At 38.3% G+C, this 288358-nt stretch overlaps 1 protein-coding gene across 7 annotated transcripts; it reads left to right on the top strand.

The window, feature by feature from the left end:
* Positions 1-57975: 57975 nt before the first annotated feature.
* CBLB (Cbl proto-oncogene B) lies at positions 57976-278253 on the top strand. 7 transcript variants are annotated; one of them, XM_061134398.1, is made up of 19 exons: positions 57976-58098; positions 59439-59620; positions 72610-72860; positions 151932-152078; positions 169632-169788; positions 176202-176323; positions 179286-179423; positions 182996-183083; positions 185657-185788; positions 203189-203392; positions 222257-222442; positions 224201-224566; positions 234331-234425; positions 247788-247934; positions 251945-252042; positions 252156-252287; positions 255039-255179; positions 262174-262293; positions 274470-278253. In XM_061134398.1, exons 2-19 carry the CDS (start codon positions 59453-59455, stop codon positions 274727-274729), a joined length of 2952 nt encoding a protein of 983 aa, XP_060990381.1. In that variant the 5' UTR covers positions 57976-58098; positions 59439-59452; the 3' UTR covers positions 274730-278253. The 7 variants fall into 7 exon arrangements, with proteins under 7 accessions (XP_060990381.1, XP_060990383.1, XP_060990382.1 ...); XM_061134400.1 differs by having other exon boundaries at positions 58006-58172; XM_061134399.1 differs by lacking the exon at positions 57976-58098 and adding an exon at positions 58202-58413.
* The last annotated feature ends 10105 nt before the right edge of the window (positions 278254-288358 follow it).

The following is a 288358-nucleotide window of genomic DNA, read 5'->3' as shown; positions in this document are numbered from 1 at the left end:
AACCTATTTCACTAGGAACTTTTACACACATTAGGGGCTTTGCCATCTATGTAATCATTCACATGATAAATATTCTTAATTGTTCCTTCACCCATCACTTTTTCCCATTCAGTAAATATCCTGCTGATTTTACCTCCAAATATTTTTCAGATATATCTAGTTCTCCACTTTCCACTATTACTACATTATCTTTAATATAGATTATTTTAGGAGCATCTCAGTTAGCTCCAGGCTGTTTCAGATTCATTCTCCAAATATCTATTTCTATTTAAAGCCCTTCTACATCTTTCCATGGCTCATACAAAAAGGGACCAAGATTCCAAGCATGACATAGAAGGTCCTGTCTTCTACCCCTCCCTCGACCCATCCACTGCCTTTTCTAATCTTTATTTTATGCTGTAGCAATGTTAGTGGATTTCCCTGGAGAACTATTTGTTTTAAGCCTCTCTATCTTTGTTGTTGACTATATTACTGGTCTCAAATGCCCACTCATTTTTATCTGACCAACTTATCTTCATCAACTAAGAAACCCCAGGATGGTTCCGCTCCTCTAATCCTCTATCATCCCGAATCCACATTAGAGTCTACTCACAAGTTCTCAGTCACTACACTTACCTCCTCAGTGGATGGTGCCCTCTTTGAGAGCAGGAGCCATAGTTTTCAATCATCCAACCTGATGCATCAGATATCCTCAATAAATCATTTTTTAATTAATGAATGAGTAAACATATTCTGCCAAGAATAACATTGATGTATAAATCTAATAACTCCTCTGTATTAAAACTATAAACACAACAACCATTGAATCTTTTGAGAAAACTATCATTATTTTTGACCCTTCAGTCACTCAGTCATGTCCAACTCTTTGCAACCCCATGGACTGCAGCACACCTGGCTTCCCTGTCCATCACCAATTCCCAGAGCTTGCTCAAACTCATGTCCATCAAGTCAACGATGTTATCCAGCCATCTCATCCTCTGTCCTCCCCTTCTCCTCCTGCCCTCAATCTTTCCCTGCATCAGGGTCTTTTCCAATGAGTCAGTTCTTCTCATCAGGTAGCCAAAGTATTGGAGTTTCAGCTTCAAAATCAGTCCTCCCAATGAATATTCAGGACTGATTTCCTTTAGGATTCACTGGTTGGATCTCCTTACAGACCAAGGGACTCTAAAGAGTCTTCTCCCATACCACAGATCAAAAACATCAATTCTTCGGTGCTCAGCTTTCTTTATAGTCCAACTCTCACATCTGCACATGACTACTAGCTTTGACTAGATGGACCTTTGTCAGCAAAGTAATGTCTCTGCTTTTTAATATGTCAAGTTGGTCATAGCTTTTCTTCCAAGGAGCAAGTGTCTTTCAATTGCATGGCAGCAGTCACCATCTGCAGTGATTCTAGAGCCCAAGAAAATAAAGTCTGTGACCCTTTCCATTGTTTCCCCATCTATTCGCCATGAAGCGAAGGGACTGGATGCCCATCACTGATTTTTGTTTTTTGAATGTTGAGTTTTAAGCCAGCTTTTTCACTCTTCTCTTTCATTTTCATCAAGAGGCTCTTTAGTTCCTCTTCACTTTCAGCCATAAGTGTGGTGTCATCTGCATATCTGAGGTTATTGATATTTCTCCCAGCAATCTTGATTCCAGCTTGTGCTTCATCCAGCCTGGCATTTTGCATGATGTACTCTGCGTATAAGTTAAATAAACAAGGTGACAATACAGCCTTGGTGTACTCTTTTCCCAATTTGGAACCACTCATTTGTTCCATGTCTGGTTCTAACTGTTGCTTCCTGATCTGCATACAGAGTTCTCAGGAGGCAGGTCAGGTGCTCTGGTATTCCCACCCCTTTAAGAATTTTCCACAGTTTGTTGTGATCCACACAGTCAAAGGCTTTGGCGTAGTCAATGAAGCAGAAGTAAACGTTTTTCTGGAACTCTCTTGCTTTTTCTATATCCAACGGTTGTTGGCAGCTTGATATCTGGTTCATCTATCTTTTCGAAAGCCAGCCTGTTACATCTGGAAGTTCTCAGTTCACGTACTGTTGATGCTTTGCTTGGAGAATTTTGAGTAGTACTTTGCTAGCGTGTGAGACGAATGCAATTGTGCAGTAGTTTGAACATTCTCTGGCATTGCCTTTCTTTGGGATGGGATGAAAACTGACATTTTCCAGTCCTGCAGCCACTGCTGAGTTTTCCAAATATGCTGGCAAATTGAGTGCAGCACTTTAACGTCATCATCTTTTAGGATTTGAAATAACTCAGCTGGAAATTCCATCACCTCCATTAGCTTTGTTCTTAGTGATGCTTCCTAAAACCTACTTGACCTCAGACTCCAGAATGCCTGACTCTAGGTGAGTGATCACACCATCTTGGTTATCTGGGTCATTAAGATCTTTTCTGTATAGTTCTTCTGTTTATTCTTGCCACCTCTTCTTAATATCTTCTGCTTCTGTTAGGTCATACCATTTCTGTCCTTTATTGAGCCCATCTTTGCATGAAATGTTCCCTTGGTATCTCTAATTTTCTTGAAGAGATCTCTAGTCTTTCCCATTGCATTGTTTTCCTCTATTTATTCGCATTGATCACTTAGGAAGGTTTTCTTATTTCTCCTTGCTGTTCTTTGGAACTCTGCATTCAAATGGGCATGTCTTTCCTTGTCTCCTTTGACTTTAGTGTCTCTTCCTTTCTCAGCTATTTGTACACAGCCATTATTTTTAAAAATTAATTCTTATTGGAGTGCAGTTGCTTTACAACATTGTGTTCATTTCTACTGCACAGGAAAGTGAATCGGCTCTATGTGTGTGTGTGTGAGTGTGTGTGTGTCCCCCTTTTTAGGATTTTCTTTCTATTTAGGTCCCCACAGGTCACAGAGTAGTGTTCCCTAAACTTTACAGTAGGTTCTCATTTGTTATCTGTTTTATACATAGTGTCAGGAGTGTTTATATGTCATCCTGATCTCCCGATGCAGACCACCCCCTCCTTCCCCACTTAGGTCCATATGATTTTTCCCTGCACGGGCGTCGCTATTTCTGTTTTCTGCTGTTTTTCAATGACTAAGTCATATCCAACTCTTTGTGACCCCAGGGACTGCAACATACCGGGTTTCCTTTCCTGTCCTTCCACGTCCTGCTGCTGCTGCTGCTAAGTCACTTCAGTCGTGTCGGACTCTGTGCGACCCCATAGACGGCAGCCCACCAGGCTCCCCCGTCCCTGGGATTCTCCAGGCAAGAATACTAGAGTGGGTTTCCATTTCCTTCTCCAATGCATGAAAGTGAAAAGTGAAAGTGAATTCGCTCAGTCGAGCCCGACTCTTAGCGACCCCATGGACTGCAGCCTACCAGGCTCCTCCATCCATGGGATTTTCCAGGCGAGAGGACTGGAGTGGGGTGCCCTTGCCTTCTCCATTCCATGTCCTAGCTATTGTAAATAGTGCTGCAACTAACATTGAGGTGCGTGTGTCTTTTGAATTATGATTTTCTCTGGGTTTATGCCCAGTAGTAGGGTTGCTGGGTCATATGATACTTCTCTTTTTAGTTTTTTAAGAAGAATCTCCATATTGTTCTCCATAGTGGCTGTATCAGTTTACGTTCCCACCAATAGTGCAAGCATGTTTCCTTTTCTCTACATCCTCTCCAGCATTTATTATTTGTAGATTTTTTTATTGATGGCCATTCTGATGGGTGTGAGATGATACCTCACTGTAGTTTTGATTTACATTTGTCTAATAGAGTTATACCCTGATGCTAGGAGGGATTGGGGGCAGGAGGAGAAGGGGACAACAGAGGATGAGATGGCTGGATGGCATCACCGACTCAATGGGCATGAGTTTTATTAACCTCCCGGAGCTGGTGATAGACAGGGAGACCTGGCATGCTGTGATTCATGGGGTCACAAAGAGTCGGACACGACTGAGCGACTGAACTGAACTGAACTGAATAGAGTTATTATAATTTGACTTTCTCTTACTAGTGATCAGGAAGTTAACTTTAATAAATTGATGTTGAACCTTTATGCTTTTCTTCCAAGAAAGCTCCTTGCTTTAATGTCTGGAAATACAAAATGATATTATGAAATAGTTATAAACTACAAAATATTTACAGTGAACAAAATTAGTATTGATAAAAGTATGTTTCAAGTAAAGTAACACAGGAAAAAATAGATAATCTAAATTTTTCTTATCAGCCTATTGTAGAGTCTTTCTGCACCTAGCTTCTTATCCAAGATTAAATTCCTGATTTTTATTTCACATTTCCTTAAGTTTCCTGCCTTATGGCTTGATGGCATATAGGCATACCTCATTTTATTGCACTTTGATTTATTGTACTTTGAAGTTGATGTGTTTTTTGCAAATTGAAGATTTGTGGCAACCCTGTATTGAGTAAGTCTATTAGCACTATTTTTCTAGCAGCAGTTGCTCATTTCATCTCTCTGTCACATTTTGGTAATTCTCACAGTATTTCAAACTTTTTCATCATTATATATTTTGGTCGATGATCTTCAAAGTTACTACTGTAATTGTTTAGGACTTTCCTGATATCTCAGCTGGTAAAGAATCCACCTGCAATGCAGGAGACCTGGGTTCGATCCCTGGGTTGGGAAGATCCCCTGGAGAAGGAAAAGGCTCCCCACTCCAGTATTCTGGCTGGAGAATTCCATGGACAGTCCATGGGATTGTAAAGAGTCAGACATGACTGAGCAACTTTCACGTTCACTGTAATTGTTTGGGGAGATCACAAAATGTGCCCACATAAGGTGAACAAACTTAATTGATAAATGTTATATGTTTTCTGGGCTTCCCTGGTGGCTCATATGATAAAGAATCTGCCTGCAATGCAAGAGACCCAGGTTCGATTCCTGGGTCGGGAAAACTCCCTGGAAAAGGGGCTGGCTACCTACTCCAGTGTTCTTGCCTGGAGAATCCCATGGACAGATTGTGGGGCTAGAGTCCATGCAGTCACAAAGTCGGACAAGACTGAGCCGCTGACGTTACTACTGTAGGTGCTCTGACTGCTCCAATGACCAGCTCTCTCACCCTCTCCCTGGTCTCCCTACTCTCTGAGACACAGCACTAAAATTAGGCCAGTTAATAACCCTGCAATGACTTCTAAGTGTTCAAGCGAAAGGAAGAGTTGTACATCTCTCACTGCCAATCAAAAGCCAGAAGTGACAAGGTGAGCGAGGAAGGCATCTTTACAGCTGAGATAAGCCCACATCTAGGCCTCTTGCACCAAACAGTTAGCCAAGTCGTGAAAGCACAAGAAAATTAAAGTGAAGGAAATTAAAGGTGCTGCTCCAGTGAACACCTGAATGATAACACCGTGAAACAACCTAACTGCTGATGGGGAGAAGATTGTAGTTGTCTGGATGGAAAATCAAACCAGCCATTTCATTCCCTTATTCCAGAGCAAGGCCCCCTCTTTTCAATTCCAGGAAGGCTCAGAGAGGTAAGGAAGCTGCAGAAGGGACGTTTGAAGACAGCAGAGATTAGCTCATGAGATTTAAAGAAATAAGCCATCTCCATAACGTCAAGACCTGGGTTCATTCCCTGGGTTGGGAAGACCCCCTGGAGGAGGGCATGACAACCCACTTCAGTATTCTTAACTGGAGAATCCCAATGGACAGAGGAGCCTGGCGGGCTACAGTCCATGGAGTCACAAAGAGTCAGACACGACTGGATGACTAAGCGCAGCGCAGCACATAACATCAAAGTGTAAGATAAAGCAGTAAATGCCGGGGTAGAAGCTGCAGCTGGTTATCAGGAGATTTAGCTAAGATAATTCATGAAGATGACTACACTAAACAGGCTGTCAGTGCAGATGAAACAGTCTATTGGAAGAAGATACCATCTAGAACTTTAATAGCTAGAGAGGAGAACTGTCAAAGCCTGGCTTCAAATCTTTAAAGGACAGGCTGGCTCTCTTATTAGGGACTAATGCAACTGGTGGATTTAAGCTGAAGCCAAAGCTCATTTACCACTCTGAAACTCCTACGGCCCTTAAGAGGCAGAGCACTCAAAACCTGTATGACAATACAGGTTTACAACATGGTTTACTGAATATTTTAAGCCCCAAATTGAGTCTTACTGCTCAGGAAAAAAAAAAAAAAAGATTTCTTTCAAAATATACTTGTTGGCAATGCACCTGGTCACCCAAGAGTTCTGATGGAGATGTGCAACTAGATGAATGTTGTTTTCATACCTGCTAACACAATATCCATTCTGCACCCCATGGATCACAGAGACATTTTGACTTTAAAGCTTTACTATTTAAGGCATTCATGTCATAGAACTATAGCTTCCATAGACAGTGATTCCTTGATATATCTGGGCAAAGTAAATTGAAATTGTTTTTGGAAGAATTCACCATTTTAAATGTCATTAAGAATATTTGTGATTCATGGGAAGAGGTGAAAATATCAATATTATCAGGAGTTTGGAAGAAGTTGATTCCAGTCATCATGAATGTGTTTTTGATGGGTTTAAGAGTCCCTTGGGCTGCAAGAAGATCAAACCAGTCCATCCTCTTTTAAAGGAAATTAACCCTGGGAGAAACATGAATAACCTCAGAAATGCAGATGACACCACCCTTATGGCAGAAAGCAAAGAAGAACCAAAAAGCCTGTTGATGAAAGTGAAAGAGAAGAGTAAAAAAGCTGGCTTAAAGCTCAACATTCAGAAAACTAAGATCATGGCCCCTGCTCCCATTACTTCATGGCAAATAGATGGGGAAACAATGGAAACAGTGGCAGACTATTTTCTTGGGCTCCAAAATCACTGCAGATGGTGACTACAGCCATGAAATTAAAAGACGCTTGCTCCTTGTAAGAAAAGCTATGACCAACCTAGACAGCATATTAAAAAGCAGAGACATTACTTTGTCAACAAAGGTCCGTCTAGTCAAAGCCATGGTTTTTCCATTAGTCATGTACTGATGTGAGAGTTGGACTATAAAGACAGCTGATCACCGAAGAATTGATGCTTTTGAACTGTGGTGTTGGAGAAGACGCTCAAGAGTCCCTTGGACTGCAAGGAGATCCAACCAATCAATCCTAAAGGAAATCAGTCCTGAATATATTGGAAGGACTGGTGCTGAAACTGAAACATCAATACTTTGGCCACCTGATGTGAAGAACTAACTCATTGGAAAAGACCCTGATGCTGGGAAACATTGAAGGCAGGAGGAGAAGGGGACGACAGAGGATGAGATGAGGTTGGATGACATCACCAACTCGATGGCCATGAGTTTGAGTAAACTCGGGGAGTTGGTGATGGACAGGGAAACCTGGTGTGCGGCAGTCCATGGGGTCGCAAAGAGTCGGACATTACTGAGCAACTGAACTGAACCCTGAATATTCATTGGAAGGACTAATGCTGAAGTTCCAGTACTTTGGCCACCTGATGTGAAGAGCAGACTCACTGGAAAAGGCCCTGGTGCTGGGAAAGACTGAAGGCAAAAGGAGAAGGGGGCAGCAAAGGATGAGATGGTTAGATAGCATCACAGACTCAATGGACATGAATTTGAGCAAATTCAGGGAGATAGTGGAGGACAGAGGAGCCTGGCATGCTTCAGTCTATGGGGTCACAAAGGGTCAGACATGACTTAGTGACTGAACAACAAGAAGACTTCAGTGGAAGTGGTAACTACTGATGTGGTAAAAACAAAAAAGCAAAATAGAAATAGAGCCTGGAAATGTGACTAAATTGCTGAAATCTTATGGTAAAACTTGAATGAATAAGGAGTTGCTTCTTCTCAATGAGCAGAGAAAATGATTTCTTGAGATAGAATCTACTTTTGGTGAAGAAACTATGAGGAATGTTGAAATGACAAGAAAGGATTAGAATATGACATTCACTTAGTTGCTAAAGCAGCTGCAGGGTTTAAGAGGATTGACTCCAATTTTGGAAGATCTACTGTAGCTAAAATGCTTTCAAACAGCATTGGCTGCTACAGAGAAATCATTTGTGAAAAGAAGAGTCATTTGATGCAGCAAACTTCATTCTTTCTTTTACAAAATAGCCACAGACATCCTAAACTTCAGCAACTACCACCTTGATCCATCAGTAGCCATCACCATGGAGGCAAGACCCTCCTTCAGCAAAAAGATCACAACTCTTGGAAGGCTCAGATGATAGCATTTTTAACAATAAAGTATTTTTAACTAAGATAGGTACATTTTTTAAAGCATAATTCTATTGCACACTTGACAGACTATAGAATAGTATAAATATAACTTTTGTATACACTGAGAAAGCAAAAAATTTGTAACTCATTTTATTATAATATTTGCTTTATTGCTGCAAACTCACAAAATCTTCTAAGTTTATCAGTATATTGTTATAGAAAGATTAAGGAGTACCAATCAGAGACGTTGAGGACAATTTATGGATATTCACTTCAAGATTATGTATGTACAATATATATTAAATGTACAAAAGGGGAATATCCTGCTGCTGACATAATATGGATAAAAACTTATATCAAAAGCTTCTATCAACAGCAAAATATCAGGTATCTCTTATCCTATAAAACAAAGGCCTTACTAGCCAAGAAACGGCCTTTATGAAGCAAATAATGATTGGTAGGAGCCGGTTCTGAATTGAAAGACAAATTATATATTTTGAGTGCTGTAAAGAAACGCCAAATCATCAAAACTCTGCTAGTTGAACTTAGCAGCTAAAGTCACCATAAAACTATCTCTAGCAGCACCAGCAATACACCACCATTCAGTAACCACAGATTCATATTATTTTTAACCATTAAAATACTGTATTATCTAAAGAAATAGACATTGCCTCTTGTATTAACATATCTCAAAAAAAACCTTAGATTCCTTTTTAATATTTTTTTGCTTTGAAATGGGAAATCAGCCATAATTTCATTAGTATATGCCCAATATAATCAAATAACAAAAAAGTAAAAGTGAACTAAAGTTTATCAGAGCTACAGTCATTAAGCTTAACTGTCATTATTCATCAGAATGCAATCAGTTTCTGTGTCGTTTTATAATAGCACTTTCTGTAATTGACAGAGTTTAAGAAATAAGTTTAAGATCAAGAGCATTCTAAGACTTAAGCGTTATTTTTGTCATTCTAACCAAGTAACATGTAAAACATCCTAGATCCTTATTTCAGGAGTGGAGATCTTTAAGAGATCAGGGCATTTTAGTACCTTGAACTTTCAGTGGCATTTAGAATCTCTTTCAGAAGGAAGTATGGTGATGACTTTTATGTTCTAAAGTTTCCAGAGATTTCCATGACGTCATATGGAAAGGACTCAACAAATCCTTCCAGGAACTGGCCTTTAGGCAGCTTGCATCTGCTTTGTAACATTCTAAAATGTGAGACTTTAGTTATTAAAGACATCTCATATTTATCAGCCCCTAATTTGCTTTCTATATTTGTCTTTCCAAGTAAATTCCAATACTTTTAGGGTGCATATTTTCCTTTTCTGCTGAAGTGACTTTTTTCTTCTACCAAGAGCTGTTAGTGAGGGTTTGACTTTTATTATGAAAGAACTAGGCAGGCAGAGTTACTATGAGGGGTCCTAAAGGTACAAACAACTCATATTAATGGACATGGTTTCCTGTTTATTTCTAAAAGAATGTAAGCAAATACATTCTTTACTGATTAGGTTAATTTAACATTTTATTCTAAAAGTATGCTTTCAATATTGGCTGTCTTAAAATTTGCAATTTTCTTCTCCATTTTTTGCCAGTTAAGCTAAAAAATAACCTTGCCTTTGATTAATTTTAATATATATATATATTTAAGATGAAACAATATAAAGGAATTAAAAGGATGATGATTTTTTTAAAAAGCAAACAAATATAAGAGCCATATTCTCATGTTAATTATTCTACATTGGAGAAAATTATAATAAACTGATTTTAAAAACACATATGCTTGTTAGCCATCTGTATGTCTTCTTTGGAGAAATGTCTGTTTAGTTCTTTGGCCCATTTTTTGATTGGGTCATTTATTTTTCTGGAATTGAGCTGCAGGAGTTGCTTGTATAGTTTTGAGATTAATCCTTTGTCTGTTTCTTCATTTGCTATTATTTTCTCCCAATCTGAGGGCTGTCTTTTCACCTTACTTATAGTTTCCTTTGTAGTGCAAAAGCTTTTAAGTTTCATTAGGTCCCATTTGTTTAGTTTTGCTTTTATTTCCAATATTCTGGGAGGTGGGTCATAGAGGATCTTGCTTTGATTTATGTCGGAGAGTGTTTTGCCTATGTTCTCCTCTAGGAGTTTTATAGTTTCTGGTCTTACATTTAGATCTTTAATCCATTTTGAGTTTATTTTTGTGTATGGTGTTAGAAAGTGTTCTAGTTTCATTCTTTTACAAGTGGTTGACCAGTTTTCCCAGCACCACTTGTTAAAGAGGTTGTCTTTTTTCCATTGTATATCCTTGCCTCCTTTGTCAAAGATAAGGTGTCCATAGGTTCGTGGATTTATCTCTGGGCTTTCTATTCTGTTCCATTGATCTATATTTCTGTCTTTGTGCCAGTACCATACTGTCTTGATGACTGTGGCTTTGTAGTAGAGTCTGAAGTCAGGCAGGTTGATTCCTCCAGCTCCATTCTTCTTTCTCAAGATTACTTTGGCTATTCGAGGTGTTTTGTATTTCCATACAAATTGTGAAATTCTTTGGTCTAGTTCTGTGAAAAATACTGTTGGTAGCTTGATAGGGATTGCATTGAATCTATAGACTGCTTTGGGTAGAATAGCCATTTTGACAATATTAATTCTTCCAATCCATGAACACGGTATGTTTCTCCATCTGTTTGTGTCCTCTTTGATTTCTTTCATCAGTGTTTTATAGTTTTCTATGTATAGGCCTTTTGTTTCTTTAGGTAGATATACTCCTAAGTATTTTATTCTTTTTGTTGCAATGGTGAATGGTATTGTTTCCTTAATTTCTCTTTCTGTTTTCTCATTGTTAGTATATAGGAATGCAAGGGATTTCTGTGTGTTAATTTTATATCCTGCAACTTTACTATATTCATTGATTAGCTCTAGTAATTTTCTGGTAGAGTCTTTAGGGTTTTCTATGTAGAGGATCATGTCATCTGCAAACAGTGAGAGTTTTACTTCTTCTTTTCCTATCTGGATTCCTTTTACTTCTTTTTCTGCTCTGATTGCTGTGGCCAGAACTTCCAACACTATGTTGAATAGTAGTGGTGAGAGTGGGCACCCTTGTCTTGTTCCTGATTTCAGGGGAAATGCTTTCAATTTTTCACCATTGAGGGTGATGCTTGCTGTGGGTTTGTCATATATAGCTTTTATTATGTTGAGGTATGTTCCTTCTATTCCTGCTTTTTGGAGAGTTTTAATCATAAATGAGTGTTGAATTTTGTCAAAGGCTTTCTCTGCATCTATTGAGATAATCATATGGTTTTTATCTTTCAATTTGTTAATGTGGTGTATTACATTGATTGATTTGCGGATATTAAAGAATCCTTGCATTCCTGGGATAAAGCCCACTTGGTCATGGTGTATGATTTTTTTAATATGTTGTTGGATTCTGTTTGCTAGAATTTTGTTAAGGATTTTTGCATCTATGTTCATCAGTGATATTGGCCTGTAGTTTTCTTTTTTTGTGGCATCTTTGTCTGGTTTTGGAATTAGGGTGATGGTGGCCTCATAGAATGAGTTTGGAAGCTTACCTTCTTCTGCAATTTTCTGGAAGAGTTTGAGTAAGATAGGTGTTAGCTCTTCTCTAAATTTTTGGTAGAATTCAGCTGTGAAGCCATCTGGTCCTGGGCTTTTGTTTGCTGGAAGATTTTTGATGACAGTTTCGATTTCCTTGCTTGTGATAGGTCTGTTAAGATCTTCAAACACATGAAAAGATGCTCAACATCACTCATTATTAGAGAAATGCAAATCAAAACCACAATGAGGTACCATTACACACCAGTCAGGATGGCTGCTATCCAAAAGTCTACAAGCAATAAATGCTGGAGAGGGTGTGGAGAAAAGGGAACCCTCTTACACTGTTGGTGGGAATGCAAACTAGTACAGCCGCTATGGAAAACAGTGTGGAGATTTCTTAAAAAACTGGAAATAGAACTGCCATATGACCCAGCAATCCCACTTCTGGGCATACACACTGAGGAAACCAGATCTGAAAGAGACACGTGCACCCCAGTGTTCATCGCAGCACTGTTTATAATAGCCAGGACATGGAAGCAACCTAGATGCCCATCAGCAGATGAATGGATAAGGAAGCTGTGGTACATATACACCATGGAATATTACTCAGCCATTAAAAAGAATTCATTTGAACCAGTCCTGATGAGATGGATGAAGCTGGAACCCCTTATACAGAGTGAAGAAAGCCAGAGAGATAAAGAACATTACAGCATACTGACACATGTATATGGAATTTAGAAAGGTGATAACGATAACCCTATATGCAGAACAGAAAAAGAGACACAGAAATACAGAACAGACTTTTGAACTCTGTGGGAGAATGTGAGGGTGGGATATTTCAAAAGAACAGCATGTATACTATCTATGGTGAAACAGATCACCAGCCCAGGTGGGATGCATGAGACAAGTGCTCCGGCCTGGAGCACTGGGAAGACCCAGAGGAATCGGGTGGAGAGAGAGGTGGGAGGGGGGATCGGGATTGGGAATACATGTAAATCCATGGCTGATTCATATCAATGTATGACAAAACCCACTGGAAAAAAAAATAATAATAATAAAAAAAAAATAAAATGATAAGCAATGTAAAAAAATAAATAAATAAAAATAAAAACACATATGCACACAAAGAGCCATACTAATAGTATTTTAAATTGAAGCAAATTACAATGAATTGAATTTAGTGGTTTTTAATATGACAAATTTTAGATCCAAAGTCTCTATATTAGAATTATTTTGTAGAAACAAAGCCTCTCTGGGGGGGGAAAATGTGATGGCTTTCATTTGAGCAGAGGAAAATAAAGGTTTCTCAGCAAACATTCCTGACCTTATAAGGCTTTGGGAAGTGTGTGGAGGTAAGCTCTTTCCTGAAGTGTCATCGTCTCTGAGGATAGAAAAGGGACCCAGTTGCCAAGTGACATTCTAATTGTCATACTGGGGCCTGCTGTCTGGAAAAAAAGTCACACTCCATTTAGTAATTCCAATGTTTCTTCCTCTTCCTGTAAATGAAGGGTGCGGGAGTGGGGAACACATTCATTCACAAAAAAGAAATAGAAATATATATTCCCATGGGAAGGAGTCACTTTTAGAGCTGTTTAAAATATGTATTTGGGCAGGTCAGATGGCATTTTGCAATATTATTGCAATGACATTAGGTTGGTATACTGGCTTTGGACCCATGTTCGTTTCTGAAACAGGAGTCATCTTGAACAACTAAGAAAATGGCTTTGCCAAAGAGATTCATGATTACATGGCTAATTTATTTGTATCCAGTTCAAACCAGCTCCCTAAGTAGAACTTATAGATATCTATGAAATTAAAAAAGTAGTAGTCTACTTAAGATTCCTCACCAATGACATTATTCTCATAATATAGTCTTACAAGTTATAATCTTTTTAATTTAGAGTATAATTCTATGACTTATTAAACAGGTCATAAAAATAACTGGGCAAGGGAAAATTGAGACATTGCAGGAGAAATCCAGGTCAAAGCACTCATCAGGCCCAGTCGATTAGAGAACTCATCATTCTTGGACTGTTAAGTGGGGGCATGGGCCGGTTTTCATCAGAGCTAATAGGGACTATTTGGGAATAGGCACTAGGCTGTGTGTTAAGAGACACAGACAGGAGTCTTGGTTTCCAGGCTTCACCACATCCCTACCCCACATCACACACTATGTGATCTTAGAACAAGATTTTTAACCTCTTTTAAAGCTCAGATTCAAAATCCAGAGTGAGGAGTAAATAATTTCTAAAGCTTTTTCTAGCTCTGAGTTCTGTGATTCCATGTTGGATGATATTTAGGTCTTTCTCAGTTATGTTTTCCGGTTCCTTCAAGTCAGTATTTCACCTGAAAATTAACTGTAATTTTGTTCTCTAAAATTCATCATTAGACTTTCTGACTTGCATATTATTTTATCCATGAGAACAACAGGATGCATCCTGGCCTGTCCTTCATAGAAAAGCTGCATCCTAGCTTGAGAATTAAAATGGAAAAGAGTGAGGTCACACACTTCCTAGGATGCTGGCCACTGTCCACAAAGAAGGTTGCTTTCTGTCAAGAGGGTGAATCAGGTTACCCTACCTCTTTACCACTTCTTCCCTTTGGCCTCTCCAAGACCATCAAGCTATATATATATAGCTATATATGACTTTCTTTACTGAAGTGTTACTTCTGTTAAAGATGATAATGAAAAGAGAAAAACTGAAGCTTTGTGGTAGGGTTTCCCAGGTGTCTCAAATGGTAAAGAATCCATTTGCTATGGAGGAGCCTCGGGAGATGCGGGTTTGATCCCTGGATTGGGAAAATCCCTTAGAGGAGGAAATGGTAACCCACTCCAGTATTCTTGCCTGGGAAATTCCACTGGCAGAATGCCTGGCGGCTACAGTCCATGAGGTCAGGAAAGAGTTGGACACAACTTAGCAACTAAACAACGACAAAGCTTTGTGGTAAATAGAATATTCTCCATTTCCAGGGTAAGGGCACAAGAGCTGAGTTCTTCACAAGGGAGTCCATTCATGGAAAACTCCCCATACTTTCTAGCTTACCTCCACCAACACTCATATTAAAATTAACAACAATCTAAGTGCTTCTTTTTCCAAAACTTCTCTTGGCTAATCTTCACCCATTTTTTTCCCCATAAAACTTTAGTATAACACATTCCTGGGCATATTCTTCCACATATTCCTGGGTATATTCTTCCACAGATATATTAATTCACAGTGTATTTTTCCATATTTATGCTATATAATTTGAGTTCTTGCAGGGAAAGGATTTTTACCATGTAATAAAGAGACAGGGACCAACTGACTACCCAAACCTTTCCTTAGAATGGAGGAGAAAAACAAATGACCCCATTTCCAAGTCCTTATCTTGTACCTGAATCATAAAAGTGAAGTGAAGACCATGTTCAGATCAAGAGACGTTACTCTGCCTTCCCCAATATCCTGGTCATTTGGAGTTGTCTAGTCTACATGAAGGAAGAGGATGTACAACAGATCAGATTTAAGTAAAATCCAGCTTTAGCAGTAAAATGTAAGGGCTAAAAGTCAAGTCTTTATTTCAGTATAAACCACAAAGATTTACTTTGCTGGAATGTCTAAGGGATTTCCTTTTGCTTCGTTAACGTCCATACTGTTTCTGTCCTTTATTGAGCCCATCTTTGCGTGAAACGTTCCCTTGGTATCTAATTTTCTTGAAGAGATCTCTAGTCTTTCCCATTCTATTGTTTCCCTCTATTTCTTTGCATTGATCACTTAGGAAGGCTTTCTTATCTCTCCTTGCTATTCTTTGGAACTCTGCATTCAGACGATGTAGTTTTCCTTTTCTCCTTTGCCTTTTGCTTCTCTTCTTTTCTCAGCTATTTGTAAGTTCTCCTCAGACAACCATTTTGCCTCTTTGCATTTCTTTTTCTTGGGGATGGTTTTGATCACTGCCTCCTGTACAATGTCACAAACCTCTGTCCATAGTTCTTCAGGCACTCTGTCTATCAAGGAAATCAGTCCTGAATACTCATTAGAAGGACTGATGCTGAAGCTCTAGCTCCAATACTTTAGCCACCTGATCCAAAGAACTGACTCCTTAGAAAAGACACTGATCCTGGGAAAGATTGAAGGCAGGAGGAGAAGGGGATGTCAGAGGATGAGATGGTTGGATGGTATCACCAACTCGATGGACATGAGTTTGAGCAAGCTTGGGAATTGGTGATGGACAGGGAAGCCTGGCGTGCTGCAGTCCTTAAGGTCACAAAGAGTCAGACACGACTGAGCAACTTAACTGACTGACTGACTAAGGGATCTCCAGGAGTCTGGTAGTGAGGGAAGAGTTGAGCACTGATTTCTGTTTTATGAATAGGTTTCTTGGGAATAGAATCTGTCCTATTTTCATGGACTATCTCCTGCCAGTTCATTAAAGTATCCCCTAGTTACACTCTGGTCCCAGTACTGGGTAGAATCACCAACTTGCTAACTCTGACATCCAGGAAGCCAAAAGATTGCTTTACCACGTACAGATATGTGCATTTATGAGGTCTGCTAAATGTTGTTTGATATTGACAGAGGTATTCTTATCCCACACAGATTGATTTTATGGTAATTGAGAAATAAACAGGAGGTTCAGATATAGATGAAAATATCTTACTAACTTACATCTGATAGAGCTGGATTAGAAAATCCCTCTTGCTTCCAAAACCAAAATGGGTGACTTTACATGTCTAGGCATGGAGACTTACATTCGGAAAGAGTTGGGTCTGCAAAGCACCATGAGCTCTATTAGCTGCTTCACATTCTGCTCTACACAGTAAGCTCCAGAGGAAAGGTCACACGTGGCTTAGTAACCTTGAGAGTATTGACATTGAGCATTAGAAAAAAGAGCTGTAGATCGAAGCAAGTCAGACTCCCACGATCATGCCCATCATATAAATCACTCCTTCCTCCAAGGAAAGGAACAAGTTGAAGGTCAGAGAAAGGTAAATGGTCTCATTGTAATATTTTTGAGAGAGTGGAAGTTCCTTATTTGTGAAGGGAGTAGGACATGGGGAAAAGGGCTAGACGGTTTGCCTTGGAATGGGAATGAGGATGATAACTTTTAACAGATTAGTCTGAATTTACCCTATGAACTGAATGTTAATTTTTTCAAATTAATGACTATAAAGCTGGGCCCTATCTTATAATTTTAATAGTACTGCTCATTGTTTCTTTCTTCAGAATGTGCAGTAGATTCCTTCCTTTAGAAGTACAGTGGTGCCCTTAAAGAAAGCGTGAAATATTTGAGGAAATAGACAAGTGAGTGAACGGCTTCAATATACATTGGAAAGTGTTAGAAAAGAGGAATGGGAAGAGTCACCGAGGTGTTGATACTGAAATAGAAACTTGAAAAATGAATAGGAGTTAAACTGTCAGGCGAAAAGAGCAGAAGACATTCTAGGCAGAAAGACAGCAGTGTGCCCAAAGGTGTCAGAAAGCTACCCTACTTCAGGGACTCTGGGTACTGAGTGTGGTTTGCCTGTAATTTAAGGGACACAGGGAAAGATGTATTTCTTCATCTGCCTGAATTACCATATCTCCACTTCCTTCCTAAGACATCATTTCATACTTTCATGTAAATAACTTATACCCTCTTTCCCCTTCAAGATGAAAACAATAACAAAAATAAAGCAATATTATTCTTTAATGCCTTTTTCCACTTTCACAAAAAGAAAAGTACAATCTATCAAGGTCATGCTTCATTTTTTAGTAGTCTTTTCCTTCATATCTGTCTTTGGGGAAAAAAGTTTTCTTGTATGTATACTTTGTTTTGAGAGTAAGCCCAGCTTTCCCCGTATGTGTGTTTTAATTATTCACTGCTCGGTGATACATGCAGAAGTTCTTTCCTAGGACTCTTGTTTGCCCAACTACACTTTAAATTCCACAAATTCATAAGGAAAAACTTGTCTTATTAAGAAAAGCAGAGGTCATGAGTGTACTATGCCTGAGAATTCATAATATAGAGAGAAAACAGGGCAAAATTTGAGCATGGAGATGTAGGCAAGCATCAGCTGTTTAAGAACCTTGAGCTTTTCATAAAGAAGTCATTTGAAGGAACCAGCACGATCATATTTGTATCTTAAAAAAAAGTTTGTGGGGAATGGACTTTAAGTGAAAAGACTGATAATGTGAAGGGAGACTAATTATAAAGCTGTTTGTTGCCTTGTGGCTCGCTCAGCTGGTAAAGAATCCACCTGCAATGTGGGAGACCTGGATTTGATCCCTGGGTTGGGAAGATGTCCTGGAGAAGGGAAAGGCTACTCACTCCAGTATTCTGCCCTGGAGAATTCCATGGACTGTATAGTCCATGGGGTGGTAAAGAGTCAGACACAACTGAGCGACTTTCACTCACTCAGCAATTATTGAACTATAACTAAGATGAAATTAATAGGAGAGAAGAAAGGAGTGACTCTAAGAGTTATTTCGATCAGTTTGAATTGATGAAGTGGAGGAGATGGAATAATTAAGGGTAGAGCCCTTTGCTTAGGTTAGGAACATAGCAGGAAAGGGAATTGATGGGACAGTGAGTAGAGAAAGGAGAAGGAAATGGCAACCCACTCCATCCAGTATTCTTACCTGGAGAATCCCATGGGCAGAGGAGCCTGGTGGGCTGTAGTCCATGGGGTCACAAAGAGTCAGACACGACTGAGTGACTGAGCATTCATGCATGCGTAGAGAAAAATACTGAATTCAATTCTGGATATTTTTAGCTTGAGTCCCCTATGGGACAATCAGATCACTATTCTTTTGGAATATTTCAAAGCCAGTAAAAGGCGCTATAGGAGCAGATTCAATTGTTCAAACACTGACAGTTACTTTAGAAGTGGAACTGTTATGTAAGTGTATTTGCTGTGAAATTTTCTTTTGTCTTTGTTTTCTTTTCTTCTATAAAAATCAGTTATGTATGTGGTTTTTATAACTTTACTATAATGCAGCTTACTTTTGAGCCCAAGTTGAGGCATAGACTAAAGACTCGTGAAAGATGGGTATGCTTAGGTGATCAAAAATGAGATTAAAAGCCTAGAGTCAAAAATAAAGGAAAAAAGTTAGCAAAATAAAGACTATTCCAGTCAAACCTCCTCCACTTCCCTTTCATCTGCTTACTCAGCGCCATGCCATATTTTTATCTGTCAAGTCTCAGGTAATATTTCCAATGAAACATTGTTTCTTGACACTTCATCATGTCTTCCACAATGAGATAATTCCTTTCCTGAAGCTCCATCTCCTTTTTGCAGATTCTAAAATAAGAAGACTTTAAATAATAGAAGAGAAATGTATTCTTAAATATATAAATTCAGAAAGTGGTCAGTCTCTTAGGATGTTATGAATAGCCTACTTTCATGGACTATCATCAAGAATTATCTGAGAATTACTCTGAATATTAAATTGTAATTATCTATATGAATAATGGTGAGATCTTAAAATACTATATGTTTCTTCAGGGGATTAAAAATAAGCAAATGGATGTGCCTTACAAATCTCTTCATTCACATCGTCAAGGTCATCAACTACTGTAGAGAAGCTATTCACACCCAGTAAATATTGCATTTCCAAAAGGTATAAAATTGTGTCTTACAGCTTTTTCAGACTGGGTTATGGGTGATATGCTGAGGAGACTTCTGCTTGGCAGAACAAGTGATAGTTGCATTGAAGTTTATCGAAATGCTCAGTAGTCTAAAACGTGGAAAATAAATAGAGGATGGCTATATAGTGTAGAATTATAGGAAAGTTTTAAGTTCCTAAATAATAATTTTTAAGACTATGGAAACTTTTTACCCTGAAAAAACAGATAAATTTACTATGTTATTCTCCAAGTCTACATTGCAGTCTTCTACAGATCTAGTTTCTATAAATACGTAGTATATTGGAAATGGGCAAATAACAGTCTTAATTTATAAATTCAATGTTAAATAAATATTTGGATATCATATAAAAATAATATGCTAAAGGAGTAAGTTTTAGATTAAAATCTATACCATTTCATAAGGCATATGAAGTGATATGTTCATTTAACGAGTTTTTAATAAAAATAGAAATACATTTATGTAATAAAAATGGAAAAAAGGCAGTGAGATAAGAATTGAGTCTTCCTCCCTCCCCATCCACCTGTACCCATGTTCTGCAGCCTCCCCAACCTTCCTCTCTCCCAGTCTACCCTGCAGGAAACTACTGTCATCAATTATGAGTGTTTTCATTTACTCTACTGGAAAAATCATCCAGATATACAAGTATATATATTATCTATCTATAGGTCATTCAGAGATAGATTTACCTTTTTAACACAAATATAGGCACATCATCACTCATTATGAAGTTTAATTTTGTTTTTAATTAATATATCTTTAATATTGTTTCATATTAATGAATAAAGAACTACATTTTTTTCATAATGAAAGCATGATGTTCCATTGTATAAATGAGCAATGATCTTAGAAATAGCCTTTTCCTAATGATTGGGCTTCCCTTGTGGCTCAGCTGGTAAAGAATCCACCTGCTATGAGGAAAACCTGGATTCGATCCCTGGGTTGGGAAGATCCCCAGGAGAAGGGAAAGGCTACCCACTCCAGTATTCTGGGCTGGAGAATTCCATGGAATGTATAGTCCATGGGGTCTCATAGAGTTGGACACGACTGAGCAGCTATCACTTCCCTAATGATTATATAGGTTTGGCTAGAAACTATACTAGCCTTTGAAGGCTCAAGAATAGAATATCCACTCGCTGTTCAGGTCAGGAGCAATTCCACTTCACTTCTCTGAATAATTTTATAGGTAAAGGAAGAGTCCCCTCACCCTTTTCCTCCAAGATATAGGAGTCTCGGATACTCTGCTCTGCCTTGGGGAGTTTTAATCTCACAAATACTGACTTTCAAAAAACTTAGATCCCTGACCTGTTAACTTTAGAATCATTGTAATTACAGTTAGATATTTCCTCTCTCTTTGTACTTAATCTGAACCTTTGAAATGTTTTATATTGAACATAATATTCATTGGGCAACTTGTTTTTATAAACAATAATAAAATAAAGAAATTCAAGAAAATTGCAAGGTCAGGGGAAATTCTTGATCAGAGGAAGTTTGTGCATCTGACTGCTCACAAGAGTCGCAAATGCCGTTGGTCAGCTTCTGCCTGTTGCTTAATAGACTGGGATTCTTGAGTCAGGGACTGAATTCTTGAGATAAATAATCTGTAGGAATTTCTGTGTCTTTCTCAGATTCTTTTTTGAAGACCATCAGCAAAAACGATTTACCATAATAGAACTTAAGGAGAGAATTGGTCTCAAAAGTTGACTCAGTTCCTAAGCTTGTATGTCATGAATCCACAAAATCAACGCCTACTATCAGAGCTCACAGACCAGTAAAAATACCACAGACCGGCTCTTCCCCAGACATTTCTCAGAAGCCCCACAATCTGCTTTGTAAAGATCCTGGCTCCTCTAATTTAATAAAACTGGGAATCTTTGTGGGACATGTGTTTCTCTGATAATATTTTTCTACATAAGTTTTCCTTTTTATTCTCAGAGAATTAATCATTCAATAGCACTTTATTGAAAATAATACTGAAACTTGATAGTACAGGCTTCTATTTTGAAGGATTATAGATGGAGAAAAAGAACCTGGTGTGTCTGCAAGCATACCTTTATTTGGGGAGGAAAGAATATTCATGACCACATAACAAATTCAGTACAGCTAATGCTTGAAGTATGTCCCCTTCCTAAAAATTTAGTTTTCCATATGTTTCATGTTGAGCCACACTATTAGAATTCAGGCTGGGTTTCCTCACCTAGGATTCAGTCATTCGTTCATTCTTCTAGATACCAATGGTTTTCTATCTGGCAGTGAAGTCTCCTGAATTCAAAGCTGAAGAATGTGGACCTTTTCCCGGCTCTGTATCCTGTCTCCACACTTCTTGTCCACTCTTCTCCTATGTAGAAAAAGTTCTTCTAACGTCCAGTATTTGTCTAGAATTCTGCTGCATTACTGAACCCACCAGGCTAAACCACCTGATATTAATGAACACATATATTCGTAGGGGCTTGCTATGCCCATCAGGCGCTATGAATTAGGCAGCCTATGCAGGAAACAGTTTGCTGAAGCAGTTAACTGTGGCTAAATGAATTTGCCCAGTTCCTTCCGCACCTTAATCTTTGATGAGATATTGATTACCCTTTCCTTAACACCTTGCATTATCCCAGTTGTATAATGTAAAGTTCTGAATTTACCTGAGTTACCAAATTTACATTTGAGGAAATTCTTTATAATAGCTAGATCTCCCTTTTCTGACCATCAGTCATATCCAGAGCTGGCAGTATTCCAGTTGATAAAACCATGTTCTCAAGAAAGCTATTCTTGATCCCGTAAGACAGGACTGACTGCCTTTACTGTTTCTGCCGAAATACTTCTATTTATGCCAATTGGCCCTTATCACATTGTATTGTAATTGACTGTCAAAACTGTACTCTAGTCACCATTAGAATCTAGCGTCCAGCACACCTGGCTTGTAAAATGCTCCATGAATATTCGCCACATGAGTAAGTGAATGAAATTTGGAGTCAAAGAACAATCAAAGAGAGGGATATATGAACAGAGAGGAATAGAGGTAGGACATAGCCACCACAGATAATTTCTCTAAAAGTATGTTTATGTTAGAAGTTAGTCTGACACATAGCCATGAGTAAACCTTGTAAAAACCTGTCCATATATGGCAATATGGTAAGTGATGAAGTGAAATGGATTCCGAGATGGAGAATGGGGTGAATTTTGAGGGAAAATGTGTTATAAAGAACAGTTGGAGAAGGAATATAAATGCTCTTTATCACAGATTGTTTTAAAGGCATTAACATGCAAGATGGCAAAATGATATTTAAAGAACATGTAGTCTTATGTGATTTGTATGTGTTTCTTTGGAAGCAAAACTTTAGTGAAAAAAGTATGATATAATGTTAACTGGAAAACAGTGATGCAAAAATGTGTAAATGATCCAAATACCTCTTCCACAGCAAAAACATACGTGCAGTGAGATAAAAGGGAAACATCTCAAAATATTAATAATATGCTTGGTAAGATAATTATGGGTGGCATTTTTAATACTATTCAGTATTTTCCTATTTTTATTTAATAAGTATATTCTGCCTAAGCCATTTCTTTTCTTGCATAGGTTAATCTAGTGAACATAAGAATGTAGTTCCCATAGCAACTAGACAAGTTGAAAGTCTTTTTTGAGTAAACATAATTTAACTGTTGACTGTTGTCAACACAAAAAGCAGTAAAACTACATTTAAATAATTGTTAATGCTAAAACCAAACATGTCATTATATCTTTAAGATAAGTACTATTTATTATTACCAAAATAATTTTGTTAATGCTGTAAGTTGCTTTCAGGCAGAGACCTGCATTTTTTCATTTTTAAATAACAAGGGTCTCCAAGAAGATGGGGTACCAAAACATAGTGAATAAGAGTTCGCATCCATCTTTTCCTATATATAAATGCACAATTATGCAGACATAGACATAAACACATAACACAGACATATGCTAGTATCATATATGAATACAGTGCTCATATCAAGAAAAGAGACAGCGTATAAACGGGATTTAGTTGAGCAAACAAACTGTACCATACCCATATTCTGAGTGAACATATTTTATATGTATAGGTAGGTACTCTGTAAGCAAAATTTATATGTATATGTGAATAGATGGATGTATAAGATCTAAATATATCATAAGATATGTCAGAATAAACATTTCTCAACTTTCATCAAAAAATAGTCAAGATTTTTGGATTTTTTTATTACCAAATTTGGTTTGATTTTTTTACTACCACAATTTTACATTACACCCACTTTATTTTTAAGATGGATTTACAGAAGCTTTAAAATAAAACTCTGTTTATATAAAGATAGAACTATTGATTCTGGTCATAATATCATAACTATAACCACAGATAATACCATTTCAGGCAAACATCACTTGAAATATGGTCTGACTTATATAACAGAATTTTGCTCACCAGCAAAATTACTAGAACATCGATTAGTAGAACATCCTTCCTTTTAATTAGTTTTAAAAATTGTAAATTTCCGTTCTGACCATTCATCTGCAGAAAAAAAATTCTTGAATTTTAATGGCTTCTGTAATGCATACTCTGGCTTCAATAATTAAATTTCAAACCAACAAAAATTAATGGATTTTATAAGGGAATATCATAGAAGTTAAAGTTTTTAAAACACATAGAAGAAATAAGGTAATGATATTAAACTTTATCTTTGAGATTTAATTAGAAAGTGCATGAATATCAGGATATCACAGCTAATCCATAGAAAAATCAGAATTTTTACTTTTAGCTTGTGTGGTTAATATGAATTTCATTAAGTAACTTTTATGAAATGTTTTGACAGTTGACTAACAAATTTCCGAATTTTATTCTCTTAACATCATAGAAGTTTCTTACTCATGTGATAGTGTGATTCTAGTGCTTTTACCATTTCCACATCAGTGACTTCCCTCCCTCTGATGTTTCAAGGGCCCTGCATTCTTCCACTTTATGTGTCTTCACCTCTAATATTTTTATAGGAAATAATAAATTTCATTTACACACAGTATCAAAATGGAACTCATATATAAATATAAATCCAGTAGTAAAGATTTTATTTTAAAAAGTAAAGTGATATTGTCTGTATCATGAAGTAACTCCTTGAGCTTCTTTGAAAGTCTCATTTTTGAAGTTTTCACATGTGAAGTTATTTCTTCATTAGTGTTTTCAAATGCCTACAATATTAGACATTGTAATGCTTACAAATATTAGAAATTGGATTGCCATATCACACATTTCTATCATGTAAAGAAATAATTACCAAATGAAAAGTCAATTTTGTCTATTGGCTAATAGTTCTGTTTTGACCATTTTAACCTAAGGACTTTGATAATCTCCATCACTGTGCTTTAGATTTGTTTAGGAAAGGCTTGCTTCCTACTTAATGATTGAGTTGCCTGCATTAGGCCATTAAAAACATTATTTTGGAATGACTAAAGTTTGCAAAAATGCTGGAGTTCTATTTTTTAACAAAATAGTTAAAGAACAATTAATACACACAAAAATAGGGAAATCATTATTTCTCTTTTCCGTGTCTCCACATTGTCATTTTTTAGTCTATAATTGATCTTGACCAACTAATTAATGTCACTTTTTAAAGGGTTTGTCATTTTCTAGTGTTTGAAATCCATTAAGCTTGCATTTGGCTGCTTTCTGCAAAGAACCCAAGCTATAGGGGTTTAATCGGTTAGATTGTTCATTTTTCTCATATAACCATTTGTCTGAGGGTAGCAGTCCAGACTGATGAGGGAGTTCTGTGATGTCATCAATTCCCCCTTTATTTTCTGCCTCCACCATATGAAACATATATGTTTCCATCCTCATGGGCATAAGCTGATCTTGTACCTCTAGTCATCATGTCTGTGTTCTGAGCAGGAAGCAATGAAAAACACAAATAGCAAAAGTGCTTTATCATAGCAAGCTTTGCCTTTTTATTGAGAAATGGAATCCTTTCCGTAGGGTCCTCTCCTCTCCGTAGGGCCCTCTCCCAGTACATACAGTCTAGTACTGGGTCTCAAAGCCACTTCCAGCTGCTAGGGAGTCTGTTTTTAGCTAGACATATTATTACCTTAAAAACAAGAATCAGAGTTCTCTGAAACAGAAGGATTCAAGTAGTTAGGGTATTTTGTTTCTTAAGAACCATATTTAACACTTTGACAATTTCTTATTAGATTTTATATGTAAAGTTAAGATAAAAGCATGCAGCCACATCTTCCTGAATGAGAATAATTTATTATCCTCACTTTTCCTAGGTATTTGCAAGTGTATTCCAGGGTTGTCTTTGAATATATTGTATGTTTTTCAGAAATAATTTTTTGCCATTTTTAAACTTTTCTGAAAAAGCTAATTTAATGAAGATTGAACTTAGATTCTATGAAAACTTAATTTTGATTTCTGAATAGGTTATTATGTCAGTCCTGAAGTGGATTTTATTGCTTTAAATAGTATTTGCAATTTTTATTAAAATCCTTTGTACTTGTATGTCTTAGGCTGTATGTTTTGAAGAACCTGCCATATTCTGACTGCTTACATTCAATAGGTGCCCAAATGTTCACAGTGCAGTAAATTAGTATGTCAATGGAAAGAATACACATTATTATCGTATAATTCCAAATTTACTGCCTTTTAACCTGCCTTTTTCTGGTTTTATTCTATAAATAAGAATGAAAAAGTTAGGTTTACGTTTCATAGGATCGTCATGATTATATTTTCACAATGATAAAAGTATAGATAGTCTTGCAAAATTCTGGAAAACAGTAGTAGATGAAACAGTTGTAGGGCTATGTGCTGCAATTTATAAAGAAGATGCAATTTTGAGATAATCTCTGCATTTAGAGTGTATGTCAAAATAGGCCTTACCATCATTGCTGATTGTGACCCAACTACACACACAAGCCCGATCTAATTACTTTTTACATGTGGTCAAGCAGTTAGTGTTTCACCTTATCTTGATGCTGGAGTCTTGACTGAGATTTTAAGACACCTTCTTTGAATAAATATAAAACATAAAACCAGAAAGGAGAAATATTTTGATCAATAAGACATGGGGCTTCATTTCTGGTTTGTTCACTGAGGATTATTTCTTGAGAATATACAAATCGGCATGATCTAGCTCCAAGTCTCAAAATATTATAATTACTTTTGGCTCATGTTTAGTTATTCTTAGGTAGGAAAAAGTGTATTTTCAGTGATTAGCCACCTATTTTTAGGTTCAATTCTTTATATAGATGCTCTCAAAGATTTTTCCTTATAACTAATACTTAAATATTCTTTGTTAGCTTGTGTAAGAGTTCAACTTTGGAATTAGGAGAAAATTTCAAAGTTGGTCATTTTAGTCAACTTAAATTCTCCTTGGTTTCTAATGAAAAGTATACCATGTATTGCTCTACATTTAAATAGACTTAAATGTCTTATTAATGGTCATTAGTTTTCCTACATGTTTTTACATGTATAACAATAGAAAGATAATAATACCATTTATTAAGTATTTTCAGTATGTCAAGTCTTGTGTTAGGTACTTCATGTAAGTTATTTCATGTAGTTCTCACAGTAGCTCCATGTAATTAGTACCATTTTTAAACACATTTTCCAGAAGAAGAAAACCAGTGCTGAGAGAACTATAACAACATGGCCAAGGTCACAGCTTATAAGAAACAGGATCTATAAGAAACTATAAAGTTACAAGGAAACTGTAAAGTTCATCCCTAATCAATCTAATCTGATAATAAAACCTTCAAGAGGTCAGGAGAGGTGAGTGATGAAAAATGGGCTAATAATTTTGAACTTATCTCCATCTGTTGATATATGAACTATATTATGAAAGTTTTGCTTAATCCTAATCTTAAGAAAAGGACATAAAGGAAATGATTATGATAAGGGGAAGGATGCTTGGTTTTTGAATCATGAAGACAAGCCAGATAATGTTATCTCCAATGATATCATATTTTAATGAAAGTTTACACTAAGGTTATTGTTGTTGTTCAGTTGCTAATTCATGTCCAACTATTTGTAACCCCAGGAACTGTAGCATGGCAGGCTTCCCTATCCATCATCAACTCCAGAGTTTGCCAAAACTCATGTCCATCGAGTCAGTTATTTCACCCTACCATCTCATCCTTCTCCTGTCCTGTCTTTCCCAGCATCAGGGTCTTTTCCAATGAGTCAGCTCTTTGCATCAGGTGGCCAAAGTACTGGGGTTCAGCTTCAGTAACAGTCCTTCCAGAGAATATTCAGGGTTGATTTCCTGTGTGATTGACTGATTTGATCTCCTTGCAGTCCAAGGGACTCTCAAAAGTCTTCTCCAGTACCACATTCAAAAGCATCAGTTCTTTGGTGCTCAGCCTTCCTTACGGTCCAAATACTAAAGTATTTGAATTCTAAGAAAAATCAAGGAAATTTGCATAACAGAAACTGTTCCTCAGGTATGGATGTGTATTCCTACTGACTAATACCTTTTTCTGATCAGGTGACTTTGGGAGCACTCTGTAGTCTGGAAACAGAGGGAAAGGAAGTAGCATAGGGATGATCTAGAGGAATTCTACAAGCTAAAGAGAAGCTATTTCATTTGCTCATTCTTAGAAGTCCAAATATCTTCCCACCAGATTCTAAGACTAGTTCTAAACTGTCACACCTTTGTGTAGCCTTGGGTTTGCAAGAGCAGTAAGGGGACAGGGACTGCTTCAGCATCCTTCATCTTAGGTAGGCAGCTTAAACTGGTACTGAGGCAGCTTGACAACCAAGAACTTTTGCTGCAGACATTAGCCTGGGGAAATATTTAATTTTGTAGATGTTTGGATTGTTCTCCCATGTTACTGAAAGAGTGGACAACTGGAAGCTTTGTTCCTTGGGTCATTTGCCCAGACTAGGAATCAGGATATTAAATTCAGATATTCAATGCCCTTTTGACTGAACTGCCTTATCTTTGACCTATTCCTCTAAATCGGAATTTGCCAATATGTGAATGTCACAGCATGAAATACAAAATAGATTTATAGCAAAAGGATTGGAGACGGAGTTCACATTTTTTAGATGCTGAAAAATAAAGGGGTAGGCTAGCAAGGTTTGTTGTGGTTCCGTTGCTCAGTCATGTCCGACTCTTTGCCACCCTTGCACCACGCCAGACTTCCCTGTCTTTCACTGTCTCCTGGAGTTTACTCAAACCCACGTCCATATACTCTTGCTTAAGAAATCTGATGGACAGGGGAACCTGGTGGGCTGCAGTCCATGGGATTGCAGCGTCGTCCATGACTGAGTGACTAACATTTTTTTTAGTCACTCAATTGTGTCAGGCTCTGTCACCCTTTGGATGGTAGCCCAGTCTGCCAGGCTCCTCTGTCCATGGGTTTTCCCAGGTAAGAATACTGGAGTGGGTTGCCGTTTCCTCCTCCAGGGGATCTTCCCGACCCAGGGATCGAACTCTTCTCCTGTGTCTCCTGCATTGCAGGCAGACTCTTAACCTACTAAACCATCAGGGCTTCCCATTAACCATCAGGGGAAATGCAAAACAGTACCACAACGAGCTGTTACCTCACACCTGTGAGAATAGATGTCATCAAAAAGACAAGAAGTAATAAGTGTTGGCGAGTGCTTGGCGAAAAGGGAACCCTTATGTGCTATTGGTGGGAATGTAAATTGGTGCAGCCACTATAGAAAACAAGGAGGCTCCTTGAAAAGTTGCAAATAGAAATATCATATGACCAGCAATTTCACTTTGAGTGTTTATTAAAAATAAATACAAATATAATCTAACTTGAATAGACATCTGCATTCCCATGTTACTGTTTACAGAAGCCAAGACATTGAAGCCATCTAGGTTTCCACTGATGGATGAATGAATAAAGAGGATGGATGAATGAATAAAGGGGAATGCTATACAGTCTTAAAAAGAAGGACGCCTTGCCATGAGGGCTTCCCTGGTGGCTCAGCTGTTTGAGAATCTGCCTGCAGTGTGGGAGACCTGGGTTTGATTCCTGGGTTGGGATGATCCCCTGGAGATGGGAATGGCTACCCACTCCGGTATTCTGGCCTGGAGAATTCCTGGGCTGTATAGCCCACGTGGTCGCAAAGAGTCAGACACGACTGAGCGACTTTCACTTCACTTGCCTTTTGCAACAACATGGCTGGACCTTGAGAGCACTGTGCTAAATGAAATGAGTCACGGGAGTTCCCTGGTGGTCTAGTGGTTAGGATTCTGGGCTTTCACTGCCATGACCCCAGGTTCAGTCCCTGGTTGTGGAACTGAGATCCTGCAAGCCAAGCAGTGCAGCCAAATAGATAAATAAGTAAATAAATTGATGAATGTTGGCATGGCCAACTTTTTAAAAAGATGTCAAACAAGGGAAGACAAATACTGTATGATTTCTTTTTTCAATTGAAGCATAGTTGATTTACAATGTTGTGTTAATTTCAGATGCACAGCAGTATTCAGTTTTATATTCTTTTTCAGCTTCTTTTCCATTATAGATTACTACAAGATATTGAATATAGTTCCCTGTGCTGTTTTTTTTTAAATATAGTAGTGATCTTTTATGTGTGAAATCATTAAAAAAAAGAAACAAACAAACAAAAAAGACAAGCTCAAATCATAAATACAGAACAGACTGTTGGTTGCCAGAGGCAAAGGGTGGGGGATTGAAGAAATGGGTGATGGGAGTCAAAAATAGAGTAAAACTTAAAACATGGATTCTCCAATGGCTCAGTGGGTAAAGAATCCACCTGCAAGGCAAGAGACATGAGTTCTATCCCTGGGTTGGGAAGATCCCTTGGAGAAGGGCCATAGCAACGCACAGCAGTAGTCTTGCCTGGGAAATCCCATGGACAGAGGAGCCTGGTGGGCTACAGTCCAAAGGGTCACAAAGAGTCAGACATGACGGAGTGACTAAGCACAGATACATATAGCACAAAAAAAACATAGATTTTTCACTGCCATTAGCCAATTTTGAAGTGTTCACCAGCCATGTGTGCTAGTGACTACCTTATTGGACAGGTAAGGGAGACCATTTCCATCCTTGCTGAAAGTCCAATTGGACTAGTATAGTGAAAACAGCACAGATTCTAAATTTAGGCAAAACTCTATATCAAAATCAAGTTCCTCATCTATAACACTTATTTGGGAGCTGATTCATTTGAGGCACAATTTCAATTTTTAATATAGAAATATTGTTTTCCGCTTCCTTCATTGTCATTAGGATTAAATGTTGTGTCTTAGATCAGGAAAATCCAGTTTAGGGAGGCAGTATTGTCAGAGAGTTTGAAGCATGGACTCTGGAATCCAAAGAACCTGAGTTTGAATCCAAGTTTCAGCTACTTACTAGTTCTGTGGTTTGGGCAAAATCCTTAATTTTCTAAGCATTAATTTTTTTAAATCAAGTTCATAGCAACTACTTTATAGGGGTTTTATATGAATTAGGGGAATATCTGAGAAAATAAAAGTACAATACTTTACATAGGACATGGTAAATATTCAAAAATACAAGCTAATAGGTATTAAAATGTTAGTCATCTATCATACTCAAGGCAAATCTATATGCTACAAAGAACTTCCATAAATTCCATAAACAAATATATAAAAACTATAAAATGCTACCAAGTACAAAAGTAACATAATAGTTGTCACTGCTATTATTGAGTGAGATGTTCTATTAATTCAATTAGGTTGCTACTAAAACATTTTCCTGATATCAATGTTTTAAATAATGCTTTTTATTTCATAATTAGCTTTACCCAAAAGAAAGTGAAAGTGCTAGTCACTCAGTCATGTCCATCTCTTTGTGACACCGTGGACAGTGGCTGGCCAGGCTCCTCTGTCCATGGGATTCTCCAGGCAAGAATACTAGTGTGGGTTGCCATTTCCTTTTCCTGGGGATCTTCCCGACCTAGGGATCGAACCCGGGTCTCCTGTATTGCAGGCAGATTTTTTACCATCTGAGCCACCAGGGAAGCTTTACCTCAGTGAGAATAAATTAATAAATAACCATTAAATTGATGTTAAAATAAACTCAATAAAGTAGGATTTCTCTGCTGTAGTGGTGCTTTTAAGTAAACTTTACTCTTGAGTATGCTAAGGTATCTACACAGATAATGAGCAGTTTCTATACCACATCTCAGTGGGTTTTTTTTTTTTTTCCCCCAATTATTTTTATTAGTTGGAGGCTAATTACTTTACAATATTGTAGTGGTTTTTGCCGTACATTGACATGAATCAGCCATGGATCTACATGTATTCCCCATCCCGATCCCCCCTCCCACCTCCCTCCCCATCCCATCCCTCTGAGTCTTCCCAGTGCACCAGCCCCGAGCACTTGTCTCATACATCCAACCTGGACTGGTGATCTGTTTCACCCTTGATAATATACATGTTTCGATGCTGTTCTCTCAGATCATCCCACCCTCGCCTTCTCCCATAGAGCCCAAAATTCTGTTCTATATATCTGTGTCTCTTTTTCTGTCTTGCATATAGGGTTATCGTTATCATCTTTCTAAATCGTATATATATATGCATTAGTATACTGTATTGGTCTTTCTCTTTCTGGCTTACTTCACTCTGTATAATGGGCTCCAGTTTTATCCATCTCATTAGAGCTGATTCAAATGAATTCTTTTTAATGGCTGAGTAATATTCCATAGTGTATATGTACCACAGCTTCCTTATCCTTTCATCTGCTGATGGGCATCTAGGTTGCTTCCATGTCCTGGCTATTATAAACAGTGCTGCGATGAACACTGGGGTGCATGTGTCTCTTTCAGATCTGGTTTCCTCAGTGTGAATGCCCAGAAGTGGGATTGCTGGGTCATGTGGCAGTTCTATTTCCAGTTTTTTAAGGAATCTCCACACTGTTCTCCATAGTGGCTGTACTAGTTTGCATTCCCACCAACAGTGTAAGAGGGTTCCCTTTTCTCCACACCCTCTCCAGCATTTATTGCTTGTGGACTTGTGGATAGCAGCCATCCTGACTGGCGCCACATCTCAGTTTTGAAGGATGACTTGCACTGTAGATCTCATGACCACAAGAGTTACATTTTGAAGTGATGCAAGCGTGGAATTATTTTATTTTTAGATACTTCCATGCATGTACATTAAGTTCACTCCACAGAAAGTTCTTCAGTGGCTTTAATTTTGTTTGGAAAATGCTTGAAACGTAAAAAGAACGATTTCCATGTGTTGGTTGGCTTGTGGTTTTACTACCATGATTTTTATGTGTGATGATTCTTTAGAGATGGTCTTTAAACTTTATAATATGTACTTTCATATTCTCCTTTTAATTTGTGAATCTTTTACACTGTATATACTTTATTAACCATAATTGTGTGTGTGCATATGTGCATATAGCTTAGAGCAATAAACTATATAAGAGAAACTTAAGGTAAAAAAGAAGTGATTATCTGCTTAGTAAAAATTGTAATATTTATATAGTTTATATAAAAAGAATATTTAAAGTGGAAGACAAAAGCTGCTTTAAATTGTAAAGTCTTACCAGAAAATATGGGCAAAGCATTTGGTAGAGTATAATTATTTACAAACACTATTTTGAAAACAGTATTTCTGCAGAAAAGAAAAAATCGGTGGTGTTAGCAATTCAGTATCATAGTTTCTAGGTTGACTAACATGGAAATGCATACAATCAATACTATGGTAAACTTTCTTAGTTTAAGTTGGAACACTCATGTTTAATGTCTTCCAGAAACAGTTATTTCCTGAAATGAAAGTTTATTACTGCAGTAAAAGCCAACTTAAAGTTCCCAGGGATACTATGTTAGTTCTGACAGTATATATTATTAAAGAAGGTAAACTTCATCTTTATCCAGTCTTGGGCCAGTTTACGAATTACATGTCATCTTTGAGTAGAGAAAAGCACAACTTTTAAACAAATGTCTGTTCTCATTGCTCCTAGATCGTTATTTCAAAATCCTGCTCTTATTATTTGTCAGTTTTTTAAGTGAGGCATTCTTAAAAGGCAAAGGAAAAAGAGTTCATAAAATCTTATTTTGGGGCTCTGTTTTCAAAAAATATCTCTGAAAGATCATTATATAATACATAAGAAAGTATTTTTCCTTTATAGACTGAAGTTACCAAAAAGAGAGAGAGAGAAAGGAATGAAACAATTAATTAAATATATCAATTAAACATCATTTGTGTCCAAAACCCTGATGTTAATCACTGTAGTCTATACAGTGATAAATAAGAAAGAGTCCCTGGATATAAAAGTGTAGTCTAGAAAAGGAAAGTAGAATTTGTACTTGAAGGGCAAGAAGTAATAGGAGGAGAGTGTTATAAAGTCCTGGAAATGCTAAACATCAGAGATGTGGTGGGTATACAAAATATTTCAGTTTGATTGGGATATAAAATGTTAGAGAATGTTTGAAATTAATTGAGAAAATGTTCATGACTCAAGATCATAGAGAACCTGCCTACTGGGTGCTATATTGAGTAAAAAGTTAAGAATCCTAAAATCATTTGGTCACAGGAGCAACAAGAACAGTGTTTTTGGAAGCCTGAAAGAAACATCAAGGCAAGAAGAGATTAGATCTGAAAACTAACTGGGTGATTTTGCAATAGCCGAGACAGGGTGGGGTGAACCACAGCCAGGAGGACAGTGGTAATGGCATTAAGAAGGCTTGTGGAAATGTGTTCTGGAGGTAGAATCAGGAATACCTGGCAAACAATTAGATGTGGGTAGCAAGAGATTTCCCTGGAATTCCCTGGCAGTTCAGTGGTTAGGATTCTGTGCTTTCACTGCCAAGGGTTCAGTTTCAATCCCTGGTTGGGGAACTAAGACCCTGTAAACTTTCTGTGTAGCCAAGTTTTGGGGGCTTCCTGGGTAGCTCGGACAGTAAAGAATCCGCCTGCAATGTGGGATACCTGGGTTCGATCGCAGTGTTGGGAAGATCCCCTAGAGAAGGGAACGGTTATCCATTCCAGTATTCTGGCCTGGAGAATTCCATGGACAGAGGAGCCTGGCAGGCTACAGTCTATGGGATCACAAAGAGTCAGACACAACTGAGCAACTTTCACTTTCAGTTGAAAAAGAGAAAGAGAGGCCGAGGAAGTCTGACGATTTGGGCCTGGCATTTAGGAGATAATGGGAACACCAACAGAATGAGAGAATTCAGAAATGTTGAGTGTCCAGGGGTGAATTGATGTGTTGAAATGACGCGCTTAATTTTTATTCGTACTTTTAACAAATGTTTATTGACATCCTATTATGAGCCAGAAACCAAGCTAAGTGCTGGGGATAAAATACTGAACAGGAACAGATAGATTATATTTTATCAGGGGTGACTGCTGGGCTATTTGATAATACAAATAAACCTAAAAGTATAACAAAGGTGACAAGCACTACGAAGGGGAGATACGCAGTTCCATTTGAGGCTACAGTAAAGGAGTGCTTTGGGGCCTCTAGGGGTATGCTTCTCCCTCTAGAATGACTGTTTATCTGATATCTGAAGACGAGGTGATGGGAGCCAAACAGAAAAAGAGAGCAGCAAAGGGCCTTTGAAGTTGTGTGTGTGTGTGTGTGTGTGTGCTGTAAAAATAACCACCATCACTGCTACAGCACCTTGCAGAGAAAAGGAGGGTGGCATGTGGGAGAAACGTGAGGATGGCCATGTCGTGTTGCTGAAGTGGAGGCCGTGAGAGGAGGTGGAGGGTGCGGGGTAGGTGTGATGTTGGACAAGAGGGTCAAGAAAGAACTTATCCATGCAGACCTTTGTTGTTGTTCAGTTGCTAAGTCATGTCCAGCTCTTTGAGACCCCATAAACTGCAGCACACCAGGCTTCCCTGTCCCTCACCATCTCCCGGAGTTCACCCAAGTTCAAGTCCATTGAATCAGTGATGCCATCCAACCATCTCATCCTCGGCTGCACCCTTCTCGTCCTGCCGTCAATCTTCACCAGTATCGGGGTCTTTTCCCGTGAGTCAGCTGTTCACATCAGCTGCCAAAGTATTGGAACAGACCCTTATGGTTTGCGGTAAAGCATCTCTGACCCTAAAAGCAACAAAATGACTTGAAAATGTTTAAGCATGAAAATATCATAATCAAGGAATGAGGTTGTAACACAGACTAGCGTCAGTGTAGAAAGCAGGGGAGAAGTGAGCATGTTTAAGAAATATTTCAGAGGTAAAAAGAATAGAACTTTATGATGGCTTGCAAATTGACCATTAGAGAGAAGGAAGGGTCGAGGAGAGTTTCTATATTTTTGTATCATCCAATGGGATGGATGAGATGGGCATTAGTGGACAAGATCACAAAAGAGGAAGAAACTGTGAGCTAAATTTTGAACACATGCAATTTAAGGCACTAAGAGGATTGCCAAATAGATGTACTTGTAGCTATTAAAATGGAAGAATAGATGTTCCTGAAATAGGTGAAAAATGTAAGTGAAGACTAGAAAGTGACTGACAGGGAAGTGATAGTTGAAGCCTAATTATTAGAATAAATAAGCTCCTAAAATAGATTATAGAATAAGAGGAGGGAGACCAAAGATAGAACTTTAGGAAATATCTACATAAGGAAACAGAAAAAGACAGAAGGTGGAGGAGGAGAAATAATCACAGAGGTAGAAGTAGAGCCTGAATAATGAAACGCCATTGAACTTCATGAAGATATAATTGCCCAGTGTTCATGTGTAATCCCTGTTATTTATTTAATGATATGAACAGTTTCAAAATGTGCAAACATTGCCTTTTCTTATCTTCTAGCCACCCTTTCCCCACCACTCCAACACACACACACACACACACACACACACACACACACACACACACTCCCCCTGCTGTTAGTTAACTATGAATAAATGGTTATGAAATAGGGTTCTGTTCCTCAATAACAGATCTATATTCAGACCAACAGATTCTTCCCATGTTTTACTGTGATCTAAAAAATTAGAAGAAACTGAAAAATTACCTCTAGTGTTAAGTATCAAGAGACTATAGCTATTATTTGTCTAAGCTTCACGTGCTGAGATATTGTGGCGTAGGGCCAGCTTAGCTGAACAATGGACGGTATCAGCGTGTAACAACAAAGTCACGGGCTCACATGAAAACCATAAAAGGATGCTCACTGTATTGCTCACGCCCTTGGAATGCTTCTTCCTTCCTTTCCTGTTGTGTTGCTGCCGTAGGATGTCAGCTCAGATTTACTGTCATTGTTGTCATTTCGCCAGTGAATATCATGAAATGTAGTAGGCACTTAACCTTGGGTGAGTCCATGAGCAGGCAGTCTGAAGTCTGAGTCCTCTAAGGAGGTTATCACGTTGGCTGAATGTTCTTGGAATACAGATGTGACAGTGAGGTTTGTCTTTTTTCATTGCCGAGGGAAATGCACCCTTCAGAATTGCTTTCCATCTTGTGTGAAAGTTATAGCTTTAAAGAATATAACCTGCCTTCTCACAGATTTTCAAAACTCACCCAAAGACTTAGGTAGCATCCTTATATTTCATACAAGCTTCCCTAAAAACGGAGACCTATTTCCATGGGAATAAACCTAAGGCCAGGTTTCTTAACCTTAGCACCGTTGCATCTTGAACCAGATCATCTTTGCTGTGGGGGGTTGTCCTGTGCATTCTTGGACATTTAGCAGCATCCCTGTTAACTGTCATCTACATGTTCGTGGCACAACTCTCCCAAGTTGTGATAATCAAAAATATCTCCAGATGTTGTCATAGTGTTGCAGGATGGGGGACCCCTTCCAGAGCCCGAAACTGGGCTCTTGTCTAACACTCGGAAAAGAATCCTCCGAGGAGACACATGTGCTGACAAAGCAAGAGATTTTATTGGGAAAGGGTATCTGGGCAGAGAGCAGGAGGGTAAGGGGACCCAGGAGAACAGCTCTGGTGTTTACGGTGATAGGATTCGTTTCCGGGTGGTCTTTGGCCAATCATTCTGACTCATAGTCCTTCCTGGTGGTGCAAGCTTTGTTCAGCCAAGATGGATGCCAGAGAGGAGGATTCTGGGAGGTGGTCGGACACGTGGTGTCTCCTTTTGACCTTTCCTGAACTCTTCCGGTTGGTGGAGGCTTATTAGTTCCGCGTCCCTTACCAGGACCTCCTGTCATAAAACAACTCATGCAAATGGTTACTATGATGCCTGGCCAGGGTGGGCGGTTTCAACCAGTGTGCTTCCCCTAACAACAGGTCCCTGAGGCGGGGCAGGGGTACAAAAATCACCTCAGGTTAAGAACCACTGGCTTAAGAGAAGTGCCTTAACATAAAGTAAGAATAAATAGATTTAGTAAGATATACACTGTGGAGACATAACTTCCTTTTGTCTTTCTGCCATTACAAAGGATAATTGTACCCACAGGATGCATCTATGGATAGTAATAACTTCTTAATCTTTTCTGTCCTAATGAACAATTGGGTAAACAGTCTGAGGTAGTATTTTTCCTGTGGTGTTTCACACTGTGCATACCAGTTTCATTCATTTATTCATCCAATAAGGATTTGCCAGGCTCCCTCTCTGCTCCGGTTGTTAGATGTTAGGAAAGAAACAATGAGTGGGATAAACGATGGTGCCGCTGTTCTCAGAGCTTAAATTCCAGGGACAGAAATCACAGCGCACAAAGAAAACGCAGAGAATCAAAACAGTTTGGTGTCATTGAGCAGGTGCTGGTGAACTGTGTTGACCTGCTTTTGCAGATAAAGTTTTATGGGAACAGAGCCACACTCATTTATTTACATATTGTCTGTGGCTGCTTTCCTGTTGCCTCACCGGTCAGTTAGTTGTAGCTGTGAACATGTGGCCAGCAAAGCCTAAAATATTTGCTATCTGGTCCTTTACAGAAAAAATTTGCAGACTCCTGTAAGAGTGTGAGCTTGGGGGGCCATTTTTGATTAAATAATTGGAGGACAGTTTTGATGTTGAGATTTATGATAAATATGTATTTGGTCTTTGCCCAAAACTCTTGGAATTTCTTAAGTGATTAGAGCTAAAATGGTGTCTTTTGTTATTTAGAACAAGCCCCTTTCAACCACACCTGGTTATTCCAAGGAGACTTTGGAAAGTCCCGAAGGAAGGGGCTGACTGTTGGGGGAATAAACCAAGTAACTAGACATGATTAGATCGGCTTCAACCACATAACCCCACTTCTCACCTGTAAGATGGGGAGAGGGAGTAGAGAGTGACTTAATCCCCAATGGCCAATGATTTAATCAACCATGTCTTCATAATGAATTCTTCATTAAAAACTTAGAAAAGGATGAAGTTTCAAGGAGCTCTGGATTGGTGAACGAGTTTGACACCCCCGAAACGCCACAGGGACAGAAGCACCTGTGCTCTGGACACTTCTGTACGTCGCCCTGTGTATTTCTTCATCTGAATGTTCATTCATATCCTTTAATGTTCTTTGTAATAATAAACAGGAAATCTAATCAGTAACAGTTTTCTTGAGCTGTGTGTGAGCTGCTCAAGGAAATTAGTAAAACCTGAGGGGTAGGGGTGGTGGGGGGACTCATGGGAAGCTCTGTTATCTAGCCAGTCGGTCAGGAGCACAGGTATCAACCTAGATTTGTGATCTGTGTCTCAGGTGGGGGCGAGGTGGGGTAGTCTAATGGGACTGAGCCTCTAACCTGTAGAATCTGATGCTAACTCCAGGTATATGGTGTCAGAAGAAATTGAACTGTAGGACAGCCAGTTGGTGTCCATCACAGCTGCAGAAATGCTGAATATGGGGGAAAAAACTCCCATAGACTTAAGAGTACATAAGTATTGAGTGAGTAGTAGAGAAATAACAGGTGAGTTTTTCCTAGACAACAGCATACTGCACAGATGACATTTAAACTGATAGCTGACCAGGAGGCATCCATTCTGAGAAGATGAAGGCAAGGAAGAGGCAAAAGGAGACACTGGAATGAAATCCCTAAGGCAAGAATGAGCTAGTGTGGGAGAGGGATAGGAATGGTCTAAGATGAAATCTGAAATAATGGGGGCCTGATTAAGTAGGCCTTGTAGGTAATACTCGAGATGAGGGCTTTTACTCCAGGTAAGAAGGGGGGTTCTGCAGAAAACAGGATATAGGAAAGGAAGGAAGATCAATTAGGATGCTCATAGTCAAGCCAAGAAACGATGGTGTCTTGGGCTGGGCTGTTAACAACAGAGATGGAGAGTGAGCATGAATTTGGAGCATGTTTTGAAAGCAGAATTTACATGACTTGCTAATAATGAGGATTTGAAGGATGAAGAAAGAAGCAGTGTCAAGAGTAATTTCTAGATTTTTGTCTCAAGTATTTGCATGAGTTGCAATGCTGTTTATTAATGGCGGGGGTGAGGGACTCAAGGGAGGAAGCGTAACCAAGCAGGACCATATGGGGCCTTCTTGGGGAAGACCCTTCCCCCATATCCTCTGCTTTAGCTCCGCTCTGAAGGACCTAGGTAATAGCTTCTGATACTTATTTCCTGAATTTTTCAAATGCTCAAACACTACCAAATGAAAGAAATTAACTACTCAATACTTGAGGATCATAAGCACATTGCCCCCAGACCTTCTAGCCCCTACAGATTGATCACCATCAACCAAAAATCAGAAAATTGTGCACCAGCTGATCACAGACTCTGGGACACTCCTGCCTCACCTTGCCTTTGAAAATGTTTCACTGAAACCCTTGGGGATTTCTGGGTTTTTTGAGCGTGGGCCACCTGTTCCCCTTGCTTGACACAGAAGTAAATCTTTATCTGCTCCAACTCAGATGTTTCAATTTGTTTGGCCTCACTGTGCATCAGACACACAAACTTGAGTTCATTAGCAGAAGTAGCTTTGAGAGTCTATGATTATCAGAAGTTCTGTTTCAGGTTTATTAAACATTAAAGTGGAAATAGTAAATACATACTTGGATATATGTGTCTGATGTCACAGGGAGAGGTCAGAGTTGGCTGTAGGTATTCAAAGTGGATATACGGATGGTATCTAAGTCAACGAGAGTAGATGAGGTTGTTTAAAAAGATGTTGTAAATGGAGAAGGGCAGGAGGTGGATACAGGAGAGAACACTAGTTAGTTCCACATTAGAAATTACCTATAAGAGAAGGATACAGCGAAGACAAGGAGTAGCTGGGCAAGCAGAAGAAAAACTAGGAAAATCGTCATCTTGAAATTTTCATTCAATGAACAAAACACTCCATCGTCTTGTAAGACAAACATTTACGTTTTCACTTTACAAAAAACCTGAAGGTTAATGCGATTGGGTAACTGAGTAGAAGGTAGTGGTCAGTAGTGTGAGAGCTAATTTCAGATCTTACTCGCCTTATTTCTTATAACCACGAGATACCTGAAGGAAACTGAGTTGTTGTCTAGTTATCATCCAGACCTTTCTTCTCCACTCTGCCTCCATTGAGACTGGGGGGAGGCCTTCTGTTCAGCTCTTCTACTTTCTGGCTCTACGAACTGTTTGGGGGATGGGTTTTTTACATAAACCAATCTAATCAGAGTCTTCTCTGGGAGCTCCCTCAAACTAATTGGGCAACAGAGAGACTTTTCACAGGGATAACAATCTGTGAGAATGAGAAAAATTCAGAACTGCCAGTGGCTAACTGATTCCCATAAAGGGAGAGCTTGCTTACAAATAGGACCAACAGAATGGGTGTTTGAGCACCTGGAAACCACGTAATTCTGAGCCAAAAGCACCATTCCCTATACCCTCTTTCCTTCTAATTTTACTTAAATGGATTTGAGTTGGGGTTTTACTACTTGACACCAAAAAATTTTGAATACATACTTTTTCTTGTTGACTTTTTATACCAGCATACCTCCATTTGTACATAAAAGGTGCCCAACAAACGTTCATTAAATAAAACTGAAATGTCAATGTTTAATGATAATAACATTTTGACTTAAAATTAAGCAATCAATTTAGCTGTTTAACATGGATAAATTAAAGAATTTTGAAAGCTCTTCTTCCCATTACTACTCAAAAACATTCAGTGATGGGAGAAAAACAGCTTCAACCAAAATTGTTGGTCTATTAAAAACATCAGCATTTTGAGGATGGAATAGTTTAGTTTCATTTTTATTTTGTAAGCCACTCTCTTCTTTTCCTCCCCTTTGATTTTATAGTTTGATGGACAGACAAATAAATATTTTGAAGCAACATTTTCCTGATGGTTTCATGTGCCTTTCTGTCCAATTTTTAAAAGTTTACTATCAAATTAACCCTCTTTCTTACCTTACTGCTGCCCTTAAGATCCTCACCATAAGTGTTTAATATGATGCTTTTTGATCCTTAAATTGAAAATACATTTCTAAATTTATATTTAAAAAGTTAATGTTATTATGACTGTTGACATAATGTTACCATTATTATTATACCCAGCTGCCTGAAAATTCTGCTTCTGTAAGCCTGTATCAGTATACTTTCAGAGTGAAGATAATTAGAGGTACAGGTAATTCATTGTTTAGAGAATGGAATAGGATTTTCATTTACTCATCATTTCATTGAGATCATAAAGAAAAATCTGATTTCTGTATCTAAGGGTAAATACAAAGACCGTTGCCTTGGTACCATTATTTCCCTTCTGAAATTACAGACACTGTTTCCTTTTCTGTTAACAGGGGAGTGTGATCCACTAATTTCTGGAACTATTTTTAGGGCAAAGATAATAAAATTTTAACACCCTATAGAATCTTTACTTATAAGTGCCCATCTCCAGGGCCTGTTAATATTCTGATTCTACCTACCATAGCCTTTATACTTCTAATGTCTTTACATCAGAAACTATAAATTAATCTGGTTTCTGGCTATGAACAGTGTGGGTTCCATTGAAGTTCAAGAACTACAAACCTCTACAATCAACTTTAGTCCCTATATAGCTCAATCCCTCTGCGGCTATGTCTTTTTTTATCTCATAAATAGTTATTAATTCAAGCTCTATTCACACTTCTTCTGGCCTAATCTGATTCAGTTTTTTTTTTAACTTTTTATTTTATATTGGATTATAGCCAGTTAACAATGTTGTGATAGTTTCAAGTAATAGCAACGGTATTCAGCCATACATATATACACACCCATTCTCCCCCAAACCAAACTCATCCCATCCAGTCTGCCACATAACATTGGGCAGAGTGCTATTTGGTAAGTCCTTGGTTAACCAGTTTTAATACAACAGTGTGTACATATCCATCCCAAAGCCCCTAACTATCCCTTCCCCTATACTTCTCCCTGGCCACCATAAGCTTGTTCTGGAAGTCTGTGAGCCTGTTTCCCTTTTGTAAGTAAGTTCATTTGTATCATTTGTTTTTAGATTCCAATATATTCCAAATCCAAATATAAGATTCCAAATAATATATTCCATGCAATATTCTCCTTCTCTGTCTGACTTTTATTTTTAGCATGTTGGGTTACCAATTAAAATTACGCTGAAATAAAGAAGTTTCTGTCAATCTCAGGAACCCTCTCTAATTTTTTCACTATTTGGAAAAGCTGCTGCTGCTAAGTTGGTTCAGTCATGTCCGACTCTGTGAGATCCCATAGACGGCAGCCCACCAAACTCCGCCGTCCCTGGGATTCTCCAGGCAAGAACACTGGAGTGGGTTGCCATTTCCTTCTCCAATGCGTGAATGTGAAAATTGAAAGTGAAGCTGCTCAGTCGTGTCCGACTCTTAGCGACGCCATGGACTGCAGCCCACCAGGCTCCTCTGTCCATGGGATTTTCCAGACAAGAGTACTGGAGTGGGGTGCCATTGCCTTCTCTGTTCAAAAAGCTAGCATGTATTAAATACTTATTTTCACACATATTGTGCTTTAATGGCTGTGCTTAACTTCTGTTCTACTTTAACATGGATTTTATGATACAAACATCATTAAGACCTCTTTGGAATGAATCCCACTCTTTCCATTTCAGACTTCAAGTAAACATTTTTGTTTCCACAGTGATAGGCTTCCCTAACTAGTTAACTGTTACATATTAAAAGCAATCCTAAAAGATGATGCTGTGAAAGGGCTGCAGTCAATATGCCAGAAAATCTGGAAAACTCAGCAGTGGTCACAGGACTGGAAAAAGTAAGTTTTCATTCCAGTCCCAAAGAAAGGCAATGCCAAAGAATGTTCAAACTACTGCACAATTGCACTCATCTCACACACTAGCAAAGTAATACTCCAAATTCTCCAAGTCAGGCTTCAACAGTATGTGATCCGTGAACTTCCAGATGTTCAAGCTGGATTTAGAAAAGGCAGAGGAACCAGAGATCAAATTGCCAACATCTGCTGGATCATTGAAAAAGCAAAATAATTCCAGAAAAATACCTACTTTTGCTTTATTGACTATGCCAAAGCCTATGTGTGTGGATCACAACAAACTGTGAAAAATTCTTGAAGAGATGGGAGAACCAGACCATCTGACCTGCCTCCTGAGAAATCTGTATGCAGGTCAAGAAGCAACAGTTAGAACTGGACATGGAAAAATAGACTGGTTCCAAATCGGGAAAGGAGTATGTCAAGGCTATATACTGTCACCGTACTTATTTAACTTATATGCAGAATACATCATGTGAAATGCCGGGCTGGATGAAGCACAAGCTGGAATCAAGATTGCTGGGAGAAATATCGATAACCTCAGATACACAGATGATACCACCCTTATGGCAGAAAGCAAAGAAGAACTTAAGAGACTGTTGTTGAAAGTGAAAGAGGAGAGTGAAAAAGTTGACTTAAAACTCAACATTCAGAAAACTAAGATCATGGCATCCGGTCCCATCACTTCATGGTAAATTGATGGGGAAATACTGGAAACAGTAACAGACTTTATTTTGGGGGGCTCCAAAATCACTGCAGATGGTGACTGCAGCCATGAAATTAAAAGACGCTTGCTCCTTGGAAGAAAAGCTATGATCAACCTAGAGAGCATATTAAAAAGCAGAGACATTACTTTACTAACAAAGGTCCATCTAGTCAAAGCTATGGTTTTTCCAGTAATCATGTATGGATATGAGAGTTGGACTATAAAGAAAGCTGAGCACTGAAGAATTGATGCTTTTGAACTGTGGTTTTGGAGAAGACGCTTGAGAGTCCTTTGGACTGCAAGTAGATCCAACCAGTCCATTCTAAAGGAAATCAGTCCTGAATATTCATTGGAAGGACTGATGCTGAAACTGAAACTCCAATACTTTGGCCCCCTGATGCCAAGAACGGACTCATTGGAAAAGACCCTGATGCTGGAAAAGATTGAAGGCGGGAGGAAAAGGGGACGACAGAGGATGAGATGGTTGGATGGCGTCACCGACTCAATGGACATGTTTCAGTAGTCTCTGGGAGTTGGCGACAGGGAAGCCTGGCGTGCTGCAGTCCATGGGATCGCAGAGTCAGATACGACTGAGCGACTGAACTGAACTGATGAAAAAGCACGAACCTAAAATATCTATACAGAATAAGCATATTCTTCTCAAATCCTAAGTCAGCACACCTCTTTATGTGCTATATATATATATATATATATATATATATATATATAGTTATACATGATAGACCACAGTAGTGGCATTGAGGCTACCTAGTATTAATAAGTCATAGTCTATAAAATGGCTAAGTCCAACTACCCTCCATGATGAGACCATATTTGCAAGAGGCTTCATATCTGAACATATTTTTTTTTCAGATTTAAGAAACTTAGAGCAGTTTTAAGTTTATAGCAAGACTGAGAAGAAGGTACAGATATTTTCAATATGATCCCCTTGCCCCCATATATGGATAGCTTCCCCCATTATCACCATGCTCTACCAGAGTGGTACATTTTTTACAACTGATGAATCTACATTGACACCGTAATCACCCAAAGTCCATATTTTATCAAGATATCTTACCTATTTACATGTATTTATTATTTTAAGGGATAACAGATAAATTGGAGCGTGGTCAGAGAAGAAACACCAAAAGGTGAAAGGAGAAAAAAACCAGATACTTGAGGACTGACTTAAAGTCATTGATCCTAAAGACTAGAAGGTGCAGGGGACTCTATGCTGTTAAATTAATATACTGAAGAGCTTTCAACCAAAAGGAAGCTTGCATTTTTCTCTATGTTCCCAAGTGACAGGATTGAGGTCACTGAGGTATCTCAGGGTACACAGGTTGTAGCCCTGTGCAAGGAAAAGCTTTATTCTCACATTCAGAAGCTTTATTCCCACATCCACATGGGAATGGAATCGCCCCTTAGTTTGTTTAACCAGAGGCTATTATATCACTAAGTGGGGCTGTGTATATTGAGTTGAAGCATTGGTCTTCTTAATCCAGAGATTTCTTCTATCATATTTCCCATCTATTAGACTGGCAATTATTTAGCCAGGTATTGGTAGATATTATGAACAAAAGAAGACAGTGGATCTCTGTGAAAAAGACCTCATTTAAAAAAATATTTTATTTTTTATTGAAATTTAGTTGTTTTACAATGTTGTACCAATCTCTGCTGTATAGCAAAGTGGCTCAGTTATATATGTATAGATATTCTTTTATAAATATTCTTTTCCATGATGGTTTATAACAGGATATTGAATATAGTTCCCTGAGCTATACAGTAGGACCTTGTTGTTTATCCACCCTATATAGAATAGTTTCCATCTCCAATCCCACACTCCCAGTCTTTCCCCGCACCACCACCCCCGCCACCCTTGGCAATCACAACTCTGTTCTCTGTGTCTGCGAGGCTGTTTCTTTCTTGTGGATAGATTCATTTGTGCTATATTTTAGATTCCACATATAAGTGATATTATTTGGTATTTGTCTTTCTCTTTCTGACATACCTCAGTATGATAATCTCTAGTTGCATCCCTACTGCAGCAAATGGCATTACTTTGTTCTTTTTGATGACTGAGTAACACTCCATTGGATACATGTACCACATCTAGATCCATTCATCTGTTTCTGTACTTGATCTCAGCCAAAAGCTCAAGAAGTGATCCGCTCATTTGTTAATGGACACTTAGGCTGTTTCCATGACTTGGAGCTTGTGACTAGTGTTGCTATGAACTTAGGGGTATACGTATGCAAAAGACCTCTTTTATCACCTAAGATAGTCTCAAGCCTTAGTTCAGTTCAGTCGCTCAGGTGTATCCGACTCTTTGCAGCCCCATCGGCTGCAGCATGCCCAGCCTCCCTGTCCATCACCAACTCCCAGAGCTTGCTCAAAGTCATGTCCATCAAGTCGGTGATGCCATCCAACCATCTCATCCTGTGTCGCCCCCTTCTCCTCCTACCTTCAATCTTTCCCAGCATCAGGGTCTTTCTAATGAACCAGTTCTTTGCATCAGATAGCCAAAGTTTTGGAGCTTCAGCTTTAGCAACAGTACTTCCAATGAATGAATACTCAGGACTGATTTCCTTTAGTATTGACTGGTTGGATCTCCATGCAGTCCAAGGGACTCTCAAGAGTCTTCTCCAACACCACAGTTCAAAAGCATCAATTCTTTGGTGCTCAGCTTTCTTTGTGTCCTGTTCATTTGCTACCAATAAAAAGACTTAATTGTGCATGTTGTAATCTGCATTCCCCAATAACATTGATTTCCTACTACATTAGACTAAAAGCATATGTGGTAATTCTCTGTCAGTATCCACAGGTGGGAGGAAATGCTTCCATTGGGTGCATTATAGCTGAGAGGCACAGGATAAGTTATTCTACATCAGAAGTTAGAAAAGAAGTTTGCTTGAAAGCTGAATGAGCCATATCAATTTGTTATTTTTAGTTCTACCAAGAAAAGCTCATTTTGTGCAAAAATCACCTTGCCCCTGACCCAGAACAAAGACTCTCTGGCTCTTTTATATACACACTGATGCAACAGTAAAATTATTTAATGCTTTGAAAACCAAGAAAGGAAGAACATGAGAAAAAGAGAAGAGACATACAGGCTATGAAGAATTTTGCTTTCCTTCATTCTCAGCCCTCCCACCCACCCCTGCTTTCTTCCTTTCTTTTCTTTCTCATTCTTTCTTTCTTCCTTTCTCTTTTTCACTTTCTCTCTTGTTTCTTTCTGACTTCTTTGTAACTGGAAAAAAAGACTTTAAAGATTTAACCATCAAGAAGAGCTGAAGTGTTTATTTTCCCCTAGAATTTTTATAAACTTTTTTTTCCTAATTCTCCTTTAGGAAATCGACTAGCTTTGGCAGGTAGTAGTTAGATCTCTCTCTTTCTCTCTCTGTTGTTGACATTGAATTCAAACAATCCTATCATTTATCCTTTTATGTACATTTAAAAAATCAATGTTCACAATTTTGATTGCCTTCTTAGCAATCTTCTGGTGACCTGTGAAAGTAAGATGGAAATTGAAAAGAGGTCATTTAGAGAGCAGGCGCAGGGGAAAGAAGAGTAGGAAATCAATTGTGCTCATCACCTTAGTCCCTTCCTAGAGGATGCCTTCCAAAATGCTACATTTTATTTTTGAATTCATTTTTCTTCATACTTAGATGCAACTGCAGCTATTAAGAGAGCTTTTGATCTATGTTTCATAGGTGAATATTACTCGTGTGTTTTCCTTTTCACTGCTATAGAAAATATAAGCTGCACATATCTCCTGGCTGAAGTCTCTGCCTCTTGTCCTTGCCTGCTAGCCATGCAACCGTATTTTAAAAATACGCCTGGTTTCACATTAATAACAAAAATTAAGCAGAAACGTGAAGCCTTTGTGATCTTCCTTTGTAATAATAGAAATAGATATTTTCTTCTGGTCAGCAGGCAAAACAAAAACAAGATGTGACAGGGAGAAAAAGGATGTAAGTGGTCTAAGCGACTTCCTGCTGGGGAGGTGTCTGATATGGTGGTGATGGTGGTGGAGGGGTGCATGTAACCCAAATCATCAATCCTGCTACCCAAGCCTGACACTGAATAAAACACTACCCGATGAGGACACCTTTGTTATCCTGGACTAAATGTAGTTATTTGGAAAAAAAGAATACTTTGAGCTCGGGTGTAGGAGAATGGGGAAGACAGAGAGCGCGCGCGCGAGAGAGAATACAATCGAATACAGGGTGCACAGTGGAGGTAAACTGACATTAAAGAGCACGGACAGATGAGTCCTAGAAACCTGAGATGGGTTAAGTAAAGTGGATTTGTTCAGATGGGCCACACGAAGGGGTGTGTGTGTGCGCGTGCGCGGTGCGCGAGCGTGCTGCGATGCAGGTTAAGCTGAATGGGGTAACACTGTGAAGTGAGGGCGGGGTGCTCAGTGGGAAACCGCTGATAACGACCAGATGATTTCCATCATACTGTGGTTCAGTTCTTATTGAAAATACTGGAAATCTAGTTCATAAGTGGTGTAGTCTGATAACAAGTCTCTTGAAAAAACGCGGACAGTTGATGGAAAGAAGAGTTTTGATGATGAACTTAACACTGTTGATGTTTTTAGATGATCATATGAGAGGGATTGGGCTTCTGATTCTCCATCATGCAGCATCGAGTTAACAGAAATGAATGTGTGTTAGTTGCTCAATGTCCTACTTTTTGTGACCCCATGGACTGTAGTCTGCCAGGCTCCTCTGTCCCATGGGATTCCCCAGGCAAGAATACTGGAGTGGGTTGCCATGTCCTCCTCCAAATGGAAAGGAATACTGCTGGTATTATATGCCCTTTATTGGCATATAATATATGCCCTTTATTCATAGGTCAAGGAATTAAAATGTCACATAGTTTGGCATGCAGATGGCAACCCACTCTAGAATTCTTGCCTGGAGAATCCCCAGGGCAAAGGAGCCTGGCAGGCTACAGTCCGTGGGGTTGCAAAGAATAGGACACAAGCGAATCGGTCAGAAAGAATCGGCACAGCACAGCAGAGCCCCGGGCATTGTCCTGGGCGTGTCCTGTTCCGCATGCCTTCTTCTAAAGCCACCTTCTTTCTGTGTGATTACTGTTTGATATAACATTGTCAAAGGGCATGTACAAACTTCAGTTCAGTTCAGTCGCTCAGTCGTGTCCGACTCTTTGTGACCCCGTGAACCACAGCACGCCAGGCCTCCCTGTCCATCACCAACTCCCAGAGTCCACCCAAACCCATGTCCATTGAGTCAGTGATGCCACCCAACCATCTCATCCTCTGTCGTCCCCTTCTCCTCCTGCCCCCAACCCCTCCCAGCATCAGGGTCTTTTCCAATGAGTCAGCTCTTCACATCAGGTGGCCAAAGTATTGGAGTTTCAGCTTCAGCATCAGTCCTTCCAATGAACACCCAGGACTGATCTCCTTTAGGATGGACTGGTTGGATCTCCTTGCAGTCCAAGGGAGTCTCAAGAGTCTTCAACACCACAGTTCAAAAGCATCAATTCTTCGGTCTCAGCTTTCTTCACAGTTCAACTCTCACATCCATATATGACCACTGGAAAAACCATAGCCTTGACTAGACGGACCTTTGTTGGCAAAGTGATGTCTCTGCTTTTTAATATGCTATCTAGGTTGGTCATAACTTTCCTTCCAAGGAATAAGCGTCTTTTAATTTCATGGCTGCAATCACCATCTGCAGTGATTTTGCAGCCCAAGTGGTTAGAACATACAAATGGATAAAAAGTGAATAACCCTTTTGGGCTTTAAAATGTCTTTTATAATCTGGGGCAACTCATACATTTATAAGTAGTAAAATGAATTTAATAGCTTTGTATTTTAATGTTTCACTATTTTGTGAAAAACATATAACCACAAATATTTTAAAGCGATATTTTATTAATGTGAGAAAGTATCTTATTTCCTATTTCACTTGAATAGCTGGAATATAAAATTTTCTACAAAAGAAATGTAGTATTTAAAAACAGTTAACTATACATAAAAGTATGTTGACTGAAATAAAATGCCATGTATAACAATGTGAAAATTTTACACAAGTCCACACATGACCAAGTGGAATAATTTATTTTGGGTTTGGATTATTATGAGATGACTTTCCTGGGAGGTTGAGGCATGCACCCTGCTAAAAAGATAACTCTCTTCTTTTCTATGTGCTGGTGCTTCCTTCCTGACCCACCTCAAGCCCCATAGTTGATCATCTGTACTACTCTTTCACCAAAAGCCTTGATCTCTTTCATTCTTGTATTGGGTTGACCAAAAAGTTCATCCAGCTCTAGGTAAAACTAAGCTACATTTTTCATTTTCACCAAGAACTTTAGTGAACAGTGTATTCACTAACTGTGTGAACTTTTCGGCCATCCCAATATTTCTGCAGCACCTGCTCAATCAAAGCACAAAACTGTTTTGAAGCTACAACCTTCCTTTCCCAGAGCCTGGCTGGAGAAACTTATAAATCCTGCTAGGTTGGCACCACTACCCAATGCCTCATCTACAAACTCCATTGAATCTTTAGAATAGATTCTCAGTATTTTATTTAATACTTGTCTTTTTCCTTAACTCAAAATCTTCATCATTCTCAAGTTTCCTTCAGTCTGAGAAGACAATTTTGTCCGTTACTTCATCCAGTAGAATTGGAAGCCATTGAGCATGGTTGGCATCAACTTCTTACCATCTCTAGAAATGTATTTATAATAAATCCATGCCTACATAGTTTTATAGATATCATTATTTGTATATTTCCCTGTCTCCACTTTTTTTTTTATTCTCAGAGGTCTTCTTTTATTTTTTTGCTTCATTCTTATAGGATAATGTGTCCTTTAATCTTTCTAATTTATCTCTAAGCATAAACACTCATGCTGAGATTTCTCTCATTTCTCCATCCTTATACATATTCCTTAATAGACCAAGCTCTGCCTTTTGCTCATCTCCCATTCCTGTCTCAGAGAAGGCAATGGCACCCCACTCCAGTACTCTTGCCTGGAAAATCCCATGGGCAGAGGAGCCTGGTAGGCTGCAGTCCATGGGGTCGCGAAGAGTCGGGCACGACTGAGCGACTTCACTTTTCACTTTCATGCATTGGAGAAGGAAATGGCAACCCACTCCAGTGTTCTTGCCTGGAGAATCCCAGGGACAGGGGAGCCTGGTGGGCTGCCGTCTATCGGGTCACACAGAGTCGGACACGACTGAAGTGACTTAGCAGCAGCAGCAGCAGCAGCATTCCTGTCAATCCATTCTTTAATTAACATTGTTCCCACCACACCAAGGTCCCAAGTGATCTCTCAATTGCTAATGCCATTGGATATTCTGTAATCTTTTTTTTTTTTTTAAATTGGACCTCTTCTGGGTGGTTGTTCGCCCGTTGTACTTCCCTGGTTTTTAGTATAACCACAGTCAGCTGGTTTCTTGTGTGATCTTTTTTGTGTGTGATGTCTTTTTTCTCTGAGTTTCTCTGAATGTTGATCCTCAAGGTTCAGCTCTCAACTCTGTGCTCTTCTTATCCCACACAATCTCTCTTTATGACTTAAGTCTCAGGTATTAGTCACTTGTCAGTGTTGCCAAACCTCTGATTATATAGATGCCATCATCTAACTAAATTATCCTTCAGTTTCAATGGATGTCTTACATTTTTTTATTTTTAGAAATCAAATTAGTTCTCCCTTTTCCCTAACTAGACTGTCTTTTGATATTCTTTATGCTAGTTATTGAAGCTGTCTTTTGCCAAGTCTTTAAACCTGGAATATTGACCATCATTCCAAACTCTTCCGTTTTCTGCACTTTTCCTATTTCTGTAATTATTAGTGACTACAGAAATCACTAATTTGTTTAATTAACTGATCTGCCTCAGTTTCTATTTATGGTCACCTGGGAAGCTTTAACACTATCCTAGCTCAGTTAAAGAAGAAACTCTGATATTGGGGCCTGGAAATTTGTTTTTCTAATGGGCAGACAGGAATAAAAACCACTTTTCTCAATATTTCTCAAATATGTCACTCACTCATCTTTCATCCCCAGTTCCACTGTCTCATTTTAGGTCATCATCATTACTTATTGCCTGTGTCCTGACCAGCTCCCTGCTTCAGTCTCATCCTTTTGCAATCCATTATCAATCTGACCATCTGTGTAAACATTCAGAAATATAAATGTTAAAGTGCCATTTCCTTTGCTTTTCTAATGCAATACACTCTCCCCTGGTCTAAAACACTTAATGACTTCCCATCAAAAAAAGGATCAAACCCAAGTACTTCAACTGCATACCTGAGGCCTTATTTTAATTTACTCATCCCTTGACACATTTTGCCTTTTATTTTACCTTTTTCTGCTTCCCACAAAATGGACCCACTTATTCCTGTCCGTAACGTGTTTATTTTCTTTCTTTTTCGCCCTTGCTCGTGAGGTCTCTGACTAGAATGCCCTTTTGCGTTTAACTTTAATCCTATTTACTTTGCAAGTCTTGACTTTGTGATCACTTTTTTCCAGGCTGGCTTAAGTGGCTTTATTCAGTTTCTCATGATGATCTCTGCCTGAAGAAATTACTGTTTTTACTGCTTGATTTTATAATAATCTTTTACATGCTTGCTTTTTTTTTTCCTGAAACAATGACTGGTACTTGATCATCTTTGTATTCCATGGGGTCTAGCATATATTAGATGCTCAAAAAATATTTATTGAATAAATGAGTCAGTGAGGGGTTAGAAGTTATAGCTGATAAGATAAAGATGGATGCCTAATAGATCTTGGTGCTTTTGAACTGTGGTGTTGGAGAAGACTCTTGAGAGTCCCTTGGACTGCAAGGAGATCCGACCAGTCCATCCTAAAAGAGATCAGTCCTGGGTGTTCACTGGAAGGACTGATGCTGAAGCTGAAACTCCAATACTTTGGCCACCTGATGTGAAGAGCTGACTCATTTGAAAAGACCCTGATGCTGGGAGGGATTGGGGGCAGGAGGAGAAGGGGACGACAGAGGATGAGATGGCTGGATGGCATCACCTACTCAATGGACATGGGTTTGGGTGGACTCTGGGAGTTGGTGATGGACAGGGAGGCCTGGCGTGCTGTGGTTCATGGGGTCGCAAAGAGTCGGACACGACTGAGCGACTGTACTGAACTGAACTGAATAGATCTTGTGTCCTGAAACAAGAGATTTAAAATAGAAAAGGATACTTACTGTACATTGAGAATAGGAAACTTTGAAACCAGTAGAGAAGACTTTCTATAGGGTTAGAATATATTAAATCTTTATTGACATTATTAGAGTTACTCCTGCAGGTAATTTATTCTGATTTATAAGTTCATTTTGATGATCAGTAGTCTTTATTTGGCTTTTTGAGAAGAAAAATGAATATAACTGGTCTGTATTAATACTGGTCTGATTAGCAGTTATATTTCCCACACAATTGTTTTTTATACTACACATTAATCTCCTGTGAATTTGAGTTTATTGTCTATGTTTTTTAGGGTCCAATCACCTTGAATAAGTTTGCCAGTTTCCAGATTTGCCAAACTTAGTAATGTGATCAGCACTGCAATCCCCTTCAGCCTTGAAATTCTGAATTTACATCTTGCTTAATTGAAAAATAAAAATTCAATGTTGTATCAGTGTGGTATAAATCAAAAGGTGCAAGGACTGTAGATAAATTATTGTGACACATTCTATCACATTTCACATTTTTCACACAAACTGTTGAGGGAAAAGGAAATTATCCATGTTTCTCTGAATCAAGGCATTATTGGAAAATGTACTGTGAAATAAAAGGAATGCAATTGGGGTACAAAAGAATACAGACTGAGACAAAGTTGTAGGTTTATTCGTCACACATATGCTTATATCATATGTACCCTGTATATTTAAATATCTCATATACATCTCATATATAAACATATATAATATATAAACTTACTATATAAAACATATATATGTTATTCTGGTATTTCAAATTTTTATTATTTCATGCCACCTGCAATCTCAAGTTGTTTTAAGAACTGATCTCATAATCATAAGTTTATTTCTTGAACAAGACCTTGGTAATAGTATTTGCTGGTGTTTTGCTAAACATTTATTCACTTCTTTCTCTTTAGAAACAAAGCTCACAGTTTTAGCTGGTTATATTGCTTTCTATAACAAAAAAAAATACACTGCTGTCTGGACATTTTAGCAACTGAGTTTGGCCATCAGACTGAATTCTGGACTTAAGCTATTAAAGAGAAATATTTGTGGGAATGCTCTTAAAATTACTTAAGGGGAATCGATTCAGGGAGGAGTTTGATATACGCTTCTACCTTTCTTCTTAGCTTTTAGCCTGAAAATAAGTGGTGATAGCTGGAGCACCAGTAGCCATTTTGGGACATAAGGTGATCTGATGGTGAGAAACAAGGTGCTGGGATGATACAGAGGAAAGACAGGAACTTGGTCCTCGAAACAATTGTGGATCCATTATCCTTACCTGTACTTCCTAGTTGCAGACATTTTCTAGGTGTGAAAAAAATAAGATTCCTGTTGTTTACAGCATTGTTGTTTATTGTTGCTTTTGTTGCTAAACAAGAATTCCAGTTGACCCCAAACAATATCTGGTAAGTTCATAGATGAGCATCCCTCACTGCTAGCTACTCTATGTGCTGTCAAGGAGCCACGGAAATCTATTCCCCTTAACAAGGTGGTGCTGGTGGTTTGGTTGCTAAGTCGTGTCCGACTCTTGCGATTCCATGGACACAGGAGCCTGGCAGGCTACAGTCCATGAGATTCTCCAGGCATGAATAATGGGGTGGGTTGCCATTTCCTTCTTCATAACAAGGTAGGACTTGTAAACCAAAATATGACTAGGTAATAATCCACTTCTCTATCTCTAACCTGTGAATCTGTATACCTGGGGGTTGGTGTTTTGGGTTGTGTCATCATGATTTTGAGTTGGAGGGGCACTGTAAATCTAGCTGGTAGGAAAAGTAACATCTTGTTTGAAATTGTGAATAAGTGGACTCTCCATTACACAGAAACAAGAAACCTTATACTTTCTATACAATAACCTTAAACAGTCAACTCATTCAACAAATATTTTTTGAGGGGCTATTTATAGATCAAATAAGTTACAGGGAGATTTTATTATTTAGTCAACTGGTCTAATATCACACGGGTCACCTGTGAATTTGGAGAAAGTAGAAAGAAGAAAAATTGAATCAAATGGAAAAAACTGTAAATATTTTCCCCAATTTTTTCCCTCCAGGTTTAAAGACAGGATTCTAAGCTGAATTTTCTCAAATGGCACCAGCCTGTGAGTACAAGCATTAATGTCAAGTATTAATGCTCAAATAACAAGGGTTCATGTCTGCCATTATAGAGTTTCTCAGCACCTCTGCCATAGCATCTCCCAGTTTTTTTCTGGGAGTCCTGAGGGAAGGGTCTCACAGAAACTTACGATCAGCTTGTTTATATTATTCACTTCTGGGCTGTTATGGTACATGGAAGGAAGGCTCTTTGTTACGCCATTCTCCCTCATGGCAGAATCTCCAGGAGAACACTCCTCCCCTATAAAGGTATCACACCCAAGTTCTCTCTAGGTCACAAATATCCATGGTTCTGAAGAATAGTGCATTCACCTTAAAGTGCATCATGTTTGAGATGAACTTGTTCCATGTAGAAATGAGCAGTGTATTTCTCTAGCCAATTCTGTCACCTTGAAGTACTACTGCTTATGCTGAGTATCACAATGTCTCCTATGAAAACATTTCTTTGTGCTTTTATTTATAGCCCTCAGTAGGCAGTACTTTATATTCTATCGCTTCTGTCTTCATTGGAAGCATCTGGGATGTAAAGTTTCATCCCAGTAGGTCTTTATTCTCCCACAGACATCAGCTACTTATACTAATTGTTTGCAGGGAGGGTTACCACTCCCTCAGTTCATCAGACACAAGCAAATCCTGAATCCTAGTTCTGGTTCAAATGGGAGCCCTACTACACCAGAACTTAACTTGGACTCAACATGGTTTAATAAAACACCTAGTGGAGAATGAAGCTGTAATTTCTTGGTGTTATTTATAATATATAAAATAAATTATGTGTGCATTGTGTGTATGTGTGTTTTATATATATATATATACATAAAACCATATCCCACAAAATTTGTAATTTGTATGTATCAATGTGATATGCTTGATACCATAGTCAGTGCTATTTTCTTACAAAGTCATCTCTTTCAGTTGCAAAGCTAACACCAAAAGAATGCCACATGTTATAACATGTATTTTACTTATTCTGCATTTATCTAGATATGAATATGCATATAGAATATGAGTAAGAATGTATATACTTAGTCGTAATGTTTCCTTAAGCTACTCTTTTCCTACATGGTGAAAAACCTTCTATACATATGTTCTTTTGGGATTTATTTAAAAGATGACCCAATCAGTTTGGGTTTTTTTTTCTTTTGGAGTCTCTCTTTAGTAAATGTAACTACTGTCACTATGAGTAAAAGAGATATGCATGGGTGGAAGAGATATGGAGAAGCCAGTTCTTTTGTAGATAAACACAATGTGAAAACAAGGAACTACTCTTTAATTATTGGCATAGAAATAATGGCAAAGAAACAAAATTACTTCCTGAACCACATTTTATCACCTGACCAGCTGCAAAGACCACGTTTTGCCTGTTTTAATCAAATGAAAACTTTAACCATCTGTGTTTAGGGCTGTAAAGAATGTTAACAAGAAGTCAGGATCTTTGACCCATTATCACTGGACTAAAACGGTTGTTTAACTAGAAAGTGGTTAGAACCATTGAGAAACATCAGGTTAACTGGTAGAGAAATATTTTTAAAATTAACAACATGTTACAACATCTGAGAAACCCAAAGTGTAAAGTTTATTTCTCACTGCCAACTGAGGTGGAAAAAAATTCTAAAGCATAACAATTCAGAGCAATTGTTAGTAGCACCTGTGGTGGGGCTGGAGCTAACAGAAGACATTTATTTAATCTATGATCTTGTTGAAAGAAGCGCCCGAGCACAGTAGCTTTTTCTTTTTAAGACTGGTCAGATATGGGCTTTTCTAAAGACACTGGGTTGGAGCCACAGAAAGATTCCAAATGCTGGGAGAGAATGTCAGACACAAGAGTAAAGGTGACTCAGACAAAATACAAAAGCCGTTTCCTCTTCAGTCATTTACACAGCAACTTGCAGTAAATAAAAAGGTGCAGTGTATACATTAGCAGTTCCTATAGTCTGGTTCTTTTACTTCCCTGGCGTGGTTAGTAGAGACAATTTGGCCTGCGTTGTCAATTGTTTACTTTTTCATCAACCTGATCAGCAATTCCTCTGGAACTAAAAGGAAAAGGGAAACACGCTCAGAAATCAAGGAAGTTTTGGTTGGCAATCAGGTGTCAACCCTAGTCTATTCTGTGAGAGGCTTATACTTCATCTTAGAAGCTGAAAGACTGTGTGCTGTTTTTTGCTAGTCCACAAGAAGCCGTGCTTTCGACCCGTCTGGCTGCTGTCCTGGGTAGAAGTTTGGCAGCCCTAAGGAGATGAATTCTTCAGCCTCGAATCCGCCCAGAGTAAAGAAGCAACACCCTCTCAGCCACTACTCCGTTGCTATGAAACAAAAGACTAGGAAGGTGAGCGAAGCAGGAAGTCCCGCCTTCTAGCCAGAGTCCGCTTTGGCTCCGTTTCCCGACGCTCACGCCCACCCGCCCACTCCTTATTGGTTAATTCCCTGGTGCCTTGCATCTTTTCTTCCATTTCCTTTTCCACTTTCGTCCTCGGGTGGATCCAGTCCCCTCATGTGTCTCCAAGTGCCTCTCCATGTGGGACGTGTGGCGAGAGGGCCTTCCTCTGGGGCCATTGTGTACTGTGGGAGACGTGGAGCGGGTGGTAGCGCGAGGAGGACGGGCGCCTCCCGCCCATTGGCGCCGCCCGCTGTCGGGTAGGGCGCGGGGGCGCTGGATTGGCCCAGCCCCGGGCGGCCCCGCCCCCAGCCCCGCCCCGCGCCGGGCTCCCTCTGTGTGTATCCGACAGGGGTGGGGTGGCCAGCGAGTGGTCTCCTCCTCCGGCTAGTGCTGCTGCGGCGCCCCGCGGCCTCCCTGAGAGTCGGGCGGGAGGGGAGAGCGGGCGTGGATTGGTTTTGACGGTAATTGTTGCGTTCCCCCACCTCGGTGGCCGGCGTCTCCGGGTCGCTCCTTCCCCGGGAGCGGGGCTTCCACGGTGATTACACACACCCTGCCGGAGCTACCCACGCACCCTGGGCTCGCGCGCGTCGAGTCGGACCCGCGCACCCGCGTGTCTCTACGGCGCCCAGACGGCCGGAGGGAAGGGGGTGCCGGGGAGGCTCCGCGCAGCTTTCCGCCCAAGGGGCTTGGGGCAGCCCGACGCGGGCCTCGGAGGAAGAGGGGACAGCCCCGGTTTCCAGCTGCTGTCGCCGCCGCCGTCACACTTTGAAGAGGGGGTATTTAAAGCCGGGACCCGGGCTGGGCCGGGGAAGGAGGAGTAGGGAGTCAGGGGAGCCAGGGGGCTGGGATCGCAGACAACCCGGGGAGGAGCGTCCTCCGGGGAGCCGAACGCGGAGCGCCCCGGACGCGCGGGGCTGCGGGTGCCGGAGCGGGAGGGGTTCTTGGACCTTTCTCTGGCCGCCTCCCCCCACCGCCAAGCTGTGGTCCGGGACGGGCAGGGGAGGAGCCTGAGCCGGGAGGCACCGATGTCCCGAGACAAAGCTTCGGACCCCCTACCCCCACCCGCCTTGGATGAGATGAAACGCAGGAAGCCTAAGAAGTGAACTCTCTCTCCTTTCTGTGTCCGCTCTTGCCAGGTTCTCACTCTCTTTCAAATTGGATCTATTTGTGTTGGTTCGTTTGGCTCTTAACTTGGGAACAACTCCTCAGCCGCGTTGTTTGAAGAACTGTGTGCTTGTGTGTTCATGAGTCCGAACTTGGTGGTTTTAGCCGGGAAAATCCAAGCCCTCAGCCTTTGTTGACAACAGCCGTGCCCCTTCTGCTCCTGTAGAATAATCTTTACGTTTTGTATAACTTAGCGAAATCACACAGTGAAAGTGCGGTTTTTGAGTGAGGCTCCCAGAATGTTTTCTAGGGGCTTCAGTTCTGGCCTTTTGAATTGGGGTTAAGTCAGGGACGGGGGGAAACCGATGTGTTCTTACATAGTTAGAGGAAATCTTAAGTTTTCGTTAACTGTCGTTGTGAGTTGTGTATTAATCAAGCCTTCACTCCTTGCCATGTGAGAATGATGCTTCTTTAACTCTTAGTGTTCCCAAAACAGATCTAAGGTCATTGCTCCTAAACCTGTGTGTTGTGTGTAAAGATTGAGAGTGAAAAAGTCACACGCTATTGAAAAGTGGAATCTGGGACCCTGGATTTTGTTCTCACTGATGGAGGAGGATGTAGTGGGTACAAGTTAACTTGTTTGCTGTTGCATAAATATTTTCATGACCGACTAACTTTTTTTTTTTTCCTTTCAAAGAGCTAAGATTCCAAATGGCAAATTCTATGAATGGCAGAAACCCTGGTGGTCGAGGAGGAAACCCCCGAAAAGGACGAATTTTGGGTATTATTGATGCTATTCAAGATGCAGTTGGACCCCCTAAGCAAGCCGCAGCAGATCGCAGGACTGTGGAGAAAACTTGGAAACTCATGGACAAAGTGGTAAGTTCTGTCTGACTGTGTCTGAACAACAGCAGGGTTGACCCTGGATGTGGTTTCTCCAGTTTTGTTGTACTGTCATTTAGTAATAATTAATGGTATGGCAACGATCTTTTGATTCAGATTGACCGTGTTTCTTGTATCTGCTCTGGGTGTTTTGAAAAGTTGGATTCAGAGCCAAGACTTTTTTTTTTTTACCTTTTGTCCTACTCTTCAAGGTTCAAAGTTCCTCTATATGACTCAGATATGCAAAGCTTTTACTGTTGGCTGGTCTTTGTTGGTGCGTGGCATAGAATCGTTTGGAAGTGTTTGTTCTGTCTTATGTAAGGTTGTGTTGCTCTTAGATAACAAGAGTGCACACAAGTAATTTAAGAAAAGTCTGTGGGACTACTCATGACATCCATAGTGTGTGATGCTGAGAATGATAACTGGGGAAAGAACCATATTAGTCTTTAAGCGAGGAAGCAGTATTTGAGAGTTTCCATTTTCATCTTTGAGAATTCATCTTCATTAAGGAACTTTTTGGTTGTTGTTAATGGTAGAGTCACAGTTTGTTTCATCTATTCCATTTTGAAACAGGAAACCTTTTCGATTGCACTTTGTTTATTGTGAAAGGAAAATTTATGATGGAGGTGGTGGGACTGAGAGTATCAGAAACCTCTGTGGTTTTGCATGTTGCTTTCAGATGAACTACAAGTTACAAGAAGAAATGGTGCTGGATGTCAGTACCCAGACGAGTCTAGGCACCTGATACTTCATAGAGGTCTGCTGAGAAAACTGTAGCTGTCATTGTCCTGTCTTACTAAGTCGGATTATGAAATAAATATGATTAAGATGTAGCTTGTTTAGTGGCTAAGTCATGACCATATGGACTCTAGCCCACCAGGCTCCTCTGTCCCTGGAATTTCCCAGGCAAGAATACTGGAGTGAGTTGCCATTTCCTCCTCCAGGGGATCTTCCCGACCCAGGGATCGAACCTCTGTCTGTTGCATTGGCAGGTGTGTTCTTTACCACTAAGCCACCAGGGAAGCCTAAGATGTAGCTTGCTGCTGTGCAAAATTAATCGTTTTGCTTTTGCATCAGTGGTACTGTAAGCTATATATTGGTAAGTGTTTGTAGCCCTTTATAGTTTTATTTGATAGATATTTGGGGCTAATTATAAAATTAATTGATGCAGGGCTCTTGATATCTTTATACCTGCAGAAATGGGAGTTAAAAAAAATATTTCTTTGTAGCTGTGTGAAGTCATATTATGAAGAATAAAAAGTAAAGCAGTTACCTTTACTTTTTTCGTAACTGTTCAAATATTTGCCACAAAAAGCCACTGTTGGTGGTGGTAGCAATACTGGAAGGGGATAAGATTTACTTTATTTTTGTTTATCCTTATGAAAAGCACAGATGGGTAGATGAGCGATAGGCCTGGCATTCTGTGGCTGGTGGCACTAAAGGCAGAGCCAGAATATTTTTGTCAGATAAATATCCTTAGTTTTGGGCTTCAGTGTGACCTATTTAAGCTTCTGCCAATTATTCAAATTGTGATTTTAAAGTACTTCAGACAGAATGATGTCATAGTGTCAGAACATTGCAACTTGCTGCTTGAGGTCAGGTTTTCATTTTAACATTGGATACTTAAGAATGAGGAGCATGCAGTTGGAAAAATTGTGTATATTTGGCAGGCACAATACTAGCTGTCTTTGCTTTTCTGAGGAGTAAGCAATTTAAGGTCACTCATGCTTGTATCACTAGTTGGGCATACAAGAAGGAGAGTCAAGGTTTTTTTTTAACTTATCTGTTATATGAGTGGGCAAAAATGGGTCAGGTTCTACCGGGGAGGTCTTCTCTCTCCCCACCCTCTTCTTTGAGTGATCAGACTTTGTACAATTGTGAGTAAATATTAGAACGTCAAATGAAAAAGATCTGTATGAGGAAGTGGTAAACTATGGTTAATAGAGTCATTATTTTTGAAACGTTAAAAAATGTGTATGTAATGTTGGCCTGTGTAATTTTGGTGTGTGTAATTGTTGACTTAAGTTTTATCCTCTTTTAATTATTTCATCATGGATTATAGTAAAATAGATGGCTTATGGGTTATGGTAAAAAAAAATGGCTTCTGCCATTGTTTATTAACCCTTTTGTGGGTTTGCGTTTAGCCTTTCCAATTGAGAATCTTGACTCAAGAGGAAATGTATCACCTGAAGTCTCTACTTAGTGGAATGTGGGCACAGGTGTTGGCAAAGGTGCATTGTGTGGCTTTCTGTATTTGTCTTCATTATCTGTCAAGGCTGAAGATTGTTGTGTTTGTTTATGTATGCATTTGTGGGCTTTGTGGAGGGAAACCATGTAAATCATTATGAAAGTCCAGTACGTTTATTGCTACTCTATCTCACAGTAATAAAAAAGCACTGATAGTTACTAATTGGAAAAATATTTTATTTAATTGTATAGTGTAGAAGAATTCCCCCACATGTGTTTATCTTTCCTGCTTGTCAGTGGTGTAGGAAGTGGTTCATATTATGAACACTGTCCTGGTGATTACATCAGGAACTTTATTATTAGTCCAAAAGGTAATCCCTTGACACATTGCCTAACAGTTTTGTAAAATAACTGCCATAGCTGGAGTCTAGCTTGTGAATAACAGAATAGTAACTTTCAAATCTAACTGGTAGTTATGTAGAAGACAGGGTTCTACAGAAAAAATTCAGCATTTTTCTTTATAAAACCTCTTCAACAAGGTCAAATCTTAGAAGTGTAAATTTGTAAACAAGCTCCAAGTACAGTATGTCTCAGCTGCCTACAAAGTAAAATAACTTATCTCACAGGGCTTATGAAGCAGTCTTAGACTGTAGGGGAAAAACCTAGTAAGTGTGTAGTTACACCATTCCCTGGCCTCTAAAATTTAAAACGGTCAACTGAGATTCCAGTTCTAGCTAGCTGTTATGTTTTCAGAGGGCAAGCTTTCTATGCAAGGTCCCTGAGATTAGGAGGGAGTAATTGCTCAGTTGTGTTCCTTGTAAGATGTAAAGTGTTTTGAAAGAAAACATCAGTGGCACAAACTTAACATAGTACATTTATTGAGGAAAAAAATAGTAACATATCCCAAAGCATCTCATTTATTTTAGATATATTTTCTGGTCTTAGCTCCATGTGTCAGTGTAAGTCAATAGCTGATCACAAACTGTTCAGATCAGTGGATGCCTCTCTGATACAGAGACAGAACTGTTTGTCATGAATATACAGTGAGGTTCATATACACCTGAAATGTGGAGTCTGTTCCAGAACTCTCACAGAGATAGAGGTTCTTAAACATTTATTGAGGACCTACTGTGTTTCTATGAAGTCCTTGTTACCTGGAGATGCAAAGCTAGACAAGGTATAAATCTGCTCTAGACCTATCAAGGAAGCTCCAAGACCATCATCAGAGCCAGGCATGTAGGTGGGTAACTGCCACGTCATATAGAGAGGTCTGTAACACAGACCTATACAAAGTACAGTGGGAGCAGGCTCAAGAACATCTGCCTTGTTTTTCTGGCCACTGCTCAGACTGTTGTCTGTCTGGGTTCTGCTGGCCACTGCCTTTAGGAAAGGCATTATTGTATTCTTGTTGAAAATGCTGTGGTGAGGGTAAGGAAATGATTGCTAATCAGTATGTAGGAGTGATGATTTATTAATGAGAGGTTCCTGAGTATGGTTTTCACAAGCGTCTTAGCCAGGTGATGGAAAGTGGAAGAAACAATTTTCCATCTAATAAATACTAAATGTACTGCGCATACATGGATGTTCAGGAAATTAAAAAATAATTAATTGATGCCAAAGAGCAAAGCAAGTTGAGTACCTGCCTATGTTTCTGTCTCGCTGTCCTTGTCATTTATTTGAAATTATATTACTGACAGAGTTTTAAAAGCATTTAAAAAGTGATGATGCCAAACAGCCTTTTCCTGCCTTTTGTCCTCAGTGCATTTAGTACATTTTCAAGCTTGGAATTTAATTTATTCTCTGTCTTTGTAATCTCATTTCAACTATAATATATTTGAAAGCTTTTCAGTCAAAATGTCTTAAAATACATGCAGCTGTTAAAAAATAGTCAGTATTCTTTTCTAAGTTAAATTACTCATACCTCTGAAAAATATTGCACGTAGACTAAAACTTTATTTTCGGATGCCAGTTGTTTGTATTTGATGGGTTTAAGAATATCACCGTCCTTGGGCCTTTGGAATAGTGAATAACATTTATTTGAATTATTCTTCACATATTTCATTTTCCTCAGTGAGGTTGTTCTCTATTAGCAGGATCATGGACCCAAATAGACTTGGATAGAGGATAACATAATACATACCTGGGTTATTTTGTCTAGTACTGAGTTAGATTTTTGAATTTGTGCTTAGATAAATGAAGTGATCCCAAAGTTTGCTTCCTGTCCCTTCTACATAAAACTTTCGGATAAAGTAAAAGATGTGAAGGAATCTTCCCAAGAGTTCCCTGGGTTTATCCTTGTGATATAGAGCATACCTTTAATAGAAGGCTTCATTAGTTAGTAATCGTTTAACCCCTATAAAATTTTAACCATTCAGATTTTGAATGAACTTCTTTCTTTCAAATTTGCTTTCTATGCTATTAGTGATTTCATCATTCATTTATTATATGCCAAGTATGGAAGGATAGATAATCATAAATAACCATGTTATCCTGGAAGATACAGTACGTGCGGTAATATGGTGTAAATAAGGATGGCATCATCTCCTCAATGGACATGAGTTTGAGCAAGGTCCAGGCGATGGTGAAGGACAGGGAAGCCTGGTGTGCTGCCGTCCACGGGAGTGCAAAGGGTCTGTCATGACTGAATGAACAGCAAAGTGCTGTAACTTAGGATGTGAACATAGTTTGCTGGGGTGGAGAGTTGGTGTAGGCAGTGTGGTGTGGTATAGCTGGTAGTATTATCTAGCTGTTCTTTAGAGGATGTTTTGGATTCCAGTGAGGTGGAAGGAATGATGGGTCAAGGGAGATGACTGAGTGAGGGAAGGAAATTTAGAGAAGGTTAAAGAGGCTTTGAGTGTTTTGTCAAGGAATTTGGACTTATTTCGTAGGCAGAGAACCACTGAAATGTTTGAGCAGAGTGAGAGAATGTCAAGGCTGTGTCGGTCAGTTACTCTCTTGACTCTAGAAAGGATGAATTAAGAGGGGGAAAAAACCCTTTAAAGGTAGAGATAATGATCAAGAGAAATTAAAACAGACTGGGTAAGAAATAATGAAGGGTTGAGCCAGAAAATTGACAGTAGATATAGCAAGTGTTGGTTCAAATGTGGGAGACATTTTGGAGTAAAACCTAAGGTCCTGGTGACCCTTCAGAGATAGAGGATGAAGGAGAAGTTGAAGTGAAAGTGGCTCTTGAGGTTTTCAGCTTAGTTGACTCTAAAAGCAGTGATGCCCTTAATGAGATAAGGAACATATGAAGAAAAAGAGGAAGCTTGGGGCCTGGTGCATGATGTTTGTTTTTTGGCCATGTTGAGTTTGACATGCCAGAGTGAAATCCATCTTGAAGTCAGAAAATTGCATATGCAGTTAAAGAGAGAAATTAAAACTAGAGATGTGTGTTTGGTAGATAAGACCATAGAGGTGGCATTTCAAGCTGTAGAACAACAAGAGATTGGGAAGGCAGACTAGAAGGTGAGAGCTGGGGAGAAAAAGTCAGAGATTGGAATTTTTGGCTGTATCGGTTGTGTATCTATAATTAGATGGTGGTGAAGGAAAGAGAATCCTACAAAGAACAGTGATGGAACAGATAGGAAAGGAATGAGAGCATATTGATTTCTTGGGTAGAGAGAACTTTATAAGGAAGTAGTTTCAACATCTAAGAAAACTAATAAGCTCAAATGGACAAATACAAGCCGAACGAAAATTTAAGAAATCATTGCATTTCTTGAGTCAAGGCCCTTGTTTATCTTTCTGTGTCACATCAATGACAGCTAGATTGAAGTGACGGCTAGATTAAATTCAGTATGTGAATTCAGGAAAATTGTTCTAGAACTGGGACAACTAGCGTAAAGAAAGAAAGTTATGCTAGCTTGAGGATTTGAGCAGAGCATAGCCTTGTGTGTGTGTGGGTGCTATTGTAGAGGTTCATAGAATTGAGGGGAAGGAATATAGGTGGGGAGTGATTTAAGATGGAAGAAAAAGTAATTGATAAAGTAGTATTGTGGATTACAGTGTGGGAAGGAAAGGCTCAGAACAAGTAGAAGGGTAATCCTTGGTAGATAACTAATTTCTGTGTAGATAAGAGGGAAGTGAGGAAATATACAGCGAAGTTATGGAGGAATTTGTAAATTTTTCTTAGAGTTGTCAGGAAGTGTTTTAACTCATATTTGTAATATTTAAACCATGTTTTCAAATTGCATATTATAAATTAAACAATATATAAGCTAGTTTTTTTAAGCTAGTTTAAGCTAGTTTTCTAGCAGTTAACTGCGTATGTAAGTAAAAAAACTGAAGTGGAAATTAGTCCTGAACCTTTATATTAAGATCACTTTAAAACATGTTGCAACTTAAATGACACCACAGTATTGTTTGTGTCTACTCTGCTTGGGCACATATTTAAGACTTTTTACAGATTTGTTTGTAAGATTCTGATTTTCTCCTGGTCATTAAAGAAATGTTTGGAAAATATCTGACTAAATTGTTAGCTGTTTAACACATTAATATTTAAATACTTGTTAAGCTCACACTGTTTTTCAATAGGAATTACAAAAATACTACTTAAGTATTCTACCTTTCGAAAGATTCCAGACCAGCTGAGTACCGAGGTACTGATTCCACGTGAGCAGTAGTGACCTGTCTTATTTGCCGCTGTTCTGCCCAAAGCAGGAGACTTTGTAAGGGATTTCAGGTAGTATAACAAACTTTAGGAACTAATTATGGGCTTCAGCCATGGCTCAGCGGTAAAGAATCCACCTGCAAATGTGGGAGATGTGGGTTCAACCCCAGGACCAGAAAGATTCCCCCTGGAGGAAGAAATGACACCCCACTCTTGTCGTCTTGCCTGGAAAATCCCGTGGACAGAGGAGCCTGGCGGGCTACAGTCCATAGGATGGCAGAGAGTCGGACATGACTGTGTGTGCCCATGCCTACACACACATGAACTAAATGAAACAGCTCTTAAAGATCCCCAGCAAGGTGGCCAGTGCCCCTAGTCTAATTCTACCTTTGCAAAACCTGCAGTGCTCCTGCTGTATTGTGGTATGATATGGAAGGGGAAGAAATCCTGAAAAGTTGCCAGGGCCCACTCTGCGCCAGGTGTTGTGTTGAGCACCTTACTTTTCTTCCTCTGAGACTTTGTAACATCCTTAGAAGTTTTCATGGTTTCCTGAAGAAGAAACTGGCCCAAGGTTGTAAAGCTAGTAAATGCAAGGGCTAGATCCCAGGTCTTATTGATTCTCAGGCCTGTGTCCATGGTATGAAGATTTAAGCACGTATGACTTATGCTCGTGGTGTGAAGATTCAAGCATTATGGCTCTTCCTCTTTACGCAAGAAATAAATCAAAAGGACCTTCACCCCTGTATTTGTAATGGTCAAGTTCTTCTCCAAGCTTTGTACTCATGTCGGCAGATTTATTCAATATAGATGGAGATATTCTTTTTGTAATATTACTTCTGAGAAAGAAAAGAAAGAAAGAAAGTGAAGTCGGTCAGTCGTGTCTGAGTCTTTGTGACCCCATGGACTGTAGCCTACCACGCTCCTCTGTCCATGGGATTTTCCAGGCAAGAGTATTGGAGTGGGTTGCCATTTCCTTCTCCAGAGGATCTTCCCAACCCAGGGATCGAACCTGGGTCTCCTGCATTGTAGGCAGATGCTTTACCATCTGAGCCACCATATCTTCCTACTTCCCTCCACTGAGATCTTTATTTTACACCTATTATATGCAGGATCCTATATTACGTGATGGAAATAGACCAGTGAGACAGATATGCCCTTCACCCTTAAGAAGTTCCATTCTCATATGGAAGGACAGTGAACAAATGAATACATACTTGACTTCTGAATACAACTAGGCAATTATTTAATGGTGCTTTTTAATATGTTAGTCTTCTAAAGAAAACTTTGAAAACCATAAAAAAAATTGGTGGTTTCCCCAGATCCTATTATGAGTAACTTCCAGATTCATAACCAGTTATATGCTAACCTTCTGGTTTTGCCCAGTTGATACTCTATGTAGAAAGAGTTCTGTTTTATTTTTGTATTTTTTACATTTTATGCTGTACAAGTTCTTATACTTCTATATACTTAGTGGTGATTTGCTGAAATATAATGTAAAGAATCCAAAGAACTCATGGATACTTTTTATCCTAACAACATACTTTTAAGTAACTGCAATAAGGAATCTCTTAGAGCAGTTAGTTACCTGGGAAGCACAAATAAGGGTTTCTTTCAGACTTCCCATACTGTCTTTGAAAAATGGGATATTTCACTTTGAAGGTGTAATACTTGATTTAATACACCCGAGCGCTCCATGAAGCGAGGTGTGTTTTATAATGAACGTCTGCTGTGGTATGCACCCAGTTCCTTACTGTTGAAGTTTCCATTTGCTTCAGTAAAATTTCTTTCATAGATATCAGGGGCTGGTTTGAATCTTGTTTGCAGGAAATATGTTAGCTGACCTAATACTTCTTTGTTGCCTTTTGGCTAGAAATTTTAATTAAGGCACAGTCAGGAAACTGTTTAAATGCGAGAATGTTCCAAAAATAATTAACAGCTTTGAGAATTCTTATGGCACTAGTAACTCCTGTGTTTACATTTGTGCCTTAGCATTGATATGTTTGAATATATATTTTATTTGAATACATATTCATGTATTTATTGAAATACACAGTGTGTATAATATATATAAAATGTATAGACATATACAGAGAGGTCTACTTAAAAATCTTTAAACACATTTCAAGAATTACATCAGGCAGCTGTCTGCGTTTAAGGAGAAAGTGCCTCACTTGTAAGTTCAGAAAACAGGGTTCTGAGCAGTAAACTCCACTAAGTTCCATTTCTGTGTTTAAGTCTTGTCATGTCACAAGGAAGGAGTTGGTCTTGGTGATCTCCAAAGTCTTCTTTAAAACCCTTTGAGTCACTGACTATAATGGAATTTTTAACCCAATTCCAACACTGAATGTTGTACCTTTCGGTTCAAAAGCAGAGAGGAATGAACCAGTCCTTCCATGTACCGGTTGGTGCCTTAAAAGTCCATCATTGTGTGATATGCCTGAAGATTTGTTCTCTGTGAAAGTTCTGTGTTGGGACCCGCTGTCATTCTAGGGAGCAACTTAGTTCTAGAAGACATCTAAGTTACTTGAATCTGAACTTGAACCTTGTGGTGAGCTTGATTTTTCTCCTTAAAATACTGTTGTTACAAAAGCATTTTTCTCTCCCTGGCTTTCGCAGTTCCTTGCACATAGCGGGCACTCAGTAAATGTTTATTGAGTTGAATTGAATTTGACCTGCTTAGGAGAAGTATCCTGGTGTAAGGTTATTCATTTTCTGCAGGAGCTGTCATAAATCAGAGTTTAATACTAATCCAGCTGACGAACTGCACACTCAGCGGCGTACAGTAGTAGTTGAGCATTTTATGTTGCGCTTGCCCAAGTGCAGATTTAGAAAACCGTGTGGCCCACAAGGGCTGAACTGACTCCAGCCTATTTCGGAGCTCCTCATTCCACTCAGCACTGGCTTCCTCGCGTCCACCTTTTAGAGTGATTGCATTGACTCCCTTTCACACACCCTGCTCTCCGGGGCCTCTCAAGCGTTTGCACATCCCTTTGCCTGGAATATTCCTTCTGCAAACGTAGGTGTGCCTTTCGGGGTTCTGCCGCATGGACCTGTCTGCTTCATTCCCCCTCCAGCACTTTGTACCCTCCTCCCTTACAGCGCTCCCGTTTTCCTGTCATTCTTTTTCAAGCCACCGATTTTTTTCCAATAGAAAACTCCTTGAGGACAGGTCTTTGATTTATTCCTTGCTGTATTCCCTGGGGCCGGAAACAATGCCTGATGCAACAGCAATTGTAGAATTAACAGATGGGTCCTGAAGTTCATGTAAATTCACAAATGGAATAAAATAAAAATGTAAATGAGTTTAGCCAGGGATCATTAATTATATGCCCAATTCTAATTAAATTGTGATATAGTTAAAAAGAAGACCAGCCTGAGATTCATAAGATGCAGACTCTTGTGTTGGATTAATGATTTTTTAATAGTCCCTTAATCTTTGTGGTTCTTAGTTTCTTTATCTGAAAATGAATGGATTGGACAGGATCTTTACTAAGATCCCTTAGAGCAAGAATTACATTGCTCCTAAGTTAATTATAGAGAACTAGGTCTCTTCTGCCAGACTCCTTAAGGCAGGAAGTATGCTCTAGTCATCTATAATTTCCTGGCACCGAGCTCAGTACCTGGTATATACTAGTTATTCAAACAATTTTACTGAATAAAGCAATCAATTCTCAGATGGAATTATAGTTTAAATAAAGCAAATGAGAAATAAGTTCAGGTAGCGAATAGGAAATTAAAAATTTGTAATGTTTAAAAGAATCTATTAAACTACAGTAATTTGTAATGTCTGGAAAAAATACCCGAGAGAATTTTTTTATTTATCAGTTAAAAAATTCACCAGTTAGAGGAAATGAATTTAAAACTACCTGGTCCCCTAACTGCAGGTTAATAATTTATCAGTCTGGTGACATGTTGTACCAAGTTTTATGTTGCCAAAGTTAAATTACCTGTTGTAGGATGTTGTTGGTGATACTTATGAAATTTGTGTATATTTGTGATACTATCTTTTAGTTTTAAGAATTGAGACACGTTCTTGATTTAACCAGGATTTGTTAAGTCATTGATATATTTGAGACTTCATCAGTCCTTGGGGGGAAAAAAAACAATTATGTATAATTCAGTCATGAAAATGAGAAAGTAATATAATATTTGTGTGTAAAAATGTGTATAAAGAATTTCAGAATCAAATCAACCAACCATCTATACATCCATTTATTCTGTATTATATGCTGGAGAAGGGGATGATGGAGGATAAGATAGTGGGATGGCATCACCGACTTGATGGACATGAGTTTGAACAAGCTACAGAAGTTGGTGATGAACAGGGGACGCTGGCGTGCTGTAGTCCATGGGGTCTCACAGAGTCGGACACGGCTGAGCGACTGAGATGACTGATACGCTGGATAATGATTTTAGGCACTGTATACAAAAAGGAGAGAGATAAAATGCCCATTGTTAATGTGAGAAATGTTTGTCTTAGGGGCTGATGCTTTATAGTTTGAGTCAGATTTTTCTACTCACAAAAGATGGTATGGTTATTTCTCAAAGAAAGCAATTGAGGAAGTAAGTTTAAGAGAGCTGTCTTCATTTGTTGTTTCCTTGATTCATTGTGTTTGTAGTTCTTGAAAATATTATTGTTCAACTCTTTTACATTTAGTCCCAGCACTTTTATGAGTACCCAAAACTGCATCCATGTTTTGTGGAACCTGAAATGTAGAGTGGTCCTTTTAAAGACCAAAAAAAGTACAAAATTGGGTATGACAGTGTAACTTTTTAGAACAATAAAAAGTCACAAGTTATAAATTTAAAAAAAGTTAAGTCCACAGACATCAGAGAAATAATCTAGGCTCTGTACACTTTATGCTTTGTGCTCACATATGCCACCAGGCCCGGCTACCAGGGAATTTGAACGTGACCTTTCTGCTCCTGTGCTGGGCTGGTCAGCCTCACAGACACTTGAAATGTTCCTGAAGCCATTCTTTTATCACAGCTGCTGGCAGTGATTTAACTAGTTTCAGAAGTGACTGTGTTCTTTACATTCACTTCCTATTAAAGTCTAACTAAATGTATCTTCAACCCAAATTTGCATTAGCCAGACTCCAGACATGTCTCCACCACTTCAGTGCCACTCAGTAGAAGGCTCGGTTTGGCAGAAGGGATGTCACACTGGGAAAAAGACAGAAATCTTAGCCAGTTGTGTTTAAAACACCTTGCTCTTGAAAACCTTGCAGAAAGATTTATGATGAAAGCTTTAGAAGGGGGCCAAGTACCTGAGGGACCCTCAAGCTTACGGTTCATGAGATTCTCAGTAAATCTGCCTGTAGGTGTGCGTTTTGCCTTTTGTTAAAGCGGGCATCTTTATGTACACACTCGTTCAATTCCCAATGATTACATTTGAATGTTTAATTGGGTGGCTCTTTATACTGTGGTGGGAGGGGTAAGAACGAGATGGGTTAATTTACTCTTGACTAAATCACATGAATGTGTACCAGTGAATGTGGTAGTAGAATTACAGCCTTTTTTTGTTCTAACAGAAGGTATTTTCAGTTCTGCACGCAGCTCTGAATGCCCCCGTGGTGGGGTGACACCTGATGGAATGACTGAACCGTCATGCAACAGGTGTTTCTAAGCCTGGGATGTAATGTGAGGAGGTGGAAAAGACTTGTTCTGACCTAACACCCGTTACTACTTAATAATTCAGTTATTAAAATGGTACCTGTTTCAAGTCTCCTCAGTGTCTGGGAACAGTATGCCAAAACATAAAATCTATTAAATAGCTTTAGTTGGGAAAGTAATGTCTGGATGTGAGACATGCAGACAGCCAGCAGATGAGGCCTGTGCCCTCCTTTTGTTTAAGAAAGAGACTGTTAGTGATGTACAGTGACTAGCACGTTGGGGGTCTGTTAAGCTGTGAACAGTGGGATATTGAAGAGAGGTTGAAAACTTTGGGGTTGAAAGTAAAGGTCTGCCAGAGGAGCTGAATGAGAGCTAAAGAAAATAGGATTTTGTTGTGAGAACAGATGGGAATTTAATTCTTTGTAGATTGGTGATTATAGTTTTAAAGTCAAAATTTGTATTATGGAAAACAAAGAAATGGTACACAGCTTGATGATTTTTCAGTTTTTCTGTGGAAGAAAGTGTTGCAGCTAACATGAAAATGTCTCATTTCTGTCCTTGTTTCTTTTAGGTCAGACTGTGCCAAAACCCCAAACTCCAGTTGAAAAATAGCCCACCATACATACTTGATATTTTACCTGATACATATCAGCATTTGAGACTTATATTGAGTAAATATGATGACAACCAGAAGCTTGCCCAACTCAGTGAGAATGAGTATTTTAAAATCTACATTGACAGTCTAATGAAAAAGTCGAAAAGGGCAATAAGGCTCTTTAAAGAAGGCAAGGAGAGGATGTATGAAGAACAGTCGCAGGACAGGTAAGAATCTTTCAGATTTTATTTTTCTTAGTGTCAGTCGATGCTGCTTTTTGTTTCATGGTTAGGATAAATGTCGCCATGTGTGTGTTTGAAGGGAAATGTTCCATTTGTATCTTCGCTTCTCACATTACTTAAACCTTGCAGTTTTACAGGTTTGCACAAAATTATCCGTGTCAGTAGCTAGTTCATGAGGCGGTGTTCTTATTTTTCTGAATAGGCATTATTTTTCAGAGAAGTTTTAGTTTGCAGACAAGTTGTTCAGAAAGTAGAGTTCCCTTTACCTCCTTCCCCCGAGTGCCGGTTTCTTCCTAACAGCTTGCTGAGTGTGGTGCTTTTGTTATACTGACGAACTGATGTTGGTACAGTATCCAAGCATGGTACTTTTATTATACTGATGAACTGATGTTCATACAGTACCCAAGTATGGTACTTTTGTTATGCTGACGAACTGATGTTGATACAGGATTATTAACAAGTTCATAGTGTTGCATGGTTCTATGAATTTCCACAATTGTATAGTAAGGTCATGTGTCCATCTCTGTGGTATCATGTAGAATAGTTTCTCTGCTCTAGAAATGCCCCGGGCCTGACCTGTTCACTGTTCCCTTACCCGCCTGCCTTCACACCTCTGGAAGCTTTTTACCGTCTCTATTGTATTGCTTTATTCCGAATGGCATAATAGTTGAAATCATGTAATATGTAACATTTTTAGACTGGCTTCTTTTACTTAACAGTGTGTATTTAAGGTTACCCAGTGTCTTTTCATAGCTTGATAGTTGATTTCTTTTTATTACTGAGAGATATTCTCTTATGTGGATGTCGTACAGTTTAATCCACTCATCTATTGAAGGAGATCTTGGTTGCTTCCTAGTCTTGGCAGTTATGTATAAAGCAGCTATAAATACTGATGTGTAGGATTTTGTGTGGACATAAATTTCAATTTCAGCTCATTTGGGCAAATACTTAGGAGCATAATTACTTGATATTATGATAAGCCTATGTGCAGTTTTGTAGGAAGTTTCCAGATTGTTTTGCAAAGTGGCTGTACAGTGTACATTCCCACCAGCAGTGAAGAGTTTCTGTGCTCCACTCAGCCAGCGTTTGGTATTGGATCGTGTCTTTAGGACAGAATCTTGATTGGATGTGTGGGTGTGCTAGATATGAGTGGCAGATGTAACTTCAATTCCTATTCTTTGTTAAGCGAGAAGCCGGAGTGTTGATGCCTGAAGTAATATCAACTGAATCCTCATTTGATAGCCGGAATTTTTGACTTGGAGATTCTTCATTAAAGTTTGTTGTTGGGCTATTTCAACATTAAATTTCATGATCTGTCTTTAGGTGAATAGAAAAAATAATAGAGTTTTTCATTTCTGGGACATTTATATCTAGAATATTCCCTGATAGTGATCATCTATTTCTGGACTGTAAAACAAATATTAACGTATATAATGTCTTAATGTAGTTGAGGTGAATTTTAGTTTAAAACTCTTAATGTCTTTGGATTTTAGTTTCCTTAGATGTTGGAAAAACTTCTAAGAAATCTCTGTAACAGGTCAGAAACAGTTGCCTCCTTTAGTCTAATGAAATATAAGATTGTATAACAGAAAATTCAGTTATCTATGTATGTAGACACTGAAGTTGTAAATACCAGCCAAACAAATACCCAGAGTGAGTAAAACCATCAAATTTAAATGTAGGAAAACCCTCTGCCAAAGGTAAAATGGCAGGAATGTTTACTTATTTATAATTTGCTCTCTAAATTAGTGACGAATCCTAACATAATCATAGGAGTCTAACCAATTATGTAACTGTGGGCTCCTCACTTAATATTCTTGGACCACAGTTTACACATCTTGAGGGTGGTGAATCTTCCAGTTAGTTGGCTTTTAGCTTCAAGCTCTGAGACTCTCTCCAGGCCTGTTAATGGGAATTTGAATTGCTACAGGGTTCGGGAAGTAAGGAAGAGAACTATCATAGCGTTGGTTTCTTATAGACTTTCCAAGAATGGTCCAAGGTTATGGAAAGGCACATGTTTGTGTTTAAAATATTTTTACCTTGTAGTTTTGCCATTGATCTAATAAAACTAAGTTGTTTTAGAAATATCTTTCTACATCTTACTCAGATTTGGTAGCCCTGAAATTCTTAACCTAGCAGTGCAATCCATGAAATTTTACTTTTTAAGGTTATCAGGTCAGTGAGAAAGTGTATAACTTCTAGGATCTAGGAATTCAAGTGGATACAGTGTTTTAATTGGATGTAGTAATATTTAATGGGGTTAGCTTTATTTCACTTTATATCATTTTTAGAAACTTGAAATATTTTTTAACTTAGGAGATGTCTTATAATTACCATTCATACATAAGTTTTGATTTTTTTGGCTTTTTATGTGTGAGCATATCATGGTGAAATTTTAGAAATTTTGATTGATCGTGTATAGATTTCCATAGATGACAACAGATTGCATAATGTTAAGTGATCATATTGAGGCAACTCTGTAAATTCTGTGTTGTAAGTATCCAAGTAAATTTTGTCACTGTTTGAAATTCAACTCTAAGCTTACTAGCTTCTGTGCTGGTGTAGCATATTTCTAATTGGATTTTTCTTTCATCCATGTTCCATTTTCTGATAATGTTCGATGGCCACTGTTTATGCACAGCTTACATTTGGTAAATGTCTGATCATAATTCATAATGTTAACTGAGGCTTAAGCATGCCATTGTACTTGGAGCTCTGGGACGTTTTACTCTATAGAATTTGAAAGAAACTTAGAATCTTCTCATGGTTGTTAGGCATTTGAGTATTGTTTAGTATTATGACTCTTACCTAACATGTATGATACACTGATTACTGGGAATATTGTAAATTCTCTGAACAATATATATTTTTATTTTGTAAATAATATCGCTAGGGACATAAGTATTTTTAAGCTAAAATTGAAGGACAGTTATGGTAGAAATAGTAATTTGGAGTTCGTTGACTAAACCAGCATTTCCCTGAGAGATTCTGTACTTCATTGAAGAAAATTGGGCTGAATGAATACATGAATGTTTATTTTAATGTTCCTGTTGTATCAAAAATAAACTTCTTTGTGGATTTCTTTTAAATGTAGGGATTAGTGGGGAAAAAATCAGTCATCAGTTTTGAACCAGCTGTGCTTTAATTGATTGCTTAAATATGAGCAGCCTGAATTTTTAAGACAGTTTCACATAAATGTGATAAATATAATAATGAATAGAAAAATAAATAGATATAGCAAACGGCATGCAGTGTATTCCCTGTATAGAGGCTGAGAGGTGGAAATTAAATACCTTTATTTGCCATGGAAATAGATATTAAGAGCTCATAGTACAAGCCTCTTGCTTTGAGAGTGGGTGGAATAATGCTTTCTGGTAGAGGCAGCCTGCATGCCTCACTTGAGTTTTATGGTAAACCTCTTTCTGCTCCAGAATCACTTTTTCCCCATATCCCCGCTCCCCAAACATTTGAACCTCACACTGAGTTGGTGCTTCTTGAGCAATGTCTACACCATACTTAACTGGTATTTCTGGGAAGAATAATTCACTGGTCTCTGGCACACAGTGTTTGCAAGTGTGGAGTAGGAGTTAGGAGTCATGTAGAGAAGGGATGATTTATAGTTTCAAGCACAGAGTGGAGGAGAGACTTTACAATACGTTTCCTAAGTTTTCATGGCAAAAGTCAAAGTGGGTGTGAAGGCAGTTACAGGGTAGCTACAGGTGACAATTGTGAAATTGACAGGAGATGCCTCTCTTCCATGATGTGCCCGGCCGTTTCATCAGTTGATCAATTTAATAGAAAAAAAAGTTTCTCTCTCATATAAAAAGTTATGTATAATCACCTGTTCTTCGCACCCTGGTGTTGGGCACTGTTTTTGTAGAACACCCGGAGGTGATGGCGTGATGGTGATCAGATTGTCCATGTTTTAGAACTGCTTCAGCGGCCTAGAGTGCTGCAACCCATTTTTCCCTCCTACACGCTGGTTTGCAGCCGCTGAAACAAAACCAGAAGTCAACTGGGATGGAAAAATAGCTCTGCGTTTGATAGCCTATCTGAGAAGAAAATAAAGGCTCTAAAAAAATTCATGCCAAAGACTAATACATAGATGTTGTCTTATTATTAATACCATGTGAAAGCCCCTGGGCCATTCTATATGTACATGTGTTGTAGAAAACAAATCATAGCGTGCATAGCTAGTATAATAATAGTCATTCCAAAAAAAGATTTTTTAAAATGTATTTTGACTTTAAAAAATTAATTCTAGAAAATGCTAGCCTTTGTTTAAAATTCATGCAGGAGCATTAGGCAAAAATCTTTTTCTCTGTTGACCACTTGGCTGAGCAAAGAAAAATGTATGGCCTGCTCCATTAATAAAGTGCCTTTCTCCTTAAAGAACCACAAAGCACTATGCTTGATGTTTATGCCTGTGTTGTAATTCATGAAATAGGGTACTAAGAACATTTTGAAACTGATACAGTAAAGATAAGTTGAATCAAAACAACATCAGCTACAACAACAGCCCCAACAATAAGGGCAACAAGAAAATTACAGAGCTGCAAACCGACCCGCTTGCCTTCCTCATAGCACTGTATGACAGCTTTGCTTGGGCCAAAGATGGTGTATTCACTGAAATGTTTAAATTGGTATAAACAGGGGTACATGTTCACAGTACTCATGGGTTTTCCATCTCACCATATAAAGATATTGACCTTTGTGTTCTGTGTAGTAGTTTTAATTATTGCTGGACCTCACAGGTCAGTGGCCTGGCTTGTAATCCCTCATCAGGTTCTCCATTTTCTCCTGGGCAGCCCCGTGCATTGTGAGGACGTGAGGGAAGAGTGCAGGGACCTCGTGGTCTGATGGCATTTCTCCTCCAGTGTTCTCTGTCACCTTGGTTGCTTTCCTGATTGCAGTATGTGTTTTTCAGTCTTTTATTGTTTTTTGGACAGTCACAGTATTTGTTGGTTCAGACATTTCAGCATCAAAAAATGAGGCTGTGGTTTGTTTCAAACTAAATGTCCCTGTTGCTCCATTAGTCTCTTTAGTATATTTTCGAATCCAATAGTAGTTTCTAGTAAACAATGCTATTTTTTGTTATTACAGTAATCATTTGCAGGAGAGTTAACCTTAGGAAAGTTATGTCTTCTGTAAATAATTTGTGCGGTATTAAATGCATTCCATTTGTTTCATGAAATATCTATTGTTTGATGATGTACGAGAAGGAATGGTTTATACTCCTTTAAGAAAACAATTTTATATTTTAAATATTAACCTTATCTATTTCCTTTTTTTTTTTTTAATTAATGGTGAAAATTTCAATTCTTTTGCATTTCAAGAGAACAAGGGACAAGTTGCAAGTAGAAAAATATGATTTCTAAATAAGTCAACAGACGTTGTGGATAGATTTTTGAACATAAATATTTTAATATAAACATACTCCATTGCTATTTAATTTTTTACATGTGTCTGCATTCTAGGCATGTTTTCCTTTTCAGTGTCAGAGCAGAGGAAGGAAAAGATTAATTTGTGATATTTTAAAATGATGGTATGTAATTTGGATACAGAGGAAAATAGTAATCAGTCCAAATGTGTCTGCCAAGTAGGAAATGGAATTTTCTCTAGAAAAAGTGAGCATCTTCCTGAGATTAATTTATCATCAATGAATAGTTTGTTTAGTCTTGATAAGAATGCTTTCATTCATATTTCAAGCATCTGAGAGACATGAAATATACTTTCCTAAAGTTTGGACATGAAGGGGCTTTTTTCTTTAATATGCTATGAACATAGAGGCCACAAGAAAGTTGTTTAGACAAATCTTTCAAAGTTAAACAAAAGGAGTCTGTTAGAGTGGGCAGGTCAGAGCTCGCAGAATCTTTGACTGTTAAGGACTCTATGACCAACTCTACATCCATGCTGCTTTTGCTAACTGGATACAAAGTAGTTTATTTGTTGATTTTCATACAAGTCAAAAGAGAAAGGGGTTTCTTCAGCAGTTTCCTCTTTGGGATATATTTTCAGAATGCAAAATAATACAAATTATTCTGCTATCCATATACTCAAATTTAAAGCTGGATCCAGTGCCCACTCTTTTTAAGTTTTAACCAAAATGTTTACATTTAACCCATTTATTTGGTATTTATTTACTTTTTTTCCCCAGCCCTCTATTAACACCATTCAGTCTATAACACCTGGTTTATTAAGTATTAAACATTTCATTGCAATTTATTTAAATTCCTTCCAGGCCAAAATATATATTATATACTCATGGTATTTTGATTTTAAAAATGGAGGATTTTTACTTGCAGTTGATTAAATTTCTGAGTAATAACCATTGTATCATAAGACAGTAAAGCCAACTCACAAGGCTCAAGAGAACTTGGCTTTACGGTTGAACACCTTTTATGTTTTTCAGTCTTAAGGCAGCTTATTAAAATTGATGTTTTCCTTTCAGTAAATATCCGGTGACATTCAAATTTGATAATTAAAATCCAGAAGCACTCAAGAAAGAATGCCTGTTTTCAGTTTCATAATAACAATACTCCCACAAAGAAGGTTGATGAATGATGTCTTTCAAGTGGCAGATTTGTTATTTATTGATAGTTGAAGAGAGCTCCTTTGGCAATTTTTTACAAAACTAAATTGAAGTCTGTTTATAAAACAGAAAAGCTGCAGTGGTAATTCTGTAGCCTGAAAAATGCTTGGAAATCTTGCTCAAGAAGCATTTCTTTCTTTCTTTATTTTGTTCTTTTTAGTGATTTAATATAGAAGTGGAGTTTCTGGGAATCCAGACAGATTAGCATCCAGCACTAATTGGTTAGGTCATAAAATAGTCCTCATGTCTTACTGTTTTGAAATAAAGTGCTTCGAGTATTGAGTTTTCTAAACCCATTTTTAGTATTAATCTTTTGTCTCTTTAAGATCATTATTATTAGAGCATGAGTTTTTGTTGGAGTTTTCATTTATACATGAGTTGTTTATAGATGTATTGATTATAGCAGGTTACACCTAAGATCATTGCAGAAGGTGCCCATTTATAGATTTAAATCATAAAGATTGAGACAGCCTGTCTCATTTGGTAGAACCACTGAGAAAGAGATTAAACTCAAAGATAATTTAGATAGATTATTGAAATGTGTTACTTTGAACATGTGATCATGTGATCACATGTAATCACAGATGTGTGACTGTATTAATTTCCTAGAGCTGCTGTAATAAACGACACAGATGGAATGGCTTAAATTGCGGTATCTGTTGCTTGAGTTGATTCTCTCACACTTCTGGAGCCTAGAGTCTGAAATCAAGATGTCTGGAGGGCCATGCTCCCTCCAGCCCTCTAGGGCAGGGTGCTTTCTGGACTCCTGCAGGTTCTGGTAGCCCCAGGCACTCCTTGACTTGTGGCCTCGTAACTTCAGTCTCTGCCTCTGAAGACTGTCAGAGTGTGTGTGTGTGTGTGTGTGTGTGTGTGTGTGTGTGACTTGTGGCCTCGTAACTTCAGTCTCTGCCTCTGAAGACTGTCAGTGTGTGTGTGTGTGTGTGTGTGTGTGTGTGTGTGTGTGACTTGTGGCCTCGTAACTTCAGTCTCTGCCTCTGAAGACTGTCAGAGTGTGTGTGTGTGTGTGTGTGTGTGTGTGTGTGACTTGTGGCCTCGTAACTTCAGTCTCTGCCTCTGAAGACTGTCAGTGTGTGTGTGTGTGTGTGTGTGTGTGTGTGTGTGTGTGTGACTTGTGGCCTCGTAACTTCAGTCTCTGCCTCTGAAGACTGTCAGAGTGTGTGTGTGTGTGTGTGTGTGTGTGTGTGTGTGTGTGTGTGTGACTTGTGGCCTCGTAACTTCAGTCTCTGCCTCTGAAGACTGTCAGAGTGTGTGTGTGTGTGTGTGTGTGTGTGTGTGTGTGTGTGACTTGTGGCCTCGTAACTTCAGTCTCTGCCTCTGAAGACTGTCAGTGTGTGTGTGTGTGTGTGTGTGTGTGTGTGTGTGTGTGACTTGTGGCCTCGTAACTTCAGTCTCTGCCTCTGAAGACTGTCAGAGTGTGTGTGTGTGTGTGTGTGTGTGTGACTTGTGGCCTCGTAACTTCAGTCTCTGCCTCTGAAGACTGTCAGAGTGTGTGTGTGTGTGTGTGTGTGTGTGTGTGTGTGTGTGTGTGTGTTTACCTCTTAGGAAGGCTCAGGACCCAGCCTAATGACCCTATCTTCATTTTATTACATCTACAGAGAAATAATATCCAAATAAGGTCACATTCCTAGGTAGGGTTGAGGTTGGGATTTCAACATATATTCTTAGGGTTCACAATTTACCCATAACATGGATCAAATATAGCAGTGTAGAGTTTTTACTATGGAGGTGGAAGGATATTGAAACTTATTACAATATATGTCATGAAAGAGTGAAAAACTGCTCAGTAGAAGATAATGGTGAACAAATTACTGAAAATTATTTTTTGAAGGATCTGTAGCTCCAATAATTTTGTAGTTTTTTTTTTTCAGGTTTATAATGAAAAGCTCTGTGAATTAATTTATTTATACATATTGAAAACTATGATGAAATTGGACTTTAATCAATAATAAAATTATATATGTTGAAATAAGTGAGTTCATAATTACTTTTATTTCAATGTATAAAATGCCATCTCAAAAAATTATTAGTACAATGAGTATGTATATTTAAGTTATAATATTAATAGCCCTGATTATCCCTTGATTAAGAATCCCTTATTATTTCGTGATAAGCTCTGGAGGATTAATTAAAGTGGTTAATTATGACTGACTTCATTATCATTAATTTTGTTTAGGAAGTTTTCTGTGTTGCAAATTAAAAAAAAAAAAGATGTGGGAGATGTTTTCCATGTTGTGGCACAGAAGCAGTTATACTTTATGTTCACTTTGTATTTTTAATATCAATGGTAAAGAATCTGCCTGCCATTACAGGAGACCCAAGAGACATGGGTTCAGCCCCTGGGTCGGGAAGGTCCCCTGGAGTAAGAAATGGCAGCCTAGTCCAGTATTCTTTCCTGGGAAATGCCATGGACAGAATATCCTGACCGGCCACAGTCCATGGCGTTGCAAATAGTCAGACATGCCTGAGCGTGACTGATTCTGAATTCTGAAAAGTGTGTTACAAGTATGATTTCAAATTAAGATTTTAGAACATCAACTCAAGGATTTGAGTAAAACAAGAGTAAATTGTTTCTAAAAATGACGGGAAACCAGGGGTCAGCAAACTACAGAACTAGACAGTAAATATTTTAAACTTGCCAGAGGGTCTCTTGGCAACTAGTTAGCTCTTCTTTATTATAGGAAAGCAGATACAGACAATATGTAAATGAATTGGAATGGCTGTGTTCTAGTAAAACTTTATTTAGAAAAATATTGTGGTAGACTAAATTAGCCCTGGGGGTTTTGGTTTGCCAACCCTTGGCTTAAAGTAGGGTTCAAATTTTGTCCAGATTTTGGACAGTACAATTTTAAAAGCGTTCTGTCAACATAGGCTGAGTATATAAGTTGCATAAATTAGGAAGGGGTTTGGATGAAAGTAGTAATATGTGAGCATCAGTTGTTTGCATATGTAGGGATGTATAACTCTCAGCATGCTGTCGGAGACCCAAGCTCTTTCTGGCTTTGTAGTTTACTTCCTTCGGATGGTGGGTCCATCCTCATCCTAGTCGCCTCTCACGGTTGCAGAATTCCTGCTGCAGTGTCTTTTTTTTTTTTTGCCTACAAGACTGAGGAAAGAAGAGTGCCACTATGCATGTCTGTCCCCTTTCTGCTGTTGATCAAAAAGCTGTTCGGGAACCTTCCTACCAGCTTGCTCCACCAAGCGGATTCTCTTAGGTCTTTTTAGGCCTGAGAAATTGTTATATCCAGAACAATAGATGTAAATTTTTTCTCTTTGTATTGGCTTTCTAGGGGAAGATATTTAAAATTAAAGGAAGGAAGACCAAGATAGTTTCATCTTGAACTCATTATCCTTTAAAAGAGAAAACAATTGTTTTCTGTTTTCATTGAGTAATAACTCATTCTCTTCTAAACTTTGACAACTGGAAACTTATGTTCAGACCCACGTAACTGAAAGTGAGTAATTAGTTTCAATAGGTAAGGAAGAATGAAATTGTTTTATAGGCCTTGTATTACTATCTTTGTTATCAAACATGCCTCAGAGCGCTAAGTATTCCAATTCCATTTTCTGTATGGAGGAACTAAACCGATTGGAGGTTGCGCGACTTGACAGGAATTGTATATATTCAGATGTGATGTGTTTCTAAATAATGTCTTATTAGCAGTCAGCACGTGTGAGCCTGCAGCTGTCGGCAGCTGAAGGGTGTCAGCATTGTAAGCCCTTTTCAACTTTCTTTCAGGAAGACTCATTTGAACAATTAGCACATTTTATACTTGTGAAAAGGAGGTATTTCCTCATCTTTATTAAGCCATTATTGATATATGTCAAATGGTCAGTAACAGAAACTTTTTTTTTGGCAAGACAGCATATATTAGTTAAATTAAGGATTGTTTGTTGAAAGCTTCATTTCTGAAACATGCTTTTTTGTTGCATTTATCTGTGAGAGAGTGTGTGAGAGACAAAAGTTGCCTGTGACTTTTAAAACTTAATTCCTTTGAGGAAATAGGAGAGGTTACTTAAATATTTTTGGCTGAAACATATTAATGAAGGTAAAATGTTAACTCATCTTCCACGTACTGCAAACATTTCAGTTTTTGTTCTGAAGTTTTTTTATGGAGTATATTGATTTTCAGTGATAATACAGCATGTGGAGCTGTCAGTTTTACTCTTTTCTGGAAAAATTTAGAAAATTTTAATTTGACTAAAGATCTTTGTTCTGGTCAGCCAGGTCTCACTTATCCAGTTAAAGTAGGTTTGCCCGGATTCAGTTAAATTTAGTTAAATTCTTCAATATTTAGTTAAATTCTTAAATTTAGTAAAATTCTTAATTCTTATTAATTTCTTAAATACGAAACAGCAAATTCCCTTTAACCATAGTTTTGGCGTTTTTTTTTTTTTTTTTCTCCCCTCTGTGTAATTCTAATTTTAGTTTATTCTCCAGAGTTGGACATGTAAGAGTTTTATATTTTGATAAAGTAACTGAAAGTAAAGTTAGTAATTTGTCCCAGGCTTTTCCCCAGTTTATCAGTGTATGGTTAACTACAGCCCGTAAGCCAGCTCCAGCCTGTGCTTCTTCTGTAAATAAAATTTCAGTGGTACGTGGACATGCCCTTCTGTGGCTGCTACTGACAGATGTCAGTAGTTGCCGCAGAGACTGCATGGCCCTCAAAGCTGAAAATATCCACTGTGTGAGCCTTTACTGAAGAAGTTTACTGGCCTTGCACTGTTGGTGTAGTCTTCAATGGTAGTCTTAGAAACTTGGCATTTTTAGCTTAAACATTTTTTTCTTCCTCTTGATTTTCTGTTCTATTCTGCTAGTGATGCTTTATGCGTTACTGATCCTGGTGATATTCTGAGGACAATAAAATGTTGATGGAAGGAAGTCAATGACTGAGAGCTAAATCTTTATTAGACCCCCATTTTCTGTCTTGTGTCAGTATGATGTATGTAATTTGTATGTGGTTTTAATGTGTGATAAATTTAAACTTTTTTCATAGGGTAGTTTTTGAAACACAAGATACACAAGATCTGTTATTACTGTCTTTGGCAGTCATCTGATCTAGTGGCTTTTGTACATAGCCCAGACCAGATGATGCGTTCTTACCCCCCAGAATGGTTAAGTATAGATCCCTGCTTTCTGCCGTACCTCCACCTTTCCCAGTTGAATTCTAAATGTACCCACATTTTAAAAAAGTGCCCTAGTTATTTCTGATATTCTGCCTGCTCTTAGGATTCCCCAAGTCACATCATCTGAGTTTGTGTGTACAGGCCCCTGGGATCATTGAGATGCACAGTTGAGGCTAGAAGCCCAGATCTGTTCAGCATGCCTTTCTCTTTACTGAACTTCCCTGTCATCACGGTAGGTAGATGACCACTCCCAGTTGTCACTCAGGGTTCCAAGGCAGGTAAGTTTCTGAAAGGCATTTGGAAGAGTTTTGTTGGACAAAAGGGATTGGAATTCTTTTTCATATTCTTCACAGGTTGGCCTAATCACTATCCTTAAAATTAACTTTCACATGCAGCCTTTTAGCCTGTTAATTCCTCTTCATCTTCCTATGCACCCCCCATTTCCCCAGACCTTTTCTATTATTATATAGCTGAAGCTCCCACTCTGTCCCATCCCTATCTTATTTCAGCATTTTCTGATCACTCCAGTATCTTTTTTCCTCTGATATTTATCAAGACCTTTCATGTGACCCTTAACCACATATTGTCATCTTTTTAAAATGATGATAAGACAGATCATTTAAAATGCCTCAGTGTAAGTTGTTTAAAAGCAAAAAAAGCACTCCTGTGTTTCTCCAACAGTATCAAGAACAGTGCTTCAGAATTGGCCAACACTCATAAAAGTATAGGATTGTTTCTCTAGAATTAGTGTAAACTTATTTGAAGGTTGATTTATTCCTTGTTTATGAGCTTCTAGGGCCTAGAAACATGAGACAATGAAAGTGTTAATGGAGCGGGGAGGGGGGGGGGGGGGGGCGGGGAGGCCAGTGACGTGTCCAAAGGCTTAGTTTTTAGAATTTGTAGGTAAACTCTAATTGTCAACTTCTTCAGATTTGGTAGTAAGTGCCATTGATTTTGGAGAAGGAAATGGCAACCCACTCCAGTGTTCTTGCCTGGAGAATCCCAGGGACCGGGGAGCCTGGTGGGCTGCCATCTGTGTCGGACACGACTGAAGTGACTTAGCAGCAGCAGCAGCAGCCATTGATTTTAGAAGGAAAACTGTCCATGAGCACAATAACACCACTATTATTTATTATAGAATGGTTATATTTTACAGCAATTCTTAATTCCTCTCTCGCTTTTTTTTTTTTTTTTGGCTGTCTGGCTTGTGGGATCTTAGTTCAATCCCTGCATCGAACCCATGCTCCCTGCAGTGAACGTGCAGATTCCTAACCACTGGACCACCAGGGAATCCTCAATACTTAATTCAATGTATATGCAAAAATGTCCTTCATGTAGTGCTGTTTTTGGATAAAGTTGGTAAAATCACTGTGGTTTGTAAGCACTCCAACGGAGTGTCTTAATGGTTACCCTTAGTACCTATGACATAAACCCCTGAGAAACCCACCGTGTCCCCATTCTGCTCGTTGCTGCAGATTGCATGTGGCAGAGAGCATATGTCACAGCTTTTCTGTTGACATGCTAGCTCTCCATCTGAACTCCTGTGAATGTTTTCACTTCCTCTTCCTTTTCCATTTCTTCAAAGACTGTTTTTGTTTTTATGCTGTGTTGTATTTATGACCCTGAATACCCAGAACAGTTTCAGCAACTGGGGAATCCTCCAAAACTCTGTGCTTTTGACATGAATAGTCCAGTTTCGTTTGATACATATTATTGACAGAAGTGCCGTATCCTCCTCACAGCTCGCTGTGCCGCCGATGGTCGTTAAATCATTTCACGACTCCTCAGGGAGCGCATGAATACATGTGCACAAATGGAAAAAGGCTTTATTATGGTGGTCATCTTTTGTTTTTACTGATGGAATTCCCTGTTACAGATAAGGATTTTCAAACTTGAAAATTAGTTTTCAATTTTTAGCTAGGAGGTTTTTTTTTTTTTTTTTTGACATTTATATATATTTCCTTAACTGCTATTTTTTTTTTCTTCCCTTTTAAAGGCAGGGTTGGGCAGTTAGATCTGGAATTCTTGCTGTATAAGCTGAAAGCTTTTTTGCTTTTTTTTTTGGTGTGAGCTTACCAGCTCAGAGGGACATCTGAGACATTCTGAATATGTAGACAGGGCTTTTAAAGAAAGGAATTGCTGTTCCCTTACATCAACCATGCAGACTTGGAAACAGACTTTAAAGGGAAACAGAGACATGTGTGTTCTCACTGTGTATTATGATTGCGCCCCCTCGCATAGCTGTGAGGGTTTGTCAGCAGTTTGTTTTGACTCACTCGACCAAGGTGGGGGTGGCTTTGTGTGTTTTTGTAAGTTAGCTAGTGTGGGATGTCAGTAATCTCAACTTTACCATTTTGATTGGCCGTGATCCATCCATTTCTCAGGCCATATTTTAATACTGAAACTTGCCTGAAAATCTTTGCAAATACTTCTCCTCTTCCTGTAACTGTGGAAGTCCTTAAGATTACACCCTTTTGTTTTTTGTTTCTGTTGCCTCTGTGATGCTTTCATAGTATCTCCTCAGACTAATTTAGGAACCTCTTAAGTTGTTCTTTTCAGTTTATCTTAATAGTTCTTCTTACATAATAAAATTTAATGTTATTTATTTTGTCAAGATTGGGGACACTCCCAAATTCACTTTTTGTTTCCAGGGAGGTGGTTTTAGACACAGATAACCATGATAAACTATTTTGATCCTGGATGAGGAAGTCTTGCGTAGCACCTGAAGGGGAGGACACGGCTCCTGGACTTGACTGAATGGGTCTTCGGATTTCAGAAACCGTTGACAGAGGGAAGGTGGCCTCGGCAGATGCATCTTGATGCTTTTACTGTTTCCTAAGGGCAGTGGTGCTCCAGGAACTTGGGCAGCGGGGTGATTCTAGCACATCTTTGGCATGACTTGAAGGCTGGAAAGTAAAGTCTTGTAAGTGAGATGCAAAAGGCAAACATCATTTTCCTCTAGTCACCCAAAATACCCATTACATTTAAAGATAGTGTGGCTGTCTTTTGTCCCTGATAACTTTCCATTGTGTAACTGCTCTTTATTTACTTCCCGTGCTATACATGTGGCATCATTCCCACAGCAAGTGGAGAGTCTTCTTAGTATGCATTTATGGTAAACTGTCATTTATGTGGGAGTAAAATAACTAGAATTCTTCTCGCAGTTTCAGTACTTGACATTTAAGAAGGAGACAGATGGCAAGTAAACAAGGTGAGAACGGGACTTTATTTGCTGTATTACAATCTCAGGCTACTGTGGAGAATTTTAATTAGATGTTATCTTAGTAAGTTTCCAATTCACTGCAGGTCACTGAGGCTTTGAAAGAAGCAGAATGTACACCCGGTATTTTAATGTATCAACAGCCTACTGCATGTAGTTGAGAGTTCGTCTGGGACTAGTAGGTTATATCCTTAAGGGTGTGAAAATTGTCCTGGGTCTCGGTATGCCTTAGAATGAGACTGTTTTTCTTTGTAATTTTAAATAATATTATTTAAAATTTCTGGTTGGAGTTCAGAATTAAGTTGGTTTAAATGTTTAAAAATACCTAGTGATATCTTACCTCTCATTTTTAGTAAGGTCATGTTCATTTTTCTTCATGGTGATTATTTTTAATTTCCCATAGCTCTACTGGAGATTTTCTTCACTATGAGACAGTAAGTGTTACAGATAATTCACAGTTCAGTTCTTCGGTTTTCACAAAGAATTTCTGTGAAATATGACCTAAGGTTTTTTTTTTTTTTTTTTTTTCTTGAAGCTAGTTTTTAGAATGATTCATTATAGGAAAATAATTCATGTATGATGCCTTCTTAGGTTATTCTTTGTAGAATTACATACTTCTTTTCATCTATACAAATAATATGAAGATCTTGAATAAACATTTGCTTCTCACCATTAAAGTAAAAATAAAGAGCCTGGAAAATGGCTGGTGCTGAGAGTTCATGGAGGTTAACAAGTGATATGCAGAAGGCAGACTGGCCTTCAGCTGCAAAGTGTTACTGTTTGTACAACTTACCAGCATTGAAGATAACATCTATTCATAGTTTAATTGGTAAGTAAGAAAAGCTTCCAATGAAAGTTCCAGAAGATGACTTTTCCCCTTAAGATTATAGCACTTCTGAAGAATGTAGACTCTCTCATGATAAGGTCGTAGTCAAGTTAAGATTGAAAAGCGACTGTCTTAATTTGTATACACTTAGAGAAGATCACATAATTTTGAAAAAAGAATGCATGCACTCTGTGTATTTTTTTTTTTAACATGATTTGAGTCCTTTTTGTTTCTCATTTTGAGTTTGTAATTCACTTATATAGTGAATTTTCTGCTAAAAATTGTAAATACAACATCGTATCAATATTATATAGCCCCCTCCCCCAGTTAGTTATATTACCCTTCTGGTTTCTCTTCAGTTGTTAGGAATACACCTACGTTCCCTTCAGCTCCTTTGTTGGTTTTTTTGTTTGTCTGTCTTGTCTTTTAAGTTTTATTTGTTTTTGGCTTCTCCGGGTCTTTCGTTGCTGTGCAAGGCGTTTCTCTCGTTGCGGAGAGCAGGCCGCCCTGGTTGCGGTGTGCGGGCTGCTCGCTGGGGCGGCTCCTCCGGCCCGGCGCACAGGCTGCGGGCGCGGGCTTCAGGGGCTGCAGCTCCCGGGCTCCGGGGGTGGGCCCGGAAGTTCTGGCGCAGGGGCTTCGCTGCTCTGCGCCATGTGGGGTCTTCCCGGACCGGGCGTTGAACCCGCGTCTCCTGCGTTAGCAGGAGGCTGCTTTACCTCTGAGCCGCCCCCTGGAAGCTCCTCTTTAGTTGGTGTAAGTAGCACTTAGCTTGCTTATCCGAGTAGCACCGCCTGCCGCGTATGACTTTGTAAAAAAGTAGTTTTTTTGGTTTCTGAGTGAAAGGTTTAGGAAAATTACTATCAGAAAGTTTGCTGTACCAGTGAATATGACAGAATTTTAAGAATTTTTCTCCAGATGAAGTCAGCACTGTAAAAGATGTGCAGAGTCCTGACATTTTATTAAGGCTGGATTTTGCCTATATGATCTTTTCTTTTATTATTAGAGGTTAACCCAGTCCTTAACATTTTTTCAAATTCTTGAGCTCATTTTACTGTACAGTGAGGTGTTTTCTTTAATCTAGTTTTTAAGGATGTAGAGTTAGAGATCTCTTTTGTGGTTAAAAAAAGAAAAAAGAAAAAAGCAGTAGTAAAACAAAAGGACTATTTTAATGGACGCTTTGAGGAAGCATTTATTTTGGACCTAGTAATTTTAAGATGTAGGAAAATAGTAAATTTTCAGCTTTTTTTTTTTTTTTTAGTTAAAGGTTTCCTTTGGGATACTGGACTTTAGTGATTGATTTACTGTTTCAGAGAAAAATTATATAAAGCTTAGAATTTTCATCTTAAAATTTATGCTGCTACAAAGTTTAAAAAAATTCATCTGAGTTGTTCATTATTGATGTCAGTAGATTTAAAAGAGAAGCATATCAGATTTTTGAAATTTTGATGAGTAATAAAATTATTTTAATTATAAGGAAAATGCCTAAGAATGTGAGTCTTTTTTCCTTTTTTTTTTTTTTTTCAGAATTAATCTCAAACATTTATACTTATAGTACCCCTGGATACTGAAAACAAATCTTAACAGCATTTCTTATTCAGAAAACAACACTGATTATAAGCAGAAAGAAAATATCCTACTGTATGTGTGAAAGGCAAATGAGTTATAAAAAGTAAAAAATTCACTAGTTTTTATCTTACACTATTGTTTTTAACTTTGTCTTTGGTTTTAACTGGTCATGGAAAGTAATAAGCCTATTTGTCCCAGAGAAAGGTGTTTGATCTGCTTTCACTATTCTTCTTGAAGCAAGGATCTGGAATGTTCTCCAGAACTGTCATGCTGAATGAGTTGTCTTTTCTGTTCAGTTCAGTTCATTCACTCAGTCGTGTCCAACTCTTTGTGACCCCATGGACTGAAGCACTGCAGGCTTCCCTATCCATCACCAACTCCCGGAGCTTACTCAAACTCATGTCCATCACGTGAGTGATGCTATCCAACCGTCTCATCTTCTGTGGGCCCCTTTCTCTTCCCACCTTCAATCTTTCCCAGCATCAGGGTCTTTTCCAGTGAGTCAGTTCTTCCCATCAGGTGGCCAAAGTATTGGAGTTTCAGCTTCAGCATCATTCCTTCCAATGAACATTCAGGACTGATTTCCTTGAGTATAGACTGGTTGGATATCCTTACAATCCAAGGGACTTTCAAGAGTCTTTTCCAACACTACAGTTCAGAAGTATCACTTCTTCGATGCTTAGCTGCTTTATAGTCCAACTCTCACATCCATACATGACCACTGGAAAAACCATAGCCTTGACGAGGTGGACCTTTGTTGGCAAAATAATGTCTCTGCTTTTTAATATGCTGTCTAGATTGATCATAACTTTCCTTCCAAGGAACAAGCGTCTTTTAATTTCATAGCTGCAGTCATCATCTGCAGTTATTTTGGAGCCCCCCAAAATAAAGTCTGTCACTGTTTCCACTGTTTCCCCACCTATTTGCCACGAAGTGATGGGACTGGATGCCATGATCTTAGTTTTCTGAATGTTGAATTTTAAGCCAACTTTTTCACTCTCCTCTTTCACTTTCATCAAGAGGCTCTTTAGTTCTTCACTTGCTGCCATAAGGGTGGTGTCATCTGCATATCTGAGGTTATAGATATTTCTTGCAGCAGTCTTGATTCCAGCTTGTGCTTCATTCAGCCCAGCATTTCACATGATGTACTGTAAGTTAAATAAGCAGGGTGACAGTATGCAGCCTTGACGTGCTCGTTTCCCATTTGGAGCCAGTCTGTTGTTCCGTGTCCAGCTCTAACTGTTGCCTCAAAATCTGTTCTCATTATGCAGTAGTATCTGGTAGAAATGAATGGAAACTGTGATCCTATAACCTTGAGTAAACAGTACACCAAGCACTGTTTGTTCATATGAGCGGTTTATCTTTTATATTTCTCCATTCTTTGCTTCTCTTGGTTTATCTTTTATATTTCTCCATTCTTTGCTTCTCTTGCCCCATCCCAAATCAGCCCTGCTCAAGTCTTTCTGGTCCATCCACTTCCCACCTTTCAGGGCTCTAGGCCTGCAGGACAGTATCCACATCCACATCTTTTTCCATCTGAAATGTTTTCTACTTTCTGTCTGACTCTTGCTCACCCTTCAGATTGTAACTTAAAGTGTCATTTCCTAAGAGAGGCCTTCTTTGACAGATCACACTAAATTATTCTGCATATTATTTTCTGTCATGGTCCTCTATTTTCTTCTTTCCAGATTCTATAATGAACTATATATAAGGTTCCTTCTTGTCTTCGCCACTTTCTTCCCAGTGCCTACTCTGGTCCCTGCCTATTGTGGGTGCTCAATAGCTGTGTATTACAGGAATGAGGGGGTGAATATACTCTCATACCAACCTAGGTGCTATTTAAGCAGCATCATGAAATTTGCAAGCATCATTACATCTCTGCACAGACAGGAGCTGTTGTTGGTTTTTATTATTGTTCAGTTTTGTTTTCTTTCTGGGGATGGAATCAGAAATTTAGTCGTTGTTAAGCTGGAGAAATTTAATTACATTGGGTTTGTTAATCTGGTATGGTCCAGAGTTATTTCTTTTAATCAGCTGAGGATTATGTTTTCATGTGATATTTTAGAAAGGATGAAAAAGGCCTTGTAGCCACATGCATCACTCTTCTGCCTGCTGATCATAATTAGAACCAGGGTCCAGAGTCTGTTTTAAAATAAAACCAGATAGCACGGAGACATCAGATTTACAAGTGAAACTACTTTCCACATATTTAATTATTTGTTGTACTTTACTTAAATGCTTAAATTAGCATATGCTTAAAATTAGCATATTTAAAAGTTGTATGGAGAAGCATGAAACTGGAGCTTGATGTATCCATGTTATATTTCTTCTTAATGCAAATTGTATAAAGTTTCAAAATCCCTGTGACAGAAGCACTTTGGGGTAGTTTCTTGGTTATTACTCTGAAGTTTATGAAATATGATATGAATATATGCAGGTGTCTTTGGTACACACGTCTCTTCATGAGGCAGGTGAATAGTATTCAGGTGTTTCTTTATACCTTTTTAAAATAATTGTCATCTTTTAAAAAAATAATTATATATCATGCCAGATTATTTTTTTAAACAATTTTTTAGTTGTTCCTTTTTTCCAGTTGTATCAACCCGAAACACTTTAGCTTTTTGGCTCCATCCTACATTTCTGAGCCATATTCTGTACTTTCAACCATTACGCAGTATCTCATATGATAGTATTCCCTTCTTATAACTTTGTTTGGCTCTGTTAGTTTGAACTTGTTAAAAAATATCATGTTACTCACTTACTTAACTCCTGAATAACTTTTAAAGTTTAGCCTCACCTGATTTCAGTTTCTGGATTTTGCCAAGATCTTTTCTATCTTATTGCCTCTTCAAATTGCTTCCACTTTCTAAAAAGCTCTTCCTCTGAGTCTTCACATTTTTAGAGTAGGGGCAGAGATCCAGGTGTAAGTATCACCTCCTTAGATGGGCCTTCTTTGACTCCTCTATCTAAAATAGATTGTCCCACTCAATAAATATTTTGAGTGTTTATTGATTGGTTTTTTCTTTTCCCAAGTGTGCTACCTATCTTTAAAGGAATAATTGAAATTCTTATTTTTGAAACATTTTCTGAATAGTGAGTGCTAGCATTTGAGGTTGTTTTTTTCTTTTTTTAAACTTTTTGCTCTTTGTGAAAACATCGTAGTTGGTAGTGTAGAGGAGAGTTCAGTCTCGGTTCCTGGATGTACGGAAACGGCTAATGTTTGAGGGACACTTGGGGTCCTCAGGACTCAGGAGAGTAGCTGAGCTCACCTGCTGGCCAGGGAAGAGTTGAGTGAGGAGTTATGTAGGAGCAGCGATTGTGTCACGGAAGATGTCGTCAAGGAGTATGGGAGGTCACAGCTAGCTCGGGAGTGTGTGAAACCATATTGTGTTGGGGTTCCGAGTTGTTAGGTATCGCAGCAGGGTGGGCTTCTGGGGATTTTAGCTGTCTTTTTATACTTTTCTCTTTCTCTAACCAAGCTATGAGAGTGGTTACGTTTCTGATGAAGGGTAGAGGGGAGAGTATATATCAAGAAGAAAAGGAAATTAATAGTGTATCATAGAGTTTCACATTGAAATAACTTAAATTTTGCATTTTGGGTATTCACTGTTAGCTCTTCATTTTGAAGTTTGGTGTTACTGATTAGTACGTTTGCCGCTTCACTCGTGGCTTTCTACTAGATTACGTGCCATATGCACGCAGGGGATTCAGTGAGCGTCTGAAAGAATAGACCCAGATTTTGAGAACAGAATTTGTCTTTTAAGGTTGGTGAGTTTTCTTCATTGTGCCCTCACTCAGTTTACACTAGACATTGCACTTTCCATTAGGCTCCACATGAGAGAAGCATTTGATGATATGCAGATGTGTATCTTACTCTAAAACAGTTTTGTCTCTGAAATGATACAGCCAGATATTTTTCTGTCTTATAACTTCAACTTTAAAATTTAATCTTCAGTTCAGTTCAGTCGCTCAGTTGTGTCCGACTCTTTGTGATGCCATGAATCGCAGCGCGCCAGGCCTCCCTGTCTGTTACAAACTCCCGGAGTTTACTCAAACTCATGCCCATCGAATTGGTGATGCCATCCAACCATCTCATCCTCTGTCGTCCCCTTCTCCTCCTGCCCCCAATCCCTCCCAGCATCAGGGTCTTTTCCAATGAGTCAGCTCTTCACATGAGGTGGCCAAAGTATTGGAGTTTCAGCCTCAGCATCAGTCCTTCCATTGAACACCCAGAACTTATCTCCTTTAGGATGGACTGGTTGGATCTCCTTGCAGTCCAAGGGACACTCAGGAGTCTTCTCCAACACCACAGTTCAAAAGCATCAATTCTTCAGCTCTCAGCTTTCTTCACATTCCAACTCTCACATCCATACATGACCACTGGAAAAACCATAGCCTTGACTAGACGAACCTTTGTTGGCAAAGTAATGTCTCTGCTTTTTAATATGCTATCTAGGTTGGTCATAACTTTCGTTCCAAGGAGTAAGCAGTCTTTTAATTTCATGGCTGCAATCACCATCTGAAGTGATTTTGGAGCCCCCCAAAATAAAGTCTGACACTGTTTCCACTGTTTCCCCATCTATTTCTCATGAGGTGATGGGACCAGATGCTATGATCTTAGTGTTCTGAATGTTGAGCTTTAAGCCAACTTTTTCACTCTCCTCTTTCACTTTCATCAAGAGGCTTTTTAGTTCCTCTTCACTTTCTGCCATAAGGGTAGTGTCGTCTGCATATCTGAAGTTCTTGATGTTTCTCCCGGCAATCTTGATTCCAGCTTGTGCTTCTTGCAGCCCAGCGTTTCTCAGGATGTACTCTGTATATAAGTTAAATAAGCAGGGTGACAATATACAGCCTTGACGTACTCCTTTTCCTATTTGGAACCAGTCTGTTCCATGTCCAGTTCTAACTGTTGCTTCCTGACCTGCATACAGGTTTCTCAAGAGACAGGTCAGGTGGTCTGGTATTCCCATCTCTTTCAGAATTTTCCACAGTTTATTGTGATCCACACAGTCGAAGGCTTTGACGTAGTCAATAAAGCAGAAATAGATGTTTTTCTGGAACTCTCTTGCTTTTTTGATGAGCCAGCTGATATTGGCAATTTGATCTCTGGTTCCTCTGCCTTTTTTAAAATCAGCTTGAACATCTGGAAGTTCACGGTTCACGTATTGCTGAAGCCTGGCTTGGAGAACTTTGAGCATTACTTTACTAGCGTGTGAGATGAGTGCAGTTGTGCAGTAGTTTGAGCATTCTTTGGCATTGCCTTTCTTTGGGATTGGAATGAAAACTAACCTTTTCCAGTCCTGTGGCCACTGCTGAGTTTTCCAAATTTGTTGGCATGTTGAGTGTAATAGTAATAGTGTATCTTAAAAATGTTTGTGTACTATGGTAGATTGATAGGAAATTTTATTTTACATTTTTATTATTTTTTAAAAATTTTACTTAATTTTTGGCTGCGCTGGGTGTTTGTTGCTGCACGCGGTTTTCCCTGGTTGCGGAGAGTAGGGGCTGCTCTTGTGGTTCTCGGGTTTCTCTCTGTGGCGGCCTCTCTCATTGCACAGCGTGGGTCCTAGACACACAGGGCTTTAGTAGTTGCGACCAGGGGCTTAGTTGCTCTGCGCATGTGAGATCTTCCGGGGCCCGGGATCAAACCTGTTTCCCCTGCATTGGCAGGTGTATTCTTATCCACTGTGCCATCAGGGGAGTCCAGGAATTTTAAGTGAAGGTAAATGCTAGCTAACTTGGAAAGAATTTTTGTTTTAGAATTTAGGTTCACCCTAAAGATAGTTGGGAGAATTGTGAAATGACTCAGGATTAGGAATTACTAATTACTACTGATACTGGGTCTTCCCATAGAAACTGAGAATAAAGAGAGAATTTTGATTTCAGAAGGAGATCTTCCATATCATGAAGATAGCTGCAGTTTTTGTGTGTAGGAGTTGGTCTTCCGCCTTAACTGTGAGAAAACAACTGTATAGAAAAACAATATTCATTACACTTATTTCACCTGAGTGTTTGATGTTGAAGTGTTTGTCATAAGCACAAAACCAGATTGAAAAGGTTACTTCTATTTCCTGAAGATGGCATATTTCATGAGCCTTATAAAAATAGTATTTAAAAGTTTTATCGTTAAAGGATATTACAGTGTCTCTTTAGCAGTTACTGTATAAGAAGATAGGAGAAAAAAATTGATCCCTTAAATTGTTCTTTGTTTGCAGGAGGGCAGTAAGAAAAAAAGCATTGGAGTAAGTTGTTCATGTTAAATTTTCTGGTCTAGAAATGTGGCATAGAAGTTCCCTAGAAGCTTCTGTTCCATTGTGGTTAAAATGTTTTCTCACCTTTGTGAATGACCTCATTACTGCCGATGTAGGTGAGATGCTGAATTGTGCCTGGAGAAAGTGGTGTAAAACTTCCTTTGACCTTTTCTGGACTCAGGGCTGAGATACCTCAGACCTGCTGCTTATTTTTAAAATCAAGTATGTTTTCAGATGGTAAAGTTGATTTAAGAAACTTCAATTTGTTTTATATATAATCATCTTTTGCTTCTAAATTTATCACTGAAAGGAAGGTAAAGAATATTTTGCCTCAGAATCAAGAGTAATGTTACTTAAATTTATTGATGCGTAGTTGTTTATTTTCTATTCTATGCTAAAAAAACCACTGGAGACTAAAATGGGAAAATACTCATTTTGGTGGTAATAAACATGTTTAGTATTTCATATAATCCTGCTTTTAATGTAGTTTGGCATCACTGTTCATTCCCCCCCCCCCCGCCCCCCACCTAAGGAAAGACAGCCTAGTTTGGCTTATTTTGCTCAGTGAAACATCATTTAATATCTAGTGAAAATCATTTTGGAATTTCCATTGCCATCTCTATTAAAGACAGCTGCTAATTATTCAAAAAACTCATTTTGCTACTTTCTTTTGTAATGTGTTCCCCCATTTTCATCCGCCCAAGGTAAAGAGTATTTCCTGGGCTCCTGTGGACCCGACGTGGCCTTGTAAGTTCTGACTGATGTGAACAGAAGTGAGGCTTCTAGATCATGTCCTTAAAGGGAGTCCACACGCCCTCCTCTCCCTCTCTTCCGGCTCGCTGCTGGCTGCGGTGGGCTGACTCCCCTGGGGCCACGTGGAGGGGAGCTGCGGCTGGGAAGGACCCCGCTTCGGGAGCGGAGGAGCCCGGTCCATGCCTGCCGGCTCTCTCGCAGACGGGCGCTGCTGTGTACTCGTAGGTGAGAGGGACAGAAACGCCGGTGGAAGCTGTTGTGATTCTCTCTGTCACACCCAGCCAAAACTGGATGCTGAAAGTCACCACTCTGCTGAGGGTGATCATCGTTTCTGCCACATTCTTTGGAGACTGTTTCAAATTTGTATAATAGTAATAAGTGAAGTCATGGCCATATGAAGTAGAGCTTTATTAACTGTGCCTTGCTTAGCTAAAAACTAAGCACTGGATTCATGCTAATGAGACTCTTTAATGTTATATTGTTGTGGTTTATAATGCACATTGATTCTACGTTAGACGAATTTATGACCATCCCTAGTTGTTGGGTTTTATGACGCATTGAGGGTTTAACAGGATATTGTCTGCTGATGGTCCAGATTTCCTGTGTTTTTGTCTGTGTGTCTGCTCTCCTATACCTTCCCTCCTTTATTTTTGTCCCCAGGTCTTTCTCTTCTGCTTCCCTGTCTGGCGGTGTCTGGGGAAGCTTTTGGTGCTTGCTCTGCCTGCCCGGTTCACCAGAGCTCCAGGACCTTACTAGAGACCAGGTGCCTGGCCCTGATCCTGAACACAGGCACACTGCTGAAATTCAGCTACCTGCCTGGGGAGTTGACGGGCTTCTATTATAACAGATGGAAAAATGCCCTCTGCTTTGCAACCTTTTAGACTAAATAATACCACTTACAAGAAATTGTGAATGTTATAGGAACCACCTTCTGTGTGGGAGATGAGTACGAGGGAAAAAAAAAAAGTTTCACAATGATGAATTTGAAATTTTCAGAAAGCATTGTTTGGTTTGTCATTTTCAGTCCAAAAGGCAACTTACAGCCTTGCAGGGGAGATGCCTAGAGCTTCATTGAATGATCTGGTTCAGTCTCAAGTAATTTAGTTATGTTTCATTATAATATTAAAGTACTCTGTCCTTGCAAAGTAATCATGAATTATGTGTGAAGCCCTAGGTGGGGAAAGTTGGAAGGAGGACAGTGTTATAAGAACAACCCAAATCCTCCTGTCGATGTCCTTTCTCGTCTCTTATATTTATGGCTCTGCCAAATTCCATCACATTCTGTATGCATATAGATAATTGCATGCAGATACAAGGCATCTTGCATTTTAAAGAAAACTAGGGGATGGCCACATGTAATCTTCTTTGCTTGTGATTCATTCACATTTTGAAATTCAGTGTATATAGGAATGGAAAAGAAGGAACATTTATTTTGTTCCACATCAATCTATACAGACTTTGAAGCCCTATGGTCTATATCCTGATCCTTGAGCAATAATGAAAATCTCTCATTTTGCTGGAGCAGCTTATAGACCAAAACTCTTCTCTTCACTTTCAGAAAGTTTTCCTGTCAAGGCTTCCATAGTCTTCTGACTCCCATTGCAGTCACATCCTTGGAGATGTCAGTGTTAATCTTCGTAGTGTGTTCTAGTGTTGAAATGGGACTTTGTCCTACAGTCTTTCTGACACTTCAGATGCAACTGTGATTCTCCACTTGTTGACTTCATTGTCAGGAATTCTTATCGTTATTCTGCTTAGCCGTGTGTATCCCTGGCCAAGCCCTGCTACCCTCAGGGATCTTTAATTCCAAAATCTCATTCTGCAAACTCACCCACAGTCCTTCTGCCTCTCTTGTTTCCTTGTACCCGTAAAAGCTTCCTTTCAATTTTATTGATATTCTCCATTATTCCTATTCCGTCCTCTGGTCTTCTGAATGTCTTCAGGCTTCTTTCATTTCCATACCCATTTTGGATCACACTAATCATTAGCTAGACAGATCTGAGTTCAAACTCTAGTTCTCCAAGTTATTAACTGTGTGTTGATATTAATAATATGGCTGATTCATGTTGATGTTTGGTAGAAACCAGCTTTACAATACTGTAAAGCAGTTATCCAATTAAAAATAAATAAAAAGGGCTCTCAAAGAATAGTAATTTACCTAGCTTCTCTGCATCTCAAAATTCTTAACTTGTGAGAAGAATATTATAATATCCATCTTGTGGAGTGGTTGAAAGTATAGTATGTAGAAAAATGTTTGTTAAATGCCTAATATAGTTCAAGACTATTAGTTGTTTATTAATGTGAGCTGCTTTTATCTTTAATATTAGTTAAGAGAATGATAAATGAAGAAAAGGTGAATGACAGAATAATACAGAGTTAAGGAGTCTAGATTTGTAAGTTCTTCAGCAGTAGGTAGCACCATTTAAAATTCATGTGAAAGGTTTTCCCAAAAACAGTTTGTGTGATAGTAATAAAGACTAGAGAACAGAGTAGGAAATTTGTTGTATGATATTTTCAGGTTAGCATATTTTGTTTTATATTTTATCTTTTAAAATATAGAACATTTTGTACCACATAGTTTTATCCTTTATGGATGACTTAATAGAGAACATTTTATGTATGTAGTAAATGTGAGTTTATTTCTGTAGTCAAGGAGATAATGGGTTTCTTTTGATGTATCTACCGTCTTGTTACACTAATTGAATTGTACGGTGAACTTGTGTCTCCGTAAATAAAACTAGGGCCCAGTCATGCTGGAGCCATTGAAATGCCTAAAGCGCTTGACGTTAAGTTTCCAAAGCATTTGGATTTGTTGTTTAGGTGCTAAGTCAAAGGAGTCTCCTCAAGAACATCAATCTTATTAAATTGATGTCTAATCTCTGTGAATTTATGTGTTATCAAAATCCTTTCAAAGGTGCCAGTCATATTTGAAGTGAAATATGAATCAAAAGACTGGGGTTCACTTGCTGATGTTGTACATTGTTTATTACACTGCAGAGTGAACGATTAATGTCAGCCTAGGATGGTGATGTCATCCTTTCTTATACTGTTGTTTTCACACATTTTCGTCCGGATAGGTCAGCGAGAAAAGATAAGCGTTTCAACTAATGGCAAACACTTTGTACCTTTTAATGAGTTGTTTTTAATTTGAAAACTGAGAAAAGAGCTGCATGGCAGTAAAATCTGCTGTTGTTAGTTTATCTTACCCACACACTTTTATGAATTCATCTATTTATTAATTGGTTCCTAAATATGATTTGTTGAACACCTGTGATGTCCTGACCCTGTTGTAGTTACAGACTAGTTATGAATTGTTGAGCCTGATTTCTCTTCCATATGGAGTAGAGAGTAGATAGAAAATACCAGAAAACATGAACAGTATCTGCATTTTGCTTTGAATGTTTTTTTTTTGTTTTTTTCTGTTCTCCTTTTCCTTCTCCCTTTCACCCAGTTCCTCTCCGTCTCCTTTCCATCCCAGCCCTTCCTTTCTTCCCCATCTCAGGGCTCAAGGAGATGAGGAGGTGGGACCTTGGAGGGGAAGATTGGTTTAAGGAAACTAGTTTCCAACTGTGAGTTTGAGTCTCATCACAGTGTCTGGTAAGCCATTAGCTTCAAAGCTTTGAAAAGCAGAGATAACCATGACTGACTGGGTCCCTTCATTCCTCTCTTACTTGGTAAAGGACACTCAGGATGCCAGTTATGCCCCCGGCTTGAAGATTCCCTGGTAAACAGACTCTGCCTTCTGTCCTCATGGAGCAGACATTCTGCTGGGAGAGACAGACCACAAAATCAACCTACACAGCATGTTAGAGTCTCACCGGCGATCCGTTCAAGGAAAAGAGTCATCTCTAGGATTAGCGGCTAGGTGGTTACACTCGAGGATGGCTGGCGTGGCTCTGTCATTTCCAAACACTTTCCCAAGGTGTGTGGACAGGGCCTCCTCCTGTGATCTGAGAGGGAGAAGGTGGAAGAGTGGAAGCTCCCTTGGAGGGGTGTGAAGGGGAAGAAGGTTGGAGGCCGATCCTCACCACCCCATCGTGGTTCCTGTATCAGGCTGAGCTGTCGGCTTCTCCTCCGTTCCCACCACCTGGGTGTCCCCAGTTGGTGTAAAAATCCTCTTTTCAGTTGTTAAGCCAGCTGTGGGTGAGAATGGGCTGGACGCTGGGCGCCAGGGAAGGGTACAGAGAAGAGAGGGGCCCAGAGAGCAGAGGGCGGAACTCGCTCAGACGGCCTGAGTCTGCGTCACGGCTGTCCTGAGCTGGTGCTGTGTCCGCGCCGTCCCGCCCTCAGGGTGGCAGGGATGGTGGCGTCTGGTTTAGGTTCCGCTGAAGGACCGGGAAGTGGAGTTGGTTCACAGTGTCGTGATGTACATTATGGTCTAGGTTCTTGGTACGTGTTTGTTGACTAGTAGCCTTGCTTAGACAGCAGAGCACCAGCCTGTCGTCCACTGTACACTTATAAACAGGGGAGGTGTTTGACGTTTGATTTCTAGGCTGTGGTTACAGTCTCCACAAACTGTACCCTTTGCAAGGCCCCTGAAACATAAACTTGGCTTTTAAAGAAAGAAGACGTGGCTGTCTCACGTTCATCCGTGAGGAGTGACTAGGGCCATAGAGGGCATTCCAGGGGATTTGAGAACCCGTCAATGTGGAGCATGGGGAATACAGGAAGAAAACACCACTGCGCTTAGGTCTGAAGATTCCAGCTCAACTGCCTGCTCCTCTGAAGACTGATGCTGGGGAGAGGAGTCAGAAAGAGGGGGCGTTTCAGGGAGCCTCTGAGTTCAGAGGGTGCAGTGGGAACAGAGACCGAATAGGAAGAAATGGGGAGAAAGAAGCTTATTGGTTTTTTGTTTTTTAAGAAGAAAGTGAAGCGTGGCAGGGAGATGGAGAGTCAGCTATGTAGAATTAGTATTAGGGCCGGGGCTGGGCCGGGGAGGCACTGAGGGAGGCGAGTACCAGAGAAATGATAAGAAATGTGCCTGGAGGCTCACAGGCACCCTGGGCGGTGCTTTCTGCCCTGAGCTGGGGAGATCTCCAGGCTCGGAGATTTGGAGACCTTGGCAAGTTAGTACTCAGCACTAGAGAAGATTAGTTGCAACTTGAAACAAAGAGGATAATTGTGACCAAGACACAAGCATCCTCCTTTCAAAGGTCAGGACTCAGCCCACGCTGGGCACTGAAAGAGTCACCCCGGCGGAAAGGCAGTCCTAGGCCAGTTTCAAAGTGTGCGGGTGGCTGAGTGGGGAGGTTTGAGGTTGACTGACTGATTTAGAAGTAGGATAGAAGCTATATAATCACGGAACCTGAAACCTTCCGTGTGTTCCTTAAACTGGTTACTTTGGTGTAACATAAATGTAGTCTGTGGATCTGAAGATGTCTGTATTGAACTGCTTTGGCCCAGACAGGGGCCTGGGGTACCAAGGGCAGTGCACGCCCTAGGGGTTCTGTCTGGAGGGGGGACCGTCCTTCCCCCACTTCACCCTTCGTGGTGTGAGCAGAAGGTCTCCAGGAGAAGTAGAGAAGAGGTCAGGCCAGGGAGTCCTCTCAGCTGTGTGGTTTTGTCGGTGACACTGATCATAGCCAGAAGCAGCTGTTTCAGTGAAGTTCAAACTTGCTATTTTCAGTGGAAGCAGGAAGAATGTCAGAGGTGATGTTTGAATTTCAGGGCCTTTTATAAGGGCCTGAGATAAAACTGTTTAGGCCTTCTGTCCTCTGTCATTTCACTTATCAAATTCAAGCACAGCCTTTTAATTTCAACACACTTAGTTTCTGGGGATGAATAGGGCGTTGAACGGGTTCTGTAAACAAGTACATATTTCTGAGGCATAAACAGGAACACGAGCAGCACAAACAGCAAGTCGGCAGGACGGGGCCTGTGCTGGCGGGACACGGCTGCAGCCCTTCTCTCTGCTCCAGTCTGCGGGAGCATCTCTGTTGTCCTTGATGGAAGGAGCAGTGAAGTTACAAATCAGAAAATGCTGATGGACCTACCCACCATTAGTCGGGTCTGCAGACGGTGCCGCAGGGAGATGACATATGAGTAATAGTATAGGTTGATTAAACACACGTTGCTTTTTAAAGAAATCACAAGATGAAATGGCAAAACAAAATGGATAGAATTGTTAGGGTACTAAGAATAGTGGAGGAGACTGAAGAAAATTTAGACTTCTATCACGTGGGAGCTGTATTTTTTCATCCTCCTCTGAAAAGGTCCCTTCACTCAACTTTAGATTGAACTTGTTCCCCTTGGCTCTGATTGTGTCTAGCAGATATAACAGAGTGAGCGCAGTATTTGGGTTCACTCTTAAGAGGATGAGATCCCATTCTTGGTACCCCAAGTTGAGAGCCCCAGTTCATTCCAAAATTGACCAACCATGGAAGAAGGCCTTAGCATCTTTGCATGCTCATCCTGAGCATAGGACCTGAGCTATTGTAGTTGTTAAAGAATTATCATGCCTGAGAACTGTCAAGGCATTTTGTTTATTTCATATTCATCACCTTTTCTTGAGAAGTTTTCCTGCGCCTCTCGTGTTTAGAGATACTGTTTAACATTATCCCATTCAAAAGTGTAATTTATTGTTAAACAGGTTAAATGCCTGTGACTACATGTGTGTATGTGCATGAGCGCCCCCACACACACTGTATTCATATATAAATGCATGTGAATAAGATAATTATAAATTAAACTTGTAGTTTAGCAAATCACAGCAAATTCGTTAAAGAAATTATCTGTCAATACAGTGAAAATTTATTGATACATTTGTAAAAATAGAGTTGTATCTCTGTTTGCTGGTGTAGAATGATTTTTAAAGGTTTTACAGAAATAAAAACACAAAGCAAGGTGCAGACAGTGTGTTTAGTATGATAGATGGCATGATATGAACAGGAATATATATACAGACAGGTTCACGTCTATACTTGTTCATATTTGACCATGAGGAGAGGTAAAATGGGATGGAGTCATGACCTTGGAAATGAGAAGCTCTGTTTCTTAGTTAGTAGAGAAGTTGAGTAAAGATATAGACAAATATTGCAATACTGAAAAATTAGTTGAGGAATAAAAGAAGGGAAGTTAGGGCAAATTCTGTGGTGTGTGTATTTTAAATGCACGTTTTAATTCGTGGGACTTTGGAGAAAGCTGGGTCATTGGTCGGGTGGTTGCAGCACCTTCTCGCATGTTCAGGTAAGAGGACAAATACATGCTGGGCACTTGCATGCTGAAGTGCGACTCAGCATTGTAAACCAGTCTCTTTTTCTACCTGCCTTGCAGAAAATTTCTTTTCTTTTTTTCTTTGCAGTAACATTTATATGAATCTGTATTCTTACTGTGAAATTTCAGCATCCGGTCTGTAGACTGGTTTTTTTGTGATAGGATACTGCCTATTGGTAGAACTAGAAATGGCTTACTGGTTAGTCATTTTCTCTGGTATTTGACCTTTAGGAGGGTGAATGTTTGAAACTGTTTGGCTCTGAAATATTGATGGATCTCTTAGGCAGATAAGTATTTGAATAGTAGGTTATGTGTGATCTTTAAGGGACTAGGATTTTGAATAATGTTGACCAACCACTGAAATTATTTTGTGTTTGTATCTAAGGGACAACAGAATGACTACCCAGATCACTTTTCTGAATTCCATAAAATTAAGAAAATAGCTGCTGCTGCTGCTAAGTCGCTTCAGTTGTGACCGACTCTGTGCAACCCCATAGACGGCAGCCCACCAGGCTCCTCTGTCCCTGGGATTCTCCAGGCAGGAGTACTGGAGTGGGTTGCCATTTCCTTCTCCAAGGCATGCATGCATGCTAAGTCATTTCAGTCATGTCTGACTCTGTGTGGCCCTATGGACAGCAGCCTACCAGGCTCCTCTGTCCACAGGATTCTCTAGGCAAGAATACTGGAGTGGGTTGCCATTTCCTTCTCCATAAGAAAATAGAAATGATGGAATATTTAATTCTTATTTGGCATTTATATAAAAATTAAATGTTGGCAATCACTTCATGTCCTACCTTTAAGGACCTGGTAAAATCTAACCTGGATTTTATGAACTTCCATTAAAATTGTTGGATTATTGGGTTTGAAATTAAAGTTTCTCTTCCCCCAGTAAAGAACAAAACGGAATGGGGAGTAGCAAAGTTGGAAAACAAACTTTCTAGGACTTTTTAACCCGTATGAATGCTCATCTTGTCAGCTCTGTCGATTTTCTTGATGGGACAAAGTCTGGCTCTTCTGTATGTATTTTCTTGAATTTTACAATAAAAGATTCTTTAATATCATCCTAATGAATTTCTTTCTGTAATTCTTGAGGCTTCACCTTTTTTGTGTATGTGTGAGATTCATGTAACTTAGTTTCGATATTGGGTTTAGAACAAATGAGTTGATGTTCTCCCTATAAGCACAAACAGGTTATTTTCCTGTGTCATTGCAAGCACAAAGAAGGGGGTGAGTGGGGTGATTGGGAGAGAACTGCTAACTGATGAGGATGAACTTGGATATCCTAGCCATGCATTTATATATGACTTTTTTTTTCCTTAGAATCAAATTATATGTCATTTCCCTCACTCCCTCACCAGTCTTGCTTGTACTACTTTAAACTTCTTCTGCTAGCTGCTTCTTTCTAAGTCTAATAGCTTGCATCTGTGGATTTCGTATATAAAGATCACATTTTCATCTTAGAAATATTTTTTCTATATAATAATGGGAAAATAGTGTATCAACAGAATTTTGGATTTATTTGATATTCCATGTGTAGGGTGAGTAAAGCTGAAAGGAAACATGGTATCCATTTAAAGAATTTTGCAGTGTAGTGATTTAGTGAAAAGTTCTGATGATACTGTATTTCTAGAAGTGAAAATTGAAACTTTTCAGGAGCAAGGAAACAAAAACGCAAGAAATGCAGCAACAAAAAAACCATCCTATTGATTACCTCTGGCCTGGAGCTGAGCTGTAAAACCCCTCAGGCGTGGAGGAGCTAGTACTAGCTACTTCCACCTTATGTGTTTTTGAGTCTGTTCATTTGATTTTCTGTGAAACTTCATGCCTCCACTTTAAATATTTATGTTTATACTTTTCAAGTGGTTTCCGCAGTGGTTGACTATATATAGCTGATATATGAGTCTAGATTTAGTTAAGTTATGTGTAACATTTTGCCTAGTATTTTGGAAGCATATTGGTTACATGGAAGTAGAAGGCCGGCAGAGGTTGAGATGACTGGATAGCCTCACTGATTCAGTGGACGTGAACTTGGCCAAACTCCGAGTGATAGTGAAGGACGGGGAGGGCTGGCGTGCTGCAGCCCATGGGGTCGCAGAGTCAGACACGACTCAGCGACTGAACAGCAAAAACAAGTAGAAGGATTTCTGTTTTGCAGATTGACGGGTGCAGTTGTGAAGTTAAGTCAGAGAGAGTTAAGCTGAAACAAACTATTTCATTTTCCTTTTGCTCTTGAACATAACAGGTTTCTCTGAGGATTTTTTTTTTTTTTTTTTTTTTTACCAAGTTAGTAGCACAGAGGAGATCCTCATTTCCTGAATCTAACTCTCTAATTTTTCTATGTCCTACCCTGTACTTCATGAACTACGGCTTCAGTGGTAAAGAATCCACCTGTCAGGACAGGAGCAGGAGATGTGGGTTTGATCCCTGGGGTGGGAAGATCCCCTGGAGGAGGAAATGGCAGCCCACTCCAGGGTTCTTGCTTGAGAATCCTAGGGACAGAGGGGCGTGGTGAGCCCTAGTTCCTACGGTTGGAGAGAGTCAGACACAGCTGAGTGACTAAGCACGCACACCCATACTTCATGAACTGTTAACACTTAAGGTCCTAAAGTGAGAGAGTAGCTTAAAATAGCTGTATATTTTATTGTTTATGATCGTTTCTCACAATTAACCACTTTTCTAAACTTCTCTAGGCTTTTTGTAATTATTAAATAATTCATAATTTCTGTTGTGTTTAGAATTACTTAAACAGTATTTGCATTAAATTCAGTGCGGATGCACAGTTGAGTTTATTATTGCCTTAATTAAGAAAGTTACTATTATTTCTCAGCATTTGTATGATGCACAAAACCTGTGTAGTCATTGTGCATGTTTTTAAATTGCTTTCTTACTCTCAATAGAGAACCCATTCCATTACCTTTTCAATGTCTTCCCAGCTTCCTTAACTGCAGTGTAAATCAATGCCTGCAGATTTTATGTCTCAGCCATACTTTTGTCAGTATGGAATATAGTCTTAGTAAGTTGATTGTTGATAATGGTGAATCTTAAAATTAATGGCTTATTTACTGTATTATTATGGCTTTAAGTGTTTTTGTGTTTAAGTCTGGCATCTGATTTTACAAGATAATACCTGTAAATACATTTTTATTGTTACCAATTTATTAGTTTCCATTTTTTGTAGTAATTTTGTCTGAAATTTTTTCAGGATAAGTTTTCACTAAGTTGGCGGAGTTAGTGGTATTGTGACATATTTAAATGAAAACACATGGATTTCTGGAAACCAGGATATTTCAAAAAGATATAATTTAATTGAACCTTTTGAAACAATAATTGTTTATTTTCACAAAAGTATCTTTATTCCTGGAAACAAGTTTCAGCATAATGACGATTTAAAATGATAAATTGATAGACATAACACATAATAAGGCAAATTAGATTTTATTGGCTGTGTTCCTTGCTTTCTGTAAATATCTGTATATCTTTCTATATCATACTTTAGACATCCAAAATGCTTATTAAAAAGCCAGCTTCTTTCTCACATCAAGCTGGAAATTTGCATCAGTCACTTTTCTGCCTACCTTTATTGCTGAACTAGTGGTGCACACAGCTCTTGAAATTCCCCTAAACAATGCCTTCTGTTATTTCTTGGATTGGGGCTTGTTATATTCGTTTCCAGAACTTGCTGTAAGATTTCCTCTGACCTCATGGCTCACCTCAGTGGCTTGGCCTCCGCTGCACCGCTTACTGCTTTGTGAGATACTCAAGACTCTGGTTTTCAGTAATGTTTATCTGTCTCGATTCCTTTCTTTCCTCTAAGCTATTCTATTGGCATTCCTAAATGCTGGTATTCCCCAAGGCTCAGTCTTCAACTCAAATCTACCCTTTTCTTGGTGATTTCATTTAATTCTCAAGTATCTTTGTCATGCTTATGGTTCTCTTGTCTCTAATCCTTTCTGTTCAAACTAAGTGCTCGTCCCATATTGCCTATAAATACATATGCTCGGAAGTCATAACACTGTCTCAAATTAATGGGGCTGAACTCCTCCTCATCCTGCCTGGTCCTTGCTTCTGTTGGTGTCATCAAGCTTCATGTCATCTATGACTACTAATCCTTTTTATTTATTTGTCCTATTCATGTCGTCCTGATTTCTGTTGAATCCTGTTTGTAAAAATAATCTTTGCTGCTGCTTCTTGTTCCCTATTCTTCCAACTGAGTAATTCCAGCCTTCCCTCACTCATGGTTAGATCACTGTCAATAGCTGGGCTTTAGTATCTGGTTCCTCCATTGTGATAAAGCTAGGGGAGTCTTTTTTTTTTTTTTTTTTTTAACACTTCAATCCCCATTGGAGGCATTTGCCTTTGTTGCACAAGATTAAACATCTTCTCTGTAAGCTGGTTTACCTATCCAGTGTCATTTCTGACTACTTCAGGCTTGTCACCATCTCTTTTTTATTTGCTCATTTTCCTAGCAACATGTCATGCTCATTCTTGTCTCTTTGCCTTTGGTCATGATTTCCCCTCCCACTCATCTGGGATTTCTTCATCATACTGACCCATTTCCTGTCCCAATTCTTCCATGAGTCCTTAGACCTTTTCTGATCTCTTTTCCTGAAACAATTTTCGCTCTTAAAAGCTGGATACCGATGTATGCCAAAGTACACTTTATTGTACACTGCTTGCGGTTGTGGTAGACCTGTCACTTCAGTTGGAGTTTGGATTTCTTTGGAGAAGACCGTCTACTTCTGGTATCCCCTTCAGTGGGGCTTCCCTGGTGACTCAGGCCATGAAGAATCCGCCTGCAGTGCGGGAAACCTGGATTCGATCCCTGGATGGGGAAGATCTCGTGGAGGAGGGCATGGCAGCCCACTCCAGCATTCTTGCCTGGAGAACCCCCACGGACAGAGGAGCCCGGCGGGCTGCCGTCATGGGGTCGCAAAGAGTCGGACACGGCTGACGACTAAGGGCAGCACAGCTCAGCCGCCCCTTCAGTGGTGCTGGGCGTCTGTTCTGGTGCTCAGTAAACCTGATGGTTGATTTAACTGATTAAGGAGGTGATAATTCGACATGCATATAGACTTTGTTTCTTAAAAGTATTCAGCTGGATATTGGGTGAACAGACCATGTACTAGACAGACACGTAAAGCAGAATTCAGTTTATGCACAATTGACTCCTGTAGCTACTTCTAGAAGATACTTTCTGTTTTAAATGTTTTTTTCCTGGAGCCCTTTTTTTAAAAAACGTTTTTAGCATAGGGAATGATGAATAGTCTTTGTAAGAGTTCATTAATGCAGTTGGAACCCTAGGTGTACTAAAAGAATTTAACAAAGCAAAATTAAATTTTGAAGGAGTGAGATTAGCTTAAGTGCTAAATATGAAGATTGGGCAAACATGCTTAGTAGTTGTCTAAATGGTGTGGATGAAATTGACAAGTTTACTTGATGTGACCTGGAAGCAGTCAGCTTGCTCTTATTAATTTTACAGGTTCAGTTCAGTTCAGTCGTGTCCGACTCTTTCTGACCCCATGAATCGCAGCACGCCAGGCCTCCCTGTCCATCACCAACTCCTGGAGTTTACTCAAAGTCACATCCATCGAGTCGGTGATGCCATCCAGTCATCTCATCCTCTGTTGTCCCCTTCTCCTCCTCCCCCCAATCCCTCCCAGCATCAGGGTCTTTTCAAATGAGTCAGCTCTTCTTATGAGGTGGCCAAAGTATTGGAGTTTCAGCTTCAACATCAGTCCTTCCAACGAACACCCAGGACTGATCTCCTTTAGGATGGATTGGTTGGATCTCCTTGCAGTCCAAGGGACTCTCAAGAGTCTTCTCCAACACCACAGTTCAAAACCATCAATTCTTTGGTGCTCAGCTTACTTTATAGTCCAACTCTCACATCCATACATGACTACTGGAAGAACCATAGCCTTGACTAGACGGACCTTTGTTGGCAAAGTGATGTCTCTGCTTTTTAATATGCTATCTAGGTTGGTCATAACTTTCGTTCCAAGGAGTAAGCGGTCTTTTAATTTCATGGCTGCAATCACCATCTGCAGTGATTTTGGAGGCCCCCCCCCCCCCAAAATAAAGTCTGACACTGTTTCCGCTGTTTCCCCATCTAGCACAGTGGAAATCAAGGCTGTCAGAGAAGTCAAATGATTGACTACCATGAAATCTTTGTATGTTTCAGTGGAATGGATAAAAATTATCTATTGATATTCCATTGTAATATAAATCTACTAATAGTCTTTATTCCAGTGGTTTTTCTTGTCATTGTTTGAATGAGATGGATACTTCTATTTCTCTCTCCTTTCACTACTACACTCAAAGGAAGGAAAGATATTTTTATCAATCATTTAATAAAGGCATGGATGTCTACAAGTGTATAAGGTATATTCTCCCTAGATTTAAAGCTCAGTCTGCCCTGAAGGAGATTATCAATCTGGAAAATAATGTAGGTATACAAGAGGCATTATGATTTTGTGTAGAACGGTGCTGGTAATTGATTTGAAAGAAATACAAAGAATAAACTCCTGAAGAGGGAGAGATTTCTTGTGGCAGGCCCGCTTGATGATGCAGAGTTTGTGGAGACCTTTTGATTTCATCTCATGATGAAATTTCATCTCATGATGAAATCAAATCACCATTTGATTTCAGATGAGATGTTGGTGGGTAGAGGATGGGAGATGGAGGGACTGAACTGTGCCAGCCACAAGTGCAGCAGACACAAGGTTTGTGGTGGTTCTGGGGCGGGGACGGCAGGAAATTTGGCTCTGCAGGTGGCCAATAACAAATCTTGGAGGTCCCTGAATCTTAAACTAAGGAATATGTCTCATATTTATTAGGACTTGAGAAGCAATTGAAGAGCAGTGATGCACCCAAAAGTGTGGTGGTGAAGGTTGGACAGCATTGTGCAGAGTACACTGGACTCTGATGCAGCTGATAATCAGAGCATGCAGATGCCGCTCTGCTAGTGCTAATGTGATGTAATTGACGCCTGAATTTACGCCAGTGGCAGTGAGAACGGGAAGGAAGGGGTGAGCACAGAGTGATTTCAGGTGAATCAGTGCCTTGGGGCCACATCCCTCTACACGTCCGTGAATCTGTTTAGTTAATTTTTTTAGCACTTATTATGTCTCTGTGTGTGCTCAGTCATGTCTGACTCTGTGACCCACGGACTGTAGCCCACCAGGCTCCTCTGTCCATAGAATTTTTCAGGCATGAATACTGGAGTGGGTTGCCATTTCCTTCTCCAGGGGATCTTCCTTACTCAGGGATTGAACCCAGGCCTTCTGCATTCTTAGGTGGATTCTTCACCACCGCACCACCAGGACCCTTATACATTTATACTGTTCTCCTCAAATGTGGTCAGTGGTGGAAGATACTTCATTGATGAAAAGATTTTACTTATAGCATCAAAGTCTGTTTATTCTCAGGACAAGTAACTTAGATTTGTCACAACATTTAAATCAAGTTCAATATAACACTTTTATAACAGCACATAAAACTTTGAGATAATTTAATCCTGTCCAAAATCCTTTTCTGATTTTGAGTCTTACTCCATAATTTCTCAAATTCTGGGGTGTGACTTTGAGTTTAAAGCCAAAGATGATCTTTCTTTTCATTTGCATTAGAGAGAATTAAAAACAAAACAAAACAAAACAAATCCAAAAGTGCCTCACTGAACTTCGTTTTAAGCCAGACAGCATCTACGTTTCAATATACCGTCAATCAACTTTTTCTATCTTAGGATCTTGCTTCATGCGGGAAATAGGCTTTGCAGGCAGAATGTAAGACAGATTTTGTTTACTGAAATGCTGCCATTGATGAGGAGGAGGAAAAAAGTGTATTTCCCAGGAGTGGGGAAAACAAGCAAAACAGTCACAGTATTCTAAAAGTAGTTGAGTAATACCCAACTTGGAGTTCTTGTTGTTGATTTTTTTCCCCCCTTTTTTGGTATAGGCTTACCAGTTATCCCTTGGTAATTGGTTCTGTATGTGTAGCTGTTTACTTGTGCCTCAGATGGAAGTCTTCCTTCACAATATTATTTATTTTCTAATATTTCCATGACAAACTATAAATGCTGTACTCTTTTTGGCCTTTGGATATATAACCTTACAGACCTTGAAAGACAAATTTGCAATTGTTATTTGGACTAATATTTTCATAGTCAAAATGCTGATGTTTGGGAGGAGGAGAAATGAAGGCTTCTTATAATTTGACTCATTTTTTTACTCTGTATAAAAGTTATGTTATAAATAAAGTGGTTAAGAAGAACCTACATGTATTTAGTAAAAACTCAGAATAATCAAAGATACTGTCTGCGAAGTGAAATTTTTTTTTTTTGTTCCCACAATTGTCTTTACCAATATTTTAAAATACTTTCCTCCACACAACAAGCCAACAGAGATATGCTCGAAGAGACCCATGTTGTTTTGTTTGATCTAATTAATTTGACTTCTTCCTGTCTTATGTTTGTATCACTCAGAAAGAATGTGTTATTATACAGTGAAATGTTTTCCAGAGTTTTTCTTAATCATTTTATCATCCTTCTTCCTTCCATAGAAAATGATCTACCATTGTTTCCTTCTTGAATTTGATGAGCTAGCTGAGTTTTACCCATTTAAAAATAATTGTTTTGGTAGGTTGGTTTTGATAGTAGTTGAAAGGTTTTTGAATGCAGATACCACTATATTATTTGCTTCATCCTTTAAAATGAGATTTTCCATTTAATTCTCTCAATACTTCTGAGATATAAATGGGCTTGGTGACTTTATTTACATTTTATAAAAAAGAAAATTGATAGACTGTCAGCTTAAGTGAGCTTCGTAAGATGACTAAGTTGAAATTAGAAATTAGAGGACTCTGAAATTAAGATATTGATTTTATTTAAGTTAGTTGTCAAGGGGAAGCTTAGCAGTCGTCTGCATACATTTTTTATAGAAATGGGAAGATCAAGGAAGAATAATTCCAAGGCTTTGGTGGGTGTCAGATCTGAAACATAACCTTAAGGGCTTCCCAGGTCTGTCCCTTGTTACCTACCTCTCTAGCTTCATCTTGGCAGCAGTTTTTTTTGTTTCTTTGGGGCATCCATGCTGACTCTTTTTTTAGTCCCTTGGAACTGCTCTGTTTCCTTTACCACAGAGCTTTTGAAAATGCTCATTTCCCCCTGGAGCAGTCATTTTTTTTCTTTCAGTATCAGTAACTCCAGTTTATTTCTCAGATCTGATCTTTCTCAGGAAAGATGTTCCAGACTTCACCAGTTGGATTCTTTTGAATAGTCTTTGGTCTGGTTGCAGTGGTAGTTTCATTTGCCTGATGGTTTGGCTCCTGCCTTTCTTACACTGATCTGTTAGTTCTTTGAAGACTTCTGCGTTTGTTTTTATTCACTCTTGTACCCTGCAGTGACTGGCGTAGACACTGAGACGTAATGGGTGCTCAGTAAGTATTTTTTAGATGAGTGGATAGGTTTATGAGATTAACTTTGCTGAAGTTTCCACCGTAACCTTTTAACATTTATAATCACCCAGGCATCCTTGTCGGTTTCTGCGTTTACTTATGAGTGCCACTAGCCTCAAACAGTGGTGTAGCCAATACGAGTAGGCTTACGTCATTGGAGAGTAAGTTCAAATGGCAAACAAACAAACGTTTAAGAAAGGGGATTGGAAGAAAGGGAGGGAAATAAAATAGAAGAAAAAAAGGAAGTGATTTTTACAGGGTTACAGAATTTCAGAGCTAGATGGAACATTGGGATTTATCTAGGCAAATCTTTTTTTCCCCCAGATTTTTATTTTGATTTTTATTTCATCCAGCCCACCCCACTGTTAACATTTTGCATTACTGCAGCACAATATCAGTAGCAGGAAGTTGCCTTCATCCATGGAGCTCGTTCAGATTTTTCTACTTAAGCGCACACTCATTTAAGAGAGTGTGTGCGTGTACACTCTTGCATATGTGTACATAGGTCAGTCATTTTTAACATGAGAAAATGGGAGCTAAAGGCTCGTTTCAGTGACTTGCTCAAGGTCACCAAGCCAGGAGACAAAATAATTTTTAAACTCCATGTTGCTATATGTCCATCAGCCATGACTTCTAGCGTGGAGTTCTGCAAGTATCAGGATTGTTCATTAGCATTAGTGCCAGAATTGGACTAATTTTCCTTTATTGAAAGATATTAACTATGCCTCTTAACCACTTATGTTCATATGGACTCAAAACATTTAGGTTTATCAACTTGGATCTGTGTCAAAAATTGGAATTGAAGACCTACTTTTGTTTTCACCCAGCAGGAGTCCTCTGGTATTCAGGGAAAGGCCTAATTAAGGTTTCCTGAAACTACTGTTTAATCAGTTGGATTCAAATAAAAAAGAAATGTTTTTAATCACATATGTATCTGCTAATGCTTTTCTCCTGTAAGTAATTGCTTTGATAATATAAAGTAGTAATAAAAGTAAAGGCTTAATGGATTTTAAACATCTGGTTTCTGAACTATATATTATAGAAAATGCATATTTAATGCATTAAGCAGTGTTTTAAGCTTACACCTATGAAGTGCTTAAAGTTTAAAACTGATCATTGGGCAACCTCAGCATTTCTTGGAAGTAGCAGGCCTTTAATCTTAACAAAAAGTATAAAGAATATGAGTTTGATTTGATGTTGGAATCTGATATAAAATCAAATTCTTCCTGTGTTGCAAGCAATTCTATTTAATCATTTCTACATTTTATGATTATAGAAAAATGGCTTATAACTATAGATTATTTTCTTAAACTGGGATATCTTTGATTTGAGTAGTTAAGTGTTTTACCATTTGGCATGATAGAGACAGTGTTTAGGCTTCCTTTGATTTTCAGTTTTGAGGTTTAAAAATAAAGTTTTACTAGGTTTGGTTATTTCTCCCCTAAATTCAAAGTACCTGTACAATAGCTTCTAATTTTTTTAAATTTCACTAGGATAGGCTTCTTGGTGAACTACAGAATACAGCTTGTCTTTTAAAATGTGTGATTCTTATGAATTTAAAATATACATACTAAGCTGCTTTAAAGAAATCTAATTCACAGAAAATAATTCTGTGTTTTACATTTTTGTAAGAAAAACATTTTAAAGAGCTTGGGCTAAGAAACTTTTAGTAATAAAATAGAGAATACTGTATTGAATAGAATCAGAAATATAAACTATGTCATTAATTTCATTGAATAGAAATGAGGGAAGAGCATTTCCCAATAGAAAATGTCTGGATTATCTCTGTCTCCAGGCAATATTGATTTTAAATGGGCATAAATCCATAGCAAAACCAGTTTCACTTAATTTGTAGCACTCCCAGCAAGACTTAAAGCATATTTCTAGATGTACTTGGTATAGCATTAGCTCATATTTCTTTCTTTTTGAAGCTAGTGCAGGAAAAAAAAATTTTCTTTTGTTTCTTCTGATACCTACAAAAATATCTAGGAATTTTAGACTTGCTATTTTTGATATGCTATCGAATGCTTTATTAGAGACTGCTGGTTCCCTGTCTCTAAATATCCCATCTTCATTTTTTACTGAGTCTCTTCATTTCAGGTGAATAACAGTGAGACATTAATATCACATGTCATTTACCATTGCTTTATTTTGTTACAAACCATTAAACAGTGTATGTGGCCTTTGCCCCATCTGAGCCCTATCTGTTTGAGAAAGTTGAGCAGCCAGAATTTGCAAAGAAAACAGTAGGAACAGTGTTTGGCAGTTTGCTGTGTCTGCCTGGGGTTTGTACACATTCCTATCTCTCAGGCCTTGATTTTAGGACTCATATAGCTGATGACAACAGTGAGCTAAAGCCGACATTTTTATTAGATATGTTAAAATTTAAAAAAATATATACATACAAGACAGTGGTGAGATGATTACTTTTTAATTGACTGTACTTTTTAGGTTCACAGCAAACTTGAGGGGAAGGTACAGAGATCTCCCGTATGCCCCCTGCCCTCACACACACGTGACCTCCACGGTCATCACCATCTCCCGCCAGAGTGGCGTGGCTTTTATAACTGGCGAGCCTACACTGACACGTCATAATCAGCCAGAGCTCATCGTTTACAGTGTATAGTTCACTCTTGGTGGCACACATTCTGTGGTTTTGGACAAATGGACAATGACATATATCCATTATTATAATCGCATAAAGGGTATTTTTACTGCCCTAAAAATCTTCTGTGCTCTGTCTGTTCATCCCCCTTTCCATCGCTGCTCCTGGGTTGCTAGCCCCTACACCCCTAGCAACCACTGATCTTTTTACTATTTCACTAGTTTTTGCTAGCAGGTGATTTTTTGCCTTGTTATTCTTGACAGACTGTGTGTATGCTTAAAAATAAGAAGTCTGAAGGCTCTGTTCATAGGCTTGTGAGTAGCCATTACATATGGCCATGCGATAGAAACGTGGTCCTGAGCTGGTTATGTGGTCTCCTGCTAACACTGCCGGCTTCTAGGCTTTCACGTAGAAGTCAGATGACTGTTGACACAAGTAACACTTTTCAGGTAATAGTACTGCTTTCATGTCCCTCAGTTGGCCTGTGTTAATAGTTTCCTATAATTTAACTCAGGTTTTGTATATAGTCATTTCCTGAGTTCTTTGTAGATGGAATATGTGTTGCTTATATATATATATTTTAAAACCACCTCTGATTTTGTTGTAGCAAAGTATAATAAAACCAAAGTTATTTTTTGTCTGTTTTCATCGGATTCTCCATCCATTCACTTTTCCAAGTATTTTATGTACATTCACTGCTATATCACTGTTGACCAGAAGTGTGGTTGGTGGATGACTCAATAAATATTTGATGAGTGAATGAATGGGTGAATCTACTTAAATGGTAGGTTAGTTTGTGTTTTCATTTATCTGTTGGAAGATAGCATTGATTCTGATCTTATAATCTAAAAGCTACAAGGATATTAGCTAATAGTTAGTTTTAGGATATTTTTCTTAGTTTACTTTCAGCGATCCTAGTATTTCAATGTAGTTTAGCATTGGATTTGTCCTAAAATGATTTTTTAAATTGTCACATGAAATCATTTGCATCAGTAGTTATTGACTTCTTTAAAGAAAATAAAACCAGCTAAATAATAATCTAATATTTGGAAATATTGGAAACAAATAATATCTACCAATGTTCTTCTTTAAACTACTTTAAACTGAATGGATGTTATTGTTGGTGGCTCAACAAATGAGATCTAAGTCACAGACTCTGTGAGAAGTGTCTTTAAGACCAGCTAGTCAGCAGTTATTATGTACAAGGCATATGGGGTAAAACAAAAAACTAGAAATTGTGACTTCCTTATGAAGCTTAGGAATATAGTTGGGCAGAGTGCAGTGACATAAAGTGGAAGATGGAGTTACAACTGCATGATCTTCAAAGGCCTTTCCAGCTCCATATTGATGTATTAGCGTCTACTTTAGAAGCAGTGATTTTGAATAGCCTCTGTATTAACAGCATAATCCTGAGGAAAAAGAAACCTCTGATTTTTAAAAAGCAAATAAGGTTTTTTATTTTTGGTTTTGTTGTAACTTTTATTATGCTTTGTGCTATCTGTCTGTGCACCTGTGCTGTTGTCCCTTAATTGTGTGTGTTTCTCTGAACACTGTCAGGTAATTTCACAAATAAAACGTGTGTGTGTGTGTGTGTGTGTGTGTGTGTTTTGTCATGTCTAGCTCTCTGTGACCCTCTGGACTGCAGCCTGCCAGGCTCCTCTGTCCATGGGATTCTCGAGGAAAGAATACTGGAGTGGGTTGCCATTTCCTCCTCCAGGAAACTGCATAAGAAACTATTAAAAATGCTTACTAGACATATACCATTCCTGGGGCTTCTTTGCAGGATTATGTTGCAAGTTAGTACAGTAATTGAGAGTGAAAGCCGCTCTGTCCTGTCTGACTCTGCGACCCCACGGACTGGACAGTCTGTGGGGTTCTCCAGGCCAGGATCCTGGGGTGGGTAGCCTTTCCCTTTTTTAGAGGATCTTCCCGACCCAGGAATCGAACCCAGGTCTCCTGCATTGCTCTGAATTTCTGATAATGGAAAATATTCCTACCCATCATAATTTTTAATGAAAAATAGAATATTTAGGAAAGAAAGTGATTAATCTTTCTGTAAGATTTGATATGGTTAAATTTATTCCAGTGATATTTAGATTTATTAATAGAAATTTACTTAGAAAATGTAAAGCTTTCTCTAATGGTATTCTATTAGATATATGCATGAAGGGCTGTTATAAGTATTAATTGACTTATTAAAGATTTAGTTTGATATTTGTTTAAAAATATGGTTGGACAATGAGTAAGCTTACAAGAATCTAGATTTGTTTTTCTGAGTAGCTTAACCAAAAAACTCAGTAATTCATATGGTTCTACTTTAAGATTTGTGATGAAAATGAGTTCCTTCAAAATAGGGTTTAAAAAATTTTTTTTTGGAAGTTAACAGGAATGTTTTACACAAATTCATATTTAGTTTCTTCTGGCTAAGTTAAAATAAACATGTCTATTATTGATTTATATTTTAACAGTTTTCAAAATTTTTTTTCTCTTTGCTCTATCTATATTTTGAAAATTTCTACTCATTAAGTTTTAGGTTAAAAATACCCTGGTATAACATGTGCTGTTTTCTGTGGCATATCTTTTTTTTTTTTTTTTTTTGCTTTTCAGCCTGCTGTTTGGCAAAGCCTAGTGAGGGGTTTAGGGCTCAGCATATCTTTGTGACCTTTAAAAAGAATATCCGCTTGTTGATAACAGATAAGGATCTCAGACTTTCTATCTCTGCCTTTTGTGAGATGTTTTAATGAGTCAGTTCACTAGACCATATGAGTTAAAGTATCAAGTTCTACTTTTACTTTGAAGTGGAGTTGGTGAATAGTTGAGAACACAGGTAGCTTCCCTTGGAGGACTGTGTTCATTCTCCTAAAATTTCGTTTGTGCACCAACATGGTTATGTTGTAAACAAGGTGTCTGTCTACCTGAGTGTATAGAGAAGCTAAATCATTTATTCATTAACTCAGCACATGCTATACATAATGCCACGTTAGAGTGAGAATTTAAATCTCTCTGAATTCCTAATTTTTTTAAACCTGAAATTTCATTCACATTGTTCTTCATTGAGCAGACATCCTCTTGAGTCCCTGCAATGTGCAGATCACGGGAATAGGCACTGCAGGAACATGGCGCTTCACTATTGTTATTACGAGATCTGCTTCCTATTATTCTTTCTTTGTTTCTCCATTTCTCCCTCCCTCCTTTTCTCCTCCCCCCTTTCAATTCTTTTTTTTTTTTTTTCCTTTTTAAAAACTCACAGCAGAGGAGAGAGAAAATGTGAATATAGTACAAGGGAAGAAAAAGTATAGCTGCTGCACTGTTTATACTGGCAGAGGGGGTCTGGGACTTCAGAGTGCAGACGGTGATTGAGTGCGGCTTCGGGAGCTGGAGGCAGCTTCAGTCTGGGGTGAGTGGGATTTTCCAGCACCCAAGTGAGGGACGGATCTTGCAGTCTGAAGTGTGTGTGAAGACCTGGGGTTCTGGTTGTACCTAGTTACTCCAGGGAATTGTAAGTAATGGCATAAAAAGTTCAGCCAGATATTTTAAGAAGAGATGTAATGACAGATGTGGCTAGGATTGTCTGTTCAGGCTGGAGAGAATGGATACCATGCTCAGAACTGTGGGCTTTATAAAAATTACACGGCTGACATTTGTTCCAGGAGGTGAGTGAAGCGATCTGACCTGTGCTTTAGAAGGTGATGACGGGCCAAGTGCACAAATACAGCCGCGGGGCTAGATTGGAGGCAGGGGCTTACCTGCTCGTCCTTGGTATATGGGATCGGGAGTGTCTGAACTCTGAACCATTGTGTGGTGGATACGGAAGTTACTGCGTGGTGAAGACCAACTGACTAATCTACCAATTGGGTATTGGTAGTGGAGGGTTGTAGAAGTGAAATGCTTTCTCACTATGAAGTGAGGACAGAGGAGCAGCTGTTCTCCAGTAGAGGAAGATCTAAGTGGATTCAAAGACGAATGAAAACTGAAGAAAAATGTAAACAAAGCCATAGCTACACAAAAGGTGGGATCGGATGAGTTCAGAGGACAGTGCTGTCCAGTAGAAGCACATGTATTTTTACATTATCTGGTAGCTATTAGTATATTTTAAGTAAAAGGAAGCAGATGAAATTACTTTAAAAAATATAGTTTGTTTAACCTAAAATGTTATCATTTCAGTATGTAATCAAGATAACAAATTCTTAATATTTTATATTTTTTTCCATACTGATTGTTGGAAATCCGGTGTGTACTTATTTGCATTCACAGCAGATCCCAAGTTAGACTAACTACACTTGAAGTGCTCAATAGCTTATGTGCCTAAATACTGTCCCCATAGGAAAGTGAATGTTTAAGAAGATTTTTCCTTAGGTCATTGGCAGTTTATACATATTAACAGTGCTGGAAGCAGGAACTTTAATGTGTAATCAGAGTCCTGTGTGAGAACCACTAATTTCTAATTAATAATTAATATAGTGGAATAATATTTAACTTAAGAGAAGACCCTTCACGGGTTCTTGGGTGAATGGGAGAAATTTCCAGTATTAACCTAGTTAGTTTTAGTATGTAGCTCTAGTAACTATTCCTGGATTCAAATATTTTAAAACCAGCAATACATTTTTTTGGGGGGGAATGCCACTTAAAATAGTATAATGAGAAAACAAGTAAGTGCCCACTTCGAGGGATATAACATCATAAATTTCAGTTTGTTCCATTATCTTTAAGAACAGGTACCCAACTTTATTAACTTAGTTGTATGAAACAACTTCTAGATTACTTTAGTTTCCACTGAGAATGCACCCCGTCTCCACATCCCCACCTGCAACTCACTGGGATGATAGAATAATAAAAAGTAGCACTTGAAAGGATTCTGGGATGCGGCTGAGGAGGGCGCAGCGGAGCCGCACGCCAGTCTGTGCCACTTGACCTTCCGCTCCAGGAAGACGGAAGGCGTGGACAGAATACTTCACGGCGGACTTCTTTTTACCGAGCTTTGAAAATCTCGAGGAGGCGGTTCACTCCATGAGCATAAGCTGAATGTCTTTATGAAACCCTGTTCCTCTGAAAGTAGGTGTCATTAATACCAAATAGCAGTTCTGGTGGGGAGTCAGCGACATGCAAACTGCCATGCAGAGGTAACTCCGTGGGGGCTCAAAAAGTGAATCTCAAGCCTCATAAATTTTCTCTCCTCAAATGCTGAGCCTAAAGGAATAAATAGAGGTTCCATAATTAGTCTACAAATTGTGTATTCTAAATCTCTTGGGTAATTATCACAACTAAAAATTACACATTACAGTAATCACAACTAGCAAATTACCTGGAATTGCTTGCTCAGTGAATATCTTCAGTAACCAAAATTTGTACATCAAATGACTATGCATGAGTGTTATTTATAATGAAGTGCTTGCTAGCATTGGCTGATGTGAAGACTTGGCTGATTTCTCTACTTTTCATCAATACTACAGATTTAAATGTAACTTGCCTCAGTATCTAAACCAATGAGTTGTCCTATTTTTAGAATAAAGCAGTTAAATTGGTGACATCAAATGCTATATTAAAATATATACATTTGTTGTCGTTCAGTCACTGATTCGTGTCCGACTCTTTGCAACCCTGTGGAGTGCAGCTTGCCAGGCTTCCCTCTCCTTCACTAAAATATATACGTAGACCTTTATAAATTCCAGTAAAATATTAACTTCTTTCATATGTTAATATTTGCTAGCTTCATTAATTTTTTCCAATATTAAAAGCAAATTTTTAAAGTGTCTTCTAAATGTTTTAGGAAACAAACTAATTTCATGGTAGAATCCACTGATACTGTACTGTGTCCGAGCTGCTTTATCTGGGTCGGTTTCTTCCTGGAGTGTGACCAAAGGTACATCTAGATGGAGCCAGCTAAACATCTCCCTCTTTCTGACCCTCCCTCCCCACACGGAGGGACACATGATTGATATTTATTTGTAGACTCTGTTGAGATATGAACATTTTTATCATCTTTCCATCCTGGTTGTGAATCGCTTGGAAATTCTGTTGTACTTGCCCTGGTGACAGACATTAAAATCTGGGACTTTAAAGGTTTGGTAATTGGCGGCTGCACATAAGAAAATTTTCACTTAAGTTTTTAGTTGTCGGCTCTGAAGAGCACTGGTTCCTAATCTGGTAGAGACCTATGACATTTTTTTCCCCCAAAAAGATGGTTGTAAGTTATGAACAATTTTGCATAAGGCCAAGGAGGGATTAGGGAGACTAAGACGCAAACTGTGAACTATTTCAGCTGGAGAGGATTGGATGTAAGAAGGAAACAGAACCATAGAGGTAATGCAAGTCGTGTGCGTGTGCGTGTGCGTGTGTGTGTGTAGGATTCCAGTCTGATGTGAGTGGCTATGGTGGTTTCTCCACGTGTGTGTTTTGTGTGTATGTGCGTGCACGCGTGCGCACGCAGGAATCCAATCTAATGTGGGTGTCTGTGGGTGTGAGAGTTTCTCCTTGAAGTGTTGTAGATTTATATCACCAGTGGCTTGCTTACAGAATTACCTTGAAAATTATTAGTATGATTCAGCCAGTTATTTTTGGCAGATTGCTATTTTTAATCGTCTCTGATTCAGGTGTATATATTTCCCTTTATGTATATGAAGAAATCTGTTTCTGTTCCCTTTTACAAGCCAGACAGCCTTCTCATCTTACCCCGTACGTTCCTGGCATCTTTCAGGACTCTGTCCTGGGCTGCAGCTTTAAGGTATCCTGTGACAAAGGTCGAGTCCTGAACTTTTCAGCACTACGAAGCGTGTTCTTGTGTGAATGGGATTCTTCCTTCTTAGCTTTAGGTATTTTAACAAGTTGTTCTTGTTAGCACTAGCTTAGCTTAGCGTGGTACCTTGCCCTGCCCAAACAACAACGGCAGCAACACAGGTCAAGTTCAGCAGTGGGCCGGTCCAGCCTGTTTCAGGAAGTCCCCTGGATGTTCAGTGTACCGCACAGGGGGAGGAAGAAGACCATTGCATGTAAATGAATTCAGTGATGTGGTTAAGCACAACAGAGTTCTTTATTAAATAAGAATTAAAGTTGTTCAGACCTGTCTTAGAGTTTAATATGTACTTAAAAGGCTAAATAACTAATTTGACTAGTCATTTTTTAGAGGATTACTCATTTTTAACCTTTGAGTTCATTATCCTTTTAAGTCACCAAACATTTTAAATTGTCTGTAATACATTGAAGCATTAAAAATATGATATGCTTTCTCATTAAAAATACTATCTTTTTCCACTTTTATAAGCATGGTATTTAACACAGTGATTAAGTGTCATTTAGTCTCCTATACCTGGGCTTTGAAAGCTATTAAAGTTATAGACCATTTATGCATTAATAATGGTTGCCGCTTCTTTTTATGTTATTTTCCTGGGTGTTTTAAAGATTACTTTTATTAATAACCCAATATTTCAGTGCCAAAGAAAGGGTAAGTCCTCTCTAAAAATTAGCTTTCAACCTGCTCAAGTCATGAGTGATTAAAAATTCTTTTTTTATGAAAACGCATTAGTCACACATTCAAGAAGTCTTCAGTGTTTTAAATCTCTTCCCAGGGTTTTTTTTTTTTGTTTTTTTTAACATGCTGAAGTACCATTCTCTCCCTCTCTGTCTCTCTCTAAGTACTTGAATAAGCCAAATGGGTCAGTGTTGTTTTCTCATAAACTGTCTTTCACAGTTTTGGGGCATATTTACTAAATTTGACTTGTGCAATAGTTTTCTAAAGCCCAGATTATGTCTTTACACTTGCTCTTTTTGTTTCTATGCCAGTATGCTATAATTGTAATTTCCAGTTTCCCAGTGGGTCAGATCATATTAGGGATTTCTTTCAGAATTATCCGTCCAAAGGATGTTACTTGGTTTATAGTTTCAGGTTGGGGTTCATGGTTTTATGTATATTTTGTTTTTCTAAAAATTTGTATGTAATTTGAAGTTTTTATCAACATACCTGTTACCACCAGATAAGAGCTTGCCATTGAAAGAATTCTAAAGTTGATTTTTCTATGAATTGAACGTGTGAGCTGTGACAGTGTTTCCCACCCGCAGTGACCCAGTAGACTCATCTGGTGGGCTTGCAGAGCGGCGCTAGTGCCAGTTCCACTCTGAGACTCTGGGTGGCCTGGCCTGGAGCGGGCCCTGGTGAAGACCGGCTCTAGAATCCTTAGGTGCCCCTGATGAGCCGCTCACCTTGGGGACCGCTGAGTGATAGAAGGCAGTCCAGATCTTCCTACTCAGTTTTCACCTTGGCTGCACACTGATGTCATTGGGGCGCTCTCAGCAGCTCTGCTCTGTGGATTCCACCCCCAGAAATTTTGACTGAATTGTTCTATCATGTTTCCCAAGGCATGTGCTTTTAGAAAACAGCCAGGTGATTGTAACACAGAGGCGTTTTAAGAACCGCTGGTCACCAAATCCTTTTTTTTTTTTTCCAGATGAGAAATCTGAGGCTCAAACCAAAGATATTAAATGTCTTGTCCAAGATCCACTGAACAGAACCAGAATTCTCATTTTTAGACTAGGAGTCAAATGTTTTTACCATTACATATGATATAAGTGTAGGTTTCGTATGTCAGAAGGACCCACAAAATTATGTTCCTTGGCTACTTACTCCAGAAAACAACAAATATTTTCTCTATTTTAACACTAGAATTGTGAAAGTTCGTAGCCCAGATTCAGTCACGACCTCAGTTATGACATAAGAGAAATCAAGAGCTAAGAAGTAGACACGTTCCTGTTTTCTAGCACTTGTGCTCATTATCTGGAAGGAAATTAGGCAAAGAGATAAACCAACTGAAAATCAGTTAGGCCGGGTTAACCGCATGTCATCATTGCCGTAGCCGGAGTTATAGACGATTGTGTTTATAAAATAACGAGTAGTTCTTTAGGAGAGTCTATGCAGTTACAGTTACAACTATAATGTACAATGCAAAGTGTACTTTATCAATATCATTAGTAGCCAAGGTGGAGATTAGAGCAGCTTTTGGATATATAATTTTCTGTATGTCACAAAAGGGGAAAGAAATACTGACAGAATATAGGCTAACTGTGCAGTCTCTTATTTGAGAAACAAATGTGTATTTGATATTCTCAGGGCAGAGGGAGAGTGTTAAGTTGGCTGTTATTCTTCAGCCCACATCTAATTACCTCCCAAACACACCAACAGGCCTTTCTCTTGGGCCACCTGTAGCCCCCATAGCGGTTTTCCTTTAGTCTGTAGCCTAGTACAAAGCCTCTGCACGAAGTGTTTAAGAAGTATTTGTTGAATGAATCTTGGAGACTGTAAACTCTAAGGGCTGTGTTTGGCAAAATGTGATCTGCTGATTTGCAGAATTTGTAGCAACTCTTGGGAAACCTGCTGGAAAGGCACTTGTTCAGTCTCTACCACAGAGTCAGTGAATCAGAGACTCTGAAGTGGGGCTCAGTCATCAGTGATTTAAGAAACCTTCAGATATCCTGAAGTTCCCTGTTACGTGGTGAGGATTACCACACCTTTTTTTATTCTTGGAAGGGTCTAGAATAAAGAATAAGATCATAGTATTTATAAATCAATCAGGTACTATATTGGATGCTTTACGGATATTATTAGGGTGTTTGAAGTGAAGTGAAGTCACTCAGTCGTGTCTGACTCTGCGATCCCATGGACTGTAGTCTGCCAGGCTCCTCTGTCCATGGATTCTCCAGGCAGAATACTGGAGTGGGGATTTCCTTCTCCAGGGGATCTTCCCGACCCAGGGATTGAACCCTGGTCTCCCACATTGCAGGCAGACGCTTTACTGCCTGAGCCACCAGGGACGCCCCCAGTTAGGGTGTTCAGTACTTAGTATCTCTATCAGTTTGCTTTTGCTACATAGAGAACCTAGTAGCTTCAGAGAACAATTACTGTTTCTCATGGCTTGTAGACTTGGCTGTGTGGTTCCTATGTTGTGGGCTACTCAGCTGATGCTGCATGGCTTAAGTTGGCTTCATTTTGTGTGTTTGGGACCTCAGCTGGGTGGCTGGAGCTTCTCTTCACCTGTCATTTGTGATAGCCTGGGCATGATCAGGTGATTGCACAATGGTTCCCAGCAGCAGGAAAGGGGACCCACCAATTCACTGGAACTTCTAGGCCTGTTGCATTTACTAATGGCTGATTGGCCTAAGCAAGTCACATGACCAAGCCTTGCTTAAAGGGATGGAGCAAAAGATTCACTTTTTGTGGAAGAAGTGATTAGATTACAAAGTTACTTGCGTGTAGGGATGAGGAATCTGTAGCTAATTTATAACTTAGTCAATAAGTATTTGTTGATTTGTTTGTTCCTCGTAGAATATTAATGGTCTAAAGGTGCAAGGTAAATATCCTTTGAAAACAAAAGGATGTTTTAAAAGAATTATCTCTGTGATTATTTGTTAACATCTTGGACTTCCCTCATGGCTCAGATGGTAAAGAATCTGCCTGCAATGCAGGAGACCTGGGTTCAGTTCCTAGGTTGGAAAGATCTCCTGGAGAAGGAAATGGCAATCCACACCAGTATTCTTGCCTGGAGAATCCCCGTGGACAGAGGAACTTGGCAGGCTGCAGTCCATGGGGTTGTACATCTTGCTCTTTTTGTAATGGAAAACTGTTTTATTCCTGCTTTCTGCAGAAATAGTGTTTTTGCAGACAGCATTTTTAAAAAAGGTGGATCTGTAACAAAAATGGGTATAATAAAGGACAGGTTCAAATTCTGAAATATTTCAGTATAGTATACCTCTTGTTTTCCTCTAAAAATATGATTATATGGATGTTTATTTTGGAGTCTTGATGAAGATCTTCCTTGAAGTAGGTTTATCAGTTATGACAATAGCCTAAGAATATACATACCTGATTCTGAGTTGGTAGTGAGGAGGGATGTTCGGTATAGACACCAATTAAAGGTATGCAGTAAAATCTCAGTTGCTAGGAGGACATTTTTTCATGTGGTGCCACCTCAGACCTCAAAACTGAACATTTAAAAATATATTTGATTCCTGTTTGGATTATACATACCAAGTATATGTGTCTTAGTTGCTCAGTCGTGTCCAACACTTTGCAACCCCATGGACTGTAGCCTGCCAGGCTCCTCTGTCCATGAAATTCTCCAGGCAAGAATACTGGAATGAGTTGGCATTCCCATTTCCAGGGGATCTTAGTGACCCAGGGATCGAACCCAGGTCTCCTGCATTGCAGACGGATTTCTTTACTGCTTGAGCTGCCAGGGAATACATCCTCATTATAGATAATTCGGTAATACGAGTATACACAAAACAATAAAATTAAATCACATGTATGTAATCTTATCACCCAGAAATAACAGAGCACAAATTTTTTTTGTGATCAAATGCTGAAATACATTTTAGTTTTTGATTATTCAAGTATTTTAATCGTGGATGGGACTAGTCTGAATTTATAGGGTACTTATGCTTCACAATGCAACTATTGATTAATTTCACAAATGTGTACTAATCTGTCTATTTTATGTAGTTAATAAAAATGTGAAGACTGCCACAAGGTAGCATTGTCATACTTAAGTGTTGTTTTTTATAACTTCTACAGTAAATCCTTGTTTATTTTTCCCTACCCTCTATTTTGCTTAATTTGTTTATTTTGTTAATTGCTTTTTGGTGTTTTCCCTTTAAAAAATTTTATCAGATGCAGCGACTTCTTTCTTTCTTTGTTCTTCCTCATTATTTATCACGTGTTATTTTCTCCCACTGCTTTTTTTCTTTCCTAATTTTCCATCTTTATTCAGTTCAGTTGCTCAGTTGTGTCCGACTCTTTGCAACCCCATGGACTGCAGCACTCCAGGCCTCCCTGTCCATCCCTAACTCCTGGAGTTTGCTCAAACTCATGACCATCGAGTCAGTGATGCCATCCAGCCATCTCATCCTCTGTCATCCCCTTCTCCTCCTGCCCCCAATCCCTCTCAGCATCAGGATCTTTTCCAATGAGTCAGTTTTTTGCATTGGGTGGCCAGAGTTTTGGAGTTTCAGCTTCAGCATCAGTCCTTCCAGTGAACACCCAGGACTGATCTCCTTCAGGATGGACTGGTTGGATCTCCTTGCAGTCCAAGGGACTCTCAAGAGTCTTCTCCAACACCACAGTTCAAAAGCATAAATTCTTCGGTACTCAGCTTCCTTCACGGTCCAACTCTCACATCCATACATGACTACTGGAAAAACCATAACTTTGACTAGATGGACCTTTGTTGGTAAAGTAATGCCTCTGCTTTTTAATATGCTGTCTAGGTTGGTCATAACTTTTCTTCCAAGGAGTAAGCGTCTCAATTTCATGACTGCAATCACCATCTGCAGTGATTTTGGAACCCCCACCCCCCCACCCCCCAAATAAAGTCTGTCACTGTTTCCACTGTTTCCCCATCTATTTGGCATGAAGTGAGGGAGCAGATGCCATGACCGGAGTTTTCTGAATGTTGAGTTTTAAGCCAACTTTTTCACTCTCCTCTTTCACTTTCATCAAGAGGCTTTTTAGTTCCTCTTCACTCTGTGCCATAAGGGTGGTGTCATCTGCATATCTGAGGTTATTGATATTTCTCCTGGCAGTTTTGATTCCAGCGTGTGCTTTATCCAGTCCAACATTTCTCATGATACACTCTGCATATAAGTTAAATAAGCAGGGTGACAATATATAGCCTTTGCTGATTTGGAACCAGTCTGTTGTTCCATGTCCAGTTCTAACTGTGGCTTCTTGACCTGCATACAGATTTCTCAAGAGGCAGGTCAGGTGGTCTGGTATTCCCATCTCTTGAAGAATTTTCCACAGTTTGTTGTGATCCACACAGTCAAAGGCTTTGGCATAGTCAATAAAGCAGAAATATATGTTTTTCTGGAATTCTCTTGCTTTTTCGATGATCCAGCAGATGTTGGCAATTTGATCTCTGGTTCCTCTGCCTTTTCTAAATCCACCTTGAACATCTGGAAGTTCATAGTTCACATACTGTTGAAGCCTGGCTTGGAGAATTTTGAGCATTACTTTACTAGCGTGTGAGATGAGTGCAATTGTGCGGTAGTTTGAGCATTCTCTGGCATTGCCTTTCTTTGAGATTGGAATGAAAACTGACCTTTTCCAGTCCTGTGGCCACTGCTGAGTTTTCCAAATGTGCTGGCATACTGAATACAGCATTTTCACAGCATTATCTTTCAGGATTTGAAATAGCTCAACTGGAATTCCATCACCTCCACTCGCTTTGTTCCTAGTGATGCTTCCTAAGGCCCACTTGACTTCACATTCCAGGATGTCTGGCTCTAGATGAGCGATCCCACCATTGTAGTTATCTGGGTTGTGAAGATCTTTTTTATATAGTTCTTCTGTGTATTCTTGTCACCTCTTCTTAATATCTTCTGCTTCTGTTAGGTTCATACCATTTCTGTCCTGTATTGTGCCCATCTTTGCTTGAAAAGTTCCCTTGGTGTCTCTAATTTTCTTGAAGAGATCTCTAGTCTTTCCCATTGTATTGTTTTCCTCTATTAAGCACTGATCACTGAGGAAGCCTTTCTTATCTCTGCTTACTATTCTTTTAAACTCTCTAGCAGAACAAGACACATCTTTATTACTCTGGTCATTTTTATACATTTCATTTTTCCATCCAGTCATCTTGTTTATTACATCTTGACAGATGATCAACGAATTATCTCCCTGGAGAGCTTATTTTATCTTTCCCCATACATATATATGTGTGTGTGTGCATCTTTCTATATATATTCAGAAACCGGGTGCTTCCTGGCTACTCAGCCGTACCACTATGTGGTATTCTTCTGAGGAGTCCAACTTCATCAGTTTCTGTATTTTTTGTAATGCCCTGCCATCCCCCAAATAAAATGAAACCAAAACCATAAATGCCTCCTTAAATTCCTGACCTCCCTACATGCTACACATTCACTAACAGTTAAGAGGTTTTAGCATCAAGGCTGCAACTTTTTGTTTGAAATCTTGTATGTTTGCATAAATGCATGTCACTCAAAGTAAGCTGTAAGGGGGAGGAAAGTGTAGTTCTCGGGTTTTAAAAGAGGAAGTTTCCTTCCTTGCCCTTAATCTCAATCTCTAGCATCTGGTTCTGACTACAGATGGGGGGGGGGGGGGGGGGACACACTTAAATCCCCATTCAGCCTGCTCTTAACCCCCAAACAGTTTGATTTGTGATAACATTTCTATTTTTATTGTTGTCTGTAGGGTCAGATATTTGGTTAATGACTTGTAACAGGAGATCTGAAAGTTTTACCTAACGCCTTATTTCTCTGAGTGTGTGTAATGTAACATGCCAACATTTCAAATCTCTGGATAGGGTTAAATTTAATCATCCTTTTAATGAAACTGAAGGAAAGATGTGTTTCTGTCTTGTTTTAGAGACGACAAAAACCAGACACATTTAATTCATCTGAAGGCATTTTATTTTTAACTTTTTAATATATTTTAACTTTTGCATAGGTATTACATTCACAGGAACAGGCTTCAAATGGTGCTATGGAATATCTGTGTATTTTTAAAACTCCACTTAAAATATTTTAACTAGCCGTTCATACTTCTTTGTTCAATATAACTAGTTTAAATTAGCATTTTTGAAAAGGAAATGTTTTATAATTTCCTGGGATTACTCTGGAGGTTAGCTTGTATCTTGCATGCATGCAGGCTAAATCGTTTCAGTCATGTCTGACTCTTTGCGACCCTATGGACTGTCATCCACCAGGCCCCTCTGTCCATGGGATTCTCCAGGCAAGAATGCTGGATTGGGTTGCCACGCCCTCCTCCAAGGGATCTTCCTGACCCAGGGATTGAACCTGCGTCTCTTAAGTCTCCTGCAATGACAAATGGGTTCCTTACCAGTAGCACCACCTAGGAAACCCAGCTTATATCTTGCAAGAACTAAATGTGTGCCTGCTTCTTACAGTGGGCATCACCTTCAGCTTTGGGGTGACCAGAATAAGGTCGTCTGGATATGCTTTACATCCGGCGCCTGAGAGCCGCTCAGAGATGGGCCCTTGGTGGGCTTTTTCCCATTGAGGGGCTGCACCCGGGGTAACTGCCTTGCTCAAGCTTCAGCAGCGTAACGAAAAGGAAAAGGCTTCCACTTAGCATTATTTTTTTCTGTTTCGGTGTACAGCGTTAGGGGATGCCTGAGGAAGGATTCATACCAAGAAAATCAAGTTGTTCTGATAGCTGAATTTATAAATTAGAAACTTAAATTAGGCCTAAGTTTACCTGCATTGTGTTCCATATTTGCATTAGAAAATATAAAAACACTTTATGGGAAAACAGAATTTTTATTGAAATCTTGAGTTTATTATGAAATTGACTGAGTCTTTCTGTGGAAGTTAGATTTATCATAAACAAACAGACAAAAGTATTATGACACCCATGATGGCAGGTTGAAAAAATGATGAGACAGCTTTCTTTCTGATATTAGCTTCAATTTATGGACTCTGGCAGATTCACACTTTGCCTTAGGGTTGTTAAAATGTAACCTGAGGCATATCAAAAATTTTGAGAGTTAATTTGAGCAAAATCAATCCAAATCTGGCATCATCCAGTGTAGCAGAAAGAAAGGTGCTCCGAGGAGCTGTTCAGAAGGAAGGACTTCTATAGGCAGACAGGAGCAAGAGCAAGCAAGTCATACTAGGCAGAAAAAGTGGGTTGATAGTTGGAAGGTTACTTTCCTTTAGGGGATGGCAGGGGTCTCTCTGGCAGATAACCTTGCTAGTGTTGATCAGGTGATTCTTGATTGACTGGTTTAAGATTCTATTTCTCATGAGCCAAAACTGTAATTTTCAAGTTGGTGACGTGGGATTTAACATCAGCAACTCCACTTTGGGCCCGTTGTCTTGTTTTTAATAGGGGGTAAGCTTGGACTGGAAAGTACCCTGTGGGGAGATTAATCTCTTCTGGTTATAAACTTAAATTTCAAGGAGTGAATGTGAAGAGAAGAGGAAAAATCTCTTTCTCTTTTACCCAGAAAGTGGGGGGAAATAAAAAAATATACATATATTTTACATACACATTCAGCATGTCTGTTCACATACTTATGGATATCTCTGTCCGATAGATATTAATATAATCTGAATAAGTAAATACTGAGGAGTGAAATCTCCTGGGAGAGACCCTTGAGCCTCAGTTCCTTTGGCTCCACATTATGCTTGAGACTCGTCCTTGCTACACATGTTGTTGCCATTTGTTCATTTTCCGTACTGTTTAGTGTTCCGTTTTATGACTGTTCCACACTTGATCCCTTCTGCTACTAATGGTCATTTGACTAGTTCTGGCTTGAGTAATAGTGCTGTGAAGGTTCTAGAAGGTTCTATGTCTTTTGGTGTACATATGCTTGTATTTCTGGCTGATACACATATCAAAGTGTGAAATTTCAGATTCATGGGTTATACATGTATTGTGTCTTAGTAGACTATACATATGTATTTTTAACATGTTTTAATACATATGTATGGTATCTGTTATCAACTTTTTTGGTCATTTAAAAATGAGCTGTGGCTGATTAACTGGTTAGCTCACAAAGTATTGCCTATTTGTATTGAGGGCAAAACATATGTATGGTTTCAATATAAGTAGGAGTTCAGAGATTCAATTTTAGCCCCTAATTGGTCTGTGACACTTGACCTGTCATCACCTTTTCAAGTTACAGTTCCATTTCTTTAAATGAGAAGACAGAGATGATTATATGATTTCTAAGTTGCCTTCATCTCTATGTATCTGTGATGATTTTGAAATGTTACATAGGTGTGCTTTTGTGATAACTGCTAACTCAGGTGGAAGAAAACTACCCAGGAAGATTAATATTTGATCATATATTTTAAAAAATAATAATTAAATTAAAATTTTTATTTTTAGTTAAATTTAAACTTTTCATTTAATTAAAATTAATTAAAACTATTAATTTTCATAACAGTACTGGAATATGCAGAAATCTATTTGGTTTTTTTTAGTACACAACAATGATTTTTAGTGATAGTCTAACTCACATAAAACCCATGTAAAGGAAAAAAAATCATTAACATTGTAACAGTTGTCATGAAGTTAACAGAAAATATGTGAAATTAATTTATGACACTAAATTTTACTCTCCAAATAATTTGATAATCTGAAATTTCATGTCCATAGAATCTTTGTATTTTGTATTAAACTTTCATTTGAATCCAATGAATTAAATAAGAATGGTTTTCTTCAGTTTTAGTTTTAGTGTTGGCTTTGTATATTTTAATAGTCCATTCTTTTTCATCAAGGCCTTTTCCCATGTGTAATTCGTATTTGCAAGTCATTTCCAGAGTAGGAAAAAATGGACTAATATTTCATAAGTGAATTGTAACTACTTATGAGCAGTCCATATTTAATGCATTTTTGTGAGAAGTTTCTTTTTCACTTTTTGTTTCATTTCTTCTTCAAAGCTTGTAGTGTGTGTCCCTAGCTCAGTTCTTCATCTGGGATTAGAGGCATGTGAAAATACCTCGGGCTGAAACCTCTGCACTCTGTATGATTGGACTGCTCCTGATGGGTTCCACTTATCTGTGGCCTGGAATTGGAAGTTATAGTAAGCATTTTAGTGAATCTTTCAGGAAGTTAAATTTATCCATTTAAAAGGAATGATTCTTTATGTTCTGAAATTATGTCCCTCTTTTTCTTGTGGTCTGAAGATATTTCATGTCAAAAGATGATAATTTTGGTATTAATACTCTTTTGGTGAAATAGGAATCCTAGGTTAGTTTTCTCTATTTTTGTTTAAAGTTGAGTGTTGTTAAACATTTCAAGAAAAATTATTCTCTTAAATAAAAGTGTCTGGGTACCAGTTGTTTATAAAAGACCTTCCTCCATCAACCTTTTCATATTGAAAAGGGTGGCTTCTATGCATCAGCTTTTCGGAGCCCCTCTGGTACCTTTATCCTTTGTTTATTGCTCGAGGTCGACCTTGCAGGGTGCTGCAGGCTCTCCTGCTCTGCCCAGAGTCTGTCTCTGCCTTTCACTTTCCTTCTCTCAGGTTCCAGAATAGGGCAGCATCACCCAGGCGGCTCAGCTGCTCCTTTCAAACCCCAGCGCTCCTGGCCTTGTTCCAGCCCCTGGTGTTGCATTCATCACTCCACCACGGGCAGCGCCAAGATCTTTCTCTCCCTGATTAGAGGTTCTCATGATAAAATTAGTCAGCCGAGCTTGATTGACGTTTTCCAAGGATATTTCTTCTGGTGGGTAGGCAGGCAGGCCCTGATGGCTTTTTAATTATAAGGTTACAAGGAGATATATAGCAGTGGGCAAATTCAGTTCTAGGAGGAAACAGCACCTTAATGGCATTTGAAGAAGGTGCTTTTTATTCCTCAGCTGGCAGGTCTTTCTTTTTTTTTTTCCAGTCTTGCTATTCTTAAGGAGGTAGAACCAAACATAGCAGATGAAATCCTTGCATTTAGGGATCTCAAAGGGTAATAATGATAGAGGAAGATGATTGGAGGGAGAATAATTTGCTCCTTTTTCACATTAGGCATAGATGAGCCACACTTACACTGAACTAGTGATGTGTGTGGTTGTCTGCTATTTCCTGTAGTAGGAGGAAGCAAGCCCGCTCCCTGACCTCTGACAATGTGTTAACCAATCAGAAGCACTTAGTTCTTCTTCCAGGGTAGAGATGTGGAGGCTGAGCTGGGGTGTGGTGATGAGGTTATCATCAGTCTGATGTTGATATTTACAAATGGGAATAGTACAGGCTGTCCTAGGTTGGAGCCATCAAGGATTAGGGGTGAGTTCTTTAGGGTTATTGAGCAAGAGGGATGAGAAATGAGAGTCCCATCAGCAGTTAGCCTTGTTGAGGTCTGTCCTGGAAGAGAAACTAAATCACTAAAACAAGGATGTTCCAGCCCAGTAATAATGACTGTGACTCCCAGCACGTTGGCAGCATTACGGGAAGGACTGACGGATAGTACGTGGTGAGGGACAGCAGAGTGGAATCTCTTACACGGATCTTTAAAAAAATACTTGGGCCTCAAGGCTGCTTTAGATGCAGTTTTACATAGAGGCCTTCCCTGATGGCTCAGCAGGTGAAGAATCTGCCTGCAATGCAGGAGACATAGGAGATGCCAGTTCGATCCTTGGGTGGGGAAGATCCCTTGGAGGAGGACAGGCAACCCACTGCAGTATTCTTGCCTGGAGAATCCCATGGACTGAGGCACCTGGGGCCTGTAGTCCTTAGGGTCACAAAGAGTGGGCCATGACAGCACAGCCCAGTTCGGGACCTATAATGCTACTGCAGAAAAATACTTAGTCTACATATAGGCACCACAGTGAAAAATATCCTTTGAGGTTCCTGCTAACAAAGTGCTTTTCAGATATTAAACATGCATATGAATCACCTGAGGGGCTCATCAAAGTGCAGATTTTGAGTCAGCAGTTCTGGGGTGGGACCTGAAGGTTTGCATTTTTGACAAGTGGTGGAGTGATGTTTAAACTGTGGTCCAAGGGCTGGATTTTGAGCATAATTGTTAGATTGCCCTGGGGCTTGACTGCCAAACTGAAATCTAAGGCTCACTCTTATCATTTATTCTTCTTCATATTTAACCTTTCTTTCCACTTGACTATGAGAAGGCTACTGACGTGAAGAAGATAATTCTTTATTTTTCCCGGTGGTATGTATATTACTATGGGTACTATTGGAAGACCAGTGAGTAATAATAGATATTAACAGGATCTAAATTAAATCTACCAACCAACATACTGGAAATTCTTTCTGATCAGAAACCAAATGCTAGGCTGTGCATTGCTATTTTCAGACATCTCCATGGAATCCCTTATTCACATGTGTGTTGTACCAACAGATGTCTGAGAAGCAGATTTTTGTGACAGATTGACACAGGAAATTCAGCAGGCTCCATAAAACTTAATGGAAAAATGTATCACTTAACTACAGTCCATTTTTAAAGAACAGATTGCAGTACTTTTCAGTGGAATCGAATGGGTCTTCTCTTAAGAGCTTTGGCACAGTCTCCATACCCAGAAAATTAACTCTTGATATTGTCACCTGGTGGGTTGGTACTGCAGAAATTATTGATAATGTTGTGTTTGGGGGTTGGAGTTGGTCAGCCTAGAGTTCTACTTTAGATCATGGGAAAAAAAGGTTATATTTCTTGACAACACTAAATATTTATCTGGTGAATCATTTCTGGAAGTGAGGGAATTACTGTGGTATTTTGAAATGGGAACACATCTTCTCAGATGTGCATTTGCAATGTGATCTATGAGTGGGTTTCAAATGGTAATACACCAGGGGCGGGGAGTCTGCCAGAGTAGAACATCTGCTTCTAAGACATAGGCTTCTGGAGCATTCTTCTCTGAGAGCTCTTTTCTTTTGCTTGTTTTCTCAATTTGTTAAATCTAGATTATATTTCATCAAGGACACAGGGAAGAAGCCCTCAAAATTCAATTACTATCTTAATAACAGAGAAATCTTCAATGAAAGCTTTTAAATTTGGCTGAAGATGTGTTCCTCCTTATTAAATTATAGCTTGTGATGCATTTTATGGAAAGTGATTTTGTTTTTCAAACTCCCGTTGGCTGTAGCGCTTCCTGGTGGCGTCATGGTTGGATATGCAGGCCTCGGCATCCTCGAGCAGCCTGGGTGCGTGACGGGCTGTGTTGGTTTAATGCCCAGGGCTGCAGGATGAGGCGGTATCTCCAGCGTGGTCTTGCTGCCCCAGCCATCTCTTTCCTGAATGCAGATCACTTCTGACCCTGCAGTGTATCATATTGCGAGGCCAGTCTTCACCCACATACTTTGGTGTACCAACCTTGCTGCTTTTACCTGACATGTTCTCTCGCTTTTTTCCTGCCTCTGAACCCTTTTAAAGAGGGCCAGAGTTGAGTACATTCTCTTGTGGGCTCCTGTGTTGGCTGGAGAACCTTGAATGTATTATACTTTGTACAATTACACTGTATTGTCGCTGTGCATTATTATACCTGATTATAAACCCCTGGAGGGCGGGGATGTCGCTGGTGTTCATCTTTTTAATCCATTGCCTAGTGTAGTGGCAGATTATTGCAGAGCCTCAAAAATATAGTATTTACTAAATGAAAAAACTTTATTTTAAAGTCACTGGAATTTCATATATGTAGATCTCAGTTTCTGTGCATATACTATCATTCTGAAAAATGGGGAGAACTTACTTTTGTGCCACTAAGGTACACTTTTCAAGAAATAGCATGTTTCATCATAAGTGCTATGCCAGAAAATGAAAAGACTAATTGGTGCTGCTTTTACAGCCTAATCTTTTGTCGATTATTTGTAGCTTTTCTTTGTCTCTTAGTATTTGATTTCTTAAGAAATACTTAATTAAGCAGGAGATAATTATACAGGAAATAAAATTTTCTTAAGTTAATGCATGATTCTTCTCTCATCATTCTAATATTTAATTGAAATATTAAAAGTGATTTCTTTAACTACTTGTAGTTTCTTCTTTCTGTTAAGCTTTAAATGATAGGTATCACCAGGGGAGGCATACTGATTGATTCTCATGTTTACTGTATAATTAAATCTTACAGTTCTTGGGTGCAGTAGTACTTCTGTTGAATAACCATTTCATTAAATTTATTTACACGGTACAATGATATGTTCAACAGTATCCTTAAATGTCTTCTCAAGATTATTATATTGATGGTTTAGGTACAGCTGGAAGCCAAAAGAATTATTCTTTAAAAAAAAAAAAGGCATTGTGTGCACTTCAGTGTTGATAAGTAAGGGATTATTAATAGTACTTGACTTTTGAACAGAGACCCCAATGAATAGAAATAGACAAGCCAAAATCCAAAATGATTTCTTATCTAGACATATGTCAGATCTAGTTAATGTTAGGTCGTATTTAGAAAATGTGATTTAAATGGCAGTTCAATTAAAAGACTGCTACACAGTCTATAAACATTTCAGATCTTTGCTTACATTTTATGTACATATAATATTAAGGGGATTCTCTACCTTTGACTGAGCATTTAAGACTTGTAGAAATTAAGTCTTTTGTTGGTATAAATCAGCAGATTAGCCTAATGGTATTTTCACACTTCAGTTCTTTGTGTGGTTATCTAAATAAGTATGTTTTGGAAATTAAATTCCTTCTGATCCAGATCTGAGTAGGCTAACTTTCCAATTAGTATAGTCCAGATTTCTTCCAAAAATTTCTTTTGGTTAGTTTTCTTTAGTATCAAGGAAAATACAGAAGATGTAAATTTTACAATTTTCAATGTAAAAATACTCTAAGTAGGAATACAAGTTTTAAATAGTGTTTGATTCTTTATCCATAAGTTATGTACTTACATTGACAGAAGAGTGTCCCAACCTTTCTCAACTGCTGCTGTTAATGACAATAATGCTAATAATAGTAAGTTGGTAGACTTAGCAGCAGCAGCAGCACCAGAATACTAGTAATAATGATAAAAGTTTATCAAATGCTTGCTATGTGTCGGTTTGCTAAGCCAATTATTTACTGCTGTGTATCAAACCACATAAAATTTAACAGCAAGTATTATTTGTTAAGATTTCATGGTGTTGGCTTCTGTTTTATGTGGTATTGGCTGGGGCATTGGGTTGCCCTCACATGCCTAGCATTTGTTGCTGCCTTGCAACTGGGGACTCACTAGGGCCTTTCCACATGACTGCTTGGGTTTCCTCACAGCATGACCATGAAATTCCAAGATTGTTTTCCAAGATGCAAAGGCAGAAACCACAGATCTCTTAGGGCCCAACCTCAGAATTTACACGGTGTAATTTCTACCACATTCTACTAATCAAAGCAAGGCACAGCCTAGCCCAGGTATGGGGGTGAGGGGAAGAGACTCCATGATGGGAAGAGTAGCAAAGAAATTTTGAGTATCTGTAATATTCCGCAAATCCTGTAAGTGCTGTTGTAATTCATATTTTAGAGATGAAGGGTTAACTTCGTATGCAAAGTCATTCAGTTACTGAATGATTTAAGCTCAGGTTTAGGTTAATTTGACTCTACAGCTGGAGCTTTTACCTCTGGTAATGTTTGATCTTCAGGGTGTGGATAGATTAAATATGTTTGTCTTTCTAATCCAAAGCCACTGTCTAAGGGTGGTTTTATTTATGTGGTGGTTATTCCATTTGCAATCAAGACTAAAAGAGCAGAGAGAGTTGATTCATATTATTGATCAGCCATCATGTGGTAAACATAAGTCTCTCTAAATTAAGGTATTTCCAAACTCTCAATTGAGATGAAAGTTAAAATTCTTAGACGTGATATTGTAATTTGCTTACTGTTAGCACATTTCCTTATTAAAAACAAATAAATAAAATCACCTTTTAAGCCATGTTTCCCATTGAGCATACTCTGTTCTAGCAGTCTGCATTTTTCATATGGTTTCAATATTCTAGTGTTTATTCATTAACATGAAGAACAGAGCTTTTAAGTTGCCTTTTATTTATTTATTTTTTGTTATTTCTGCTGATTTGTGGTTACTTTTGGAAGACAATGTTATTTAAGTATTTACTTTGTTGAAAAGGAAAGAAAACATCAGAGATGCCCATTATAGTAATGAACAACATAAAAATTAAGGCTTCCCAATGTAATGTCAGTTTTCTATGTTAGATTTTTCTATCATGACTTTAGGAGTTCTTCAGTCTCAGACTAAAATATATTGAGAAAAGTCTATAAACTTAAAATGGTATATAACACCTTGTACTTGATATTAATTGTAGGTTGTGAAGAATTTTTACCTAAAGCCTATGGGCTTTGCGAGCTATCTAGTCACCTCCTACCAGCCAAAATAAAAGTAATGACAACTCCGTGGAATGTTACGGGGCCTCAAATTAGGTACCTATAGTCTTCTCGTTTTTATAGAGGACAGAACTTTGGCTAGGAGGCTTTTAAGTAAGAGACAGGCAGTCCTGTGTCTAGAGCTTTGCTTTAGGAAAGCTTGCTGTGCTTTCCTCCACCACACTCCCGTGTTTCCTCCATGAGACTTGACGTCAGGAGAGCGGAAACCACTTGTCTGAAAGGTCTTGTCACCACCGCTGGGAGCAGAATAAGCTAAATGGAGTTTAACTTTGGCCAATTTAAGAAACTCATAGACCTTTATTTTAACTTAAAAAATATACCCATTGCTGCTATACTCAGAAAGTTTAACAAGTTTTTATTCGTCCATTAGAGAAGGAAATGGCAAGCCACTCCAGTATCCTTGCCTGGAGAATCCCGTGGACAGAGGAGGGCTGCAGTTAATGGGGGCGCAGAAGCCTCGCGCGTGGCTGAGCGACTAAACCACAACAGTGGCCCGGGGAATCTGTGCAGCTCACGTCTGTTACAGCTGTGTTCTGTGATTATTTCACCTGTTCTTCATTTTGAAAGGAAAAAACAAATCCCAATATAATCAGTCTCACTGCTTAGAAAAGCACAGCATTTCTTTCTGAGGCTGTAGATCTAAATTAGCCCCCTTCTCTAGAATCATTATCATATGTCTTGTCCATGTCTGGTATACTGAAGGGGAAAGGTGGACAATTGAATGCTCTGGTCATATGTCACTATACATTTTCGTTTATGCTATTGCATGACAAGGATTATATGTGGTGTGCTCATTTATCTATAATAACTATGAGGCACTCCCTTGCTCCTGAAAATAATTCAACTTGAATGGTGTATTTTTTAGATTATCGTAAAGGTAGGAGATAATGTCACCAACTAGATTTAAAAATAGTGAGACTTAACCAGAATGAGATGATTTCCACATTTAGTTTATCAGTAGCTGTAGTCTTTGAACTTTGTATTCCCTTCCTTATATCCTGAAAATGTGAAATTATATTGCTGTGCCAGTGTTGAATATCCTGTGGTGAAAGGGCAATACTTTCTAGAAAATTGAAAGTCAGTGCTCAAGTAAAAGGATTGAGGTGACTGTTCAGAGAGAGCTCCGGACCTGAAAGTGAAGCTCTGCAGCCTGGACGCCAGTGGGGCCTGTCAGGGGCGGGCTGCTGCAGTGGGTTTGGAAATCTAGTCACTCTCTCTCCTTCAGGCACCTTGCAGATTTGCCTGAGACAGTCAGTGTAATGGACTGTAATATTTTTGAAAATAGAAATATTTAAAGAAAAAAAATAGAAAAACCATTTATAAATTATCCAGAGATTACTACTGTTTATGTCTCTTACTCTGTATTCTATATTTGTTTTCTCTTTGTATCCTGATACTTAGCTTTTCAGTAGCACTTAGTACTGGGCATACTGTTCATTTTCTTGCCTTTGTCACTTCACGCTTTTTATAGAGCATGTTCATGTGTGTGCACACACACCCACACACACACTCTGTGTTATCATGTGGTATCCATACCAGATTAGACCAGAAGTAAATGAGAATTGCTTGGCAGAGTAATGTTTGTTTTTATATTTGCCTCAGCCGTTTGAATAAAGGTAATTTTAGCCCTGGGGAAACGATGACTAGACGTCAGGTTTGAGGTTTTCTTGTCAGTAACGCACGACAGGAGCACCAGCACAGAGGAGGCCGTCTCTCTGCGCCTCATTTGTTTCTCGCCTGTTCCGTTTCTGGGGAGCTGGGTTGAAAGTGGGGCAGAGGTTTCGAGGAGGAACTCTCCAGAGCCAAGGAGGAAGCAACGGTCAGGGAACAGGTGATGTGACGGGAAGCTGTGTTTGCACTTCCTCAGAAAGTATGACAGATGTGATCGGTTTCCTTGAGACTCTGGAAACTTCACATTAGTTTCCTGTTGCTTGCTGTTGTTACACTTGGTCATTCACAAAGGAGGAAAAGAGGGTGGGAGAAAAGATAGTGGGGCTCACAAAGGTTTTTTTTCTTTTCCTGACTTAGTGTCAAACGCTAGATTTTTAATCCTCTCTTCCAGCAGCTTTTGGTAAAGTTGATGCTCCACTCTGAGTGTCTGTAAACTGTTTTTATGTCCTCCTGCTGTCAGTCTGCCCATTAGCACTGTTTAGGTCAGGAAATTCTGATGTACTTATTCTTTAAATGTTTTCGTGGTCATCAACGTTAAAATTTATTGGGGATCTATTATTTGTAAGGAGCTGTTACAGGTACACTAAGACTTTCTTCTCCAACAAAGACCTTTGCTCTGATCGAGGTGAAGTGCAATGTGCATATAAAATAACTGGTGCTTTTCAGAGAGGACGTTCTGCCGTGCCAGGCAGTGTGACGCGGTGGCGTGTTCTTTGATGCGTTGGCCGCTCTGGGCCTGCGTTGCCTGCGCGGCCTTTGCCGGGCGCGGTGCGGGGGCCTCCGCCGCAGCGGCCTCCCTTGCTGCAGGGCGCGCGGGCCTCAGCAGTCACCGCGCGCGGGCTCGGGTGTGGTGTGCTGGCTCGGCTGTCCGCAGCTCGTGGGATTTTCTCAAACCAGAGATTGAACCCGGGTCCTCTGCATTGACAGGCGGATTCTTAACCACGGGACCTCCAGGGAGGCCCACGTGGTGGCGTTTAACAGCCTGATAGATGACACCCAGAAAGGGGGATGGGAAAGACACCATGGCCTGCCACCTTAACGTAAAGGGCGCAGATGAGAGGTCACCAAGCTGAGACGCAGGAACTTGGAATCAGTGGGGAGGAAGAGATGGCTTAATCCAGAGTGTGGATCAGAAAGGGCAGGAGGCCGTTCAGATGCCCAAGGAGGAGAAGAGAAGTGGTGTGAAGAACGGTGGGAGGTAGCTCGGTGACATGGACAGGAGAAATCCTCGAAGAAAATATTATTGTAGCAAGGACTTAAACTGTGTTCTGATAGAGGATTCTATTCCTCTGTCCTACTGAGTAAAAGTAAAAGCTATCTCTGAAGTGTGAATGTGACAGAAAATAGAAATAGTGGTGTAGGGAATGTAGCAAGTAAAAATAATTAAGAATTTTCAGTAGAAGCAGTAAGTACTGACTTAATTGATATAATTCAGATTGCTACTGCATTATAATTTTTTATGGTGATCTGGGAAAAGAACAAAAATGAATCTATTAATAGATTTAAAAATTAAATTGTTTTCATGGTCAAATTTATGTGATGACGAGACTGTTCTTTTATCAGATTACCCCAGAACATAAAAAAATAGTTTAAACTTCCAATGTTTCTTTTTCTTTTGAAAAAGAGCCTAGCCAAAACAAAAACAAAAACACAGAATGTAGTTCTACTATGATTGCTTCTGGTTGCTTCTGTTTGAGTCATTGTCATGATAACTTTCCACATAGTTCACAGAAATTTCATTGTATTTTACCTTAAATAGGAATGCAGGAATAGATCCATTTTTCTTTTCTCTCTCACGTAATAGAATGGTCTACATTTTTAAGATTTCTTAAAAAAAAAAGATTTCATAAAAAGGTACTTGTTACCTTTTAGGTTTAATCAAAAGGAGTCCAGCATGAAAGACAAAAGTTTTTCTTTTTTGAAGTAGATATTGTTAAACTTTTAAACCAGATGAAAGTATGACCGATCATATCATACTGTTATGGTTTCTCATAATAAATTTTTCATATAAAATTATTTGTTGAAATTATCAAAGAGATAATCCTATGTTGGCATAGCTGCAAAGTTAAAATAGCTGACATTTAAAAAAGATTATATGGGGAGCTTTATTGAATGTATTGAAATGAGGCTTATTGTAGTTCTTTTTTTCCATGCAAACGGCTGTCTTCGTCGTCGGAAATTTCAAAATCCATACGAAGGACCCCATTCATCCTTGGTATTACCTAATTCCTTCCTAATTCACCTTTACTGTACTGTTCCCACCCACTGCTGGGCTATATTCTGGTCAGAACTGCAGCCATCACCCCCAAAGTGGTAGACTCCTTCGTCTCTCTCACTGATTACTACCTTTATTCTAGTTCTATCTCAGTTTTATTCCCACTACATTGTTCTGTACCTTTGGTAGTCTCTTAGCCCCTTAAGTTCATTAAAAGTATGTGAATACTTGATGAATTCATCAAGAGTATATGACATAGTCTAGTAGACACTTAGTCAGGATATGCAGAATGAATGAATGGATTAATCAAATACTCTTTCATTGTTTGCTGTGAAATTGTAAGAGGCCACCATGGCAATTGATGATCCTAATATGAGAATGGTGATTTTTACCTCATTAAGATAGCCGTCAGTTTAAATGACAATAGTATTATATGGGGAAATTAAAGACTAGGATATTTATACTTTTAAACAGAGGTGGTAGATAGAATTAATAATAATAATGACGATTATTTATTGAGAGTTACTAGATGCGTTAGGTCTTACCTTTATACCTTATATACTCCTCACAACAGCTTAGTGAGACAGGCATTTTTATTTAAAATTTTTAGAGATAAGGAAACTGATTCAAAGTGAGAGGTTAAGCAACTTGTTCACAACTACCAGCAGGGTAAGGATATGCACTCAGTATGTACGGTTCAAGGCCAGTTTCTTTAACATAGGATAGCTGAAAAATTAGACAGAATATCTTGGTATCTCCCAGGAACTTGTCAAAGGATATTACATTTGAATGTGATGGGAATATTTCATGTTTTAGTTGTGTTTAGGTAAGACATTTGTAAATTATCCATTTAAAACTGTTTATTTCATAAAGCAAATTCATTTACCGCGAAAGTATCATCCTTATTTTGTGGGATAGCATCTTGCACTCATTAGACCTATGTAGGCAACATGTTTGAGATTATACTGCAGAGATCAAAGGATGCCCAGGGTTCATCCTTCCCAGCCACAATTTCACGTTTGGTCTCCCTAGCCTTGTTAGTGGTGGATGATTTATCTTTTAATGAAAGGGATAAAACCTACCTTGGTTACCTATTTTAATGAAGCTTTTGGACTGACATAGTTTGCTAAATTCTTTTAAAGTGAGCAGTTCAATGAAGTAACCTGGAGCAGCTTGAAAGATTACCCTACTGCTTGTGGCTCAGGTTAGAAAGTTTCTGCTCACACTTCTCTTATGACTTGGGATAGACTCTGGGACTTGGGCTTTTAAGATTGATTCATATTCCTTGTAAATTGGTGCAGTCACTATGGAAAACACAATGGGGGTGCCTTAAACTAAAAATAGAGTTGCCATATGATCCAGCAATTCTCCTGCTGGGCATATATCCAGAGAAAACCATTAATCAAAAAGATACATGTACCCCAGTGTAACTTGCAGCACTGTTTAAAATAGCCAAGACATGGAAGCAATCTAAATGTTCATCAACAGATGAATGGATGAAAAAGATCTGGTGTATAGACATAATGGAATACTGCTCAGTCATAAAAAAAGAATGATACAATGTCATTTGCAGTAACATGAATGGACCTAGAAATTGTCATATTAAGTGAAATGAGAAGTAGAAAGACAAACATCATATGATTTCACTTATATGTGCAATCTAAAATATGGCACAAATGATCTTATTTACAAAACAAACAAACAAACAGACTCATAGACACAGAAAACAAACCTATGGTCATCAGAGGAGAAAGGGGGTTGGAGAGGGATAAACTAGGAGTCTGGAATCAGCAGAGACAGACTGCCCCGTATAAAATAGATGAACACAGTCTTACTATGTAGCACGGCGAACTAGGTTCAGTATCTTGTAATAAACCATAATGGAGAAGACTGTGGAAAAGAATATATGTAAATGAATCACTTTGCTCTACACACAATATTGTAAATCAACTATAGTTCAATTAAAAAAGATTTACTTCTTATTCTTCTTAGTTGTATTGAAAACTTTAAAACATTTAGGCAGGGGAGTGGATGAGATCCAGTTTTATTTCAGACTCTCAGGAGTCATCTTAATAATAGTCTCTGTTCCCAGGATGAGGAAGTGAAAGGGGAGGCTCCCATCAGCCTAGTATCCTTACTTCCGTAGGAGTCAAACGTTCCCAAGGTGAAATACAGTGTGAAGTCGGTCCCTAAACCCATCTTGGAAGGCACTGCCTCAGAAGTAGGGTGAATGGAAATTGGTCTTTAACTGGGTGTGAGTCTCATTTCTAGGGCCGCTGTTTATATTCTTTATGTCTTGCTTTTCTCTGTATGGTGAATTTGTTTCATCTTGTAAAGATTATAAAGCACATATCCTAGCTTTTAAATGTGAGAATTGAATTGTTAATAGTTCTTGGATAAAAATGTTGTCTCCTATTTCTTCTACCAAAGGCGGTGCATTCCCAGAAACTTTGGAACGCCCTGGTATGAAGTGTGTTCACGAATTCCACACCTACAGCTTTTTATTTCCTCCTTGATTTATGACACAGCTGTTTCTTGAATTGACTACATGCGATGTAATTAAATTGCACTCTGTGTGTGTATCTCCTACATTTAGTGGAGGCTACGAATCAAGTCTCTTGATGTATTTTTTATTCATTTTTCAAATTCCTCACCTCCAGACGGCGATTGTCACGAGCCGAGGAGTTGGCGCGCTGTCGCCTCTGTGGTGTTAATATCGTCGTGTCTTTCTCTCTCCGTGCTCTCAGCTGCTCAGCCTCATCTGACTCCTTGTGACCCCATGGAATGTAGCTCACCAGGCTCCTCTGTCCATAGTATTTTCCAGGCAAGAATGCTGGGCTGGGTTGCAGTTTCCTTTTACCCTCCTGTGTGATAAATTCAGTAAGGGTAGGATTGGGTCATCCTGCATCAGATCTTGTGTACCTTCAGTGTTTGATGCTGGCTGTGGCCACTCAAGCTGCTGAGACTTACTCTTAAACAACGATGCTGTGTCACTCCAGCTTCACATTCTGTGCAGTAACGTAACTTGAGAAATCGATTCATGTTATTTTGAAGAAAGTTTTTACATGGTTGAATCCAGGATAGAAGAAGCACGGCTTCTTGAGTGATACTCTTGACATTGCCGATGTGTTTACTATACTTGTTTTATTGGCGCACACTTGATTTACAATGTTGTGTTAATTTGAGGTGTACAGCAAAGTGTTTCGGTCATATGTATACACGAATCTACTCTTTTTTAGATTTTTTTCCCATATAGGCCATTACAGAATATTGAGCAGAATTCCCTCTGCTCTAAAGTAGGTCCTTACTAGTTATCTATCTTATATATAGTAATATGTATATGTCTATCACAATCTTCCATTTTATCCCCTTCTTACTGATGGTGGCCGTAAATTTGTTTTCTGTATCTGTAACTCTGTTTCTGTTTTGTGGGTAAGTTCATTTATAGCCTTTTCAAAGATTGCCAATGTAGATAGTTTTCTTTATCATCTCTGCCCTCTCCTTTGTCTTTATTCCTATCTCCCTCCCTCTGCTTCAAGGCTTCTTTGATATATCAACATCTTTACTGGTTTGTGCAGTATTGACATCTAGAAGCTACTTTTTGGTTACCTGGTGTATCAAAATACTTTCATTTCAACATTATTTCTTAAAAACAAAATCTCACACTGAACAAATTTTAAAAATGGCTTAGGGATTCCTACTATGTGAATTTCCCTGGTGGCTCAGAGGGTGAAGCATCTGCCTACAATGAAGGAGACCCGGATTCAATCCCTGGGTCGGGAAGATCTCCTGGAGAAGGAAATGGCAACCCACTTCAGTATTCTTGCCTGGAAATTCCCATGGACGGAGGAGCCTGGTAGGCTACAGTCCACAGGGTTGCAAAGAGTCAGACACAACTGAGCAACTTAACCTTGGTGGTGGCAGAAAAAAATGACTTAACTTGTATGGTTAGTGGGAGATTTTGTGGTAGTAATTAGTCAAAGTATCTCTTCTATTGAAAGTCAGAGTGTTGCAGAATTTCTTGTAAAGTTATGTTTAAGATTATTGAGTCTTTTTTGTCGTTGCTGTTCACTCACTCAGTTGTGTCCAACTCTTTGCAACCCCATAAACTGCAGCACGCCAGGCTTCCCTGTCCTTCACTATCTTCCAGAGTTTGCTCAAACTCATGTCCATTGAGTCAGTGATGCCATCCAACCATCTCATCTTCTGTTGCCCCCTTCTCATCCTATCCTCAGTCTTTCCCAGCATCAGGGTCTTTACCATTGAGTCAGCTCTTCGCATCAGGTGACTAGAATGTTGGAGTTTCAGCTTCAGCATCAGTCCTTCCAATGAATATTCAGGGTTGATTTCCTTTAGGTTGATCTCCTTGGAGTCCAGGAGACTCTCAAGGGTCTTCTCCAACACCATAATCCAAAAGCATCAATTCTTTGATGCTCAGCCTTCTTTGTGATCCAACTTTCACATCTGTACGTGACTACTGGGAAAACCATAGCTTTGACTATATGGACCTTTGTTGGCAAAGCAATGTCTCTGCTTTTAAATATGTTGTCTAGGTTTTCTTCCAAGGAGTAAGCATCTTTTAATTTCATGGCTGCAGTCACCGTCCACAGTGATTTTGGAGCCCAAGAAAATAGAGTCTGTCACTGTTGGCATTTTTTCCCATCTATTTGTGGTAAAATGATGAGACCAGATGCCCAGGTCCAGTCAGATATATATCTATTTCCTTAGTTGTTTAGTGAAAAAGATACATAGTCTCAATTAGGATGCTCCAAATCCTTTATTAAGTAGTCATCACTTTCGGTCATATGATGAGCAGCAGTCAGGTGGGCTTAGGGAAAATTGGCAAGGTATGGAAAAAATATCCTAATAGGAAAGAAAATTCATCTACACTATGGAAAATTCATTCCCACTATGTCTAGATGACTGGAGGTGACTGTGTTCTTGGATTTCAGTTTCAAACTTGGCAGGTATTTACTTTTAAATTGGTATCTAAAAGTGCATAGTGGAGTGGGGAATTAAAGCTTATAATGTAAAGCAAAATATAGTAAACAAACTCCCACACAGTCATATAAAAGACAAACTTATTTGTTGTGACAATAAATTTAAATGACATCAGCCAAATTAACTGTAAGTTATTTTCATTTCTTTGTGTGGATTGCAACCTCAGTAAATCAATCTTTCAGATAAAGGATTTCCAGAATAATCATTTACATATGTATGATATGCATTTTAAAAAAAATTAGAAAATATATGTTCTGGTATATGTGAAAAATAAGGTAACAGAAAACTTGAATTCACATGTTTTTAAGAACTTGAATTTCCATTTCTTTAAAAATTAAAGGCAAAAGAGATTTTTCCATTGCCTTAGTTTGTACAAAAAGTCAAATAGAAATGTAATCTTCTTGTAGGAAGAAGAAAATTGAACTATACCCACAGGTTATAATTTAACAGTGATTGGTTGTATAGGTAGTAGTGATAACTAGGGCTTCTAGACTGAAAATTATAAAGTATTACTATTTCTGTTTTAAAGCTTAGTGCCTACATAGCCAGTGGATCAAATATCCAAGATGGATAATCACTGGTATTGTGCTCCAGGCTTTAGATCTAACAAATAAAAATGAAAAACATTTGGATATGATTAAAGAACAAAGAAACTAGGGGATGGATGGAAAGCAACCAATTCAGAAAATAAGGAACAGTTGGTTTACCCTAATTACAGCCATCCTGATTTTTCTTTTTTGTTCTGTATGTATCAATTGGAAGTTTGGTCAAAAATTAACTCTTTTGCCTAATTACGGAAATAAATTTGTTGCAGCTTTCAAAAGTGACTTTTATGTTTTTCCTTAAACTCAAATTTCAAAAGACAGTTGCAGTTTGTATTGGCTGCATTGGCCACAATTCTTTCCTTTGATAAAGTTCATCAGTTCGCTTTTCATTTCCTAAGACTGAATCTCTTATATCTACCATCATCTAAATGAGGATGTGTTGACATAAATGAGAAGAACAAAGATTCAACTAATTAAGGGAGTTTTACCTTTGAATTAGGCTGAGTTGTAAGGAAGTGTGGCTGAATCTAAGAAGATGGTGAAACATTTTTGCATAACCCAAGCATAATGATTTTGCAGATTGTTTATTGTTGCCAATCAAGCACTAAAATAAGGCCCAAGTTCTGACCTTCGTAAATTTCTTTCTCATAATTCTTCTCATAAATAATAAAGGATGTGGACTTCTTGGTTTTTCAGTAGAGATGAACTTTTTGAGATGTCAGTTACTTTGTTGCTTTCTTCTTTCCTACTTTTCCCACTTGCCATCACAAGTACTTTTATTTATTCTGTGTTCATCTTATATGGGATACATGCTTCTTTTCATTAACTACTGAGAGGTGCATACTATATAATCTCTTTGGTATGTAGCATGTCTTTTTGTTTGTTATTTGAGAGTCGTTAAATGCAGGTACATGCGTAAAAATGAGGCAAATAGCCACAACTTTCAATGTCAAAGTCCTTCTGAAACTTTGTATGGCATTATATGCATTGCAGATTTGATGGCTTTCTCTATTTGTCCTCTGTATTTACTTGCCTCCTACCTGCCCTTGACAGCTCAACACATACACAAAAGCAGCTGAAGCTTCAAAATGGAAAGATATTATGTATGTGCCTATTGTGTTCTGGTTATTCTGAATTAGCAGGAATATAAAGAGGCAAGGTCAGCTGAAAACTGAGAAGTTCTTTTAGTATTTTATCTTTCAATTGCTTCCTTACTATTGGCAGTAACAGTTTGGGGCTGCTTAACACAATATATGTTGTAAACCTATGAAAAGCTTGGAAGGAATGTAGATGATACTGTTATTTTAAAGTCTGAATCATGATTTGAAGCATGCTGTAAATCATGTCAAAACCCCCAGAACTTAACATGGAAGTTAGAAGAGACAACACCTACATTTCCCTCCCTCTAAACCATTTCTTCCATACCATAACTTTTTCTTGCTAAAAACAGAGACTTGGTCATTTCCTTAATCTTTTAGTCCACTTTGGCTCCCCATTCCTTATCACAGTAGTTTTTTATGGACTACCTTGGAATTACCTAGAGAGCGTCTAAAATGTGTACATATCTGAGGCTTATCATCAGAAACTGATTTTTAGGTAGAAGTGGCAAATGTATTTGACAAAATCTCTATTCATTGGTTCAGATGCCTCTTTGTCATGTCCCATTTAAACTTTCTCATCCCATCTCAAGCCATCTGTTCCACTCACCTTCTGCTCTTCATTAGCCGTGCTAAGCCTCGAAGGTATTCAAATAGTTCTGTTCACACCTCTGTACTTCTCCGTACGCTCTTCCTACTATTCAAAATTCTTTCTTCCCTCCTGTCTTTCCCCTCCTTTCCACTCCGAGTCTTTTATCTGTCAAACAACCGCTTATCTTCCTAGATTCTCTGTTAAGTGACACAACTTTCCTTATTACCCCATGTAGAAATAGTTACTCATTTCTGATTAGCATTTATATTTGACTATGAGTTTTCTAGGTGTCCATCTCTCCCATTAAATCCATATAATTTACCTTGTTCATGTTTATATTAAATGAATACATGGGTGATTAATAAAAACCCTGTTAGGAATTTAAATATATTGTTTCTATGAACATTGTTCTTAAGGGCTTTATTGATTTGACCTAGGTTGGATAATTTCATTTTTCATGATGTATATTCCCACTGAAGCTTATGTGCCTATATATTTACTCTTCTCTTCATTTTTCCCCCTTTGTGTCTACAGACGAAATCTCACAAAACTATCCCTTATCTTCAGTCACATGTTGGCAGAAATCAAAGCAATCTTTCCCAATGGACAGTTCCAGGGAGATAACTTTCGTATCACGAAAGCAGATGCTGCTGAATTCTGGAGAAAGTTTTTTGGAGACAAGTAAGTACAAATCATTTTATAATTTGGATCCATATTTGAAGAATGAGGAGACCTGTCTCCAGTTCCAAATGGTATAGATTTTACCTGAGTATTTCTAGAATGTCCTTCAGTGTTTTCGATGAGTGCTTTTTGATTGCTTTTTTTTTTTTCCTGTTTAGCCACCAAAAATATACCTTAGTAACTGAATAATTTTGTTATTACCAAGTAGATATTGTGTGATATGTATTTATTTGATGGGCATTCATTGAATTAAATAGTTTGCTCTAAGAAGCAGAGGTATGTAAGATACAGTATACACGAGAAGCTCATAGCTTTATAATTCAGTGCACACATAAAACACATTTACAAAATAAAAGAAAAGGAAAGATACTTTAAAAATGGCATAAATAAATTGTTCTGACAATTCAGAGAGGGCAACAGTTGCTTCAGGATTGCAGCTGTCGGAGACTACTTCCTAGAGGAGGTGGAACATACACTTGGTGAAGATCTGAAATTGAAGTGAGAGAGGCCTTTAGCCCTGGGATTCAGGTTTTCTTTGTGTCACTGCGCAGAAAGTAAACATGTATAAGCAAGATACAGAAAAGAGGGTAATGTTATCGCCGAGTTGCATTATCTCACAGAATAGCTAAAGGCATTTTCCTTTAGGTATTTTCTATCCAGACACAAGCTCAGGTGAGCTTGGTAAATAATAGGAATTAAATATCTGAAGTCTGCATAACTTAAATAAAACTTGCAAAACTTTTATCAGGAGTCTCTTGGTAAGATGATCAGGACATGAGCATCAGGAGGCAGATGGTTTCTTTAGTAACCTTTTAAAGGTCCTTCAGTATGTCTTGAGTGTAGGCAGAACCCTAGCTTAGAGTTAAAAGTGATTGCTTACACTCAGACTGTTGTTTTCTTTTTGTAGTTAAATTCTGTGTTTATACATTAGCTGATGAAATAAGACATAAAACATTGGCATACACGACTGTCAACAATCTGAGTCCTCTGACACTGATGAATTAACTGTAACATTAGGTTTCCCTTATTTTTCTTCATGAAGTGCTGTGTTTGTCTATAAGCTGCTATGTGATTAGGGCACATACAAAGCAATGCACATTTGATTAGATATACATTTTTTTTTTTTCACTTCAGAAATATTAAAGCCTTTTTCCCACCTCTTAAATAAAAAGTATTCTGAATTATTTTTAAGCACTACTAGAGGTAATACTACTTTTAACCCTAACCCTGAAATTCTGTATTCCAGACATCTAGCTTATGTGTAATGCTCCTATATCCATTCACAAATGAGGACTTAAAAGAAGAAAACATTCATTCTCTTCTGAATTAGCCTAACATCCAAGAGTGTACTAATTAAATATTTGTGAATAGTAGAAAGCAGAAAGGGATTGCAGAGCTCTGAAAGTAAGAATTGAGGACTTCTTGAAGTTACAGCTCATATATTAATACTCTGAGCCTAATGCAAACAGTTGGTAACCTTCAACATAAACCATCTTAAGATTTTAAGAAAATCTATCAGATGAATTACTTGTATTTCTTTTTGAAAACTGAAAATGCTGGTGAGTTGTAAGGTTGTTTGCTAGTCAAAAGGCCAGTGAAAAATGGAAAGATTGCTCACGTTTTTCAAGAGAGGAGTTTGTTTTGCCAGCACCTCAAACCACAGAGAATTATGCATTTGAGACATCTTTACTTCCCTTTATTTACAACCATAGACATTAAGAGGCTGAAATTTCTGTCCAACTGCTGTGTGAGTGAAATCACTACTAAATCAAATGGGGGATTCTTGAAATGCTAATGAAACATGCTCCCTACCTCCCAAAATCCTTGTAACTTTGTCTTCTCCTATCTTTGCTTACTTGAAAAAGCTTCTTAATTTGTCTTTAAGATTTTTACTTTTGGGATGAGAGCCAAACGTAAAGCTTCTTCTGGAATACAGACATATTTCTGTAGTAATCAGAATTATGGTTCTTTTATTAGATCATTGGAGAAACGATCTTTGTCTTCTCTATGGGTTTTCACCTTATAGTTCCATGGTATTTTATTGAATGAATGGACGAATGAATGATGTAGCATTTTAAAAGGTTGAATCCTTTTATCTTTTTTATACTCTAACACTAGTCTGCATTTTTTCATAATTGGGTTCTCATTCAGAAGTATTCCTGTTATTTATCTACATATTGAGGGCATATGACGATGCTTTCATTTGACCTAACTAATGCCTTTAAACCTGAATGTATTATTGTTTCATAAAACAGAACTGTTGAATGGTTAGTTCTAGAAACAGCCAAACAGATTATGATTTTTATAAACTAACTTTTAACTTAAGGAGTATTATTGTGACATTTTCCCCAAAAGGGAAATAAGAAAAAGTCAATAAGAACACAATATTCAGATGGAGTTAAAATTGGGAAAAAGTTATCGTTCAAAGAAATTTAGAAAAATCCTAAAGGCAAATTTAGCATGCATACCTAAGAAACAGGCAGTAGACAAAAATCTTGAGGTATCATGTGCCTAATGAACGCTTCATTTCTGTGCTTCTCAATCTTTTTGAAGTCACGGCAAGGCTGGCCTCTGCTCAAGACCCAAGCCCAGCTGCCAGGAGGTTCCGCCTATCAAAGTCTCGAGGGGAATCAGTAACACATCATGTGTCAGGGTAAACTGGGAAGTTCTGTAGTTGGTAGATTTGGGGAAGTCCTGTAGTTGGTAGATTTTTATGTGAGGTTATTGAATGTTTTAATAGTTGAATTCTGCTTTTGCTTTCTTAGTCTATTGACAGGAGATAGTAGAAGTATGTGGAAAAAGAGGAGTGGCATTATTGAGTGAATGTTTCTAAGTAAATTCTACTAAATGAGACCAATACCAGACTGAATCTTTACCCTCTGGGTTAGTAGTTTATGATCCGGAAACTTTCAGCATGAGGCTCAAAAAATTAAGGAAAAGATTCACTACTGTGATTAGACTCCAGGTAACAGTCATTTTTCCAATAAGCAAGTCAGGTAGCAGTTTCCAGGCTCCTCATTCTTGATGTTGAGATTCAGACATGTGGTTCCAACCAACTTGAAGATTTTACCTCTGGCATAAAAGTTCTCACTGGTCCCTCAGTGTTCCTCTTGCTCTTGATTTTGTCCCTTATTATACTGGATCTTTTAGTTCTTAAATTCCCATAAGCTCTTGCTCATCTCCACATTTATTATTTCTCATTGGTTTTTTTGAAGTTATTTGTCTGGTTGTCTTCCCATTAGATTATAAGCCCCGTGAAATCAGGCTTATTTAATCAGTGTTTGTGGTTCCCAAGGTAGTTCAACACAGTGTCTGACTTGGGGACATTCAGGAGCAGTTGTTCACTTGACTCCGACAAGCGATGGAGCAGCCGCGTGTGTGTGAGCGCGTGGACAGACAGTGCTTGCCTGTTCAGTTTTCAGCCTCTTGGTGCAGCTTGCAGCCAGCTCACCCATGTCCGGGTTCTGACTGCAGCATTTACGGGCGTTATCCCTTTGGACAAGCTGCTTGTTTTTTCCTTGCATCAGTTTCTTCAGCTATAAAATGTAGATGATAATACTACGAAATGTGGACGATAATAACAAGAATACCTACTGTGTAGAGGTATTGCAAAGATTAAAGGAGCTAGAATCTCCCCATCAGGCAGGTAGGACAGTGTCTGGCACGTGGTAAATACTCTGTGTTGGGGAATAATTAAACAGTTTAAACCTTTAATCTTGCTCAGTGTCCCATGAATATATTTATTGTTAATTCTACAAATAATAAAATTAATATTCAACTTTACATGACGGAGATGCCATGGTCTCTAGAACTCTAAAAGCAGAAATCCAGAAAAAGTTAATAAAAGTTTTCTAAAATTGTGTATCTGCTATGTAAAAGTGGGGTAGAATATAAGAAACTGTCCTGCTGACCATGTGGAAAAAAAAATGCTCTGTTTAAAATTCAGTTCATTACATCTACCTTTGATTTCCTGAGGAAGTTGTAGGGACCTTTTGGTTTCCTGTGTTTTCTTTTCACTTTTAATTAGAAACAAATATGCCATGAAATACATTTTTTAGCATATTAACTAGATCAGTTTTCCCTCTAATCAAAGAAAAGTCAACTTAGTCATATTTAATTAAATAATGCACGATAGAAATGAAGAACTCTTACAAGGAGAGAAAATAAACTGAAATATTAGTTCTTTTTAAAAAAGAATTATTTTAAAAAAACCTCAAAGAGCTTCTATTTAATATTTCTGTTATTTCATCATCTCCTATTGTAGTCTATTTTAAAACAGCCAAGTATCTTTACATCATAAGGAAAATAAAATGACAGGGCTATTTTGTTCAATCCATTGCAGCAGGATCCCAGATAGAAAAAGCAAATAACATGTGAAATTATAATTTTCTACCTCTAAGCAGTATGTATTCAATTTGGGGGATACAGTATATACAAAGATGATAAATAACTTAAAATCAGTTCTGTCCCATTACAAAAGTGCTTCAGGAATGTCACAAATAGTGAATTGTTTACTAGGGTGATCAGAATTGTTTACTCGGGCTCCACGGAGGAACTGGTGTTTTGTATGAGTTGCACATGTGTTAATAAGGAGGAGGCAGAGGAGAATGCTCTGAGGGGGATGAAATTTTCATGGTGTCTGCTGTCTTTCCAAAGAAAGATGCAGAGTAACTTGAAGTTTCCATAAATGGCATTTTTATTGTTGTTTTCTTTTACCTTCTTTTCCTCACTATGAACTCCTCAGTAAGTGATATTTACTTCAGTGAAGTCACCATGAACCAAGTTCTGTTTCTTAACCTTGAAACATGGTTTCATTAGGTTTCATCCTGAGTATATCTATAGACTGGTATATGTTACTGAGCTCACAAACCAATCTCTAATTAGAATGATGCTTTGATTAATTTATAATGATCAATGCTACTGTAAAGCAGATGGGAATGCTCTCATCACCTCATATAAATTATATGTGGAGCCATATCATGTCCAGAACATTCTTTGGTGAACTTGGAATCTAAATATGGGGTGGTACTGTAGAAATTCCCCTGACTCAAGGTCCAAAGTACTTAAAATTGTCACTCTCTTGGACTGTACTTTGAAAGCTCTGTTTGTTTTTGCCCCTTTGGACTTTTCTTTTTTTTCCATAGACAAAGTTACACCTTTTTTAAATTGAAGTATTTTTTTTTAATTGAAGTATAGTTGATTTACAGTGTTTTGTTTCAAGAGTACAGCACAGTGATTCATTTATACATACATACGTATCTTTTTACAGATTCTTTCCCTTATAGGTTGTTACAAAATATTGTATAGTTTTCTGTGCTATGCAGTAGATACTTGTTGTTTATCTAAATTATAGATAATAATGTATACATGTTAATCCCAAACTCCTAATTTATCTCCCCCCTTTCCCATCTGGTAATTGTAAGTTTGTGTTCTATGTGTGTGGGTCTGTCTCTGTTGTATAAGTTCATTTGCATCAGTTTTTTAGATTCTACATATCAGTGATACCATGTTATTTCTCTTTCTGGCTCACTTAGTATGATAATCTCTAGATCTATCCATGTTGCTGTAAAATGGCATTATTTCATTCTTTTCTATGGCTGAGTAATACTCCATGGCATCAATATACCACATCTTCTTTATCCATTCAGCCTTTGACGTACATTTAGGTTGTTTCCATGCCTTGGTTGGGCTTCCCTGGTGGCTCAGATGGTAAAGAACCTGCCTGCAATGCAGCAGACCCCGGTTCAATCCCTGGGTCAGGAAGATCCCCTGGAGAAGGCAATGGCAAACTGCAACAGTGTTCTTGCCTGGGGAATTCCATGGACAGACTGGCAGGAATCCATAGGGTCACAAAGAGTTGAACAGAAGTGAAAGTGAAAGTCGCTCAGTCGTGTCCGACTCTGCGACCTCATGGACTATCCAGTCCATGGAATTCTCCAGGCCAGACTACTGGAGTGGCTTGCCATTCCCTTCTCCAAGGGATCTTCCCAACCCAGGGATCAAACCCAGGTCTCCCGCATTGCAGGCAGATTCTTGACCAGTGAGCCACAATGCCCCCTCCCGTTCACTGTAGTCCTTACCTGGACCTCTTATTTACATTATCTGCCTAGTTTCCGGATACTTGAGTTTGTTTTGTCTAAAAACTGTGTGAAGCCATTGGACTAGTTGATGGAGACCAGGGAGAATGCAGAGGACAGATTCTTAAAGAATTCTGATGAATGACCTATGCACCAGGGGAATTTAAGGAAGTGGAGGCATCACCAGAAAAGTAGACTTAAAGCCTGGAGAGTGTGGAATTATAGATGCTAAAGGAAGGTAGGATTTAAGGAAAGAAAAAGGGAGATTAACCAGATAATAGTACTGCAAATGAACTAGATAAAGCCTAAAAAGTTTTCGTCAGATGTAGGGACAACAAGGCACTTATAACTCAATTTATTTTCTCTTTTTAATATTCTGCAAGTCTCCTTTATAACCAGAGTCTTAATGGGCTCCTCTTGTTGCACTGAACAGGCACAGTGGATTTTGCTATGCACTCAGTAGGTAGATTAATGGATCTGGCCTCCTTTTAATACCATGACTGCTGGTGAATTACATCTAGCAGCCCTAAGAGGGAGAGTCTGAAAATAACTTCTTTATTTTGAAGTTCCTGAGATCCCCTTGGGCTTCCCTGGGGGCTCAGCTGGTAAAGAATCTACCTGCAGTACTGGAGACTTGGGTTCAATTCCTAGGTTGGGGAAGATCCCCTGGAGAAGGGAAAGGCTACCCACTGCAGTATTCTGGCCTGGAGAATTCCATGGATAGTCAGTCCATGGGATTGCAGAGAGTCAGACACAACTGAGCTCCCCTTGGCCTCTAAAGTTAAACCTGTTAGTATCCAGATTTTGGCTACTTATTTTACTTCTCCATCTTGAGAAGTATTTTGTTTTTCGGGTTTTTTGTTTTTTGGCATTTCTGCCAAATGAGAAAAGTTTGGTGAGGCCATTAATGTTTCTTGAATAATTCTGAGTATTAAGCCTATCATTATAAATTTCAAAAATTGTATTTCTAAACTATCATTTAAAAAAGTTCTCCTGTGCTCGGCCCTGTTTTTTTTTTTTTTTTTAAACAACAACAAAAAAACAGACTTCACATTTCTCCATCTCTTAGTTTTAGTCACCTGAAGTTTGATTTAATTAAAATCGTTTTTAAGTCACTTATATTCTTGTTCGCAGAAGTTTTTATATTGTATTTGGAGAAAGAATTGTTTTCTTAATGAATTATTTAATAATGTGTTCCTGGAATCGAAAAGGTCCTGGTTCTTAGTCCTTCTGCACATGCATTCCTTTCTCTGTGGGATGGTTCTTCCTTGATAGGCGAAGAGAGACGTCTTCTCCTGAAGCAAAGAGCAGGTTTGCTTACAACCTTGTAACTTAAAAATAGTATTTCTCTGCAGATCCAGGGACAAGTATACTTAGTGACCATTATTAAGTATTTGGTCTCCCTAAAACCTAGGTTCCTCTTCAGTTACAAAAGTCACTTTGTGAATAGGTGTCCCTGCTCTTTGCATCATCCGGTGGGAATTAGAGCTCAAGGAGCAAGTTCAAGAGAATGCTGGTATGCTGGCCACTGCTTCCTGTGAGTAGCGGAGTCTGTTGACTCTGACGCTCTGACCCACAAATCCTGTGTTTTCTGCCAGCATCCATGCAACTGTGATAGGCTAACTTGTTAGCATGCAAATAAGGTAGAATCTGACTCTTTACAGTTCTTTAGAACCATGTTCTACTGGTGGAGAAATTGTAACTTAAAAGCAAAGTAAAGAAAGCTTTATAAAATAATTAGGACTTATTTTTCATTAATAGATTGCTAATGCTTCATCTTCCTGTTTTCCTTATTCTGAATGTTGATTACAGTAGGAAACGACAATAATAGGTTTTCTGTGTAACTTTGTTCTTGCCTTGTTTATCTGCAGTCATTAGTAGTTTCCCTTAATATAAAAAGAAATTTTGGGGAGCCTACTTATGCACAGTATTATATCTGTAGTTTCTCCTGTGAGAATTTAGAGGTGTTACTGGAAATTGTATATTTTTTTTGCCTCAGTTTACCTTATATGTCTAGAAGACTTTACCCATTGCTTGTTAATGGAATTGACCTCTCTAGAGAGATTTTGGGGGAATTTTGTCTTATTATTACCCAGAAAAAACATCTACTTCTGCTTTATTGACTACACCAAAGCCTTTGACTGTGTGGACACAGCAAACTGTGGAAAATTCTTTAAGAGATGGGAATACCAGAGCCCCTGACCTGCCTCTGAGAAATCTGTATACAGGACATGGGACAACAGACTGGTTCTAAATTGGGAAAGGAGTACATCAAGGCTGTATATTGTCACCCTGGTTATCTAACTTATATGCAGAGGACATCATGTGAAATGCCGGACTGGATAAAACACAAACTGGAATCAAGATTGCTGGGAGAAATATCAATAACCTCAGATATGCAGATGACACCACCCTTATGGGAGAAAGTGAAGAACTAAAGAGCCTCTTGATGAAAGTGAAAGAGGAGAGTGAAAAAGTTGGCTTAAAACTCAACATTCAGAAAACTAAGATCCTGGCATCCAGTCCCATCACTTCATGGCAAATAGATGGGGAAACAATGGAAACAGCGACAGAGTTTATTTTTTTGGGTTCCAAAATCACTGCAGATGGTGACTGCAGCCATGAAATGAAAACATGCTTGCTCCTTGGAAGAAACCGTCCTGAATATTCATGGGAAGGGCTGATGCTAAAGCTGAAGCGCCAATACTTCGGCCACCTGATGCGAAGAACTGACTCATTTGAAAAGACGCTGATGCTGGGAAACATTGAAGGCGGGAGGAGAAGGGGACGACAGAGGATGAGATGGTTGGATGGCATCACCAACTCAATGGACATGAGTTTGAGTAAGCTCCGGGAGTTGGTAATGGACAGGGAAGCAGGTGTGCTGCAGTCCATGGGGTCACAGAGTCAGACATGACTGAGCGACTGAACTGAACTGAACTTTGTCTTCTTACAGACTTTTAAATTTGTTTGTAGGACAGGCCAGACTGTTAATGCTAAAGAGATCTTTGGCCGGACTTTCTAATTTTATGGTATATAATTTACTAACTTTTAATGTCTCACCTTAGTAGATCAGAGGCACCTTGCTATGATCTATGAACTATGATATCTCACATGCGTTATGAATTTACCAAGTATCGTTGAACATGTAGAGCAAATTTTCTGAAGAAGAGTCTTGCTTTACAAAGAGAAGAGCCAGTACCCAGTGTTTCAAGCCAGAATCTTTCTGATTTTCTGTGGTCAATGGTTACTAAGTGGAAAAGTTTTATATGGAATTTTGACATATTTTATGGATTATATTTACAGTTTCTCTGTCACTAATAAATTGTATTTTCAAAGTTGGGACATAAGTCGAATTGCCAATAATAAAGGAAAACAAAATATACTTTCCTGGTTACAGTAAGTTTACTATTTATTATGTTCAAAAGTTAGATTGTGAGACTAGAAATTAGAAATCAAATCTCTCAGGAGTGAGTGAATTTTAAAAAAATCAAAGATAATACTAAACCTATTATTTCTGCAATCTTATAAAAATGTTTGATTTTAAATTTAAGTTTCAGAACATGAGCATGAGAATACTTGTCCCTTATAGATGGCAGTAATGCTTCAATGCTGTAGATAAAATGTTATAAACTTTTTTGACAACAAAAAAAAACTACCAGAAATACCCAGCATCTTGAATCTTTCTATATGCGAGTAAGGAGTTTTCGCTTATGAGGAAGATAAGTTAGATCTAATCACAAATATTCCCGGTAACCCAGGTTACCATCCTGTCTACAGTGAGTTGTAAGGCAACTATGTGACCACAGTGATTTTGGTATCTTCTTTCTGTGGCTTGCTGGAAGACAATTGTTTTCTGTTAGTGGTGGAAGAGTAAAAGCTGTAATAGCTTGTTAACCATCTGTTTTCATTTCCATTAACAAATAGTCATTTCAAAACAAGATTGGATTTAAGGAATAACTATATACAAACATCAACAGACTTAGGATCATGGTACTTAATATTTTATGTAATGAAAATCCAAACATATTAAATAGCTTATGAATGTTTTCTCTTCTGAACAAAAGCAACTTAAAGATATTGCCACTGAACACGTCTTTGATCCAGGTGAATTTTCTGAACAAAATTCAGATGAAATTGAAAATAGTAATGGGTTAATATAGATACAACAGATTTTTGTTCTGTCTAAAGTGAACATGAAATATCCCTGACTTAGGATGGATCTTAAACAACTGCTATCACACCACCATCAGTACCACAGCACCAGAACCAAAAACCAGCAAACGTTAATTTGCTTGTTTATATGATGGCAAGTGCTTTGTCGATTCCTCCATCTCTCACTCTATTTTCTTCTTAGAATTTTAATATAAACTTGTTTTTTTTAAGTTTAGTATATTGGCTTAGCCAAAAAGTCCATTCGGGTTTTCTGTAACATCTTACGCTATGAAAAAAATCTGGCTTTCTTCACTCTTTATTATATTTATGAAATTCATCCACATTCTTGCATATAGCAAGTCTATTCCTTCTCCTTGCTCCATTGTATGGCTATACCACAGTTCACATAATCCTTTTGTTGGTGTTGGATGTTGGATTCTTCCTTCTTTGGATTATTCTCAGTAGTGCTGCCATGGACATTTTTTGTATATTTTAAAAAAACATGTACATTTCTCTGGTATGTATATCTAGGAATGGTATTGCTGGCTCCTAGTTTATGCTTAATTTTAGCTTTACTAGCTTTTAGTAAACCACCAAAGAGTTTACCAAAATGACTTGCCACCTTCATCACCTATTTGGAGTACCCAAATTTCCTGTTGTTATATATCCTTCCCAACATTTTATAATATTTGTCTTTTTAAAGGGTTTAATAAGCTACTCTGGTGGGGATGAGTGGAATCTCATTTGGTTCTTATTTTGCATTTGCATGATAACAGATGAAGTTGAGTACATACTTGTGTGTATATTGAATATTTTGATTTTTTGTGTATGTGACTATAAAAATTATTTGCCCAGTTTCTGAGTAGTAAGTATTAATATTAAAAAGTTTTTATGTGTTATAGACGTGATTCTTTTATGTTTATTGCTCTCCCAGTATGTGACCTTTTCACTTTGTTAATGACATTGTTTCATGAACACAGGTTTTTAATTTACCTTTTCCTTTATCCTTAGAACATTTGCAGTCCTGTTTAAAATTATTTGCTTGTGCCAGAGTAATGCAGATATTCTCTTCTGTTTCTTCCACAAAACTTTACTGCTTTATCTTTTGTGCTTAGGTCTAAGGTTCATCTAAAATTGGTTTTTATATGATATTAGTTCAGGATCAAGATTTATTTTCTTCCATTTGTATATTCATTTGACCCAGCAACATTTATTGAAAATATCATCCATTCTCTACTACTGTTTATGGAGAGTTGTTACATATCCAGTGTTCAGATACAATTGCATTTGTTTCCAAAATTTGTTTTGTTCTGTTGGCTTTCCTGTGCCAATACCATGCTGTCTTAACTACTGTAAGAACTATAAGCTTGCCAATGTTATTCTTATGGAAGTTTGGCTGATTTTATTTGGCTCTTGGCATTTCCCTATGAAGTTTAGAATCAGTCTGTCAATCCCTACTATGAAAATGATTCCTGATTGGGGTTGTAATAAATCTATGAATCAATTTGCGGAGGATTGACCATACATCTTTTTCATACTGAGTCTGCCAACCCATTAAGGCTTTATATCTCTTTATGTTTTTTACATCTGATCATGTATGTGTGCGTATTTATGCTGTGACTTTGCTTGTATTTTGTTAGCTTTATTCCTATTTATTTGATATTTTCAGATGCTCTTGTAAATGTTTTATTTTCTTATTATGTATGCTTATATATAGTAATACAACTGATTTTTTGTATATTGGTTTTATATTCAGCAACCATGTTGATTTCTCTTGTCATAGTTTAATCCGTAAACGTTTTTGTGTTTCTTCGATACAAAGCTATTTCATTGGCAAACAGTGCTTTGATTTTTGCTTTTAATTGGTTATTTCTGTGATTACAAAATATACTTCAAACAGTTCTAGTACATCTTTTGCTCCTGTAAGCCATTAGAGAATATTAGAGATTTCTTAAAAGCCTGCGTGTGATCCTACCATGATGTGTTGTTGTTCAGTTGCTAAGTCATGTCTGACTCTTTGCCCCGCCATGGACTGCAGCATGCCAGCTTCCCTGTCCTTCACTGTCTTCCAGAGTTTGCTCAAACTCTTGTCCATTGAGTCGGTGATGCCATCCAACCATCTCATCCTCTCTTGTCCCCTTCTCCTCCCCTCAGTCAGCACCAGGGTCTTTTCCAAAGAGTCAGCTATTCACATCAGGTGGACAAAGTACTGGAGCTTCAGCATTCATCCTTCCCATGAGTAGTCAGGGTTGATTTCCTTTAGGATTGACTGGTTTGATCTCCATGTTATCCAAGAGACTCTCGAGAGTCTTCTCCAACACCACAATTTGAAAGCATCAATTCTTTGGCTCTCAGCCTTCTTTACGGTCCAACCCTCACATCCATATATGACTTCTGGGAAAACCATAGCTTTGACTATACTTTGTCGGCTATACTTTTGACAGTACTTTGTCAGCAAAGTGACGTCTCTGCTTTTAAATGTGCTGTCTAGGTTTGTCATAGCTTTTCTTCCAAGGAGCAAGCTTCTTTTAATTTCATGGCTGTAGTCACCATACACAATGATTTTGGAGCCTTAGAAAATAAAACCTGCCACTGTTTCCACTTTTTCCCATCTATTACCCATGAAGTGATGGGGCCAGATGCCGTGATCTTAGCTTTTTTAATGTTGAGTTTTAAGCCAGCTATTTTCCTCTCCTCTTTCCCCCTCGTCAAGAGGCTCGTTAGTTGCTTTCCACTTTCTGCAGTTAGAGTGGTATCATCTGCATATCTGGGATTGTTGATATTTCTCCTGACAATCTTGTTTCTGTGTCTAGACATCATCAATTGAAATTTGTGTTCCAGGTAGTTTTTATCGTTGAATCATAAAGGACATAGCTTTTTTTCTTTTTTGGCTGCACCATGCAGCTTACGGGATCTCTGTTGAATCCCAGGCCCTCAGCGGTAACAATACGAAATTCTAGCCCCTGGACAGCTAGGGAGTTCCCGAGGCCATACAGTTTTAAAAATGCCATTTCCGTTTAATGACACAGCCACTTTTCTAGAACAGTACATGTTTTTTCCATATAAGTTTTATTTGTTGTAAAATATTCTAACCTATGGATATATATGGTATTGTTACTTCTGAACATACTTGTTTTAATTTTTTGGTATTATGGACAACACTGTTGAAGAGACATGAATGAGGCTGCATTGCTGTGTATTTTATTTTAAACAATTTCCTTTTTCAAATCCTTAGAAGTAGGCTTTCTGAGTTAAAATGTTGTAGGTTTTTGAAACTTGCTGCCACATTGCCTTCTAGAAATGCTGTGTAAATTTTGGTTCACACCAGAAGTACACCAAAGTTCCTGTTTCCACACACCTGACCCTTGTTCAGATTCACACTTTTATGATATGGATTTTTTTCCCAAATGAGTTAAAAATAAAACCTAAATAGCTTTTATGAACTTGTGGTTTAAAGGAAATGTTTTGTCCTTTTTTTCAAGTATCAGTCTCCTTACATTTTTGTCTTCTGTTCCTTATTCTTTTGTGTTAAAACTCTAGGGTTTTAAAATTTATCAAGTTATTGTCTCTCCTGACATTGTGTGAATAGACTAGCTCCCCCCACCCCCAACCTTAAATTATCAAACCATTTCTGACTAGTAGAAGGGTGTTATAGCACTCAAATATCTAGCTTCCTCCTTTGTGAAGCACTCGCTTGCCCTCCATAGACACAGTTAAATGTCACAGATTTTGGTTTCATACTCTTTGGTATTGGGTAAAGATAAATAAAAGACAATTGCTGTTTGCCATGGGTAAAGATGAATAAAAGACAATTGCTGTTTGCCATGGGTAAAGATGAATAAAAGACAATTGCTGTTTGCCAGGTCCTCCATTCCTTTGGATTCTCATAGCACGTAAATGTTTTTCTATGATAACCTTAGTCACATGGCACAACATAAATTACTTACAAGTGTTTGCACTTATTAGACTGTGACTTTATTTATATTTTCATTCTGAACCTAGCCAATGCCTGACACATATGAGGTCTTTCTTGGGTGAATCCCTTAACCTCGTTAAGCCCCAGTTTTCCCATCTCTGTCATGAGGATAAATATATTACCTGCCTACCATTGTTACTGTGAGAAGCTCAGTACTTAATTTGGAGATTGGCAGATAGTAAGTCAACAGTAAATGACGGCTCTCATTTTTATTCCTATTGGAATTCTAAAGATCCTGAACTCATATTATTATTATAGTGAGATCTAACATTATTATATTACCCATTGGTCTTTTATTCAGTTCTTTGTGGGTTGATGGCTACTTCTGCTTTTCGTGGGATTTTAAAGTTAATTCAATTCGTAATTAAAATGATTTATAATTGTTAAGTGGCAACAGAACAAATTTAATGGTGAGAGCTGGAATGGTGAGAGCTTGAAGCTTAGTTGGCCCTTTTATGTTCTGTTCCTTTTCTCTCTCTGCCTCTTTTGTCTTCCTAGATCTCTGCCGGTACACTGAAGTTTCCGTGTATCTGTAAAACAATAATTTGCCATTAATATTCTCTCTCACCAGCTCATCTCTAGGGGAAGAGGTGGTAGAAACCACCACTCTGTGGTCTTGCTACAGTTTAATTAAAGGTGTGAACAGTCATCCTCTGCCTTTCCCCCTGCCCCCACAAACCTCAGGAAAGAATGTGGTGGCAACTTGAAATCCTCTTTAAAAAGTCTAGATCCTTCGTGCAGCACGGTTAGAGCTTTTTTTTAAAGAAACCATTGTACTCTATTTCTCTTCTTCCCATCATGGATATTTGGCTCAGCTGACCAAAGGAAGGGTATCTGTTGTATATACTTTTGTATGTAGTGAGTTAACCAAATAAGGCCCTTTCTTTTTCATTCCTGTTACTACCCTTAACTAAGGTTCTGATGAATGCCTGTTTGTACTTTACACTTATCACAAAGGAGCTTGGGAAGGTCTTATTTGCACAAGTACTGTGGAAATGTAACTTGCCCCTTTGTAAATTGTCGTTCCAAAGTAGTAAGTTAGACTACAGTGTTAGATGTTTGTACATTTTTTAATAATTCACTGTGTGAAATCACTGGGTATTCACAAGAGTTATGATCTGCATGCACCTTAAATACTGGAAGGAGGATAATTTTTTTATGATAATTGATATCAAATGTTGTCTTATTTGGACAATCAATTTGTTTTTTATACTGTATACACAAGACAGAATTCTCTTAACATTTCCGCACAAAAGAGAAAACACATACCCTTCTTAAATCAGTAGTTCTTTGTATACTATTTAAAAATTTTTGAATGTTATGGTTCATGCCCCTTTTGTGTATTAAATATTTGAAACTTTAATTTGGAGAAGAAAACTGCTTCTTAGGCACTGCTTTCGAGTTAATTGTAAGGAAGTTGGACATAATTGCATACTTACACTTCACTGTAAATAAAAAGCCTCCAAATATTATCAGAAGTTTTCATTGTTACTTTAAAACAGCAGCATCTTGTTAACCTTAATCAGAGCCTGACGTGTGTTTCTTCTAAATGGCTTCTGATGTGGTGTCTCTGTTCAGTTCTCTGTGGTTTCCTGTTTTTTTCATACATAGAGCAAAGCCTTTTGATGTATTCAGCCTCATTTTTTTTTAATGGCATATCAAACATAAACTTTCTTATATACACAATATAGCATTGTTCGGCTGTCTCAGCACTCATTTATTCATCTTGCCACAGACCATTCCTTCGCTGGAATTCCTCCAGCACTTCCTTAACACCCCTTCTGTAGACTTTAGCATTACAGATTTATTTCCACCCTGAAAGTGTGTGTTCTTCAAGGGCGGAGGTAGCATCTCGTCTTTCCATAATGGTGTTTCTCCACAGTGTCTTAGCACTTAATAGGCAAAATAGATCAGTGACTTTCAAAGTGTTGTCCCCAGCAACATCAGCGTCACTTGGGAGCTTGTTAAGGTTGTAAGTTCCAAGGCTCCACCCCAATCATACTGAATCAGAATATCTTGGGTTGATCAATTTCTGTGCTAACAAGCCTTTCAGTGATTCTGATGCATGCTCAAGTTCGACAACCACTGCAGGAGATAATTAATGAATACGAACCTTTTACTTTTATGGTGTTGCTTCACTGGAAGGATTAGTATCACGCGGGGCCAACCAATTTAGTCCATTCTGCTTGAGTCTTAATTCTCAAGTGATACTAGTAAAGAAAAATCTTTATTTAAATACTTGCAATCTTACAAGAGATTATAGCTTTTATAGCCATCCTGTTATGAAAACTTGTCTTCCCTGGTGCCTCAGATGGTAAAGAACCCGCCTGCCAGTACAGGGGATGTGGGTTCAGCCCCTGGGTCAGGAAGATCCCCTGGAGAAGGAAATGGCAATCCACTGCAGTGTTCTTGCCTGGGAAACCCCATGGACAGAGGAGCCTGGTAGGCTTCAGTCCATGGGGCTGCAAAAGAGTTGGACACGACTCAGTGACTAAACACAACAATTATGAAAACTGCAGCTTAAAATTTTCAACATGTGAATGATTGCTTTCTTCCACTTGTTCAGAAATAGGCATTTAACATTCCAAAAGGAGGAAAAGTAAAGAACAAATAATGAATGTTATTCATTTTCATGGTGGACAGGAGGTGGGTGAATGTTGGAAACTGGTCAGGCAGAGAATGGGTTGGGAGACTTTCCCCTGGGTACCGTTCTATCCTCTTCAAAATTTTTGAACCGTGTAAGTGTATTACATAAAAAATGTTGGTACAAGGGTTTTAATAAGATTAAGTTGATCAATGAGTGTTGAATAAATAACTTTCCATGTGATAGCCAGTTGGATTGGTTAAAAGTTATTGAAATTTCCCTTTGCATTAGTATGAAAGGTTAAATAAAGTGGTTTTCCACCTCTGTAGAACATATCAGGTGTTGGTAGAAATGTCTTGATGACTTTCTGCCTGAACTTTCTTATGCAGTGAACAGAGAATTCTTGCTATTATGTGAACACATCATCCTGTTATTACTTTAAGAAAATAAAGGAAGAGGTCAGACATACAGGACTTTGATCTAATACTGTCTTTGGAAGCGTTTTTAGAAATATCTTGATAGTCAAGGACTGAGAGAAAAATTGATCTGCATTTTTGTCACATTCTTAGCAAATGGAAAATAATCCATTTAGCAAAACCCATTACATATGTTCTGAATTATAAACAGTATTCTCAACTATTTGTCTTTTAGTACAAATACAATTATATTAATGTTATGATTGAATTGTGCTGTTTCAGTGGAAGGTATGTCTTAAATGACACTTGATTCAATTACTTTTTTTTTTTTTTTGTCTTGCACAGAACGATCGTACCATGGAAAGTATTCAGACAGTGCCTTCATGAGGTGCATCAGATTAGCTCTGGCCTGGAAGCAATGGCTCTAAAATCAACAATTGACTTGACTTGTAATGATTACATTTCGGTGTTTGAATTTGATATTTTTACCAGGCTGTTCCAGGTAAGCTTTGTATTTGCTTCATCCTGCCCCCTCTTCTCCTTCTGTCCCTGCTCTGCGTATGTGTATTTTGGACATCCGTGCATAATGTACAAACATATGGGAAATAGTCTCATTTTTGGTAGTCTCCCATTTAAAAGCAGACTTCCCTTGTGGCTCAGCTGATAAAGAATCTGCCTGCAATATGGGAGATCTTGGTTCGATCCCTGGGTTGGGAAGATCCCCTGGAGAAGGGAAAGGCTACCCGCTCCAGTATTCTGGCCTGGAGAATTCCAGGGACTGTACAGTCCACGGGGTTTCAAAGAGTCGGACACGACCGAGCGACTTTCGCTTCACTTCATTTAAAAGCAGGTTGTTGGCCATTGCCCTAAGTTTAGAGTTTAAGTTTGGGATGTCTGGTGTTCTGAGCCTGGAAGTTGCTTACTGGCTTTGAGAAGACTGATGTGAAGGGGCTTTGCTTTATAAACAGCCCCTGTTTAGTCTCTCACTTTACTTTGCTGATCATTCTAGCCCAGCAGCGGACAGAATGCAAGTCTTAACAGGTGGGCGTCTGCTGAGGTTGTGTCTCAACAGCTCCCACATCCATTAGATGAGAAGGGAAATAGTAAGCTTGGGAATAAATAGCAAACTTAACCTCCTCTGTATCGGAGATTACTGTGATGTGTACCGATTCTACAGCTAGCTTTGCTCTTTCAACCATATGTTACAAACATTTTTCAATGTCAGTAAATATTTTCATGAGTGTAATTTTCAGCTTTCAGTTCCTACGGAATATTCCATCAAAATAGTCTGTTATTGATATAGCATATCTCTCATTTGGGAAATTTAGGTTTTCCTGGTTTTTTCCCTAATATCAGTGACTTTGAGATTAACCTTCTTGTCCTATTCATTGTTTTTGTTTTTGAACCATTCTATAATTGTCTTCGCATAGCTATTCAGAAGTAGGTATCATATAATAAAAGCTGGGCATCATCATTTTGTGCTTTTGTATATGTAGACAGAATTACCCTAAACATGAAGACTTGCAATTTGCTTTGAATTTGCCTCTGCCATTAAATTGCATATCATCTCTGAGATTCAAGTGGTCACAAAATGAGAATCCCACCTAAAATCCCTGTGATTCTAATAATATAAATTATATAGCAAGTGAGGTTTAATTGATCAAAAATGAGGCTTGCTTATATTCCAACACAGTTTTTCTTTCTTTTTTTATTTTAGTCTGCAGTCTAAGATTTATTCTGTTTGAAACATACTTTCAGCAAATGTTAAAGTATAATATTGGTTTTTGTGTTTCTCATGTTGTAAGAATCTTGCTTCTCTGATTTATGACTCTGCTTGGTACTTGCCTGCAAGGATCGGGTAACTGATTTATGTAAGAAAACAAGATTACATGGCATTAACTTTTAATTTATAAAAGAACCCATTAACAGAGGGCAAACTAACTCTTGTCGACAATACTTACAGAATAAATTTTACTTTATTACAGCTTTATAATCATAATTCTACCTAGATGTATAGAATTGAAAATTAGATAAGTGACTGCAGAAAGTATGCTTTTGGGTGTTTTCAATTTGCAGTAGTTTCATGATTATTCCCTTGGTATATGTATGCTGTCAGTTAATGCTTTTCCAACAACTTTAAGATACATTTTAGGAAAAGGTTGTGTTATCTGACACTGATTATTTTATAATGGAACTTCTCCTTTCATTAAAAGTTTCTGATAATTTTACAGATACTTACTGAACATGATACCAAGACATTCTAATAGTAGGTACTCTGCTTCTTCCCCTTGGGAAGGAAGAAAACTAAGTTTTTTTGTTTTTTTTCTCCCCATACATTAAACCTAACTATTTATTCTAGAAAGAGTGTATTTTTTGTGGGGAGCCTGGATGACTTTCAGTCAGAATGTTAAATACTAGAATGCTCAGAGTTATATATCAGAAGTATGATGGCAACGTAATGTTGGTTAAACACTTACCCAAACAGCTGCTTAATATGTACACATATTTTCTTATAAGCTGTTTCACTTTAAAACAGCCAAGTATCTTAACACTCTAAGGTGCATATATCTTATTTATGCTCCAGGGGATGGGAGAGGAAAAGAATCTTTTAAATAGAGCTACTGTGAAAAGTATTAGGTAACAAAACAAAAAACAGTACCAGTGGACTAAAGTATACCTGGTGTTTTTGAAAACCCATGCTTAGAGAAGTGGCTAAAGAGCTCTTCTTAGCCCTTGTATTTTTCTAAGAGTCTTTACCTCTCCTCATTTCATTATGCTTATCCTGTAATCATGTATGTGTTTTAAAATACAAAAAAATTGGTTCTGTGTACAGAAAGTGGATGTGTTAACTTTTACCGATCTTTTATTTTTGTATAACTTTAAAAATCGAGTAATATTTTCCTCCTATAATTGTGTATTCTATATGAAAAATGTAAGTTTTGTGGTTAGTATAACTGCACGGACATATATTCTGCTCTGCCTGTGATATAGATGGTTAGTGGTTGTGAATTCTTCTAGCTTTAAACTGTTGGGGATGGGATATTTAGCAGAGTGGTATCTGAAAGTGGGAAAAGGACACCCTCAGGATTGGGGTTTGTTCTAGAGATCTAGCATCAGGTTTGAAGAACGTGTCAGTTGAGGTGAGGGGATGGAGTGGAGACTTGTATAAGACATGAAAGAAGAAAGCTGGAGGATTCTAGTCTCTCCTTCTTCCTCTCCTCCCTCGTCCTGATATTTTGCCAGAACTTGAACCGTGCTGTGATTCCCGGGAAGATCTTGCAATGGCTGTGTTCCTCTATCTGCCTGTTACCTTATCCGTCTCCTCTGCAGGTAGTTCAGACATGTTGGGATTGGCAAGTGCTCAAGTCCCAGATTGGAAACATGGGGCTTTTACATTCTTCTTTGCTCTCCCTGGGGCTGCTGCCCTGTCCTTCCATTTCCCATTCTCTTCTGTAAGAGGAGACTGGGGCAATAAATGGGATGGGTAAGGTGGCAGGATAAGAAGTGAGTAATTTGGAGCTATATACTAGTGACTATGGAATATACAGCATTGTGGAATAGGGAGAAAAAGAGGTGGAGGAAGTCATCTGTTGCAGTGAGGATTAAGAGCGCATCTGGGCAGAGCAGCCAAGGTCCTGCTCCCAGGGTAGGTTGTAAGTCAGTACACGAGTGTTCCTGAACACGGTGGCCTTTGAGAGAATGGAGGGACTCGTCTTCTTAACATACTTCTTTAGTTTCTGTAGTCATTTAAGCATCTCCAAATAGGGGCGTCTCTGGTGGCTCAGTGGTGAAGAATCCACTTGTCAATGCAGGAGCCACGGGTTCGATCCCTGATCTGGGAAGGTCACACATGCCTGGGAGCAATCAATTGAGCTCATGCCCCACAACTGTTGAGCCTGCGCGTCCCAGCCAGAGAAGCCGTCACAATGAGCAGCCTGTGCGCTGCAACTGGGGAGTAGCGCCCACTCGCCACAACTAGAGGAGAGCCCACCCAGCAATGAAGACCCAGCAGAGCCAAAAATGAATAAATAAAGAGAAGCTCCAAAGAATTTTGTGTTTGGTGTGTGAAAAAAGATTTCCTATAATCTAACAACAAGTTGCAAAAGTAATCACTCTTCAAAGCACTTTATTTTGCCTTCTCTAAGAGTTGGACTGTGAAGAAAGCTGAATACCGGAAAATTGATGCTTTTGAACTGTGGTGTTGGAGAAGACTCTTGAGAGTCCCTTGGACTGCAAGGAGATCCAACCAGTCCATCCTGAAGGAGATCAGTCCTGGGTGTTCATTGGGAGGACTGATGCTGAAGCTGAAACTCCAATACTTTGGCCACCTCATGTGAAGAGCTGACTCATTGGAAAAGACCCTGATGCTGGGAGGGATTGGGGGCCGGAGGAGGAGGGGATGACAGAGAATGAGATGGCTGGATGGCATCACCGACCTGATGGACATGAGTTTGAGTAAACCTGGGGGTTTGGTGATGGACAGGGAGGCCTGCCGTGTTGCGATTCATGGGTCGCAAAGACTCGGACAAGACTGAGTGACTGAACTGAACTGAACTGAAGCCATTCTTTGGCGACATACTTTGAACACGCACACACAAAATACAAAACTACCACGTGTTTCTGACTGTGGGTTTCATTCTCAAGAAAACTAGTGCACAGACTTCCTATGAAGTATATATATTTGTAGTTAGAAGCTAGCCCTTAGAATTATGACTCAGAAATGGTTGCTACATAGCACAGCATTTGGCTCAGAACTCCACTTGTATTTGGTCTGTTCATTGGCTGTTATAAAGTTCAGCACTGTTTTTAAAAATACAGCTTTCATTAATTTGTGTGGATTCTAATGGAAATGACCCTGATATTTTATGTTCTTTTCATCCTTGTCCTATATAGATGAGGAAGCAAAACAAAACTCAGTGACTCTAATAGTTATTATTCAGTTTTTTTTTAGACACATGCTAATATTCTTCCAAGTATTGTTTATGTAATTTTTAGTCATCCCTTAAGGAGAAAATTAAAAACATTTTTTTTTCAAGCACATAGATAGAACCGCTCATAAGGGTGTTCTCCAGAGCTCATTTTTCCCCAATTAGGTATTTTAGTGTGATGGGGAAATACCCTAAAGATTTTTCTTGTTATTTCGGCAAAGGTTAAACTCTTCATTACTAAATCATTCTTAAATCATTCTTTCCCTTGTTATCCTCCTCTCAAGGGATATAATCCTTAAAGAATTCCGCCTTGTAAATTTGAAGCTTGCTTAACAATAACAAGGAACAAGTCTCAAAACAAACAGAAGTAGGAGCCCTCCACCAGTAATGGAGTCTGGGGTAACTGTTTCAACAACTTTCACTTGGCAACACAGAATACTTTTTTTTTCTTTTACGTAGAAGATTTGAGTTAATAATTTGGCACATTAGATAGAGTACGCTGCCAGTTCCTTGGGATAAATGTAACTTCAGCCTTAAAGATACAGCAGAGCTGATTCATTAAATGCCCTCAAGCGAAGTTGTTTATTACTGGCTGCCTTTTTTCCCTTGCCATGATAATTGGAGGGACAACTAATCCCATTAGACAGAGTGATAACAAACCGTGTGTGTGTGTGTGTGTGTGTGTGTGTGTGTGTGTGTGTGTGTGTGTTTCTGTGAAGGATTTCTACAGAATTCACCTCTAAACTGAACCTTTTCTGATTTTCTAATTGTACAAGGATGAACCAGATGTTAGAATTGTAGTGTGTTACCATAGGAGTCTGATGCTGAAGCTGAAACTCCAGGACTTTGGGCACCTCATGCGAAGAGCTGACTCATTGGAAAAGACCCTGATGCTGGGAGGGATTGGGGGCAGGAGGAGAAGGGGACGACAGAGGATGAGATGGCTGGATGGCATCACCGACTCGATGGACATGAGTTTGAGTGGACTTCGGGAGTTGGTGATGGACAGGGAGGCCTGGCGTGCTGCGATTCATGGGGTCGCAAAGAGTCGGACCGACTGAATGACTGAACTGACTGACTGACTGACCATGGGAGTGAAGGCTTTGTAGGCACGTCAGTCATCAGATAAGCTGTTCACAGCAACTGTCCTGGTTGCTCTGCCCCGATGCTGCCTTAGTGCTGGTCTCCCTTTGGGAAGCAAGACAGGCATGTTCCTTGTTCTTATGTAGCTTTAGGGTCAGTGTGTAGACTTTGCCAAATCACTTACATTCCACGGTAGCCTTTTGTTCTACAAGATGTGATGTCTAAATGTTAGAGTAGTGAATAAAACAGACACGCAGGGAGATGAGGCATGAGATGAGAAGCAGTGATTTCGGTCTGAGAAGGCTCTGTTGAGGAAGAGATGTGTGAAGAGGAAGGAGCCATACAACATGCATACTTGAAGAATTCAGGTAGAGGGATCAGCAGATTCAAAGGCTGTGAGGTGAGAGAGTGTAATTACATTTACGCCAGCAGTACTGTGGTCCGTGGATCTAGAGGAAAGGCGGGAGGTGAGAGAGTCACAGCCGATGGGATACAGGGGAACTGGGTCTCAACCCCGTAAGGTCCTTCTAGGCCTTTTATAAAAACTTTGGCTTTTAGTCAAAGTTGGAGAGTTTTGAACCAAAGAGTGATGTGGTTTATGTTTCAAAATGATCGCAACTGCTGTATTGGGAACAGAATATGTGAAGAGATTATGTGGTTTTCCTTTTTGCTTTCAATATTTTTTTTCCTAAAATCAGTTTTCTGCATAATTATATTTCTCCAAAATGAAAGTAAGTAGTTTTATGTTTGCTTTTGGATAATATAAGTTGACCTAAGCCACGTAAACTTATATTCACTTAAAAAATATCCAGGAGAATTTTAGTATGTGTATTAAATAATGGTTTGGTGCATAAATGATAGTTGATACTCTCTAGGTAATCTTTTAATTTATTTATACTTTTAGCCGTGGGGCTCTATTTTACGGAATTGGAATTTCTTAGCTGTAACACATCCGGGTTACATGGCATTTCTCACATATGATGAAGTGAAAGCACGGCTACAGAAATACAGCACCAAGCCCGGAAGGTAAGACTTTGGCAGTAATATTGTGTGATATATGGAAAGATGGAAAGTCCTCGGTGGTTCATTCCTAAGTAAATCAGTTATACACATGGGGTTGAGGGGAGGGAAATGCTAATAGACGAAAACAGTGCTTCCTAATTCAGTTATTCAAATTGGTATGTTGTGCTTGTTCTGAAACTTAATGTTCATAAAGTGAAAGAGGATATGGTAATATGTAATTTGATGAATTTAGAGAAGAAGTCTCAGAGTTTAAAATTGGAATAAGATATTAGCATATTAACTCTTTTCATGACAAGTGTTTGTGTATAAAATTGTATATTTGAATACTTGAATACTGTGCTAATGACAAATCAGTTTCATATTCATTATTTTAGGGTATTTTTCAAGACATTCAGTTTGGTTCTATGATAATCACATAATCCATATAAATACATATTAATGCATGTAAGTACATGTAAGTGTACAGATACATGATAAATGTGTAGTAAGTTCATAAACGTATAAACCCATTGCTAGCAATCCAAACCAGTGTCATGTCCTTGAGAACTTCTTCCGTAGTCCCTCATGGCTGCTGTTGAATGAAACTCACAGAGAGCAGACCTTACTAATGGCATATCTGGGATCAGAAAATCTCTCTCCCCTGGTGCAGACATTTTCCCCAGAGCCAGTCTAGAAATGCACCAGGCACATAGTAGGCATTTGTGCTGTGGCATGCTGTCTGCTGGGTATGATGGTCGTGACAGTGAGACTGCCCTTTCTCACTTACAGTGTTTAGGAGGAGACACCACGCCACTGTCCATGAGAGCCCTGATGTTCATATAGGGGTCATTACATTTTAGAAGTTTGGTATTTTTCAAGTCTACCTTTTTCTTCTAATACCATTTTTATTTGATTTTTAGTGCAAGTGTCATTTGTCCTTTAAGAAAGTCTTTTCAAGTAGTCAGTTATTGATGATTTCTTCCCTCTTTACCATAGTGGAAAAATTTTCACCTCTTATATTTCTAAGAATTTTTATTGTATATTAGAAGGCAGTTGTAGGTACAGAAAACAGCGTGGCTCCTGTGGGGTCATAGGTTTAGACTGAGAACTGGTTCTCATTGTGACTACAAGACCAGGTCAGTTATTATGCACAGTGACAATGGCTTAGGTAAGTCATTGTATTTCATCAGGGATCTCTCATAACCAAATTTTTCCATAACTTTTGCTCTCTTGATTGGCATCAAAGTATCATCTTGTTCCTGGAGTATGATTTGAAAGATACAATACCATTGGAATCATTCTGTCATACAGATTTAACACAGAAGTCATTTGGGAAATTATCTCCAGTTCTAAAAAAAAAAAATAATAATAATAAAGTGAGTCTTCTTGTGTTCTCTTGTTCAAGATCATGGAGATAATTGATGACCGTGTTGGAAGTGTTAATAAAAGCCAGAACTCATCACTATTTGAACAGAGCTTTTAAGATAGTGCTCTCCGAAAGGATGTCTTCTTTTCCTTCCCTTCCTGCCTTGTATCAGTTATTTATTCTAAGTTTTTGTTAAAGGTGATATGATCAGTCTGTGGCAAACCCTTGTATGTACTTGTGATAGGGTGTTTAAAATGTGTTTAGGAAAATTCAGTCAACAACCAAATGATTTTAATAAATATTTGCTGGAGTGGTCCTTTCTCTCGGGAAATGGTTCATCTCTTTGGCTTCATGGTAAAGAAAATAGTTGGGTATATTTCAAGGACATTTGAGTTCTTAAGGGTGTACTTTATTTGGATCCAGCTGACAGTCGTGTCTGTGTGGGATTATTCTGGATGATCATGATTAAGGATGCTAAGTGAGAGGCTGATACTTATTTTTCAGCTTTCTAGGAGAATGTTTCTATACTTCTTGAAAAGTCCTTTCCAACAGTTCCAAAACCAATATGAAAATCACTTCTTCCTTTCTGTAAAGAGCCGAGTTTTCTTCAAAGATGAAACCACATTGCAGTACTCGATATCCAAATTAAGTAAATCTAATGACTGTGTAGCTGTTATATATGCTAAATTATCTGTTAAAGTTTTTATTACAGTACTTGTTTAATCAATAACTAATGTAGATTAACAGATGCTTATTTCTTCCACGTACATATAGCAATCAGGGTACTCAAATATAGCTTAAGTTGGCCTACTTTTGATCTGCTTAAGGTGTTAGAAAATCCAGATATGGATATCATGAATAAGACTGCATGTAATACACTTAAATTCAGGGAAATGATGTAAAATGTGGTAAGTAGATAAGATAATTAGCTAATCTTAGTAAACAGTAATGAATTTAAAACCAAGTCAGTGTCTTCTGACATTGTCATTAATTTGTTTTATATTTTAGAACGATTTTTATTTCCTATCACAAGACATCGAACGTGACAGGATTAGAGGGAGAGCATGAACTTACCTAATTTACTTTCCCATTAATATAGTTCAGCTCTTTTATCTTTTGTTTAAACATGAGTGGCTGTAATACTTGAAAGAAAAGTATTATTTTTACACACGTTATTAACAACTAAAAGTGCATAATTTTAAGATGACAAAATAATGTATTGAATTCCATAGTAGACTGGCTCAATTTCTGTCTGAGCTAGCCAAATTAATTTTTACTTATTTTATTTTTGCTTTCCAAAAATGTCATAGCTGTTTCACACCACCAGCGCTTTTATGCAGAGCAAACCTCTAATGATGATGGTGGTAAATTATTTGATGGTTTACAACTTTGATTATTTTTTCACAGAACTCCAGGGATATTTAAATGGAATTATTATCATTATTTCCTTTGCAGATGAGTGAATGGAGAAGGAGAATTGTGTAAAAATAAGTTTGAAGATAGAAATCCTTAATTATTCTGTTTATTCTTTTGCTTACGAAAAATCTGACAATTGTTTGGTAGTAGGTAGCAAGCAGACATTTTGAAAGTGTTTAAACATACTTCTCTTACGTTTCACAGCTACATTTTCCGCTTAAGCTGCACCAGGCTGGGGCAGTGGGCCATTGGCTATGTGACGGGGGACGGCAATATCTTACAGACCATACCGCACAACAAGCCCTTATTTCAAGCCCTGATTGATGGAAGCAGGGAAGGATTGTGAGTATGAGACCTGGGGGTTGGAGTGTTTATTGTCCACAGATGTGGAAGATAGAGGCTCCTTTTGATGGTGGGAATGGACAGTGAGGCTGATGGTCTGACTGGTTTTTATTTTAAAACTAAGAAAAGGATGATCCTTAGATTTCATTGTTCATTTCTTAGTCAATTTAAAGTAACCTAATTATTTGATTTTTTTTTTAGCATGGTCTTCACAACCTTCAGATCTGAATAGTTCCTTACAAATGTTAGAAAATACTGTGCAAAAAAAAAAAAAAAAGAAAATACTGTGCAGTTGGAGAATGGACGCAGTGGAACGATTATTTGATTGGTCCCTATCTAGCTCTGCTCCTGTGCTCCCGATTTGTACTCTTAGTATAGGGTCTTTTAATCCTGCTGTTGGGATCATGGGCAGATTCTGATAGGCTCTGTTCTTGAACTGTCAGTAGAGTTGCAAAGAATCTCCCTTTGTGGGATTTCCACACACAGCTCACAAAAGCATCCCACCCCAAAGAGCCATCCATCTGCTCTTCTGTCTCAGAAAAACACAACTGGCTACTAAAGGGGCCTGGAACTTCATTTCCCTGGGGAGGACTGTGCTCCTGTCTCTGAAACATGCCTGCCTTCCCTCCCACCCTCCTCTTTCGCTTCCTCTCTTTTGTCTTTTTTTTAATTTTTAAATTAAAGCATAAGTGAGGTACAATGTTAAATGTTACAGGTGACCGGTATGATGATTCACAGTTTCTGAAGGTTATGCTCCATTTGCTGTCGTTGTTGCTCAGTCACTCGGTCACGTCTGACTCTTTCCATGGACCGCAGCATGCCAGGCTTCCCTGTCCTTCACTCTCTCCTGATGTTTGCGCAAGCTCACATTCATTGAGTCAGTGATGCCATTCAAACAGTTCATCCTCTGCCGTCGTCCCCTTCTCCTCCTGCCCTCAATCTTTCCCAGCCTCAGAGTCTTTTCCAGTGAGTCAGCTCTTTGCATCAGGGGCCAAAGTATTGGAGCTTCAGCTTCAGCATCTGTCCTTCCAATGAGTTTTCAAGATTGATTTCCTTTAGGATTTATTGGTTTGATCTCCTTGCTGTCCAAGGGACTCTTAAGAGTCTTTTCTAGCACTGCGGTTCGAAAGTGCCCATTTTTTGGTGCTCATTCAGCTTCATTTATAGTTACTGTAAAATATTGACTATATTCCTGTGATAGAAACCTGAGAGGGGGAAGTCTACCAGAAAGAGAAAATAGTTTCCAGTAGCAAAATTTTCCTTTGCCAAAGAAAGAACAGAAAAAAGAAAAAGTGATGGGCTCCTTGTGAATGGATAGAAGTTGTGAATTTTAAGAAATAGTTATGTAAGAATGAATGGCAAGCTGCTACTAAAAGTCTATAGTACTCCTTTTTTAATTATAAATTTGCTATTCTGTTATTTCTATCTTACCTCTAGTGCATCAAGGACTCATATGTGTGACTTTCTATCCACTATAACAGGATTTTTGTTTTGAAGAAAATGTGCTTCAGAGTTTTAATTTCTAAAAAGAGATCACAAGTGGGCAAATCTGTGAATGGCCTAATTTTGATATATCTTATTTATATTGTGGGCTTTTCTGGTGGCTCAGAGGTAAAGGGTCTGTCTGCCAATACAGGAGACCTGGGTTTGATCCCTGGGTCCAGAAAATGCCTTGGAGAAGGAAATGGCAACCCACTGCAGTATTCTTGCTTGGTAAACCCCATGGTCAGAGGAGCCTGGCTGGCTGCAGTCCATGCGGTTGCAAGGAGTCGGACATGGAACAACAGCAGCAGCAAAAGATCAGTAACAACACAGGATATCATCTGGTCCAGCTGTTCCAACCGCCAGGGTCATTTGTCCTTTCCTTATCATTAATCTGATATTGTGCGACATTCGTGATAAAGAAGTTTACTTTGATAACTAGCCAAGATTCCTTATTCCTCCAATGCCATTGAAAGGGACTCAGCAACAGCAATATTGAAGACCATAATCATTGAATTGCTCCTATACAGAATTTTTAAACCTTTTCTCTAGCAAAATTATTGTCATTTTGTAATCTTTCATTTCTGAATTCTCCCTAGAATTCAACATTCTTGAAGTGTGGTGAACAAGTATAAAAAGAAAGCTACCAGCTTTTGCTTATCACTTCTATAATGTTTGTAGCATTTTATCCTATCCCTAGAGTGACACTCTAAAATTTGTATCATAGTCATATGTAGTCAACTCCTTTTCCTAAATCTTAAAAATACAACGACAACAAAACCACTCACTGATTTTCTTCTTTTACCATATGAGAGTTGTCTGTCCTCTAGGTTTATTTTTTCCTGGTTTTCTTTTAGAATGTTAAACACTAGCATATTTATAGACTATTTATGGGTAAATATTTTTTGTTACTTCCCATAATAATTTTAGTATAGTTTTGCTCTTTATTCACCACTGTACTATTATGTTCTTAAGTTATCATTCAAAAATCTAAAACAAAAAGTTACTAAATGAAATCACCTGTAACTTAATGAACCGATGAAACCCAGCAGTGACATTACTCATTTCCTAATCTAATATAGGTGCTTACCAACATGATCAGCTTCATTTTTTTTTTTTTTTCATTTATTTTTATTAGTTGGAGGCCAACCATTTCACAACATTGCAGTGGGTTTTGTCATACATTGACATGAATCAACCATGGAGTTACATGTATTCCCCATCCCGATCCCCCCTCCCACCTCCCTCTCTACCCGATTCCTCTGGGTCTTCCCAGATTTCTGAATAACGAACCACTGGTTTAGCACAGCAAGATGGCATGATAACTTTTAGTTCTTATTTTAATTCTCTCTAGTAATGGAACCTTATGCTTATAAACCATTCTGTTGGTAGCTTCATTTGAGATAAATGAAACATAGAGTTGTAACCTTTGTTTATGTGCACATGTGTATATGTGCCAGGGTAAATGGAAGGTGAAACAGAAAGAAAGGGGATGGCAAACTAGAGAAAGAAAACACCACAAAAATGTTTGGATAACTTTTATGAGAAAATTGTGGGCTTTAATTCTATTTTTGTTTCCTAGTGGTACTAAGCATAGGGTAAAATGTAACATTAATTGTGCTTCATGTGAAAGACGGAATAGTTGCAAATAGGTGTATCCTCTGAGTATTTTGGAACAGAACGTGAGTAACAGTGAAGTGTCAGTCACTTGGTCGCGGCCGGCTCTTGTGACGCCCCTGTGCTGTAGCTACCAGGCTCCGCAGCATTCTCCAGGCGAGAATACGGGAGCGGGTTGCCATTTCCTTCTCCAAAACATATAGTAGAGGTGTTTAATTGAAAATGATTGCTTAATGGCTGAGTCCATATTCATTATATATTTCTTTCATTAAAAAACTTTCCTAGATTTTAAATTTCCTAAAAATAACTTGTAGTATTATGGAAACAGTCATAGAATAAATTCTTGATGTAAGATACCTAAAAAGGAGATACCTAAATGTATGTTTGAATATAGAAGAATCTGATTACATAACCTTAAAGGCAATTAAGACTTGTATGTAGTTATGTAAATAAAATTTCTCTTTATAATCCAGCTATCTTTATCCTGATGGGAGGAGTTATAATCCTGATTTAACTGGACTATGTGAGCCTACACCCCATGATCATATAAAAGTTACACAGGTAAGGACAATTTCTGGAGACATACTTAAAATTAATAAGTATTTGTGATTCCTTTGAAATAACATTCTTAATAATTGGTAAAGTCATGTACAGATATTTAATGCAAAATATATTTAAGGAATTCTAAGAGTGTTTGAAAAAAAGTTACAGAACTTTTTTTATTTTTTCGATAAAAATCTCTTGTTAATATTTCTGCTTCCAATATAATACTGACATTTTTGTGGGGAAATAGATAAATCTGTAGGTAGACAGATCTATAGGAAAGTAGAGATATTTAGCTTTAGAAAACTTCAGGGAAGATTCGAATAATTGTATGCATTAGTTTTTAGAGTCAAATGAGTAATTGAAACCCATTGGAGACAATAATTGTATTCTTGTAAATCCACTGTTGGCACCGTCATAGGTTATGACTTGGGGGGAGTAACTTGGTAAAGTCTTCCTTGAGGGTGGTATTCAGTAGTTACCAAAACCTAAACATGTTTGACTCTAGATTCCATATACATATCACTTGAGCACACACACAAAGATCTGTACCCCAGGATGTTCACTTTAGCATTGTTCTTAAAAATGAAATATTACAGTATACCAAATACCTGTATTCAGTCAGAGGTTAAATACCGTAGCACACTCACACTTCATTGTCCTGTTAAAGTCTTTAACTTTAACAGAGGAAGGTAGCGCTGGACACTCACATGGGAACCTCTGCATCTTGTTATGTAAAAAAGTTATGTAAAGCTTCATTATGTAGCATTTGACTGTGTAAAATATTATGTAACTTCAATTTTATAAAGAAAAATTACCATTTGTGAACATGTGAATGCACTTTAAAAAAATAAAAATGAAAAACGCTAACTTGGCAACAGTCTTTGAGAGAGAACTTCCAATAGTTTATTTTAAATGTAGCTGAGTTTAAAAAAATTTTAAAATTTGGATATTTTGTGCTTTGTATAATAATAAAACTAATAAAATCAAATGATAAGTTTTAGGGAAAACAGTAGATAATTTTTCATTTCTACTTCTTTAGATTTCAATGGTCTTGATATTTAAAACATACTTGTTGACATGTGTACTCTTTTGGGCAGTTTTAAAAATTTAATACATGAAAGCCATTTTAAAAGTTATGTACTGATTCTGTGTTTTCTAATATATGTAGAAAGACACAGGAGACAATTCCTTATAGAGCCATTGTTTAAAAATTGTTTTAAAATTCATATTCAGGAGCAGTATCATTCTCTTAAACTACTCATAAATATTTGAATAGCTTACCTCTTAGGTTGCATTGCCTTCTGCAAGTGTGATTTTATCTTTAATTTTTTTAATAATTGTAGATTGGTCCATTGAATTGCATAACCAGTATACGGGCTACACTCTATAGGGTCGCAAAGAGTCGGACACAACTGAAGTGATTGAGGACACACACACAGATACTTACCTATTATTTTAGGGATTTCAGTGATATATATGATACTTTGGACTTCTTTTCCATCTTGATCTACTCTTTCCCTTAATTTATTTTAAAATTATATAGTCACACATATACCATGGTAGACAGAATTTATATATGAATGAGTGAGTATATGGTTGTGTGTATCTGTGTGTTTATACACATGTATTTTTTCTCACTGAGATTGTAAGAGCTTTCACTAGGCTAGGGATTAAATATTGTTATTTATTCATCCTGTCCAAGGCCATGTATGTAGTACCTACTTACTAGACTAACACATTGCCTTATTTAAACAAATTTTTGTTTCAGTAACTCCTTTTCTTTGTATCCCTATTAAGTAACACTCTCTGTTCATACTTTCTTTATACTTACCAATATATCTGAATCTTCTCTGTGACAGTGTTCTTTTCATTATTTGAACACTGAGAATTTATCTATGCCAAAAGCATCTAAACTAGTGAATAAAGAGAATAGATTTTTAATGAAACAATTTTTGATAGCTGAAATGATTAGGTTTTTGATCGTGTCAGACTGGGAAAAGAGTATGCAAATAGGGGTTTAATATAGAATTCGAGGAAAATAATTTATACTACTGAGCCTCAGGAGTTTTTTAAATTCAGTGTATCTTCTTATACTTTGGAGATTATTTGACATAATAAATGTGGACAACGGTACATGGCATGCAGAAGGCCCTTGGCAAATTCTCCGTCCTGAAATTTCTGAAATAGATGTCTAAGAAATAAAATTGTCAGCTGTATTGCAATTTTGACATTAAAATTAGATGAGTATGTGGTATTTACAGAGAAAAGTATTGTTTTTTACTGCATTTAAGACCATACGTTTGTCTCTTAAATCACCCTGTTGATGCAGGTGCCTTCCTAAAGGAACAGTACAAAGTGTTAAATAATCCAAAGTATTAAAAAAGCTTATGCAGCTGCAGATAAAATCTTTTTAATTTTATAGACCAAATTGTGACTACCAATTTAAAATATATCTTAAATGGCAGTTTGATCTGACAGGGTCAAGTGTGAGGAATTTACTGTAAGTCATGGTATTTAAGAAAATTCAGTATTATCAGTTCATGCAAATAAATACATTAAGGTTGCCTTTTTTGCTCCCCCAATTCCAGGAACAGTATGAGTTATACTGTGAGATGGGCTCCACTTTCCAGCTCTGTAAGATCTGTGCTGAGAACGACAAGGACGTCAAGATCGAGCCTTGTGGGCACCTGATGTGCACCTCTTGTCTCACCGCCTGGCAGGTATAGTCAAGATCTAATTGGTCACGTTGATGTCTTCCTTATGTTCCCTATGAATATGTCTTTTTTCACTTTTCTTCATCTTTAAGGACTCGGAAAGTCATACGTGTTTGTTTGAATGGTTGTCCTTTTAAGAAATCTCATGTTGAGTCTTTCACGTACATGATTTGACGTTTCGTTGGGTTTTCATGCTTTATGCTGTGCTTAGTCGTCAGTCGTGTCCGACTCTTTGGGACCCGCCAGGCTCCTCTGTCCATGGGGACTCTCCAGCCAAGAATACTGCAGTGGGTTGCCATGCCCTCCTCCACGGGCTCTTCCCAACCCACGGCTCGTACCCGGGTCTCCCACATTGCAGGCGGACTCTTCACCACCTGAGCCGCCAGGGAAGCCCAAGAATTCTGGAGTGGGTAGCCTGTCCCTTCTCCAGGGGATGTTCCCAACCCAGGAATCGAACTGGGGTCTCCTGCATTGCAAGTGGATTCTTTACCAGCTGAGCTTCAGGGGAAGCCCTTTTCTTTTACTATTATTTAATATATAAAATTAATATAACTTAATCTTACAGTATTAATCATAAGTAGTTCTGCTTCTATAACACTGTTGATTTCAGAGTATCACTTACCAATGTTGCAAACTAACCATATTTATTTATTGTAGCTCAGATTCTATTTATAGTAGATCAGATTCTCAAGCAAAGTAAACCCTAGTAGATAAATTTACGTTGATGTTTCAACACTTCTCTTGAGAAGGTATGGCTCCTGTCTCACGTATGTCTCCAATTGCTCTGTAAGGCTAAAACAGGAGCATCAGACAGAAAGTTTCCCAAATGTCTTTAGTTCCCATAGTCACTAAATTTTCCAGTTTACAGCAACAGAATCTAAGGCAAGCTGCCTTCCATTCTGTAGGCATTCAATAAATATAAATTGATTTGATGTTTTAGAATACGACCTAGAAAATAATTGGTTTCCCCAAGGGCTTCTTTAAAATATTTCTTGATCTGTAATAAAGGTTAGAGATTTTTAAATAGATCTTTGGACAGATTTCTAGTTTTGAGTATTTGGAGGATTCACAGAATATTTTGCTCAAACACTTTTTTAACTACTATGTTTTAACACAGTATTGAAGTCAGTATTGTTGATTGGATTTAGAAAACAAATCATTAAACTTTCAAGCCTGTAAAAAAATTTGCAATTGAGCATTATCATGAGCATCCGTATTCCTGAACCTTCTCTCCAGCCCAGAACCTGTGTATTTCCCCAGGAAGGATGGCCTCAGGGGATCCGGACAGGGCAGTGCAAACTCATAGGAGTATTGATGTTTGTTGAGCTCATTACTTGATGATGGAATATTAATGATTTTCACATTCTTATGAAGAGGGCCTCTTTCTACCTTTGGGAAACTTTTAAAAATGGATGAAGAAAAAGAGGAAGAACTAGGAAAAGAATTAAAATTGATTTACATTTACAGAGCCATTTCTGAGCTCCCAGACATCTTTCCTTCATTGGTAAAGATTGTTCAACCTCCCTACATGGCTCTCTTTCAATATGCATTTGATTTATACTTTACCTGAGGTTTTCCTTGCTCTCATTTCCCTTTATCCCTTCATGATGCTTGTGAATTTTGTGTAGTGCAGGGAGAAGTCAGAGGAAAAGCACTGCCCCATATGACATCAGCAGATTCTCAGCATGCAGTTACTTGACTGCTATTTATGTTAACAAATAATAGTTCTGCAGACATTGCAGTGCCTTTTTTTAAAAAACAAATGTTTCAATAACTTTAGTTACACCGGTAGAAGACAAAACTGTCAATTTGCATATGGATTTCAAATGTATCAGTAGAAAATATTATAGAGATGTTATTGACTCAGTGCCTGGCTGACAGGGAGGGAACCGCTTTGATTATTTGCTTTACCTGAAACCCTCTAGGTATTTCAGGGCGAGTATTAAGCTGACAGAGGCCGGATATGTCTGTCAGGCCCTTTAGATTGAGTTACGTTCTCAGGGCAGTAGTAGGGTTCTTATAGGTGTGAAGAAAGTCAAACTTTGCTGTTCTCCCTAAAGAAAACCAGAATTTTAGGCTGGTACAGGCTCCCCGTACTCTGCCTCCACAGATGGCCTGCGTCCTTCAGCCCCTTCTCTGGGGTCCTGGGCTTGGAGCACAGAAATACAGACCTACTGCAGGACCTAGCGTCTTCATCTTGAAACTTACGTAGCGTTTGGAAGTTCAGAGGAAGTTCCCACTATGTTGGCGGAAACCTTTGGCTAGTAAAGATGATCACTGATAGGAGCATACAAAACAGCTGTTTGCCATGTGGCTCAGAGTAAGTGAGAGGAGAGCTGAGTGTAAAACAGAGAGGTTTTACTTATTGTAGTTTCTGTATTCTTCTTAAAAGAAATTAAGCTTTTAAAACTCCAGGGCCAGTGATACGTGTTTCCTCCAGTGAGTCTGTGCACTGCTTGCAGGAGGTTGGTGACGTGCCAGGAGACAGGGGTGTTTCCCGGTTGTCATGGCTGTGTTATTAATCCTTCGCCCTTGACATCACCACAGCTTTTCTACATTTTATCCTGTGGTCTCCAGATGGTACAGCTCCTCTTGCTTGTAGCTAATCAGTTGCTTGATTTTTCATATTGATCTAATGGCCTTATATTAAGATAGGTTCAGTCAATTTGTAATTACTAATATTTGAAATTTTTTCTTTTTTTTTTTTTTTAAACTGTTTAGTACTTCTTAGTTTTACTTTTAGAAATTGAAGAAGTACATAAATTGTCAAGTGCTAAAAATTGTCTCTGAGTAAAATTTTAGGAGCAGCTATGTGAAAAGTAGTAATAAAGTAGTAGTTGAGTAAGTTAAGTAGTAAAAAACAAAATTGACAAATTCGAAAGTGCTTAGAAAGTTGAAATAATCAAAGTAAATCGCTCATGCCACTAGTGAATAATATTATTATCCTAATGTAATCATAGAATTTTGTATATAGGTTAATGAAAAATATGCAAAGGCAGTATTTCAGCATCTTTAAAATTCTTCCCACACAGGATGGTTAATGATTAATAAGTACTTCTCTGATACATTTTTGTGTATGTCTCTGTTATCTGCATGTTGTTCTTGTTTAGTCTCATGGTGAAAAGTGAAAGTCTCTCAGTGATGTCCAACTGTTTGCAACCCCATGGACTATATGGTCCATGGAATTCTCCAGGCCAGACTACTGGAGTGGATAGCCTTTCCCTTCTCCAGGGGATCTTCTCAACCCAGGGATCGAACCGCATTGCAGGCAGAGTCTTTACTAGCTGAACCACAAGAGAAGCCCACGTTGTGTCCAACTCTTTGCAACTCCATGAATTGTAGCCTGCCAGACTCCTCGTCCATGGGATTTCCTAGGGAAGAATACTGGAGCGGGTTGCCATGTCCTCCTCCAGGGGATCTTCCCAACCTAGGATTGAACCAGTGTCTGTTACATCTCTTGCTTTGGCAGGCAGATTATTAACCACTAGCACCACCTGGGATGCCCAGAACTAAGATGACAACAAGGTAAAAGACATTGAAGATCAATTGTCAAAAATCCTTTGTAGTGTCTCAGTTCTGTCCATTTCTCTTCTGAAGTGTATCTGTAGTCTTTTCAAAGTCTCTTTAGCATGCGTAAGATCTGTGAATGAATTCTAAGAATTTCAAGCTTCAGCTTCATTTGTTCCATTCACTAGCTGCTGAGTAATTCCCTTCAACTTTTCACATTTTGTTTTTTTGCACTTTTTTATATTGCTGGCAATATTGTTGGTTCTAAACCTATAGCCAGGAAGACCAAGTTTCTATTTATTGCTTTTTTAACACCAGTAGACATGCACGGGGATCTGTGGTTCAAGTTTTCTCTACCCCGAAGAGAACTGTTGTTGGGTCAGCATTTGGGAATTTCAAAGTGATGTTCAATAGTCTGTATCTCAATGGGAATTTAGTCGTTTAAGAAGCTTCAACTTGTGAACGTTTCCACTTTTGGATAACCTGAATGTTTCTATATGTGCATATAGATTTCACTCAGTGCCTCTTTCTGCCAACCAAAAAATCTGTTTTGACAGCTTTCATAGTTTTGTATGGACTGCAGTATTTGACAATCTTTTAAACACATTATTGCAAAAATACCCCTGTTATTTAATAGAAACAGAGGTCTTATACAGTGAATCTAGTTAAAACAGTTAACAAACATCAGCTGTACTAAATCCTCACATGAGTTATCTGCTCACTGAATTTAACCTAATCGACCGTCAAAATGAGGACAAATGAATACAAGTATGGGACTTTCCTATAGTTCTATGCTGTGCTGTCAAACATTGTATATAAGCTTGTAGATGTAACTGGAAATGTTATGTGTACATAACATTATGTACATGTTATGTGTACATGTTATGAGTACATGCAGTAATATGTGTCTTTTTTTTTTTAACTTTTTCCTTATTCAAAATGGTAAAGGGCTAGAATGTGTTTTATGATTTTAAAGGCAGGATTTTTGTTTCTCTATGCTTGTGTGCTTTTTCTATGAGAGAGAAAATTGAGTTTTCAGACTTAATGCACAAGAATAATTTGATATCCCTTAACTTGATTGGTACAAGCTGACATGAAATGACATCCATCATTCTCTAGTATCTCAAGTCCATTGTTATTTATTTAGGAAACAATCTTTGAGCATCTTCTCTGTCTCAGATTCTATACTAAAGACCCAGTCCATACCCACAAGGAGTTAAAATTAAATCTAAAAATTTTATGGGGGGCACAGTACTAATAACCACTTGAATATCCTGTTATCTTTCAAATTTAATTATGGGTGGGAAATATTTTTGTTACTTTCTGCTACTTTGGTTGGGTGTACTGACATGAAAAGGATTTTAAAAGCTGCATGTCTGCCAAGAAGCTCTGATAAATCAGTCAGAGTTCAATAGGAAATATTAAACCCAGACCATAAAACATTTTGTGTTCAACCATTGTGCGTCTTTAGCAAGTCGTTCTTCACTAACTTTTCCCTCCACTTGATGCCCCAGTTTGGTTTAATTGAAATTCATTGAAGACTTAAAGTTTATGTAATTAATGGAAATCTAAGACATACACAGTAGAAGTGTCAGTCAGTTCTTTCAAGCTGCAAGTGGTTCCTCTAATTGCTGTCATAATGGCCCATTAGTCATGCCTCCAAAGAGGTGTCAGATACTTTTTTCTCCTTCTGAAACATCTGTGTTACTTAATAAATTGAATAAGCAAGCCTGAGTTTGCCCAGAATACTAAGTAAGCTTGAGTAATCACCTCTCGAGGCACTCTTTGAAGCAGGATCACTGTGGGGGAGGCATTTCTATTCTATCCGTGGCAGTGAAACTTGGGAGAGTTTTCTTTCACTTCCACACTGTTCCACGAACATTAACAAAACATTTTCTCCTTTACCCTGAACTCCTCCATGTCTTCTTTTTTGTAATAGCACATTATGCGGAAGTGATGTCGCAGGGTTACTACGTAAGGTGTCAACTAAAGAACTGTTCTTATTCGATTACACCTTTGAGGAATGTAGAAAATATCTTCTGAGCTCATGAACAGGACAGACTGTAAACCATGTTCTTCAGGTTTTCTTCCAAAATAAAAAATGGATATATGTATATGCCAGCTGGATATGCAGCCTTGTTTTTAATTACTGCCAAGGACTTTAATTCAGTTAAAAATAAAATTAATTTTTTTTCTAGTTATTCCTCCTGCATATTTTTTCAAAATAATTTAGAGGAAAGATTTTGGAATATTCAAAATGCTTCATACAAAGTCAATAGATGGAAGTTGATAAGCTCTGATTTTAACATGACATGTGATTAAAGAGGTTTACATACATCCCATATTTAGAGAGCATTATTGGGGAAGAAATAGGTAAGTGAGAGGTGGGAGGTCAGCTCAGAGGACCACATTCAAGGCACTAAGAAATAATCTTTTAATATATCTTCCTTCAAAAGCAACCAGGCTTCAAATTTCTAGCTTCAGTGAAACTTTGTAGACTCAGTACTATAAGTACTTCGGACATGATAAAATGCTGAAGCTCCTCTTTCACTTTGAGAGTCGTGTAATGGCTGCGGTGTTTCCTCAGCTATCTTACCTCTTTTCTTTTGTTCCTGAGACTATTTTTGTAGTAATTATAGCAACCAGGATTTTCATTGCACTTTGGAAAGCTTTGAATTAATTTTTCTTAGTTTACCTTTCAGATATCCCTTAAAATGTGCATTCTTTCGTGATACCCAGCAAATAAGATGAAATGGCTTACCCAGTGTCACCCAGCTGGAATCTGTGGGTGAAGGATTCTAGTCCAAGCCTCCTGATCAGAATGTCTGTGCTCCTTTCCTTATTCACTGTGTCCATGGGCCTCCAGAATTAAAACTAGAAGAGTCTAGATTCATCAATGTCATTTCCCCTTGCCCTGTCATAAAAGAACATCAAAACTAAAGATCTCTCTCTCTCTGTTACTTATTCTAATATCATCGTTAACTGTCCTCATTCATTCTTTTTGTTTGTTTTTTAATTTATTTTTTCTTTGAAGGATAATTCCTTTACAGAATTTTGCTGTTTTCTGTCAGACCTCAACATGAATCAGCCACAGGTATACAGATATCCCCTCCCTTTTGATCCTCCCTCCCGTCTCCCTCCCCATCCCACCCCTCTGTGTTGATTCCCGTAGGCTGTCTGTTTTACGTGTGGTACTGTAAGCTTACATGTTACTCTTTCCATACATCTCACCGTCTCCTCCCCTCTCCTCATGTCCGTAAGTCGGTTCTCTATGTTTTTTTCTCCATTGCTGCCCTGTGAATAAATTCTTCAGTACCATTTTTCTCTATTCCATATATGTGCGTTAGAATATGATATTTATCTTTCTCTTTCTGACTTACCTCACTCTGTATAATAGGTTCTAGGTTCATCCATCTCATCAGAACTGACTCAAGTGTGTTCCTTTTTATGGCTGAGTAATATCCCATTGTGTGTATGTACCATGACTTCTGTATCTATTCATATGTTGATGGGCATCTAGGTTATTTCCATGTTCTAGCTATTGTAAATAGTGCTGCAATGAACAGTGGGATACATGTGTTTTTTTCAACCCTGGTTTCCTCAGGGTGTATACCTAGGAATGGGATTGCTTGGTTATATGGTGGTTTTATTCCTAGTTTTTTAAGAAATCTCCATACCATCTTCCATAGTGGCTGTATCAATTTACATTCCCACCAACAGTGGAAGAGGGTTCCCTTTTCTCTACACCCTCTCCAGCATTTATTGTTTGTAGATTTTTGATGATGGCCATTCTGACCGGTGTGAGGTTCAGATATATCTCATTGTGGTTTTGATTTGCATTTCTCTAATAATGAGCAATGTTAAGCATCTTTTCATGTGTCTGTTAGCCATCTGTATGTCTTCTTTGGAGAAATGTCTGTTTAGGTCTTTTTCCCCCTTTTTGATTGGGTTGTTGTTTTTCTAGTATTGAGTTATATGAGCTGCTTGTATATTTTAGAAATTTATCCTTTGTCATTTGTTTCATTTGCTATTATTTTCACCCATTCTGAAGGTTGTCTTTTCACTTTGCTTATAGTTTCCTTTGCTGTGCAAAAGCTTTTACGTTTAATCAGAACTCTCCACCATGACCCATCTATCTTGGGTGGCCCTACATGTCATGGCTCATAGTTTCTTGAGTTAGACAAAGTTGTGGTCCATGTGATCAGATTGGTTAGTTTTCTGTGATTGTGGTTTTTATTCTGTTTGACCTCTGGTGGAAAAGGATAAGAGTATTTTTAATTTCTGTAATTGTGTTTTTTGTCTCTGCATGTTTATTCTTTAATTCTTCTGCTGCTGCTGCTAAGTCACTTCAGTCGTGTCCCACTCTTCGCGACCCCATGGACTGCAGCCTACCAGGCTTCTCTGTCCATGGGATGTTCCAGGCAAGAGTATTGGAGTGGGTTGCCATTGCCTTCTCCGTTAATTCTTCTAGGTCTTTGTTATTTGATTCTTGCATTTTCTCCATTTTGCTTTCAAAGTTTTTGATCATCTTTACTATCATTTTCCTGAATTCTTTTTCAGGTAGTTTGCCTGTTTCCTCTTCATTTATTTGGACTTCTATGCTTCTAGTTTTTTCCTTCATTTTTGTAGTATTTCTCTCCCTTTTCATTATTTTTTTTTTTTAACTTATTATGTTTGAGGTCTCCTTTTCCCAGGCTTCAAGGTTGAGTTCTTTCTTCCTTTGGGTTTCTGCCCTCCTAAGGTTGGTCCAGTGGTTTGTATAAGCTTCTTGTAGGGTGAGATTTGTGTTGAGTTTTTGTTTGTTTGTTTTTCCTCTGATGGGCAAAGCTGAGTTAGGTGGTACTCCTGTCTGCTGCTGATTGGTTTGTATTTTTGTTTTGTCTGTTGTTTAGATGAGGTGTCCTGCACAGGGCGCTGTTGGTAGTTGGGGGATGCTGGGTCTTGTATTCAATGGTTTCCTTTGTGTGAGTTCTCACTATTTGATACCCCTAGGGTTAGTTCTCTGGTGGTCTAGGGTCTTGGAGTCAGTGCTCCCACTCCAAAGGTTCAGGGCTTGATCTCTTCAAATCCTTAATGCTTATTTGGTAAGTTTTGAACATATACGATGAAAATTTTCAAGAATATATGTAGTGGATTCTCTGTTTAATTTACAAGTGTATCAGGGCTGGCCAAGGAGTCTCCTTAGGTGGACATCAGAAATGCCATTGAGAAGGGAAGACAGCCCCGAAGCCTCTGGGTTCCTGATGACCTTGGATAGCTCAGAGAATCCTACGCAGTGCTCTGTGGAGACCGGTGATTGTCTCTTGTAGCCATCCTCAAAAACAGCCAGGATGCTAGATGTAATCTCTGCAAGGTCTCTGGCGCGGAGGTGCAGGTGGGAGTCCACGGCATGGGGACCAGTGGCAAGTCGCGCCGGGCCCCCGGGGCGTCTCCTGCAGGCCCGGGGACAGTTGGTCCAGTAGTTTCAGACTCCCCGGACTTTGGCTGCAGGGAGAGCCAGTTTGCTTCCTCGTTCATTCTTTTTAAAAATAATTTTAGTTCTTTATCTGTGGCTGTGTTAGATCTTTGTTCCTACACGGGCTTGTACTCCAGTGGTGGCGAATGCAGGCTGCTCTGTATTCGCAGCACACAGGCTCTGACCGCCGTGGCCTCTCTTGTAGCTGAGGATGGGGGTCTGCGGTGTGCGAACCTCAGTTGTGGCAGTGCGTGGGCTCGAGAGCGCAAGCCCAGCAGTTGTGGTGGGTGGGCTTCCTTGCTCCACAGTGTGTGGGGTCTTCCCAGACCAGGGTTTGAACCCATGTCTCCTGCATTGGTAGGCAGATTCTTTACCACTGAGCTACCAGGGAAGCCCTCATTCTTTATAACAAGAATTTGCTGAGTTTTTGTGAAATAGATTGTGCTCTGAAAATGCTTAGCCTGGACCCAAGGTATTGTCAGTATATGTATGTGTATTTATCTAGTTAGTTATTTGTTTATAGTTGTTTCATGTTTTTAAAAAAAGATTTATTAACTTCTAATCTGTGTGAAGTATAGCACGGTAATATACATTAGAAGTATATTAGAAGTATACAGTAGTAATATACATTACTGAGGTGACAAACAGACACACACATGAAACCAGTAAAAATATGAAACACCCACTCCAAAAGGGGACTCATGAAGTACTGTGTATTTTCTAGGACCCTTACTTTATACTGTATTTACAGGAAGGCATGAAGCAATTGACTCTAAAGTATGCCTCCAAATAATCATCCAGAGAGCAAAATAAATTGTACTGTATGTTATATTTATCTTTAAAAAATTAAAAGAACATATGTAAGAGATAATATAGATCTGAACAATATTTAAACAAAGAATATGGAAGGTGACTGATATATAAACTTACAGTATTTATTGTTGCCAGGTGAATCTTAGTATTTTATCATGATCATCTTACATAGTTAGTTTCAGATGATGTAGAACTGGCTGTTAACTTTCTGTCTCTTTTGGTTTGAGAGGATTTATTTGAGGAAGTGAAATCTACTGAGTAAATCAGAATGGATGGAGTCCAAGTACTTCCTCTTAACTTTCTTAGAATATGAATTTTTTGGAGCTGATAGGAAGAGTTATTTATTGGTGGTTCTTCATTAACATATGTTCTACCATCTTACGTTAAGTGTATGTTGACAGAAGCGTTATTTTAATTATCAAGGGGCAATTCTGATCATTTTTATGTCTGTTGAGGACACTCTTTGTGTTTAATCAACCATCTGATAGGAACAAGGGTGAAGTACTAAAATAGCACCAAAATTAGAGAATTTGAGTACCAAATTTGAGAATATGGTCAAACCTAATTTTCATATGACAGTAGTCAGTCTGTAGAGAAAGTAGTGGATGAAATCATTTTGGAAGAGGCAAGTTGTGTGATCTGTGTTTGCAAACAAAAATTGAAGTACATTGCAGCTGAATTTTGATCCTAGTAAGTAATGTAAACTCTCAACAAAGATAAAGCTTAACAGGAAATATATCTTGTGACATATACCCATAAGGCAGCTACTCTTACATAAGCAATTTGCATAGCATTATATCTGAAGGAGGAGAGATGGCCAAAAACCTAAGTTCAGTTTTAGATGAACTGTTCCCAGTCTTTTTCTTGTAACATCAAAATACTATAATTGCATATCACTTTCTCCTCTTTCCAAACACAATCTTTTCAGTTATCCTTTATCAGGAAATAGATCACATAAACTGGAAGTTGTCTTTAACCAGACAACATGCAAACTGACCTTGGAGGTTCTAAGGAAGCCTTTGTAGGGTAATGCAGTTGCTTGTTCATTCTAGCCACTGTGCTCAAAAGTAATGTGATTTTAATTATTTAGATTGGATAGATTAATTGTAGTTATGGTAACTGTATGTTAGGTCTTAAAAGACTTTCTGTTTTTTAGGTGCTTATACTAAAACATTTACAAATGATTTATGTGACGTATAAGCCATGTCGCCAGGACTTCCTTGGTGGCTCAGATGATAAAGCGTCTGCCTGCAATGTGGGAGACCCAGGTTGGATCCCTGGGTTGGGAATATCGCTTGGAGAAGGAAATGGCAACCCACTCCAGTACCCTTGCCTGGAAAATCCCATGAACAGAGGAGCCTGGTAGGCTACAGTCCATGGGGTCACAAAGAGTTGGACACGACTGACCGACTTCACTTCACTTCATGTGACGTGTAGGATTTACTTCAAAATTATCCAGGGGTGGAGGGAGCAAGTGAACATGTAGCTGAAACAGGATTCAGCATTAATTGATAATTGTTGAAGTTGGCAGATAGGTACATACAGATTTATTAACACTTTTCTCTGTGCTTCTGTTTATGTTTGGAAATTTCTAATACTTTTTAAAAAACGTCTAAATGAATGAAGTGTCTACCTAGGCCCCCAGAGTATTGCTTTCCACCCTTCGTGCATTAAAGACACAGGGAACATCAGCTCTTTTATACTTTAATTGTTTCCTTAGTGGCATTAGCTTACTTAAACTAAAGAAAAAAGCTGTATACCCATTTCTCTCACAACCTCCTCCCCCCATCACCCACTCTCAGCCTCTCAGCCACCAGTCTGTTCTCTGTATCTGAATTTACTTTTCTTTTGAATTAATTGATTTTTAGATTTCACGTGCAACAGAAATCATACTGTATTTGTCTTTCTCTGGTTTATTTCTTACATAATGCCCATCAGGTCCACCCATCTTGTGGCAAATGGCAAGATTTCATTCTATTTTATGGCCAAATTATATTCCATTGTATGTACATACCACAGTTTTTATCCATTGAAGGACACTTAGGTTGTTTCCATATCTTTGCTGCTATAAGTAATGCTGCAATGAACATAGGGTGTGCATCTATCTTTCCTAATTAGTGTTTTCATTTTCTTTAGGTAAACATCCAGAAGTGGGATTTGGGTGGATTGTATGATTGTTCTATTTTTAACTTTTTGGGGCCCCTCCATACTGTTTTCCATAGTGCCTGCGTTAATTTGCATTCCTGTCAGCAGTACACAAGGGTTTTCTTTGACCACATCATCTCTGACACTTGTTATTTCTAGTCTTTTTGATAATAGCCACCTCAGAGATGTGAGGGGATATGTCACTGTGGTTTTGATTTGCATTTCCCTGATGATTAGTAACACTGAATTTCATGTACCTGTTTGCCATGTATATGTCTTTGAAAAAATGTCTATTCAGATCTGTCCATTTTTTCATCAGATTGTTAGTAGTTTGTTTTTGTCTTTTGTTTCCTGTTGAGTTGTATTAGTTCTTTTTATATTTTGAATGTCACTTGCAAATATTTCCTTCCATTCAGCAGGTTATCTTTTCACTTGTTGATGGTTTCCTTTGCTATGCCCAACATTTTGAGTTTGATGTAATCCCACTTGTTGGTTTTGCTTTTTTTTTTTTTTTCTTTTTTTTACATTTCAGTGGGTTTGTCATACATTGATATGAATCAGCCATGGATTTACACGTCTTCCCCATCCCAATCCCCGCTCCCACCTCCCTCTCCACCCGATTCCTCTCGAAACATCCCACCCTCGCCTTCTCCCACAGAGTTCAAAAGTCTGTTCTGTATTTCTGTGTCTCTTTTTCTGTTTTGCATATAGGGTTATCGTTACCATCTTTCTAAATTCCATATATATGTGTTAGTATGCTGTAATGTTCTTTGTCTTTCTGGCTTACTTCACTCTGTATAAGGGGCTCCAGTTTCATCCATCTCATTAGGACTGGTTCAAATGAATTCTTTTTAATGGCTGAGTAATATTCCATGGTGTATATGTACCACAGCTTCCTTATCCATTCATCTGCTGATGGGCATCTAGGTTGCTTCCATGTCCTGGCTATTATGAACAATGCTGCAATGAACATTGGGGTGCACATGTCTCTTTCAGATCTGGTTTCCTCAGTGTGTATGCCCAGAAGTGGGATTGCTGGGTCATATGGCAGTTCTATTTCCAGTTTTTTAAGAAATCTCCACACTGTTTTCCATAGCGGCTGTACTAGTTTGCATTCCCACCAACAGTGTAAGAGGGTTCCCTTTTCTCCACACCCTCTCCAGCATTTATTGCTTGTAGACTTTTGGATAGCAGCCATCCTGACTGGCGTGTAATGGTACCTCACTGTGGTTTTGATTTGCATTTCTCTAATAATGAGTGATGTTGAGCATCTTTTCATGTGTTTGTTAGCCATCTGTATGTCTTCTTTGGAGACATGTCTGTGTAGTTCTTTGGCCCATTTTTTGATTGGGTCATTTATTTTTCTGGAATTGAGCTTCAGGAGTTGCTTGTATATTTTTGAGATTAATCCTTTGTCTGTTTCTTCATTTGCTATTATTTTCTCCCAATCTGAGGGCTGTCTTTTCACCTTACTTATAGTTTCCTTTGTAGTGCAAAAGCTTTTAAGTTTCATTAGGTCCCATTTGTTTAGTTTTGCTTTTATTTCCAATATTCTGGGAGGTGGGTCATAGAGGATCTTGCTGTGATTTATGTCGGAGAGTGTTTTGCCTATGTTCTCCTCTAGGAGTTTTATAGTTTCTGGTCTTACATTTAGATCTTTAATCCATTTTGAGTTTATTTTTGTGTATGGTGTTAGAAAGTGTTCTAGTTTCATTCTTTTACAAGTGGTTGACCAGTTTTCCCAGCACCACTTGTTAAAGAGGTTGTCTTTTTTCCATTGTATATCCTTGCCTCCTTTGTCGAAGATAAGGTGTCCATAGGTGCGTGGATTTATCTCTGGGCTTTCTATTCTGTTCCATTGATCTATATTTCTGTCTTTGTGCCAGTACCATACTGTCTTGATGACTGTGGCTGTGTAGTAGAATCTGAAGTCAGGCAGGTTGATTCCTCCAGTTCCATTCTTCTTTCTCAAGATTACTTTGGCTATTCGAGGTTTTTTGTATTTCCATACAAATTGTGAAATTCTTTGGTCTAGTTCTGTGAAAAATACCATTGGTAGCTTGATAGGGATTGCATTGAATCTATAGACTGCTTTGGGTAGAATAGCCATTTTGACAATATTGATTCTTCCAATCCATGAACACGGTATGTTTCTCCATCTGTTTGTGTCCTCTTTGATTTCTTTCATCAGTGTTTTATAGTTTTCTATGTATAGGTCTTTTGTTTCTTTAGGTAGATATACTCCTAAGTATTTTATTCTTTTTGTTGCAATGGTGAATGGTATTGTTTCCTTAATTTCTCTTTCTGTTTTTTCATTGTTAGTATATAGGAATGCAAGGGATTTCTGTGTGTTAATTTTATATCCTGCAACTTTACTATATTCATTGATTGGCTCTAGTAATTTTCTGGTAGAGTCTTTAGGGTTTTCTATGTAGAGGATCATGTCATCTGCAAACAGCAAGAGTTTCACTTCTTTTCCTATCTGGATTCCTTTTACTTCTTTTTCTGCTCTGATTGCTGTGGCCAGAACTTCCAACACTATGTTGAATAGTAGTGGTGAGAGTGGGCACCCTTGTCTTGTTCCTGATTTCAGGGGAAATGCTTTCAATTTTTCACCATTGAGGGTGATGCTTGCTGTGGGTTTGTCATATATAGCTTTTATTATGTTGAGGTATGTTCCTTCTATTCCTGCTTTTTGGAGAGTTTTAATCATAAATGAGTGTTGAATTTTGTCAAAGGCTTTCTCTGCATCTATTGAGATAATCATATGGTTTTTATCTTTCAATTTGTTAATGTGGTGTATTACATTGATTGATTTGCGGATATTGAAGAATCCTTGCATTCCTGGGATAAAGCCCACTTGGTCGTGGTGTATGATTTTTTTAATATGTTGTTGGATTCTGTTTGCTAGAATTTTGTTAAGGATTTTTGCATCTATGTTCATCAGTGATATTGGCCTGTAGTTTTCTTTTTTTGTGGCATCTTTGTCTGGTTTTGGAATTAGGGTGATGGTGGCCTCATAGAATGAGTTTGGAAGTTTACCTTCTTCTGCAATTTTCTGGAAGAGTTTGAGTAAGATAGGTGTTAGCTCTTCTCTAAATTTTTGGTAGAATTCAGCTGTGAAGCCATCTGGTCCTGGGCTTTTGTTTGCTGGAAGATTTTTGATGACAGTTTCGATTTCCTTGCCTGTGATGGGTCTGTTAAGATCTTCTATTTCTTCCTGGCTCAGTTTTGGAAAGTTATACTTTTCTAAGAATTTGTCCTTTTGCTGCTTTCAATTTTGGTGTCATGTTAAAAAATTCATGCCAAGTTCTATGTCAAGGAGCTTACCACTTATATTTTCTTCTATCTGGAAGTTTTATGGTTTCAGTTATTACTTTCAATTCTTTAATCCATTTTAAGTTAATTTTTATATATGGTATAAGGTAACAGTCCAATCTTTATTAGTTTATTCATGCCACGTGACTGTTATTTTCCTAACACCATTTATTGAAGAGACTGCCCTTTTCCCACTGTATATTCTTGGCGTCTTTGTTGTAAATTAGTTGACCGTATATCCATGGGTTCGTTTCTAGGCTCTGTTCTGCTCTAGGGATCTACGTGTCTCTCAGCTAGTTTCTTACTGCTTTAGTTACTGTATTTACATTGCTCTACTCAGGGCCCAGAGTACCACTTTCCATCATCCATGCATTAGAGATGCGGAGAGCATTAGTTCTTCTGCATCTTGCTCTTTTATGTTAGAACTATCTATTTGAAATTTTCTTGTGTAGATCTATAGGAAAATTTCCTGCAGGCACACAATATGGACCCCTTTTGCCTTTTATAATGAGGGGATTATACCTGGATGATAACCTATATTGAATATGTACTTATAGTTCTTATTATCAAAAGATAGGAGAAAGGTTGAGTTTTCCTTAAATATTTGCTCCTGCGTTAGAAAATATCAATGTAAGATGGGAGAATTAAGTAACAGTTTTATTATCTGTAAAATGATGGAGCAGATAATTGAATTGCCTTGAAGCCCATGAGACCTGAGCACATGTGGCCATAACCATCAGAGAATTTTGTAATAACCAGTCTATATCTTTTCAACTCTTTTACCATTCCAAGTTTCTTTCCCAAATTATGTAAGCAATAGATGAATAAAGAATTGTTGTAGTTTTTTTTTTTTTTTTTTTAATTAACCAATCCAATGAACATTTGTTTTTCTTGTTATGACAATTTGTTTGGGAAAGGAGATGTTCGGTTTGTTAATCAGAGTAAGGCTTGGGACAGAAGAAACCCACCACAGAATAAATCTACCACAGAATCTGACGCAGAGTGTATCCTAACTCGTCCTGTGAGAGGAGGGTGAGAGTGTTATCCACCATCGATTCAGAGCATCACTGGAGGGCAGGTCGATCACCGAGTTCCCGTCGTACCAAGCAGATGGGACAGTCTTAATTGCTGGATGGTTTCTTTAAAGATGTTAGCCCATTTTGTTCATAGTCTCATCTCTAAAATGGTGCTCATTCATGCCATTTCTGCCTTTAATATGATCTTGCATTTTTACTGTTTAAAGTCAGGGTATAATACAGAAACAAAAAGATAGTGGTGAATGTCATATACCATCGGTCTCTAAAAGCCGGCCTTATCTGCAGGGCAAGAAAACAGTCATCGCATTTTCCTACCAATTGTGAATTCTTAATGTAGTTTGTTTTTTAAAAATGGAATTGGGAGATTTTTTGAAAACTTCAGTAATTAGCTAATAAATGAATTTCTGGCCCCAAAGTATTTGCACAGATTTTTTTTTTTTGCAGTATCTAGTTTGGAAGCAAGATGAGGGGCAAAATGAGTTAACTTACATATTACTACATTCCATATGGGCTGTGTCAGGGTGACCAGCTGTTAAGACAATGATGACTTCTAAATATACACTTAATTTTTCCCACTGATTGCTTATAAATCAGGACTTCAAAAGACCTCAGCAATCATAATGGAAATATTTAGCCATAGTGATGTGCACAGGAGCTTTTCTCAGAATTGATTTTGAAATGTATTGTTCCAAATGTTCGTTCCGCTTCTTTTATGAAGGAAATTTCTATCAAAATGTCCTTTTCATCAAATGTTTAATTAGGACTGCTGCCTTTTGGTAATGAAGGATATGAGTCAATTTTCAGTTTTTTGCAGGACTCTAAAGTTTTGATACATTAAAATTGTAAATGAACATTCAGTAAAGCTAGGCTCTTTTTCTTTGGCAAATCAAAGGTTTTGTTAAAGAAATTTTTCTTTGAAAATTTGAAATAATGAGCATTTATTTTGTTGGCTCTGTGTTCTACTCCACACCTTCAAGACTGACCTCCCCCCAACCCCACTGCCTATCTCGAAACCCTCTTTTTTCCCAACTTCTTTTTTTGTAGTTGTATGGTTTTTATGTAGTTGGCCCCTGTCTGTTTTGTTTTATTTTTGAACAGAGGCCAATCAGTACGATTTTTGTGTTTGTGCAGGAGTCAGATGGCCAGGGCTGCCCATTCTGTCGCTGCGAAATAAAGGGGACGGAGCCCATCATTGTGGACCCCTTTGATCCGAGGGATGAAGGGTCCCGGTGCTGTGCCATCATCGACCCTTTTGGTATGCCGATGCTGGACCTGGACGATGACGATGACCGGGAGGAGTCCTTGATGATGAATCGGTTGGCAAATGTTCGAAAGGTAAACTAGGAAATAGAGGTTTTTTTCTCGTGTTGTGTGCACATGAAAAAGAAATGATGCTGTCACAAGTAGGGTATGACTGAGTTTGCTTGGGTTTGAGAAAGAAAGCTGCTGGAATCAATCAAAAGAAGGGTGAAGACATAAGTAATGTTGAAAGGCTGGTGGAATCATTGGGAGAGAAAGAACTAAACTACTTCCAGTGCTCTCGCTGGTTTTAAACTCCAAAATGAGAGATGGTGAGAGCCTTCATATAGAATTAAACATTGTCTGAGACTGGCGGTAGCATATCCATGAAGAAAATTGAAGAAAGGAAATTATTAAAATTAGAAGTGATGATATTACCTTTGTGAATTTTCCATAATGTGGGGTTTGCTTATCCATACTGCTCTCGGGAAATTAACTTTGTCAGTTCACTGGGAATGGATGCTACTACCCAGTTTATGTAACCAAGCCCACAGGGACCAGTCAGTGAACCAGAAGGCCAGGGGAGTAATTAACAAACGAGAAATTAATGATCCAGAGAACCGGACTCTGAGCTGTCAGGCTATTCTCTGTATAAAAAGACACGTGAAATTCAGCTTACACTCAGAAGTGATTGAGTGATACTTGCTCTTAAAATTAGAGCAATGGCAGTGAGTGGTATGAGAGGGTTGGCACACGCAGTATGAAGGTGCCCGCCTTCCTTCTGACTCCGGGCAGGCATGGCTTATCAGTCACGGTCCTCATCCCTACTGAGTTCAGACTCGGCCTGAACAGCCTCGGAGATCCTCTGCTCTAATTTGTCAGGACACGGCAGGTAACATGCACCTGTTTGCCGTCTGTGTAGGTAGAGTGGTGATGATGTGTAACGGCACCAGGCCGTGTCTGCCATGTGCGTCCGGGTCTCCGAGTTGGGGGGACGCTTAATACAGGAGACGGATGCGGTGGCTGGGGGCGGCTGCTGCTTTAGGGCCGTGTCAGCGTTTATTTCCTCGCCCTCCCGCATTTTGTGTTCCGCTGTTCCATGCTTACCACGCTTACCAAGTGCTTGTCCTTAGGATTTATTTTTACTCTATTTTTAATTGGAAGATAATTGCTTTATGATGTTGTGTTGGTCACTGCTGTCCAATGGTGTGAATCAAATTTAAGTAAACGTATATCCACACCCCTCTTGAGCCTCCTTCGCCTCCTTCCCACCCACCCCCCTCATCTTACCCCTCTAGGTCATCACAGGGCACTAGCGCCCTGTTATGTAGCAGCTCCCCACTAGCTATCTGTTTTACACATGGTCATGTAGATAGTTCAGTCCTTCTCTCAAATTTCTGCACATGGAGATATATTACCACCATCAGAATGGCTACTCTCAAGGTTTGCTTTGGTCTGAGATGATTTGTATTCTTCACCTCCCTGGTTTTTCATAAAAATGTCATAATTTAAGAGAAACTACTCTTGATTCTGTCTTTTAATGCTGACAACTGTATTTGGTTTTGAAGTTTGTGATCCCTTTGCCCCAAGAGATGGAAGAAAGGAAGTAATTATTCCTCAGTTCCTCAGTAACCCTCCCTCAAGGTTGAACAGGAAACAAACAGCTCTAACTGAAACAGGGAATTGAGACTTAAACTTTAAGATGAACTCTTAATCAGTATTTTCTACCAGTATTAATATGTGTATGGACAAAACTTATCACATCTATTATTCTGTCAACTTGAAGAGGAAGATAGTCTGCTCATTTTCCAGATAAGGAAATGAGGCTCAGAGTAGGTGTCTGATGTGCTGCGTTAGGAAGCTGTCGAGCCAGAATTCAGTTATGTCTGCTGGATAAAAATGCAGTGACAACCAACACTTCATACGTAGCTCTCTCACATGCAGTGTGGTGAAATGGTTTCTACCAAGTCAGATTGTGGACTGTATCCTAAAATATTTGCCATATAATATTATTTTAATGAAGCAAAATAAAGTAGTAACATTTATGATTTCAGTGAGCTTACAGTGTTCTAGGTTCTTAAATCTTTGATCTCATTCGATCATGACATCAACCCAGTAGAGAAGCTACTGTTAATGTGCTGGTTTACAAAGGAGGCCATTGAAGAAGGAGGTGCAATGACTTGCCTAAGATCCGAGTACTCCTTTAAGCAGAACTGGTGCTTTATTCCGGGTCTTCCTGATAACTTAAAACTTCAGTTGTCCGCCATCATGCGAGACACCTCTTGTGTCCTCTTTGGAACATGTCACACAAATTATACTTGATAGTGCATACGTACCTGTCTTTTGCAGGTCTTTTCAGTTTCATAATATAATTTGCATCACGAATAACCAGAAATTAAAAATAATTTGAATTGTGATCTGTTGGCATTAATCTATAAAGTTACTTATGCCCTAATTGGTCACTAAAAACCTAACATTCATTTAGGCCCTCCTAATTAGAGGTATAAGTAATTATTATGTTTGTTTCCAATATACACTTTGTATGTGGCTATTTAAATGTTCCTAATTAAGATTTAATAAATTTAAAAATATTGTCCTTCAGTCACACTCAACATATTTGGAATGCTTAAGAGCCTCTTGTGTCTACCAGCTACACTGTCGAACTGTACAGATGTAGAACATTTCTATATATATTGAAATATTTATTATAGATAGATATAATAGAAATACTTAATAGCCAGTAGATAATTTTTTTGGACAGCATTATTAGATCATCCCTCAGGTTCTTACTAGAAGAAGCTAGGTCTTATTGCAAAAGACCTTTCCTTTTAATTTAGGAACCTACTGGTCTTAGCTTTGTCTGAATATTTGACTATGATCTAGCACTAAAGTCATTAATCTGTGGCCTGTATTTGTTTTCCTGTGAGCTAATGGTGATTTTACATTTTAAATGGTTATATATTTAAATGATTTTTTAGGTACTTATGTAATTTCCTTGATTTTGCTTCTTGGCTTGCAAAGCCTAAATTATTTACTATCTGGCCCTTTAAGAAAAACATTTCCAGTCCCAGATCTAGGACACTTTAAAGCATTTAAAGAATGTTTATTGAATGCATGGATAATAGGGGATGACAGAAAAGTATTTCAGACAAGTACAACAGCTGAAGTAGTTCCAGTGAACTAAATGGTAATGTTTTCTAGCTAGGAAAAGGGCATTTTCAATTTTCTTTACTAAATGGGCTTTCTACTTTCAGTGATTCATGTCAGAGGACAGGGGGAGGGGCCATAAGAGTAATTCTTTCAAGAACTTTGTACACCTTACTGGTTGGGAGAAAATGGTGTTTACCCTACATGAGTCTGGGAAGGTGGCAGTTTCAGCCTGATTTCCCCTGGAGTGAGTCGAGGCTGGGGCTTTGGTTCAGTCGTGGCCCTGACCATTGAAGGGAATCACTGGTAACATAAAGTGAGCGCGGGACAGTCGGAGGTGACCCTGGTGGTTTTCCCTGGCCTTGCACGCACTCTCAAACCATGCACGTTGTGTTCTCTCTGGCACGCTGATGGACCTTCTGTTGAGGGAGCTGAGAAATTTTGACAAGGATCTTCTCTTTAGTTTATCCCCAGAAAGAGAAGACGGGTGCTGCTCTCAGACTTTCTGGTCCCAGAAGCCAGCATTTATTGAGCAAAGTTGTCACTCCAGGCAGCGTCATTTCTTTCCTTTCCAGGAGCAGTTAGATTGAAGAAACTTAAAGAACTTGTAATTATTTGTTTTTAAATTGAGGAATCATGTTTCAATTATATGTCTTTATAACTGGCCTACCTCTTATCAATTAAACTGATTGTGAATTTTATAAATTCACTGCCACTTTGCTTTCAATAAAACCTAAACTTTACTGTAACTACAAGCCTCAGTTCTTTCTGAATAACTGGGAAAGACAGTGCTGTGGTATTATGTTCCTATAGCACTTCATAGGTACTTTCGCTTCAAGAGTTACACTAAATTGTTATGTTTTATTCAGAGGATGTCTTCTGCATTAGACTGTTCTTAAGGCCAGTGCCAATATCTTATTTATCTTTGTGTTTCTTAGTGCCTAGACATATATTAAGTGAAATAATAAATGCACATGCATGTTCACATGGTCTGTGAGGGCAGTGGCCTGATTTTAAGCATCTTTTTCATTCCAGTCTGAAGACTTGGGTATATCTGTGCAAAATACCAAATTACAGATTTTATGCAGTTCTGTCTTCAGCTGAGGTTATAAACAAATACCACAGATCATTTTGACACACTAGCTCTTCTACTTGATTTTCTTCCACTCTGTTATCATTCTGTTGCCTCTTTCATTCTTTGATTTATTCATTTTAAAAACATTTCATTCTCTCAGCTCCATGAGTGACTGTCAGTCATTGTCCAGCATAAGGAATTAATTCTCTTTTATCTGCCATTTCAAATACTCTTCACCTTTCCCTTCTTTTCCAACTATATTGTGAAACTGTTCCTGTCTGTCAGAAGCATATTACATTCTTCAAATTAGTAATGCTTCTATCAAAGCATAGAGAACTGAGCTGTTTGTATATTCCTGTTGTCATGGTGATATCTGCAGCTGGAATTTATAAGGAGTAGCATACTGAAGCTATAGAATGTATTTTTTATTGTTTGTTTTGTAGGTTTACTTAGGAATGCTAATCTTGCAGAAACAAGAAGAAACTATAAATCTATAATACAGTGTGTTAGTTGCCTTTCTAGATGTAGGCTATTTTATGAGTTTCACTAGAAGCTGTTATAGGTTCTGCTTGAAATTGTACCGTTGCTTGAGTCCTCGAGCTGTCTGAATTTCTCGGATAATTGGATCTGAGTGAGCCTTTAGAGGAAGTCCAGGGTGTGATAGGTAAGATCAAATCCTTTCTGACTTTAGTCAGATCAAAGCTGAGAAAAGGTATCTGTTGCTAGGTCAGAATTTTGCTTCATTTTGCCAGAGGTGTAAAGAATCTCCACAGTTCCTTAACAGTTACTTTGACAGAACATATTATTCACAAAATACATAAATTGCAAACAAATGAAGATTTGGTACAAATACGTTGATAGACTGACCTAGTATGTGAACTGAGATTAATTTCCTTGGTCTTAAACATTATATTATCTTAAAACAGTATTTAAAATTTTAGTGAGTGACCACGTAAGAGGAAAATCAGGTGTGACCAGAGGTCAAAGGAATTATTATTCCTTTATCTTTTTTTTATACATCCTCCTAATGCTCCCATCACTAATTAAAATACATGTTGCTAATTGAAAACTTAATATATCATTTAATTCTTCCTTTTCCTAATGTGTGAAGAAAGAGTGCATAGTACTCCTATTCTGGGCAAAGTTTCATGTGTATAGACCACAGTGGTTTTGCAGTATACTTAGGGTAGTATGACCTTTTTAACATGACTTAGATTTCAACCACAGGGCTCAAGTCCACGCTGGAGCAGTAAGGACAAAATTTACACCAAAAGGGAAATTCAGAAATAACCAGACCTTTGAAATGTAGACCATGGTCTTCAAGTATGGTCGAGCTCTACCTTCTGAAGGTATTCAGAGACATGTGGGGACACTTTCATTGTCACAATGACCGAGAGATCAAGGGACCCACTGACATTTAGTGGATGGGGTCAGAGATGCAAGTCTCCTCCAACCCTCGGGACAGACGCATCTCGGAAAGCTGACACTGATGCACGCTAGCGGTTCTCCTCTCTCCCGTGCAACACAGGCGAAGTCCTGAATGGCAGCACGCAGTCCACAGTCACAGGTTGTTGTTTGCTGTGTGATTGCATTGTTTACTCAATTTTCTTCAAGCTCTCCATGCAGATGAGTAGCATTTTCTTTATTAGTATGTGGATATCAAAGGAAAAAACTACCTTGTCCAAGTGTGATGCGATGATACAGGGGACCTTGAAGACCCTGTCACGCATTCCTCAAAAGTAGTTGGAACTGTAATAGCACAGAAGAGGCAAGCACTCGACTTCCGGACCGAGCTTGGGCTTGGCCTCCTGTGGTGTAGACTGTGAGCCCTGGCGGGCACGCTTCGCTCTTCGTTCTCAGAGACTTGCATGGTGCCTCGCACAGTCTAGGCCTTGGGGAAAGTTTTGTTTTTCAACTGTTTGATTGAGTGATCAGCGGTGACCCTGTTAACTATACGGTCCTTAGGAGAGCTGTGGTCCCTGGCGTCCAGCAGCCTGGGTTTGTGTTCCAGTTCTGCTCCTTGGTATTGTGTGCCTTCCATCGGTTATCTAACTCCCTTTGACTCAGTGACCTTGTCTGTGAAAACTTTAGGGTTGAAATTAAATGAGTTAATTAATGTAAAGCCATTAGAACAGTGCTGGTACATAGTAAACATTAAGTATCAGTTGTTATTAACATCATTCTTTATATAGTGTTATTCAAGACTCCTACAGTTATTGCTGTACTTCTGAGGATTAACTGTTAGTATTTTTGAGATGTCTGTAGAAGTATTTTTTCTTTTAGATACTACCATGTGTCATTGTTCAGAAAGAAATAGCCATTACAATGGGATTGGTTTGGCAAGAGCTTGGCTGTACTTCTTTATTAATGTATGCATAATTATGATGTCATCGGCCACATTAAACTCACCGTACAACTACCTTGTTGTACTAACAGTCACTAAGGACAGTGATGTACTTGGTGTGCAGTTACTGAGTCACGTCTGACTCTTTGCAATACCATGGGTAGCAGCACGCCAGACTTCCCTGTTCTCCACTGTTTGTTCAAACCCATGTCCGTTGAGTTGGTGATGCCATCAACCATCTCATCCTCTGTCACCCCCTTTTCCTCCTATCCTCAATCTTTCCCAGCATCAGGATCTTTTCCAGTGAGTCAGTTCTTCGCATCAGGTGGCCAAAGTGTTAGAGCTTCAGCATCAGTCCTTCCAATGAATAGTCACGATTGAGTTCCTTCAGGATTGACTGGTTTGATTTCCTTGTAGTCCAGGGGACTCTCAAGAGTCTCTCCAGCACCACAATTTGAAAGCATCAATTCTTCGGTGTTCAAGACTTCTTTATGGTCCAGCTCTCCTATAGTACAGCTACCTTGTAGGTTTAAAACTCAGAGAATGCAAATTTGCCAACATATCAGCTGAGACATTATTTTAAGGACAGAATAATTTAGATAAGTTTACAACAGTCTTATTTTCCACAGAAGTATATTCAAATGATTAAGTACAGGTAGCTCAGTACTCTGTAATGACCTACCTGTATGGGAAAAGAATCTAAAGAGTGGATATATGTGTAACTGATTCACTTTGCTAACACCAACATTGTAAATCAGCTATACCTAATCAAATAAAATTAATTTTAAGAAATGATTAAGTACATATTCTCTCAAGTAGGATGAAGAACTTAAGTAACTAAATAGCAGTTGCTTATTGTTCAAAGCAACTGTAGTTTGCAAGCAGTAGGGCTTTCCCATGAGGGCATTTTTCAGTGGCTAGATAGAATTCCCTTAATTCCCAGGATGTTCTTGTTTCTTAGCCATTTTTATGGAAATATTTCTGAATTATATGTCACTCTTCCCTGACTTCTCAAAATTGGTTATGCAGCTGAATGAACCAAAGGGCATAAGAAGCCACTATAATCAACATGACATACTTCTTAAGGCTTACATTTTGCTACAGGATTTAAGGGGAAGTTGCACCTAGACAGTGGAACCATAGCTTTGAATTAATATCACATGTATATTTGGATCAGAATGCAAAACTCATATAAATGTTTAAAGTAAAATATGAAACTTCAAAGAAATTTCAGGGTTATGGAGGCTGGTCACAGGCTAGGAGATTATGTCCCTCATGTAAAAGACACTTCAGGGAGAAGCAGTGTAACTCTAAGTAGTTAATAATGTTTAACATTTTAATGGAGAGGGCCCTTGGGGTTATTCCACTTGCGAGGCTGTTTGCACTTCTTTACAGTAGACCCTATTGGCAGTTTTATTGACTACCTCCCTGTCACACCTCAAAGAGATGTTAGCTCTTAATCCAGTCAGTATTCCTCCATATGTAACTTTCTAATCATTTTCCTCCTCTTCATTGCTCATAATTTGTAGTATCTAAAAAATTTACAAAAGCTATTAGTGGAATGTAAATAATAATAATAATGTAAAATAGTAAACCTCAGTTTACACAAAAAAGTAATACCCATATTCTTAGTAAGTTAGCAAGGTGCTTATTTCTTGTTACTGTTCCTAGAGGGAGAAATGCAGGATTTTTCCATTGAGATGACTTTTCTTTCTTTGATTGGTTTTTGTTTTTTAGAAGACTTTTAGAGCATTTTTAGGTTCACAGACAAATTGAGGGAGATGTACACAGATTTCTCATGTTCCCCGTGCCTCTCCACACATGGGTAGCCTCCCCCTATTATCAACAGCCCCCCACCAGACTCATGCATTTGTCATAATTGATGAACCTCCACTGGCACATCATTACTGTCTAAAGTCCATAGTTTACAGTAGGGTCACTTGTGGTGCTGTACGTTCTGTAAGTTTGCGGAAATGTACAGTGTCGAGTATAGCATCATGCAGAGTATTTTCACTGCCCTGAAAATCCTGTGTTGTGCCTATTCATCTACCCACAGAACCCCCCAGCAACCATTGCCCTTTTTACTGTCTTAATAGCTTTGCCTTTTCCAGAATGTTGTTATAGTTGGAATAATACTGTATGTAGCCTTCTCAGATTAGCTTCTTTCAGTTGAACGTGAACTTGAACATGAAGTCACTCAGTTGTGTTTGACTCTTCGCAACCTCATGGACTGTAGCCCGCCAGGCTCCTCTGTCCATGAGGATACTCCAGGCAAGAATACTGGAGTGGGTTGCCATTTCCTTCTCCAGGGGATCTTCCCAACCCAGGCATAGAACCTGGGTCTCCTGCATTGCAGGCAAACTCTACCCTCTGCGCCCCCAGGGAAGCTCTTTCACTTACTAGTGTGCATTTAAATTTCCACTATGTCCTTTCCTAGCTCAGTGTGGCTCATTTCTTTTTGCACTAATAATATTCCATTATTTGGTTGTATCACAGTTTGTTTATTACCCATTCACCTACTGAAGGACATCTTGGTTGCTTGCAAGTTTTGGCGATTAGGAATAAAACATTTATAAACATCTATATGCAGTTTTTTCCATGAACAGTTTTCAGCTCCTCTGGGTAAATATCAAGGAGCATGATTGCTACATTGTATGTTAAAAGTATGTTCAGTTTTGTAAGAAACCACCAAACTCTTACAAAGAAGAATAAGAGCTTTTGTTTTTACCACCTCCTCATTAGCATTTGACGTTGTCAGTGGTTTGGATTTCATAGTAATATCTCATTGTTGTTCTCATTTACATTTCCCTGATGATATATGATATGTAGCATCTTCTCATATAGTGATTTTTCCATCTGAATTATCTTTGGTGTGATATTTGATAAGGTCTTTGGCTCATTTGAAAAATCTGATTGTTTCTTATTGTTGAGTTTTAAGAGTATTTTGTATATTTTACATAACAGTCCTTTCTCAGACATATATTTTTCAAAGATTTTCTTCTAGTCTGTGGCTTTTTTTATTTACTTGATAGTTTCTTTCACAGAATAGAAATTTTTCATTTTAATGATGTCATGGATGGCAGCTTTGGTGTTGTATCTAAAAAGTGATCATCAGAGTCATCTCATCTTTTAATATGGGACTTCTACCATATTATCTTCTAGGAACTGTATAATTTTGCATTTTACATTTAGGTTTGTGGCCCATTTTGTGTTCATTTTTGTGAAAGAATAAGGTCTATGTCTAGAATTTTCTTTGCATGTGGCTGTCCTGTTCTTTAGCACCACTTGTTGAGAAGAGTATGTTTACTACATTGTGTTACCTTTGCTCTTACGTCAGAGATCAGTTGACTGTATTTTGGAGGATCTATATCTGTTCCATTAATGTATTTGTCTATTCTTCTGCCAATATCACAGAATCTTGATTAGTGTAGCTTTTTGGTGGGTCTTGAAGTCAAGTAGTGTTGGTCTTCCAACTTTCTCCTCCTTTGTTCTGTGGCCTATTCTGGGTCTTTTGTCTCTATCGAAACTTCAGAATCGGTTTGACTATATCTAAAATATTACTTGCTGGGATTTTAATTGGGATTGCATTCAATCTATAGATAAGGTTGGGAGCACTTTTCTTTTTCACTACAAATTCCTCCCTAAATTCCTACATATTGAGACTTCTTGAAGTGCAACTGTGGATAAGCAGGATAAGCATGAAATGACCATATTATTGCTCTTATACCATGTTCCGCATGTAAGCATTTGTTATCTAAAAAGGAACAATGTTACAGTACTCCAAAATAGACAACACAAATCATTCGGATGTCTGTCTGAGCATTTTCAGTACACCCTTTTAGTATCTTAGCAATACACCCAATTAAAATCAAGACCATCTCATTATTTAAACATACTAGGTGTTTGGTAATTACTTAAATATTAAATTAGACATTATAAATGACACATGGGTATGTGTTTGTATAAATATTTCTGTAATGGATATTTTCTGAATAATATACTGTATGGGCTATTAAAATCTTGATTTTATTATGTTCACAAATGACTATGAGTAAAGAATAACCAAAGGAATAGTTAGAATGAAAATAGAATACTTTATTTTAATTCTATTTTATTAGAATATTTTACTTAGAATTTTTATTTTCTATGATAAGTTTTATCAGTGTCCTTCATTAATTTTCACGTGTTTAAGAGAAATGTTGTCCTTTTAATCATCCTTATAATACTTGTATCTACCTTGTTCAGACATGAAAATTCATTAAGTAAAAATCTTCTTAGAAATACTATAAATTTGACTTTGATTATCGCTGGGATTGTCAGAAGTCTCATCTTATTAGTGATTGGAGAGATTTTCTCTTATCCTGTTTTTAATAATTGCCTGGCAGGGTTTGAAGTTTCTTACCAGATGTTTTTCTATTTCCATAATAATGGATCTTATTAATAAGGCTTTTAAAAAATCTCTCTTTAAAAGGTGTGGATAAAATGAAGAGTGACTGAAATACAGTGAGTCCTCGATTATTTTTGGTAATTGCTGAGCATGCTGAGATGAGCTTTTGACTACTTCTTGGGCCTTTTCTCTCAGGATTTTCTGTTAAAATTGCAAATTCAGATTTCTCTATTTTTTGTGATAGTTATTCGCCTCCTATTCTAAGTGCTAAAGAATTCTGTAAATTTTGTCAGAAAAATAACAAAGAACATTTTATCATTTTATGAAGCAAAGGATTTGGAGAAATTGGTGAGCATGTAGACACATAAAAGAAACAAATGTGGTCTTTAAATTTCTAGAGCACCAGGACTCCAGTTTGTTAAAGGCAGCTCATCAACAACCAGTATTAAAGAACTTAAGAGAATATGTTAGTTAGACAAATAGGCTGGTGTGATGATAATATCCCAAAGAAAGGGATAGCCTGGTGTGCTGCAGTCCATGGGGTCACAAAGACTCAGATATGACTGAGTGACTGAACTGAACTGATGATAATACAGGCAGGAATCAAGGCGCTCAGCTTTTGTATTTTAAAACGAGTGGAAATGGGGTGGGGGGTGGAAAGAGCATATATTCCTGAAGTTCTGAATACAAGGGTTGTTTTCTTTCAGTCACTCAACTGTGTCTGACTCTTTGCGACCCCATGGACTGCAGCATGCTGGGCTTCCCTGTCCTTCACCATCTCCTGGAGCTTGCTTAAGCTTGTGTCCATTGAGTCAGTGATGCCATCCAACCATTTTGTCCTCTGTTGTCCTCTTCTCCTCATGCCTTCAATCTTTTATAGCATCAGGGTCTTTCTAATGAGTTGACTGTTTGTATCAGGTGGCCAAAGAATTGGAGCTTCTGTGTCAGTCCTTCCAATGAATATTCAGGACTGATTTCCTTTAGGATTGACTGGTTTGATCTCCTTGCAATCCAAGGGACTCTAGAGTCTTCTCCCACACCACAGTTCATAAGCATCAATTCTTCGGCGCTCAACCTTCTTTATGGTCCAACTCTCACACCCATACATGACTACTGGAAAAACCATAGCTTTGACTATACAGACCTTTGTCGACAAAGTAATGTCTCTGCTTTTTAATATGCTGTCTAGGTTTGTCATAGCTTTTCTTCCAAGGAGCAGGCGTCTTTTAATTTCATGGCTGCAGTCACCATCTGCAATGATTTTGGAGCCCCCCAAAATAAAGTTTCTCACTGTTTCCATTGTTTCCCCATCTACTTGCCATGAAGTGATAGGACTGGATGCCATGATCCTCGTTTTTTGAATGTTGAGCTTTAAGCCAACTTTTTCACTCTCCTCTTTCACCTTCATCAGGAGACAGTTTAGTCATTCTTTGCTTTCTGCCATAAGGATGGCCATCTGCATATCTGAGTTTATTGATATTTCTCCCTGCAATCTTGATCTAGCTTGTGCTTCATCCAGCCCAGCATTTCACGTGATGTACTCTGCATGTTAAGTTAGGTAAGCAGGGTGACAGTATACAGCCTTGATGTACTCCTTTTCCATTTGGAACCAGTCCATTGTTCCCTGTCCTGTTCTAACTGTTGCTTATTGACCTGCATACAGATTTTTCGGGAGGCAGATGAGATGGTTTGGGATTCCCATCTCTTGAAGAATTTTCCAGTTTGTTGTGATCCACACAGTCAAAGGCTGTAGCATAGTCAGTGAAGCTGAAGGAGATGTTTTTCTGGAATTCTCTTGTTTTTTCTATGATCCAACAGATGTTGGCCATTTGATCTCTTGTTCCTCTGCCTTTTCTAAATCCAGCTTGAAAATCTGGAAGTTCTCAGTTCATGTACTATTGAAGCCTAGCTTGGAGATTTTTGATCATTACTTTGCTAGCATGTAAGATGAGTGCAATTTTGTGGTAGATTGAACATTCTTTGGTACTGCCTTTCTTTGGGGCTGGAATGAAAACTGTCCTTTTCCAGTCCTGTGGCCACTGCCAAGTTTCCCAAATTTGCTGACATATTGAGTGCAGCACTTTAAAACCATCATCTTTTATGATTTGAAATAGCTCCAGAAAAATTTGAGAATAACTAAAATTAATATAAAGGGATGGAATCATACAAATCAGCTAACCTATAACTTGAAAGGATGATGCCATCCTTCGTAGTTCTTACAGTTGCCTCTATATAAATAATTTTCTTTATACTGTGCAATAAATTCTGTACAGTTAATTCTGTGTCCACATCCTACTTTCTACTTCCTACTTTACTAGTTAATCTTTTCTAGCTTTCCATTTGCTTGTTCTAACCTAATACAGTGGACAGAAAGAGATGGAGTGACTAAAAAGGATTTCATGTAAGGCCATGGCAAAAAGGATATGATCCTTTTAAGAAACCCTTGATTAGTGTGCCTTTTTATTATACTAATTAGTTTTATTTACTCATTAGAAGATTAAAACCAGAAGTGCAGTAGTAAAGTGTCTTCTTTAAAAATAAAATTTCTGCTATTAAAAAATTTAAAAGACAAAGTAAAAAAAACTTTTTCACTACTGTTAAACAGATTAGAGGTTCACTATCCTAATATATAAAGAGCTCTTCTAAATCACTGAGGGGTAAATAAAAGAATATGATAGATAGTGGGCGAAGAGTATAGCAGGAGTGGGCTTGTGAAGCATTGTATAAGACTTCTTTTCTTTTTAGACTTTCAAAGAGGAAGTGAAAAATATAATTGATTGACCTTTAATGTGACCATCTTCTAAAAATGTTTACAAATATTCACAGTTAGCATTTGAATTTTCCCAGCAATAAAAGTTAATACAAAGTTTCCCTATTCTAGTTTCAGAATTGTTCATAGAGACAACAAAAAGGCTTCAGCAAAGAAAAAGGCATTCTTATCTAAAGGGCACTGTTAGACTCTCTACTCTTACATGGGAATTTTACTGTGATTTAGGAGAACTCTGGAAAATGAATAAGTTATGATAAATTTAGACCACATAATCAATAAAGATAAAAAAATTTGTTTCTTCACTACTGATATACCCTCCACTAAATCCTTATGACTAAGCCAACTTACACATACTATAATGCTTCAAAATAAATTAGTCTTTCAGGAGGACAGTATAAAATCACTTTGAGAGTGTAGTATGAACTATTCTTAAGATTTGCTTCAGATTACATTCACAGAACTGTGGAGAGGGTGCTTGTCTGGAGGTGTCTTGATGTTCAGGATTACTGCTGCACCCCACATCTTGGTTTGGATGTCTGTCTGAGGATTTTCAGTATACTCACTTAATATCTTAACAATTCACCCAAATCAAATCAAGTACATCCCATTACCTAAACATACTAGGGATTTTAGTTCAGTTCAGTCGCTCAGTCGTGTCTGACTCTTTGCAACCCCATGAACCACAGCAGGCCAGGCCTCCCTGTCTGTCACCAGCTCCCGGAGTTTACCCAAACCCATGTCCATCGAGTCGGTGATGCCATCCAACCATCTCGTCCTCTGTCGTCCCCTTCTCCTCCCGGCCTCAACCTTTCCCAGCATCAGGGTCTTTTCCAATGAGTCAGCTCTTCGCATCAGGTGGCCAAAGTATTGGAGTTTCAGCTTCAACATCAGTCCTTCCAATGAACACCCAGGACTGATCTCCTTCAGGATGGACTGTTTGGATCTCCTTGCAGTCCAAGGGACTCTCAAGAGTCTTCTCCAACACCACAGTTCAAAAGCATCAATTCTTCTGTGCTCAGCTTTCTTTATTGTCCAACTCTCACATCCATACATGACCACTGGAAAAACCATAGCTTTGACTAGATGGACCTTTGTTGGCAAAGTAATGTCTCTGCTTTTTAATATGCTGTCTTGTTGGTCATAGCTTTCCTTCCAAGGAGTAAACGTCTTTTCACTTCATGGCTGCAGTCACCACCTGCAGTGCTTTTGAAGCCCAGAAAAGTAAAGTCAGCCACTGTTTCCACTGTTTCCCCATCTATTTGCCATGAGGTGATGGGCCCAGATGCCATGATCTGAGTTTTCTGAATGTTGAGCTTTAAGCCAACTTTTTCACTCTCCTCTTTCACTTTCATCAAGAGGCTCTTTAGTTCTTCTTTGCTTTCTGCCATAAGGTTGGTGTCACCTACATATCTGAGGTTATTGATATTTCTCCCTGCAGTCTTGATTCTAGCTTATGCTTCATCCAGCCCAGCGTTTCTCATGATGTACTCTGCATATAAATTAAATAAGCAGGGTGACAATATACAGCCTTGAGGTACTCCTTTTCCTATTTGGAACCAGTCTGTTGTTCCATGTCCAGTTCTAACTGTTGCTTCCTGACCTGCATATAGGTTTCTCAAGAGGCAAGTCAGGTGGTCTAGTATTCCCATCTCTTTCAGAATTTTCCACAGTTTGCTGTGATCTACACAGTCAAAGACTTTGGCATAGTCAATAAAGCAGAAATGGTTATTTTTCTGGAACTCTCTTGCTTTTTCAATGATCCAGAGGATGTTAGCAATTTGATCTCTGGTTCCTCTCCCTTTTCTAAAACCAGCTTGAACATCTGGAAGTTCACAGTTCACATATTGCTGAAGCCTGGCTTGGAGAACTTTGAGCATTACTTTACTAGCGTGTGAGATGAGTGCAATTGTGCAGTAGTTTGAGCATTCTTTGGCATTGCCTTTCTTTGGGAGTGGAATGAAAACTGACCTTTTCCAGTCCTGTGGCCACTGCTCAGTTTTCCAAATTTGTTGACATATTGAGTGAAGCACTTTCACAGCATCATCTTTTAGGATTTGAAATAGCTCAGCTGGAATTCCATCACCTCCATTAACTTTGTTTGTAGTGATGTTTCCTAAGGCCCAGTTGACTTCCCATTCCAGGATGTGTGGCTCTGAGTGAGTGTGTGTGACCATACCATCGTGATTATCTGGGTCGTGAAGATCTTTTTTGTATAGTTCTTCTATGTATTCTTGCCACCTCTTCTTAATATCTTCTGCTTCTGTTAGGTCCATACCATTTCTGACCTTTATTGAGCCCATCTTTACATGAAATGTTCCCTTGGTATCTCTAATTTTCTTGAAGAGATCTCTGGTCTTTCCCATTCTATTGTTTTCCTCTATGTCTTTACATTGATCACTGAAGCAGGCTTTCTTATCTCTCCTTGCTATTCTTTGGAACTCTGCATTGAATGGGTATATCTTTCCTCTTCTGCTTTGCTTTTCACTTCTCTTCTTTTCACAGCTATTTGTAAGGCCTCCTCAGACAGCCATTTTGTTTTTTTGCATTTCTTTTTCTTGGGGATTTGGTGTTGCCGAAATGTTAAATTAGTAGTTAAAGCAGAAGTCAAGGTCTGGTGGTGACAGTGGGCTGTTGACTCTGTCAGGATTCCCCTTCCTGTTCCGGGTATTTAAGGAAGCGGGCAGATAGTTGTGGCAGAAAAGCGCGTGGTGGAGCATAGGTGGTCTTTGCCGTGAACACACCTTGTTGTTTTTCACTTGCTAAGTCACATCCGCCTCTCTGTGACCCCATGCGCTGCAGCGCGCCAGGCTTCCCTGTCCTTCACTGTCTCCTGGAGTTTGCTCAGTCTCCATTGATGTCCACTGAGTTGACAGTGCCATTCAGCTGTCTCATATTCTGTCACCCCCTTCTCCTGTGAATGGACCTAGCACTGAAAAATTTCTTTGCAAGTAACTGAAACAATGATATGCTCTGTATTCTGTGTGTGTGTTTGTATATGTGTAAAACTTACATACGATGACTTTGGTTCTTGAATCTTTTTTTTGTAAAGAATAATAACCAGATCAGTTTTGCTAGTTCTCAAATAATGTAATTTATCCTTAATGGGAATTGGGTAGAATTAGATGTCTGGTGACCTCTCCTGATCTGAGTTGCTACCTACTCTGATGCTTGTAGTTTGACATCAGGATTTTTTTCTGTTGTGTGATCATTTTTGATTGGTTTTACTCCATCAGTTTCAAATTCATGACCATCTGAGGCTCCATGGCTTTTGGGGTAAAACTATTGTTTTACTAATAAGAGTGACTTGCTCCATTAAAATCAGGTTATGACTCTATAGAGTTTCTACTTTTTCTCCTTCAATTAAGTAACAGTTGAATGTTTTGCCTTATCACAAGGTAAGGGATATTCAAAAAGAATCATGAAATGAATAAAAAGAAAATGTTCTTAAAATTTACATGTGAAAGTGCATCGACATTTATTGACCTATTTTTCATTTATTTGGCAGAGTAGAGAGGCAGAGAATTGATAGTTTAGTGATGTTATGACAGTATCCAGGTATACCTAAGGTATGGTCTGGAAGCTTCTGCTTAGACATGCTTATTTTTAAAAAGCAAGTCCCGACTACTTTGATGTGGGCTTCACATAGTAACTTTCTGGCAGAGAGTAGAGTAAAGGAAAGGGTAGAAATAGTAATTTTATAGTGTAGAAACCTGACGGTCAGTGTCTTAACCAGGTAGTCAAGGTCAGCATCAATAGCGATGAAATCACATTGATAGTGTAGACCCTTGATGTGATGTCATTAAAGTGTTATTTGATCAACATGGCCTTCCTTCCAGTAACCCGTAAGTCTAGTCTAGTCATGAGAAAAAAATCAGACAAACGCCAATTTTAGTAAATTAAAAAAGAAAACTTAGTGTGTATGTGAACTTAGTGTGGATGTGAACACAAATTTATTATCTCAGTTAAGGACATTTCTCACTGTTGCTAGAGTTGAAATTAAATTGACAGTTGACATTGACTACTCTTGTAAAGGTGAGTAATGTTAGGGGGAAAATGGCTTAAACACAAGCTTCAAATTTTTCATCAATAGTCACACTAGGAAACAGATGAATATCAAAGCATGTTAGATTAATGTTAAGTATCAAGCGTAAGCCTAGATCTCCAAATAAATAGGTAGTAACTCAGCCTTGAAAAGAAAACTGCCTGGTATTTCAGAGTAGAATATTGTTTAATTAATTAGGATGACTTTTATATCAAATACAAAAATCAGGGTATGTCTGACGCGCACACGTACACACACTCTTTCAAAATAGAAAGGGTTACATGAAAGTGAAGTTGCTCAGTCATGTCTGACTCTTTGCGACCCCATGGACTGTAGCCTACTAGGCTTCTCCGTCCATGGGATTTTCCAGGCAAGAATACTGAAGTGGGTTGCCATTTCCTTCTCCAGAGGATCTTTCCGACCTAGGGATTGAACTGGGTCTCCTGCATTGCAGGTAGACGCTTTACTGACTGAGCCACCAGGAAAGTGGGATTACATACATACATACAAATCAGAGTGCTTATTGATGGCTTTTTGGTGCTCTTTTATCTACCAAATAACATGGAAACCCTGTAATAGTGTAGAAATCTATCAGTGTTTTAGAAGTACAGAGTTTCCTAGGTTTAATTGTGTTTAAAGAAGAACATTTAACTTGAGGCTTTAATTTCCATGTGAAGACTTCGGGGAAAATATTTGGTCTTAAAGCTGTTTATTTTAAATATACAACTTAAAGAAAAAAAAAAACCTGTCTGATTTTATTCATTAAAGTAGGTTATACATTAGATATTATACATATCTTATATGGAACAGAATGATTTGTACTCTAAACCGAACACCTAAAAAATTCTATAACATAGATAACCAAGAGCAATGTGCATCACTGCGTTGTGTGTTTCTGGAGACAGATTTCTAGAAGAAGGCCTGCATTTGATTGTCTTTAAACTGCACTTCTGCTGATTTTTTCCTAGGCCCTTTGTGCAATGTGTAGGAGAAACTAATCTGTTTATTCTTTACATAATACTGGCCTTGAGGGAAACATGTGTGCTCTTTCCATCTATTAATCAGAGTAAACTAAGTGAGTTTATTTTCACAGATGTTCAATGGCAGATACATTCTCAAAACCAAATGTCTTAAGAGCTGAAAGGTGCCCACTCCACACGGCACACAGCGGCACCCTTCTCTTTTTGTGTCCTAGTGCGCTGACAGGCAGAGCTCCCCCGTCACGTCTCCCGGATCCTCTCCCCTGGCTCAGAGAAGAAAGCCGCACCCAGACCCTCTCCAGATCCCACATCTAAGCCTCCCACCAGTGCCTCCTCGCCTGGACCTCATTCAGAAAGGCATAGTTCGGTCTCCCTGTGGCAGCCCCACGGGCTCACCAAAGGTAAATCAGTATTACTAGAAACACAGATAATGGTTTTATGTGATGAGTATGGATTGCTCAGGCTTTTAAATCTCCACTAATCATATTTCTTATGCTCTCATTCATGAGCTACTTTGATGGGTCTCTCGTGTTGTGTGCAGCAAATCCACGATCATACTCCTTGCCTTATTACTGTAACAGTGGCATAATTATTCAAAGAGAGCACATGTCTGTGACAGCCCCCTGGTTGCTAAAATAAACAGTGGAGTAAGTATGGTTATTCTGTAAAATGGATTTAAAAGGTCATTATATGTCTTAAAATAAATTGCATGTTCTTATTAAATGATATTTTATACTCATTTTCATAGTGTCTTGACAAGAAAAATGTTACGGAAGTGTATTTGCATAAGGGCTTAGGATGTGATAAATTATCACCCATGTTTCAAGGTGACTCAGAAGAGGGAATTATATGTACCTTTTGTATATGAAGGAATTAGTTACAAAGAATTACAGTATTTGCAAAGTAATTATATTCCTCTTTAATATTAAAGACATAATTCTATCTGTACATTTAAGCCCACAGTTTATTTTAGTTCTGTGCAGATCTTTTTTTCCAAATTTGATAAGGGAATATTTTACTTTATTAAATATAAGATTTTAAACATTAATCCCATTTGGTAACATGCTTTACAGTGTAAAACTAGTTGGAAACACAGTGTTTTAGTAGTACTGGATTTTTCTACATTACAATTAACACGGTTTTAAGATTATATTAAGACTTTTTAGGATGTTACTTAGTCAGAATTATGTAAACACAACACATTCCTTTTTTCTACAGTATTTCCTAACAGTAAAAGCACAAATCATTTGTTAGATGAACTGTGTAAATGAAAATAAAGCCTGTGAAAGTCACATAGATCAATTTAGCAGCTTATACCTTTATATTTCCATATAAGAATCAAACTGGTTTTTTCCCCGATGGATCAATACAATGCAAGTAAGGTCTATACGTAACACTGCTCTATTATTTGTGATTTTTCATTCTTCCGGTGTGTGTGTGTGTGTATGCTCAGTCATGTCCGACTCCTTGCAGCCTCATGAACTATAGCCTGCCCAGGCTCCTCTGCCCATGGAATTTTCCAGGCAGGAAAACTGGAGTAGGTTACCATTTCCTTCTCCAGATCTTCCCCACCCGGGGATCGAACCTGCGAGGCCTGTGTCGGCAGGTGGATTCTTTACCACTAGCGCCACCCAATGACTGGTGAAGAACCGGAGCACATCTTGCCCTTGTCAGCTGCTTTGTATTATAGAGGTGAAACCAAAAATAACAAAGCCAGCATTTTCTGTTTTTCAGAGATGTTACAAATCAAGGTGTTCTTTTAAAAAGTAAAGCAACAACTTCTTGATGGTATCTGCTGTCTCTCTTAAATCATAGAAATGTGCAAATAAAATACTTAATGACTCATTATTTTAATGTCAACTGGTCAGAATCATCATATAATTTTGATATTCTGCTGATTTTTTTCCTGTAGTCCTTATAATCCTAAATTTTGAGTTTATGTGTTCATTTTTTACAAAGAAATCTTAATGAGACATATTTGAGTTTTTCATAATTTTTTAAACTTTCATTAATTGTGATAAAAGAAACTCATTAAAAGAAGGCACAGGAATCTAAGAAAGGTCTATTATGGCTTAGAAAACAACAGCAATAACATGTTAGTCTGGAAGGTATTTCAGTGCATGGAACATCTTTTCTTTTTTCCTCTTGTGTTTCTTCAGTCTTCTCCTTGCATGGTGAGAAAACAAGATAAACCACTCCCAGCCCCACCACCGCCCTTAAGAGACCCTCCTCCCCCTCCACCCGAGAGGCCTCCCCCAGTGCCCCCCGACAACAGACTGAGCCGTCACATCCATCACGTGGAAAGCGTGCCTCCCAGAGACCAGCCCGTGCCTCTTGAAGCCTGGTGCCCGCGGGACGTGCTAGGGACTAACCAGTCGGTGGGATGTCGCCTCCTTGGGGACGGCTCCCCGAAGCCTGGCATCACGGCGAGTTCCAACGCAAATGGAAGGCATAGTCGGATGGGCTCTGACCCAGTGCTTCTCCGGAAACACAGGCGCAATGATGTGCCTTTAGAAGGAGCCAAGGTAAGAAATACACAAAGCAGAAGCTACACAGCCTGCTTATAATCTTCTGATAGGAAGGAGTATAAAAGGTTGGGTGGTGCTTTTTTGTGTCTAGTGTGACATTTCCCTGCAGGTCTTTGATTATCTGCAAGTTATTAAAATCAGAAGCTCATTAAAACTTGAACCTAAGAGAAGTCAGGAAAAAGAGTCTAAGTAATGATTTAGTTTTCATAGGAAGATACTACACAATTTGCCAGAAGTTTAGTATACCTTCTCTTACTTCATCTGCAGAATATTTTCCCATTAATAAATTGTCATGGGAGAATCAGCACTTTTTTTTAACTTTTCTGAAAAAAAAGGAAAAAATGTGGGAAAGTCTGTTCGTCACTCAGTTGTGTCCGACTCTGCGACACCATAGACTGCAGCCTACCGGGCTTCTCTGCCCATGGAATTCTCCAGGCAAGGGTACTGGAGTGGGTCACCATTCCCTTCTCTGAGGGATCTTCCCAACCCAGGGCTTGAATCCGGGTCTCCTGCATTGCAGGTACTCTTTGCCATCTGAGCCACCTGGAAATCCCAACTCTTCTAGTTCCATCTAATTTGAAAAAAAGTTGTATTGTTATAGCATATCGTCAATCAGTCATTGGAATTATTGTTGCCTGGGGAGAGTACCCCTTAGACAGGTAAATTGAACTTCTCACCTACATCAAAACACCAAGTTTTTTGTTCATTGTTACAGAGCGAGCTCTTTCTCTATAATACTGAAAGAGACCCTTAACACATAGTGAGTTTTAACACAGTATATATTACCACTGTCAGTTACATGTACGGGAAAGAATTTAGGCACGCGGGAAACCAGAGGCAACCGCAGAAATCAGTGCGTGTAGACCCCTCAGTGGGCCCTTGACAGAGCTGTCCTGTCATATATCCTGGTATTTGCTTCTGTGATACTTTTGACTCTGGGATTAGATTGTCACCATCTTCCTTCAGCTGCAGAAAGCTTTGCCTCTTTTGAAGACTGTAATGTTAAAGTGCTCCTGTCTCCTCTGATCTTAAGTTGTTGTTTTAGGGGGTAGACTCTTCCTTCCAGATAATAGTTGGTAGTGGGTGACTTAATCAAGAAACAAGTGTGAAAAATGGCTTGTACTAAATACCTGTGTGTATGTGCACATATGTGTGTGCATGCACATGTGTGAAGGAATACTTTGTATAATGTTATTAGTTTTCCTAATAATTAAATTTTATTAGAGTGGCCAGGATAGCAGGAGTCAGAACTATCTACTCTGGCACTCAGAACAAAGGGGAAGAGTGATGACAATTTGCAGAAAGTTTTTGTTATAGCCTCCCGTTGGTACCTTCAAGTCTTTCATCTGTTGTAAATATGAAGATCTGTAAAGGTTTTCTCCAAGGTCGTGGAAAGGTGATGTCAATGGAAGAGATAGCACTTGTAAAAGCATTTTTATAGTGTTCTCTAAAAATGGAGACTTTATCCTCAAAAGTTATGTTTCTACAACCTGGAATCTTGGTAAGAATGACTTGTCTTTTTTTCCAGTGATTTCCTCCCCTCCACCCCCTTTAGTCTCTATTACTTTTCATTCATACATGGTCACACTTGACTTCAGGAGAATGTTCAGACAAGCTCTGACATGAATAGTTATATCTTAGCAACATATTACAATTTATTTCCTGAATGAACTTGAGAAATACTTAAAATATAATAATTATACTGTCCAGTTCCTTGAAGACCTCTTGTTTCAGGGTTTTTCTTAGATAATATGTTACATAATCTTAACACTAATATAATCTTGCCCTTCTAAGCCCTAGAACATAGGCTATTATGAATGGTGGTGGTTTTTTAAAGTAGCGTTATAATTGCTTAGGTTATAGATAGGGAATTTTATTTTATTATACTAACTGTAGGTATAACAACTTTAGGTATAATAGTGATTTCAGCTATAAAATTTCCTTTACATGTTTTCTCTGTGAACTTTCATGTCCTATGCTTTGATACATATTACTATACCAGAGGACACTGATTAAGTTGCAAACTTTCCCTCTTATTGAAAGCTGAATCTATTTAGTTCTATCTAAATAATCCTAATTAAAATTCTTTAGGGTCTAATCTCATATGTTGTGTGTATCAGCAGTGCAGTGCTTATAGTCTCAAAGTTAATTACATGTTACAACTAGACTGACTATTTTAACCCAAATTAGACATCTAAGATTTCTCATTTCAGTCTAGTTGTTTGACTTTTAAGGCAGATTATGAAGAAGGCTTTATATATGATGTATTAAATGCCATAAAACAGAGCATGTCTGCCCTTAGTCTCCTTTTTTATTATCTTTTTAAGGAAACAGTTCCACTTTGGTAGGCCACAGAGCGTGTAACAGCTGACAGAAAGTAGAAAAAGCCTAATTCTTCTCATTTCACTGCTGGGAGACGTGAGTCTGACTTCAGCAGATGGAAGACTGAGTCCATCTAGAATCCTGTTTCTGCATGACCTTGGATTGGAGTTTGTTTCTCATCTTACGTCTTTGTAGTTCCTCAGTCCAGACTGATTTAATTATTTAATATATATTTGTAAATACTTTCTACATGCAAGACTTTGCAAGTGATCAGGATAACCAGTGTCCCAGTGTTCTCTCTCCTTTCTTTAACAAAGTGTTTTTGTAGAGGAGTATCTGTTCAACTGTTTTAGGCAGAAGTAAAAATGATAAGGCAAATCTGATAGCTGCATTTTAACAAAAAATCTGATCAACACAGATCAACCATGCTGTCGAATCAGGCCTGAATTTTACTTCCTGCTCTAGAACTTGCTGGCTTTATGTGTACAAGCAACTTACCACATCCTTGCCCCTAATTCCACTTACTTTCCTTACTTTATGAAATGAACCAATAGTAGTACCTCATTTCTAGGGGAATAGTTATCTATTCCCTCCAGATATCTAAATCTCCATATCCCTTGGTTCTGGAATAAAACCACACTAGGTAGGGAGTTCATTTTCGTTTACTATAATTCTCCTTACTTTTGATTTTAATTTAAAACCGGAATCATCATCCCTTTCTCCCCTTCCTCTCTCCTCTTATTCAGCATAGTCCCTAATGAGCACTCCGCAGGCACCTGTAACTGGTTGCTGAGTGATTACAGCGCTGAAGGCGTGTGCGCGCTGGAGTCGGCGGGGGCAGGTGTCGGGCGGGGAAGGGCCTGGAGGAGGACGACGATCGGGGCACACGAGCAGTGTGAGAGTTGTTGTTGTTTTAATGTATTGTTCCAGCACTGGCTTTCAGCCAAAAGTAGGATGTTAATTTTTTTGTGTGTTTAAAATAGGATTTTTTACTCTTTTAGACAAGCAGTCATTATACATAGGTAGTCACAGTAAGAGGGAGACAAAGGAGAAGGGATGAAGGAGAATTATTTTGATTTAAGAAGACTCATATATTAATGAAAATGCTGTGTTACAATGCATTCTCACCCTGCATACATTGTGTGCACTTTTTAAAAACTGTTTTTAAAAACATATTATCCTGGAAATAAAGGGTATAGGGACTTAGATACTTGGAGGCTGTTATCTTCATATAACCCATCAGTGTCTCCAAAGGTAAGAAAATATGTTTTTGTGTCAAATAGTAGCAACTGTCATTTAGACTTGTTTCATTAAAGGAAATGTCTCAAATACCATCTTCCCTTTTTAAAGGTAGGAAAACTTAGATGAGTACTAAAAATTTAAAATTGAGTGTACATATGGAACACCATAAAGGGAATTCATAAAGCTGAACATTCTGTAAATGCAGCCTCCCCTTCGTCATGCGTCCCCTGTCCGTGTGCCAGCCCCCGTCATCCATTAGAACTATTTGCACTTTTTATTTGCATCTTCACTAGATAAATGGTGATGGCAGCAAGAATAAATTAAATGCCAATTGCTCTTTTTGCTAACTATAGAGAGCTCTAAGGGGAAAAAAGCCCTCTAATTCATGGTTAAAATGGAGTGTAAGAATTTTCTGTGACTTTCATTTACTCCCCATTCTCTCCCGCCTCCCACCTAGCATAATCAAGTTAGCTAAGGTACTACTTTCCTTTTAACATGAAACTTGCAAGCTAAGAGTTATGAGGTTGCTTTATTTTATTGGTATGAGATTTCTTTCCTAGGGGACTGTTTCTATTCCTTCAAATTCCAGCCACATTATAAACCTGTTCCTTAATTCATATTATGTTGGCTAGATATTTGTTTATTATTGCTGGTTTGTTTCTTTTAATTATCTGAGGTAAAAATATCTGTACTAAAATGTTTTAAGATATTGGGAACCTGAAATGTATCTGCTTATGTATAGATACTGACACTGTGTCCAACTGTCTTTATTTGTTCCTCTTAAAAGATTAAGAATGCTACTGTTTCTTATATGGTTAAACACTATCTCTGACTTGTCATGTTACTCCAAGTGACATCATTCTAAAATGACCCTGTGCACAAGAATCTGTTGAAGATACTGCTAGATAAACACACAGAATGATTCCTCTTTTTGATATGTGGCTTTTGCTGGTTTGGTGCAGAGGCACATGTTTATAAGAATGACCTTAAACTTATCTGTGGATCTCAAGTGTCGTCTTTGAGAAAATATGTCCTCTGTGTACATTGTTTCAGCTTTAATCTAATGTTGTTGGAGGATAAATTATAGCAGTGTTTTCAGTTTGGTGCACGTGTGGGTTTACATGTGTGGGATGGGAAAAAGGAGATTGTATCTCAGACTTTGAATGTTAAAAAAGCTTTTTCTTAATTGTGCTGGCATTATCACAATAGTGTCTTCCCTACATCTTGAGGGTCCCAAATGCTTTAACATTAATTTGTAGGCAATATCTGAGCCATGAGAAAACATTTCACACTTCAAAGTTAGGATGAAAGGCATGTAGAAAAACATGAATTTTAATATTTATTAAAATATTAATAAAATATTAATTTTGAGGCATGTAGGAAAATGTTCATCTAGAGTAACCTAGAGTTGATAATAAATTTTGTGATAACTCAGATTATACTTCTTCCACAAGTATAAGTTCCCCTTCATAAGTATTATTCCTTCAACCTCTTTGAGTTAAATGAGTAGGATATTCAAGATACTGAGGAGAATACAAAAGAGATCAAGCAGAGTCTAGTGAGGATGAGACAGATACACAGTTACCTAACAGATGAGGCATAGGAGAAGCATCTAGAAAATACAGTGTGGGATCTCCAAGGGGGGGAAGCATTCTAACTGAGACGCAGGGTGGAAGGACTAAAGAATGCTTCGTGCAAGAGAGCCACTGGTGATTGACATGAGAAGATCCGTGGGTGATGTTCTGTAGGCAGGACGGGGAGGGGTGGCGTGTGAGCGGGAAGGTGAGCGCAGTGCAGGGAGTGTCGGGCAGACTGCACTGCACAGAGTGAGCGCAGCCGGTCACGCTGTGGCCGTAACGACTGGGAGCGGGTACGGAGGGCTGCGTGTTCTACACCATGTTATCTTTAATTTGGTAGACAAAGCAGTGTGTTTAAAGCTTTTCTGGCACAGGAGTGATAGGATCAGAATAATTTTGTTGTTCAGTCGCTCAGTTGCGTCTGACTCTTTGTGACGCCATGGACTGCAATACACCAGGTTTCCCTCTCCTTCATTATCTCTCAGAGCTTGTTCAGATTCATGTCCATTGAGTCAACAATGTCATCTGACCGTCTCATCACCTGTCATCCCCTTCTCCTCCTGTCTTCAATCTTTCCCAGCATCAGGGTCTTTTCCAGTGGGTGGGCTCTTTGTATCAGGTGGCCAAAGTATTAGAGTTTCAGCTTCAGCATCGGTCCTTCCAAGGAATATTCAGGGTTGATCTCCTTTAGGATGGATTGGTTAGACATCCTTTCTATCCAAGGGACTCTCAAGAGTCTTCTCCAGCACCAAAGTCCAAAAGCATCAGTTCTTCGGTGCTCAGCTTTCTTCACAGTCCAACTCTCACATCTATACATGACCACTGGAAAAATCATAGCTTTGTCTAGACGGACCTTTGTTGACAAAGTAATGTCTCTGCTTTTTAATATGCTGTCTAGGTTGGTCATAACTTTTTTTCCAAGGAGCAGGGGTCTTTTAATTTCATGGCTGCAGTCACCGTCTGCAGTGATTATGGAGCCCAAGAAAATAAAGTCTCTCACTGTTTCCATTGTTTCCCCATTTATTTGCCATGAAGTGATGGGACTGGATGCCATGATCTTAGTTTTCTGAATGTTGAGTTTTAAGCCAACTTTTTCACTCTCCTCTTTCACTTTCATCAAGAGGCTCTTTAGTTCCTCTTCACTTTCTGCCATAAGGGTGGTGTCATCTGCATATCTGAGGTTATTGATATTTCTCCCAGCAATCTTGATTCCAGCTTGTGAGTCAACCGGCATGGTATTCTGCACGATGTACTCTGCATATCAGTTAAATAAGCATGGTGACAACATACAGCCTTGCTCTACTCCTTTCCCAGTTTTGAACCAGTGTGTTGCTCATGTTTGGTTCTAAGTGTTGCTTCTTGACCTGCATACGGATTTCTCAGGAGGCAGGTCAGGTGGTCTGATATTCCCATCTCTTCAGGAATTTTCCACAGTTTGTTATGGTCCACAGAGTCAAAGGCTTTAGTGTAGTCAATGAAGCAGAAGTAGATGTTTTTCTGGAACTCTTTTGCTTTTCCATGGTCCAGTGGATGTTGGCAATTTGATCTATTGCTCTGCCTTTTTCTCAGTCTGGCTTGTACATCTGGCCATTCTCAGGTCGTGTACTGTTGAAGCCTAACTTGAAAAGATTTTGAGCGTCACCTTGCCAGCATGTGAGATGAATGCAAGTGTGCGGTAGTCTGAGCATTCTTTGGCATTGTCCTTCTTTGGGGTTGGAATGAAAACGGACCTTTTCCAGTCCTGTGGCCACTGCTGTGTTTTCCAAATTGGCTGGCATATTGAGTGCAGCACTTTCACAGCATCATCTTTTAGGATTTGAAATAGCTCAACTGGAATTTCATCACCTCCACTAGATTGTTCATAGTGATGCTTCCTAAGGCCCACTTGACTTCACACTCCAGGATGTCTGGCTCTAGGTGAGTGACCACACCATCATGGTTATCTGGGTTGTGAAGACCTTTTTATACAGTTCTTCTGTGTATTCTTGCCACCCCTTTTAACCTCTTCTGCTTCTGTTAGGTCCTTACTGTGTCTGTCCTTTATTGTGCCAATTTTTGCGTGAAATGTTCCCTTGGTGTCTCCAGTTTTCTTGAAGAGATGTCTAGTCTTTCCTATTCTATTGTTTTCTTCTGTTTCTTTGCATTGTTCACTTAATAAGGCTTTCTTATCTGTCCTTGCTGTTCCTTGGAACTCTGCATTCAGATGGGTGTATCTTTCCTTTCCTCCTTTGCCTTTCACTTATCTTCTTTTCTCAGCTATTGGTAAGGCCTCCTCAGACAATCATCTTGTCTTTTTGTCTTTCTTTTTCTTGGGGATGGTTTTGGTCACTGCCTCCTGTAGAGTGTTACATGGGTACTCTATCAGATCTGACCCCTTGAAACTGTTTGTCACCTCCAAATAGAGGAGGTGACAGAATGTTTAAGTTAGTATGAATAAGCATGTCAAATGGAATTGTAGTAAATATGTGACAGTGAGCTAGGAAGGCAGAAGAGAGAGAAGTTTCCTTAGTTGACAGTTAAAGGCTGAATCAAGGAGATTTCTGTGTGAACTGCTTCGGTTGATACTGTCAGCTTACACATATGAGGAGTTGTTGTTTTCTCCTGTTTGCAAAATGCTTTACAGATTTCCAGAGGACTTAATATATTTATTTTTAGCTCAAGAAGTTGTAACTCACTGCACTTTTTCAGTAGTTTTAAATGAAATGATTTTGTCTAATGAAATTAGGTGCAGGTGGGAACATAGAGTTCAGAATGAAATAATGTTAAATCTTGCCATCCAGCCACTTTAGGTAAACAGAAATACAAACATCACTTTAGTACCTGCATTTTTAGGTCATTTACTGTTTGCACACACGTGTAATCTGTTAATAAGCAGTCAGTATTCATTTGCACTCTACTATGTGTAAAGCATTGAAGGAGTGTCCTATAAAATGAGGAAATCAGTCTTTGTCCCAAAAAAAACTCATGTGGAATACAATAGAAACTTTTATTACCATAGTTCCCTTTTATTTTATAATTGTTGAAATTTTACTAGGTGTCAACAATACATTAGGTACTTGCTCCCATTAAAACAAATAATTGCATATAAACCTACATGACATTTTCCAGAATGAATTTTAAATGTATTTATGACAGAAACACAGAGTTTTGATTGCAGAAATCTTACATTGTATCCATTTTGGCAACAGTTAATTGCCCAGAACTCCAATTAAGAGTGACTTTATATGCCTGTTATACAATGAGCATTTGTGGCTTGATACATGTATTTGTTGGTTAAAAGGGATTTTTTTAATGTTTAAAGTTTTTCACTGATCTGTACAAAAATTAATGTCAGCTTAGAAATTTCTTGCTCTAGAAAATCTAAAAAACTCTACCTTGTTCAGTTGTTTGGTCCATAGTTATAAACCTATGATAAAATTAAAGATACATTGATATTTTTATCATAGTTCATCTCTAGTGTATTGAATGTAATGAGAAATCAAAAACTAGCACAGGACTGTTTTTTTTTTAGAGTGATAGCTTGAATTATACAAAATTTATATTGTGTAGCTTTGAATTGCAAACATTGATATGTTTCAAATGGATTCTTTAAACATGTTCCTTTTCTTAAGTTGACACGGGTAAATGTGGCTGCTTCACTTCTAAAGCTTCAACATCATTCTAGAACATTGAGGCAGGGGGAAACAAATTGGTAGGTTACTCATTGGGTTATCTAGAACTATTCAAGTTACATCACATCCTTTTTGCCACAAATTAGCCTATACCATTTGTAGATGAACTAATAAATAGTTTGGGAGAGAGCTCCATGAGAAAATCCTAATCATTACTTAAGGGTCTTAAAATATGTTTCATCTGTCTTTTCAAGGTTATTCTTTTTTTTTCTTTTAAATTGCTTTAATTTCACATTGTTGGATTAGTGAAGAGCAGTTGTTAGCTCCCATAATGTAACTGAGCAGCCTGGAAGTCAGAATTCCTGAGTTCTGAGTAGTTAAATGCTGGCTATTGTAGCTTATGAGCAAGGTAACAGTTTTGGTTTGAGTTGTTCACACACCAAAAGCTGTGTTTAAAGTTGCTTGTTCTTTGAAAGCCAGACCAGATCTCTAATTGCTAGTAGTGCTGAAGCTTCGACCTAGAAAGAACAAAGGCGTTTCTGATTATACTTCTTTGTGATTTTGTCAAGAACTTTAGAAACGTCCTGTTAACCCCAGAGAGATGTAATTTATTTGGGAGGAATTGAAACAAGGATTGCACCCAGTGATACTTTTTTTCCCTTATTAAATCCTTAAAGAGAGTGCTAACTTTTCACCAAAAACTCATCATGTCTGGAAACTTTTACTACTTATTTATCTAGTTAATCTGTATCTGATTTATAGAAACTGTAGCATCTCCCCTCAGGATGAGTATCATGCTATATTTTATTTTTCCACCTAACTTGGTCGTATTTTGGATGGTGGCAGATAATCACTATGGTTCTTCTAAGTAAATTATATGATATTTCACTTGTTCGAATAAGCTGAAATGATATATTCTTTTCAAAATTACAGAACGTCTAAGAGCAGCTATTGTTTTAAGATCCTTCAGAAGTTAAAATTCTAAGCTAACCCTTTGACTGCCTTTCAGGTCTTTTCCAATGGTCACCTGGGAAGTGAAGAATACGATGTTCCTCCCCGGCTTTCTCCTCCCCCTTCCGCTGCCACCCTTCTCCCCAGCATCAGGTAAGTATTTCTGGATTTGGAGATCGATTTCTCATGCATAAAGTTGCTGTCTGGAGTGGTTCTGAGGTTCTCAGTACAGAAAGTTCAGGGTGACTAGAAGTGTGTCGATGAAAATAAACCAGCTGGATTTTTAAAGTGAAGTGACAGAAATCAGATCCTTTCTGATTCTTTTTTTTTTTTTTTTTCATTTATTTTTATTAGTTGGAGGCTAATTACTTTACAATATTATAGTGGTTTTTGTCATACATTGACATGAATCAGCCATGGATTTACATGTATTCCCCATCCTGATCCCCCCTCTCCACCCGATTCCTCTGGGTCTTCCCAGTGATTCTTTGCTGATAACTACAGCATTTTTGAGACTTACCTGCACTCTGAGATTGCACAGAAACTAACAGAGAAAAAGCTAAGTCTTTCCTACATCCAGACGGAGGCTCCGGTAGCACAGTGCTCTCCTCCCCACCCCTGTCTCTTCCTCAGAAGCGTCCCATTTATGCCAGCTGCCCAGTTTGACATCACAAAATGATGTTTGGTTCCTCCAATTTTCTCAGTTTCTCAAATCCATTCAGCCACCCATCCCTGTTAATTGTTCTTTTGAGTTTTTCACATTCAGCTCATCTTCCCCATTGCACTAGTTTTGGCTTATAACAGGCCAGCTAAAATAGCCTTCTCCCTGATCTCAGAATTAACATCAGTGGATTTTAAAGCTAGAAAAATTAGTTTAACCAAGTGTCTCATTTGAAAAATAGGGACATCAGATAGTTAAGTGATAGTGTCTACCCAAATAAAACCTGGGTAAAACCAAATCTCCTGGTTGCCATTCTCCTCCTCCTCATCTTAAATCCAGCCGCTTGTCTTCTGCCTAATGTATTTTATTCACATAGCTGATTTAATTTAAATTCTGCTTTCCACAAATCACTTTCCTACTCAAAACCCAACATTGTTCTTTCTTTCCTTCTAAATTAATTCTGTGCTCTCCTGCTATCAGCAAGATCCACAGAATTCTACTCAACTAAAAATATTGTTCAGGAATTCCTAATGCTTGCCCTCTAATCTTGTCTTGATTTTTTTTCTGGTGTTGTGCATCCATATAGTACCCTCCTGTGCACTAAATTTTCAGAATCTTTATTCTGAAGATCCATGTCTCAGGCTCTACTTCTTTATGAAAACTTCTGAGACTTCTGTTATAGTGATGATAAAAAGACTGAATCTCATTCCTCTTCCTCCTCAAGTTTATTTTCTACACATTTAATTATGCACTTTACTGTTTTCTAATATTAAAGTGCCTCTTCATAATAAAAAGATTATAAGGTTTTAAGGGCAAAAACTTTTTCTTGTAATCTCTGCTTTTCCCTTAATGCCTTACAACAGTTGTTATTTAGTGAGTATACTAAGAATGCTTCATTGCTTAACACTATCATCTGCTAAGTCCCTCGTTTCTAGTTGAACGTCTTCTAGCATCTTCACTCCTTCCTCTGCTGATCACTGAATGCAGAAGAACAATAAGCTAGATACCATGCTTGCATGTTAAGTCATTTTAGTTGTGTCCGACTCTTTGCAACTCCATGGACTGTAGCCCGTCAGTTTCCTCTGTCCATGGGATTCTCTCGGTAAGCATACTAGAGTGGGTTGCCACTTCCTCCTTCAGGGGATCTTCCTGAACCAGGGATCAAACCTGCATCTTCTGTATTGGCAGGCAGGTTCTTTACCACTAGCACCGACTGGGAAGTCCATACCACCTCCCAAGAAATTTACAATCTGCTTTAAAATAAAGTTAACATACATAAAATCACAAGAGAACATCATGCAGTAAATTGTACGAATCTAACTTGTTAGTTTTTGTATATGCTTGGAGAAGAGTCCATTATAGACTTTGTAAGTCAAGGATGTTTTCAGAGAGGTTGGGAATTTACTGAGCCATGGAGGATGAGCACACTTGGGAAGGGGTGTCCATGAGGAAAAGCAAAGAGTGTGAAATTGACATCATTTAGGGGACAGTGGGGAACTGAGCTAATTGGACCATTCTCCAGTGGCCACTTTTCCTGGAGCTGCCAGATATGTAGCAGACATGGAAGTTTGAAGCAAATAGACATATTCTGTGTAGTAGACTCTACATCAGTAATAACATATAATATTATAGCCCCAAATGAACTCTGGATATATGTATATATAATTAAAACATCTAAGCTCAATTACCTCTAATTCAGAGAGCATCAGAAAATGAAGTACATGAAATCTGGCTACAATTAGAGATTAAAATTTTGCATTCTGTTTATTAAATTCATATTGGCAAATGGGATAAAAGGCAGAGGTTACAACTTGCTTCATTTATATTTAATGTGAAGTGCTTGTTTTTCCTATAAATAAACAACAACAAATTCATATTCAACTGCATTTAATTGATATTTTTCTAACATTTCATTTTGTATATGTAGGTGGATATGTTTTTGTCCCATTTACTCTTGGTTTCTTTTCCCTCAGAAACAAGGTAGCTGCTTTACTTAAAAGAAAAATACTTTAATGGTACATCCTTAATAGCAAATTAATTTCCTATTTTGCATGCTGCAGATTAACCACAGTTCAAATTACAGGTGTTGGCTTTTAATAGCATGTTTATGTCTCCATTTTATTATTTACTCTTGACATATGGTTAGCAGTTATTCATTATAGAAAATATGGAAAATATATAAAGAAAGAAAAAAATGGAACAGATACATAAATACAATCATATACATACCCCAAATAACAGTGCCCATAGTTTTAACATTTGACTTTTTTTTTTACTTTTTTACATGATTTAGATTATATTGTAGAGATACATTCATGCTGTCCTTTGTCAATATTTTAATAAGCATTTTTCTTAATTATTTATGCTATCCTGTATTTATTATGAAACCAGGATGGAATTCTGAAGTGAACATTAAAATATTAATAAGATCAGACTTAGGGGTGACTAGATGAAGTGACTCCAGAATGAAGTATTTGTCTATCTTTCAACAAGGTAACTTCTCTGAGCCTCACTTTCTCCATCTGATAAATGAAGGGATCTGTTTATCTTAAATGATCTCTCAAATCCTTTGGGCTTCCCTGGTGGCTTGGTAAAAAAACCTGCCTGCAATCCAGAAGGCACAGGTTCAGTCCCTGGGTCAGGAAGATCTCCTGGCGGAGGAAATGACAACCCACTCCAGTATTCTTGCTTGGATAATCCCATGGACAGAGAAGCCTGGCAGGCTACATAGTCCATGGGGTTACAAAAGAGTCAGATACAATTTAGCAACCAAACAAAATTAAATCCTTTACAGCTTCAACTTTTTAGGTTCCATGCAGTGGTTTTCTAAGAGAAAGTTATCTAAAGTATTAATTACAAATGCACACTTGGCAACTTGAATGTTCATTTATAGTTAGTTGGTTGTATCCCATTTTTTGAAGCCAATGTAAATTGGATTACTGCTCTGGGTTTTTTAATTTGCTTGCTTTGTTTTTGGTTATTTCAGCTTCATTTGAGTGTATAACCAGAGTACAATGAGTGTAGATTCTCCGCTTTGGAGGGTTGTAGAATAGAGGTCTTAGCAAAATGCCACTCAGTGATAACAGGGATGTTGGATCTTCAAGTCCGTTTCCATGTTGGTGTCTTAGTGCTTGGCTCAAAATTAGGCCAAAGCCAACCAACAGATTGCTACCCAACATAGGGGCTTCCCTGGTGACTCAGATGGTAAAGGACCTACCCAGCACAGACCTTTGACAGTCCTCCCACATGCTGAAAGCCCAGTGGTGAATTCAGTAATGTCAGCCCTGGTATCTACTTTTAAATCTGCACTGTGTTACTAATATTTACTGAAGTGTAACTGTCAAATTATTTGATGTTACTCTGATCCCCATTATATTGCTGGAAGAGGTTACTCTGTGATAGTGTTTACTTTCTTGTAAAACAGTATGATTATAACTTTGTGACTTTTATGGTGTAATTTATCTGGTGACCTAGAAGAATATATAATTAATTTTAAAAATAGATTCTTGTAAAAGCAAGCTGAAACTACGACTGTCTGTGTGTGCTTAGCCCCTCAGTCGTGACCAGCTTTTCGACTCCATGGACTGTGGCCCAGCAGGTTCCTCTGTCCCAGGCAAGAATACTGCAGTGGGTTGTCATGTCTGCTTCCAGGGGGGTCTTCCCAGCCCAGGGATCGAACCCAGGTCTCTTCCCTCGTAGGTGGATTCTTACTGTCTGAGCCAGCAGGGAAGCCCAAGAATACTGGAGGGCGTAGCCTGTCCCTTCTCCAGGGACTCTTCCCAACCCAGGAATTGAACCGGGGTCTCCTGCATTGCAGGCAGACTCTTTAGCAGCTGAGCTACCAGGGAAGCCCAACTAGTGCATATTATAGATTTACTGATTTTTTTTCCTTAAATGTTTCTATTTAAGTTGATTGACACTCAGCTATAAATTCTTAAATTAATGCTTGTAATGTGGATAATTGTAATTTAGGGGGAGAAGGAAAAATTTATGTAGATTCTTTTCATTGTAGTGTCAGGTTTTATCTTGGGATAATTTGATTTTTCAAAATTAAATGAAACGTGAAACAATTAAAAATATTTATTTTACTTTACACAAGATATTGATGGCCAATAAGCAAAGGTATTATTATGGGTATTAATGGAATAATTACTTCAGGTAAGATAATGTTCTGAAATGCTGAGGAATATCATTTTTTAAAAGAATATTCTTTTTGTTTCTTGTCTTTTATAAATATACCTTTTGTACTTTTGAACTTACTAAGCTTTTAAATACACATGAATCAATATTCATAGTTTTGTAGAAAAGGTTTTTTGTTGTTGGAGGTGGTGGTGTTGATCATTGTTACAGATTTTTTCTAAACAGATAAGGTCCTAATGTTTTCAGTTCAGTCGCTTAGTTGTGTCGGACTTTTCGCGATCCCATGAACTGCAGCACGCCAGGCCTCCCTGTCCATCACCAACTCCCGGAGTTTACTCAAATTCATGTCCATCGAGTCGGTGATGCCATCCAGCCATCTCATCCTCTGTCGTCCCCTTTTCTTCCTGCCCCCAATCCCTCCCAGCATCAGGGTCTTTTCCAATGAGTCAGCTCTTTGCATCAGGTGGCCAAAGTACTGGAGTTTCAGCTTCAGTATCAGTCCTTCCAATGAACACCCAGGACTGATCTCCTTTAGGATGGACTGGTTGGATCTCCTTGCAGTCCAAGGGACTCTCAAGAGTCTTCTCCAACACCACAAACACCGCAGCTCAAAAAGCTCAATGAACGGAGAAGACAAGTTTTGCCTTCCTATTGCATTTTCACTCAGCGGCATGTACTGACTGGAGAGTCAGAGTCAACAAGATAAAGTCCCACTCTCACTGGAATCTGTGCTCTAGTTAGGGAGAACAGCAAGTAAGCAAATAACTGTAGTATACTGTCTGGTTGTGGTAAGTGCTGGAAGGAAAAATAAACCAGGGAAGGAGATAAATAGTGATGGGAAGGTTTATGTTTTAGTTGAGGTCATCAGGAAAGGTAATTCTGAACAGAAACCTGAAAGAAGGCAGCGAGCCATGAGGCTGTCAGAGCGAAGAGCATAAAGGATTAGAACTCAAGCACAGAACGGTGAGGCAGGTGAACGCCTTTGGCATATCTGGGGAAGAGCAAGAGGGACGGGAGGGCTGGGGTGGAGTACAGTAGACAGGAGCTAGATCACATACTGCCTTTAAGGCCAGGAGAGAACTCTGGTTTGCTAAGTTTTAGGAGCCGTTGAGGGTTTTGATCAATGTTGTGACTTGATGCTGGTTTGTGTGTTTAAGGAGTTTCGCTTGGGGCTGTGTGAACTGTCTTCAGGACAGCAGAAGTGGGAGCAGAGAGACCAGTGAGTGTAGCCGTCTGATGCGGTGAACCAGTAAGAGATGGCCAGGGCTTGGATCAGGCTGATGGCGTTGGAGTTACATGGCCCACCTTGGGTTGTGTTTTGACCCAACAGTACCTGTTAATAAATTGTATGTCTGTGAGGTATGATAAATCAGGGATGATTCTTACATAGGTATTTTTGTTCAAGAAACCGAGTGAATGGGTTGGTGTCATTTATCAGGTGGAGGGAGACTGGAGAAGGAGCAGGTGTGGGTAGGGGGCAAAGGTGGTAAATTTAAGACTTAAGGATTTGTTGAGTTTCAGGTGCCAATTACACACACATGTCCAAGTAGTGATGCTGAGGGGACAGTTGGACATACTGTCGAAGCTTTAAACTTTATATTATATATAAGCAAATTCATGGGAGAAGGGATATTTTTGTTTTGTTTTGCTTTGTTTTGACTGGGGAGTGAAGAACAGAGAAGAAATTACTAAGCCACAGGAGCTGTTAAAGCAAACATAACGTTGTAATTTTTAAAAACTTAAGGGAAAAATGCTTGATGGAAATTTTTCATCCTATATATGATGCATACCAGGCTTCATTATTTATAGCTAACCACAAAGGAGCAGGAAAACATGTTCTGTTATTGTTCACTTGAGGGTCTGTGTGGACAGCATGCGTGTCACTTTTACCTTAATCCTGTTTATGTTTAATGATAAGAAATTAATTTCATTGATTTACAGATAAGGTGGTAGAAAACTTTAGATGGAAGATCAAGATGTAATTAACAGCTATTCTTTTCTTAACCCTAGTGAATGAATAGTGACGCTCTCTTGTTAATTTTTGAACCTGCTTTTATTCAAGTAAAAATATTTTCAATATTTGCCAAGATGAGGCATTAGTATTGTTTCTTTTTTGTTTGCTTTACCTTGGGTGGATGGGAAGGTGCACTGCTATTGAAGATGGCAGTTCTCTGTAAGTTACCACTGACCTAATACATGAAGGATGGCATGGAATGGGTCCTTTTCAGTTCGTTCCCTGTGATTGCTGTGGCGTTCTCTCATTGATGCATTATGTAGAAATGCGTGTGCATTTGGTTTTGGCCTACTGATACAACTCAGTATTTAAAACTCAGACTTTATTTTTTCTGCATATTCCTATTGGTTTATAAATTTTGTTCATATCTCCTGCAAAGCAGCTTGACCATCCTCACATGTTTTCTAATGTTTTGTGGTGGATCCCTAAAATCTACTTGTTGACACAGTGATGAAAATAATTGAGGGCTGCAAGTATATCATTTTAAACTAGTCTCAACAGAAAGAGAATATGTGGAAAAGGTAAAAACCACTATGGGTATTACTTTTCTCCTTTTTATTTTAGTTGTATACTATCTAAATTCACACAGTATTATAATCTCTCTCTCTCATCCATTAAGGGGAAAATGACATTTGGAGGATGGCTATGATCTGGGTGTGGGAGTGCCACTAATTTCACTAATCTTTCATTTTCTCTGAGTAAAAGCTAAGATGAAAACTGGTATTAACATTAATCCCAATACTCTGACAAATTTACTTGTAATTTACTATACAACTGATTTATGCTCACAAATAATTAGAAGCCTTAGAAATGTGAACCACTACATTCTATTTAAGTATACAATCTAAACTATATTCCTCATACTGTCTTTTTTTGGTCCCACAGAAGCATAATTTATCATATATTCTCCATTTCCCCATGAATATATTGATCTGTTCATAGAAAAGGCATGTGGTTAGAATGAGATTTTTATTTTCACATTAAGCGCAGGCATCTTGACATATTCCACCATATTCAAACATTTCTTGTTTCTGCCAACATTTCTCTGTAGGTGCAAATAGAATTAGATAAGTGATTTGAAAGCCCCTAGGGCTTCCCTGGTAGCTCAGAGGTTAAAGCATCTGCCTGCAATGCAGGAGACCTGGGTTTAATCCCTGGGTCGGGAAGATCCCCTGGAGAAGGAAATGGCAACCCACTCCAGTATTCTTGCCTGGAGAATCCCATGGATGGAGGAGCCTGGTGGGCTACAGCCCACGGGGTCGCAAAGAGTCGGACATTACTAAGCGACTTAACTTTCACTTTTCACTTTTTCAGGGATATTAAGAATATTTGTTTGTGAAAGATGCCTATCTGCAATATCTTAAATGAGTTAAAGTGAATTTATGAGCTTTAAATGAAAATTTTCCAGTTATTAAAGCATAATTTTCATAGAGTAACATTCACCCTGCTTTATTAGTGTACAGTTTTGGGAGTTTTGGCAAATTCTGAGTCATATATTCACTACCACAGTTCAGAACAGTTCCTCACTCCAAAAAAATCCCCCAGGCCCTGTGTCAACTTCTTCCATTACCGAAACCCTTGGAAATTATCAGTCTGATTTGTGTCCATATAGTTTTGCTTTTTCCAGAAGGTCATATTAAATAGAATCATACAGTTAGTTATAGTTTCTTTTGAGTTTGGCTTCTTTCTACTTAACTTAGCACAGGGAATCTGACATTCATCCAAGCTGTCAAGTTTGTTTGTTTGTTCCTTTTTTATTGTCCAGAGTAGGTATTCCATTGTAAAACACACTGTGGTTTATCCATCCCTCTACTGAGGGACATCTGAGTTGTGTCTAGTTATTGGCAATTATAAGTAGTGACACTTTTAATATAATTGTGAAGTTTTTACTGTTCAACATGTTATTGGAAGATGAGATTCTCAAAAAAAAAAGTTTTCTAAACATTTATCTTCTTGATTTCTAAAACAGTCCCCTTGAAGTGTTAGGAATGAATATTGAGCCTGGATAAATTAACTTAAAAATTAATGTAAAATTTGTTTCTCCAACTTAAAAGCAAGCTAGTGAAAGTGTTTATACTTCAGGCTTACATTTGGCCTAATAATATACCACCCTGATTCTTCTTGATGTCATAAAAAGAATCCTTAAAATTAGTACGTGTGTTTATGGAGCGCACTCTGAGATGCTGGGGAAATGGCTTACAGGTGGCACATGTGTAATCCTCATTTCAGATACAGCTGGATTATGTGCTACCACTTTGCTGGGCTGTGATTTCTCTGAGTTGGGTGTTTTCTCTGTTAGGACCAGGATGATTAGTATAAGACCTATGGACTAAGGTATATATATATATATATCCCAGGCTCTGAATATTCAACTTTAATAAAAGATATTTTTTAAAACCTTGCCTTCAGAGATTATTAAAGCTTGTTACATGTAGAAAATAAGCAAAATAGTATATTTCAAACATTTTTTACATTATAAAGGGATGCTAAAAATAGCTTTCTTTCCCATAACAGTTTGGTCACCTATCTCTCTTAATAGCCTCTCCTTCTTTTTGGCTGACGGCCGGGAGTGCTCTGTGGGACACACCACGCCAGGTCTTGGTTGACTCAGGGCCTACCCTTAAGCATTTTGCAGCTAAGACAGAAATAGAAGGAAGACCTAGATGACTATAGAGAAAACACAGTGTCAGTGAATGAACGTTTACTAAATACACATCATAGAAAAGATTCAGGTTCAAAGAAAGTTACTGTTTTGTGGGGCAACGTCACAGGAGGTTCATCTATAAACAGTGAAGGTGGATGTTCCTACTTTGCTTTGGTCCTGGAAAAGCTGACAAACTAATGAAGGTATCAGGAACTGCTCAAATTAAGGGAAGAAAGTACTTGGTAAGGGTGATGTTTGAGGTATAAGTTACATAGGTAAAGCCAAAGGGCCATCCAGACGGTCACCCCTCTGATTATATACCTCTCAAATCAGAAATGTCGAAGGCTACAGAGGAGTGTATCTGTGAGCCTTCAGTTCAAAATGCAAAAATCACTAAGAAAAGCATTAGAAAATATATCCTTGTTCTGTTTCAAGTGTGCACATGCAGAAAGTGGATTATTTCTCACTAAAGGTTTAAATAGCACACGCTGAATTTAACAAGAGGTGCCGGCTGTGGGAAGGATGGCTGTGTATCTTCAGTACTGTGTGTCTTTGTGCGTTACCAGTGTATTAACTCAGAAATGACAGCCACAGTGCAGAACGCTCTGTGAATGCATGATGATAATATAAAGGGAATGAAGTACTGGCTATAAATGGAAGGATGGTTTACTTGGCAGCTTTAACTTGGAACCAGCCAAATAAAATTGCTCTATTTTATTCCTTTGGTATCCTAAAAATTTCCCATGAGCTAAATCAATGAGTGAACCTTTCCCCATGTCACGTAAACTATTTTCTCTACTACCAGAAGTAAACATACATGATAGTTAACAAAAGTTCTTAAACTTAATTTTACCACTTACCTGATTGCAAGTAAAATTGAACCTATATTTTGAATGAGTGTTTGAAGGCAAAAAACCACAATATTCCAAAAATAATTACAAGTAGTGTAATAATTTTCATAAATTGAAATTTCTTTTGTGGTATTTTATATATAGTAAAATTTTATAGACAAATTTCCAGACAAATTTTGTATGAAAATTATCTATTTGTACCTTTCTCATTTTATGAATATTTTAATTTTATTGGCATATAATTGATTTGTAGTGATCTGTTATTTTCAGATGAACAGACTGATTCAGTTATATATACATACATCTGTTCTTTTTTAGATTCTTTTATTAACACTTTAGTTTTTAGAGCCATTTTGAGTCACAGCAATATTCAGGAGGAGGTACAGATATTTTCTGTATAGCCCCCACACAAGCCTAAAAGTGTTAATCACTCAGTTGTGTCTGACTCTTTGCGATCCTCTGGACTGTAGCTTTCCAGGCCTATCTGTCAATGGAATTCTCCAGGCAAGAATGCTGAGTGGGTAGCCATTCCCTTCTCCAAGGATCTTCCCGACCCAGGGGTAGAACATGGGTCTCCTGCATTGCAGTGAGGTTCTTTTACCGTCTGAGCCACAGGGGCGCCCCTACACATGCCTGCCCGTCTTCATTTTCAATGACCTTCATCATAATGGCACCTTTGTTAAAAATGGTGAACCTGCATTTACACATAATCACCCCAAGTTCACAGTTTACATGCCTTTTTTTAAGTGATAGCAATTGCTTTTTTCCCTTCAGAACTAAGATAAATTTTGTATAAAAATTTAAATAATACTGAATAAAATGCACTGGAATAGTATTCTTATATATTGGCTTATTTTTAATTAGAATATTACACTTATATAAAAAGTCTGCATTAAAAATACAATAAAGAGAAATAAAGTCTATTTAGAACTTTATTAAGATGGTGATAAGTGGGATATCAGGATATCCAGGCCTTTTTTTGGATTTAGATATGAAGCAAATGCCACTCGAAGACTTTCCTTAAAATATATTTAAGCTAATTATCTACGACGAGTAGGATAGCTCAGTTGGTAAAGAATCTGCCTGAAATGTGGGAGACCTGGGTTCGATCCCTGGGTTGGGAAGATCCCCTGGAGAAGGGAAAGGCTACCCACTCCAGTATTCTGGCCTGGAGAATTCCGTGGACTATACAGTCCATGGGGTCACAAAGAGTCGGACACGACTGAGTGTCTGACACACCCCACTCCACAGTAGGTTTTCGCACTAAAATATTAGATGCCCTTTGCTTTTCCTTTTCTTCAGGATACTCTGTCTGTTGATTTGCAGCTAGACAGTGGCGGGGGGAACTACCTTGATGAAATTCTTTATCATTGAAGATAAAATCAATCATCCAGATTTGATATCAAAAATTGTCCATTATGTGATAGTACACTGCTTCTTTGAAAACTCTTAAATCTTTAGAATTAAGCTGGAACAAGCAGATAGAACATTCCTGACATTAATGAGTTTTGAATATTTGGTCAACAAATCTTTTTCTTTTATACAATATATGCCTCAAGTTCCTAGGGGAAAAAAATTCATTGTACATGAAAGTATGTTAGGACATAGAAAGTATGTGGATTTTTTCATTTCTTTTGCTAACAGAACCCTTCTGGCCCTTGTGTTAGCTAAATTTATATCCACATGTTTATAGAGTTTGTGAAAAGTTCATGTTTGAAATCCCTGCTCTAATTCCCATCAGATCACCATTTCGCAGTCCATGGACTCAGTGGCCTTCATTTGGGATCTTTCATTTGTACATCTTTCCAGGTTACACCGTGGTGGGTGTACCCCTTGGGTTATTAGCCTGGTGACAGTGGACTCCTGTTCCCGCACCACTGTGATTTGATTCCACCCTGCACTGTCATTTTGAATCCCAAGGTCGCTCAAACAAACAAGAATTCAAACATTAGTATTGAAAAAGTCTTCAAAGACGGGCAAAAATAGATTTGAAAATTCATCTCTGAACTTCCTAGGGACTCTGATATATGGTTGAAATTTGAGAACCTTTCAGTTTTTCAGAATGTCTTCTCATAATGGGCAGGGAGAAAAACTCTTAAAGTTGCTTTCATTCAAACCAGTAAGGAGAAATAAAAATGAAAAAACTGTTTGTCTTGATGGCTCTTATACCAAAGGCCTTTTGCTCCCTCTACAGAAGGTGTTGCAAAATTGCAGTCACAAAGATTTACTTTAAAAAAAAGAAATGAACAGGTTTATCTTGAAGTTCATGATTCACAAAATGTTTTGGATCTATATGTACCTCCAGTGTCTTGCAAACTAGTTGGTTGTCCTAAAGTTGGCCACAGTAGGTTTCTGTGTTTCTATTCTGGTGTTTTTCAGTGGTGTCAGCAAGGGTTTAGAGTAAACTCCATTAACAATAACTGTTTAAAAAAAAAAAAAGTATTCTGGGCTTGTTAATTGACTTTATTTACTCACATGAATGAGTAAAATGCTTGAAAAAATTTATTATTAGGTAATTGTTTTATATATTTTCATTCTTTTTTTAATATAGCCAGGAAATTTGCACCATGAAAACAATGGACTCCACTTAAAGACTTATTCAGTTCTCTTATTATCTACTTCTAATTGTTCCAGTCATTTTTAGATCTTAGTTGTTGCTGGGGCAAAAATTTAACTATCTGAATTGTAACTCTGCAGGAGAAAGAACTGTTTCATTAATGAAACTGGATTTTTTTCAACTATACGTAATACAGGAGACTGAAATTTGACCTATAAATACTTAATATATAAAACAACCATGTATCTATATCCGGAGTATCCGTGTATCTATATCATCTTAATTTACAAATTTAAGTTGGAACAAAATGTAAATATTTTACTAATTTGATGTAAATAATTGTATGCCTTCACTTACAACTCCAGGACCTTTTCATTTTATTTGATAGGTTACTGGTTTCTCTTATTGTGCCATTTTAAAGTTATAAGTATGAAAGTGCTTTTATTTCATCAATAGGGTCTTAACAAAAGATTAAAAATCCTTTTCATTTGTATTTAGTATAAGAATAGCCCTTAGGATGTTACCCTGTAATTAAAAAATGAACCCAAGAGACAACATAGATTCTTTGATTTAAATAGGTCACATAAGAGTTGCCTGTCCTAAATTATTATGCTAAAACTAGACTGGATTTTTTTCCCCCTCTGGTAGGTGTACTGGTCCATTAGCGAATTCCCTTTCAGAGAAAACAAGAGACCCAGTAGAGGAAGATGATGATGAATACAAGATTCCTTCATCCCATCCTGTTTCCTTGAACTCACAACCATCTCATTGTCACAATGCAAAACCTCCTCCTAGGTAAGAATATGGGCCATTTTTTGTCACCTCACATTTGGATAAGCATTATCATTTGTGGTATTTGTTTTTAAACTGAATCGCATCTGTCTACTGAAAAATCTTTTATTTCTTGCTCAAAACCCCTTCCACCTATAATACTGTTTTTCTCCATGACTTTCAGAGAAAACAAAAAGATGCAGATTTCAATTAACTAGGAAGCCCTCTGACTAAATTAGTTGACTAGTAAGTCTGATGCAATAATTTGTTGCCCCCCCTCCACAAAAAGCAAATTATACTCTAGTAAAACTTTGCTGTAGGTTACATATGAGTGAGGGAATTTGCTCAGTCGTGTCCGACTCTTTGTGACCCCATGGACTATAGCCTAGCAGGCTCCTCCATCCATGGGATTTTCCAGGCAAGAATATTGGAGTGGGCTGCCATTTCCTTCTCCAGGAGATCTTCTCGACCCAGGGATTGAACCCAGGTCTCCTGCATTGCAGGTAGATGCTTTATATAGTGGTGATTAATTCATGGATTTTCAGTAAGCTATTTTCAATGCTTTTTATCACTTCTAAGCACATATCTCATGAAGAAAAGCTCTTGCTTAGAAACTAAGTTATTATACCAACCTTCCTTAGAATTTTTCTTCATGATATAAGGACTAGTATAACATTTATTTTCCTTCTTGATGTGCTACCTACTTCAGATCTCGAAGAATTGAAACAAATTATCTAGCTTAACTATTTTTATCAGGTACTATTTTACTTTCCCTTGGATTAAACAAGCATGTGAGGAATAGTCTTTGCCTTTCTTTTCTTCTTGTCAGCTATTTATTCTTCCTCCTATAGAGACACCCTCGGTCTTTGTTATTAAAAATGGGTGGTGTGTATTGAAATATTAGATTGTCTTTATGATTCTGCATTTATATAATTGAATTAGTAAATCATAATCTAATAATATTTTGCTTTTTTTTTTTTTTTACATCTGACATATTAACATTCAGTGAATGCTCAGTCATGTCTGACTCTTTGTGACCCCATGGACTATATAGCCTGCCAGGCTCCTCTATCCATGGGATATTCCAGGGAAGAATACTGGAGTGGGTAGCCATTTCCTTCTCCAAGTATATTTAGTACTCAGGAAGTCAAATCTCAGCCTCAGACTTCTTTCCTGAGCTTTCCTGAGTTTTCTCTGTATAATTACATCCCTGGAGCTCTGCCTGGCGTATGCGGAAGAGGGCTCAGCTGCTGCTCAGGTCCCAGCCTCTTGCCTGGCAGTCTCTTCTGTTGACTGGGAACGGGAGAGCTGTTGGACACGTCAGTCATCTATGTCGTCTTTACGTAGTGTGCCGTTTCTTTCTGAGGTCAAGCCAGTCAACAGAGTGTTTTATGCATGGAGTGTTCCTTTCTTTCCAGAAGAAATATCTTTAAAAAAAAAATGTTTTGATGCCTTTCTTCAAGTATTGTACTATAATACTTGGAAAAAGAGAAGCAAGTTTCCATTTAAAGCAGAGATCTGCCTTAATGAATTACATGGTTAGAATTATCACAGTTCAACACTCTGCACAGTTATTAACCAGGGTTATTAACAGTTAGCCGTCCAGGGCTTCATATTTCAAAGTGTTAGTCGCTCAATCATGTCTTTTGTGACCCCATGGACTGTTGCCCACCAGGCTCCTCTGTCCATGGGATTCTCCAGGCAAGAATGCTGGAGTGGGTTGTCATTCCCTCCTCCAGGGATTCTCCCCAACTCAGGGATCAAACCCAGGTCTCCCACATTGCAGGCGGATTCTTTACCGTCTGAGCTCAGAAGATCCTGGGCTGGGAAGATCCCCTGGAGAAAGGGGATGGCTACCCATGCCGGTATTCTTGCCTGGAGAATCCCTTGGACAGAGGAGCCAGGCGGGCAACAGTCCATGGGGTCACAAAGAGTAGGACATGACTGAGTGACTAACACTTTCACGTTTCACAGTGAAAACCAAAGTGTTCTTTTGCAGACTGCTGGCCTTTAGGGCATTTATTGGTAAAACAGTATCATTGAGAAGACAGAGAAATAACTGAGAGGTAATAATTTATTATGTTAGAAGAGCCAAATGTCCACTGCTCTTATTAGAGAAAAAAGTTATTCCTTAACATCAAATATCCACTGTTAAAATTTTCAGTTCCCTTGGTGCTTAAAAATTTGTAGTAATTTTAAAAACCGAAATAAGATGAGATTTTGTTTTTGGTCTCCTTGGGATCTCACTTACTATTTTCATCACTGGGTAAGTAAGGGGTGTAATTTTAAGACTTTAAATTTTAATTGTCACATCATATTCAATGAGATTTTTGGTGACAGGCCTCTGAAATCCTGAAAATAAATTTGATTTATGACCACCATTACCATCTTTCTACAGTTATAGAGAAGTCATAAATGTTGATAATCCCTAAATTTAATTGGAGTGAATTTTTTATTTGATTGTTCTTGAGAGCTGATGGATGAAGTATCTTCTTAGGTCCTCTACAAAGCACTCTAAACTTAGATACCTTCTTTCTGCATTTTTCCTCTCTTTGGAATATCAGGAGAAGTAAATTGTCAATATATAGAAAATGTTAAACTGTAGATGAATAATTCAGTTTCAGTAAAAACCCATCACTTTATGAAAATACATGATAACTATTTTTAAATGAACCGTCTCAGTCCCCTTAAAGAGATGTGGCCACTAGAGAGAAAGGAAGTGGATTTCAGATGAAGCACTTTGCAATAACTATTCAGATGTCCAATATCTCCTCCATTATGTATGTACTTTTACTTTGCCCCAAGAAGTCAGGGTAAATTGAGAAAAGTAAAATATAAACTCTGCTTTCTGCAGCTCTTTGTGAGCAGAGTGAGCAGAGTCTGCTGCTGCACAATTATATTCTGAAGACGAAATAAGCTCAGTGCTTCTCTTCCTATGCCTCAGACTTAGCCATTGTGTTCACAGTTTGATTCCAAAGCATTAAAGCCAACAAAAAAAATACCTGTTTAGTAAGTATTGTCCTTTTAGGGACACCCAGATTAAAATATCTGTTGTGTACCCAGGGCCTTTGCTAAAGTCATTTTTCTACTTACCTGACAGAAATACCAGAGTTTTGTTCATGGCAATAGTGAAATTATGCCCCAGGCTCCTGTTCTTTGAAAATGCCTATCTTAATTTTTATGGACTTTCTGAGTATTTAATAATTCTCTTTCCTTGATAATTCCCTGATAGCTCAGTTGGTAAAGAACTGCAACGCAGTTTATCCGCCTGCAACGCAGGAGACCCCAGTTCGATTCCTGGGTTGGGAAGATCCCCTGGAGAAGGGATAGGCTACCCACTCCAGTATTCTTGGGCTTCCTTGGTGGCTCAGCTGGTAAAGAATCTGCCTGCAATGTGGGAGACCTGGGTTTGACCCCTGGGTTGGGAAGATCCCCTGGAGAAGGGAAAGGCTACCTGCTCCAGTATTCTGGCCTGGAGAATTTCATGGACTACATAGTCCATGGAGTTGCAAAGAGTCAGACACGACTGAGCGACTTTGACTTTCTTTCCTTCCTTGATAGGTTCCAGTTTTTTATAAGGAAAGCTTAAATTACAGAAATAAAAATACACTGTTAAGTATCACTAATCAATAATGAAGTCACTGGAACTTTTACATATTTTTGCCTGCATATTACATTTTTTTTCTTCAAAAACTTGATAATATGGAAATCTTCCAAAATGATATGTTAATTCCACAAGTCTGTTTAGGATATGAACAGTTTTGTGGCTCTTCTAATGGTTGGTTTCACTTAAAAAAAAAAAAAAAAAGATTGTCTTCTATGGAATATTTACTTCTGCTTTGTAAAAGTATTTGAGTAATAGTATGTAGTAACATTACCTGCACTTTTTCCAGAAAAGTAAATTAATGATATTTATTTTCCAACTTTATCATATGAGCAAGGTTGCTGGTTCCCATCATCTCCCCACCCCCAAATGACTTTTAAATGGAAAGCAGTGACCCTTAACGATTTTTGTCCTTTGATTTCTGCTTCAGATCTTGTGATAACGGTCACTGCATATTGAATGGAACACATGGCACATCCTCAGAGATGAAGAAATCAAACATCCCTGAGTTAGGCGCATATTTAAAGGGTATGTATAAAACACCCTCTTTGTCTTCTGCATCTTAACGGTCAGAATTTAAAGGCAAAATTCCACGCCGCTGTCGTACCGAAGATACATTAAGATTTTGTGTTATCCTCTAGGAGATGGTTTTGATTCAGCCTGCGATCCAGTGCCATTGCTTCCTGCCAGGCCTGCAGCCCGGGACAGTGCAAAGCATGGGTCTTCACTCAACAGGACGCCCTCTGATTATGACCTCCTCATCCCTCCATTAGGTCAAACATTTAAAACAATTTCAAACAAGCCACTGTGCCATCTCTCTCAATTCACATCTGAATGGTCAGAATTCAGGGTTCAGTGCAGTGCAGACCTGTCGGGTTCTGGAATTGTCTGAATTAGAGTGCAGGGTCCAGGTGATGGTGGCGCTCAAGTTCCTGTGACCATGATTCCACTTAGACGGCTGAAACAGTGGTGTACGTGGCTGGCATCGGTCAGGGTTTTATCTAGTTGTCTCTTCATGTCCACACCCTTAGGAGGGCACTGTTCATTCCTCCAGGTGCTTGCGCTTCTTAGGGATTTGGAGTATTCTTCTGAGATTCTCTTTAAGTACAGTTCTTACTGAGTGTGTATTTACTTTTTCTTTCAGTATATAATAACCTACTTCCACTTAGCTAAATTACATTATGAGGAATTATATATTTTATTGCAGAGAGCCAAAAACACATTCTCTCTTATAATCATTGCAGCTAGAAATAATCTCAATTTGTTTCAAATTTTGCTATGAAGTTCACTTAATATGTGTGTGTGCGTATGTGTGAAGGTACACACAGGTGTGTATGTGTTTAAAAGTTGTCTTACGCAGGTGTCTGTTTCATTAATTTTGGGTAGGAAGCTTCTCACCCTATTTTTAGAGGAAGACAAAACTTTTGGAAGTTAAAGCTTCACAACGTGTCACCATAACATAAAATAATGTATGATGAAGGTTCTTTGGTGAGCTTATTTGAATTATTAGGCTACTGGAAATGAACTTTTCCATTTTTTCTTCCCCCAGAGACACCATCACCTGGTATTTCTAGTTACACCGTTGAAGGTCCTGCTTCTGTTCTTTCTGCAGTTCCGTGTTTTACTGTCACCTGCATGGATTACAAGGGCCTCCCAACGTCCTTCTTTACCTCCAAGCTTTTTGTTTTCTTCTGCTTCTTCCTCTGTGCTGGTTTTTCACCTGTTACCCAAGTCTTTATGACTAGATCAGCATTGTCCTATAGAACTTTATGTGGTGACATAAAAGATCTGTATGTATGACCGCAGAACTGAATTTTAGTTTATTTAAATATCTGTATGTAGATGGTTACTACCATATCGGACAATGCAGAGAAACATTCCAACCCTCATTTTAAAATTATCTTTAGTTGGAAGGTAATTGCATTACAGTGTTGTGTTGGTTTCTGCCATTCAGCAGCATGTAACTCATCCTTGACTCTTCATGTACATCTCATATTTTATTTATGCTATTCACTCAGCCTAGAACATACCATCCTTGTATTTGATGTAGTGTTAAGTCGCTCAGTTGCATCCGACTCTTTGCGATGCCCCGGACTGTAGCCTGCCAGAATCCTCTGTCCATGGGATTCTCCAGGCAAAAATACTGGAGTGGCTTGCCATTGCCTTCTCCAGAGTGTATTTGATTAACATGTTTTTGAGCTCCTGATACCCCAGACCTTCCTGTTCTGGGTAACACCTTGCTGAATATCACTTTCTACCTTCCTCTTCCCTCTTACAAGGCATCTCTTTCTCTCTATGTGGGACCTATGGGACTTTCACCTCTGAATCATTTGTGAACTTTTTATAGAACTCTTTGTGGAATCTAAGCTCCTCAGATCAAGGCCTTATGATTTTGATCTACACATTATCCATGTGCCTAGCATGGTATACAGGAATCTCAGGGTGGGAAAAATAACAGTAGGGGTGGATAAAGGATTTGAATAAAGAAGATAGTGTAGGAGATAGCTAAAGGTTCAAATAATACTAAGAACTAAGCTCTCTTTCCTATACTTTCCTATATTTTACATTAGAAAAGTTTCTCTAACAATCATTAGAGAAAATATTCTGAATATTTTTCCCAAGCAAGCTGGATGAGTGGTGAAACCATTTGTATTTAAATATACCTTTATATTCAAATCAATATATTTAAATCCAGAAGAATATTTATCACTAGAATATGTAGGTATTTATACTCCGTTTCATTCACAAATATTTGCAATTGCTTACAGAAATACATATACTACAGTTTTATTTTTTAAACAATCAAGATGAGGAAAAATATGAATAGGAGATAGTAAGATGTGGCAGGTGAAACATAAGTAGACATAAAAATCTGCTGTAATATTTTATGGTTACAAAAGCTGGGAACTATGCAAATATAAGTAACTCACTTTGGGACCGCCACAAGAGTTAGTTCTATATTTAACTATGCCTCTCTAGAGATATCTGGTAAGTAGAAAAAGATGATATTCCTCTACTGCAGGTACATTTTCTGTATATTTTGACAATGAAATATATGGGGAGCATTAGTTTAAATGAATTAAAATCCAGTGGAGCAAACTTTAAAAGCTAATTTAAATTATTCTGTGACATTAAATTTGTGTGCATTTGTGATTTTTCCAGTTAGACTGTGAACTCTTACTGTTACACAAAAATTCTATTTTGATGATGTTGATCTTAAAATATTTAGTTCAAACCTCCAATGTCTTGATATTATAAAGGTTACAGATGAAGAATAAGCTGTTGCATACCCTGCCATACAGCTTTCTAACAGGAAGCCCTGAGAGAGAAAGTCTGCATGTACCCATGTGTATTTGTGTCCGTACTTCTCTCTAGACACCCCCCACAAAACAATCAGCTCCCACTATCAAAGTCAGTCAACCGCTGTATGAACACTGCAGGTGAAGTTCTTTATAAGCAGTAAGAGAAAATTACTAGTTTTGCCTGAAGTTCTGCTGCTGATCCTGGCCTTTCTTTAAATGCAGGCGAAGATGCTTTTGATGCTCTGCCTCCGTCCCTCCCGCCTCCCCCACCTCCCGCACGGCACAGCGTCATCGAACATTCGAAACCTCCTGGCTCTGGCAGCCGACCATCCTCAGGACAGGACCTTTTCCTCCTTCCGTCAGGTAGGAGAGAAAACCCAAGCAAACCTGTTCACTGGAAGCAAAAGAATTTCTAAGATCATACTGTCAAATAAGCAACAGTAGTTCACTGATTTCTAGCTCTCAAGCTGGAAAATCCTGGGGGAAAATAGCAGTTGGGTGGGTTTGTCTGTCAGTTGTTTGGTTTAGTGCCAAAAGGATTTATAAAAATGGTGAAAGCAACAAGGAATCACAGAATTTAGAAATGTTGCTATAGAGATGATCCAGTCCAAATAACACCTGTATGCTACAAAAGACATCTCTGAGAACCAGAAGGGCTCTGTGTTTGGGCTAATAGTGATGAGGACAAATTTAGACTTACTCCTAATTCTGAGTGTGATATTTCTAATAATGTGTCTAAAAATTTTTACTAAATATGCTTTAGGGTCATTATTTTATTCCAAAACATAATATCTTGGTAAATTATATTGCTGTAACATTAGTAGGTATGTTTTTTCCTGAAATACCTGCATTTTATTGTTGTATTACTATTTTCATTTTAATGCCTCAGTGTATTTACTAAAATTATTGATCTTTGAGGAAAAATTAATATATAGCTTTTTGTAAATTCAAGTGAGGAGTAGAAATAAAAAGACTTAGTAAACCATCCAGTTTACCAGTCAGAATTATGAGGGAAAAAAAATTCAGTTATATTGAATCTGCTGATATTAACTGTTCAAGTCAGCCCCGTTGGTGATACTGTGATCTATATTCAAACGTTTGCTTTCTCAGTTTGATTTGATTAAAAATAGGATAAAGATTTTCTTTCTTAGCAACTGCCTTACATATATGTATGAGCTAAATCATGAAAGCCTTTTAAGAGTGCTAACTTTGTCCTTTGGCCACCTACATGCTTCATAGAAAACTTGGGGATCTTAACCATTGTCATTCACCTTTTATATTTTTTTTCATGGTTCTTTCTTTCAACTTGGTTTGATAATTTAGAAGTTTGAGGCAGTTTGTACATATGACACACACAATTATAGACATATAACTTGGAATATATAGCTTCAGTTTCTAAAGGCAGTTTATGTTCAAGGAATAATTTTGAGTTTAATTTTTTGTCAGTAAATACTGAATTGCCCTGTGTCACTGACCCTGTGAAATGCTTCCCTGACCTCATGGATCACGTTAATTTATTAAATGCTGCCAGTCTGAGCTACAGTTAAGCCCACTGAATGAAAGCTCAGTGAAGTGACTTCTTTTAAAATTAAGCTTTCTAGGATTTAGAACATTTTACACACATGCTTCTACCTATTTCAAAAGAATCAATTGTAAAATATTTTAGTTCTTTATCATAATTTCATTGTGCTTTGTAAAAATCTTCAAGAATTTTTTTACTCAAGATTAATTACAAGAAAAAAATACTTCAAAATGAAAAGCCCCCTTTTTTATTAGACAGAATGAAACTGTTGTATAAACTGTTTTATTTCATGTATAGCTTTGCTTGACTGCCAGAGAGGCTCAGGAGCAGTTATCCCTAGCCTGTGGTGTGAGGCTAACGGAGACCAGAGCAGGGTCATTTGAACTGCTGACTCACTCTTGACCTGCTTTTGGGTTTTCCTGGTGGCTCAGATGGTAAAGAATCTGCCTGCAACGCAGGAGACCCAGGTTTGATCCCTGTGTTGGGAAGATCTCCTGGAGAAGGGAATGGCTGCCCACTACAGTATTCTTGCCTAGAGAACTCCATGGACAGAGGAGCCTGGCCGGCTACAGTCCATGGGGTCACAAAGAGTCGGACATGACTGAGCAACTAACACACAGACTTGACCTACTTTTATCCATGGAAGTATTCTAATTCCATTCCAAATAATATTGACAAATTAAATTGACATTTCTTCTAAGAAGAAGAAAGTGCAGCTTTCTTCTCCATTTCCAGTCTCCTGTCATTAACACGACACATTTCTAGTCTGTTGCCAGTTGCTTTATGAGATTCAATGAGTCACTGTTTTTATTCATTTTTAAATCACATGTATTAGACCTCCTCTTTTTCAAAAGAAATATTTTAATTGTTCTTAATGGAATATCATAGAACACGAAGGTTTCTTTCAGCTTATAAATAAGCACTTGATTATATCATTCTGCAAAGGATTTAACACATTATAGTGTCTAAAAAATGTAATAGAAAATTCATAAAATCAGTTCTTTACTCTGAATTGAACTTTCTAAAAGAATATAAATACTAAACCGAAGTTTAACTCAATAGTTGTAGAACCATATAAGGTAAACAAAGGTGATTGCTAAATTTAAACAGATACATGAGCATTTTACTGCCATTATTTTCATTATAGTTTAATCTGTAAAAGTTTAGACCAGTGTAATGACAAGCATTTTCTGGCATTATGGAAATTTGGTTTCCTTGAGGAAATCAGTATCCCTAATTAAAGACAGAGGTTAGGCATCTGCATGATGTTAAGTACCTCTTTAAAGCAGCCTCTTTATTCCAGCATTTAGTGCCCTGCACAGCTGAGTCAGGCCCACCTTTCCAGCCTTACAAGCCCACTGACTGCTCTATAGTAGTGATTTTTAAACTGCAGGGCCCAGTGTTTCTACAAAAGAGCCTTAGGGCTCCCATACGATCAAAAAGGGAAAGTGAAGCAGGGACACAGCTCTGATGCTGCTTTTATCTGATTTCTGTTTTAGGCCTCCATGCAAAATTTCTTTTGGCAAAATAGTAATGCCCACCCCATGGTACATGAGCCATCTACTCTGGACAAGCCAGTCACATCTTAACAAGACCTGAAGAGTCCTCAAAAAAAGCTTTACACTTTCCTGTCTACAAACCCAGGGCTAGCACATATATGCTTTTATGTGCATTACAAAAAGACATTTCTTTAGTGTTGGTGGGTTGGAATGGGGCGCCTCTGCTTTGTGCCAGGGCCAGCGCTCCAGGAGCAAAGCCAAGGCTGCAGTTACGTCTGCTCGTTCCCAGGACTGCGTCTTTGTGCAGTGCACAAAATACACAATGTACCTGGAGCCCTTGCTGAACCTTTCCCTCACTGTATTTCTACCTGGAATCTTCTTTCGCAGTCCTTATCCAGTCTCAAAGTCACAATTCCACTCTGAATGCTAGCCAAACTGACTTTATTAGAGATAAAGGAAAGTTTTCCACTGGGATCCAGAAATGCAATTGCATAAGTAAAGTACAGAGAAGGCTTGGATCATTAGCAGCAGCTCCTGGGAATGCTTTAGGGGCGTGGTGACCTTTATGAGGCACACCCATGACGTGGTTTCCGACGGTGCTCATGCCTTCTGAGGGTGGCCCTCACAGAGTTCAGGTAGAGACCCGGCGAGGCGAGGTCCTCCCTGGGGCGCAGCCAGCGTGGAGACTACCGTGTCCGAGTGTTGGAGGATTCATGGGGTAGAGCCGTGGTTCTCAAATTGTCTTGAGACCAGCAGCATCAGCATCACCTAGAAATTTGTTTAAAATGCCATTCTTTAGACCTACTCAAGACTTACTAAATCAGACACTCTGGGAGTAGGACCAAAAGTCTGTATGCTCACAAGCCTTGGGGTGATTCAGATGCATGCTCAAGCTGGAGAAGCCCGAGACTAGCTTATTCCTGAAGGAATGCAGCCAGCGTGAGAAAGGGAAATAAAGCCACACCATGTGAGCTGTGGTACATTAAAGGGACTGGAGGTGTTTTAATCGAGAGGGTAGAAGATCTTGAATATATTAGAGTTGCCTTCAACCACTGTATTTGTGAAAGAATGATTAGATTTCCTCCATGTCTCCTCAAATGATCAAAGACTGACGAGCGAGAAGAATTAGGAGTGAAAAAATGCATTCCTCTTAAGCTTCCTGAATTAATAATAATTCGTATATCTCAGATGGGTACTGAATTCTCTAACACTGGAGGACTTAATCAGTGGCAAATCACTACATATGGGGATTTTATGAATATGAGTTAGTGAGTTTTGTTTCACTTCAGTAGCTCTTCAAACCCTATTCCAAGTCTTATCAGTTACATCTAGCATCGATAGTCTTTTAAAACTTTCAGAGTATTGGATCAATCTTTGAGATAACTTTTGGGCAGTCCAGAGGAAAGATGCCATTGTTTCAACTGTTCAGATTGCCTCTTTTCCTACACTTGAGTAAAAGATTGTAAGTATTTCAGATAGTCGGGGGAAAAGAATTAAGAAAATTCCATAATGCCTCCTCCCAGAGAAAACCTCTTGTTAGGTTTCCTTCTCCAGTTCAGTCGCTCAGTCATGTCCGACTCTCTGCGACACCATGAACCACAGCATGCCAGGCCTCCCTGTCCATCACCAACTCCCAGAGTTTACCCAAACTCATGTCCATTGAGTCAGTGATGCCATCCTGCCATCTCATCCTGTCGTCCCCTTCTCCTCCTGCCCCCAATCCCTCCCAGCATCAGGGTCTTTTCCAATGACTCAGCTCTTTGCATCCGGTGGCCAAAGTACTGGAGTTTCAGCTTCAACATCAGTCCTTCCAATGAACACCCAGGACTGATCTCCTTCAGGATGGACTGGTTGGATCTCCTTGCAGTCCAAGGGACCCTCAAGAGTCTTCTCCAACACTACAGTTCAAAAGCATCAATTTTTAGGCGCTCAGCTTTCTTCACAGTCCAACTCTCACATCCATACATGACCACTGGAAAAACCATAGCCTTGACTAGACGGACCTTTGTTGGCAAAATAATGTCTCTGCTTTTTAATATGCTATCTCAGTTGATCATAACTTTCCTTCCAAGGAGCAAGCGTCTTTTAATTTTATGGCTGCAATCACCATCTGCAGTGATTTTGGAGCCCCCCCAAAATAAAGTCAGCCACTGTTTCCACTGTCTCCCCATCTATTTCCCATGAGGTGATGGGACCAGATGCCATGATCTTAGTTTTCTGAATGACACAGCATTATTTTGATTGATACCTATTTCCACACTTTAAAGTACAGAGCAAACCTTTTCCTCCCAGTCTTTCCTCAGTTTTTAATAATCTCTTAAAATAAATATTAAAAATTTTCAATTTAGCATTCAGTTCAGTTCAATTCAATTGCTCAGTTGTGTCCACTCTTTGCGACCCCATGAATCGCAGCACGCCAGGCCTCCCTGTCCATCACCAACTCCCGGAGTTTACTCAAACTCATGGCTATCCAGTCGGTGATGCCATCCAGCCATCTCATCCTCTGTCGTCCCCTTCTCCTCCTGCCCCCAATCCCTCCCCACACCAGGGTCTTTTCCATCGAGTCCAGCAGTACCCTGCTTTTTAGAGTAGACCAGTCCCATCATGTTTATTCATTCATTTCTGAAACATTTATTACTATATATAATGATACACTGGCTATGGTATTTTCACTTTGTATGTATGTGTGGATATAAAATTTTATTTTAGTGGATTATTGAGGAATTTATTTTTAAAAACTATTGATTTTCTAGTCTGGTAATTACTGTACTCTCTGTAGTAACTGTATCATGTGTATTTTCCCATTGAAGCAGGAACCCTTCCACCCTTACAACCTGCTGCGGAAGCCCAGGTTACCCTGCACCTGAGCAGTAGCCAAACTTATCGTGAAGCATCATAGTGATTCAGAATTGAATTAAATATTCCATGCTACTTATGTTTACATTTTAGTGTACCCAGTGACTTTTTAGGTGCAATAGACTAATGGCACAATATCATACTGCTGTATATTATGTAGTCTATTTATGACTCAGTAATCAGTCTGGAACATAATATTTAGCCTTAAATAAATAGATGTTTAGAAATAGCTTAGGTATATCTAACAAAACCATAAATTTACCCTTAAGGAAACAGAAAAGTTTATGTATTGTAGAAGACGGTCTTTTCTCTGACCCAATATTAAATCTGTGATGTTTTAGAATGAACAAGAACTAAAAGTAAATTTTATTGAACATTTAACTGTAAATCTTTGGAAATTTTCTGTATTTATGCAGAAATAACCATATTTGGTCCCTTTGGTTAGCCTTCCAAAATCAAAAGATTAATATTTATTGCATGGAATTTATCTTCTTACTCCTTCCTAAAATATTTCAGCAAAATTAATGAGGCTGATCCATTGACTTTTCAATTATTGAAAACTCAGAATCTAAGACTCATTTTAATCTCAAAATTAATGAAAGCAAATTAAGTAGCCTTGGTTAGGTTTAAAAAAAAAGTCTCTAGCAAAGCTGGGGATAATTATTGTATTCAAATAAGGAAAGAAAATGACTTCAACTATTGCCTTACATTATCTGGTCAAACTTTAGTATAAGTATGCATTTCCTTCTTAAATTATCAAATTCTTATATGTTTTTAATATCAAACTCAAATGAAATTTAAAACAATGCAATGTTATCTGTTCTTCTTTAATAGTTAACATTTTAGCTTTATGTTAACAATACAAATGTCACAGAATTTGAATTTATGAAAAATCTGAATCTAGATTAGTTTTTAGTAGTTAAAAGTAAATATCTATGAAGTGCAGGCTATTTACCCAGCAGTGTGCCTGGTACCGTGTTTCTGTTAGGAGATAAAATTCAAACACAGTTGAGTATAAGATAAGGTCCCTGTCCTTTAGATGTCAAGTCCATTTTACAGATTATGTCTGCCTAATGTTTGAGAGAGAGTAATTGATATGATAATACTATAACAGGCAAAATTCAAAGTCCACTTTTTCTCGTTGACTTTACAACAGTTTCTATTCATTGTACAGGACAGATTGGGGCATAAAATTAAAATTAGAAACAGTTTTTGTCATCAACAATTTCACCATCAAATAAGAGATCTGAAAGATGCAAAATTAGTAGTCTGCATCAGTTAGGGAAAACAGGGGAAAGCATTTTTGACCAAGTGATGAATAAATTAGAAAATATGCAGGCTGATTAGAAAATGGTTACTATCAGTCATGAAATGGTTTCTTACTTTGAAAAATTGATCTTTACAGAAAATTTCTAATTGTTTTCTTCAGCCAGTTGGCAGAGATAATAGTTTTAATCTGAAAATTATCTTTATTTTTAAGATCCCTTTTTTGATCCAGCAAGTGGCCAAGTTCCTTTGCCTCCTGCTAGGAGATTACCAGGTGAAAATGTCAAGTCCAACAGAGCGTCACAGGACTATGATCCACTTCCTTCATCTTCCGGTGAGTTGGCTGATAGTAGTAGGAATAATGCCTTCCGTTTGCATCGTGCTTTTCAGAGCCCTTTCATTCATTATATAGTTTAATCAGTACTGCCAGGCTAAGAAAGTATTTTTATCACCTTTGCATTTGCTCATAAAGCATGTATTATGTGAAGAATGCCTACAGAATTGTCTCACAGAAAATATTAAATTAAGCCTTAGTATTAATTTTGATCTGTCAGGAAGGCACGTTCTGTGCCTCAAAAATCTATTCATTCTCTAACTGAGCTCATGGGAAGATCCAAGGCAGCCAAGCAAGTAAATACTTCATTCTCTAACTTTTGTCTTGCCTTATCAGATATGAGAACTGGGAGAAATGTCTATATACACTGAAATGTTGTGTCCTCTTATTTTTCCATTAAAGGAAAAAAAAATCTCTTTAGAATTACTATTAGCACCAGACTGTTAATTTTCAAGCTTATTTAGGGCTATCATGCAATGTTCAGCTGCCAGTCAGTAAGTGTTGGGTTGGTCAAAAAGTTGGTTCAGGATTTTGGTACGATGTTTCAGAAAAACCCAAACTTTTTGACCAACCCAATAGAAGGATGTAGCATTTTAGTAACTACAAGTCATACTCATAGCCATTATTAATGAAATGCTGCTGATCTGCTTCTTCAGGATGCCTTCCTTGACTTCCATATCATATGCCTTCCATATCTAAAGTAGCTGCCCCTAATTTACACAGTCACTTTATCCCCTTCTTTTGCCTTATGTTTCTTAATACCACCTTCCATTAATTTCTTTGCTTGACTGTTTATCTCCTTACTCGAATATTAATGCTTTAAAGATATATGCGAGCTTTGGTTCACTGCTACATCCCCAAGTGTCCAGAGGACTGCCTAGCACATATTTCTTGGATGAATGGCTTGGATACAAGGGAGGAGGGAAGAGTAACTGATAGATGTTATGCAGAACATAACACATATTAAACAATTAAAACAATATATTCGTCTCACAATTAGAAGCATCAGGAGTTTTTCCTGTGTAAATTTTTGTCCTATATCAGTATTTTTTTAACTATATTTTGACTTTTTTTTTCTTTTGAAGTACAGTTGATTTGTAATGATATGCTACTTTCAGGTATATAACAAAGTGTTATATAACTGAATATATATATGTGTGTCTGTGTGTATCAGTTCTGCTCAGTCATGTCCAACTCTTTGCAACCCCATGGACTGCAGCATGCCAGGCCTCCTTGTCCATCAGCAACTCCAGGAGTTTACTCAAACTCATGACAGTTGCGTCGGTGATGCCATCCAACCATCTCATCCACTGTCATCCCCTTCTCCTGCCTTCAATCTTTCTAGCATCAGGGTCTTTTCCAGTGAGTCTCTTCTTTGCATCAGGTGGCCAAAGTATTGGAGTTTCAGCATCAGCATCAGTCCTTCCAATGAACATTCAGGACTGATTTCCATTAGGATGGACTGGTTGGACCTCCTTGCTCTCCAAGGGACTCTCAAGAGTCTTCTCCAACACCACAGTTCAAAAGCATTAATTCTTCAGCGCTCAGCTTTCTTTATAGGCCAACTCTCACATCCATACATGACTACTGGAAAAACCATAGCTTTGACTAGACGGACCTTTGTTGGCAAAGTAATGTCTCTGCTTTTTAATAAGTTGTCTAGGTTGGTCATAGATTTTCTTCCAAGGAGCAAGCATCTTTTAATTTCATGGCTGCAGTCACCATCTGCAGTGATTTTGGAGCTCAAAAAAATAAAGTCTGTCACTGTTTCCCCATCTATTTTCCATGAAGTGATGGGACCAGATGCCATGATCTTAGTTTTCTGAATGTTGAGCTTTAAGCCAAATTTTTCACACTTGTCTTTCACTTTCATCAAGAGGCTCTTTAGTTTTTCTTTGCTTTCTGCCATAAGGGTGGTATCATATGCATATCTGAGGTTATTGATATTTCTCCCGGCAATCTTGATTCCAGCTTGTGCTTCATCCAGTCCAGCATTTCTCATGATGTACTCTGCATATAAGTTAAATAAGCAGGGTGACAGTATACAGCCTTGACGTACTCCTTTCCCAATTTGGAAAAGTCTGTTGTTCCATGTCCAGTTCTAACTGTTGCTTCTTGACCTGCATACAGATTTCTCAGGAGGCAGGTCAGGTGGTCTGGTACTCCCATCTCTTGAAGAATTTTCCATAGTTTGTTGTTATCCACACAGTCAAAGGCTTTGGCATAGTCAATAAAGCAGATTAGATGTTTTTCTGGAACTCTCTTGCTTTGTCGATGACCCAACAGATGTTGGCAACTTGATCTCTGGTTCCTCTGCCTTTTCTAAATCCAGCTTGAACATCTGGAAGTTCATGGTTCACGTACTGTTGAAGCCTGGCTTGGAGAATTTTGAGCATTGCTTTGCTAGCTTATGAGATGAGTGCAGTTGTGCAGTCGTTTGAGCATTCTTCAGGATTGGAATGAAAACTGACCTTTTCCTGTCCTGTGGCCACTGCTGAGTTTTCCACATGTGCTGGCATATTGAGTGCAGCACTTTCACAGCATCATCTTTCAGGATTTGAAATAGCTCAACTGGAATTCCATCACCTCCACTAGCTTTTTCGTAGTGATGCTTCCTGAGGCCCACTTGACTTCGCATTCCAGGATGTCTGGCTCTATGTGAGTGATCACACCATCGTGATTATCTTTGTTGTGAAGATCTTTTTTGTATGTTTATATATATGTACTATGTATATATAGTATATGTATATATGAATATATATACATATTTTCATCATCAGATACTTTTCCATTATTGGTTATTACAACATACTGAATATAGTTCCCTGGGCTATGCAGTAGGACCTTGTTTTTTATCTATTTTATATATAGTACTATGTATCTGCTAATCCCAAACTCCTAATTTATCCCTCCCTGCTCCTTTCCCCTTTTATACCAATTTGTTTTCTATGTCTGTGAGTTTCTGTTTCACAAATAGGTTCACTTATATCACTTTTTCCAGATTCCATATATAAGTGACATCATGTGGTACTTGTCTTTCTCCGTCTGATTTATTTCACTTAGTATCATAACCTCTAGGCCCATCCGTGTTGGTACAAGTGGTATTATTTCATTCTTTTTTTTATGGCTACATAATATTCCATTGTATGTGTGTATGTGTGCATATATGGTCTCTTCTTTATCCATTCACCTGTCGATGGACACTTGCGTTGTTTCCATATCTTGGCTACTTTAAATAGTGCTGCTATGAACACTGGGGTGCATGTATCTTTTTGAATTTTTTTATCTTTTCCAGATATATGCCTGGGAAATGGGTTGCTTGATCATATGGTAACTTGATTTTTCATTTTTTAAGGAATCTCTGTATTGTTCTCCATAATGGCTATATCAGTTTATATCTTCTCCTACAGTGTAGGAGGGTCCTCTTTTCTCCACACCCTCTCCTGCATTTATTGTTTATAGACATTTTGATGATGGCCATTCTGACCTGTGTGAGGTGATATCTCATTGTAGTTTTGATTTGCATTTCTCTAATAATTAGCAGTGTTGAGCATCTTTTCATGTGCCTCTTGGCCATCTGTATGTCTTCTTTTAGAAAGTATCTCTTTAGGTGATCTGCCCATTTTTTGTGTTTTTTTAAAGATTGATCTGGATGAGTTGTTTGTGTATTTTGGAAGTTAATCCCTTGTTTGGTTTCCTCTAGTTTTATAATACCTGGTCTTCTATTTAGGTCTTTAAACTCATTTTGAGTTTATTTTTGTGTATGCTACTAGTTATTTTAATTTCACTCTTTTGTATACAACTGTCCAGTTTTCCCAGTGCCATTTATTGAAGAGACTGTCTCTTCTCCATTGCATATTCTTGCCTCCTTCTTTATAGATTGACCATAAGTGTGTGGCTTTATTCCTGGGCTTTCTATCCTGTTTGTTGATTCGTGTTTTCTGTTTTTGTGCCAGTACAGGACTATTTTGATGACTGTAGCTTTGTAGTATAGTCTGAAGTCAGGGAGTGTGATTCCTCCAGCTCATTCTTCTTTCTCAAGACTGTTTTGACTACTCAAAGTCCTTTGTGTTTCAATACAAATTTCAGAAAAGGGCCATTGGTAATTTGATAGGAATTGCATTCAATCTGTAGATTGCTTTGGGTAGTATAGTCATTTTGACTATATTTACAATATTGACAATAAATATTGACAATATTTATTCTTCTAATCCAAGAACAGACTATATCTTTCTGTTTGCATCACCTTCAATTTATTTCATGAGTGTTTTATAGTTTTCAGAGTATGTCTTTTGTCTTCTTAGGTAGGTTTAGTCCTAGGTATTTTATTCTGTCTGTTGTGACAGTAAATGGGATTGTTTTCTTAATTTCACTGATACTTTATTGTTAATGTATAGAAGTGCAACAGATTTCTGTATATCAATTTTGTATCCTGCAGCTTTACCTAATTCATTAATAAGCTCTAGTAGTTTACTGGTAGCATCTTTACAATTTTCTGTGTATAGTAGCAGACTATCTTCCAACAGTGACAGTTTTTTTTTTACTTCTTCCTTTCTAATTTGGATTCCTTTTTTTTTTCTTCTCTGCTGTGGCTAGGACTGCCAAAGCTATTTTGAACAAAAGTGGCAAGAGTAGCATCCTTGTCTTATTCTTGATTTTAGAATGCTTTCAGATTTTCATTGTTGAGTATGATGTTCATAGTGGGTTTGCCCTGTATATTCTTCTTTATGTTGAGGTATGTTCCCTATATGCCCATGTTCTGGGTAGTTCTTATCAGAAATGGATGTTGAATTTTATCAAAAGCATTTCTGTATCTATTAAGATGATCATATGGTTTTTAGTCTTTAGCTTGTTAATGTGATATATATCAAATTGATTTATGGATGCTGAAAAGTTCTGTAATCCTGGGATAAATCCCACTTGATCATGGTGTGTGATCCTTTTTAATGTATTGTTGCATTCAGCTTGCTTTCAAGCTCAAATCTCAGCTCACAGATTTGTTAATAGTGAGCAGTTGTCCATTCTGTAACATCCAAATCAAGGTAGATAGCTGCTTTGAGAATTATTAACACAATAGCTCTGTACTTGATGACACACGTGGGAGATGCATAAAAATCCCTCTGTAGTTTCATAAGTTTTCACACTTGAATATAACTCGGAAAATTTTACTAACTTTTTCAAATTTTGGTCCATGCTGTCTTTACCAGTTTACTTCTAGCCAGTCCAATATTTCAGATATATCCATGGATACCCACTGAAACACTATTTTCAGTTGAAAGGGAAGATTTCCAGAATGATGGAAAAATGTGAAAGTCAGAAGGCAGAGACAGTATCTAACTCTGTCTCTCTCTCTCTCTCTATATATATATATATATATATATATATGAAAATAAAGCACATTCCTTGAGATGTTAAAGTACAGCTTTGAGAAGAGCGCCATGACTGATTTAAAAGTAACATCCTGTCTCACCAGCTCTGTATTAACAGAAACGTGTTCTCAAGTTACAGGAAGGATTGTGGCCTCAACATTCTATTTTCACAGCTTTGCAGTTTACACCATAGCATGCAGGTATTATTGAGCCCATAGTAACATCATTTACGTATATGATTTCAACTGGTAGAAATACCAGGTAGTATTACACTAGAAATTTCAAGGAAGAACTTTGAGTGACAAACCCGTTGAAACATCCCCAGATAGGCATTTACCAGAAGCCTGAACTGGCTTTTTACCTGAGTGAAAAACTAGTCTTGATGATTACTTTGAGGGTCTCAGCTAGCTGTAACATCAAATATTTCAACTGACTCCTTGAACTCTCTTTACAAACACAGTCAAACCACGGAAAATAAGATACTTTTTTTTTCCAGCAAGATACTTGTTCACATGCTCCTTCATAGGGCTACCAAGCTGTCCACTAGTCTATTTTATACTGGGATTAGATCTGTCCATCAGAAATGAGACTGGATGATATGTGCCTTTGGGATAATAACAGCACTTACTTTGCAGTAGCATTTTTATAGTATTAAGGCCTTTTTAAGATGACTGTTGAGGACTCTGGTATAATTTGCTGCATCTTATAAATTCCATTTCTATTTTTTATGGTGATATAGTTGATGGTGACTAATTTATGTATATAAACTTTATGAGAAGACTATCTCTAATTCCAAAAATTTAATTGATTTATAAGTATTTTCCTTATACACTTACCTAAAAAAGATGTGTGCATATCTTAATATACAAAGAGCCTTCCGAATGTTTTATTACTCCCCCTCCAAAAGTTTACAACTCTCTAAAGTTTTTAGATGTAACAGTATTTAATGATATGAATATGTTATGATGAGAGTTAATAAGTGGATTTTACCAGCTTGTGTTAAATTCATATATACCTGTATATGGGTGACATATATTAGCAAAATTATTATTATAATAAAAATTATCAGCAAAATTAATATTTTGCTAATAACCTGCTTATTTCTTCACACGGGGTTCATGTCGATACTAGCTGTGCAGGAGCTTTTACACATTTTTCGGTTTGCTTTTCTCTTGTTGTAAGACATATGTGCCGCAGCTTGAATACCATTCTTTAAAACCCCAGAGAATCCAGCTGACAGAACACAAAGTCATAACGATGTGTTTTTGCCCATGGTGATGAGTACAGCTGAGCTTTTTAATATTCTTATTATTTAGAAGGACATGTAAGGCAACACTTAAAAATAATGCGAGAATACAAGCACATGACTTGTATTAAATGTGTTTGTAACAGATACTATTACCAAGTATACCTGCAAAATAAAGGAGGTATCATAGAAGGAATTAATTCCAGTGCTACTTTTCCTTCATTAGCTTAAAGGAAAAGTGATCAGATGTTGAATGAATTTTATATTAAGACCTCAATTGGAATCTATGGCTTCATTTCACGTAAGAGTTGGAATTGTGTATTGTTATTAGAGATGTTTTAAGATAGTGTTTTTAAGGTTCTGTGTACCAACAAAGGAAATTGCAGTGTTATATATAGAGTTTTACTCTAGTTCAGCTACCTAAAATGTTTTTCCTTATACACAGCTTCAGGTTTAAAACCACAGAACATAGTGTTATTTTTCTTATAAACATGATACTAATATACTAATACTTCTTCTATAACAATTTTCTGAATGTATTAAAAAAGTTATAACCTAGGCTCTGTTTAACAACATAATTCGCAACTATAGCCTATGTGAAGATATTTGTAATTTAGTAAAACTGTGTATCTAAAACCTGTCTTTCTGAAATTAGATGGTATATTGATAGTGGCAGCAACTCAAGTTTACATAATGAGTTTCAGAAGTAATTGATCCAACTTATATGTCAATAAGGCTTCCCTGGTGGCCTACAATGTGGGAGACGCGGGCGGGTTCGATCCCTGGGTCGGGAAGATCCCCTGGAGAAGGAAATGGCAACCCACTCCAGTACTCTCGCCTGGAAAACCCCATAGACAAAGGAGCCTGGTGGGCTACAGTCCACGGGGTCACAAAGAGTCGGAGATGCCTGAGTGACTGCACTTCACTTCATGTGTCAATAATGAGATTTATGTCTTAATTAGTTATTTTTAATATTGTTATACATGAAAAAATATGTATTCCAAGACTCTTGATGTCCATCCCAAGTGTTGTCAGTGAATTACTAAAATAATCTTAGAAATTACATCTCAAACTTTAAAAAAGATTATGTACAGTTTAGCACCTATAATTTTAAATATAGATAACAGAATTTGGTTTAATACATTTTGAGTAGTTTTTATTATGGAATAAAGATCTAGCCATAACTTAAATGGGTGAGACACAGCAATGTTTAGTAATGTACCCAAGGTCTCAAAGCCAGTAAAGGATGGGATTTGATCCAGTAAGTATGCAGTCATTTATGTTGTTGTTAGGTTTAAAAACTTAACTCACCCATTCATATAATAATGATTGCTGAGCTGAGCTTGGAGATACCGATGAGAAAAATCAAAAACAGTAGTGAAGGAAGAGGGTACTAAGAAATCTAAAATTGTAGGAGAGATTTCAAAACTGCATTATGATCACATGACTTTAGGGGAGCTAGTGTATGCTTTCTGTCCTTTTTTAAGATTCTTGGGCTTCAGAAGCTCAAGAAGCTCAGGATTTTTTAAGATTCAGACTTGTAAAAAGCACAGTAGACAGAATCTGAAGCTTTGTTTAAAATTATTCAAGTAGTACATGGACATTAGAGAATAAAGTAGAATTAAAAGAAGCAAAAGTCACCTGGACCCACGTCATCAATAGAAACAGTATTGCCATTTTGGAGCCCTTCTTTCTAATGGGTGACCATGCACGCATTCACACAGTGGGAATCATACTCCCCAGTATAATATAGTATCATACCTTTCTTACACATCATTAAACTTTTTTTGAAATGTCGGTGTCACTTTAAATTATTGTATGATAATCCGTCATTCTGATATACTGTCACACTAGAGCTTCTCAAATCTTCTTCCCCACCAAAGAGCTAACTCTGAATGACAAGGGGATTAACGGCTTTAACTAAAGTGGACCATCACATGCAAGGAATTGCCTTAAAAATCTTTGTTATTTCAAAGATGTCTGCAAATTTTACATTTTACTTGGTATGTCTACATTTCCATCTTTAAAAACATTAAGTCTCTCATACCCTTGAGTAAAACTAGTGACCAGGAAGATGCCCTGTTTGGTGGCTCCACATCTTCTTGAACTTACTTGGATATTGTTGCCCTTGCTCCTAGGAGTTCAAAAATACCATGAGCATGGACAGTGACCCCAGAATAAACACATGCGCTTTCAATCAGATTTTTAAGGATACATGTATTCAGGTACAGAAATCCCCACAGAGCTTGTAAAATTCACAGTCATTCCAGTGTACTACAAAACTACAAAATAACTCCTTTGAGGGAACTCTGAGATCGGTTCATCTGCTCCTTTCCATCATCTACACATTCCAACGTAAGGACGGACCTGGTGTCTCCTCTTTTAGACACTGAGACAGTGAAGGCTGCCCGTGAGTTTTAGGAAGAGGTGTCCAGAGAGAGGGGTTGGCTGTAAGTGATCTGATATAATCATCAGCATGAAACTTTTTTAAGAGGGTTTTTTTTTTTTTTATTCTTAAAGGTTACTCTTCAAGTTTTAAGAGATCTTACTTGTTGGTATCTTGCTTAAAAGTTTATAAGAGTTCACTATAAATTCCAGGGTTTTTTTCCCTGTTCCACACTTGAATCCCTATTGATTTATAGTAATTGATGTTCTACATAGCATTTGAGTATAGTGGTTACCATTACAGATGTGAATTCATTGTCCTCTCTGTTTCAAAGTCTCCTAGCACATATACCAAGCATTACATTAATCACATACTCCCTGAGAAAAGTTACACCTCTAAAATTGGAGACAAAAAAGTATATTTGCAGAGTGAGAATTATAAAAGCAAACTGCTTACTTAGCTGAAAGTCACTCAAAATCCGAGTGGCCCAGCAGAGCTGAATCTAAGTCTCCTGAGTGATGCTCCTCGTTGACATCCTCACCAGGGAAAGTCGTAGCTGTCAGTTGCTGGTGCAGAGCTACACTATCCAATTAAAATAGTCAAACAAAAAGTTAAAGCATTCCAAATTGAATAAAATATTCAGCAATAAATAGAAGTTTATATATAACAGTTGGCAAAAAGCTGCAACATAGCTTCCACTTACTTCCATTCATGGGCTCTAATACATGATAGGATTCAACTCGGGGCATCTGTAAGATTTCAAAGACATATCAGCACTGTTCTGGGGAAATAGATTATCAGTTATGGTGGCGAGGACTAGGGTTAAATAATTCAGTATATGTAAGAGTTTTGTATCTAAAGAAAAAAATGTTTCTCCTTTCTACTGAAAATATATCCAAAATCTATTGTGATTCTTTCCACAAGTGGTTTGAATCATTTCCTCTAGTTGATATTTCAAATAGACCAGAGATACCGTCACTCCTCTAGTTTTGATTTAATCATTTTGTGGGGTATTTTCCCTAACATTTGGTTTAACCTAACTTGGGCTTCCTGAATTATGCTTAGTACTTATGATTTTTTAAGAAGAGAATAACTTTCTCAAGAAAAATTTATCATCTGCACATTCCCATTACATTTGGCCAGTATTACCTACAGCAGCCTCACAGAGTGAATAGATCTCTTGGGGGGGTTTCCTGATGATAGATGTCATATTTTTTAGAGTCATCTACCAAGATCAAAGGCACATGTTTATTAAATCTAAAATCTAAAATTTCTAAAACTAATTTTTTATTATACCATGAGATGTCTCACTGTCACAGCATCTTTCCCAGTTGAGTAGTCTACACAGCTATACTTATCAAAATTGCTTAATAGTCATGTGCCCTTCTCAGTATTTTAGACAGGAGCAAAATAACAGTATTGGAAAAATTCTTCAAAAACTACCAGTACAAGGAATTTAGCTTTGTATTTAATTCTAGGTCCTTTTCACACCAAAATATAAGCCAGAACAGACAGTATTTCAATGTATAAATTCTGTGGTAACTGATTAAAGGAAGTCTTGCTAGAATCTAATAGTTTTTCAGAAAGGATTAGAAGCAAAGCATAATTTATTGTCCATCTCTGCATGACATTAATGGAAATACTTAATAGAAAAATAAATGAAACCTCAACAGTAAGAAATGCAATTTACTAGACCATAATAATTTGAGATGTTTAGTTACAGATACACAAAACAGCACACACTTTACCAAGAACCAGAAACTAATGTATGTTCTTATGTCTGAGTAGAATGAGCTTTATCTATAGCTATAATATTTTTTCAAACTAGATATTATTCTGTAAGAAAGAAACAAAAATAAGACTATCATCCAATTTTGTGTAGAACTAAATATTTTCATCCCGGAGGCTTTTGTGTATGTTATATTGATAGTGCTAGAAGTGCAAACAGAATTTTTTTTATTACCTTCTCAGACAGATATACTTTTGAGAAAACATGAAATGATGTATCAGGTGATTCTTGGATCTACACTTATTATTGAAAACACCAGCTTACAGCATTTCCAGACGCCATCAGGAAAGCTGGTGAGGGAGCGGAGGTCAGGAAGGACAAGGCGAGCACATGAGTCGTGAGGCATTTGTGTTCTAGCCTCACGTCTTCATTTATTTAACTGTGTCTCTGAATATGGCACTTGTCGGTCATCTAAGAAAAAAAGCATTAAATAAATATTGGTTTCTGTCTTGTCAAATTTATGCCGTCAAACATTTATGGGTTTAAGACAACTTTTAATCTCTTTAAAATGTAGGCTTTTGATAGCACATACCATATACAGATAAATGGAGAAATGTGATAAAAGTGCCCCCTTAAGTCACCAGCCCACTTCCTGGTGATCTGCTGGCGGTGGCCTGTATTTGCTTTGTTCTTTATGAGATTACTTTCCATTGTTGGACACCAGTGTCATGTGGTTTAACTTTGAGAAACGAGTATCAGGAGACTGACCTGGAACCCAGTTCTCCACTACTGTTTCTGCGGGCTTTGCTTTTTTTTTTTTTTTTCCAAGCTAAGCTTTCTACATTGGAATCTGGATGAAGTATTTCAGCAAAGCACCAACCTGTTGACTAACGGCCATCTCAAAGCGTCTGCTATTTCATTATTTACCCCCAGCATCAGTAAGGCCTCACTTTCCAGCATTCTAACTGGAAAAATATGCTGCAAAGCATATTTCTCAGAAGTCTTGCTTGTGACATGGGGTGGGACGTAGGACCTGATGGGGATGTTCTAGCAGGAATACCCTTGAGCTTGGAACGGTTTCCTTCAGTAGAAACTTCCCAGGAAATTATCTCCACCATAGTACAGAAGGGGGACTGTATTGCCGGAGTGAAAGCTTTTCTTTTTCAGTTTTTTTCCCTTCTATATCTTTTATTTCATATGATTTAAAGAATAATATGTAGAAGTGGGAAGACATCTGTGTTAATTTCTCAAATTTCCAACACACCTTACCTTTGTTATCCTGACATTCAAAATAGGGATAATTTAACTATTCAACCACAGTATATAAAAATGGTTTTTGTAGAAACAATGAAAAACTTTTAATATAAAATAATGAAATCCTACTGATGTATAATGTCTTTCTTTTTATCTCTTTATTTAAATACTTCTCTTTAAAAATCTACTCAGATGGTTCACAAGCACCAGCCAGACCTCCTAAACCACGACCCCGCAGGACTGCACCAGAAATTCACCACCGAAAACCCCACGGGCCTGAGGCAGCATTGGAAAACGTCGATGCAAAAATTGCAAAACTCATGGGAGAGGGCTATGCCTTTGAAGAAGTGAAAAGAGCCTTAGAAATAGCCCAGAATAATGTGGAGGTGGCCCGTAGCATCCTCCGAGAATTTGCCTTCCCCCCTCCAGTCTCCCCACGTCTAAATCTATAGCAACCAGGATCATAAAGACCAGAATGCGAAGCAATTGCTGACTATCCCAGGCGTGTGGAGAGAAACGTGAGACGGGATTCAAGAGAGAAGCTTTCTCCTCCTCACGTGGCATCTTTGAGAAGAGAGGCTTGGAAGTGGCTGCTGCTCAAAAGACAGCTGCTGCTTGCTCAGGATGCCAAGGGCTGCGGCTTCCTTACTTTTGCTAGCCATACTTTTAAATCAGGGTTGAACTGACAAAAATAATTTAAAGACGTTTACTTCCCTTGAACTTGGAATCTGTGAAATGCTTTTCCTTGTTTACAAGTTGGCAAAGTTGCAGTTTGTTTTTTTAGTTTTGTTTTCCGATTTTTGTTTTTTTGATATCTGTACTGTGTTCTTGATCGGCCCTCTGTACAGTGGTCAGGTCTGCTGTAACATTTCCTACCAACTCCCTCACTGTGTGCATCAACAGCGAGGTCACATATCCATTGTGATTGTTCCCATCCCAGCCTCCCACCCAGGTCCATTTTCATTTCTCCCATTGACAAGATGCTTTAAAGGTTCTGATTTTCAGCATATCAAACTAATGCAAAACAAGTATGTGGCCTTCACTACTGAGTCTTTTCTTTGGAAACCATCACTGTTGAGAGATGGGGAAAATCTGAATGTATAAAGCATTTTTGGTTAATGAACTGCCTTTTATAAGGGATTTTCATATAATATAGAAGAGCTTCCCTTTTTGGTGTAAGTTTTGTGATCTTTAATCTTCCACATTTTCATCTTTGTCATCCTCAAGGTGTAATGACTGTTTAAAAAAAAAAAAAAAAAAAACCTGAAATATTGGAAAGCAACTACTGCAGAGGTGGGAGAAATACACTTGCACATGACGATGCCATACTAAAGTTACATAACGAGGTCCCTTGATATTTATGCCTGCGTTACTTATGAGGGATACTGAATAAGAGGGCATCTCCCAGAAGTGTATTAGTAATTTTCAGATAAAATTATGAGCATACCTTTCCCAAAGTGGAACAGACTTCATTTCCTCTTTGAGTGATTACACTCTGGTACCTAACAAGTTTAGGAACCAGTTCATCTTGCAGTGGAAACAGTAAATCTTTGATGCACTGTTAAGTGCTAATGCTACTGTGGCAATGTTTTTCTTTTTTTTTTTGCAAAATTCTTAATTTTCTCTCTACCATCAAATTAGAGTTCATATTTAATTTTTAGTCTCATTTATTGCTCCACATTGTTCCATCCAGTCAGGTGAAAGAAATTTATATAGTTTTGCCTTTTTTGCAAAATGAAGGTAGGTTCTTCAGAAACCACATTATTAACTTTTAATAAACCTACAGATATTTATTGGGCACCCGTGATGTGCCCCGTGCTGCCAGGCACTGTGTTCTTAAAGCACAAACCATCACAAAGTGATTGCATTGTGGTATTCTGTTATCCTTTATCCACACTTTTGACGGTCAGAAAGTGTCTCTGCTGGACAAAAGCATGGAAGGTTTCCACCAGTGCTTCAGAATTTTCAGGCGGTCGTCTTTTTTAATTATTATTTAGTGAAGAATTAAGATGAAACCAGGTCTGCGTTAAATGCTTGACCCATGGGTGGTTTTCTAAATGTGTACTATCTGTGGGTCTGTGCACATTTCTGTCACTCGTTTAACTTCACACGGTGTGATGTAAAAAGACGCATCTGATCATGAGTGCCTCTTTGGGATCTGAGAGCATGTGACCAAACGTGCAGCAGAGCCAAAGGAAACTAAGTCAAGACTTGCGCAGTCGTGGTGTTGACCTGGGGAGGGAACCAGCACATCTCTCTGTGAGCTGACACGTGCCCTGACTTGACAACTTGGTCTCCTAACGAGGTACTTGAGGAGTCATAGGCCTTGGATAGTTTGTGCTCATGTTTTAATTTCTTCATCTGATTCTGAGCTGGTTCATGCCCCTAGAAGAAAATTTTTAATTTGCCTTAAATGTTCTTCCTGTAAGTAAGTATATGAGGGCAGTTTTTTATACTTTTAAAAATTGCATTGGCTAATTCGCCATCGCTTTATGAACTCCATGTTATATCATCATGATTTTTCATTTGTTTTATTAGTTTCTGATGTCATGCTGAAATAGCACTGTGTTTTGGGTTTTTTTTTTTTTTAATGACTTGCTGATCTTCGGTACAGTCTAAAAGCCAAAAATTGCCACTTCATTGTGATAACATTGTTACAACATTCTTAATAGATCAGGGAGGGATGTAAAATATGAGTGTTAGAAAGCATAGTATAATCTCATTCAAACAATCTTTAAAAATGAGTGAAAATTTCCAGTGAAAGTGAGGAAAAAAAAATAGCGACTATAGTAAGTTTAGACCTGAAATTTTTTAAATCTATTTTGCAAGAAAACTTACTAGCCTGCACCAAAATCTCTCTGTATCTAGTTCTCAATAGCAATCATTAGTTTTACCATGAAAAAGACCAAATCAAAAATTTGTATGGAATGGAAAGAGGGAAACTTTCTATCAAACACTGTCATGAAAACCTTACTGCTACCTATTACTTACCAAACTCAAAAAAAAAATTTTGAGGAAATAAACAAAAACATAGTTTTTAATCATAAAAGTGACTAGCCGTTAATGGCTGGAAATGATCCAGACTTGGTTTCACTGTGATCCAAAAAGTTTGACATTCCTCCCATTTCTCAAGATTTATTTGGTAATATGATTATTTTTAAAGCCAGTACAACATATCATTTATATAATTAAAACAGTTTGTGGCCAACATTAACCTGCTCTCCCCTGTCCCCAAACATACTCTGGGGCAAAAGTACTTACCTTTAAAGATAATCCAGTAAATTATCTCCATAATCTTTTTTTCCCCTTGATGTCTGTAATATCTATCCTGGCCAAATTTTCTAGAATTGAATCAGCAGTGCTTATGGTCAACTTGAACTTCCTTCCACAAAGGTGACCCCTCCCCGTCCATATTCCCTTGCCTATATTGCAAATAGTCTTAATAACAGAACCCTAATTGCCCATGAACCTCAAAGGGCCCATTGGTTAACTCAATATTCCACACACATGAACACTTGCAAAGATTTCTTCATAATGTGAATTTTTTTCTTGTTCAGTTCCAGAAGCATTTACAGTTTGGACATTATTTTTCCTCTCAGATCTTCAACTTGAAGCTTTAATTTGCACTGAATTATCTAACCCAGTTAAATTTTTCATTTTTTTTTTCTTTTATGCTGACAGATTTGAAAGCAAATTACAGTATGTTTTCAACAATACAGGTACTGCCTGTTGACCTGGAATTTTAGTGTTTCTAGGAAGAGTTTGCAGAAAATGACGGCAGTTGAGTGAAGGGTTTTCTTCTCAATTACTATTTTATTTTTAATGCCTTTTTAAAACTTGTCTAATGTGGCAAAATAGCTATGTGTTCAATTAATTTATATTTTATTCATCCTTTTTCAATTCTGGTTATTATGTAAACTCCAGTACAGTTTTATCTGTTCTTTTAAGGTATTTTATAAAATGAATGTTAACAAAAGCAGAGTTGGTATATTATTTTTCAAATGAATGCAAACATTTGAGAGCAGTTCTATGTTGTATTTTTTATCTTCATGTTCAGAGCGAACAGTCAACATCGTATCAAGTACCCATCCCAAATGATTCAATTATTAAATAACAAAACCATATCATATAAAGGTATTTCACATAGATAAGCTACTCCCATGCCTTAGAACTGAAAAGTCAAAGTTCTATTAAGGCCCTGAGTAAGAAATAGCAAATCTGGGAAAAGCTGATTGTCTTCTAATGACATACCATATAATTGATATTTCTTAAAAGTAACATCTGTTCTTTATATTCTTTAAATTCTTGATTTTTCTAATCATTTGTTACTGGCCAGTACATATCAGCGAGAGGACGATGGAGACAAACCATGTTAATAACTGCTTTTATATCAGAAACCATAACAGAGTGTTGTGAAAATCACGGGTACATGCATAGTAGTAATAATTGTACTTTCAAAGAACACACAACTAAATGGGAGCTACAAGCACATAATTCCAATACAGAGAACACTGTACAGAAGTTATCACATTGTACTGGCATTATGTACACATGTCATATGGCAAGCGCTGAAGAGCCCAGGTCTCCTGCCTTGCAGGCACCAGGGAAGTCCAAGAAGACTGGTGTGGGTAGCCTGTGCCTCCAGCGGATCTTCCCGACCCAGGCATTGAACCGGCGTCTCCTGCGTTGCAGGCGGATTCTTTACCAGCTAGCTGAGCTACCAGGGAAGCCCCAGAAGAACTATGTGGGGCCCTTGATATATGCAAGAAACTTAGTATTAAAGCATTTAATCCTTTCAACAACCATCATGCCTCTTCTAGGACTGTCAAAGTAGGGTGTGATATGTTCCTTCTGAAGTCAGAGAAGTAATAAGACTACATAGCACTTTGTTAGCCTAAAGAGAAACAAGGTTTTTGTTGTTACGAAAGAACTCGGGAGGTAAAGCTTTTCAAACAGGAAGAGCACCCATGATGGAACACTTGTTATTTAGACAAAGGTGAAAAGTAGGACGGCTGGAACACAGAAGAGACGGGAGGCTGCCTTGGTGACCAAAGGTGAAGGACCATGCGACGTCTCAGATCCTAGGAATCAGGAGTCACTTGCTGGAACTGAGATGATGACATCCATGAAAATGCCTAGAGATTAGGCTGTATTTAACAGGAATTGCCACATCAAATGATAATCCGGCTATAAGCTAAAGGGAAATTTAATTTTCATGCCTCTCATGTCCCTCTTGATTTTCAAGAGAAACTTGGGTGGTGTTCTTAATTACCTATTTCTGCCGCTGCTTCATCCTCACTGCCACCACCCTCTTTTGGGTCTTAATTTTGGCTCCCCTAGAATTTTTAATAGCCTGTAATTGGCCTCTGTGGCTCTAGTGCAAGGCAGACTGAAGTTTCTGAAATGCAAATTCAGAGTGACACCTCCAGGTAAAACCCCTGAATGCTCAATGGTAGAGAGCCCTTGTCTGCATTCCTTTTCCCACTCACCTCCTGTCCTAGACCCTCTTCACTTCTGCTGAGCTGGCAACTGCCCAAATAGGCGCCACATCTTTATACTTGCTAGTTCCGGCTATTCCTTTCCCCTTTTCCAGCCTAGCCAACTCATTCTTTAAAATCTGCCTCAAGTGTTCTCCTGTGAAGCATTTCTTTTCTTATCCCATAGTCTGAGTTAAGCATGCCATCATCTACATCTCACATAGCACCAGTATTCTAATGCTTATAGTGTGGTTTTTGCAGTTACTTCATTCCACAGGTGGCCCCAACTAGACTGAACTTCTTCAGTAGAGGAAGCGTGTCTAATACATGTCTATGTCCCAAGCTCCTACTATAGAGCCCAGCACATACTAAACAAAATGTTTCAAATAAATGCAAATGGCACTCTTAAGCAGCCAAAAGTGGAAACAGTCCTGAAAGCTGGTAAAGCTCTGCAACTAGCTCCCTGCATGCAATGCCATCTCTGATTCTGCTTTCTTCACCCATGGACCAGGAGATAGATAAGCCTACTCACTAATGTGATTACAGTAGATGCCTAAGTTTTCTTCACTGTTTGGATGGGGAGCAAAAATTATTTAATAAAAAATCAGATTCACAAAAGCTAGATTTTAAAATTTAGAGAAAAATTTTTTAATTTATTCTTTTTTAGTAACTTAAGAATACTTAATGCTTCATGAAGAGTTTATGACAAACGTGTCCAAGAAACTACTACTCACATTCCCATGATGATGTAACAGTGGTTGAGAGCGCAGGCTGTGGAGTCAGACTGTCTGAGATCAGTCCCTACCTCTGCTCCAAGTTAGACGACCTTAGGTGTCCTAACCGCCTTGAGCATCTGTTGCTTCATCAGTAAAATAAGAATAGCAACTAAACCTACACTAAAGGACTTATAGGGGGCTTGTGAGGCAATACTAAAAAGGAACTTAAAATGTGTCTAAATACCATTGAATGCTCAATAAATGGCAGTTCTAATGACCACATTCCTGAAAGAACTTAAGCCCCATTTCATCTCTTAAAATCTGCAGAGTAGATGGCAAAGAGATGCATGTCAGATTTATCCTGTTACTTCATATAGCCAAAGGCAGACAACAAAGGAACAAGATTGTTCTGGCTAAACTGAGAAAGCTTAAAACTTTGAAAGGTTACACATTCTGTTGACAACTTGTAGAACTGAGTTTTTTTAACATAAAACATTTACTATTACGTGCTCTTATACTTGGTACAAAAGCCCAGTACAATGAAAGCAGAGATTAGAGATGGTGATGTGGCTAAATCTCCACGGTTACTCTGGGTTCCTCAAGAGTGACATTCTCCCACCGTGACCACCCCCTAGATCAAATATTTAGAAGCTCTCTTATCAATAGATGAAAACTCTTTTTAACGTTTAAAATCTAGTTCAAGCACAACAAATAAATTAGTCTTTGGGACATAGAGAAAAGCGGCATAACTAGTGGGTTCCTTTAGTCTCTTCATACGAAACCACAGGCTGAAGAAGACTTTCCCGAGAATGAGGCTAACGCCCCAATGCTGAAAGCAACAGGTATTAACTAAATGCCTCTGTATTCTAAAGCCCACCTAGCAAACCTCTGCAGGACTCTGAGACGCTGGAAGCAGCACTCTCATCCAGAGCCCTCGAGATATATGCAAAGATGATGGACTCAGGGGCTGACCTGGGAGAAGTGAGTAATGGGTAAGATGTTACGGACTGAACCCACCTCTCCCAAGCCAAGCAATGTTATGTACAGAAGAGTCAATTACAGAGATTAAGACACTCATTGCATTCCACTGAAGAGCCGCTCACACAGTGGACTTACTGATGTGCCGTCTGGGTCTGAGCAAAGTGAAAACAAAACAGTGAAGACGGATTGACAGTGAATCACCTGACCAGGAGCCTCACCATTTGCGGGGCAAGGATATATATTCTTACAAGACAAGCAGACCCCTGTTGAGGCAGCTGACCTTGAGCCATCTTGTCACAAGAACACAATACCCCGAGTACAAAAAGACGAGGATTTGAATGCCGCTGGGCCAGGCATGAGGCAACCCTGCCACCGAATATTCTGTCAGATAGTAACAGTGAAAAGAGAAAAAATGTTAAAAGCAGCAAGAGAAAAAACAGACAAGGGAACGCCCACAGGGTTGATTTTTCAGCACAAGTTTTCAGTAGGAGTGCCATGATACATTTCAAGTGCTAAAAAGAAAAACTACAACCAGGAATTCTCTATTTGGCAAGCTTATCACTGAGAATTAAAGACAGAATTTCCCGGAACCGCAAAAACCTTTTTAAGAGAGTCCATCACCACTAAACCAGCCTCACAAGAAATGTTAAAGGATCTTAAGGAAAAGAGAAGAAGGTACACCCAGAAATAAGAAAATATATAAAAGGAAAAAAGTTTGTATCAGTGGTAGGCAAATACATAGTAAAGGCAATGGATCAACCACTTAAATAGCAAGTATCAAGGTTAAAAGACAAAATCAGCTATCACTACTAGGAGTTAAGGGATATAAAAAACAAAAATATATTAAATATGATGTCAAAAGCATAGAATATTGAGGTAATGTGGTAATAAAAAAAAATCTAAGCCTTTTAGAATGTGTTCAAACTTAAGTGACTACCAGCTTTAAACAAATAGACAGACAGACATGAACCTCATGGTAACCACAAAGCAAAAACGTATCATAGATACACAAAAAATAAAGGAACCCATATAACATTAAAGAGAGTCAAACCACGAAAAGGAAGATTTAAAGAAGAAAAAAGAATTACAAAGGCAACCAAAAAACAGTTAACGCAATGGCAGTAAGGATATACTTATTGATAATCACTTTAGATATCAATGGACTAAATGCTCCAATCAAAAGACACAGGGTGACCGAATGGATAAGGAAACAGGACTCAGATACACTGCCTTCAAGAGACTCAACTCACTCACTTTATGACTCATTTAAAGACACCCAAAGGCAAAGTAAAAAGATGGGAAAAGATACTCAATGTAAATGAAAACAAAGAGAAAGCTAAGGTTTAAAAAAAGGGAAAAAAGCTCAGATAGCAATACTTATATTAGACAACAGACTTCAAAATGAAGATTATAAGAAAAGGAAGAGCATTACATGATAAAGGGGTCAATCTGAAGATTCAGAAATACTTATTCAGCCAATTCAGGAGCACCTAAGTATATAAAACAAATGTTAACAGACATAAAAGGAATAAAGGGAGAAACTGACAGTGAGGCTTTATACAGTCAGCAAAAACTAGACTGGGAGCTGACTAGCTCAGATCATGAGCTTCTTATTGCAAAATTCAGACTTGAAGAAAGGAGGAAAAACCATGAGGCCATTCGGGTACAACCTAAATCAAATCCCTTATGATTATACAGTGACAAACAGAATCAAGGGATTAGATCTGACAGAGGGCCTGAAGAACAATGGATGGAGGTTTGTAACACTGCACATGAGGCAGTGACCAAAACCATCCCCAAGAAAAAGAAACACAAGGCAAGATGGTTGCCTGAGGAGCCTTACAAACAGCTGAGTAAAGAGAACTGAAAGGCAAAGCAGAAAGGGAAGATACACCCATCTAAATGCAGAGTTCCAAAGAACAGTGGGGGAGACAAGAAAGCTGCCTTAAGAACAGTGCAAAGAAATCCAGGAAAATAACAGAATGGGAAAGATTAGAGATCTCTTCAAGAAAATTAGACATACCAAGGGAATATTTCATAGAAAGATGAGCACAATAAAGGACAGAAATGGTATAGACCTAACAGAAGCAGAAGATACTAAAGAGAGGTGGCAAGAATACACAGAATTGTACACAAAAAGTCTTAATGACCCAGATAACTACGATGGCGTGGTCACTCATCTAGAGCCAGACATCCTGGAGTGTGAGGTCAAGTGGGTGTAAGAAAGCATCACTACAAACAAAGCTAGTGGAGGTGATGGAATTCCAGCTGATCTATTCCAAATCTTAAAAAGATGGTGCTGTTAAGTGCTGCACTCAATATGCCAGCAAATTTGGAAAACTCAGCAGTGGCCACAGGACTGGAAAAGGTCAGTTTTCATTCCAATCCCAAAGAAGGGTAATGCCAAAGAATGTTCAAACTACCGCACAATTGTACTCATTTCACATGCTAGCAAGGTATGCTCAAAATCCTTCACGCTAGGTTTCAACAGTACATGAATGACAAACTTCCAGATGTTCAAGATGAATTCAGAAAAGGCAGAGGAACCAGAGATCAAATTTCCAACATCTGTTGGATCACAGAAAAAAACCAAGAGAATTCCAGAAAAGCATCTGCTTCACGGACTACACAAAAACCTTTGACTATGTGGATCAGAACAAACTGTGGGAAATTCTTGAAGAGATGGAAATACCAGACAACTTTATCTGCCTCCTGAGAAACCTGAGACCAAGAAGCAACAGTTGGACTTGGGACAATGAACTGGTTCAAAATTGGGAAAGGTGTCCATTAGGCTGTATATTGTCACCCTGCTTATTTAACTTATATGCAGAGTACATCATACACAATGTGGGGCTAGATGAAGCACAAACTGGAGTTAGGATTGCTGAGAGAAATATCAACAACCTCAGATATGCAGATGGTACCACACTAATGTTAGAAAGGGAAGAGGAACTAAAGAGTCTCTTCATGAAGGTGAAAGGCGAGAGTGGAAAAGCTGGCTTAAAACCTAATATTCAAAAAACTAAGATCATGGCATCTGGTCCCATCACTTCATGGCAAATAGATGGGGGAAGAAATGGAAACAGTGAGAGACTTTATTTTCTTAGGCTCCAAAATCACTGTGGACGGTGACCTCAGCCATGATATACAAAGATGCCTGCTCCTTAGAAGAAAAGCTGTGACCAACATACAGCACGCTAAAAAGCAGAGACGTCACTTTGCCAGTAATGGTCTGTGTAGTCAAAGCTATGGTTTTTCCAGTAGTCATATACTCATGTGAGAACTGGACCATAAAGAAGGCTGAGCGCCAAAGAACTGATGCGTTCAAGCTGTGGTTTCAAACTGTGGTTTCAAACTGTGGTGTTGGAGAAGACTCTTGAGAGTCCCTTGGACTGCAAGGAGATCCAACCAGTCCATCCTAAAGGAGATCAGTCCTGGGTGTTCATTGGAAGGACTGATGCTGAAGCTGAAACTCCAATACTTTGGCCACCTGATGCGAAGAGCTGACTCATTTGAAAAGACCCTGATGCTGGGAAAGATTGAGGGCAGGAGGAGAAGGGGATGACAGAGGATGAGATGGTTGGATGTCATCACTGACTCAATGGCCATGGGTTTGAGCAAAATCTGGGAGATGATGAAGGAGAGGGAAGCCTGGTGTGTTGCAGTCCATGGGGTCATAAAGAGTCAGACATGACTGAGCGACTTTCACAAAATAGAAACAGACCCACAGATATAGAAATCAAACTTGTGGTTTACAAAGGCTAGAGGAGGTAGGAGGGATAAGTTAGGAGTTTGGGATTAATAGATACAAACTACTACATATAAAATAGATAAACAGAGTCCTACTGTGACTTTGATATCCTGTAATACACCATAATAGAAAAGGAAAAATACCTTGAAAAAATAGAAATACAACTTTTCAAAATCTATGAGATAACAACAAGCAGTTCTAAGAGGTAAGTTCATAGCAATGCAGACCTACATCAATCAAGACATAAGAGAAAGCTCAAAGAACATAACTTTCCATTTAAAAGAATTAGGAAAAGAAAAAACAAATAATCCCCCAAGGTTAGCAGAAACAAGGAAATAATAAAGATCCGAGCCGGAATAGATCATATCAATTAAACTAAGGTGGTTCTTTTAAAAGATAAAACTGGCAAACCTTCAGACAGATTCTTCAAGAAAAGAGGGCCCAAATAAAATTACAAATGGAAGAGCAGAAGCTATCAATGATACTGAAGAAATAACATTAATCCTTGAGCAATGCAAGAGTTAGTGTACTGACCCTCCACACAGTCAAAAATCTGTGTACAACTTATAGTTGGCCCTCCTTATTCATCATTCCTCCATATCTGTGGTTTCACATCCAAATCCAACCAATCATGGGTCTTGTAGTACTGTAGTATTTATTATTGAAAGAAATCCACATATAAATGAACCCATGCATTTCAAACCACTGTTTTTCAAAAGTCAATTGTACAATCATAAGAGACTACTACAAACAAAGATATGCTAACAAACTGTACAACCAAAAAAATGGATACATTCCTAGAAACATAATTTTCTAAGACTGAATAAAAAAAAAAAAATAGAAAATCTGGCCCGACCAATTACTAGTAATGAAATTAATTCAGTAATCAAAAAAAGCAGAAGCTCCCAGAAAGCAATTCCCAGGACCAGAAGGCTTAACAGGAGAATTCTACCAAACATTTAAAGAGGAGTTAATACATATCTTTCTCAAATTGTACCAAAAATAATCACAGAGAAGGAACCACTTCCATACTATGAGACCAGCATTACCATATATCAAAACCAAAGATCAGACAAAAAAATTACAGGCCAATATTCTTGATAAAGATGGATGCAAAAAATCTCAACAGAGTATCAGCAAATGGAATTCAACAATACATTAAAAAGGCCATACACACATAAGAAAGTAGGATTTATTCCAAGGATCCAAGGTTGATTCAGTATTCACAAAATCAATGTAATACACCACATTAACAAAACAACAAACTCACAGCTAAATCATACTCAATGGTAAAAAACTGAGCGCTTTTCCCCTAAGATGTGGAATAAAACAAAGATGCTGTCACGACAGGGGACACAGGTCCAATCCCCGGTCTGGGAGGAGTCCAAAGCCATGTAGCAACTAACGCCTGTGCATCATCACTATTCAGTCTGCACTCCGGAGCCCGCAAGCCACAACTCGTGAGCCCACACGCGGCAACCACTGAAGCCTGTGTGCCCAGAGCCTGTGATCTGCAACAAGAGAAGCCATCACAGTGAGCAGCTCATCACCACCTGCTCGCCACGACTAGAGAAAGCCCACGTGCAAAGACCCAGCACCACCAGATAAAAAATAAATAAAAACTTGGAAGGGAACAAGTAAAGCTGCCACTATTAATACACGACATACTGTAACACAGAAAACCCTAAAGACGCCACCAAGAAACTATTAGAATTAGACAATATCATTTATTTGACATATTGATTTGATATTTTTATACATTACAAACTAATTACCACATTGTACCACCACAGTACACAGATTAATACACTGAAATTTGTTCAGTTTTATACACTAAAAACTATCAGAAAGACAAATTTAGGGAAAAATCTATTTGCAATTGCATTAAAAAAAATACCTAGGAACAAATTTAACCAAGATATGAATAACCTATACTCTGAAAGCTATAAGACATTAATGAAAGTAACTGGAGGCAATATAAGTAAATGGAAAAATACAGCGTGCTCATGGATCAGAAGAATATTTTGAAATACCCATACTACCCAAAGAAATCTACAGATTCAATGCTATCACTATCACAATACTTGAGGCATTTTTGAATAGAAATAGAATAATCCTAAAATCTTAAAGTAACCACAAAAGACCCCAAATAGCCAAAGCAGCCTAAAGAATAAACAGTAGAGTTGGAGGTATCACACTCCGATTTCAAACTGTACTACAACACTATAGTAATCAAAGCAGCTTGGCATCAACACAGACACACAAATCAATGGAGCAGAATACACAGGCCACAGGTAAACCCACACTTATGTGGTGAATTAATCTCTGACAAAGGAGGCAATATATAATGGATATAGGACTCAATACATAATGAAGAAAAGACGGTATCTTAAGTAAACAGCAAAGAGAACTGACAGGTACATGCAAAAGAATGAAAGTGCACTACATTTATACACCATATGCAAAAATAAACTCAAAAATCAGTCAAACACTTAAATTGAAGACCTGAAATCATGCCACTCCTAGAAGAAAACACACTCAGTATGATCTTTGGCATTGGTCTTAGCAATGTTCCTTTTGGAGCTGTCTCCTTTAGGCAAAGGCAACAAAAGCAAAAATAAACAAACGGGACACCATCAAACTAAAAACCTTTTACACAGCAAAAGAAAACATCAGTGAAATGAAAAGGCAGCCCAGTGAATGGGAGAAGATAGCTGTAAATGATATATTCCATAAGAGGTAATACCCAAAATATACAAAGCACTCATGTAACTCAACAAAATAAATAATAAATAACCTGATTAAAGATGGGCATAGGACATAAATAGACACTTTTTCAAAGAAGACATACAAATGGCCATCAGGTACGTGAAACGATGCTCAGTGTCACTACTCACCAAGGAAACGCAACTGGAAACCACAGTGAGATAGCACCTCATACATCAGACAAGAAACAAGAGTTCCTGAGGACGTGGCAAAACGAGAAGCCACAGGCAGTCCTGGTGAGACCGAGTTGGTATGGCCACCATGGAAAACAGTATGGAGGCACCTCAAAAACTCAAAATAGAACTACCACACAATCTAGCGATTTCACTTCTGGGTATTTTCCCACAGAATACAAAAACACTAATTTGAAAAGATATATGCCTCCCCCCA

The sequence above is a fragment of the Dama dama genome, chromosome 31, assembly GCF_033118175.1.
Source record: "Dama dama isolate Ldn47 chromosome 31, ASM3311817v1, whole genome shotgun sequence".
NCBI classification, from domain to species: domain Eukaryota; kingdom Metazoa; phylum Chordata; class Mammalia; order Artiodactyla; family Cervidae; genus Dama; species Dama dama.
This window is presented reverse-complemented; position numbering and strand designations above follow the sequence as displayed.

What these genes read in the sequence shown, in the direction of transcription:
- CBLB (XM_061134398.1), top strand. Translation starts at nt 59,453, where the DNA reads ATGGCAAATTCTATGAATGGCAGAAACCCTGGTGGTCGAGGAGGAAAC. An exon ending in TACAGCACCAAGCCCGGAAG is followed by an intron (nt 176,324 to 179,285) that starts GTAAGACTTTGG and finishes TACGTTTCACAG; the next exon opens with CTACATTTTCCGCTTAAGCT. An exon ending in ACCCTTCTCCCCAGCATCAG is followed by an intron (nt 234,426 to 247,787) that starts GTAAGTATTTCT and finishes CCCCTCTGGTAG; the next exon opens with GTGTACTGGTCCATTAGCGA.